The sequence below is a fragment of the Gymnogyps californianus genome, chromosome 2, assembly GCF_018139145.2.
Source record: "Gymnogyps californianus isolate 813 chromosome 2, ASM1813914v2, whole genome shotgun sequence".
NCBI lineage: Eukaryota > Metazoa > Chordata > Aves > Accipitriformes > Cathartidae > Gymnogyps > Gymnogyps californianus.
This window is the reverse complement of record NC_059472.1, coordinates 71,682,618-71,970,975: the sequence shown is the minus strand read 5'-3', so window position 1 is coordinate 71,970,975 and position 288,358 is coordinate 71,682,618. Positions and strand designations below refer to the sequence as shown.

The 288,358-nt window shown below is 40.6% G+C and overlaps 1 protein-coding gene across 1 annotated transcript; it reads right to left on the bottom strand.

The window, feature by feature from the left end:
• Nucleotides 1-153,288: 153,288 nt before the first annotated feature.
• PTPN3 (protein tyrosine phosphatase non-receptor type 3) lies at nucleotides 153,289-280,373 on the bottom strand. Its single transcript, XM_050891070.1, has 26 exons — nucleotides 280,349-280,373; nucleotides 249,653-249,807; nucleotides 238,243-238,350; nucleotides 238,056-238,098; nucleotides 236,893-236,971; nucleotides 235,361-235,405; nucleotides 234,376-234,428; nucleotides 224,480-224,600; nucleotides 218,894-218,981; nucleotides 212,965-213,053; nucleotides 207,599-207,662; nucleotides 202,114-202,286; nucleotides 197,136-197,270; nucleotides 195,418-195,594; nucleotides 181,568-181,766; nucleotides 180,493-180,570; nucleotides 179,442-179,498; nucleotides 175,053-175,209; nucleotides 173,121-173,287; nucleotides 170,206-170,296; nucleotides 169,881-169,942; nucleotides 168,878-169,024; nucleotides 167,530-167,658; nucleotides 158,942-159,087; nucleotides 158,123-158,258; nucleotides 153,289-154,161 (listed from the first exon to the last, which is right to left on the bottom strand). The coding sequence occupies exons 2-26, from the start codon at nucleotides 249,788-249,790 to the stop codon at nucleotides 154,084-154,086; spliced, it is 2,760 nt and encodes a 919-aa protein (XP_050747027.1). The 5' UTR covers nucleotides 249,791-249,807; nucleotides 280,349-280,373; the 3' UTR covers nucleotides 153,289-154,083.
• Between the last annotated feature and the right edge of the window lie 7,985 nt (nucleotides 280,374-288,358).

Sequence of the window (288,358 nt, the reverse complement as noted above, 5' to 3'; positions counted from 1 at the left end):
CTTGTAAAAGCAAGAAGTCCTATTCGTATGTATAAGTTTGTGTTCATTTAGTCAGGCCATAAGAAAACTGTCTCCCTCCCTCCCTCCCTCTTCAAGCACAAAAGTACAAAAAGAAAATGTGCATCATAAATCCTAGCTACCGCAAACATCAGTTCCATTCCTTACTGCCACCAGGAACCAGCAGCCTCACAAGGGCTTTTGAGATACAAAAGTCACTTTGAATAACACCATAAATTCATTTAGCTCTGAAACCAAAGCTGCATGCTTGCCTCCTAGCACTATGGTGCCTGTTTCTGCATTTATAACCTATCCTTTAGCAATAAAACCACACCAAGTTTATTAGCACTGCAGGTTATGTCCACGTATAGGACAGAAACAGCAATATACTCCAGAGCACACAATTCCTAATCAGCCCTGCACCCAGTCTCCCACTCCCTGGTTTGTTTCTCAAAGAGCTTCCACTACCATCTGTGCAGAGACAGAGGTTACCCAAGTTTGGAGTTTCACAGAACATACTTTTCAAGCAAAGTAGGCAACAGTCTTGGAAGTAGACAAAGTGGTCACATCTTGTCCCTCTGGAACTGCACTAAATTCATATTTTGCCTTCAGGGACATTTTTTCAGCACCACAAACTGCTGTTGGATTGCACAGGGTCAGTCAACTATCTGGCTGTGTTTCCAATGAACACTTTTATGTACAAAACCACAGAAACAAAAGAAGAACTTTGTTCTCCATCTCATCTGTATCAGCTCTGCAATGCAGACGGACTATTGCACCATTTTACGAACTAGTACAAAAAGTTTGCAGTTTTCTAAGACTCACAAAAGGAAAAGTGGGAGAAAAGCTTTCTTCCCAGATACATACTGGGACTTGGGAGTCTGACCCAAAACTCCTGAACTCCTGGAGGAAAGCAGGCAGCACTGTTTGGAGAGCTGCTCTCTGTAGGGAGAACTCCCCAGGCTTGGGACTTTTCATGGGATCTATATTTGGTAGCTCCCACAAGTCATTTAGTGCTGCCCTAGTCTTGACAGCCTTATCGTGTTAATGAGGTTAGAGCATATGCAATAAACAGGAATTTGTACTCTTTACATATTGCCCTATCTTCCTTGCAACCTAACCATTCATTTGCCCTGTAGCTTGCAAAAAACACTTTTTTTTGGTGCTTTTCTGAACACCTTGCTGAAGATTTTGGTATTACTTAAAAGCTCTATCTGCCGTAAATTAAGAAATAACTTTTGATTTCAGTAAACAGTAAGATGCCTTAGAAATCCAGAAAGCAAAAGAAATAAAGTTCATTTTGAGGGCTATCCTTCAAGAGAGCACTTGCACTTCAGCTTGCCCACTTTCAACAGCTCCTGAAAGTTGCAGTGAAGCCATAGAGGTTCTTCAAACTCTTCTCTTCCTAGAAAGCTTCCAGCACTCAGCTTATTGAAACAGCTGGGAAAGTTCTCCACTCCTGGCATTACACAAATGCTGAGAAACTGACCGTTGTAACAGGGAAAAATCTGCTTTCTGAAACAAACTTCTAATTAACAATATTTTCTATTTATGAAAGACCACATCTTTTTGCTTTGTCTGACAATTTTTCAGATTACGATCATGCTGGAAATGTTATCAGATGATCCGTTTCTCTCTGTCAAAGTAAGATGAAATTCTAGAAGAAATACTTCTATCAGTATCTAATACCATAACATGTTAGGGGAAGAAATCAAGGTCCCCTTTCCTGGCCATAACCATATTCTTAAAGCAAAATCTTCGCCGAAACAGCTGAACTTTTTTTTTTTAAAAAATACACTTTATGATCAAATTATAAACTAAAATATGCTGGGTGTTTAATGTGAAAATACATCAAAATCCTAGCACACAAACTGTAAAATGAGAATATCTGCTGGCAAATTTCAATAGCAGCAAACAAAAACCACTTGTTTTTGTTTCACAGCGCTGAATTTTTCTATTCCCACTCCCCTCTGAGAAATGCAGTGATCAACGTCTGCCTGTTTTTTGCTAATATACAGCCAAACGCTCAAACTCTTTCCTCATTTTCCCCATACTTTGTAAAGCCAGAAATGACGCATCAGAAAGGTTTTAGTATAGGATGGATTTATGATGCAAATCATGCATCAACATGCTACACAGGAAAAAAGCAACTGTAAGCAATAGCAACAAAAGAGGGGATGGCTCAGAGAATTCAAGAGGAAAAAGAAGTGAAGGCGGTAACCTCAGCTTGTTTCCAATTCTAATTTTAAGAATACTATAAAAATATTTATTGTGCAGATTATTTCCTCATATATTGACCTCCTAAAATACATTAAGCATCTTTCATGAACTACTAAAATCCATCAATTAAAAAAAAATTTTCCCCTCCAAGTGCCTACTGTTTGCAACAAACAATTTGAGTACTGCGGCAAATGTTTTGATGCCCCAAAGGCTCCCCCATTTTCACACCTAAAAACAAGGGTTTGATTCCCTATTTTACAAGTTTTGCAACAGTTCATTCAAGAGAGAAAAGCCAACTGTGAAATATCATTGTATGAGAGGAGGGGAGAGAAGTGAAGGGAGACAGAGCAGACATACAGGCAGATGATAGCTTAAGCAATCAGCTTAAAGGAGAAAAGGAAAAGTGCTACAGTCAACATTGAATGACTTCACTGGCCTCTGTAAAAGGAATCAGCGATCTCTGCTGTCCTAGTAAGCAGGTCGCCCCATTAAAAAGAAAACCCATCAAAATTAACATCTTCTAATTAACTGGAAGTCAAGAATAGAACTCCAAAGCACTGCTGAGAGCTGCTCACAGAATTAATTGTGCAAGGCAGACACTGGGCACACGTAGAGCCACCCTGCAGCTAGGTGTTCCAAGCTGCAGCTCACAACATGGCCATGGCAAATGAGACTCGTGTGCTCAGGAGCAGCCATGGAGCAGGGCTGGGAACACTTCTCCTCAGAGAAAGGGGATGTCGGTAACAAATGAGAAAACATCCTGCCACCCTCTCTTCATTGCTGAACAGCAGGGAAAGAAAAAGAAAAAAACTAAATCAAGCCCAATACATGAAATAGCAGAAAGAGGGAGGAAAAGAAACGAAGTCTTTTGCACAACAAACAAGTTTATATTGCTGCTCTATTAAACCAGCTCTTCCCTCCACAGAGCTACAGCAGGACACCTGAATTCATATACATTGGTATCCAAAGATCACAACATGAGAGAAGATAGGCGGATACTGCCGGCTGGACTTTACACTTCCAGGGTGCTGCCTATCCTAGTGATACGACCTATTTTGAAGAATACTACCACTCTTCACTTATTTGCTTAATTCAAAGAGATAACAGACTCATGATTCATCATCTCTCAAAGCAAAGCTCTCATGGAAGGTTCAGTATTCAGGAAGAATTTCTACTCAGTAAGTAGCCTGTATATAAAACCTACATACTGAGGATTTGCATCTCTACTGAATGGTGATCTTTGTTGCAACACAATGATTGTACAGAGTACTGGCATTTTCAGATTTGCTTCTAAAAACCTAAGTTCTTGGGTTTGGTCTTTTTACATAAATGCAAGCCCTCAATTTAAAATGGTACCATATTACAGCTCCAGGAACCACCAACAAGGTATGAAAGTGATTTATTTAAATGCTAGAAAACAGCCTTGACCAATTCTGGATGGGAACAAGGGAGAAGTCAGAAAAACTTAATAGAACTGCTCCTTTTCCCAGAAAATGTGGAAACATTCACTTGCACAATTAAAGCAGGTAACATTTGGACATCAAGTAATTTTGTTCAGACTTCAACAAAAAAAAGATGTGATGCCGTTAGCATGTTTATTTATCCATCAATTTTAAAATGAGAATTTCTTCACAGCCTAGGATAATGTTAAAGCTTAACACAGCCAACTGAAATTGCTTATCGTCCAATACATAACCTACAAGACTTCACATAATGAAATATACACAATAAGAAACTTTAAACTTGAAAATGGGAAGTGGTTTCCTTGTTTAGTCTCAATTTAGGCAGAAAAAGAAACAGGTGTTTTCCCAGCCAAGACTGCTAAGCTACAAAATTCCTCTTGAGTCTATATTCATTTTTTTATATATATAAAACACCAACGAAAATAACACATACAATAAATTACTAGTACCATGAAGAACTACTGTGAAAAGCATTATTTTCAAACAGCCACAAAAGAATTCATCCTTGGATAAGTTATTCTTTGAAATAATGTTGCAGTCTACGATAATTTAATTACAGGTCACAACCCCTAAGTTATAACACTGTGCTTTTCTAACTGTGTATTTGATACTGGTATGTTCATATGAGTCCAAGTTCTTCAAAAGAAAGGACCTACACTCTGCCCATATTTGTGTAGCGTTATTTTTTGTACTTCACAAACATTAAATTGGATCCTGTGTTAAGATTTCCAGTCTCTATTTATCATATAAACTGCACCACATGTATTAAAGTAATGAAATACAGTAACATCTCAATTCAATGTGTTTGTCAGTATACTAAAAAAAAAAAAAAAAAGACGGCATTTGGTATTTGTTTGGATAAACTATCTCCGGTTCCATAACAACAAGGAAGGGAAATAATCTGAATCTGTACAGATCAAAAACATAAACAGCCAATATAAATTAACTCTTAATATTTTTCATGCTTCATAGCTGGAGTCTGAATCTGGAACTTCAACAACTATTTCAAAATAATCTCATCACAATATAGTTAATGGTCCAGGACATATTTAAATTGATGCATAGAAATAAATGGAAATAGCAAGTCAAATGAAGAGCAGATGGTCACTCCAAATACTTCATTACCCTCCAACCCTTTTATTTCTAATGTGGAAAGAATAAAAGAACATTTACCATAGTCTGCACTGGAAAACAAATACTAAAAAACCCCATGTGTTTCTCAAGTAATTTAAAATACTAACCCAGCAACACTGTGCACACAGTTAACAGCTGTCAACTTCATCCTTCTAGCAAAAAATAAAATAAATTATTTGTACTTATCCTTATATTCTACTTTGCAAAGGGTCTACAAATTCAGTGACGTATATGTTCTCCCTTCTTCTCTCAACCTCCTTCCCACACCATTTGAGTTTTCAGGTCCATTTTTGTTATCTCATATGAAACCATGCATTTTTAAAGTGAGGAGGTTTAACCTTTGAATTAACTATTTCAGCAATCGCTACCAATGTTCCCCTAATGTCTGCCCTACAACTGGGAATGCTCAGGACAAGCGGTCACCTGCACCATTTGTGCGCTGACAGACAGAGCACTTTGCTAGTCAAACTGGCTGAGCCACCCACAGACTTTCCACAGTTCAGACCCCTGGCCACAGCTGGGAAACTGCATTTTCGTGGAGAAGGAACAGGACTGAAGAGCGTTTCAAATTTCTGACAACTGCAGAGAACCACAGAAATGATCAAAACTAGTAGGAGGGAATGGGACAGAGAACTACGCTCGAGGCCCAAACCAGAAGGAAGCAGACCTCTAGTGCTCTTTAAAGAGATCCTCCATGATGAACTATTGCACAGCTTGTGTAGCTGCTCCTGGGATGCAAAGAAAACTGCTTTTGCAGATTGGGAAAACAGAGCCGGGGGGGGGACGGGGGGACACGACGACGACGACGCAAAACTAAAAGAAATCTGCTCTTATTAAAAAGAAAATTCAGTAGGTATCATGCTAGTAATACAGATGATATCCACACAGAAAAAGTACAGCAAATTGCTCAGGGAGGAGACTGCAAAGCAGAAGGGTGGGTGGAAACGGCTGGGAATGTAAAAACAGAAGCCCTGAATAGAAAAATGGACCTATGCTTGGAGAAGGAGAGACACTAAATGAAGCCAGCCTCTCAGAGAAAGTTACAGGAAAAAAAATATTTACAGAGGGGTTAAAAGTAGAAGCACAAGGAAGCACATGAAGAAGAAAAGCATGCACAGAGAATCAGGGGTAGAGATATCTGTCCCCTCTGTTTTGGAAAAGAACTGGATAGACAATACATCCCATACGTCATATACCATTTCTAGTTTCTTCACCATTTCAGCCTGTCTACCTTCCTCTACTACCTTCTGCAATCCAAACAAAACTAGTCCACTGCTTGCTGTTCTATATGGGCTGCAGTTCCAAAGTCTCTTTACTTTTATTTCCTCCCTCGTAAGAACTTTTTACATGCCCAGACATTCTTTTTCCTCTTCAGGACCACTACTAAGAGCCTGAAGCTACAGGTTTGCTACCCAGCAGTCTAGTCTGGAATACAACCACTGGGGAAAAAAAAACCACCAAACATATTAGATGTACACTGTTTACAAATAAACACATATTTTCTAACTGTTCTGAAAGTTTCCTTCTTATTGACCATCTCCATTCAAATCCATAGTGGTCTTCAGAGTTTCTCCAGTGTTCATGATCATGTAGCTAAGTCCAGTGCAAACAGCTGCTACTGAAATGCATTTTGTGCTAACAAACAAGAGGCCCAGACACATTGACATTTCACATGGTTACTTTCCTAGAGCATAGTTGTGTTCTAGTCCATTGTAAAAGGGGTTCTGAAAGAATGCATACAACCACCTTATCTTCTCCCCATCTCTTCAAACACATAAGCTCTCCATCAGAGAATTAGTACTAGGTGCCCATACTTCTGTCTTTGCAGTATACTGCTCTCATCACTGGCTTTCTCCCCCTCACTGGTTGTCAACTCTTTGCAGCAGTGATCCTGTTATCCTATCTATCTGTATTGCATTGGAAAATGATATTGGCTTCCATAAATAACTAATGGAACTCACAAGCAGAATTTATCTAACATATGCCAAAACAAAACGCTGTTCACTGTCTCCCTCTTTCACTATGTCCTGTTGAAATGTCTTTTATCTGCTGTAGATTTACTGGGGATGTTTGGTGTGCCTATCAAGGGCCTAAAATTCCTTCTTCTCTCTCAAGAATCTAACACATCATGCATTTCTGAAGCACAGCTGCAGTCAAATGTGCATAGCCCACCTCATTCCTATTTCTCGGGGGCTGCATATGTCCCTGGCTTTTAGTACGTGATTCTACTATGAATGCTTTTCACACACCTTCAGTATACACAGCAATGCATCAAAGTATATGGTACATGCACAACATAATTAAAGGCTACTGCCAGAAGACAACACATTGAGTTCTAGCTACAGTTACTTGATCAGAGCTGTAAGGTAATGAAAAGGCATTTCAACATGAGCTGCAGAAGCAAAATACCCGACCCCTTCTAAAAAATGGCACTTGATCAGTTTATGAAGGGGATTAGAGGTGCTAGTGCCCACAGAAATTCATGAACGTGAGAGGCCTTTCCAGTGCTGCAAATACGCTTTTAAGATTTTTCCAGCAAGTACTCTAATTTTATGTTGTTGAAAGGTAACTTCTGCATAAAGAAGACATATTATCAATTTCATAAGTGACAAAAGTTTTAAAGAATTAATAAAAAAATCCTGTTTCTCATCTGATGTAATATATCTGGGTGGGTGGGGAGTAACTCCCCAGTTAGGAGACTCCAGAGAATGACTTGAATCTAAGTGTCTACACACGTACTAGGGCGTTTCTCTAGAGTTAATATTCCTGAAATGTCATTAGGCAATCATGTGTGATGTGAAAGAAACAAAAAATGAGTTGTACTTCTCTCCCGATATTTATAACTTTATCAAGTCAAATACACCAACCAATAATTATAAGATAGAGAAGACTACGCAAAAGTTAATTTAACATTTACATTTGATGCAAGCATAGAGGCCAGACAGCAAATTTTGTTATGTTCGTGTTACTCCAACAAGAAAAGGATACAACACATAGAAGATTAGAGATTAGAAAAGGGTATTGAAGAACATTTACTATCCCTATCCTGAAGTGTTTCCATAGCAGCCGAAACAATTATTAAAACAGATACACCAAAAGGAAGACAAAGAAATAATACAAAAGCTATCCATCTGAAAACAATTCATAGATTTGAAGAGTTACGTTTGACTTGTTAATTAATTTAATCATTAAACATCACCTACTTTCTAATACATCACACAAGTTTTTGTAATGACGTACATAGCAGCACAGAAATTTATCAGAGCAAGGAGATTTTTAGAAAGGAGTATTTATGACAGACAATGCGTTGACTGCTGTGGCTTCATGTCACAGGAAATGTAAGGTATCCTATATCTGCTTTGCAGGATGAGGATTTCCATAGTAGAGTAAGCTTACCATTTGTTCCCTCTTTTTTACCCCACTTAGATTACACAAAACCAAGAACACCCTACATGTGTTCATTCCCCTGCTGCCCTCCCCAAACAGAATACTGTTTTCAGTGGCATTAAGAAAAGGGACATTAATTCCTGCTACTCTGGACAGTCCCACTGAATAGCCATCTTTCATATCCTCCCTTTAAGCTTTCATAAGATGCACTGAATTAAAAATCAGAGACTCAGTTTTTAGAAGTGTCAGCAACCATGTCTTAAAGTCAACAAAAATTTGGCTTTTTGGCCTCATCTGAGAGCGATCTATAGACTGTTCTGTTTACGTATTAACTAGCAGGCATCATCACTGCTGCGTAAATGTCAATGGTCTTTCCCTGCATTCTTTATGTAAGAACACAGCATCATCCCTAACCACTTTTTCTTTCATTAAAGTCAAGAGTCCTCCAGAAAACCAGAGGCAAGATTGTTCTGACAGCAGTGAGCAAGTGGCCTTCCATCTACCTACAGCTGACTTACTTACAAAATCAAAACAAGTAACAGCCTCCAATGCAAGTGAAGATGCAACACGAAAGATGCTAAACAGGTTCTCAATGGTAAAAAGAAATACACCGATACCTATATGAGGGAGGAAAGGATGGTTTCTAATCTAAGTATTTTTCTCCTTGCATCAATTCTTATAACTAGATTTCGGATGTGCAGACATGTGGTGTCAGGTCAAGAGGAAGTAATGACACCATTTATGCTCCCTCTTCCCATGGGAAATCACCCCACAGCAACAGAACTGGTCAACTGCCACTCACTCCTGTACAACGGATCCAACCTTAATAGCCTCTCACATTCAATACATGGCCCTGAGGAGCTCGTGGGTTTAAAAAGACATCCAGTGCATTATTGTGTTCAGAAAGAATACTTTCAAAGTACACGATTCTTGCCTTAAGAGTGAACAGAAAAGCCAGCATCATTAAGCAATCCTTGAAATTTCATGCGAGAAGCTGAGTATAGAAACCATTATCCAGGGGTATCTACAGTGCTCAGAATAATTTTATGTTGACATTTGTAGGGGGACAGCTGGGTAGGAAATAAGTTCAGGAAAGCCGGAGAACACCTACAAGTGAAAGAGTACACAGCACCGTAGGAGGACAGGCTAGCAGATGGGGTAGTCCAAGGCCAGAGGACATGCAGTAAAAAGAATGAAGTGCGAATGCCCCAGAAGGAAGCGGGCATGGAAATGCAGATAAAGAAGAAAGGTGACTCTGGTCACAATATTGCTATACAGTCTAGAGAAGAACAAACTAAGGAAGGACTCGGAGATCAGGGTAGATCTCTATTTCTGTTACCACCATGAGCAGACAAGAGCTTACCAGATGTGCAGTTTCCAATACAGGTACTATCACACAAATGGTAACGTTAACCCCAAAGGTAATTACCAACCTACTGATGTAGGATTTATTTTTCCAACACCACCATCAGCCCCCATATGACAAAACACTGTGGCAGAACCCAATACATTTAACCTGGACAAAAGTTTCAGGGTTTTATCTTTACTTGAATATTAAAAAAAACAAACCAATGAGTCAACAAAAAACCCTGGAACTTTTTTTCTACACGTACAGCTGAAGTTTTCCCCCAGTCATGTCTTTTCTGTCATTCTTCCGCACAAACAAATAGACCCTGTAGTCTTTAAAATCTAATAAACCTTTCAATTACTTCTAAGTGAAGTCTTAGATAGCAGCCTAAAAAGCTGTAGTTGCAAGAGTATCGTGTCCTAACATCAACAAGTTCCTTTTTCCACTGGAAAGACAACTGGGGTGTAATGTTAGCAGGTAGTAAAAAGAGCACATTTTACAGATGCCAGTATCTCCTGAAATAAGTGCTTGTGAACACAATCAGCAGCACAGTAAAGTCCTCTGCAATTATCTACATACTTGACTTCATGGGTAAGCTGCTCACTGGTGATGAAGCCCACAATCCCTCCCTTTCCATAAAATTTGAGCTGAAATGGAGAGAAACCACCATACACTTTTTTTTTTTTTAAATGGAAAAGATGCTACTCAATTCATTCAGCTTAACCAGTTCTGTACCACAGCTTCTGAGTATTAAAGCATGTTCTGTTTCAGGCCCTAATCCCATAAAATCTAGAGCTGCAAAGCTCAGAGAAACTTTACTGATCAATTTCTATAAATGGTGCAACGCCTCTTTCAGTTTTTTCTCTCAGTGTGGGTGTTACTTTCCGTGAAAGAAAGGGAAAAAGCATGAGGAACGGATATGTAATTCAACAGAACAGTTTTTAATCCTCAAAACATTGTCAGCTATTACGTGCTCCAGAGTCCTCCACCCGTCTAGGGATTTCAGTGAAAAAAAAATACCAACTTCCTACCCTATCTTTGGACAAATGAACAACCACCACCACGTGTGCAGCTCACATTCTGAAAACACTGGCAGTCTAGGCTTCGTTTGGAGGTCAAACTCAAGCAAGAGTGCTCCGCAGCTGCTTTACTGGACCGAGGAGATACTTCCATGTACTTTCAATACTCAAGGACTAAGAAGAGTGCCATTACCTCATTTTCTGATGCGTCAAAACCACAGACCGTCTTAAACAGGCTCTACAGCAAAAGCTGAACTCTGATAAATCAGAGGGAGTATAACCTTAAGCAAAATATTTACTGAGCTTATCTACATAGACCTCTATAAGTAAAACCTTAGCATGCTGATAACATTCATCAACCCTTCTTTAGAAAAGATTTGTGCCAAGATGTTAGAAGGACTGCAGCAAGTTGTGAAGGAGATGTGAGGAGAGGAAATATATTAGCATTTCCAATATCTGGAAATGTGTCATCTAGTCGGTAAGGCAAGGGAGGCCTGATAATTCTGCAGCAAGTATCTCTAGGTGGCTCCATTCACATACTTCTATGTTCACTTGTCAGAGTCCTACTCCATCTCTTTGGTTTCTTTTAAGCAGAAACCACAGGGTTGCCAAATTCCATGTTTTAGTGGAATGATGCCAATATATACAGATAATTATCAGTATGAAAGGCACCTAACAAGATTCAAAAGGTACTCTGAAAAAAAGCACTCTCTGTTTTACACTATTGCAGATTAAAGTAGTGCACAATTTATCAGGTTGTTACCCTCATCGTTAGTAAGTTCCCCCACCTGTTTTTGTAGCCCAAGCTTAATGGCTGGTGATTATTTGGGTTGAAATGGAAAGAAGATTAAATGTTTTTCAAATATGATAAACTTCCATACTATTTCATGGGAAACTTGGTTTTCAAGAGGGAGGGAAAAGGTCAGCAAGAAAGGACAGGTGTGGGAATGAATGTCTGGCAAAACCTAAATTCTGGAGATTAGCAATATACACCGTGCAGCTTCCTTTAAGATAAGGACACGCACCGGGCTCTGGGGATGCCGAAACGCCTACAAGCGCGGCCCAACTTCACCAAGCAGGCAAACACACACACACACACACAGAGCTCCGCAGGCCGGCACCGTCCCTTCCTCATTCCTCCAGCACAGCGGCAGGAGGGGGAAAAGTTCAGCGCCGGCACCGGCCACGCACCCGCCCGAGCCGCGGCCGCGGCCCCGGCCCCCCGCCACCGCCTGAGGCGCTGGCGGCCCAGCCGCCCCTCACGGCCGGGCCGCCCCTCACGGCCAGCGGCTGGAGGGCGGGCGGGCGGCCGGACCCGCGGGGGCCGGGCCGGGCTGCCCGCGCGGGCGTGCCCCGGAGCAGCGGGGGGTTACGCGGGATAGCGGCCCTGCGCCGGGGCGTCCCTCCCCGCACGGGGCGGGGGCTTGCCCGGGACCGGGGGTAGCGCCTCAGGCATCCATCTCCCCTCCCCGCCCCAGGCGGAGGGCAACGCCGGCTTCGCGGCGCACGCCCGAGCGAGGCCCCCGCAGCCCTTCAGCCAGCCCCGCTCATCTCCCGTCGGCAGAGGGGCGGCGGGGGCGTTAGAAAACAAGAAGCAAAGAGGCGGCGCCCCCGCGGACCCCCGCCGCGCCGGGCGCAGGGCGGCCTCGCCTCACGGCCGGCCTCGCCCCGCTCTCCCCACCGGCGCCACAGGTGCTGCGGGCCGTCCCCGCCGGCTGCAAGCCGGAGGGCAGCGAGGCCAAAGGCACCGCTCACCCCCAGAGACGCCGGTGTGTCGTCGTCGTACCCCCCCGCGGCACGCCGTGGTGCCCCCCACGGCCGGCGGTGCCGTCGGGCGGGGTCTGCGGGCAGCCCCCCCCCCGCCAGCCCGGCAGACACACAGGTAGCGCCCCGCACCACAGGGACGGCCCCTCCTGGGAGAGGCCAGGACGCCGAAGGCATCGCTGCAGGGGGCTGTTTTCTGGCTGCGGGAGGGGGGGGGGAGGAGAGCAGGCGCCCACCTCCACGCTCGCTCCGCGGAAAGGGAAGAGGGACGCAGACGGCTTCAGCCCGGCAGGAAGGGGGCGGGCAGCGGGGGGCGAGGGGAGCGGCGGTCATGGCGGGGAGGCACGCCGCGCACCTGGCAGCAGGTGCATGCAGGCGGGGACGGCGGCGAGGACGCCCGCGGAGGGGAGGAAGAAACCAGCGAGGCTTGCCCGGAGAACGGCGCATGTTGTGCAGCCGGCGGGAGGGGGGGGGGGCACTCGCAGGTGCCTGTCACCAGGAAGGGGGGGACGGTGCGGAGGAGGGGAAAGGGTAGAGGCAAGCGCTGTTTTGCAGGCAGGGGAGGCAAGCGCACGTTACTCACCGGCAGCTCCACGTTGACTTCGGTCCCGTCCAGGAGGAGGACGCGGCACTGCAGCACCGGCTTACTGCTGCCGGCCGCCGGGATGTGGACGGGGGCTCCGGCGCCGTGCACGACTCCTCCGGGGTGCGGCGAGGAGGGGAAGACTCCCGAGCCGGCGGCGGCGGCGGCTCCTCGCAGCCCCCCGTCCCGCTCGTCCCCCTCGCCGCCGAGCCCACCTCGCCCGGCTCCGCGCCCGGCTCCTCGCCCGTAGCGCTGCATCGACCGCCGGCCAAAGGTCCTGCGCAGGAACCGCAGCATCCTGGGGGCGCCCTGCCCGGCCGCTCACACCCCCGAGCCCGCAGCTCCGCGCCCGGCCCCGCGGCGCCTCCCAGAGCAACGCAGCAGCGCCGCCCGCCGGGAGCCAGCCCGCGCCGGGCGCCGGCCGGCCCGCCCCTGCCGCCCGCTCCGCCCTCTGCAGCGCCGCCCGCCACCGGCACGGCGGGGCGGGCCGCGCCGCGGCCCCTCCTGCCGCCGCTGAGGCGGGGGAACCCGAGCGGCGGGCAGGGGGAGCTGCTGAGGCGGGCGACGGGAGGCCACCTGTGGTGGCGGCCGCGGTGGGGCGGCCGGGGCGCTCGCCCTCGGCCCGCCGGCGCCCTGCGCCTCAGCCCCGCTCGCCGCCGGCCGCGGCCCCGCAGCGCGGGGGGGGGGGGGGGGAAGCGCCGAGCCGCGCCGCTCTGCCAGCAACTGCCCCGGCTCCGCCGCCCTGGGGACGAATCGCGCCGGCCGTTGGGGCGGCGTCTGCGCGGTGGCTGCCCCTCGCTACCGCCCCCGGGCCGGGGAGGAGAGAGGAGCGGCGGCGGGGCGGGGGCGCGGGGCCGCCCCCGGCCGAGCTTGCCGCCCGCGGCCTCCGGGCGCCTCGCTCCGCTCCGGGGGGGGGGGCGGCCCGCTGGGACCCGCCGCCCGGCCGCGCACACGGGGGCCGGGGGCGACCAGTCTTTGGCGCCGAGCTCGCTGCTCTGTCCCCGCCCCGCGTCTGCCGTCCGTCCCGTCCCCCCCCCCCCCCCCCGGTCTGCCGCTTCCGTCCCTTCAGACGGCCGGGAGAGGGGATGGGGGAAGTTAATAGCGAAATAAAAAATGACAAGGGGGGATGGAGAACTAACGAGCCTGGGCGCAGCCAGAAGGACGCGTCTCGCCTGTGCTGGGGGAGGCCGAAGCGGCGGGTCCCGCGGGGAGGAGGAGGAGGAGGAGGAAGGCACCGCACCGCCTTTCCTGCCTACATCCCTTGTGCGCAAATACGTCTGCCCGGTGTGTGAAAAGGCTCCCGCGTTTGCCTTTGCAGTCACCGTGGTCTGGTGGTTTAAGGAAACGGGTAGGAGAACGTGGTCCCGTGGAAAAAGCAGACCTTCCTGGGGTTTCGCTCCCTTTCGTTTCTGCAGCTGTGAGGAAAGAGGACGGGTTTATTTAAGTGTCATAGCAAATCCATAGGTGCAAATACTCTCTCACACGGTCACTCTGCCAATAAGTTAAGTATTTACGTATTCTAGCTCAGGTGGGAGCACTTTTGCTGAATTGCCGTGTATGAAATACTGGATGTGAATCATGTCTCACAGAAACAATACCAGTGGAACTAATTCTGTCACCCTATGGTCAGATGTGATCATATGGGCTTTGAACTAAAATAATTTGCTGCTTCTAAAGTTTTTTTTTCTGCTGTGGATTTATTTCCCTTAACCTAACTTCCAGGCCGGTTTACACAAGCTTTGTCCTATTAGGTATTCAGAAAGCCTGCCAAAATGTCTCAGCTTGTCGTTTTTTACTGAGACTTGATAGTATTAGGTAACTGCCTGCTGCTTCTGCATCCTTTTCCATGTTTCTTCAATGCACTGGATCAGGTCTTGAAGCGTCTCATCAGCAAGACTCTCGCTAAACTGCATGATCTTCGGCAGGGATGCATCTGCAGCCCTTTGGCACTGTATAGCTGCATAAAAGAGCTTTTATAGAAACAGAGTGGAAAGGTGCTAATCTTTGCCTGCTAATGTTCACAACCAAGAGTAGACACTTATTACAGATTATGGGGTTTTTCCTAATTTTTTTTTTTTTGCATTAGGAGCACAATTTGAATTTTCTTTCAGATCCTGAATGGTGCAGCATACCTTAGGGTTCTTTTACTGCTTTGAACACTGTGAAGATATCCCAGTCCCATAAAGCTTGTTTGCATACCATAAACAACACAAATGAACTTAAGGGTTGGAAATCCAGCAGAAATACTGTTGTCTCTTGAGGGAGCTGCGGCAATTCTGGTGCAAAGGAGAGTGGGATGGAAGGGAGCTCTGGCATCACTCGCGGCCGGCCTGGCAGAAAACTGAGCAAGTCTTTTGCAGTGCTAAAAATCTTCTTTACTCATCTGGGAGGCTTCAGCCCTTTGCCTCTTTCAACTTTTGTCATGAAAACAGAAGTCTGATATACTTTAAAATACATAAACCTAGGCTTGCTTGGCTTGCATTAGCAGCACACACGATACAGGCCAGTGGCCATACCACACGGGCAGTGCTGTATTTACAGAACCACCGTAGAGATGCTGAGGTCCCGTTAAATCTCATATTAAGCAATATGAGAGAATGCTCATGGTAAAGGATCTTCTGGAAGGAGCTGGTGGTGGAAGGAAATAAAGCTGGTTCCTTAGTACCCAGCCTCTCTTGGAGTAAAACAATTCCACCATTATTTTGTCTCATGTTACCAGCAGAGCTATCTTTAGCCCTGAAACAAGAGCCTTGAGCAACTGTGGGTACTGAGGATGCCATGATACATTTATTGCAAAATGAGAGGTATTTAAACTAGTATTTACATTCAGGTTTGTACTTTTACGTTCCACCCATCTACATCCTCTCTTCGTTTTCAAGTGGGCAAGCCCTAAAGTGATTCGGTTTGCTGGTGCTTCTGTCCTGCAGTCCCTCCTCAGAGTGCCTACTACTTGCTTGCTTTCCAATGAGAGGCACAAGCAGAAACTGCTGTGGTCCTCATCTGTGCTGTAGTTAAGGGCATTACTTTTAAATCTTTGTCAGTCAAAATAGCCCTCCACTGCAACATCTTCTTCCCATGGAGTACTCCAGTCTCCCCTGGGAGTCATGATTTGATCGCTGCCACAGGAAAGGTGGTAACCTAGGTGAACCGTTTGTACTAACCCATATCGCAGTTCTGGTAGCAATCCCTGCAAGTAACCAGCCTTACCAATGGTTTTGCCATAATGCTAAGCAGCGTGTAAATGGGAGAGTATTTATCAAACTCCTTACTGACATTTGTGTAGTAGCAGCAAGATGGGGGATCTGTAACTATTGGAGACACGATTGCTGGTCATGGCTGAATAAGTAAATAAAAGTGTGATAAGCACTTTATTTTTGCCCTTTCATTCAGAGTTTTGGGTTTGTTCAAATCTTGTCTGACTGCTGTTTGAAAGCTTCGTAACAGAGGCAGCCGCCTAATGGGGGTGGGCAGCGAACCACTGACAGTCCTGTGAAGAGACTTCTCCCGCACTGGGTACGCACGTGCTGCCTGGACATCAGAGACCTCTTTCTTGTTTTACTTTCTGTCACTGCAATCACATTTATGGATTTTTCCTGGCCTGCCAGGGTTTCACTGTCTGCAAAGGAGTGATCTAAATTTAATTTGTGTGCAGCTAGAGTTTCTTTTTCTGCAGTTTTGAAGAAGTGTTGTCTTTACTGAGTAACTTAAAGAGGCTTATATTTTGCAAGCTTCTGCCGGGATATGTTTTGTTACAGTCATTACTAAAGGAAACTTGTATAAAAGGATTCAAAGCGCAAGTATTGGTGTGAACTCAAATGTCTGTGTTAATAAAACTAGGGGGAAAAAAGAAACTTGCAGAGTTCTGACATACATTCACTCAGGCTTTCAGATAGGAATTTGTTGGGCTTTGTTTTCTAAACTTATAAATGAAATTAAATTGTTTTGTCAAAAAAATTCATTAAAGGAGATACTTTTCAGCATGAACATTCATTGGATTACAACATTGATGTAGCAGTTGGCAGTTCTGTTTATTTTCCCCAAAAGCATGTCAGTTACATGAGCAGGCCTAATGTCACTGTTCTTCAGGGTTGCTTTATATACAGATACAGATCAAGAATAAAATGCAAAGGTAATTCTGAGTTACATGGCTAAGGATAATTTGCATTTCTATGCCATCTTTCAGCTAGAGAGATCCCAAAGCACTTTCATTAGAAAAAAGGAAAATTGTATGTAGAACTATTTCACCAATACTGAAATGCAGCAGCTGTTTAACAGCAGAGAAAAATACTAAGAATCTCTCCTATACAATTGTAATGGAAATATGAATTTGGATAGGCAGAAAGTTGTTATTATGCAAATTGTATGGCCATGATGCTGGGGCTAGTGGATGTATTCCTGCAAAAGGTACCACGCAATTGTAGGTAGTCAGGGCTTTCCTTTATAGTACATCAGCTGTGTCCTCCAAGTGTTACAAAAGAACTGCATTAGGAAAGAAGTTTAATACTTCTCCATTTGGAATAATACCAGTGTTACAGTAGGCATGAATTTTGGCAGCTATTGCTGTTCATGTTAATACTTATATTCTGGAAAAAAATTTTTTTTCTGTCAGAATAAATAAAAAAGTAACTCATTCCAGAATAAGTGTGTCCACGCAAAGAGCTGTTCTAGTATATCCAGAGAGGTTTGTTGATAAAGATGTAAGAGCAAAAACCTTTCCATTAGAAAATCTACAGAAAGAAAATGTTTCTTGCTGAGTGAACACTTTGCGATGCCTCCCGTCCATCTAATAAGCAGGTTCAATATGACCTAATCAGATGTTTTTTCCTTTAGTGAGGATTTTATCAGGTTTGTACGGACCTCAGTGCATAGAAATTATTTATATTCAAACCTATGATTAGGTTTAAAGCATTAACAAAAAAGTTTTCAATGCTGTGTTAAATTGCAAAGATATCAGATGCTCAGCTGAAAAATCGAGGCATCTTTCCACTGCTGAACTGTTTTGATTTTAATCTTAGGGGAGCCTAGAAGACTGCTCAGAATATTACCTATAAACAAACATCACATGCTGAAACACTAATGTTTCCTTGAAATATTTTCTAACAGTAATTATATGTCTTTTAATTATATCTCCACTGAAAAAAGATATCCATGGCTTCTTGTGCTGTGCAGGAATTGGTAAGATCTGAATTTTGCAACAAAGATGCCTTTGACTGACACAGCAATGCTGAATGGTACCTTGTATAGGTACGATGGGGCAAGGAACCGGTTGTGAAAACTGCTGGAAACCTTCAACGTGTACTGAAGATCATCCTAGAAATAAAACAAAGTTGAAAGTTATAATGAATAAGCATCACATTAGATTTGGATGATTAAAAGAAGCTTAAGTCAGGTCCTCAAGAGTTGTTACTTCACTGCCAGGATGTTAAGCCGGCAGCAGAAAGGAGATCCTCTCCTCATGTGGAGACTTGGACTCTTCATCTCTTGGACTGTTTCAGAGTCAGAGAACAAGGGACAGAAGAAGGACAGGGCGCTGTACTTGCAAGAGGAGGAACTTGTTGGAGACAAACTAGTCAACAAATGAAGGGTTGAGTCAAGAAAAGTCAGCATTCCTAAGGGAACAAAAAAGGAAAAGCAACCAAAAAGAAAAAGATGCAGCCACTGACATGGCTGCCAAGTCAGTTTATTTGTCCTGTGTCCACCACTAACAACAAAACAGGAAGGAAAAATCAGGACTGAAAGACTGAACTATCAGTGCCAATAGTTTAAATAAAAATAATTTTAAAAACCAATACAATCTTTATTTCCTATTTGTAAACTTACATAATCTAGCACAGGTTTTGCTGAAACCTGAGGGATGTGGAACCAAACTGTTGAATTACTACAAAGTTGCTTCATAAAGTAGAAATGTTCTGTAACTGCTGTTCTTTGGAAACTGCATTTTCCTAGACAGCAAACAGCTCATTTTAGAATATAAAATATACATTAATTAAAATGTAATCTGTATCTGTCCGATAACCTGAGTATAAAATGAAATAACACCATCTACTTCCCACTGAACAAGAATCTGCCACACAAGTGGAACCTGCATTGATGTTCAGAAGAGGAAAATCGAAGGAGGACTGAATTGCTTATTCACCCCACAGCACGGCTTTTCATTTCTGTTGTATGGCATATTGATGGGGAAGCGTACAGTCCTCTCTTGTGTGTATATGGACTCTAGCTTCCAAGATTGATTGTCAGACACAAATCCAAGTTTATTTTACAGTAAAAAAATCCATGGTAGGGTTGGAGAGTGGTATCTCTTCGTAGTATATGACCTGGAGGGGAAAAATACTTTAAAGATGTTAAATGACTTAACAGCTACTTGATCACCTAAGTTTTCTGACATGCCGCTTTCCTACTGAGTTTGCGGGGCTTTTGTTTCATAAGAAGTGCAGCACCAGCTGAAGGAAATCTTTTCTGAATCCTTCTCCTCTCCTTCCCCTCCTCCATCAAATATTAATATGTACATATACTGTCAACAGAGGTTCCTTCTTGCCCAGCATTTTCCTCTTCTTACTGCCCTACACTGTGCTATGCATACTGTCCTATGCTGTCTTGCAGTGACGGCATCAGAACGCTCTAATGTTCTTCTGAGGCTGTTTTCTTTCTCTTGTCACATAAAAGCATTTCTATGTAACAGTATTTTTATTCTCTCTAGATCCTCTGTCAGATGATGGCACTGTAAGGTGGAGAGATGCTTAGACCACAGAGAGCGCCATGATGCTGCTGAGGGTAGAAAAGGGTTCATCTCATCTTGCCCTTGAGATCTTCCCATGCTTATGGCAATTGACCAGTTGGAGTCACTGGGAAAACCTTCTGGCAGGTTTGCAGAAGCCCGTTCCCAAAACCAAAAGTAAAGTGAGGTAGACTGGCTGGCACATGCAGAAAGATCAGAAAGATCCTCCTTACATCACTGGAAGGAAATTTGTATCCTGCGAATTTCATCAGGAGGAAGGGCAGTGAGTCCCAAGCACACAGAGAAATTAATGTATTTTTCTCATCTTTCAGAAGTCAGCCAGTGATACAGAAAGACATGTTTTCTCTAAAAAACAAACGTTGAAAGGCATTTGATGAAGGACTGCTTCTGCTCAGAAGGCATGGCTGCATAATGACATCCAGGAAAGTGCTGGGTACCACATCTTGATCAAGGCAAGTTAAAAAAAGAAGGATGATTAATGTCATACGTATCCCTTATATGTATCCCAATACTTAATTATAAAGAAATGTTTTAATGATGTTTTTATAAGAAAGCTTGGTAGCTTTGGCAATATTATAACACATTGCTGTAGAGACAGAAGCAACTATTTCTTTGTTTACCTAAATTTCCCTTAAATGTAGTCCGAGTTAGAGCACACAAGAAATCTGTCTAAAAATTAAGTCACTCTAAAAACAAACATGACTGATAAAGAGAATTCTGCCTGAAATGAACAAATCCATTTACACACCTTCATTTTTTATAAGAACGATAATCCCCATAGGTATTTTCTCCGAAATACTTGGCATGCTTTCAGCCACACCTGAACTCAGTTGACTGGGTGCAGATATATTTCAAAAGCAGTGGCCTGACTCCTTTACAAGTTCGAACAGATGAACTCTTCTAACAGCTGCAGCACAGAAAACATCTTTCTTAAACCCTGATAGATGGGACCACTTGCAGACATGGTAAAGTCACTGGGTGGCTTTAGGTGAAGCTTGGAGATTCGGGGAGCATTCCTTTCTTGTTCACTGGTGTGAAGCCATGCAGAGAGAAGTTTGCTGGGCTAGACGGGATTTTTTTTACCCTGGCAGCTCATGAAAGAGTAAGGCATGTGTCATCCAAATTATTAATATATAGTGAAAATAATTGTAAGCCTATTTAAATGTAAGGTCTTTTATATTGCGTGTAAGATCATTGTGTTAAAACTCTTAGCAATTAAAAAAAAAAAAAGTCCAAGCCAGAAATAAAGAAAATGTTAGTAGTTGTACCTCACTGTAATCCCTTCTCCTGCTGAAAGCACAACAGATGTTTGATTCCCATGTTTACAGTTGTGGAGGCAGGCGTAAAAAAATTGTGCTAACAGGCAGGCAACCATAAGTATTCTCTGTTTGGATATTTAAGTATTCTCACCATCATAGATGAGCAAAATGAAATGGGAAAATAGACTGGGCTGTAAACATTTGTCCACTGAGGTTGCCCTGCATGGAGCAATGCAGAGGATCGATGACAGGTGGGAGAGATTTCTAGCTGCTTCACTGAAACCGGGCCTGTGGCCAGCAGTGAGGGTTATCGGCTGCTCCCCTCCTCTGCTCCGGGGAGCTGAGGGGGCCTTTCAAAGAGAGGTGGGAAGAAAAGGGAGATCTCAACTCTGCTAGACCTGGTCCTTCACAGGGGTAGAGCACCATGTTATCATCTCAGCCAGGGCACTAGTTGTACAAAGCTTAATCCCAGGACCATCAAGCCACACATTAGGGGCTGTCTCCCTGGAACCCCGTAACATTCAAGCTCCAGTGTGTTCAGGCTGGAATCCTATTTAATGGGGAACTGGAGTCAATATATTTTACTTGACCTGAGTGAAAAAGGGTTTCAGTGTGCTACTGGTATGTCTCTTGAATGTGGAGAAATGGACTGCTTACTTTTTGTCAGGAGCTCTAATGTCTTCTCAGGCTTTGCTGGGAGATTAAATTAAAAAATGAAAAAAACAGAGTTTTGTGGTTTTTCAATGCCTTTTGAAACTGCTGAGCAGGTTTATACAGTTATCCAGAAAAGGTAAACAGAAAGTTACTGAATTAGGTTTACATGTAGACATTGAGATAAAGCATTACGATTAAAATCTTGCTTTCACCATCTCTCTTAAATGTTAGCAGCTGATGTTGTGTATTCTCAGCAACTAACGTTTTATTGCATTTGAAAACTGGAGCAGAGAGGCTTTCAAACACAGAGCTGCAACAAGTACATCCAGTGACAGAAGCTAGCAAAACCCAAGTCAGAACTGAAGTAGAGACGAACGTTGATCACAGTGATCCCGTCTTCAGTGGTGGCAGAGCACGGGCTGTAGGCAGCTGTTGGACGCGGTGGGAAGCTGGGATCGGGTCCCTCCCCAGAGTGTGGGAACACCAGAGCTGCATTTGCATAATGGTGCAAGCTAATATTAGGAGCGGCTGGGCTCCCAAGCAGGAATTTACCAAGGGTTCCTTCACTGTGGGAGGAAGACTCACCTCTCAAGTTAAAAAAAAATAAACAGGACAGAGATGAGTGTTTACTTGTTGATGCACAAGTTATTTGAAAGACCAACTTCTTGGAAAATTGTGTTTTGGATGAATGTGCCCGGCCTCCTCGGCCAGTCAGACAGTGTCTGTGAAAGGCACGCTTAGGCATGGGGACAAAACTCTGAATTTTTCAAGCACATTGAACAGAAAGATCTTACTTTAGAGGCTTCAGATAACTCAGATAGGAACATTGCCAGGTATAAGCTAGAATTGAGGTGTAGCTCTGGAAAACTACCTCTTATCTACCTACATAACGAGGGCCATCTCCGTCTTGCACGGTGAAGTAACCCCTTACTTGCCAAGATCAAATGTGTAGCTGCAGTATTTATTCAGTTCCTAAAGTGTACCTATACCTGCCTGGAGGCACATCTGCACAGACTACAGAGTTGTTTACATAATAACAAGAAAGGGAACCCAGAGCGATATAGCCTCCTCTGGTAAAAAGTCGGACCAAAAAATCCCACTCACTCGTGAGGACTGAAAACCCTTCAGGCCTAGCTTCAGGCAAAAAACTTCTGCAGATAAGATAAGCCTGGCAGCAATCCCAAACTGGATCCCCAACTGGAGCTCTGCCCAGCCAACTGGGAGAGCTGGGAGCCGTCCAGGGGTAATATCTCCCTCTCTGAGATACAGAGCAAGTGTCAGGAGGGGTGAGAAGAGCTCCCCAGCTACTTCTGTGGCTGGCGGGGGAAAAGGGTGAGCAGGGAGGTAGCCACAGTCCAGATCGTAAATAACCTTACTACGGAGTAAAACCACTGATTGAGCAGACACTGCAACCTGTGAGACACCAACGCTGAGTTTTCCACAGCAGGAGTACGTCGTGACAGACAGGTAGCCAGGCTGCTGATGTCTGTGGGTGGCCTTGAAGTCCAGTTCCGGGTAAAGTGCATCCTAAATGCTGATGCAGGACAGAGCTAATGATCATACTAACAAGAACGATGGTCTGCACTTGGCTTTCTGGCTTGAATCTTCCTACTGCCTCCTTTGGCAGGCATACTTAATAGCGCAATTATAGATCTTGCCTATCAGCTAATGTATAATTTTACAAATCTCAATCAGCAGTTGGTGAGAACCCCACTGCCAGCATGAAACCTGGCTCTCCACCCATCAGGCAGCAGGGTTGTCTAACATGCCACATCACAGCAGGAAAAGGGCCCATTCTAGTCTTCCTGAAACAGGCAGATTTGGAGGAGACATTTGGAGGTATAAGATCATTCAAAATGAAAGAAAATCAAAATAATTCAAAATAAAATTCAAAATCATTCAAAATAAAAGAATCAAATAATATTTTAAATAATTAAAAATAAAATAAATTAATCTGACAATATGAACATGGCAAAGAAAAGAGTAAAGCTCCAAAGAATAAAATTAAAGAAACACAGGACTGCTTTTCTGTTCTCCCTCATGTCCACCTGGTGTTGTTGTAGCAGCATGGAAGAGAGTTAAAGCTATGCTAGTCTTCCTCCCCAGAAGCGTCAGGAGAAACGGGTGCCTGTCCTACCGCTGTGCCTGTAGGGAGCTGTATTGCTATTGCTTCCATCCATCCAGAGGTGGGCAAGGTCTGATATCCCATCTACAAGCAGAGGAGGAGTCATCATGGTCATATTGCTTGCCTAACAGGGTGGCCAGTCACTTTTAGCTGGTTCAGAAACAGCATTATTTGTCCATAGGGAAAAGGAAAGGTTGCGCTCTCAGAGCCTGGTCGGTTGCTAGCTCGACGCTCGTGCTGAACCTGAAAGCAGCACGCCAGGATGTATCAGCTCATCAGACCGCTCTACTTGGGAAGGTTGGTTCTCTGCCTCCTTCCAGCTCTGCTTAGGAAGAAGAGGGTATTGTGTGGGTCGCTCTCCCTTTTATATGAAGGGAAAGGGTTCCTGTGTGTGACCATAGAGGAGTTATCATAAGAAGGGAAAGGGTTCCCATGTGTGGCTGTAGAGGAGTTATTGTTCTCCTCCTCTTCCTTCTCTCCCACTAGCACAAGAATAGATGTAACAAGACGTGTTGTGGAGTGAAGGGTATGCTTGAATAGTAGGGCTCTTTTGTCAAGTACAAAGCAACTACAGCATCAGTATACTTCAGTTTGCCTTACTTAGGTGGAATTAACAGAATTCATGTGCACCCCCTCCCTCAGTCTATTTCTGGGCTTTGCTAGTTTATGTAACAAAACTTTCACATCAGTTTAGGCCCATATCCCGTAAGAATATTCTGGCCAGATTTGAAGGTTAGGTAAAGGTCATAAGGAAACAGAAGTAAATATACAGCCAGGAGCACACCGGTGGCAGAGGAATGGACTGGATGCCTTTGCTAATGATAGGGTATGCAATTTTATCTGGCTTGGCTGTCCAGGGAAAAGTGACGGGAACGTTTGAGAGCTACCCGCTCGGTATGCCAATATGTGGACACCTGTGTTTTTCTGAGCTAGAGCTCTGTTGTCTGATGACACCCAAAAATTATAAAATAAAATGAACCAAAACCCAGATATAGAAACTCACAGCAGCACTGAACGTTGCATAGTTTAATTAAAATGCCTAATTGGATTAGCAAACAATAATTTGGATTATTGGATTTGCCACACAATAGTTTTCAAATGCATGACGAATCTCAACAAGTGCAAATACTCTCTGTTAAGTGGGGCAGCAGTTGGAGTTCTCTTATTCTTCCTATTTCTTGGAAACATCTTTCTGAAACCTTCATTAAAAACAAACAAATAAAAAAGGGGAGCAGGGTGTTTCTCAGGAACACTTTAAAAAAAAAAAACTTGACAGGAACTTTGCTCTAAGTCCATGATTATCAATAGCATCTACTAATTTGTTATGCCTGACTTGTAGCTCACTTCAGCAGCTTGATTTTTCAGGCTGGACTAAGCATCTCGCCTTTGAAAATGCATGTCCGTGTATACCGTGTCAGGTATCTAAACTGAACAGCAACATCAAACATTTAAAATCATTCGTCTTGGTCTGTGGTCATTGCTCTGACTCTGTATCCACTGCTCTGAACAATCTTGCCTAAAAATTAAGAGAAGATATTGTGCTAATGCTTAATCTTGAGAATACCTAGGAGCCAAGGTGTCTATAGTAGAACCAGCAAACAAACAGCATGGATTTAGCTAGATTAGTGGCTGCTGATCTTTCCAGACAATAATCTTTCATATCTGACAAAAGAAAAAGTGATTTAGATGTCTGACATTTTGCAAACATGGTTAAAATTTAAAGAATGGAAACAGTGAGGAAGTCTGGCACTCATCAGAATACAAAACCCGAAAGCCAGTCGGATGTCTGATTCCTGAAGAAATGCCTAGGAATTGGAAACACTGCAAACAGATTTTCACTGTAGAAGCTTGCTGGAAATGTCATCAAAATATGATTCCCAGTAATTATTTGTAGCCCTGGACAAGTATCATTGTTCCTGACCAGCCGTGTGAAAGTAACATAAAGTGAGTATGTGGAATTTTGTCTAAAACAAACAGCTCGACATTATTTGCTCAGCTAGAGAGGAGTATTGTTTGTGTGAATACCAGCCATAATAGAAGTCTGAGCACAATATTTCAATAATAGCTTAAATAATCCTTGATCAAAGAGCAACGGGGTGGTATTAAGAGCCAGAGGGATTAAATCTTCCTCAGAGAAGAACATGGAGTCCCAGGCCTCACCACTGCTCCAGATGAATTAACTGGAGGGACTGGTCCTTTCTTGTGCTCCTGGGGGATGCAAGCAGGCAGCAAGCGAGCAGGGAGGGAGTGGGGCCAGGCCACGGTCCCTGGGCAAGGCTGCAGTGGCACCTACACCTCTGTAGGAGTAGAAGAAGGGCGGTGAAAGGTCCCCACAGAAAGGCACCTTGTCCCCGCAGTGTCCCTGTGACCGCCTGCCTCCCGCGGTCTGAGGGACCAGAGGCACATCTTGGGCCTGAATTACCTTTGGCTGTTGGATTTGAAGTGCTGGTCCCAGTCCTCCCTCTGGTGGGGATGCATTTCTCCATCCACTTACTCAATTGTTCAGTGTAGCTCACAGCAGTTAACTCTTTCCTGGCCCAAAATGTAGAAAAGGAACTGGAAGAAAGATGTGAGGATGACAGAGTTATTGCCTGCTGCCTGCTGTACAGTGCAAAATGAAAGGCAGTGTCCGGATGGACTTATACCTGTGAGACACTGTATTTGAGTAGATTTATGTGATAGTCACCCCTCTGCTGAGTACTGCCAGATGCCCAAATCCTTGCTGGATGGCTTCCCAGCATAGGGAAAATAGTGACATGAAGTCTGAGCACATGTGAAGAGTTGGAGACAGCAGACAGGGCAATCCCTTCCATGTCCCTGTGGCTCACTGTGGAGACACCGCTTGCTTCCCTGCGAGAAACTCTGCCTCAGCCACCTTCCGTGACTTACAGCCCAAGGCAGAGGAGGGTCTTTGGCTGCGTGGTGACAGCAAAACAGAGCAGCTACATCACAAAACGTTACTCCTGCTCACACGCCAAGGAAAAGGCGTTTGGATGCCATGCTGTCACCTTGTAATACCTGCCATTGCAGTACAGAAATTGTTTGGTTTCCTACCTGTAATGTGTATGTACCTGTGGCTTTCCCTATACCCAGAAACAGGGGATCAGAAAGGACATTCTGCATTCAGTCCTTGGTATTGCAGACTATCCCACCATCTGGCTTTGTACCTCATTTTAAGATGGCTCTTGGTAAATCGAAGTTGTTTGCTGTCTGCAAAATAAAGGAAAACAAGGTGGGCAGTGAATGTTAAGTGCTGTACACTAGTCTGCTTAGGAAGAGGCACTCCCAAACTGAATCCTGCCCGCCCAAGACCCAAGCCCTGCAATGCTTATCTTTGAAGGCATACAGAATAACAATCTGTAGTGCGTACATACAGATCCTGAGTCATTCAGGCAAGTCTGGCAGCACCACATCAGCCAGCTTAACCAAATAATCTACTTGTTCTTAGTGCTTTCCCTCATTAAAGCATTTTACAAACCCTGCCTTAATTAAAGTTCACAGCAGTCCTGCGAGTTAGTAAAATGTCATTATCCCAATTTTACAGACGAAAAAATTGCAACAGAGAGGTGAAATGCTGTGCTTGAGGCCGCAGAAGGAGACAGTTTTAGGGGCAGGATTAGCCATTGGGAACTCTTGGCTCTGTGCAGCACAGCCAGCCTCCGAAGGCACTGAACGGGCTCTCAGAGAGATGCTGAAAACACTGCTCCCCCCTTAGGGCTCCCTTGCAGTCTGGCTCTAAGGTGGCAAAGGAGACTGATCTGGGTGCTGACATCTCCTGTTATCCCATACTTACCTTCCAGAACCGGGCTGTGCCAGGTATGTGCCAAGGAGAAGAAGGAAATCAGCAACATGACCTTGCTCGGGCTATTGTGGGGTCTTAGAGAGCTGCCCTGTGAAAAAAAAGGGGCCACAAACAAGTTACAGCGGCCTCTGAGGCAGGGCCAAGCCACAGCAGGCACTGTACCACCTTTGACCGCTGCTGGATTCGGGGGCGGCTCAGGACTTAATCCCCAAACCGTGCTGCCTTGCTGAGCCAAAAGCATAATGGTGACTGCATTCAACATATCAAGGATGGCTAGCAAGCTGTTGCAAACACTGATCCAAATGGTGTGCTGTTTGCAACCCATCTGGAGTGATGCAGGGTGCAAACTTCTACTCTGAGTCATGCAGCAGAGATGTGAAGCTGGGTCTCCCACCTTTTGAGCCACCACCCTAGCCAGAAGGCTCAGATGGGTGCAGCTGACACTCCTACACCGTCCATTTTCATGTAAATGTTCAAAAGGTTTCATTTTTCCCAATAAGAAAGGAAAACCCCTTTCCACATGTTAAAAAGAAAATCTCCACAAAGCAGGAACATCACCCACTACTCAGATGAACATAAAACATTTGGGTCAAAAGACACCTCAAGACATCTCTGGTCCCACCTCCTGCTCAAAGCAGGGTCAGCTCTGAGATCAGAGCGGGTTGCTCAGGGGTTTATCCAGTTGTGTCTTGAAAACCTCCAAGGATGGAGATTGCACAACAACCCTGGGCAACCTGCTCTGATGCCTAATCTTCCTCATGGTGATTTGTTTTTCCTTATATCCAGTTGGAACCAGTTGGACTGTTGTCCTAGAAAGTAGTGTGTCATTTCACCTGGTTGTGGCCACCCCCAGTAATTTTCTCCTTTGTTTGAACCTCTGCTTATAAATAATGAAAAAAAAGACCGCAGAATCTTTTCAGTATGGATTTTAGCACAGTAGCGCACTGTCAAGATCTCGTGCTGCAGGCTCATGATTACATCAGAAATCTGATAAGAACGTATCTTTCTTGTGGCAGAATGCAGCAGCTTTTTAAAGACTCAAGTGTTATTTCATTTTTCCCCCTTGTTTTAATGAGACACTGCTTTCAGGTCCCTGTAATGGAACACAGATCAGTGGTCTCTAAAGCTCTCAAGTTTACATCACGTCGTAATACCCTAAGGCATATGTATCATGATTGTGATTTACTGCTGAAATTCACCTATTATATTTGTGTTGCATCAGTAATATTAGTCACCTGTTACTTTCTGGAAATTCTTTTATAGAAACATAATACTCACATTTTCATGTGGAGTTCTTTCTATGTTTACTTTCCTGACTTGGGGGGAGCGGGGAAGAAAAAAGTGTAGTGCAGGATCTAAACTTCACCTGAATCACCCCTTAGTGATTATACATACACCAAAGCCAGGAACTCAGTATGCCATGTGAGTGAAGGAGGGACGTGGGTCTCGTTTGGCTTTGACTGTTGTAACAAACTGCACCATAATTCTGTGTTGGAATAGCCCTAACATCAGTCTGGTTGTGCCTGTAACTGCGTATCACATAGCTGTGAAATACTCTGCTGTGTTTACTTTGTCCCGTGTGTAGGAGTTGCTGTACCCGCCTGCCAGGAGGCAGTGCTGTGGCTCGGTCCCAGGCACCCACCCTGCAGCTGAGCGCGCACAAGAGCTGCAGCCACGGCCACCTGTGGGAGGACCGTAAGGCGCGCCCCTTACCTGGGGCGTTAAATGCTGATGTTTGGAGACGTGCCAAAGGGAGACGAAATGACTTGTTTAGTCCACTGATATTTTCCTTTGTCTGGTAAACAAGAGAAATGTGGCATGGACTCTACCAGAAATCGACGGGCAAGAGTGTGAGGAGTTGGGTGTAACTGATACGGGGGGGGGGGGGGGGGTGTGGACAAAAGTGAGGACAGGCTGTTCTGCCATTGTTATCTTCGGGGGCGGTTAATGAAAGGATCCTTCCTGTGGAATGAAATACGGAGGGATACTGTGCTAAAGCTGGCGCAGTTCAGCCTTCAGACACTGCCGTTTGCTCATGTATCTTGAGGTCCATGGCCTCCTACACCTCAGACACTGCAAATGAAAAGAGTAGTAACCGGTGGCCATACTTACCAGCGAGCGCTGAAACCCCAGTGTGAGTCATCCAAGACCTTGCTCTGCTTTCTCCTCCCTCGTGAGTTCCTTGCTGCCGTCGCTATCTTTCCCCTCTCTCTCAGCTTTCATCTGATCTGCACTGCGTCAGCAGGAGGAAAGCGCGCAGGGCAGCCAGCTCTGCCATGCCTGGAAAGGAGAAATGAAGCAGGGAAGCCTGACTGGACCAGTGGACTGATGTCCCTGAGTAGCAAAGGGAGTCAGAGGCCTAAACTGTGGCTCACTGGTTAACCAGGAGCAGCTGCCGTGACTGCCCTTGTTCTGGAGAATACTGATTTTTATCATTTTCACTGTTCCTTTTCCCCCTTTTTTTGCTGTTTGCACTGTTTCTTCACCTTGATCAGCGTCAGAGAGACAAAGCCACAAGCTGACTCAGACACTGCTTAGACCATAGGTGCCGCAGCAATGCTGCCCAAGGAGCTGGCTGATGGGAGAGGTAAATCTGCACTGAGCTCCCTGCTGCCAAGGCAGGCCTGGGAGTGGTATCCAGCCAGCGAGTTGAAGCCTAACTCAGGTTTGTTCGTGCGACCTGCAGTGGCTGCAGTGTAGACATATGGTCTGTTTTGCTGGAGGCCAAAAAGTGACAATTATTTATATCTCAGTCTTAAGTATGGGACCTCACTCTTTTATTCCTCACCAAGATGAGTAAGATGGAACAAGAGGCTCTTATTCTCATCCTCTCTTTTCTCCCCTCCCTCCCCAAAAGAAAGATTTTGGTTGGTTTCTATTATGTTTGTTTTGAACAATCATGTGGTTTCAATGTGAAAGTGTCTGATGTGAAAAATACCTCTCTATACTCTGACAGAAGTTGACTAATATCTCAGTAGGATGAAGTCTCTGCATTTGTAAACACAGTGGTGGTGTTTTCTGTTGGAAGTTTTGCAGTGAGCCAGCCATATAACCACTAGTATTTCACTGAAAATTAATACAGAAATTCTTACCTGTTTCTGTGCACATACCCCCTTCGGACAAATGGTCAAGAGGAGCCCATGTCCTTTTAAAAGCAGGCAGTCGCTGTCTTGGAATGACATCCAGGTAAATGGGACATGCAATCCTATCATTTTGTTATCCTGCTAGAGTGAAGTGAAATTGAATTAAGTACTGAGAAGGAAAAAAAAAAAAATCAATAGAGTTTTTTGGAATTTCCCCTAAACTTAGCTGGGAGGATCTTATTTGTGCTAGAAGCTTCAGCCCACTGTCCCTGGCATCTCACTCTGGAGCCCAAAATGCACTCAAAGTACAGGAATAACTTCACCGAAGCTCATAAATGGGGCAGGGTGGCACACTGATCGGGACCCAAAAGCCTGCAACCTTAAAAGATGGGAGCGGTGCGCATAGTGGCTTGTGAGAAATGCACTGCCGGTGCCCCTGATAATTCCTGTAGCCTCAAAAGAAAAGTTGATGCTGATTTTCCTCCCTTCTGCATCGAGAATAGCTAGGAAGCAGCACCAAACACATTGATGGCTGTCACCCACGGAGGTGCACAGGGCTTTCCCCAAACACAGCTCAAAACAAATTTTTCCTGTGATAATAGACATTGTGCCCGAGGCCAGGTTTTGACTGCTGAGTGGGTCCTTGCGCTGTGAGCAGACTCCTTGAAGTCAGTGGGAGTCCACACAGAGTAATGCGTTACTCACCACGAGTAAGTGCCTCACAACGTGTTTCAAATAATATTCAAGGGCCCAAATCTAAAAAGCACATCTCCAGCTGCTAGAAAGTGCATCAGGAGAGAAGTTTCCCTGATTTCAATAGCATCACCTGCAAGGATAGAATTGCCCACATCCGTAAGTTGGATCAGGGCCTTGAAGCATATTTCTCCTGGAGCAAGGATTGCATATCTGCATTTTGTGAGCATAATTGGATATTCTGCCTGTGCTGAAATCACAATAATAGACCCAATCTTTTGAATCTGGAAGAAGGCTCACAAGCCTGCTTTCTTGCCCTGCCCTATTTTCATAGGCCAAATACCTGCTGTAGGAAAAATACACAAAAGAAACAGCAAAACCCCATACTTTCTGCTTTGGGTACTGCTAGAAATGTTCCAGTTTCCAAAGGTTAGTTTCATAACCAATAATTAAGTGCACTCTCAATCCATAAGATGTATATTGAAAGCAAGCAAATTATACAGTAGCATGTCTTATTTGTCTCTCCACAAAAATAAAGTAATTTTTTCCGGTAAGCAAACACAGCAGGGTTTGAATCCAACCGCTATTTTATTAAAAGTCTTATTTGGATTCTACATTATTTTCATATCTGTGGTGAAATATTTTTAGTTAGGAAAGAAGAATTATGTAAGGAAGTGCTTCTACCTGTAAATCCATAGTGCTGGGGCATATAGGATATATTAGGCACTTTTGGTCATTGAAGTTATAGATTCTCTTGCTCAGTCTAGAGGAAAGCGTGTGTGGGAAGACAGTTATCAGTGAAAGTATCTATCACAAAACAACATCTCTAATACTATATTAGTAGTTCCAAACGTGAAGTTTGAGAGAGGTCGTTTCCTTTTCTTCCCTTTCCCTGTCCCAAAATTGCCACCTATTTCATACCTATTCGAAGGTGGAAGGTATCAGCTGCCTTTGATCTCTAATAGGAAAACTCAGAAGCAAATGGCAAGGTATAAAGAACATGTTTAATAGATACTTAGTGTTTCCCCAAATGGTGCAGCCTGGAGAAGCAGAGGCCAGCAACGAACACGTGCTCTAGAAACCCCATCTTCCTGCAGCGGTGCATAATTTGCATTAATTATGTCTATAGCCATTACATCTGGCACTAGCCTGGGCTTCTCTATGTAAATGGGAGGTGCCATACTTGTATCAAGAGTTTTGCTTTGTTTGTCAGTGAATTAGGCTTTCTGTCTTTGAGCAGAGTGCCTTTTTACCAGGTGTTCAATAGCCATTTTTTTCAAGGCCGATTTCACAGCAAAGGTTCTCTGTTTAAAATTTTTAACATTGCACAGAGAGCATTCTGCAACCTGGAAGTGATTATATGTTTGAAGGTATTTAAACGACGTTTGAAATGCTGAGTTGCATTTTGATATGTAAGATTTGCAAGTTGTGGTTAGTTATACATACCAAAAATAGCTTTTCAAGAATGTTCAGCCAAATGGTTTGCTTTTATACAAGAATATAGACAGAGAGCAAACCAACAAAATTGCAGATTTAGTCAGGAAGTTATTGCTTAAAAAAAATTCAAAATTTTCATATAAGTGCAATATGAGCTGAAGAAGAAATCTTGAAGTGATTTTGCTCTGAAACTCTATTAGCAGTTCTTTGAAATTTTTCCTTCTCCCCGTGAATAACTGTGAAGTCCTGCAAGACAGCTGCCTTGTTTTACTGGCGAGTGTCCTGCAACACACTGTCTGCACTAGCCTGCAATGCAAAACTGCTTGGGACTTTCTGTCCTGAGGCAAAACAAGTGTAACAATCATTTACCTTCTTCACTGTATTTTTTATCAAAAAAAAAAGAAATATTATATGTATGTAAAATGTATTATATAATCATATATACTATCTATAATATATGGTATTTTCTATAAAACATAAAAAAAAATATAGACAATCGAGTTTACTTTCTGCAGACCTTCTAAAAGGGGAGGCTGTTCTGACACACAGAAACTTCAGGAATCCTCTAGTCTTCAGCAATCTATTTTCTAAACGTTTGAGTGACTCTTTCCACAGCGGTTCTCAGGCTAAAAGTGACTAAATGTAACCATTTTTACTACTACCCGGAATAGCATAATTATGCCCCATCAATTTCATATACTCATGAATATGCACGCACTACTAGTTTCTTTGCAAAATGGGAAAAATGTGAGAAAACTAACTTTTGTCTCCAAAATATGTTAAATATTTCACTTACAGGAATCCATGAAGACAGATTCCCCCCCCGGGATTCTGCCAACAACAGGAATGGATTCACTGCACTCTCCTCAGAGAAAAGGTGCTTGGCATAGCTGCAAAGTGGGTCTGTCTAATAATAGTGGATACATAGATAATGCATATGTGCGTATATAATACGCACAACAATAAAACAACAATAAAGTACCATTGCTTGGAAAAGCTATTGGAGGCATATTCAGCATTTTGCTTGGGCCTACCCGACCTAGTGCTGAGAATAGCTGCTGGAGATGTCAGGAAGTGAAAAAGAGTCCCACTGAGAATAGCAAAACCGCCAGCAGCACCATCTACCAATTAGTCCTCGTTGCTTATGCATACTAAAGAGGACTTGACAATCCTACACGCCGTTGTATCAGCGAGCATCAAAGTAGGTGCAAGCTGATGGTTTGAAGAAGATTATATTCTTCTTTCTTCCCATCCACCAGGTTTCTCCTTGGCTCCCCACCCCCAGGAGACGTTTGCTAGCACGGGAGAAACTTGCGCCGCCGTTGTGGGAATTGATAAATGGGCTATCGCCAGTCCCGGCAGGAGCTGGCGTTGCCTACCTGACTGGCCTACCAACCAGTGGGGACATGCAGCACGTTTTCAGTGCTGCTGCTGACATTAGGACAGGCAGAAGGGTTTTTACCTAGCGCTGTCAGTGCTGACTGCCTCACTTATTTAAAAACGAGCCTGCAAAATTTATTAGATGGAGCCATCTGCTTCTCAGCCCTTCTCCTCCACTACCCCTGACAGTGACGGTAAGGAGAGAAACAATGAATTTACAGCAGTAAGTGAGAATCAATCGCATTTCTGATCCCTCTTCCAGAGCTGCTGGGGCCCTTACAGTGCAGCCTGGAGTATCTGGTTAACACGTCTCTTTTGAACTTTTAGGGTGAAGCGTAAGTATTCGCGGTCACTTTTACTTTGCTCCTTGCAAGAGCCAATGAAGAAGAGCCTGAAAAGGAGTTAAGTGTTTGCAATCATCATTGTTAATTGAGCTAATGAAGGGGGAGCTTCACCATAACAGCCCCATGGTTTTCTTTTGTTTTTAAAAGGAACCGGTTCAAAGGTCATTTGGATCTTACTGAGATATAGCCGCTGATTTCAATAGGTTTTGAATATGGCTATGAGTGTATGTTCTTTGAATAAGGAGTTTTCATTAACTGGTTCCAGTCTGGAACATGCATTTTTTGTCACAAATACATAATCTTCATGGCAAAATGACTTTTGGTTGTGAACGCTTCTTTTGACTATGTTTATTCCATTACTAATGAAAACTGAAAACATTATGGGTTTTTTCTGATATCTACCTGATGTGAAAATCGGGTGCAAAAAATTATAAGGTTTTGTCAAAACAAGAGAAGGGATCACTTTGATTCACTTGTATTGCAAAAGAAATGTATTCATTATGCTCCTTCCACTCCAGATCTAAAAAAGAAACCATATGTCCCAAACCTTGGCTACTTTTCAAACTATACCAGTTGATCTAACTAACAATAATACTTTTGCCTACAAACCTCTGATGACAAAAATACGGACTCTGTTGAAGTTAATCAGTGATTTAAGGCAGCAGCGTAGCTAATTTGGTTCAGCTACTCCAACAGATGAAAGAAACAGGTGAAAGAAGTTGCTGCCATTTCTAAAAGATGATTCATGTGTCTTCAGGAGTTACTTGGTTACCTGCTGCATATGCTGTTTATATTCTTGGTAGGTGTTTATGGAGGAAGCTGTTCACGAGGAAAGAGAAGCACCAACAGTAGCCCAGCAGAGAGAGGAGCCCTTGGGCTAGCTGCCGCGTAAGGCTATTGTTGAACGCAGGTGCCTACCCTTGCAGTGCTTGCATGCTCAGTGGCACATAAGATCTGCTAAATTGGATCTGCTTCTCTCATTAGCCTGCCTGCCCTTGCCAAGGGCCTGTCGTCACCCCGGGCTGGCTACGCTGCATGGGCTTCTTCTCCTGGCAAGCAGCACCCCACTGGCATCTTGCTGGCCAAGCAGCCAGCAGTGGCCGGCTGTCCAGGGATGAAAAGTCCCAAGACAATGATATCTCCCTCTTGAGCAGGGTACATCCTATTGCACGGCTCATGGGCTCTATTGGTGTAACACCTTGCTGGTGCTGCTGGCATGGCCACCCACTCGCAGCCATGCTCACCACAGGCTGGAAAGCAGCGAGCGCCTGTAGGCCAAAACCAGGCAGCATCCTGTCTGCGTTGGCTGCCACTGCCACTGACGCAGGGCTGCCCGTATGACCAGTGCTCGCCTTCCTGGGGGCTTGTTTCACGTATCACTGTGTGGTCAGCTGCTCTTCTCTGTTTTAGGATCCTCTGTGAGTGGCAGCTATGCTCATTCACATTTAAGAAGGCCCAAGCCCAAGGCAAGACAGTGCCCAGGTTGACTTGGTGGCCCATGCTGGAGCTGCAGGGTGCCAGAGGAGTCAGCGTGCCAATAGGGAGGCTTGCAAAGTAGCCCAAAGAAAACATTTAGGATAGGGTGTGCCTTAAGCTGTGCCCGTCTCAGGGAAGAGCACTAGGAGCAACTGCTCTCTTAAAAATTTGCAAGTCTTTACTCTCTTCTGGAGATGGATGCCTAAAATCCTTGTATTTTCCTCCCTTTGGTATTTTTGAAGTATTTTGGTGTTATGAATGTCAGTAGCCAGCTCATGCAGGCAGGTGGCAAAAGGCTGTTCCCTGCCTAAGACAACTTAGATCAGTGTCTCCCACCTCCCCAGGCTGTAATACATGGAGAGATGGGACTTGGGGCACTCATGCTTCTCCTGGAGAAGCTGTCCTTCTTTTCATGGCATTGCTAAACACCAAGTGGAAGAGAGAAAGAGATCACGGGTGACCCAGGGGACAGGGGATGGGCTGTGCTCCAAGCCCTTCCCCTGGAGCACATCTCAGATCCCACCTCCCCATGCACAAGCTCGCCAGCTGCAACTGTGGTTGTACAGAGGCGAGCTCATTCTTGTGCTCTTTTTCATCCTCAATAAACATTTATTTATCCCATGCAAAGGGGAGCAGCATAAATAGGGGTCTGTGCCTTCCTGGAGAAAGGCAGTTGCGTATGCCTGGCCGTCGTGGCACATTCCTGGGCAGGAGTTTGATGTCGCCCTCGAATCGGGCTCTGCTGGTGGGACAGGCGGAGGACCACCCAGCCTGCAACTCCCTGGGGAAGGGAGGTGTGCGATAAGAGACTGGCCCCCATGCTGCTCAGCATCGTCAAGGCAGGAGCACATCAGGGCATGCTAAGAAGCAGAACGTGATGATCCCAAAAAATGCGAGTTTGGGAGATACCGGCATATTCAAAATGAAGCTGCTACGTCAATTTTGGGGAAAAGGAAAGCTACAGAAACAGTTCATCTATTGTTTGTGAGTAGTTTGTGGTATCAGGAAGTACAAAGTAGATACAGTGAAACCAAAAGTATTTGCACGTTGTTAGATTAGGTCACCAGAGAAAGTGAGAAAGAAACATAATGTTGTACTGAACAATGCGACTGGGCGATGATTATATTCCTAAGCCTACAAGACACAAACGAGTGATTTATAAAAGAAAGGGGAGAAAAATGTCATGTTATCTGTTGGAATTGCTGCAATGTCATGAAAGCGATTCGCAGGAATACCCACAACTCACCAAGAAATGCTGCCTGTATCTCATCCCATCCATAGCGGAAGAAAGCTGGCATGTGCAGAGCTTCTTGTTGAAAGCACTGAGCACATCCTCCTCCTCCTTCTGCCTCGCCTGGTGGTGTAGCAAACCACTTTTAGCTTTCACTGAAATCAAGAGTTGAGGTCATTTAACATCTACCTGAACTGTTTTGCATCTTGCAAAATTAGGTGCTATGGGCTTTTTTTCTTTTTTTTACCCATGCTGCGCAGGGTACCTGCTACTCTTGCATGAGAGCAAGTGCCAGAAAGCAGAGGCAGAAGTATTTTCTGGTATTCTCTGGAGCAGTTCGGCTCTAGCTCCAGCAATCTGTGTTTTCTTTTTATAACAGCACCTCTCCCTGTGGTATCTTAGCACTTGCTAAGAGGTAATCTCGGAGAGTAAATACATGTCCACTCCTCTCAGTTGCCTAGATTGGATTTGTCCTTTAATTCCATGTTCTGGTGGGATTGCTTATGTAACAGATTTTTTTTCTTCTTTAAACTAAGGTTATAATTCCATGCTATGGAGAATTAGGCAAACATTTCATATCATAAAACTACAGCCTGTGGGTGTGATGGGCTTTGGGCCAGCATCTCTGAACAGACAAATGTTTTTTGTCATTTTGAGGAGTTAGGAAATCAGACAGATCGCACAGAGATGAGAAATAGTAAATGTGTTTCATTAAAAATTATTTTCTCAAGATGGTTTCAACAAAAATATTGAATATTGGAAATGTCGTTACACCTTTTTCAGCATTGCAAATGTAGGCCAGCACGCCTGTTTTAAAGGAGCAAGAGGGAGGAATAGAAACAAAAGTGGATAAAAAGCTTCCAAAAAATCCCAAACGTGTATTTATTTCTTAGGGAAACAGTCAGTTTGACACACATGTTGACGGAGAGGATGATTTCCTAGGGAAAAAAAACACAACACTTTCTGTTCAGAAAGAGGACTTTGCATGCACAGTTTTGAATAGCTGCATGAGGGGCATATGCATAGTGTCATTTTGGTGTCTCGTGTTGGGGTGGCTTACCAAGGAGCAGTGAACACCACCCATGAGCAAGCCGGTGAGCTGCCCTCTCTGATTCTTCCCAGAAATGCTCACTAGGCCAACTGAAAAGGTTAATACATGTAGGGTAGTGTCCTCTTTCTGTAGATCTGGGCAGCATCTGCGGAGTCTGAATGGGAGCATCTCCCCATTCAAAGAGGGACACTCCACCAATCCCTGGCAGGATGTTTTCTTCTAGTACCACTATTCTATCTGTTTTCTTTTACCTTGTGCACAAAGGATGAAATTAGCACAAACCAGACAATTCCACTTGCAGAAACACTGCTCTGGCCAGCCCCACAACTAGAAAAGTCAAATCTTTGGCTCAGGGTGGAGGGGCTCTGTGTCTTTCATCTCCTCAATGGCTTTGAGACCAACCATCCTGCTCAGCTGGGATGGGGTATGACTAGGGCTGATGGAGCACTTGGCATAGGGAGCCAGCATCACCTCCCAGAAACAGCCAAGCCAAAGGGGCACATGAGCAGATTTTGAGTGGAGTGAAGCAGGGCCGACACTGCCTTTCAAAGAGGAGAGAGGTGATTAATTAGCTGCCCAGGCAGCGTTGTTTTCCTCTGCAAAGTAATCTCTCCTCTGGAGCTGGGAGACACACTGCTGATGGTGCTTAATCACTCATTCGGGACGCCAAGGTACAGGCTCACTGCAGCCCTGGGAGGACAATTAGGGCTTAGGAGGGTAATGCCAGATTCCTGCACTGTTGTCCCAGCTCCGGCAGGTTTGCTGTGGGGCCACAAGCTGGTCATTTCTGTCTTTCTGCCTTCATTTGCCCACCTGAATGAATTAAACGATGGGCTTCGTGGATTAGTTATTTAATACATTCTATTGTGCTTTGCATGTGCAGCACATGATTTAAGCATCCCTGTGGCTGTGCACGTTCATTAAAAGCCCAGGAGTGGTTGTATTACAACAGGTGAGCATATTTTGGCAGCCCCAGTTTCATAGATGCATCAGGTTGCAATAAAGTTTTCAGATGGTTTATGTGATTTCAAATAAACCATCTGAAAACGTTACGAGTTCTCCCATTTGTTTGGATTAGCATAAGCTCTTCCTCCCCTCATCTCATTTCCCGCATGTTTAAACTACAAATACAGCTGAATTTAAATGTAATCCTCATGTCTTTACCAACTCATCTTCACTGACAAAAGCACATCATTAAGAAATAGTAGTATAAGGGGGGACTAGCCCCCTGTTTCCAAATGTGATAAAAGCAAACCCATCCAAAACTGTGCTAGTGATTTAAATTTGTCCCCTAAGCACAATAAAATTGGTATCACAGAGCTTGCAGATACAAAAAAAGCCTAGGTTCAGTTTTACCAAAGCATTTCTGTCATTTTGGGATGCCTTCCTCAGTTCATAAACACTCATTACATGTAAGCAGACCCAGTGCCTGAAGAAAACATGCAGTTTAATCTATTATTGATTATTTTTACAGTCTTCAAAAGCAGCTGGAGTGTATCTCAGGGCAGAAGTGGAGAAGCTGAACGTGCAGCGCGTACCCTGGGGAACTGCCAATGCCAGCTCCACCTGCGAAGTAACAAGGGGTTGATCCAAGCCCAGTGCACCTGGGAGAGGAGAGCGGTCATAACCTGATACCCCGATTCAGTAGCAGTGTGCAGTCAAACAGCGTATATTTGTTTGGGGGCTGGGGGTTTTGTGGGTTGGTACAAGATGGGCTTCTGCAAGAGCCATTACTTTTAGCTGGAGGAGTGTCTAGGACCTGAAGCAGCTCGTCACCGGGAAGTTGTAGAAAGAGCCCTGAAAAATGGTCTAGCTGTGGCTTGCTTTGCCCCGGCCAAGGCTGGGACTGTGGGAACTACAGCCAAAGGTGCCACCAACCAGACCTGAAAGTGTTTTTCAGAGCGAGTGACTTCAGTGGAGGAAACTAAAAATCACTTTTCAGGAAGATTTCTTACCAGAAGGAAGACGTAAGTGCCAAAATCTTTAGAAAAACTCTCTCTCTTTTCTACAGTTTAGATACTCAGATTCCCCTCTGTTATTGCCTGCCCTGGCTTAGAGAAGATAGTGACCACTGGAAGAGATGGTCGCTGGAGGCACAGAAACATGTAGCTTGATCATGAGCAGCTGTCTCAATAAAAGCAGAGAGAAGCGAGGCACCAGGAGTGGCCTGGTGCAGCTCTTGTGCTGTGGCAAGAGGGACTGTGGCAAGAGGAAATATACAGGGAAACCTGTGGCACATATACATCATCAGAGGCGTCAGAGTGGCCATATTGAGTCAGACTATTTGTCAATTTGGCCCAGTATTGAGCCTCTGACCACGGTCATAGTGGACACGTAAGCAAGAGTACAAGAACAGGTTAGGCATGTTTTCCCAGAATATTCTTCCAGCCTTCAAAAATTTGCAGCTCCTGATCCAGAAGCGTTATTCTGGTATTTAAAAGCCTGCAGTGGATGTTTGTGAATTCACCCAGTTGTTTCTGATCCAATGTGAATATTTTACCCCGTCTCTGCGAAGAACCATTTCCTTTTGCCATTTCTGCCCTAGCCACCCTCTGGTGTCACCGGGTCCCAGTGGGACACCAAGCTTACGTGGGACAACCAACAGTGATTCCCTGCCCACCTTCCCGTGCCGCTTGATGGACCTCTAGCACATCAATCCTTGGACACGTCCTTTCCCGGGCTGGAGAGTCCTGGTCTCCGTGGCTGCTCCTGGTGTAAAAGCCATTCCACACCTCTGAAGATCCTGGTTACCCATCTCTGAATCTTTTCCCATCCTCTCATATTTGTGATGAGGACGGGTGTGCCCTCTGCGGAGCAATACCACAGTTAGGAGGTGCCAGCACTATCTTTGTAGCTGCGAGACCAGCCTTGCATCCAGCACTAGTCAGCACAGGCCTGCCCTGCTTCCTCTGCCCCACTCCTCCTCCTCCTCCTTTCCCCCAGCCACTCTGCTTTACCTTGGGCTGGGCAGGGGATGCTGCGCTTGTATTCCCCTTCCTGTCACCTCTTCTTATGATACCCATCACCTCTGCTGCTGAGGACCAGAGCACAGCTGGGCTGCAGGGCACTCGCCAGCCCCCCAGCAGGAGCGGGTGCCCCGGGGACCCTGGCTGGGGTGGATGGTTGTGTGGCCACTGCTCCTCCTGGGAGGAGTTGACCACAGGAGCAGGTCCCTTCGCTGCAAAACTGGGTAAGCTGGGGGCGGGGGGAGAACTCAGAGAGGGAGGTGTGTGAGAGAGAAACCCTTCACCCTGAGGTCACTGGCCCCTTCTTCACAAGTTTAATACTTAATGGCATAGCAATGGTCTTTTTTTTTCCCCAGCATGTCAGTGCTGTGAGATGAACGTCACCCTTCTCACGTTGCCCAGACTCGCAACCATGAGCCTTGCTCTTACAAACTGCCCAGCCTTATTGCAGTGCCCCACTGCGAGCTTACAGCTGGTTTTCTGGCTTTGCCCCACATCATTCCCCCCAGCACTTTTCCAACATTGCTGCTTTCCAAACACCCCCAGCCCCATCAAACAGCTACACGTTTCTTCATTTCTTCTGGGTGTATTAGCTTGTGGTGTCCAGGTTGGATTTTATTACTATATGCTCCAGATAAGGTTACTGCCTGCATGATAGAGTCTTTGCCTCCTACTATGAGATTAGCTGCAAATTTGATTTGAGAGCTATTCATCCCCCCTTGATACCTACCATTAACAACAATAAAAGTAGAATTCAACAACTGAGATTCCCAGCACCCTTCGGGTAGCTGTCCTTATTTCGGTATATGGTTGTTGATCGTTCGGTTTTATCTATTTACAGTCCTTCAAGTAGTGTTCGGTATACAGAGCAGCTCTCTGACATGCTATTAATCACCTTCTTTGAAACGACTGTAGAAAAGATATTGGGCTGTGAGCCAGTACTTTTGGGATCGTGTTAACGGTTTGCTGTCGTATTTCAATCACTTGCACTGTGCAAAATAACCCAAGATGTCCCTCCCTCAGGGTATTAAGTAAAGATTGCAGCCCTTGCGATAAGGGAAGATTCTGACAAGCATTAATCTGCAGGGAGCAGTTCAGTGGGAAATAAAGGGCAAGAGCATCGCCAAACGGCCTTTTCTTGCTCAGGGGGTGCTTTACATAGGTGCACACACATTTTTCGAGGAACCTTCTTGCCCCAGCATTCCCTCATTGCTACGAATATCGGGGTGCATTCAGGTGGTTTTCAGCATCCAGAGCTTTCAGTTTATGCAGATTTAAAAAATCCTTAATTAAACAACAGAAGGCATATTATCCTGTCTCCTTTCATCAGTTTGGTATCCATCAACTACAGCTGGCACAAACCAATTATCCCTGTGGCAACCACAGCTTTTGACAGCGCTTGACACAGACCGCTTTCAACTTGTAGGCACCCCATGCTATTTTTGTGCTTTTGCAGATGATCGAAGACTGCGCTGTGCACCTCCTTTTCTTTGGGCAAAAGCTGCTGGACTTGTGCAGTCATGGCAGTCCGGAGAGGGCCTTCGAGACTGCTCTTCAACAGCGGCCCGCGGTGCAGCGTAGAAGTTGGCCGTCCTCATACTCAGGAAGCAGGACGTTTCCGTCAGGTTGAAGCTGATGCTCCAACTTTCTCACGGTGGCTGTCATTCCCTGCAGCCCAGCGCTGCCAGGGTTGGTGATGTGTACCCCGAGATAAGCCTGTGCGATGGCGCAGCCCTCCTGTTGTATGGTAGGAGTACGATGCACGTCCCACTGGGCGGGCTCTGGGAGACGGGATATTGCCTCAGGGTGCCTACGAAGCACTGTGATCACCTGTAGGCTGTGGAGCAGTACGCAAGGCAACAGAAACCTGTTGCAATGCTTGAGAGGAGGGGGGGAAAAAAGGGAGGTCTTTCAAGGCACCAACGTCAGTTCACAGCTAATTAGAGGGCAGGAGGCTCTTCCCAGGCTAGTGACCGGACTGGCTCTGCTTCATGGCTGCTCTGCAGCTGACAACAAGCTGTAGGTGACCGGGAGCTCAGGCTTTGGACAGGGCATCTCCACCCCACTCAATGGCAAAGCCGGCCGGCGGCCCGGCAGTTGCTTCCCGCACAAAGATGGTCTCCCAGCTCAAAGGGAGATTTAGCATTTTTCTTAGTTTGATCCACTTATCCTTCTCCAAGAGCCCGAGCCAAAAGCTATCGACTTAAATGGGCTTTGCATTGGGTTTCCGGTTTGTTGGAATGAGGCACAGATGAAATGGTCCCAAATGTCCTCATTTATAAAAATATTACTTATTTTCCCTCTGTGCTTAATTCCATGATCGAACAGAAATATGAAGCATGTAGTAGGACATAGTCACTATCTTAAGGACAAAAAATTGTATTTTTCTTTGCAACACCTCCCCACAGATTTTTAGTCCAAATCTCCTCTCATGGAAATCAATCAGCATTTTAGAAGTGAGATCAAGGAGGATCCAGAGCAAAGTCCCTCAATGCTTTTTGTTTACCTCAGTAAGCTACAGCTCTGGGCTGCAAACCTGGGTTTAGGTTTGCATACTTTTCTCCCTTCTTTTAACAGAAACCTTTGTTGGCATCATTTCTGGATAAATCTGCAATATACAGACTTTTAAAGAATCAATATAGAGATTGTCAAAGAGTCAAGAGTCTGATTTCCCACACACAGAGAGGATGGGTTTTTTTGGGAATGAGAAACAGAATACCAAGTACCAGTCTGAGGAGTAGGAGAACAATTTTATTACCAAATGCAGAACATTCTCGAATTCCTGGAGTTTACATTTAAAAGGAGATGTCTAAGAACTTGAGGCTGATATTTTATATGTTGCATTTGGGGGTGTTTTCTAAAAAGAACTTTTAGGGAAATTTTTTCTCAAGTACCTCCACATGTACTTAACTGGATTGACCTTTTAAAAATTGTCTCTTCAGTAAAAAGGTAACATTTTGTAAAATTCTGTATTAAAATTGTATGGATTTTTGTGAAGTCTGAAGACATCATCAGATGTTTGGATACCTCTTTAACACACTGGTAATTTAGGCTCTAAAATTTTAGCCACTGGAGGGCTCCCCAATTTTTTAATTAATTTATCAGGACATACAGTGTGACAGAATGGAGGAAGGAGCTAAAGCAAGGTGGTCCTAGTCACTACCACAGTCTCTACAAATACTAAATGTCATGCAAATTCCAGATATTCTTCTGTGTATTCCTCAACTGAAATATTGGAAGAAAATAATTTTAGTATTTCTGGTAGAATAAATATTCCACTATGAGCTGGCCAACCAGCAAGACTGGGTGTAACTGACTAGCTAGATATGCATAAAAATACAAGAAAATTAAAGTTTCAGGACTTGGTAGCATCACACAATCAGAAAAATTCCCCACAAGTTTTACTTTAATGTATCAGTCATTTAATATATCAGTTTTTGCGTGGATGATTTACATTATCATTGCAGCCCGCCATACTCCCAGCCTGCCAACTCACCCCTAAGCTGCTGTTTGACTGATATGCTCCTCAGAGGCAGCTGGCCAGAGAAACTGTCTTGGTTTTTTTTTAATAATTATCTAGATTTTCTATGCTCAAGATGGTTGCTCATGGCTGGATCAGGTTGCAGCATAAAACAGAGTCTACTCCTGCATCCTGCTCTGGCCGTTACACTCTGAGCACTAAGCTAACCATCTTCCAAGATCCTATTCTTCACTCAAGGAATTGCTTTCCTTTAAATAGAAGAAAGAAAGGAGAGCAAAGAGAAGAGAGGAGGCATCCCAAGAGGAAATCATATTATTAGTGCCTGGTGAACCAAGAACATCCTGCTTTTCCAGAAGTGGAGATGTCCCAGACTCTACAGGGCACAGACTCCTGCAGTCACATATAAAACATCTGCTTTGTTGGTGTATGGGTGACTACAGAGGCAGCACCACCACCCTGTTTCACCCCTCTGGATGCATGGTCCATCCAAGAAACTAACTGAAAGTTTGGCTCCAGCTTCACAGCCTTAAGCCACAGAAAAAAGCAGAATCTCCTCAAATAATGGTGCTTACCCATACCTGCTGCGGTCAAGGGACTTGCTGGTTGCCCTACCATATCCATGCCCGATCTTGTCAGATACCTGGTGGTATGCTACTTGCCAGACCTCACTGCACTTGTGTTCCCTACAGAAGGAGAGACCAATAACCCTTTGCAATGAAACATTTGCTGGTGAATACAGGAGGATAAATCATGGGCATGCCTGTCCCACCAGCAACTACTTTGTCACAGCTGGGCTTGAACTACTTTTATACATAGTGTTGCAAATCTCTCCATCCTACTGGCTTGCCAGCTGCCTCCCCAGCACCATCCTGATCAGGCACAGACCCAGCAGTCTGGTACGGTTAGGATGATGCAGCTATGCAAAGGTTGGTATGTACTGCAGAAAGCAATGTGAATGGGGAAAAAGCTGAATTGTGTGGCTCAGACTTGCAAATCAAGGCACAGAGAATGCAAACACCCATCAATGTGGATGCGTTCAGTGCATCCTTAGGAAAGAAGAAGTGAGCGGCATCAAAGTTTCCCTCAGCTCTTGTCTTTTGTACCACCTTTGTGCAAGGCCACCCGTATCTCACCACAGTGAGCAGTAGTTGTAGACTCCTTAGCAAAGAGGCATATTTGCTGCTAATAAAATATTAACCCAGATGAAGGGCTAGTAAAATATTTAAATATCAGACATTCCTCTACTCTTTGGCTTCTGTCGTGGTTTAACCCCAGCCAGCAACTAAGCACCACGCAGCCACTTGCTCACTCCCCCCCAGCAGGATGGGGGAGAGAATCGGAAGGGTAAAAGTGAGAAAACTCGTGGGTTGAGATAAAGACAGTTTAACAGGGAAAGCAAAAGCTATGTACACCAGCAAAGCAAAACAAGGAGTTCATTCACCACTTCCCATCGGCAGGCAGGTGTTCAGCCATCTCCAGGAAAGCAGGGCTCCATCACACTTAACGGTTACTTGGGAAGACAAACGCCATCACTCCAAGCATCCCCCGCTTCCTTCTTCTTCCCCCAGCTTTATATGCTGAGCATGACGCCATATGGTATGGAATATTCTTTTGGTCGGTTGGGGTCAGCTGTCCTGGCTGTGTCCCCTCCCAACTTCTTGTGCACCCCCAGCCTCCTCACTGGTGGGGTGGTGTGAGAAGCAGAAAAGGCCTTGACTCTGTGTAAGCACTGCTCAGCAGTGAGTGAGTAAAACATTCCTGTATTATCAACACTGTTTCCAGCACAATTCCAAACCATAACCCCATACTAGCTACTATGAAGAAAATTAACTCTACCCCAGCCAAAACCAGCACAGCTTCCTACTTGGCACAAATCACTGCCATGATTTGGAATCTGATCAAACATATTTCATAGGTACAAAGAGGCTAATTTATAAAGAAGGATTAATCCCTCTACAAGACCAGGCTGGTTGGAATTTCTCTTTCCCTTTTTCATGCTGCAAGGCTCTCAAAATTTTTTCCACACAGTGCTTTTGTGGAGAATTTTTTCACCAACATGACTTACAGCCTTTTGAGGCCACGTGTGTTAATTCAGAGACCCAGCGGCTGAAAATTCCTATTTATCCACAAGGCAAGTATTATTTTGCCCTTGGCACTATGAACATCTTTGCAGTAACCCTTCAGCATACTTCAAGCTTGATCCATAGAAGGGCAGGCAAAGTTACAGTGAGCCCTGGGAACAGAAGAGATGACGAGTAAAGGTGGCAAGTCGTGCCAAACGTAGTCTGGATACCTAGAGGTGGTGCAAATGAAGTTCCCTTAAGACATGGGAAGTGAGCAGAAACAAGGGGAGCACATGGCGACCTTCACCTCATGTCATGGAGGTACACATACCATGGTGATGAAGGCCACATTTCAATGACAGGTGGTGTGGAACAGCATTGCTTTTTGTTTTAAATGGGCTGCCCCATCATTTTGATGAGTGCCCCTTAGCACTCTGTGAGAAATTGTGAATTATCATTTCCTATGCATCTTTCTCCCACCTTTTCTGAGCGTGAAGGCTTCTGTCACATTTCCCTCACTTCTCTGTCAAGAATCCTCATAAATTTTGTATGTCCTCACCAACAGCATCAGTACACTGAGAAAACACAACTGCAGTTTTAATGGGAGGTTTCTGCACTGTGGGACTAGAGTTTGGGATTGATTGCTTTCTCTTACCCAGCTTATCTCCTTCCTCAAATTACTATTCTCACTTCAAACAGGAGCTAGCTGACTTCAGAGCAAAGCTGTGTTAAGCCTGTTGGGTTCACCTACAGAGGCAGAGCCCATGGGCTGCAGACTTTTTGATCTAAATAACCAGAGACAGAGGGTGGGAAAAGGGAAGCAATAGTATAACTGTCCTGGGAGGGGAAACGACCTCAAAACTGTGCGAGATGCAATTTGCTAGAGCAAGCTGTGGAAGTTACTGTGGATCTTTATCCGTTGAATAACCCTCCACACACACACCCTCATACCCCTTGCCCAAGCAGGGTTCCCTGCTGCGATGCCTCCCCCCGGGACCCCTGCCACCAGCGCCATCTCTACAGGGAGCTCTTTCTGCCCCACACCTCGGGCACAGAGATGGAAGTTCCTGTACTTGCCCCATCCTGGCGTTGCTGGTTGACCTCCCTGTCTTCTCTCCCTCAAACAGGCAGGAGCCAACTTAGCTGGCACTGAAACACCAAAATCACCCAGCAATGCTGTAAGCAAAAGCCATTTCTTCTTTGCTGTAGGCAAGTCTGGGTCTTCAGTTGCATTTTGAAGAAAGATGCCCTCCTAGTTCGCTCTGGAAGCAGACCCAGTTGGCATACCAAATAAATGATATCAAAGTAACTCTGTGGTCTGAAAGGGGGACTTTTCACCTCATCCAGAGCCAACTGCCTGCCCAGCTTGCCCTGGTGCCCTGGGACAAGCACCATGCCCCACTGCATTTCTTGTTTTTGTCATCACCGTAGCAGAGCCACAAACACACACGCACAGAGAAGCATCTTCCAGACATACGTGTTGATCATTAGATAAATAAATAAATTTAAACAACAATTTGGCATTAGAGCTATCATGGAACTTTAAAATCATTAAGTGTTCAATTATTTCCTAGAAAAGCTTTGAAGTGGTGCTTTTAAATTCATCTCTCCAGCTGCTATCAGCGAGCTGCAGAATAGGTCATTTGCATACCCCTAGCTTGGATGCTGGCAGCTTTCCTGTCTATTATTTTATTGGGTCTAGATGCAGATTGTGGCAATAATGTAAAGGTTTGTCAAAGTGTTTTTTACTATTTGGTTTTAAATTTACATTACAAATGCCTCTTAAAAAAGATCTAGTTAATCTCAGCTTGGCCTGTTGCCTGGGAAATTTTCTGTGTGGTGTTTAATATTAAATATAGCTCTTGAAGATTTCTTTATTTGCTGAAGTGTTTATAATTATTTCTGTTTTCATCACAGTTTGAAATTGGTTATTTCATGAGTACACAGGTAAGAATGAGGCTCTTGCTATGCTTCATGCAAAAATCACCATCATTTTGTTAATCACTGAAAAGCTATTGCTAATACATTAGCCTGCAGAAGATGAGAAAGGAAGAACTGAAAGGTTTCTGTAAGAATGCCTACAGAAATGGCAGAAACACGATACAGCTTTCAAACACAGACAAGGCTTCATTCTTTCTGTCTTGTTTGATAAAAAATGAAGCACATAGTGAATGCTGTAGCTTCATGTTACTCCTGTCAAATCTTTAGTAAGTGGGTGTCCAGGGAATTAGATCATAAGCGGAGGGAATGTTCCTCTCATTCGAAAGGTTTCTCATTGTGTTTATTAATTTAACCGTTGACTTTAAGGTGGCAAAATATGCTGTTTTCAAAGGGATTCAATAAAGTGAGATCTGCCTGACCCCTTTACAGGCTACTCTGAGAGACGCTTATCCTATGTATCAATGGAAATATCCAGAGAGAATACATGTAATATAATTATTCATAAAAGAGAGCTAAATCACTGAACGGTTACGCATCACTTAGGCTGAAAATATCTTCAATTAAGGTAAGAATGAAGTAATATCACATTTTATGCAAGTTCCCATCAATAAGCCTGACACATGCCAGCTCCCATTTAATAACATATTTTACTTCTAAAAATTCTGCTTTTTTTCCTGGTTCAAAAAATGTGGAAGAGGGCTCAACTGTTCACAGAAGTGAAATGTGGTGGTAGGAGGAATATAAGGTTTCATGTTTTAAGGCACAGAACAATCCCCATCTGAGGAGGCTAAGATGCATTTTCCTGTTTGGAAAGGAGCACCAGCAACACTGGGATGCCTCATCACTGGACACAGGAGATGGGACAAGAGGGAGCATTGGTTAAAACCAGCCTTACAAGTCCTGTGATTCATGCACCTCCGTTTCTGTCCCCAAAATCTTTGGGAGGTCCTTTCTGTGTGAGCCAGTGTTAACTACCTCCTGTAAGTAAACTGAAATAGGCATGTTTTGTAGCACACAAATATTTTCAATGCATTAGGCTTTCTCAAATTAAATGAATAAAATACAACTTCATCCTGAGTAGCAACTGGGAAAAGAGAGAGAAAAGTAAAAAAGCAAGGTGCAGGAGATGGGTTAGGATTGGGGAGTCGTCCTGAGTGGTGGGCCCTGGGCAACCAGAGCACCATTTCCAGCCCAGGTGACATGCTGCAGCCAGTGAGCTGGAGAGACAAGGCTCTTTGCCTCTCTTAAACATCCTAAATGCCGCTCTGCGTGGATTGCAGGGACGCTCTGCACATAATCCCGCCCCCCAGCACCTGGATCTCGGTGTCTGCAGCACGGAGAGAAACCAGGCTGGGAAGGGAACCAAGAACACCTAGAAGCCATTCCCATGGGAAGCCTCACTAAATCCAACCCCACACAAGCATGCTCAGTCAGGAGACAGAAGGGCTGCAGCTCCTGACAGGCAGTTCTAACAGCAGTGTAATCAGAGAAAAAAATCAAAGCCATCCTGCAGCAGCACTTAGCAAGCAACTGCAAGGCTGCAAAAGCAGCAATGTGGGCAGCAGCAGCTAGAAACCTGAATTTCCATGTCAGTGTCTCATGCTTCTCTCCCTCCATTATTTCCCTCAGTGAAGGGGTTGCAAATTGGGATTCAGCTGCTTTGGTGTCTAGTGCCATTTCGGGCACCCTCAGGTTGCAGAGAGGTCTGCGCAGCACTGGCAGGGCCCTGGGAGCTCTGTTTCCCTTGAGCAGCCGCTGGAGACGAGGTCTCAAAAGGCATCACACCCCCATGTTAGGCAACTAACTCAAGGTAAACTCAAGGAAATCCCAACAGATGCATGAATCTAGAATTAAAGGAAAGAAAGGTAAAAATCCAACAAATTGTTGTCAACACTGCTCTAAATTTAGTTTGTATAAACACACACACTCAAATATGTTTGTATATGTTTGTATAAAGAAATAAAAATAAAAAATAAAACGTATTTTTATAAAGTAAAATAGTGTATTATTACATGTTGTGAGGAATAACACTTTAAAGAAATTGAACGTGAAATACAGCAAGTTTGGCATAGCAAACACCTTTGCTGAGATGTTTTCTGATGCACCTAACCAGTGCTGGCCTGCCAGGAGACACCCAGATTTGGCAAGCTGTGTGGCAGGAATGCTTTTGTTGGTCTTTTAGGCCATTTTTTATGTATTATGATATGACAGCCCCATGTACAGCCTGGCCTCATTCATCTCACAAGAATAAAGTTACCTTTCAGTCCCAATGACAGTGCTGTGAAGTTTCTTAGGGTTTTAAGGTATGGGAAGAGTGGAAGTAGAACTTGAGCCTTTCTTGCTGTCTTGCTAAAACCTATTCATATTGCTACACTCTCATTTGATATTGCCCTTCTGTATCTTGCGGATATTTCCTAACACACCAGTGGCCCCAGTGCTCATTAAAGAAAAAATGGAAGCAAGAGGGACCAAGGAAGCTGCAAACTAATACTGATGAAAACTTAAGAGGACACAGGGGATTGCAATAAGTCTTTCCTATCCCTCCCAGGATGTGCTCAAGCAGGGAAACAATCTGACCCTCCAAACTGCAATCTAACAAATGCAGGATTCATGTCTGACTATAAACTACCCAGAAAGTCATAAGTGTAACTCTGTTATACACATAAAAGATATCATTCTTCAGGAATGTGATGGTTTCTTAAGTAGATACCTTTTGCAACAGGTCAAAAAGTTTAGGTAGAAGAGATTCCCACTGAATGTTTTATGGGAATTTACATTATGTTTCATATGACATATCTGTAAATGAAACTAACCACAAAAATAAAGAAAAACAAAGATTTTTATCTTGTTGAAATGAAATGCTCAAACATGATTTATGTAAGGAAATTATTAACTACCAAGTCAACATTTCCCAGAAATTTTAGGTAGTGTAAAATTTGAAATTTCTGTCTCTTGGTTCCAATTTAGAAGTATTTTTCCCCTGCCTCAAATGTCTGTCCTTGGAAAAGACATTCAGGTTCCCAGCAAGCTCTGCTGTTGTGTTGTTCACCTATACTTCCAGTCTCCTGAGCTAAACAAATACAATTATCTTTATTGACTCCGCTCTCATTGGCATGAGAGTTGGTTGACTTCAGCTGTTTAGGAGCCAATTAGAAAGTGTAAGTTGTCTCTGAGCAAAGGCAGTGGCTTTCCTGTGTCATTCGTTACACCACATCTTCATGAAGGGCAGAGGAAGTAATTTCAGTGTTATGCTTCTTGAATAACGTTAGAAAGCTTTATGGTCTGCAAACGTACACTCACCTCTCTCTGTGCAGCCTCTGGATACAGCTGTAATGGATATACCTGTATTTATTGACCTGTAAACTGGCTTTAAAATACACCTAGATAACCCCTCCCAGCTGCCCTCCATCGCTGTCCTCAGTTCTGTTCGCGTGGTTTGGAACAAATGGTCCTGATTTCTCTGGAGCTATGGGATCTGGTAAGTGAAGTGTGAATGTGATTTTGCACCAAATGTTTGAGTCTATAAAAGTAGTCACCTAACGCACGGCATTTGTTTTTACCTTAAAAATATGATAAACCTTTGCACAGATAACATGGTGTGTTGGGTTTGTGTAGCAGAACAGGGGCTACAGGGGTGGCTCCTGTGAGAAGCTGCTAGAAGCTTCCCTGGCTCCAACTCAGACCTGCTGCCAGCCAAGGCTGAGCCAGTCAGCAACGGTGGTAGCACCTCTGGGATAGCATATTTAAGAAGGGGAAAGACTGCTGAAAAGAAGAAGAAGAGCTACGGTGGAGAGAGGAGCGGGATGTGAGAGAAACAGCCATGCAGACACCGAGGTCAGTGAAGAAGGAGAGGGAGGAGGTGCGCCGGAGCAGAGATTCCCCTGCAGCCCGTGGTGAGAGGGCAGGCTGTCCCCCTGCAGCCCATGGAGGTTAACGGTGGAGCAGAGATTCCCCTGCAGCCCGTGGAGGACCCCACACCGGAGCAGGTGGCTGGGCCTGGAGAAGGCCGTGACTCTGTGGGAACGCCCACACTGGAGCAGTTCGTGGAGGACTGCAGCCTGTGGAAAGGGCTTGCATTGGAGAAGCTCGTGGAGGACTGTCTCCTGTGGGAGGGACCCCATGCTGGAGCAGGGGAAGAGTGTGAGGAGTCCTCCCCCCGAGGAGGAAGGAGTGGCAGAGACAGCATGGGATGAACTGACCGCAAACCCCATTCCCTGTCTCCCTGCGCTGCTAGGGAGGGAGGAGGCAGAGGAACCGGGAGCAAAGCTGAGCCCGGGAAGAAGGGAGGGGTGGGGGGAAGGTGTGTTTTTAAGATATGGTTCTATTTCTCATCATCCTACTCTGATTTGATTGGTAACAAATTAAATTGATTTCTTTTTCCCCAAGTTGAGTCTGTTTTGCCTGTGACCATAATTGGTGAGTGATCCCTCCCTGTCCTGGTCTCAACTCATGAGCCTTTCGTTGTATTTTCTCCTCCCCATCCCACCGCGGGGGGAAGGAATGAGCGAGCAGCTGCATGGTGCTTTGTTGCTGTCTGGGCCTAAGCCACAACACATGGCCAAAGCCCACAAGGACCGAGGCCAGTGTGTTGCAAAGAGCAACACTAGAGAGCAAGGGCGCAGAAGTGGGGTTGCCATAAGACCAGCCGGGAAGTCCTGGGGAGAAGCACAAGGGCACGTGCGATGTGCCGCATGAGCTGTGGCCTGAATGCATTTCAAGTGCAGTAGCTCAACTGTAGATGGAGGCAGCACAGGGCACATGCTGTACATCTGATCTGCCTGCCAGCATCAGATCTGCTGCGAGCATCCCTGTAAGCTGATCAGCGCAGGCAGAGCGTGCCTGCCCAGTGTTTCTGGACCTCTGCAGGCAGGTCAGAGCAGCTGCTGCCACTCCAATCAGTTTGCCAGGTACCACTGGACAATGTGTCCAGATTGTCCAAATGCTGCTCAGAGTTTGTGACTGGACACGTGTGGGACAGTTCAGGCAAGTGGTAACACTGTAGAGCTGCAAACAAAATGAAAAGTAAGTTATGACATATGAAATCTCATGCTAGATGCCATCATGCTTAACGTGGGGACAGCTATGGCTGCAGTCCTGGTTCCTGTGTGGATGTCCCCACTCTGTTCATTAATGGTGTGGGAGAGCCATCCAACTGGAACGGGTTATGCTGGACTTCGTATGGGACAGGGAGGCAGCTGTACATCAGGAAACGCTGGGGAGGAGCATAAACCCACTGAGGAAAAGGGCATAAACTATTGCAGGAACCCACAAGACACTTTTCACATGTATGAGGAGTCAGTGCCTCACTCTGCCACCCTGCACCGGAGACTTTTTAAGCAACCTGGGCAGAGAAGCAGCTTCAATCCTGCCAGCAGCAAATAAAATGGGATGAGTGAAACAGCTCCTCTGGAGCTGCTTCTGCCACAGTGCCACCCCAGCAGGGATGGGGAACGGCTCCCGAAGAAGTGACTGAGTGGTTGTGGGTTTTCAGCCTGGCCTGCTAAAGCAAGGAGACGTGATGAGTGGCTGGGAGGTAATCACAGCTTCATGTTGTTGCTGTGTGGGGTCAGAGTCCTTATAGAGTCACGGAGCTAATGGGGCCAGCAAGGTTTTGGCCTGGCCGGTAGGTGAACAGGAGACCTGGAGAAAAACCCAGAAAACACTGGCAGAGGGTGGTGAAGGCAGCAGCGCTTGCGCTTCTGCATTACTGAGCCTGGGGTGAAGGGGCTCGCCTGCAGCTATTAGAACGTACTGGCATTTCCCAACAGGACCCCTAAGAGATGAGCTGGTACTTGCCCCTTCAAAGCAGGCTGAGCTCTTGGTATTTCGAACAAATACAGAAATGACAGGGCGTCAGGTGCAACCCCTGACGGAGGGAGAGGCTGCAGACATGAAAATCAGGCTCCCAAGGAAAGCTCTTGCTTGGAGATTTTGTCATGGGCCCCTCCTTGTTGCCTAACTGCAGCTGAAAGACATAAGGTTTATTTCTGTGGAAAATACTGATGTCCTTGTCAGGAGCTCCCCATCCAGCAGCTGCCTTGGCTCCAGCAAAAGCCTTTGCAGTTCAGTGCCAAGGGAGTCAGCTCTCGGGGATACAGGATGCTGGTGGTGGCTGCTCTCATCTGGGGCTCAAATGGCCAAAAGCTGAAAAAATAGGGAACATGTGACTCAGAGTTTAAAACTGCTGTGGTTCTGTGGGGTAAACATTACTTTTAATGTAGTGGCTATTTTTTCATGGGCAGTGCACACTCTGAGAAGTTCCCATATGAGTTCACTTACCACAAATCGTTACTTTAGTTCTGACGCAACATATTATACAAACACAGCACATACATACAAAATCTATAGTGAGAGAGTGCAATGCTGTAACTGGTTTTATGAGAAAGGAAAGAATTAATAGGAACACCAAAACAACTCTTTAAAAATCTCATAAAGCAAAACCAGATTGAAAAGCATTAGTGATAATACCAATGCAATTCCAGTTTAACTCCAATAGAACTGAGAAATTACCAGTAAATGACAAAGAAGTGTTTGCTGCACACCAGAAAGTCCAGATAACAGATTTTGTTAGCTTTTCTCACATTACCTATATACAATACTGCTCAGTCTCTTAATGGAAGTAAGGTTCGACCCCGACTTTGCTCCATTCCCAACAATAATATCTCCCATTGGTATGGCATGATTGCTAGGTATTTTTCGCTGAATATACACAGTCACTTCCTTCTACCTTTACATTTAAAGGTTTTATGGACAAATACAATGTCTTATAAAATGGTACTGTAGAATCTGTGACTGCATTTGAGTTCACACATCCCCTGGTTAACAGTGAAATATATTTGTTTGAGGTTCAGTAGTCACTGACATTATTCATCTATTACCTGTTGGCAGATTTGTTTGTGCTGTATCATAGAGTGTGCATGAATGCCTATTTTACATTTTCTGAGAGGCTGCATTTTTATTTCAGCACACTTATACACACTGTCAAGCACCCAAATTCAGCTGGAAATTTCTTTCACATCAGTGGGTTTTTCTTTGTTTCCTTTTTTTATAATAGTTCAGAAAAAACCCAAGAGCACAACAGTATAAAATGGGCATACATAAGCACACGTATCTTGTCAAGATTAGAAAGCAAGCTCCCAAAAGCATTCAGAAGGAAACAAAGAGACAAGGCTATCCTTGAATCAAATTACAACTCCTTTCAGCAGTGTTAGCAAATACTTTTCTGAAGTATGAATATTTTCCCCTTTTCCAGGATCATTTTTAAAATGTTTGGTTCTGCTCTGAAATTGTCCTGATATTAGGCTTACATCTAATTTATCCAAATCTAATCTCTCCATCACGGATGTCACCTGTTTGCTTCAGGGAAAAAAAAAATAAGTCCAAGTTTTGAATAGCAGCCCTCTAATCTGAACTTGGAAAGGCCTGCTCTGCGCACGCGCGTGTGTGCAGACACGCACATGTGCATGTGTGTAGGCAAGGGGACATGGCCAGGAAGGCAACTGGATAATTAAGCAGCTGGAGAAATAGGTCTAACAGCCCTCCGTCAGACGTTAGCCATTTCCCCTCGCCCTCCCCACTGCCACCAAAGCCCCCGGGGTACTCATCAGAGCAGTTCCCCCACATTGCTGGGAGCAAAGCTTACCGCAGACTGCCAGGAAAACTCGCCTGCAGGCTGGGGGAGTGTCAAGACCCGTGATGGGAAGCCCGCAGTGAACCTTGTAACTCCGACCAAGGGTTCAAGCCAGGAAGAAAACAGAAACTGGGTACAAAATGCAACTCTGAATTTGGTAGTTAGTGCAAGTGCCATAATCTAATGTTGGTCAGAAACGTGTCAGGTCTCCAGCTAGAAATTAAGTGCCTTTTAGGGACATGTACAGAAGCTGACTTTGGAGGATAGGGATCACCTATCATCACTCAGGGAGTGTCCCGCTGAAGTGCAGTGGGTAGGCATGAAGCTGGGTAGGTTTTTGCTCTGAAGGTCCTGTTCATGGGGGCAGGTGCCTACACCAGCTGCCTGTAGCCACAGCCATCCTTATGGGGGCAAGGATCTGTCTGGCACCATCAGAGGAGGACCAGGCAGCGACTCTTCCCTGAGAGGGGTTAACCCTCTTTAAGCTTCTGATTTTGGCCCAAAGTTTTCCTGACAGCTTCACTGGCACCATGTAATTTTCAGTCCCCTGGGCTAAACAGGGTGGAAAACATAGTATGTCAAAGAGCTGCCTCCCATTGAATCCCGTTTCAACTATCCAGGTCTCAGTACTGCTGTAGTTGTTCCCCAGGTGCTGGGGAAAGGGGGAGCAGAGACCTGTGGCTGGTGGCTGCTCAGAGAGTTCGTGTGACCTGTTCTAACCTCCAGTATAGGTGACATCCACAGGTGGGCTGCTGACAGATCATGTGTAGGGAAGGTACTTGGAGCAATCTTCATCTTAAATTAAGATTTTTTTTTTTTCCCCTGTAATTACCAATTACCATAACAAAGAAACTGAAGGGGCTGATCTGATTTGTATTGAGAACAGTTTTGTTTCCACCTCTTTTCTCTTGTCTTGGGAATAAAACATGCAAAGTACCAGCGAAGAAACTTTCTAATAAATTGTTGAATTATAACTAAGCATTTGAAAGATTACCTATATATCTATGTATGCATATATATATATGTAGGAAAGCATAGAAAAGCATCAAGTTGACAGATGATATTTGTCTTACCTTATGGCTAACAATCGCCCTGAAAAGTGACATGCTGCGTCTTTTTCCCTTCCTGTATTTTGCCGTCATAATTTGTCTTACCCTCAACTGTCTGCCCCTGCAAGCCAAGCTAACGAGCCAAAATCTGGAGTTCCCCCAAAAATCCTCATCATTGTGCCCCACTGCTCAGGGCAGACAGTGAGACACTTGCACTCTGTGACGCTCTCCGGGTTTTATCCCAATTATTATAATGGCGGTAATGTCAGAGTCCTACAAATACAGATGAGGTAATACCTGCCTCCTCCTTTTCTTCTGCTTAACTTGTGATCAAAGCAGTCCCAGTTTCCACCTTGACTGCTCTTAGGACCTATCTAATACAGCACATGCGCTGCGGAGCTGCTGCACGCTGGCTCGCTGCCTCCAGCTGTGGTTTTCTGGAAGTGTCGTATCCCTCACGCAGGGCGCGCAGTAGCCACGCAAGTCACTGTTGGGTTTATGGGCAAGGTTTTGGTAGCGGGGGGGCCAGCATCAACTTCCCACGTGGTGCCATCAACCTGGGCTCTCTGCAGGGTCAGGAACCTCGGGGATCCTGGCGCCTCTGGCCAAGCCACGCGGAGTCCAGAAATGTTGAACTGTTAAGCTGTAACAGCACACCTCCACATCTACAATTTTTAGGAAGAAGGAAGAAAAGGATATACACAGAGAAACATGGGTGAACCTGCATTTTTGTAACCTGCAGTTTCTTTCTCCTGGCTTCCCTTCTTTATCCCTCAGACATTTGAGCTGCATCAAGGATTTCTTTCCTTTTCCATCACTGACTTTTCCATTTCACTTCATAGCTCCTTTTAGGCCCACAAACTAGTTTCCCTTTTTCTATCTAACATTCAATGTAACTTCAAAGCATTCGATTAGGTTTCTGTCCTTATCTTCTCCTCTACCTTGCCAGCTGACCATGTTTGTTCCAGGCTTTTCTAACATCTCCCTGATGCCTCGCTTTTCCCTGCCGCTCCTTACATTGGCAGTGCCCTCCCTGGAAATGAACTCCTGCCATGTACCTTACCTTTTTTCCCCTCTCCTCCCCCTCCAATTCTTGTAAATCCACTTGCTTTAGGATGTATTCCCGTGACAGAAACTGTGCCTCTTTTGTGCCCCTCAGCATTATACCTCATGGACTTCCTCCGATCAAAATGTCTCCAGGGGAAAAAGCTTCTCTTCACTGCTCTGTGCGCTTTAGTCAGTAAAGCTCCAATCCACGCCTGCTTAAAGAAGATTAAGTAATTCATATATGGCCAGCAAGAGTAAACATCATTTTTCATAAAAATGTGCACCAGGGAATACAAGGTTGGTAGGTAGCTCTGCATTTGCATTATTGGGAAACTGTGCTTAAAGGGACGAGTGATAAATACTTACAGCTCTGTAATGAACTCTGGCTACAGTAGGATTTGCTTGTTTTCCTGCACCAATATACCCATGCCGAGCAGCTGAGAAAGAAAACTTGAGTAGGTGTGGATGCATTTATACCAAACTCTGTCTTCTTATTTGTCTGCAGATACTCATTCTGAGACAACTAACTTTTCTAAAATAAGTTATGAAAGTAGGGAAAACATCATTTTGTTTGGCACAAAGGATTAAAACCAAAAAAGAATTAGGCATTTTTTTTACAATCTTTGTCAATTTAGCCCTGTTTTCTTTTGAAGGTTCTCATTAACTAGTAGCCACATTTGAAAAGTAGTCTAATTAAGAAACATTCATGAAAGAGAAGGGGAGAGAGAAGGCTTTGAAACAGTTGGTAATCATTAATAGTTTTTCTACAAGCACATTCTAATTCTGCATCATTTACCACAGCTGCGGAGTTGTAACATCTGAGCCTTGACTTCTATACAAGAAGCAAGCCTACCTTCTATTCTTGCATAGGTGGTGAACAGTCTGTTTTCATTTATTTTGGTGTCTAATCAGCAGTCGCTCTACATGGCCGAGTGGCTGTTCCTTATTCACTTCATTCATTTCAGCTACACCCATTTTATATGTAAGATGCCTCCCTTCTGCTCCTGAGATTTGAGACCAAGAACTTGCAGAGATATGGTGAAATACCCTCTTCAAGCACTTTATCTGCTTTAGACAAAGAGGATTTTAGAGTTTACTCCAAAGCCTACATCTCTAAGAAGTCAGGTGGACTCATCAGGACACTATATACTTCTTTTGAGAGATTTTCTGATATTTAGACCTGTTTTATTTTAGTAGAAGATTTTTCTTTTTTAGGGACACAATTTCAGTATTTTCTAGGCTTTGATGCTCATCTCCTTTCGGCAGCAGCTCAGAGTTGGAAAAAACAAATCTCTCCAGAGGGGAAATGTAGCAAAAGGAATTTCTCAGCCACCCCTTGTGTACAGCATCTAAGCAAAACCAGAAAAGGCAATTGGAAAAAATACTGTGGTCTACCCAAATATATCTACTAAAATAGGCCACCAAAATAGATGACATTCTCATGCAGCATATATGAAGTAATACTGGTATGGAGTTATTTTGTAAGTCTTTCCCAAGAAAACCCGTCAGTTAGGTGAAACAGAAATTTTCCATGGAAAGGTTCAATTAACTAGGTATATTGATCCAGAAGGCTTGCCAAGCCCAGAATTGATTCCAGGAGGTGAAAGAGGCTGAGATTCATACCAGCCGGTACTCAATGATTAAAGCGTTCTCCTGAGATGTGGAAGACCCAAACTGAAATTCTTACCTCTCTTTTTAGACTAGTAAATATTTGGCTAAATATATAAAACAGGATAGTTCTTTTTGGGAGAGAAAGATATTCCTTCCTAAATCTGTTTGTCCAAGAAGCTGCTTGAGTCATGGTAAGCACAGGCAGACTTGTTTGTGTTACCATCACATTCAGCTGATTTCTGTCCACAGAGTAATTTCCAGGTTATTGTTTGTACTCAGGTGGAGATGCTCGTACTCTCTTATTATGTTCTTTTTTCTAAGCAAGACAGTTTTCTTTGCACTCTGTTCAGAATGGAAAGTTTCAAACTCCCAATTTTTTAAACAAAGCAAAGCTCCTCAATTTTCTGACCTGAGCCAAGTTAGATCTATGTAAATGGGTAAAGCCACAAGAATACCGCATTCTGCTGGTATATCCCTGCACAATGCTGGACCTATCAAACTTGAATAGCGTAACGATCTTTTCTACAAATGTGCTTGAAATGGGTTTTCTGTCTTTTTCATAATACTTAAGATATTTTACTTTTTGCTGCTCCTCATTACTCACAGCAATTTTATGTACTGCTTTCCATTTATCCTCTGGCCAGGATGAAAGTTGCTGAAAATGAGAATGAGGACTCTGCGATCCTTTCTCACAGCTGATGCTCCCAGTTCCACATGTGGCCCTGCGACATATGTCCAGAGAGAGATCTTGTAGCAAGCGCACACTCACAGGGATGCCCAGATATTGGCAGCACATGTGAGAGAATGTATTTGAAAACAAGATGGGTAAATCCATTCCTGGAAAAAAAATGCAGTACTGGGGACAAACACCTTCCAAGAGCTAGTGAGTCCTTGGCTGGAGTGGCAACGATGCGTTTGGTTGATATGCTCTTACTTGTCTTAGCTAAGTCCTCTAAATCTATTAACTGAACCTTTGTTTTCAGTGTTAGCATTACCAGACTTAAGTATGGAATGAGGTAAAATGAGTTGCTGACACGTTCAGACACTGATCTATTATTGAAAAATGTGCCTCTCCCCGGGTCTGATTGGTAGTCATCATGCATTTCAGAGGTAAATAGCACCTGTGGTGAAAACTGAATCCAGCCAGCAGGAGCAAAGAGTGTTTATTAAATCAGCAAATGTGTTGAGATGGTTCCAGCAAGACCAGATAAATGAGTTCAGTTGTCCAATGTGGGGCCTCTCTTGAGGTCCTCTCTTCGATGTGCTCCTAAAGCCCTGAATTATTATAATGACCCACAGGATCTGTTGAATTTGAAAATTAACATTTAACTTGACTTGTTGGTAGTTATGTCACAGGCAGCTCCTTGATCCCATTTTGACAATGGGAACTGAAACCAAAAAAAGGATGGCTTAGATCCATTTAATAAGACTGTCATCTTAAACGGTACTTGTGTTTGCATTTTTAGAATAGGGGAAAAAGCCTTGCCATACTGGAGTGGAAGTCTCCATCCTCCATTTTAGAGATCTAGGATGAAGGATGCTAAAGCAAGAGCATGTCTCACTGTACACTGGCTGTGAACATAAACCCTACCCCCCGTTGTAGCAAAAATCACAATTCTGTACCTGACCAGTTAGCAGATGGCAGTTTTCTATGTGTATTAACATGGAAGTAAAGTCTGAGGAGGTATCTGTCATACCTGCTTGTACACGCATGCATGCATCACCAGAAGAATTGATTTCTGCTTTCTAAACACTGTATTTAAAATCAGCAAGCAGAACTATAGCATAGCTACCAAGTGGCTTAGTGAACAGCATATCAGAAAAGCAGAAGGATATCACTGTTCTCAGTTCGATTCTCATTTGTTGTAGTAGACTTTGAGTGACTTTCGTCAAATTGCTTCATCTTCCTGTGCCTCATATTCTCCATCTCTGAAAAATCAGGATAAAGAGATCTTTTGTAGGATGTTTGAGGCAGATTTGCTGTCAGTCTGTACATTACTTCATCAGGAAATACTGTTTTTTCAAAAGTGAGCATTCAAAGCATGTAAAAACTGTAAGTTCCTGTCAAGAAACATAAAAAGGTGTTTCAGAAATATTCAAGACTTTTATAGTGCTGGAGTTCTTGTGAGGATGCGGCTGGGAAGACTAAGGTTCAGGACTAAGGTTTTGTGCAGTGCGGGACATGTTACAGAAGTTCCCTTATTTCTTCATGACTATAATTCTTGCTTTGTTTTGAAGCTAAAGATGATGCCTGTAGTAGGTGTCAGAGTAGGATGTGCTCAGGGATGAAGGTAGCTATCCCAGGGTACTCAGAGATCAAATAGCATGGCTTATGGCCTTCGTCAGTGTCCTGGGTTTGACTGGGATAGAGTTAATTTTCTTCCTAGTAACTGGTACAGGGTGTTTTGGATTTAGTGTGAGAATAATGTCGATAACACGCTGACGTTTTAGTTGTTACTAAGTAGTGCTTAGCCTAAGTTAAGGATTGTTCAGTTTCCCATGCTCTGCCAGCAAGCAGGTGCACAAGAAGCTGGGAGGGAGCATGGCCAGGACAGCTGACCTGAACTAGCCAAAGGGATATTCCATACCACAGAACGTCATGCTCAGTGTATAAACTGGGGGGAATTGGTCAGGAGGGGTGGATCGCTGCTCAGGCATCAGTCAGCAGGTGGTGAGCAATTGCATTGTGCATCACTTGTCTTCTCTTGGGTCTAATTTCTCTCTTTTTGTTGTATTCCTTTTCATTACAATTATTATTATTGTTATTATATTTGTATTATTAGTGTTATTATTATATTTTAATTTATTATTATTATTATTATTATTTTAGTTATTAAACTGTTCTTATCTCAACCCACAAGTTTTACCTTTTTTCCCGATTCTCCTCCCCATCCCACTGGGAGTGGGGAGGGGTGAGCGAGCGGCTGCATGGTGCTTAATTGCTGGCTGGGGTTAAGCCACAACAATCAGCGAGTACAATTTGACATCCCCAGTGAGAGCCCACCTATGGTCTAAAGATCGGCAGTTTAGCAAGATGTCATGATGGAGAAGAAATGGTGCTTTTTTCTAGCACTGCTGTGTAACCCCTGTGTCACTGCCCCTGGGGCACCGTGCACCCTTCTGGTCACCTTAAATCATGCAGAAGGGGTTCAGAGTGATGGTGAGCATGCAAATGTGATGAGTGGGGAAGGTTAGCATGGACACAAACAGGTAGGGACAGGTCAAAGGGAAGTAAGTTAAGGAATAGCAGAGAGAAGGTAGAAAGGGGACAGGAAAGCTATGCAAGGAAAGAGTTCAGGTTGTTGTTCCCTCAATTAGGATGGGAGCTCGCTGCCACAAGAACTCAGTGAGTCATTCACAAGATAATTGAGCTGTTGTAGGTGGCAGATTTTGGAAGAGATACAAAACCTGTTTCAGACCACAAGCCAATTTCGAATTACTGAGGGCCTGCACCTAACACAGGTGCAGATCGCTCCGGCTTTACGCAGTTCTAACACACCAAAACCACGCTGCCTTGTCTAAGACAAGACCCTAAACCAGAAAGATAGCTGGACCAATCCAGCCAGATCACTCACAGAGGATGTAGCAATAGCATTTTTGGCAGTGAGCATAAAATTTGGGTGAGTAACAGAATCAGCTTTTGTCATTACTTGCAATGAAACCCAGGTGACTCATCTACCCTCAAAAATTTATTTCCATGGTACTCTCAGTGTCATTTTTGACTGTGAAAGGTTCAGGTGAATCATTTATGAACATATTCTAGCAGCTCAGCCAAGGGATATTCTTCCAAGCCTGGTTTCTTGATGAGACAAGAATGGAAAATGAAAAACTGCATTCTGATCAAACTGGAGCTTTATCCAAAATTTCACCTGAGCCCAGGAAAATATAGTTCAAAGTTCTCCTCTGGTCTGGAGCCAGTGATTCAAACTTAATGTCTCTGCCTGTCAGAAAGGATAACATATAATTACCTACCTCACCAGGGCATTGCAAAAATTAGTTACTATTTGCATAGAGTGGTTGAATAATTTAGAAGTCTCCATCTCTGCTTTTGTGAAAGACTGTCTTTCTAAAGCAAAATAAAGTATTAGTAATTTCAAAGTGGTAGTAGGGGAGAAGGCATTCTCCAGAGCACAGCTTGAGTAATTCAGTGATGCCAAAAAGAAACAGGCAGGTGCCGGGGAATAGCTGGGACATGTCATACAGAAGGACCAGACAGCCTGCTTCTGTAGCAGACCTCCTCTCACAGGATCCGGGACCACCTATTTGTCATTCAGATGGAAGGTGTCTTCCATCCAGTGAAGGCATGCTATACAATATTTTGAGAAGACAGAACCAGTAATTAAAGAAAACATTGGGAAGCTGTTTGGTTTTTTTCTTTTCAGTTCAGCTGCCCTGCACTTTTATCACAGCTTTCCCTCGTCTCTTGGATAACCATACCTAGCGGCACTCCTTTGCCCTCCCAGGTTTCAAGGGATGCCTGTGCCCCAACTGCAGTGAGAAGATGCACATCCTTTGCTCACCTCCCAGGATTTTGTGCTGCTTTCACCTCACACGGCAGAACAGCAGTGACAGGGAAGCTGTAAATTGGCGTTGGTATCTAGATTGCACTTATCAAAACAGTCCATTTGCATTCACAGTCTCACCCTTGATTACACCTGACATTTTAAGTAAGTCCATTATGTTTGAAAACGTCTAGTCTGTCATTTGCAAGATAGGAGAAGCAGGGTGTGCTGGGTTCCCAAAAATTGCAAGGCAAAGATCTCTTCTGTCCACATGCTTCTTCAATTCACTGTTAGTTTGCACTTCCATCAGCTATAATGGGCGTAGCACATCAGGACTGAGCAGAGCTATGCAACAGAGACCTCCTCCAATTATTTTTTAAGTGCTATACTGGAGTGTCAGCAACTGTGATTGGGACCCCATGCACTCTGCACCACACGCACCCATGCCAAGGACACTGTTTGTGCATTCGGTTCTTTGGGGTAGGGACTTTCCTGTTGGGGTGTATCCTGGCTGTACAGTGTCAAGAAAGACTTACAAGATTTTTTTTTCTTGGATTGTCTGATTTGAATGGATGTACTCAGAATTCAAATCATAAGGCACTTCTGCTATGCATTGAGTTATTTGTAACTCTGGTATCCAGGTTTCCTCCATCTTTAAAATGGGTGGCCCTTCACCCACACAAGGTGTTACCACTTGTTTTGTCCAGGCGAGATATACTACACAAGGTTGCAGATGAGGTGCCTTGGATAGGTTTGCAAGAAGAAACGGAATGATGGCCAAACCCCAAACAATCTCAGTGTAGAAAGCTTTTTTAGTCATATTTTATTGCCTGAGTGTTCATTAGCTACCTAAACACCCTTAAATGCCTACATAAAGGGTGGAGGAAGGAAGGGGGAGATCAGAATGGGATTACCCTGAAGAGAGGGTGTTGAGGAGTCTCCCTGAGGTTTGGGAACACCAGCTTGGTCTCCTAGGCTTGTGCTGTCCACTCAAGTTTGGCCCTTTGTGATTTCACCTGCAGAGCCGCTTGGGCCTGTAAAAGAGAAAAAACATAGTAAATACAGACATTTCATTTTCACTTCCCAGGGAAGACTCACAGATATGGTTGGGGTTGATTATAAAACACATTTATTTATATCAAAACATCCTTCTGGCTAGGGGTTTCCTGACTGAGATAGGCATGTATCATCATGTACCATGGCATAGTGAAGCATCCCCATATGAGCGTGAGATTTACCTCATGTACACAGTCAATGTGCTTGAACAGTTGTATTTGTGCTTTGCTCCTCAGTCCAGGATTTCTGGAAGAAAGGAGAAGATGAATAAAACAGGGAAGCCAAAGGGGACACACGGAGGAGAAAAAATAAGCAGTATGCTAACCCTGCCAGCTACTGGGGAATGTTCTTTCCTATTTGCGTAAGTATTAGTTTTATTATTTTAACTCATTGCTTCTCTCTCTCTACTTAGCTTTGTTTGGGGTTGGGATTAATTAGCATAAGATGTTACAGAATATGAATTGCAGCAGACTTCTGCTTTATTCCACAGCTGAGATGACCGAGATACAAAAAAGCCAGTTCTCATTGATATTTCTGGGAAAAGATTCAGAAAGGATTTTAGCCTACATAGTTTTCATGTGTAACAGGAACTAAAGGAAAAAGGATTACATTAAAAGAAAAAGGTGGCCTTCTCTACCAACCCAGTCCTTCAATAGTTCATTTCAGTTATTTATATAATGAAAGACAACAGTTCCAACAGAGAGGGCAATGTACTATGAATTTTCCACTTCTGTGTATATACCCCCTGTGGTAAAATCCGTAGCAATGACAAAGAAGCTACTAAAAAAGAGCAACTTTTGGTCTAGATTTTTTTTACATTCAAAATATCATTTATAACTAAAATCCCTTTGAACCTTATTAAGAAATTCCAGCAAGCATTTTTGCTTCAGTTTCCCACTTACATCAGCCCAAAGGAATAAATTAGAAGCAACTACCTTATGCATGTATATGTCCATGGGTATACGCATTCACGTGAGAGCCCTAGGTCTGCAGGAAAATAACCATTGGACAATACGGTTGCAAAAAGATCTGTAAGAGTGCCTTTTGAAAAGCAACAGCAGCTGCATGTGTTCTCACTAACAAGTATTTGAAACTAGATTTCAGAACTAGAAGGTCTTTTCTTTTGAAACTGTGTTGGTTACACAGAGATCTGTGCGGCTGGTGGAAAAGGACAGGGAAGCCCCAAATGTCCCATTCCATAAAAGGTCTCTTTATTCTCTTCCCTTTCTGATAGAAAATGCTCCCTTTTGTTTTTTTCCCCCAAAGCCATTTCCTCCCTCTTCTTTCTATCTACAAGTGAAAAGTGTACTCATTTAAAGCCATGAGATCTACATTTCTTCATTAAAAGTGTATTAAAAAACACACATCAGAATTATATTGTGCATAATGCAGTCCCCATCACATTATAAAGTACCAGCAACAAGAAATATTGTCATCAACACTGTCTTATATTCATTAAGGAAATACTGCTTGAGATAGTGCTCGGATTTTTCTTCATTTTTCTATTACATGATCCATCGGACTTTATTTTCTTGTGATTATGGAAGCAACTGAACATTACACCTATAAGTTCTAGTTGCTTGCTCCATCATTTTCTTTTAATAGGTTTCAACAGCAAAGAGAAAATTAAACCGGGGAAATCTTGTAACAGAAAATGAAGAATACCTGATTATGTGCATACAGCAAGTACTGAGGGAGGGTAGCTCATTTTAAGCTATGCCTATAGGGCACTTTCACCATTTTAATTCCTAGGCACACAGTTTACCACTTACTCATATTTTGTGGAGACATTTTACTCAAAAGTCCGACTACTTGCAAGATAGTACTTTGATGCACACTTATCCAAAAGGGAACAGGGACTGGGTTTGCATTTTATCCAACAAATGAAAACGGACATAGTCTTCAGCCCTTAAATTCCAGCTACAGCCAAAATGATACCTCTGACACCCTGGCTGTGGTTGTCTTGAAGATGCCTAGGTCTTCCCTGTCTGACATGAAAAACTGCTCATGCACTGGGCATTGCCCCATGCCACAAGGTGCTCCTCTCTCGACTGGGCTAAGTGATCATGCACTTTGTTTCTGCTGAAACCCAGTGAAATCCAGGAGATGAGGGTGCTTCTGCCCATGGGAAGGGATGAGCTCCCTCCAGTTGTCGTTGCCTGAGCCTGCTGGACTGATGGGACAGGGTGCAGCACAAAAACCAGCAGCTGACATTGAGAGCAGTGGTGGCAGCTGTTGCATTGTCCCCTTCCATGCCCCTAGACCTTTCCAAGGTGTAGGGGTCACAGTGTTTGCTTAGGAGTGGGACAACTGCTCTCGGGGATTCAGTTTCCAACAAGAGTGTCTTAATCAGCAGGCTGCATCTCCCTGTGGAAGCTGTGCCACCTTGCTGGAAAAGAGTTTAAGATTAACCAAAACAGGGAGGATGCAAATATCTACAGTGTCAACGGGGCAGTCAGCTGAGAAGGTGCCTTTGATTCATGAGGACTCTCAGGACTACTACTGTATTTTATGCAGTAACTGCAAAAATAAACATACAAAACCGAACCAAACCCTACCAGTGAGCAACTCCTGCTCTGCTCTGGGTTTTTCTTTAATAAGGCATGGATATAAGGTACCTTCCCCCATGATAATGTTCTAGATGGCAGATGGAGCTTTTGCCCTGTAGCCCTTGGTAAGTGCCTAAGGCATTGGCTGACTCGACTGATGCAGCAGGATGCAAAATTGGCTGATTGTAGGTGACTTGCTGCTCCTCAGTCAGGCTAGAATAGATGCTATTAACTCAACAGTATAGGAAGGATAGGCACACAAGTCTCTCCTCCAAGGCAGAGAGGTTCTTGTAAATTAGGTGCTGCAAAGTCACATTTAGCTTTTGTCCTGTTGCTGCTAACCTCTGGGGCCTCTCTGGCAGCACAAAACTACCTTAAAAGTGGTTGCAAGTGAAATTTAAGTTCCCTGTGAGTAGCTGCAGTAAGATAAAGAAGCCTGACTCTAAATGAGAGCCAGGCACAAGGAGAAGACATATATGCAAAAGCTCTGCAGGTAACAGAAGGATTCTTTGTTTCCACCACAGCAGCTGGAGATGAAATACCACCATTCAGTTGCTTCCAGGGCAAAAATAGCCTAGTTAATCTGAGCTGCCCTCAGTCCACATCCCAGATGGAGGTATTGTGCTGTAAGAAATTGAGATGTTCTGTGGAGGAGAAAATAATTCAGCTACAGATTGACCTGTCTCCATAACAGCAACTGCATGCTGATTTTTACCTCTAAAATTGTCAGTATTTTAAGATCTACCCAGAAGCATTAAATGAGCATCGTTTGGGCTTGTAGCTGGAAGGAACATGGTCCTACTTGCTTCATGCAGGGGGAGCACTAGGCTGTTTGTTGCTGGCAAATGTCTCACACAAGAGAAGGACACGATGTCAAAGTAATAGAGCTGAAGGTAGTCCTTGGTCCAGAAAAACATGCCATGAACTAACTCCAATCAGCTCTCCTCTTTAGAAGACAGAAAAGAGTAGTTTGTGCTCAAGCAGCTTGCTACTGTACATCTCAGATTGCCAATCTCACTTTGAAGCCTCTATGCAGAAGCTGCATTTCAGTGCTGCTGACTAAGAGACAGAAAGAACAGCTCACGGATAAGCAGCCTCACGCTGAGAACATTTTTGGCCACCCCACTGGTGTAAGGCAGATTGGTCTGAAACCCCACAGAGACCTTGCACATCTGCAAGGGTGCGACCAGGGTGACCTAGACATCCAAATGCCACACTACGGCCTGGCTTTGGAGAAGCATGATGTCCTGAGATCAAGGGGGCACAGTGCATGTTTTGTGAGATTTCCCACCCTGTCCTCGGATGCTGCAAGAACTCCCTCCATCAGGCGCATGTCTCCAGGGGGTGTTCAAGGACCATCTATGCAGACAGTTTCCTTACAGAAACGCTTTGCAATCTGGCAGATTGCTCCTTTCTTTATTTTCCCGAGTAAGGAATTATTCATGCACATTACTGTGGCCATGTAAGAAAAGGAAACATTCAGTTCAGAGCATACACGCACCCTTTCCTCTGCCACTGGTGTGCATGAATGCATGACCCACTGTTTCTTTTAATCACACATGACCACGAGCTGTTTCCCAAATGCTGCCTTTAAAATCAGCTTGTGGATGTGGAGAAATATAGGGTAAGCAGCACAGCCAGATTTGCTGGGAGGGTTGTGACTGCCTAGAGCACCTAATGGTGAAGAAACCAGACTTCAGCACAGTCCCCTCTCTTCTGCCTCCCTCCTCTGTTGCAGCTGTAGCAGTATCCTACCTCCTGCTCTGTTGCTATGCCAGCTTCAGTCAGAGGTTATCTGTATGGTAATACACAGCTAGTTATGGATAGCAACACTACTTCTATAGCATAACACAGAATAAATGAGCAAAATAAACTGAGGATGAACATATGTTGCTGGAGGACTGCAGGGTCCTTCCTGGAGCAGCATAGCACTTGTTGCTTGGCCAGATGACCTGGGCCACGTCTGCTTGCTTTTGCTGGGCATGGGTTTGCTTGCTGGCCAGAGTTCACTGGCCACACCAGCATGTCCACTCAGCCTGCAAGGAGAACGTGTATGTGTTGTGTCCGTGTGTCCCTGCCCTGGGGCTCTTGGTTTCCAACCTAGTTACAATACCTCGGGATGTTCTTCTCACACCCTGTCCCCCATCTTGGTACAACAGTCACTTCTACTGATCTCTGTGGGTCTTGGGCCAGCACCTGTGTTGTATAACACATGAGAATTAGGGCTCTGCCTTGCAGTCTCAGGAGATTGTGGCAGCTGTGATTTAAGGGCCTATTGGCACCTATGCTGGTGCTTCTACCAGGCATTACTGTCCCAGTGGCGGAGGCAGTGCATCTTTCCCAGAGCCCCAGCAGTTCAAAACCCCAAACCGACATAAACCACTGCTGATTTCAGCTTGCTTGCAGATTTTGAGCAACAAACTGCAGTGGGTGAGGAGCAGAGGAGCTGCCTGTTTTGCTGCAGTAACTCTTGGCAGATGGCTGGGCATCGTACCACCTTAAGGTCCCCTCCAGCATGAATCCTAGCCCCATGATAACAGCAGATGCACAGTGAAATCATGGAAGTTATTATTTTGTTAAAAATTGACAAAGTAACATGTGCAACACAAAGACGAGAGACGTCCAGTGCCTGATTTTTGACCTCAGGCTTTCAGTGTGACCCACAAACGTGCACTGGCTCAGGCCACACAGGTGGCAGGACATTCTCTCTTCTGAGCTCTGGAAGACCAGCAGATTCCTAGAAATTACTGCTGTATGTGTGTCGTCTGGTTTCTATGATGTGCCGCATCGTTCTTCCTGTTTTGCTTTTGCATGTCCATTTGCATTCCTTTATCCAGAATCTTTTTCACAGTTTCTTATACGTGCTGGTGTCCAGTACAGCATAATAGAGCTTGATTGGCCCACAATCAACTCTACATAATAAAAATCACGTACTATTGTCTGATATGTTATAAGTCATAGGTAGTGGAGAATAATACACTTCTTTTTCTCTCTCTTATACTAAGAAATTTGAGGATACTTTGGTAATCCTGCCATAATGCTGTGTGTCACTTCAGAGACCTTCAGAGGCCACTGAGTTACAAATAGCTATCAATTTGTGAGACTCGAGAAAGCTTTATGTAGCAGTTTGGCATGTAGCATTACTGCAATCAGCACTAATTTCACCTATAAACAGGTGCTACTTCCCATTCTTGAGGGATTTCTTTGGTGGGAGGATGTATATTAAAAATAGACACTCTTAGTTTTGCAATTATCTCAGAAATCAAATTAAAAATACAGTTTTAAGGGTAACTCTTTACTGACAATGGATTTTGCATCAAACTATCTCCTCAGTTCTGTGTAGATTCTGTTTTTAAGCAGTGCGGTATGGTATCACTCTGAGGTAGTTGAGATTTTGGAATCAAACTCCCTCGCTGTGTAACTTTCCACATCCTCCTCTCCATTTCCTTGTCCTTCCTACACTACAGGCTGCCTTTTCCAGCAGGTTGCGATCTTCAACAGTCAGATGATACACTTCCGTGACACAAAGCCTCAGCACCACAAAATTCAGATATAACCTTGATGGTATGAAGATGTGTCAATCTCCTTTAAGAAAAAAAAATTAAACTTTACACCAAACAAAGGATATTAGCTTGGAAAGTCATACTGAAGTAAGAGAAACAAACCTCTGCCCCCCCAAGAGTGCTGTATTACTTAAAAGCTGCCATTACCTAGGGAGACAAAGGAGTAATGTTTTATCCCTCCTTGCACAAAGACTACAAAGGCATCTCAGTGTGAGATGCTCTGTCTACAACACTTTTGCATGGGGCATCAGTAGACCTTTTTCCACCAACTCCCTCTTGAGTGGCACGCCTGTGGTTTTTAGGAAAGGTGTTGAGTTGACACCAGGCTTTAAAAAGTAACATTGCTCAGTGCAATACAGTAAGGTGAGGTAGGAAGGAAACTTGTCTTCTGGACATTTAGTCAGCAAGAGCAATACTGTGAGAGGAAAAAGCCAGACACCAGTCATTACGGCTTAGTATTATTCAAAGAGTGAAGTAAAGCTGGAGAGTTAGCCAAGAAGTGAAGTCATGCTGAACAGCACAAGGTCACCTTCTAAACGAAAGCCTTATATGACACCATTGCTACTATGTCCCATCCAGGTGGAGTGGTTCTGCACCTCGCCATCCTATCAGAGGTGGTTTTTCTTGAGTCCCATGCAGGTTAGGCATTAAAAAGCCTTTTACACACAATGAACGGGACTAAGCAGGTCCACGAGCACTAACATGACAGAGCTTTTCGGAGAAAGGTTTCCAGAAGGTTTCAGTTAGTCTGAGGCATCCTTGCAGCACGGAAAAATCTCATCCCGATATTTACTGTCAGACAAGGCTAAAATAATTTTTTGTATCAACACTAGCGAGAACCTAACCGGTAGGATACGCCTTCAACGACAAATGCTAAATAAAAAGTCTGTCAAGCAAGAATGGCCTATTAATTTGTCTCCCCTGCAGCTAGGGTGAACATTCAACATAGAAATGTCTCATACCCCATTTTTTTCTCAGTTTCCTCTGTACTTAGGCCAACTTGTGGTTTGGGGTGGGAGCAGCGTAATCCCAGTGTTAGAGGTACACTGGCCAAAGCTGTCCCTATAACTCAGGCAATACTATCTGGCCCTGATGTTCATCTCCATTCATGATTTTTTGGCTTTGGCTGGTGGCTGAGCAGAAAGGGCCTCACTGAATTAACTCATCACTTTGCTACTCTCTGCAGCACCAGGCAGGATCCTGCTAGATCTGACACTCCCTAACAGAGTCAGCCCAGTGCCACCTTCTACCTCAGATCCATCCAGGATCACAGATCATCACCAAAGACCAAAATCAGCAGGAATCCAGGATTTTATTCCCTATTACAATTAGTTAAGCTACTAAACCAATTCTGATTTTGCAGGTCTTTCTGATATCCTCTCAACATAACAAGCAAGAAAGCTTTTGAAAAAAAGATCTTTTCTGTAGTTGTCTTGCTTAGTGCTCACCAGCTGTTGGAGGCAAAGAAATCTGTATCTCTATAGCTTCAGGCCACATGGCTTAGCTCAGCCATCAGTTTTCCAAGCCACAATTATAAGGATTACTAGCTAACTACTCACTGCTATTGTTTATCACTAGACATTAATTTTGGGGCAGAGCTTGTACCTTAGAGTTTTTTGGAGGATGCTAATGATGTAATGGTAGAGGAGGGGAACCTTTTGATACCACAGTAACTGAAGAGAGAGAAATGAAGCCAAAATGTTGTAAACCAATAATAAATCTAACAAATCAATACAATCAAGTGGAACAAAAATCACTTTAAGTGGCTTTGTATTTGCATTCACCATCAAGGTCTCATTTATGCAATTATTGTTTGTAATATTGTATTGGTCCTTTTGCAAAGGAAAAACTGTACTGATTTTTTAAAAAGAAGAGAATAAAAAAATTAAAAATTAATGTTCTTGTAAACAGGGATGGGCTGGAAGATTTCAAAAACATTTCACTATCCTGAAGGCTGGAGCTCAACTATTTACCAGTAATGGCTCAGATACTAAAACTTAATCTGCTCATCCAAATCACTTATGAGAGGGAATTGGTTTACAGAAAATTCCTTTCCTTTGCCTTGGAGCTGTTTCCTGCATTGTATAGGCATTTGTAGATATGAGAAGTGGGCAAGATTTCTGGAAGCACTGGGTTCCTAAAGAAACTGATTATGCATCTGGGAGGGTTTTCTGAAGTACCTAAAGAGCTTGTAATCTATTTCTGTGGGTTTCAGCTCACTGTGATACCTCTGCAGACCTCACCAGGTATGTATTAGAATCCCAAATGTCTTGGAAAATATACTGCAAACACCTCTCCCAGTTTGTGACACTGAGTGCTTTATAATTTATCTGCATTTTAGAAATACTTAACATACATTTTAAGTAAATTTATCTCCCCAAAACAGGCTCCAGGGATGAGATAAGTGCATTTCTGAGAAATTATAAGAGATCCTGGGAAGATCTATCTCAAACAGACCGTGCTGGTTGCCTTTTCACAAGGGCAAATGGTACCAGTTTGTGATTTCAGACTCAGGGCATCTCCTGAGATACAGGGAGTTTGTGTCCAACCAGTATGCAGCGCTTGCCACCGATTTCACAAAGTCAGCATATATTTTTCAGTTTTTAACATAGGCCTAGATCAAACATTTATGCTATTCCAGCAAGTCATAATGCAAGTCAGTCTGTCAATCATGCCCCTGCACAGATTTATTATACCTTTTGATTGCCAGATACAAGTGAATTGAAAACAGAGGCTCCTAAAATGGTTTGATTGCTTTTCTTGTAAGTAATCAATTACTACTAAATTGTTTAATAAAGATATGATTTTATGATGCCTCTTTTACAGTCTCCCTCTCTGCTCTGTCCAAATGCTCAAAATATACAGCTTCCCCTATAAATCCCCCTCCTCCTTGCAAGCAGCACAAAATGATCTTCAGCCAGCAGCTGAGATTGCTTCCAGCACAGAGTAATCTTGAGCCAGCAGTGGGCTTTGATAGTCAGCTCTGATCCGGACAGTCCTAGCAATCCCTCTGTGCACGGGAATTGCTGAATTTCAGATGGGGCTGTGATGAACTCCATTAGTGTCAACATGCTCAGCAGCCCCTGACAGTAACAGGGACTGCAGTGCTGTGGTGGCAATGAAATATTGGTACTTTGGTTAGGCATGAACAGAACATACCTGATGGAAGATAATTGGTGAAATAGTCATAAACCAGCATGTTATCAGTAATGGAGAGTTCAAAAATGGAACTTCATATTGTTAGGATGTGACCTCCCCCACAAACAAGGTCATAGCTCAAATGGACCAATTCTGCTAAGTAGCTGGGAATAACCTTGTATTGATATCGAGGGTGTCGTTTCTATGTCAGTTTAAGCTGATCTAAGACTGTATTGCTGCTGAAAATGATGTCTTATTCCCTCTTCTGACTTGTGGTTTCAGGTCCCTGTGCCTGCCTCGCAGTAATGCAAGTAAAAGGGCAGGAAAACAGAAGGGGAGAGGGCACCCCTTCTGACAGGGGGTTGCTTGGTGCAGAGCAATAGCCAGACTGCTTGCTGAGAGGGCAGCCTGGAAGGATAGAAGTCCTCTGCTGTCTGTGGGCCAAAGAAGATCAAATACACAGAGAAGAATCTTACTGGAAGCTTTCAAACTGGTAATAGCACAAAGTAGGGGATGCACTGCAGGAGCAGCACAAATCTCCTTTGAGCAGTGAGCACTCCTGCATTGTCTACAGGATGCTGGATAAGCAGAATTTATCTTGGCAAAGCAGCAGAGATGCAACAGCAGCAGGTAGGCACTGAACTTGACTGCTGTCAATAAATGAGAGCTGCTTAAGCTTGATGTCTGAAAATCAACCATCTTGTTCTGGTTTTGCCTGTGAAAGTTTTACCATGGGAAAGAACAACAGGTAAAGTCCGAGCTACACTTAGGAAGTGTGATGCTAAATTATTCTATACAAAGGAAATTAAGCTATCATCTCCTTCCCAAGTGCTGATCCAGGAACATGTCCAGTTTCTGCCTTCTGTCTACTGCACAACTTCAGACCAGAGCCATGTCTTTCCACTCCCTTGGTGTTCTGCTTTCTGACTTCCTTGTGTTGTATCTCTGCCTAGCATCCACGTCCCCAGGGTGAAGCACTTGTGGGAGTTTAGTCCTGGCAAAGGGTCTCAGAGCAAGCACAGGAACCATGAGCTACTGCCTCACAAGGGACTGAGTTAACAAGTGCAAGCAGCCCCATGAGAACTACCTGCAGCACCTTTCTCTCCACCTGGAGCATATCTGGGCAAGGTAATTTAGGAGCTGACCTACCTTTCTGTCAGCTCAGAACAAATGCTGGTGCAGGGCAGTTTCATGGGATGATGTAACTCAGTGGGGTGAAGGCTGCCTGGGCTACATGGGGTTTCGTACAACCACAGGGACAGCCCGTGTCTGCCTAAGATTGGCTTTGGAACAAGTAAGTCCCATACCAACAGCTTAAAGGCCTCAGTGCCATTGGCACTGTTTGAACTTTCCACTGGCAGCACATCTAAGCCTTAGCAGAACACGGCCTCTTTAGCCATCTCCTCATGAAAAGACTGGGTGTTTAAGACACCACCAACAGCATTTAGACTTTCTCCTTGACAAAAAAATTGATAGCAAATATCCATATTCTAGAAAGATTTCACAGACCCTGAAACAGCAGCTCAGATGCTCATCATACATCAACACGTGGAGCTGTTGTAGTAGTTGTTAAGCTTTCTGTTACCTGGCCTGCTTTGCTGTCACTTGGACTTCAAGAGCTCACTAAGCTTGCCTGTAATACATCTTCAACAAGAAACAAGGAAAGCAGCTCCAGTTGCATAGAAAGATTGAAAGCCACAAGAGCAATGCAGAGTCTCTGATGTTGGTTCTCAATCCAAGGCGTTCATTATCTCATTCTGCACAACATTTTTCCTATTCCTACCTGCTGCTGCAACCACTGCCTCATTCATCATTCAGTTACTGCACAGTCTTTAGGAAAGGATGTTTATGAGATAATCCATCTTTCTTCCTATGCATAATAAAAAAAAATAATAGCTACATTAATAAAGCAGCTACAGTATTTTAAGTTCTTTTCTGTATTGTTAGTGTAAATCATGAATCCCCCTCCACCCAAATTATACCATAGAGCACAATTCTTACCCACAACTCAGAACTTTCAATTTTTTTTTCAATTTATAGCAACTTACCTTCTCTACCTACTAATATACCCTCAGCTATTCTACTGACTGAAGACACTAATTAGGAACAAAACATGCATTATGGTTTTTGGAAATCACATTGCTACTTCAAAATTTAAGCAAAGGGTTTACAAAGTTATACATATCAAGACAGTGGGTTAGCACTATATATTTCTTCTCAAAAGATGATGCAATTATTCCTCATCAACCTCCAGACTTCCATACCAACAGCTGGAATTGCTTTCACTATTACTTCCTGGCAAGTATTGTGAATGATGACTACAGAAATCCTGTGACATTCAGAACTTTGGCATGATGAAAATTAATCTTCATTTTAGGAACATGGAAGCAAGAAAATGTGAAAGTTAATGTAATTAGAAACTTGCCAGTTGGGGAATGTTGAGCATGAGGCTTGAACTTATGACTAACATCACTTTTTCACAGCTGTGATGCATGTGCGTATAGAGAAGAGAGAGGCGCTGAATTCTAAAATATTTAACATTTGCAAATATGTATCATGTTCCCCCTGTGTAGTTTGCTGTAATTCCAAACGAAGCTACCAAAACCACTTCTATCTTGTACTCAGGGTATTTTACCTGCCTTTGCTTCTACATGGTGCATGACTGCTAGTCCCAAAGCTAGAGCTGAGGGCAAACCATAAAAATCTGGAAACATATTCAATTTTCCCCATTGTTCTCTATTTTCATTCTGGAACTCAGAAGGGATTTCCTCTTCCTGATTTTCTTTGCCTGTGGCCAGCAGGCAAACCTATTGCAGCAAAAGAAGACGTTTCACACATATTAACCTAATTTCAAACATAATAATTATATTTCTGGTAAAAATTCTGTTAGTATAAAACTGTAATGACTAATCTGATGCAACTGGGCTAGAGAAATCCAAAGAACAACAAAATCCTTTCCATTTGTCCACCAATATTTCTGATTTGGCACAAGAAGACAGTATATGACTGTGTCACAGGATGTGAGGTATTCAGACACTGAAATACTTGGAAACACACAATGTCTGGGACCAAATTTATTTCCAGGGTAAGGGTTTCACAGTCACAAGTTGCATACCCAACATACCGAACCCAGCCTTTGGACTGGCATCTGCCTGGGAGAACCTGCCATGTTAACTCCTTTTCATTTTAATTCAGGCATAAATGAATTCACTGGCAGCTGAAGACATCCAACATTCCGTTCCCAACTAGGAAAGGCCTAGTTCAAAAGCAAACGATTTTCTGTTGTCTTTCAAGGTCAAAGGCACGCTGTCCCTGGGGTTAAATGTGTAGCTATACCAAACATTCCTTTCCTTTCCCCCAACCCAACCTGGTAAGACTATGGTGAGCAGGGTCGGTTAAAGCCCAAAGTGGCGATGCCACATCTAGGTGCTCAGGAGGGTCCCAGATTTTCAGTAGGTCGTGAATTTAGGTCCTATTTCTCTGATATACTTGCCTTACAGGCAGTGCCTCTCTAGTACACCCTCCCAATCACAGCTTCTCCCCTTGAGCCTCAGCAGAGAAAGAAAAGTGAATGAATCCTGCCCTTTGAGACTGAAATTGGGATGCGACTTCCCTCAGCCATGAAAGAGCGGGGAGGTCTGTGAACCTTAGGGTCAGCCTCGTTTTTCTCTTCCCTTCTTTACATCAGGGAGGATGACAGTCAGCAGGGAAATACTTGCTGTCAGGTAGCCCAGGGCAACTGTAGGGCGCTGACACCTTGCGGGGTCTTTTCTTCTTGAGAGGCTTTGGCACTCGCTCTGCCCCTCAGACCCCTTGGTCCACTTCTGTAAGGGAAGGGAGTGCAAACGTCACTTCTCCAGAGAGGAGGCAGAGGGGAGAGGCAATAGGAGACTCTTCCCACCGCTCCTTGAGGCCAGTCTTGAGGACAGGAGAGAGAGGACCGAGGACAGCCTAACCAGCCTTGCTGTCTGTTCAACTCACTCAACAGGCACCAACATATTGCAGTGGGATGTGTTAAAATGAAAACACCCTGCAGCTACTCTTCTAATGCGGTATGTTGTGGGATCTCTCTTTCCACCTCTGCTCTTCCTTTCCCAGGAAAATGCAGGAATGGGCTTCGCCGACACGAAGACCATGTAAGGCAGTTTACCCCTTGCTTAATGGATTTACCTTACCTTTAACGAGTTTCAGCATATCTTCACAGAAGTTTTACATGCGTTTAGCTTGATCTTTTTTTCTTCAGTTCATTAAACTGATAATGAAGATAAAGCTCAAGTACTAGGACTGTTAGTGAGCTGGTCATGGCTAATGTGGAACACCCATTAAAACCCGAACTAACCGCTTCAGGTAGGATCTCTGGTTATAGAACTATTAATTTAAGCATTTTGCCATGCTACTGAGGTCTATTTTTTTCATGTACGTAATAAAAATGAATCTATTAATCTTCAATGTGCATATCTCCAGAAAGAAATGAACAGGAACATTTTAATTTTCAATCAGCATTTCTGGTGGATGAACACAATTAAGTACCGTCATATAAAATATCTTTGATAGCTTAAGGGTGCAGAGTGAAATTACATGAATAAATAAAAGAGCCAGTGAATGAATCAAAAAACTTACATCTGAACCACAGAATTCTCCTTTAAAATAATAAATCAGGATTAACCTAAGCACATGCACATATTCCTGTGTACGCACCTATGTGCTCAACCTGCATTTCAAATCCCTTCAAAAACGTCCACTTCTATTTGAAGCAGTGGGCACACGTACAGTTGTGTGATGCTATTCCAAGCAGCAAAAAAAATGCAGGTAATCCAAAAATCATGGTAAAATATTTATAGAAATTAATTTATAAACATACAAATGCTGGCCCATTTCCTGTTACAAAGGCTGTTCCACAAGTCCCATTGTAAAACCTTACTTTCCATTGTTTCCCATGTGTCTGCTCCAGGCAAGTTCCAAGCTCTCCATGCATCCTAGGCACCCTTGGCCAAAGAAATTTCTGGTCTAAGTGAAGATGGAACAAAGGCTGGGCTTGCAGAAGAAGTCAAGCAAGACACAGTGACTGCGGGGCTGCCTGGCCACAAGGGTGGGAGGAGAAGCTGAAACTGGTCGGGCAGGAACGTCAGGAGCCACTGGGTGCAGGGTACAGGAAAGGTTTTGACAAGAAAGAGGGATGCAGGGAGAAATGATCTGGAGGGACAAAAGCCCAGGACAGAAACAATGACAGAGATGAGAGAGACATTGCTGCTGGACAGGAGCATCAGGAGGTAGACAGGAGCTGAGGACAGATGGCCCTGAGCCCAGGCAAGAGCAAGGCAGAGCATGGAGATCAGATGAAGACTGGATGGGATTCACCAAGCAAATACGTGGATCAAAGGCAAATGACAAGACTTCTGTAGACAGGTCCCACTAAAAGATGTGTTAGAAGGTGGTGGTGGTGGTGAAGAAAAAAGAGAGAAATCATATCCCTAAGTGCAAATTTATTTAGGTTTCTCAGCAGATATTTAGAAAGGGTGGGATTAATTTGCCATTTCTATTGAGCACTTGGATTAATTAACTTCTTTTTTCTCTTTTTAAAGTATTTTGGTGCATAGTATTTATTCTCTGCACACTCCCACAAACATATGTAACTACGGCACAAAGAAATGAACTGCTGAAAGATAAAAAGTACTAGCTGAAAAAGTGTTAATGAATTCCTCAGGGCTTTGAGAATCAGTGAGTAACAACCATCAAAACAAATACCATCCGCTGAAGAATATTTTTAAACTAACTTGTTCACTGAAGACTTTTCCCAGTCATATTTATTATAAAACACACTATGAAGTAGTTTGTCTGGATTTTGGAGGGGAACAGCCTGGAACCTAAATCATAACCAAAATTGTAATAAAAAAGATGAAAAATGTACAAATAGACCATATGAAAACTTGCTTATTACATTTTAGTATTCTCAGAAAGTTGTTTACTGTATATTTCTTCTTTCCTGATGCTAGATCTACATTTCATTTTTTCTTTCTGTCAAGTCTATTTCACTCACAGTCTTTGTAGCTTAAACACTTTCTCAGTGGCAGCAATTGTATTTCTCTGTTGTCTCATCATCTACTCCCATTCAGGTATAGGTTTTACCTGCGACAATATAAAGCCAAATGTGCTTGAAGATTGTTTCACAAGATCTGTGGAAGCTTTAGATTTCGTTAAAGGCTTATTTATTCTGCTGAATAGATGTACCATTTCAACAGTGTGAGAATAAAATTCACACATACAAAAATCAGTAAAAGGTCCACTAACAATATTTTGCTCATTGAGAATGGATTTGTAATGGGCTAATCAACATAACTATTTGCCTTCTTTTTAATAGTATGAGGATGCTTAAATTTACAAGTCTATGGCTTTTACTGTATTAACTAGAGTAATATTTCTATAAACAAACAAGATACTGATTCTCGAGTTGAACAACAAATCAAAAGTTCTTATTCAAGTTCTAGTAGTGCAGGAAATGTAAGCAAAGAAATTTTACACTTTATGGCATACACAGCAAACGAAGGCAAAATTTTCCTTACTTAAAAAGGGAATCTGCTAGTTCCTGGTTGGAACATACACACATACCTAATATGTGCAGTAGTGGCAAATGCCACAGTTTAATGTTTAATGATCCTATGATCAAAATGTTTTTATATGTCCTGTAAATGGCATTAATTTATCATTCATTACTTTTTTATCTATTATTCTGTATTTTTTTTTAAATACTAATGGATGATGATGTCTACCAGTCTACTGTATATATTTGTTTGGGTAAACCTTTGATGGCCAATAGAGATCAGCAGTGTGGTACAGGAAAGATTTTGATGCTGAAAATAGAAGCAAAGCTCCACCAAACTCTCCTCAAGTGGAGAGGAAACTTTAACACTCTCATCCACTCATCAACTGTCGGAACAAATCATCTACATGTGATAGGATATGATGGAAAAGGAAGAGAAAAAAACAAACATGAGAACATCCTTTTTCCCTAGTTTTTGGTGCTGGTTATTCCTTTGCAAACTTATCTCCCATCAAGGCCTTCTATGTGGAAGCATCTTCCCTGGAGTAAGTCTACTGGAAGTGTTCCCTACTCCACTGGACAACATGGTCAGGAAAAGGAGTGGAAATGGGGCATGTCCTGCCAGCCCACCGCAAGATTAAGGGTTCCCTAGATGAAGTATTCTTCTTAATATACTTCCAAGAGCTAAAATTTTTCTAAAAGTGTTACATTCTTTGAAAGGAAAATACAAATTGTACTTACCTTCTGTCAAAGTAACTTGTGGAGTTCTGCAGCTCTGACTTGCCAAACGCTGACTCGTTCAACCTTGCAGTAATATCCCCTGAAACAAGATCTCCACAGAAATAATAATGGCTTTGGAATACAGTGCTACTCTCCTCCACCAATATCATTAAAGCCAATGGTCTGTGCATCTCATCTCAGCAAATCCTCAACAGCAAACTTCAGGTCTGAAGTGTGGAAATGGTCTAACACTAAGCTCTCTGTTTGGTCTCCTCTCCACCACTACTTCTTCCCTGAGGAGGAAGTTCTGTCTCACAGTTACCTTTGTTTTTGTGTCTCTAGCAGGCAAGTGTATATAATGTCCAGTGCAAGCAAGATGTGATCTTTGGACTGACCGGCTATTTGCAGATTGACTGCCGGAGGAGCAGGAGTATTGTCCCACACTGCCACTTCATGCACAAGATGTGGCAAAATCACATCTGAAGCCACAATTACAGCACAGAAAACACTGAGCCCATGAGGAAGACTACTTGATATTTCCAGAAAGTTGAGGAGAAAACCCCAGCTCCCGAGCTCATGCACACTATCGCTGAGCATACACACAGAAATGGGGCATCAGACAGAGAAGGGCAGTATGTGGTGCAACACGTAGCTTGCACTGAATGTAGGTGTCTGAAACAAATTGCTCTGGAGGACTCACATCCATCTCTCTCCAGATAAAATCTGATGAAGAAATTGTATTCCCCCCAAAGATGGCAGATGGGGGGAAATAGGGATGTACTTCTATAATTTTCACAAGTATCTGACAATTATTAATAGTTAGTCTTTAGATAGCACTTTACATTTACAAATCTCCGTACGAGCTGTATTTAATTAATGATAAGTCCTTAAATACACTGGAGTTGAACTAATGCAGCTTAGAATGACCGATGCATGCAGACAGAAGAATCGTTAACCTTAATGAATCATGTTTGGGACAGTGGATGGAATAAGTATTAGAAATATACTTGGACAGTGAGTGACAGGTGGTAAGATAAAAATTTAGTCACCTGACACAAGCTCTTTTGTAGTCTTCCAGCTTTTGACTGTTTCCCTGGTAGATTGATAGCCATGAGGTAAGCTGCGATTGCAGTGTGCAGCGATAAGAAGATACGCAGTGCTTGCTCATGATGCCACAGGCACTGGTTTTCTTTGTACAGTACCAGTACTGCCAGGGCAGTACTTACTGATTCCTGATGGTTTTAGCAGATGCAGAATCAAGTCTATGAGTACCCATCAAATCAGTGTTGCTTTCAGGCTTTTGGAAAGGGACATAGTGTAGTATTACTAATTCATGGGTATAATTTTAATATCAGTAATGTCAACGTAGCAGAGCCTGCATGAAAGACCTGAATGAAGACCATCACCTGTTAAAGCAGATCACCGTGATGATTTTGTGGTATGAAATGACTTGAAGTGAAACAGTTGCCTCCCTAGTCAAGCCGAGAGTGATTTTCTTCTGGGTAGAACAGCACTTCAAAAGCTTTGACCATCAGCACCCATTAGTTACAGGTACTGCATCCTCACAAAAACCCTGCAGTTCACCAACTCTGTGCCCCGTATTGCTTTTTGGACACACCAGACACTATCTCAATGGAATATATTTACATTTGCTTTTTGAATATCTCTGGAGTGACTGGCAGACAGATCAATTTTTTTTATAAAAGTGACTTTTTGATATTAAAAAAATCTGTCTAAGCAGTCTGCATTTAAATTTTCCTTGAATATATTGCTGCTAAACTTTCTATGTCTGCTTCAGTGTTTATAAGTAACACCGTTATTCCATATCCAGATAAGCACTATTCATTTTCTGTTAAATTTTCTCATCCTTAACCCCTTGAATTGAGGGAAATAGCAGGCACAGCTGCTTCAGAGGTTGCTAGCAGAGGCTGCAACAGAGGACCAAGTTATAAGAGCACTGATTACCCACCCTTACACCCACGGGATGCCTGAAGGGCTCCTCCCAGCCCTGCTGCTTAAGCTTGCTTATCTCCACTAAGGCAAAAGCTGGGTTTGACTGACATCTGTTACCGACTCCAGAATTCTTGCAACAGCGTGAAAGTCCCCAGAAGGTTGTAAAAAATGCTTTCCCAGCTGCACAGTTGTTATTTAACTGTACAAAAAGCAATGGCCTACACCAGGACAGCAAGGTGCAGGTATAATCATACTGAATACTGAGGTTGGGCATTCCTGTGTATCAAACCTATATGCTATTACTAATAATATCATAGAGTATCTTGATGTTATTCTCATTTCTTAAAGTTATCTACCACATTAAAACAATGTTTATTCTTTCAGTCATGTAAGATATTGAGACTTTGCTCCTTTATGCTCACACTGATTAGCTTCCCCCTACAGAAGCAAATGAGAAGAGGACACAGTTCTTGCTGTAAGTGCAGGTGGTCTGGTAGCTATGGTAGCAAGCCTTTGCAAGAGTGAGTCCTGTTTTGGAAATAACAGTGCACAGGTTACATAGAGTAAAATAAACACAGATTTGTTTACTAGTAACCTGCTGCGATAAACAGAAATGAAAAAGAATTAGGTCTTCCTTTGGGAAACGTGTCTCTTCTTCATATTAATTACACTGACAGTAGCTTATTAATGCTGTGTCAGCTTTTGTTTACAGTTTTCGCAGAAAAAAAGAGAATTGATACAACAGAACATGAATGTAAATACACTTATTTGTTTGCTCAGTACATATTTCAGTGGGTATTGAAATAAACAAATGAAGACACACTCACTATTATGAGGCAAAACAGAAGAACTAAACTAAAATCACAACAGAAAGCTGTCGAACCCTCACATTTGGCTGCTTGGGGAATGCATAATACATGTAGCATTTTCTTTGTGGAATCAGAAAATCATGTTACACAGCACACCTCCACTCTCATTTTCCCCAGTGAGGTTTGGGTTTAAGTTTTTGAGGGGAACATGAAGAGTTCTAGATCTGTGAGAAGCCACATTTCTTGTTCTTTTGCTCAGCTGTAAAAATCATTATAAAATAATCCAAATTGGTCCCCTATGAGACATTTGCATTCCAGAGCCCCGGGGAAATGCACCTAGCCCCATTCCCCAACACAGCAGGAGAGGCCCGTACCAAGGTTGTGCTGTAACACATACGGTCCTACCAAAGTGAGCGAGGAACACAGAGGAAACTGCTTGGGTTTTATAAATAATGCAACAGCGAACTGTTTTGTTTAAGAGAATGAAATACTGAGGAAGGGGCTAAAGAAATGGTTTGTGTTTGAAATAGAAAAGAAACCTAATGCTTGATCAGAACTCTGTTCTAGTTTATGTACAAAAACCTGGTCTTGCTCAATTTTGTGGATAGCTGTGACAGCAGCTCCATCGGGATCCTTAAGACAGTAGTCAAAAAAGTTAGTGTGCAAGAGTGTTACACCATAAAAACCTCCTTTCCTTCTTTTTTTCTGCTTAATTCTTAATTCCACTTAATTCTTCTCAAAGTCTCTCATCTTTTAATTTCTCCCTCAAGAGTTTATTGCTCTCTCCTCTTTACCCTGCCTCAGTCCAGATGGGAGTACCAGGGATCTTAGTGGCAGGTACTTCACTGACTAAATTAGGATCTTCAAACTGAAAACACAATCTATAATTTTATAGCAGTCTGCTCTGCTTGGGACATTAATCATGCGTTGTTTGTGGGGGTTAGGACTTGGTGCTTTATCGTAGAACAAACTCTAAAAATAAAAGTAACAGTAATAAAACCACCCTGGCCGGCTGGGATGTGCTGCAGAGGTTCACTGTCGGAGGTACAGGGAGAAGCTGCTGGGACCAAAATCCGTCACCCTGAGGTGTCCCTGGCACGTTTCCCTTGATGCTCCTGGCGTCACAGTGAGTCAGCTGGCGCTCCTCGACTGCCAAAACTACGTCAGCTGCCTGGGGTTAGTCAGAGAGAGACCAAGGGGGAAGGCTGTCCCTCCCCAGATGCTATCATTAAACAGGCTGTGGCCCTGAATACAGAGTGGCACTGCATTGGAAGGGTGGCCAGGCCCTCAGGAGGCTCTAGGAGCCCTGGGTGACCTACTTAGATGATGGCCCACAGCTTCACGTAGCCTACTTGTTCCTGATTGCCACCCTCCTGCCACCTCTCTCCTGCCTGTGTCACAGGGTGCCCCGGTGGCTGGCACCCCGACCAGCCATCAGAGACACAACCCGAAAGCGGCATCCCGAGTTCAGGAATGGGCTGAGGTCTCAGGAGCTTCATGGCTTTGTGCTGTGCTGGCTGGCATGCCAGGGCGCACCTCCATCCCGGCAGGGCAGAGCATCCGTGCCCGCCACTCTAATGACTCACAGCCTGGCACCCCTGGTACCGAGGAGATGCAGGCTGATGCTTCGGAGACCAGACAGGGGAGGTGAACCCCAAGTCTCTGGAAATCCGATGGGCCTTAGCTTTCTACAGAAATGGCATTTCCCTAGGAATACCTGTATTACTCTGGCCGATAATACAGCTCCCTTTTAGAAAAGCTGTGAAATGCAACAGAGCAGGGTGTGTGTTTGCACACTTATATTAATAATGTAAAACAGATGCTCAAAACCCATGATTTGATCTCATATAAACATTTATAATGTTCCCTAGTTAGGAACAGGCAAGCTTTTCTGCTTCGACAATTAAATGCATGTTTGGCTGCATTCCTATACATTGATAGCATCTATTGTTCGTTACAATAAACAGCTGGGTTAAAGAAACAAATAAAATTAAGTAGGAAGTTATTTCTCTACAGCTCACTCTTTCTCCTATTACTTGTCATGTGCAGCAAGGAGGCTTTCAGAAGTCCTGTATATGTTGCTGGTGTTGTGTTATGTTTACACTTTTGAGAGCCTTGTTTAGTGCTTTGTTATTTTAAGCATATACAGACATAAGATAGCAATATAGTGATAATGAATATTTACCATTTCTGTAGCTAGTTTCATTTACAAAAGTCCAACTGCTTAATTTCTATTTTACTCATGTTTGAGTGTATGTTCTGGCACAGGTTAAAAAACCTGACCTGACTGTACCTCACGTGGCTGAGTCCAGTTCTTCTAGGTCTGGACTAACATTTATTACCTACAGGAAATACAACATGGATTGTCAACAAAAGTTTTCTTGCCTTAAGTTCACATATGTATCCACAGCATATGGAATAAGGAAAACTTAAAGGGATGGCTAGAGAGTGCTCACTGGAAATTGAAGAAAAGATAATCTAGCTAAAACCTCAGAAAAATCCAAATATTTCAAAGTAGAAAACTTGACAAGTCAGATCCCTTCAATGGTAACACAACATCATCAATGACAACTGCGTCCTGAGTAGATTCATTAAGGAGAATGCCCATAGAAGAATACCCGTGCCCTCTTTTTAGACACAGAACAATCTGGTCATCAGGCAATAATCAGCCTGACAGTAATCACTCCAGCTAGCTGAGGGCACTTTTCATAGTGCCATATGAAAGAAGCAGCCTTTTGATGCTCAGCATTTAGCCTTGCCGTTGTCAGGGTGACTGGAAAAGAACTGCACATAGAGTGGGATAAAACAGAAAAAAATTGATAAAACTTTTTTCATGGAAAAAACCCAATTTTACAGAAACAAAATATTGTTTATAAGTTATACTAATCATGCCAAAAATTACTAGAAATACTTGAAATAAAATGAAGTGTTTGATTTTATCTGGTCATGAAAGAATACAAACTTTAGGGCAAAGCTGAAGTCTGACATGACAAAATCTTTACAAAATCGTATTCTTTATTCAAGTCAGCTTTAAATGAGGGAGAAAAAGAAATGCCTTGAATGAAGGAAAAGGGGAAAAATAACAGATAATGACATTTTTGAGTGATTTATCAGCTGGGCCGCTCTTAAGATGTCATAGCTCCTAGCCTACAGGGATTTCACTCTGTGACCAGCATGGGCAGGTCCTGTGCAGCAAGTTTCACAGGTATCTAGCTGCCGATCAGGTGCTGCCATGGTGCTGCCCCACTGCTGGGCGTCCTACCCTATTGCTGACCTAGTGCAAGATGACTCATATGAAAAGCTGTAATGACCCTACACCTTCCTAGAAAGGCATTTCCTTGAGTTCAGGTACTAAATTAGAGCAAAGACATTGTGTTTAAGGCCCAGCGCTGTAGCACATGGATTTGAATGTCATGTATGTGAGTAGGACCTTGTTTTATCCCTGAGCAGTGGTGAAGGGGAAGAGAAAGGGCCTTACATTTTCCTGTTCATATTTTAAAAACCTAAGACATGATATAATGTATCACCTAGAATTAGGTGATAAATAAAAGGGTAGAACTAATCTGTATTCTAAACTAAAATGCATCTTGTACATTAAAAAAATAAGCTTTCAAAGTGAAATGCCAAACCTTAGTTGTGCTAATATCAAAATCACCAAAGAATTGAAAATTGTGCCACTTCCCTACCTCGTGGCGATGAACCAGCTTGCTGATTGTCTCTGTCACATCTCCTGTGTTTTTCAAAGAACTCTGGTCTTATTCCCCAGCCAGGATGGACCAGTCTGTGGAGCTGCTGCTTTTAAAATACAGCTTTTAATCTCTGATTGATAAAAAACAGTTTGTGGGAAACCAGCAAAAAGCAAGCCATACAGGGGGAGAACAGCCCCCTCTGCCTCGATCCATCTCACGGCCAAGGTTGCTGAATGAAGTCCTCAAGGGCCGGTTTCTCCCCTCTGCCTCTGCTGAAGAAGAAGGCAAGCCAAGCTCTTCTGCAATGGCCATGAGCTGCGGAGTCACTACTGCCAGGGTGCTGAGCCGGAGCCCCCGATGTCCGGCTTGTGCAGGTGCAGGAGAGGAGGCTGGAAGGCAGCCTTGCTCCTGCTGTGCCGGGGCCTCGGGCAGAGAGAGGTGCCAGCGCCGCCAGTCAGCGGGACACCAGTATTCGTGCAGGGTTCAGCTTCCATCTCACTCTGCCACGCTTCTCTTGACAGGGATGAGGATGGTCTCTCTCTGACCTGAAGGGGCATGGCAAAAATAGTGTTTGTCAAGTGCTGAGAATTGTAGTCATTAGATGACACAAAGAAAAGACCCACAAAGAAAAGAATAACTCATTTTTCAGAACTGAGCTTCTACAGCATTTGGTGAATAGCCCATCAAACAATAAAAGAACAACAAGAATTGAGTGTTTGCTCATAAACTGGGTACTGTCCACAGCTTTGTGGGAATAAAACTATGCAGTCACGCAACAAAAGGTTTCATCAGCAGCACAGGGGGGATGACAACCCCTCACTTTCTACCACTGTAGTTCTTTACTTGGCGAGTATCACGGCCCTTTAGCACTGCCTGCTGTGTACAATTGCCTTATATATTGCCATTTTCTGACTCAGCACAGGACATGCAAACAATGTGGCTCACTGAAGGAATAAATATTGCAAGAAGACATTTTTCACCAAAGTGAAAAAGAAATGGAAACAAGCACAAGAGAAATGGTGCAAATTCATAGGGTACCTACACGTGATGATGGTCTTGCCAGGCGGCTGTCAATATTGTCCCCAGATAACATGTGCTTGCTGGGGGCTGAAGCCATGTCCAGTTCCTGGGGAACTGAAATGACGTAACGATGGATAAGGAGGACAGGGAAAGAGAGTCAAGTTTGGTCAAAACAAACTCAGGTTACTTAAAGCACATGGTCTGTTTTCATTTTTTGGCTAAAACACCTCACTGAAAATGTGTTATGTGAAGACAGAAAGAGGGAAACTGCCATCTGCCAGTATCCAATACAGCCAACAATATTTTCCTATCCAAGCACCAAAACTGCTTTTGTGCCATATATACTCGAGCAGCTGGCAATCATAGCAGAGCAACAAGCTGCTTCAGTGCTTTGACACATGGTGAAATGAAAACAAAAGGAAAAGAAACAGTGAGAAGATATTGGCAAGTGGTTAGAAACCGGTAAGTTGTTGAGCACTGATCTGGGTCTAGACCCCAGATCCTCCACAGCTCTGGGATGAGTAGATCTGTGGTTTCGTTTGCTCCTTGCAGGAATGCAAAATTCAGCTTCCTTCCCATGCTCAAGGTATCGAGCTAACAGACACTGGAATCACCTGCAACCCAACTGATTTAGCATGTCTCTGTGTATATGTGTGTTTATGCTCCCAAGTGACTGGTATCGAGAACTGCAACAATTTGCTGCTTACAACTGAAGAAGATCATCTCAGTTGCAGGGCAGGAGAATTGCAGTTTGCTCCTCACAGGCAACTGTGGCATTCACTGGTCTTGCTGTCATTAGTTACTGCGAATGATCAAGGGGGCCACAGATGCCCCTGCAGTGTTGTCTGTGTCTCCATCACTGGTGGTTGTGCAAGACATGCAGGATGAAGGCAGGTGGAGACTCCGGAGAAGCAGCCCTTGCAAAGCCTATGGGTGAGGAAAAGCCACGTAGCTCCTGCTGGCATAGATGATGGACCAGTAGATACCACCTAGTATGTCATTCACATTTCAAAAACTTTTCTAATTTTGGGGCAATCTTTTTAAGACAAGCCTGCCTGGCCCTGTTCTTTGTGATAAATGTTTCAAGCAGTGGGTCCCGTTTTGTTTTGATTTTTTTTTCACGAGTGTCCAAGTGACATTTTTTCCAATGCTGGTCTTTTTGATAGCAAATCTCTCTGAAGTTTCTTGTTTGCTTCTGCTGCTGACATCTCATCTCAGTAGATCAGAGACGTTTATGTGTGTCTGTGTCTGTGTACTGATGCAACCAAAGTGCCTTCAAGCACAGGGTGAACTTCCAAAGTTGCTTCTTTCTCCAATTTTTAGCTCTCTAATAATTTTTATTTTCCTTTTATCCTTCTGTCAGTTCCCTAGTGACTCAGTGTGAACTTGTTTGAAATAATCTAAGTTAGTTTGACCTGGGAAAAGACAAGCTACAAAAGGTATAACCTGAAAAAAGAAAACACCACTTTTTTTTCTTACATGTGGGAGAGGAAAATAGGGCCAGTTTTCACCTTCTTCAAAGAAAGATACCACGTGTTGCTTCTTTTATGCTTTTGCATGTGTCAGAAATGTCTGAGGATTGCCTATCACTGATCAAGGAGAAGGACAGGGTGTTAAGGAGGATGGAGGAGGTATTTTGGTTTCCCATAGCCTTTTGTTCGCTGTATCCCATTTTCAGCATCCTGCTGGAACGTGGCTTTTTCTGATGGATGATGAGAGACGCTTATGCACAGTTCCACTTTTCAGCCTAAATCCCGTCCTAGACATGAATACAAACTGCAGCTATATCTGGGATTTCAAACACTATTGTTGAGAAATCTCCTATTGACACGGAAACTAAAGAGAAACTCTCTGTGTCTAGATAAAAAAGGTTTGCAGCTTACTTGAAGAGCCGGAATAATAGAAGCTTTCAAAATACTCCATCCTCTGTCATTTCTAAGCCTCATCTGGGTCTGTGTTTCAAACACTGTTGGTATATCTCCCCCTTTTCCACGCCTGCAAAGACTCCCAGAGCTGAGGCTATTGAAGAAGGGGTAGTTTGCTGACAGAGCATACTGTGGAGGGGATTCAATTACTTAAACATGGGCTTCTGTTGCCTTTTGAGATGTTACAGAGCATCTTGGATAGGGATGGGACTATCCATCTAGCAGGGACAGGACTAGCAGGACATGACTCAAACCTCACAGGAGACCCCCACGCTTCTGGGGGAACAGCTGAGGACCAGGTAGCTTGTAGTACCTAAAACAATGCAGGATGTCTGTGTGTGGAGAATGGGGCCAAGCCCTGTAGGCTGCACTATACACAGCTGCTTTCAATTTTTTTCTTTCTCTCTAGAATTCATTTCCAGCTGCAGTAGGCAACGCTTTCTGTGTTACCCCAAAGTGTGTTTGTCTCCAGTAATTTTATTTCAGAAGCCCTTCATTTTGGGCTAGGATTAATCCCATTTTGACTTACAGATGTCTGAAAAATAAGTACCTAACTCTAAGTTACTTGCCCTGATCCCTATAGTCCGTATAGCCTATCTATGCTCCATGAACAAAGACAGGCACTGTCAACTGCTTAAGATCAGAAGGAAGAATCGTCATCTGAAACTACCCGCCATTCTTCACTAATTGCAGGAGAAACCCAGAGAATTTGCTTACACTAGAAAGTTTAAAATTAAATTAGAAGTATCCCCCACTTTAAGTAAGACAAATATTACAAATAAAACCTTCTGTGCTCCACTTTTATATTGAGTCCTAGTGTTTCTACAAGTTGCAACAGAAGTCTCACTCTTCAAAGGCAATGTGAGCCCTCCACTTATACTTTGGGAAAGTCCATGGGTCTTTAATCCATTGCCTTGCTAACTTCATTATAACCACTAATAGCGAATTTAGATATATCAGTGTGAAACCTTCCAGCCCATTAGTTAAGGGAGGTACATTCACATCTCTACAAACACAAATAACACAATGCTGTCTCTGCAGGTGTTGATTAGACCTTGAATGAGGAAGAGAAAATTGGGTCTTAGATTCCTGGAATGATATGGAGAGCTTAATCTGAAAAACTCATCTGTGAAGAGAACACTTAATTTCTATTTCTTGAGATGCAAATTACTTTTATTGAGCAACATTAGTGGCTGTTTATTGAAAGTGGTCATTCTGGCATGCTTCTTGTGATTTTAAGGTTTTCCAGACTATTAGAAGGTGACATAAGATACATGGAAGTTTGGGCAGCTTTTAGGCTTCCATGTTTTTCTTTATTTACCAGCGCAGAGAGTGAAATTGTCAGAAGCTCCTGAACAACGTAGGAACCCATGGGCTATTTTGAAAAGAGATACAGGGCTCAGATTCACAGTTAAACCATGATGATTTAATAAGTTTTGCTGCTGTTTGTTGCAGGCAGGCATGTCGAGCCGGGCACGGTAGCTCGGCTGACACACAGGTGCCATCTGAACGCGTATCTGAAGTCTCAGCCTCCCTGGATCATAAGAAGCGGTGCGAATCAGCTGGGCTCCTCATCAGCTCTAGAACTGGGGACTGGCATTCCAGCGTGGTGAGATGCCTAACTCTACCCTTGATTGTTTAGGCATTTTAATTGAAAGGGAATTTGTGTTTTATGCTTGTGAATAGATGTGGCATACAAGAAACTCTTCCGTTATAAAATTATGGTCCTGCCACAGCACTGCAATACTCATAGGAACCTCAGAAAGTCTTTTAGCCCATCTTTAAGCTCTGAGGAAAGATCATAGAGCACTGCTGATAGATGTCTGTCTGCTAGATGATTCTCAAAGTCAATAAATAAAAATGTCCCAAGTAATCATCCCAAATAATCATTGCTAGGAGTAGGAATTAAGATGACATGATTATTCATAATACATCAATTTTGAAAAGAAAGAATAAAAGTGTTTTGCCAAATATATTCCATTTCATGCAATGGGTAGAATTCACATCTACACGGTATGTTATAAGAACTACCCACACCAAGTGACTTTGGCCCATCAGTTTCATGAAGGCTTTGGGTCACCTCAATAAGTAAACTTTAATTTGTATTTTCCACCACCACCCCTTTTTTTTTCCTAGATGAGTCTACTGAATGTTTCAATTTGAGCGATCCAACTGCTTGCAGTTGTGATAGGTGGTAGGATGGAAAGAAGCATGTGTAACAAACAGACATTCACCTGTCTGTGACTTTACCTGTGCAAAAAGCCAGCACACATCTTACTCTATACTTCTGTAGGCTCTGGCTCCATAGCAGAGACTCTCAGCTACAGGGCAGGGAGGTCTAACGCTAAACAGAGTATTCCCAAACAGGAGTGGGAAAGACTCTGTGCTGGGTGAGACACCATCCACTTCAGTGAAGGTTCAGTAGCTCCACAGATGTAGGTAGAGAAGAAAACATTTACAACTCAGTCAGAGGTGGAAGCACTTCACAGTGTCAGATTATTTGTAAGAGGGGGTATTTTTATAGTATCTGCCAAGTGAATTTGGTAGGATACAACATTGAATATGGCTCCATTCGCTTAGTTTCCTGCCTGGCCTAACCATCTGCTCAGCTTTGTAATTTATTTGTCGCTAACTTTTAATCATAAAATGTTTATGCTCGGATGCAAAGGAAGAGAGGAAATCACCTTGGAGCTCACACACTGACAGATGTGCCTCACCCCTTTTTGGATTTAGTAGATAGAAACTCAAGATATAAACTCCCCTTTCTGTCTAATAACAAAATTAATCATCCCTTGAGGTAAATATTGGTCCAAGCTTTGTCCTACTCCCTCTTCACTTCCTGGATGAGTATATCCTAATATTGCCCTCAACACATCAAAAATTTGCCTGATACAGTCATTCATTTCTGATGAAAGCCTTCTTAAAAATACGCCATAAAAATAAATGCTGATGGTCAGTAGCTGATTCTGGCAAGCAATTTCCACTCAAAGAGCAACTATCTGCTCAACTACAAAGTTTCACAATAAACTCCCTGGCCATAGAAACTAGTTCCCAGTTTTCTCTGCAGCAGGAAGTCTGCAATGTTTGTCAAAGCAAATAAATGGGAGGAGATGCAAAGCAGCTAACAGCTTATACATGAAAACCTATTTCCAAATTTCCAGCAATAAACTCTTTCCAAAAAGGTCTTCTCGGGAAAATGGGTCTGTCATGTACTTAATATAATTATCTCAGAGTATGTCTTGATTTGCTACATTGATATATGCTGTATTGGCAGGTGCACTTGAAAAACTAGCACACAGAAACATGATACCTTACAGGAAACTATTACTAATAATGAAAACCTTTCACAAAAAAAAAAGAATAGCCGTAACATGTGCAAACCCGTTGTCATGTGGAATAAATGAACCCAGGGATACCATACATAAAAACTGGATAGGTCTGTATGAAAATAATGTGTTGAATTGTAAAAATAATTTTTGGTGATACCAATTATTTTTTATAACAATACCAAGCAGATAAGCAGATGAATCAAAATTATCCTCCTTCCCATACATTTTTTTTTAAACACATATAGGATCCCCTACTATGATAAGTATTTAGACACAAAATATGGCACTGTGTCAATAAGGCTTGACTGTACATCCACTACATTACCAGTAAACAGGAACATGGACCTAAAGCCACCTGATAGCAGGCACTTGCTTTTGTGCCAACCACACAGAAAACCTTTTCCCTAGCTGATAAGTGTACCGTATCACTTTCTCTCTGCCCCATTATGTGCCGTGTGTCAGCTTTCGGCAGGTCCTTCCTAAATCCCACCCCTGTCACAGGCAGACCCGATTACTCCTCCTCCCCATACAGTTCTGAGAAATCCGACTCCTCCTAGCTCAGAGGCAGCAGTGCTGAAAAATTGGCAGTGAGGCAAGAGTAAAACATGAAGTACCGTGTAGGGAGGCAACCGGTGTCAGGCATAGGACTGGAATGAGAAAGGACCCAGAAAATTAACTTCTTAGATATTCACTTGTGTTAACCTTGGCCAGTAGCCAGATGCCCACCCAGCCACTCTCTCACTCCCCCTCCTCAGCAGGGGCAGGGGGAGAAAACAGGACGAAAAAGCTAGTGGGTTGAGATAAAGACAAGGAGATTGCTTATCAGCTACCATCACGGGCAAAGCAGACTTGACTTGGGGATAATTAACTTAATTTATTGCCAATTAAAATAGATTTGGGTAGTGAGAAACAAAGAAAAAAATGAAAACAGCTCTTTCTCCCTACCCCCACCCCCGCTTTTTTCCCAGGCTCAACTTCACTCCTTCAGGCCCAACTCCTCTGTATCCCACCCCGAGCAGCACAAGGAGTTGCACTCTCCCCGATGTGCCCACTCGTGGCTGATGGGCTCAGCCATGTCCATTGCAGAGATGGCTGGAACTGGCTGTGTGCAGCGCAGGGCAGCCCCTGGGCTGTTCTTAAGAAGAGTTTTTAAGAAGATTTTCATCAGGTAATAGCCCCTAGCACTGGCAACACCTTGCCACCTACACCAAATATGCACTGCAATTTGGTTTTACTTAATGTTTTCAACAGCTGAACTTCAGTTTAACAAAGTGGTAAGTGGAAAGAGGTAGGGCATTGTATTGCATTGCTCTAACACAGTAGCAATCTCTAGGACACACTGTATGGAGAATATCAGATTATTCTTCCTTGCTGACCTTCATTGTCATTAATAGCCATAATGCAAAACAGCCATTCAGCAGCCTCATACCACTATTTACACAACTCAGCTTAAAAAGAGTTTAGGATCTCGTCATCTGCTTTTTGATTAACCTTACTGTGTCTTTGCAATGAGACCTGTCATTACCATTACTGTTCCCTGGCACAGAACCCAAAGTGCCATTTGCAAAGGTAGCTATGTCTCAATCAAGGCAGGGTGCAGCCAGAAAACAACAGAAAACAACCGTACAAAGTGCTGAATTTGAGTTTATTATGTGCAACATATGCAGAATCCCCTTGAGTCCTGCAAGATGGAGTCCTCCTAACTCCCTTCTGATTTAGTGCCTCCGCCTCCTATAGCAAAAACAAATATCTATTACCTCTTAAATGAAGCAGATGAGAATTTCTTGGCTTTAGGGATCTTGAAAAATATACTCTAGCTTTCCCAGTAGAATATCTGCAACGGTTTATTTTTTCTTAAATGGGCACTCATGTCCTGATTTATATTTACAGCATCTGACTATGTAAATTTTTAACATAAACCTGTGTCGAATAGGAAACCAACACCTATCATTATAAATAGGTTTGCATGGATGCAAAGCTTTCCCTCTAAGGATTTCAAGCGTGTCTCATTTGCAGTCCCTACAGCTTATCCCTAGGGATCTCCCCTCTCTATAACCCTGAAGGAGGTCGGAGGCTTGGCTGGATTAGCATTGAGACACATCGGCAAATGTAGTCAGGACTATGCCTGTATGATTTTGATTTACAAAACTAGGTTGGAGATATTAATCTGCCTCTGGAGGAGTGAACAGCAACTGTTCAACAGCAGCTTGTCACTGCTTTTAACATTCCCTTTTCTGCATAGGGGGTACATACATTACATTGGATGTTGCAAGGTGAGTGCTTATAGTGGGGAAATACATTTTGTTTCTTTATAACACGTACATCTCTCTACTCTTGGGTGAGCTCTTGGGACAACATTACTTAATCCTAGTGAAATACATTGTTGGATTTTTTTTTCCCTTCAGCTACATCCTTCTCTCCAGCTCCTGTTCACGAGCGCACCTATTTTCCTCCTTGTGTGTAGACTGTAGAAGTCAAACTCTATGTCCTTTGAGTTTCCGCTGTCCTTCTGGAACAGCTGTGTTTGCCGGTTCCTCTGGACACTCGCAAATTCCATTGTTTGACATGGGATAGGTTGTGTCTACCCTTATCTGGGCTTCCAATAACAGGAAAAGTATTTTAGAAAGAAAGTCTTCATTCCCACTGAAACATGCGATCCAACATCTGTTTAAAGAAAGAGAGGCTCCAGATGTTTGGTACAGGGTGCTATGGCTTTGAGTTGCAATCAAATGGTGCAACATGGGAGAGAGGATCTCAGTTCCAGAGACAACTCCTCCTGATTCAGGCTAAATCTGTCCTGTGCAGGCAACGCAGAGGAAGCATCACCTCCAGGCCTGACTGCAGATACTCACCCTCTGGTCTTCAGGCAATGGGCCTTGCAGAAGTAGGAGAAGACTGTCTTCTGCCTGCAGGATTTGTGCACTGTCTACCATTCGTGCTGTGCTACCTCTCCTCTTCTTGCACATGCTCTCCAATGAAGATGGCTATAAAACAAAATATAGCTGCCCTTCTACTGAAATTTTACTAATTTGATGTCCTTCCCTGTTTTATTGCTGGTGCTAATAATGAGCCATTTGTTGTGGCACTGATATTAGAGGTATCTTTTCCTGAAGAGAAGGAACTGCTTATTTGAGGCTTTTTAATTGTTCTGGCCAGGCTAAACCACCAAACTTGTTATAAAGCTTTTATGTAGATTACTACCAACAACATTAACATATTAATTATTCCTTTGTGATTTCCTAAAATGTTAATTCACCGCATACTGCTAATTAAAGAGGGCACAGCTATGAAATTAGGCAGAGACTGCAGTCCCATATCCAACAGAATTTTCTGTTATCATCTGACAAATAAATCAGCTTTCATTACTTTTTTGATACTGAGCTGAAAGGACTACCTGCCTTGACTCACCAACACATAGTGGCTTGCCACAAAGAGCTTGGCATCCTAAGGATTATTTCTGGTTTGCCCCAATAAATATGGACTCCTGGATATCAGTATATACTCTAATTTCACTCTTTCCAATAATGGTTTGATCTGGAATTGGGGGGCCAGGGAAAGCCTTCCAGTTACCTTGTTTGGGCCCTGGATTAGGCCATTAGCAATTGCAGACAGGTTGATCTTGGATTTGACTTCTGTGTCATGTTGCATCCAAGTGCACTGGTCTGCAACTCAAGTCAGTTCCAGTTTTAGGGTGGGTTAGTGCTTAAGACTCCAATTTCGTTTACAAATGCTTTATCAATGAACTTGTGAGAAGAACCACTACTGCCACAACCAGGCTGCAGTGAGCTGGCATTGCCGAACCTCCCTTTTACTTTCCTGTTGAGGATGTGCCTCAGTGTCTGGCAGGACCAGGCAGAACTGCTGGTGGCCTACAGGACTCCGTGCTTCAGAAGAGGAAAATTTCTCCAGCCTGTAACTTGCATGTCCCTAAGGGATGTTTCCAGATCTGTGGTGGTCAGAAGGCTAATATCACACCAGAAGGGAGGCCCAAGCTCAGTCCTGAGACTCGGGTTCAAGGTGCACATACAGCATGGTGTTCAGGGACTCTTGGTTCTTGTGTTTATAAGTAATAGGTGCAGAGAATCCTCACCTGCTTCTGATCTGATTCCCTCATTTGGCTAATTATTATGGCAGATTAGGGTGAATGCATCTCCCTAAGATTTGCTGGTTTACCACTCTACGTATCCAGCTAATTTACCATACTGGTAAACTTTGTGAAGAAAAACCCAAACTGCTGTGACTCCTTTCTGTAGCATATATTGCAGGAGATGGAAAGTCCAATTAGCAGCTCTATGTAGTGGCAGATTGGACTGCATAAATTCTCACTCAGAATCTCAAAGCCTGATTAATCAGACTGCAGAGGCAGGTGTATGTTAGAAGCTCTCCAGAACATGCTTTGTCTCAATGTGCAAAAGATGGACTGACTAGATCGAAAAATACCATCAATGGGAGTTGTGAAAGAAGGGAAAGTACTCATGAAAAGAGAGTGTCACTGAGTGTGTAGACTAGAACGGCTGAAGTCTGCAGAACAGAAGTGAACGGGCCCTTTGGCTTCCTGCTCTTGGCCAGATACAATTTTTCATAGAATCATACAATCATTTATGTTGGAAAAGACCTTTAAGATCATCAAGTCCAACCATTAACCTAGCACTGCCAAGTCCACCACTAAACCATGTCCCTAAGTGCCACATCTACGCATCTTTTAAATACCTCCAGGGATGGTGACTCAACCACTTCCCTGGGCAGCCTGTTCCAATGCTTGACAACCCCTTCAGTGAAGAAATTTTCCTAATATCCGATCTAAACCTCCCCTGGTGCGACTTGAGGCCATTTCCTCTCGTTCTATCACTTGCTACTTGGGAAAAGAGACCAACACCCACCTCGCTACAACCTCCTTTCAGGTAGTGGTAGAAAGCGATAAGGTCTCCCCTGAGCCTCCTTTTCTCCAGATTAAACAACCCCAGTTCCCTCAGCCGCTCCTCATATAAGACTTGTTCTGTAGACCCTTCACCAGCTGTGTTGCTCCTCTCTGGACATGCTCCAGCATCCTAATGTCTTTCTTGTAGTGAGGGGCCCAAAACTGAACACAGTATTTGAGGTGCGGCCTCACCAGTGCCGAGTATAGGGGGACGATCCCTTCCCTTGTCCTGCTGGCCACACTATTTCTGATACAAGCCAGGATACTACTGGCCTTCTTGGCCACCTGGGCACACTGCTGGCTCATATTCAGCCAGCTGTCGACCAATACCCTCAGGTCCTTTTCCGCCAGGCAGCTTTCCAGCCACTCTTCCCCAAGCCTTTCATAAACCCATGCTGACTGGGCCTGATCACCTGGTTGTCCTGTACGTGCCGTATGATGGCACTCAAGATGATCTGCTCCATAACCTTCCCCGGCACTGAGGTCAGGCTGACAGACCTGTAGTTCCCCAGATCCTCCTTCCAGCCCTTCTTGTAGATGAGCGCCACATTTGCTAACCTCCAGTCAACTGGGACCTCCCCAGTTAGCCAGGACTGCTGATTGATAAATGATTGAAAGTGGCTTGGTGAGCACTTCCGCCAGCTCCCTCGGTACCCTTGGGTGGTTCCCATCTGACCCCATAGACCTGTGTGTGTCTAAGTGGTGTAGCAGCTTGCTAACCATTTCCCCTTGGATTATGGGGCTTCATTCAGCTCCCCATCCCTGTCTTCCAGCTCAGGGGGCTGGGTACCCCGAGAACAACTGGTCTTACTATTAAAGACTGAGGCAAAGAAGGCATTAAGTACCTCAGCCTTCTCAGCCTTTATCACTATGTTTCCCTCTGCATCCAAATTTTTCTTACTTTCCCTTTCTTTACTTAAGGTAATGTGAAGTTGTATTTAGACTTGCTGGTAAAGAGCTCTGAGATCCTCCGATGAGGAGTGCTGTAAAAAGTCCAAGGCACTGTCAGACTGGGAATTATTTAAATCATGGGGAATGAACTAAAGAAGATAAAGCTATTAAACACTCCATAACCCAGTTGTTTTAGAGGAAATGCTGAGAGATACGTATTAATGGGGTTTTTTAGAAGACAGAAGAGTGAAGAAATGAAATACAGCTAATAGGTCTTTTGTCCCTTAAAGAAGAAAAATAATGTGTCCAGAAAAAGCAGAATCCCTTTTTCTTAGAAATAAAATTGCAAAAATTGCTGGAAAAAAATTCCACATGCATGTTGTGCTCTCATAATTCCTAATAGGACTTGAAAGTATGGTTCGAGAATTCTGTGTTTTTGGTAAAGATGCAATAATCTTTGCAAATTCATGCCAATGTTACATATTCAATGGAAAGATCCCCGGATTTAATATCATGAGCATATTGCTTTGGGGTATAGCTTTGCTTTGCCATAGTCTGAGGAATATTGTTTCCATTGGTCAAACACAGCTGGTTTGATAAGAACAACGGAAAAAACAGACATGCACACATAGCTCCCATAAAATTTCAGTAGGTTGGCATACACAACTTTACTCAAAGAACAGAGGAGGACTGAGTGAGCAGAATTATATCTGAGCTAATCTATCAAATAACAATAATTTTTAAAAATCACCACGACAATATTGTAGGTGTCAACTCCCTTATAAGCTCCTTCCCAGCAGATAAACCGTCTAGAACAAATCAAGCAAGCAGAACCCCCCGGCTTCATTACTACTGCACCTGCTAAAGCAAATGCAATCCTGTTTTAAAAAGCATGTCTACTACAGTACTCGCTCACTTTAAATCAGTGTTCATTTCCAGGTCTTCTTTTGGCTGCACTCAGAATTGTACTGACACTACAGAGTTATACCGTTCCTACATAAGCCTTACAGTTTGAAACCACGTAGAGAATCCTTATTAACACCTTACGGGCAAGATAACCGCAGTTCTTTGTTTAAGCCGTTTATCTGAGTACCACGTTCCACTTCTTACGATGGGATTTAGCCCCAAAGCTGGCTGAGTGTCTCTATTTATCAATTCCACAATACATTTAAAAAAAAAAAAGAAAAAGTAATATATCTCTTCTTACGTATTCAACCGGTTTTAAGATTATAGCCAAAGGACATATTTTCAGTCAAAGCTGTGTGCAATCCTGCTGTAAGTCATAAACCTCCCTAGCTTTAATGGTTCTGCCAGAGTACCCTTATTTAGCTGCTATGAAAGCATAATGTAAAGGTACTTCTTGGGAAGCAAAGTTTATATCTGGCTCTGTTCAGCTGAAGCAGGCCCTTGGCTCAGCATGGCTAAATTGCTCTCTCTGCATGTCGGCCCCTCTGCCTGCTGGCACTGACATTGCTGTGCTCCTTAGTGCTGCTGCGATTTTGCTGCTTCTCCTCCTCCTCTCCCTACAGCACGCAGAAGACAGGAACGTAGAGGCTGTAACAGAGGAGACGTACAACTGTAAATGCCTCTAATCCAGGTTGTAAAAGACACAGAGCAACCAAAGTCCAATTTAAGCACAACACAGAATATGGGTCCTGGAGCACTTTGGAGCCCGCTTTCTTCTCTGCATATAAAGTCTTAACAGGCAATCAGTTCCCACCGGCATCAGGGGGAGCTTAGCTTGTAAACTGCCCTCTCAAGACAACAGAGAAGCTGAATGAATTGTGGTCACATGGTTGGCACAGTAATAACTAGCATTTGGTGTAGCCTGACAGAACATTCAGTCCCCCAGATTTCCCTCTGGAGATACCATACAAGGCTGCCGACACCAAACTCACTGGCTGCACTCTGGCTTGGCCATAACCCCTGAGCAAGCAGACTGTATATAAGGAACCGACTGTACCTCTGGGATGCATGGGGTGGTCCTGCTCCTTGTTTGTTCATACCTGATGTAATTTGCTTTTCTGCCTGCTCCTCGTGCTCCAGCTTGGGGGAAAAGCAGCTAGCAGAGTTTGCCTTCTTGCCCTCCAAGGTCTGAATGCAAGGTCTAAAGGCAAGCCATTTCCGCAAGGCACGGTAAGAGTGCTTCTTCCCGCAACCCTCAGTCCCAGAATGGGGATGTATCGCTTGAAAAATAGTCCAGCCCTTGGAGCACATCTGTTCAGGAACTACAGACGGAGGGAGAATAGCCTCAGCATTTGCAGAATGAATTTTTTTGACTACTAAATGAGAATATATTTAGAGTTCAGTTCTGGAAAGGGTGGGGGAATCTGATGACGAAGAGACAAAACTGACACAAAGAGGGAGAAGGATACAGCTAATGTATTCATAATGCAAGCCTTAACTCTCTCTCCTGGGACAAACTGAACATGAAACTACCCAAAGCAAAAGAAAGAAACCAATTTGCATAGTAAGAATGGGAAGACCTAAGCATACAGTGGTGTTTCATCCACTTTCATGGCTCTGGGTGAAGTGTGGTGTGCCGTTTCCACTGGTGGTTGCCAGTTTCAAGTTCCTCATGGAAAGACAGACAAAAAGAGGGGAAAAATGAGAGACATATCCAGGGAGAATTGTTTTTGTTTTTTTTTTACTTCCCCCTCTACAGGCCTCAGCTTGCAAATGAGCTTCCTTCAGTGACATGTGCCCGTTCCAGGCCTTGCTTTTGCTCCAGGCTGGGAGTAACTTGGCAGCAGATCAAGCAATCAAGCACACTTTCATTAATTCAGGGCTGAGCTGCCTTGTCATCACTTCTAACCTTGTCCCCGACACAGAAGAGCTCCCCCCTCCCCACGTGCCCTGGTGGCACGAAGACCTGCTGCTTGGCACCAGAGAGGATGCCATACAATTAGAGGCTGTGTTCAATAAACACGATGGAGTGGAAATGGCCTAGGTATATTAGTAACACTGCCAATATAGGACTCATGGAGAACATCAGTTTTATCATCTTTGAAGCAAATAGCAAAAGCTGTCATTAACAGAAAGGTCATTGCGCTGTCTGCATAGTGAGCGATGCGACAAGTCAAACAGTTTAGCATTTCGAGAATGGTGCCCAGGAGAAGACAATGTGTCTGGCATCCAGCGGTGACCTTGTCACTGCATGTGGGCTTCCCGCCGTGGAGCTGGCATCACTGCTCCCCACTTCCCCAAGGCGAGGCTGCAAGAAAGGCTTGGAGAAGATGGTCAAGGACCAGGGTAACACACTGCTGGTGAGACACATCCAAGACGAGCTTGACAGCCAAGCACAACACATGGCATAGCTGAGAGTATGTTGCTGTGGTACTCCATAAGCACATGAGCAAGAGCTCACCTCGATGCAGTGCCACCAAATTAAAGTGTCACCAAACCCAGGCTAAAAGCCTTTGCATGTTGTAAGAGGGCCTTATGCCTACAAGATACTGTTTAGACCTACGCTAGATCAGTTCATTGCAAATTTTCTATCCCAGCTTGGGCTGCAAGCATGGAAATTGCTGTGCATGGGTAATGCAGAGAGATTCTCTGCAAGTCTATACCTTGTGGCATCTTTTGCACTTGTATAAAATGGACCCTTTCTGATCTGGCAGCATTTTACCCATCATTTGCATGAGTACTGAGGACTACAGCAGAGATCAAGTCAAAGAAGAATCACTTTCCGTCTCATGTGATTCAATTTCCCTCAGGTCTTTCTCGTTCTCATCAAATAGCCTTTAGAATTCTAATTTCTGTTCCACTTTAAGGAATCAAAATAAATACTTCATGGCTCATGATACTCTGTGGCTCATTTTCCAACTATTTGCTGTAATGAAATTAGAGTCTTTTTTTTTTTTTTGGTAATTGGTGAAAGCTGACACTTCTAAATAAGGGATAGACCAAAACATAAGTCTTAAAATAATTACTGCTATAATAGCATTTGTAGTGTGCAGCAAACACCTCCCAGCTGTAGCCCATCCCTCCTGCTTGCCTGCATGGTTACTCTGACCAGTGCCAGGACCTTCTTCTTTTCAGCATGGAAGGCACCGAAAGACCCTGCCTTGTCGCCATTCAGGTTTATTGATGAATTAGAGTATTGGAAAATACATTATGGGGATCAATTAATGTGTCTGTTTCATGTAGCCCATTTCTCCTCTCCCAGCCAGTCCCATATAGACTATGTTCTCTCTGGAAAGTATATTGCCAGTGAGGGCTAGTGTGCAATGCATCTGACATCCTGATAGTGCATACTCTCATTAGGCAAATCCCAAAGATAACTCAGAAACTAATGAGAATGAGTACAGATGCATTAACAAGGTCACTGATAAGAATATAGTCACAAATCACCTAATTAGGAGGGGAAAAAAAAATCCAGGCAAGCTCTTCTATATTTCTGTCTTACAAGTGACCCTCTGCAGCCAGCTGCCAGCAATTGCTTCTCTTTCCCCTACCTGTATGGATGGCTGCCAAAATACCTCTCTCAGCCTTGGGGCTTGAGAAGAGAGGAAGGAGCAGGAACTCCTGAATTCTGGTATTTTGATCCAGCACAGACAATTCATTTGTGATTCTGGGCATATCTGTTCAGGCCTGCTTCTCCTGTACTCTGAAGAGTTGCTCACATCCATCTACTCTCCTTCTGAGTCACTCTTGTTCTGTACTCATTTTGTGTCAAAGGACATTGGCGATGGTGCAGCACTTGCTACACTGGATGCAAAACCCACGGAAACGAGCAGAAACATTAATCAGGTTTTCGTCAAATCAAACCTCAACATATGAGAATTAGGGTCAGTGAAACTCACTTCTCACACCATTAGGAAATTCTGATTTCTCCAGGTTCTGTTTGCTTGGTTAGAACCAGGACAGAAAAATAGACACGCTGGTATTCCCTGTAGGACCGAATAAAAATTACACTTCAATCTGATGAATAGGATGGAACCCAAAAGTTACATGATTCTGTCATTCTATAGGAAATGTAAAGCTGACATAATCCATTCTAATTTCATCAAACCCTCTACATTTCCACCAGGTCAAAAAAAAAAATCCTTCAACTGCATGAAAACAAATTGTTTCAATTCAACCAAGAGTTTTCAGCTTAGCTGAATCAGCACCTTTTGAGAAAAAAATGTGCCTTCAGAAAAGTTTTGACAAACTACAAAGAGATGCAAAATAACGAAATATCCTGCATCTGCAGCTGTACTCTAAGCACTGCCTTACTGTCAAATGGGCAGGAGATTTATTCTACTCCTAATAGTGAGAATTTACCTGTTAATATGTAAACTACTACAACCTTATTCTATTATGGGTTTATAATACAAATAATTTGCAAACTAGTCATGATGTAGCATACACATAGGTTCAATAATATGTATACACACATGTGGAATACTATAAGTACTGAGCACACATATTTATAATAGTCATACAAATATATGCTTAGATACAAAAGTCTTATATCAGTCATACAGAATGTGTTTATATAAAAGGAGTATATATATGCTAACTATTTGTAGCAGAGGACGATGCCTTGAAAGCAGAGGTCCTATACAACCAGAATATGGCCTTAAAATAGAGATTTATCCTCCTCTCCATTAATATTCACTAAATACTGCTCATTCTTGCTCAATACAGCAAATTTCCTTACCATCCCCCATCCAGTGAGGCAACTTCATTCTCTCTTGGCACTTTCAAGGTTACTCTCTGCCTGAACAAATAATACCCATGCTATCTTTTCCCAACTTCGACAGAAATCGTCTTGTCCTTCATGATCAGTGTGCAAATGTGTGTGCACTAATAAATAACAACACTGCTCATTCAGACAGTGTCCTTCACAGAAGCGCTTTCCAATCCAGTAGAATTAATAGCAACATCAAACAAAAACCCTGCCAGCTGGGATATAAAAGCTAAAACCCACACTGACTGCCTGAATATGAAAAGAAATCAAGGTAGGGAATAAACATCGCAAATTTACTCATACGTTTCTGAAAAATTTAAGTGGAGATCCTTTGCAGCCTGGTAGCCAACTACACAGGCAGCTGTGTTGAAACACAATCGTTTTTGGGTGCCCTGGTGTCAGGTACCCCCTACCCACACAGGCATAGGCCATCACATGTGCTGTGGACTTGCTGGTGGCAGGGAGTCCCCCTGAGAGACAGAGGTTATCTGGTCCTCCGGGTAGTCGGTGACACACAGATACTGCCCCAGAGTACTAAGTTAAATCTTGTCCTCAGGCAGCTCTTAAGCCCTGCCTGGGAGGCAGGGATGGGGGAAAGGAGCAGGGACAATGCCCACGGGAGTTGCATAAGGAACCATTTGCTGAGGTCTGCTGAGGTCCACAAGAGTGGATCCGCAAGACTTTCAACTCCTGCTGTAAAGTGACTGGGTGCTCGGTTTGGTATTGGTACCCCAGAGGCTTTGGCAGACGATAGCCCTGAGGGTCTGTAAATGTACTCAGCAGCTGCTCCATAGTTTAGGTCTGACCCTGCTGCTGATTGCAACAGAGCTTTAAAGCAGTAGGAAAAGGAAGTTAAAAGGTAGCGAGAACCAATTCAGTGTTAGCAGTGCTTCAGAGCCAAAGTCCCAATTGTAATTGAAATAAATCAGTAGTCTAAGAAGAAAACTGGGTATTTTTTTCCATTTTCAAAGATCTCCATGCCTCTTGGATGTGCTGTGCATTTTAACTACCAAGTACACCATTTAGCTGGAAAAACTGTAGAACAAAAGATTACCTTTAGAAAAATCATGTTTGTCTTGAATGCCAAGTGTCACAGTTAGTGCTGCTCAGAACTGCAGTGGCTTGGTGGAGTCACAGCAGCCAAAAGTCTCCGCTGCAGTAAACAGCTTGATGATAAATGAGTAAACAAGGCAGCCAGCCCAAGACTCTGAGTGAAGCCCATCAAAAGGTACTAGAGAAAGGGAAACATGATGGAACAGCAGCTTGGGAAAGCATAAAACATAAATAATAAACCACAGACAAGCTTGAGTGTGTCTGGGTGCTAGTCTTGAATGCCCCTCTCTCCACCCCCACTGACATCAAAAGATAATACAAGATTTTAAAGCTGTAAAAAACACACTCCCAACCTATGGCCTAGCTTTTCCAGTCACCTCCCCAGCCTCAGCAGCAGCTGCTGGCCAAGGGCATGCTGCTTTAGGGGACAGGGAGGGGAGAACAGGGTGACAGAAATGGCAGCTCCCAAGGACCTGCCGTTCGCAGGGAATATGTCAGCAGCAACTTGCTTGGCAGACTCTAAGACACCAGGCATATGCATACATAATTCTGCATATGATTATTTCTTGTTCAAATTAAAAGATGAAATAAAGTAGGAAGTTCGTTGGTGCAGAATAAGACAAAGAGTGAACGATCACGCCTGACAGCCACAGGTTTGTGGAAACTTCATGAACGGTTGCTCTGAGTTACTTGCGGAGGCTTGCACCCACTTCCCTTCATTGCTACCGTGCAGCTACCAGCTGAGTTAATTTCAGGATGCCCCATTGTCCTGGTTTCGGCTGGGATAGAGTTAATTTTCTTCCTAGTAGCTGGTATAGTGCAGAGTTTTGGATTTAGGATGAGAATAATGTTGATAACACACTGATGGTTTTAGTTGTTGCTAAGTAGCACTTATCCTAAGTTAAGGATTTTTCAGCTTCTCATACCCTGCCAGCAAGAAGGCTGGAGGGGCACAAGAAGTTGGGAGGGGACACAGCCAGGACAGCTGACCCAAACTAGCCAAAGGGATATTCCATACCATATGACATCATGTCCAGTATATAAACTGGGGGGAGTTGGCCGAGAGGGGAGAATTGTTGCTCGGGGATTGGCTGAGCATCAGTCAGCGGGTGGTGAGCAATTGCATTATGCATCACTTGTCTTTCTTGGGTTATATTTCAGTCTCTTTTTGTTATCTTCCTTTTCATTATTATTATTATTATTTATTATAATAATATTTTAATTTTTATTTCAATTATTAAACTGTTCTTATCTCAACCCACAAGTTTTACTTGTGTTCGATTCTCCTCCCCATCCCACCGGGGGCAGGGGAGGAGTGAATGAGCGGCTGCGTGGTGCTTAGTTGCTGGCTGGGGTTAAACCACAACACCCATTTATTCTCTGTAGTTTTTAAGAAAACTGAGGTGTATTTAGAGGATGAGGTTCCTACTGATTTTGCTAATAACAGAAAAGGCCAAACACTATCTTTTGGGGTTTGGAAAAAACACCATTGTATATTGGAAAATTCAGACTGTGATCTAAGCGTTCTTTCCTCTCGTTATCAAAGTCAGCGTATGTGCCTTGGTGATTTCTGTAAGGGCTACGTAATCAAAGTTTTTTGCCTGGTTTTGGAATACAGATGTGTAAGCCAAACAAAAAGTCTTCAGGGTGCTTTTTTTTTCTTTTTTTTTTTTTAGCATAGATGTTTTAAACAATGTTACCTGTAAGACTGGAATAAATCAGATCTCTCTCTTGCAGCTGGCATGCAATAGAAATGATATATTCTTAATTAATCTGTTTGTCCAAGTTGCATGGTTCTAGCTAATCAAGTAGAAAATAAACAATAATAATAAAAAATTGCAACTAGAACATCAGTCCTTCCAACTTACTGCTTTCTCTCTTCCTAAAACAGTGCGGGAGAGGTGAGACCACTTATTTATTTCAACACATACCTTACAGTTTGAAGGAAAAGACATGATTTGCCCCTGGCTCTGAAGGAAAAAATATTGTACATTGATAAGCCCCTTGCCAGCAGGAACAAATTCAGACTGCACATTAACCTTAGGCCTGCAAAACACTGGTTAAAAAAAAGGATGTCATGTTCTTCATGTGTGAAGAACGCCCTATTCTTCAAACTGAATCACATTTATTTTCACAGATGGGTCAATATTTTATCTTGATTTGCCATATTTAGCATTCCCAGAATGAAAATAGGTAAGATAGATAGAAAATCTTCTAATTGTCACAGATTCTGTGCGAAGCTACAATGGCTGTATGTCACGTTGATAAGCAGCTTATCCAGTACAAGAGAGCTGCGTTCACAAATTAATGTAAATTACATGAAAGCACCAAGGGGTGGAACACAGGGCTATTATTCGCTGAAAAGAGTGACTCACAGTATTGCTGGTGGAGTAGAGCACAGAACCGTGCTCTTCAAAATCCCAGCTTTGGTTTCATTTCACAAAATATTGTAATTCTATTTTCTAATGGAAGTAGCTTTGGCCTTCAATTCATTGGTCTCGCCATATTAAAAATTTATCAAATACAATTTAAATTAATATTTTATTCCCTTTTGTTCTCCGTGGCCTTTCCTTTCTGGAGGTAGCTGCACTTGGGCGTCACGTGCAACAGCAGTCTCCTGCAGGCACCGTCCCGTCCGGGCTGCAGGAGCACCGTGCCACGTGAAGGCACGGCTCCTGCCTGCCACGCAGGCTGTGGAGAGGGCCCCACATCCATTTTATAACTCTGTGGCAGGACACGCACAGGTCCATCCCGATGTCGTCTTGCCCAGGGGGTACAGTCGGTCGTGGGCTCCCTGCCCTGGGGAACACACAGTCCCCAGCCTGCGAGGCGTCTTACAGGCTTTTGGGCTAGCCCCTTTCACCCTCATGCATGACAAGATGAGTCTGGGGGAGTTTTGTATCCAGAGTAGCTCGGCCCGGGGCTTCCCATCATTGCACAGGGCTTTGCTCACAGAGCACCAAGCTCAAATTTTGTCCAACACACGAGCCGCATATTGGAAGAGCTCTTCCAAGCACCAGGCCTCCAGAGATGGCTCCCTCCTCCCATCCAGGGAGCTACATGAACCAAGGCTACTTGTGTCTGACGCGTTACTAATTCCACGTGGTACCTCTTGGTTTTGTTCTTTTTTTTTTCATTTTCACTTTTCTTTTTTCCCTGAATTATAAAAACAGTTGGAAAACGCTCTGATCACAGTAAAGTCATGCTTTGCAACATTTTGTTATTCATGTTGCATTGTCACTTATTAAAACAGAAATACCTTGGAGTTTCACAAACGCACGCAGTGCTCAGAAGCTGCAAGCAGTTCTCTTCCCTCTTCTGTTTAGAAATTCACTAACAGCTGGAAAGTTGCTGGCTTTTCTTTCAAACTGAAGGCAGAATTTAACTGTGAATGAGCCAGTGTTTATTAAGCATGATTTGTCATGATCTTATAAGAAAAAACAAGTTCTAAATCAGCATGTTCCAGCAAAAATTTCAAGTCTATCCATACTTTTATCTTCTGTTCTCAATAAGAAGCATCTTCACGTTGCTCTCAGTCTTAAATACTTCTACCTTTATTTTAGGATTCAGCTCCAGACTGTCCACAGCCTCTTCATGGAGTGGCTATAGTTCAGCCCCAGCCTTTAACTCATTTTTTTACCCTCCAGACCAGGCCTTGCCTCTGTTCCTGCACTTAGACATGTCGATTCTGGGTCAAGAGGCTTTTTTTTGGTTAACTTTTGTCAACTGCACAGTGCTTTTGTGCCTCCTCAGCTCTCCCATCTGGCCCACCTTTTTAATTTCTGTGTTATCATATTTAATTTTAACTTTATATGATTCAGACATGAAAAAGCATTTTACAGCATAGTCTATAAGAGAGACATTTCACAAAATAAAAAGCTGAAGTGCATTTCTCAGGAAACAAAAAAAAAAATGTTCAAAGATGGTATGGTCTCTATTTAAGTTATTTGCCATTTTTAAAATGCTTTTTCCTCTGCGGCAAAAACTTCACCCACTCTTGTATTCCAGCCCACGGCCACTGTGAATAGTTTGGAGCACCCACACACACGTTCAACTTCCACAGGTCTAATCACAGAGTCCTTTTCACAGAGTGATTTTCAGATCAACCTAGAGGGAAAAAAATAAAGAAAAATTAAAAATCACTGTTGATTCAAAGTCCTGAAAATTTCTAGGTGGTTCTGCAGAAGTCGAGCCAGGCTCGACCGCGAGATGAGTCCTGTCACAGAGACGTGATGTTGTACCTACCTCCCTGGCATCAGCTGCCAGGGCTTTCCAGTCTTTGATCTTTATGCACAAATTCCCTCTGATATTGCTGTCAACAGCTGACACCAATGAATCCAGCTTGTTATTTCATTTTTATACCCTAAACTGTCTTATCTTTTTACCAATGAATGTAATTACAGACAAATCAGCTCAGAAAGTAATGGCAATCACTCTCTTGCACAGTGGGAGGAGAAATGAAAGATAAGATCGTTTTTCTCCTGTCTTTTTAATGACCATGAAAAAAACCTCTGAAATTAGTTGAATGAATCTTGGCACTTCTTTCTTGGCTGAGATCATAATTTCATGGTTAATTATTCTGTATCTAAATTCTCTTTGGTTGCAGCTTCCATGAACTTTTATTACTTTAGCAATATTCCTGGTTATCAGAAGTCTCAGTTTCTGTTTACCAGGGCAATAATACCCACACTCAGGACAATGTCTCGGCTTGACTTTGGACTATATAACTTCAGGGTTTCTTTTATGCATATGAGATAGCAGGTCAGGTTACATATTTGTTCTAGCTGCATTGTAGCTGTTGAGCAGCGTTAGTACAGGAACAAATTAACTTTTGTTTCCCTTAAGGGTACAGTTAACTTAAAATTAAAATCTGAGGAACGAGTTTGGGAAGCGTCTGTCTCTTCTCTTTGTCTGTCGTGGTGCCAGCTGGGCTTTGCCATGCTTTAAAATAACGTTTTTCTCCTCTACTGCGGAGAGATGCAAATTGGAAATTTTGTAGAAAATGTAATGAAATACTTAATCTGAAAAACTGAAAGTGTGTTTTTTTCCCTTTAATGTCTTTCAGTTAAATGTTATTTGCAGTAATTATTGGGTTTTTTAAAAAGCCTAGTAGACCTGTGATTTTAAGCTGTGTCTCTAAAACATTGCATGCAGAAACTTATACTTTCACATAAGTACTAATGAATCGACATCAAAACACACTTCACACAACAGCTAACCGTACAAACACTCTCTGCCCCAGAATCATTTAGCTTTTGAATTCCAGTTCAATGAACAAAAAATAAAAACTAGAAAGTCCAGTCAATCTCCCCTTGCCTCATTCAGAAGTGTTTTTTCCCTTGGTATTACTATTTACTGTGGCATTTCAATGGGAAAAAAATAATTCTCAGTGTGAAGACAGTAATATTGAGCAGCTGGGACATGATCTTGTTCTTGAGTGTTGCTCGGGAAGGGGTCTTACTGGTTTCAGGTGGATTCGTGGCTCATGAGTGATCGTGGATCTGGCCAAAGGCCTGTGTGGCCACAGGCACTCCTTGACCTTCAGGCGCCTTTCCTGCAGCTGCTGTCCTGCAGCTTTTTTTGCATTTACAGAGAGCACCAATAAGTTGTCACGGGCTGGTGTCCTCCCACCGAGGAAGCAGGAGGCGGCTCCCATTTATCCTTGACTTCAGAGGAAGCCGGGGGCACTCCATGCGCTGTAGGTTCAGGCATTTAATCAGCTTTCCTCGTGACTTACAAGAGAAAATGTTTATCAACACCTGACACTTAATGTCCCTACCCTGCGCACGCTCCTGCATGCATTTGTGTAAAAGAGCTCCTTGGTCGCTCGTCAGGCGCCAGCAGAGATTGTTTTGACAACATAGTTATTCATGATGATTCCTCCAAATGGCAACATTTCACAGCAAAGTTATTCACGCCCAGGGTGACATTTCTGAGCACAACCAATGTGACTGATGGATGCTACTTGAACCACCAGTGAACCGCCGTTCACTGAATGACAATAAATGAGTGACTTTTAGGTTTAAGTCTGACACCGTAGCAGGGTGGAATAGAGAATTGAACCTGGATATTTTCCCTTTAGATGAGTTTGCTAACCACTAGGTAGTTGGCTGTGCCGGGCTAAGAAATATTATCGCTTTTTGGAGGTAAATTTGCGGGTTTCTAGACAGGTAGAACAGGAAATGTATTGAAATTAATATAACCTTTTTTCATGGGATGAGGTAGCCTTTGTCCATCCAGTCTCTACAGCAGAAAACAGCTTCCAAAGTGATCTCCATAAGGAAACATACTGCATTGCTAATGGGACTGTGATGAAGGTAGTACAAGAGTGGTATATTAGCTTAGGAGCACTGCTCCTCTGAGCAGCACAAGCATTAGGGTGTCTACTAGACCGCACAGACTCGTGCTGACATGCACCAATGTGCTGCGTGAGGATGCACTTTCTCACCATGTAACTCCTTACCATTCTCTGAACAAGCTTTTTTTTTCCTCTCTATGTGAAAATAATAGATTTTTTTAGGTAATATGTTAGACACTATTTTATAATCCTATGCATCTTCAGAGTGCAAATGGACATCAGCAGCTCAGTGCTCCACACTGAAAAGTAAACAGACTCCAAGAGGAGAGAGCCAGCTAAAAATATTTATAATAAGAATAAAGTAGCCATAAAAGAGCATGATGGAAATTAAAGGTTTCTAACTATCAAAAAGGCAAAGTTCTGGAGCAGCTCTGCAGAGGAATCCAAACTGGAGAAAAATGAAGCAAACAAACAAAAAAACCCCAGTCAAACAAACTAATGTTAGGCTATTGAGCTTCACAAAGTTAACAAACTGTAGCCCTTACTACCACAGAGCTCATCCTTTTGTTGGGTATATTGACATGTTTTGGCCTACCAGCTTTACTACCCTTAGAAACAAGCAAACTCCTAGTTATTTCTCCATATTATTCACTCTTCTTTTCATTCCTTTTCTTCTTTTTGCTATAGGCAATAAAAATGGGCAAATGAGTATTACAGGCGTCAGGTATAGGGATAGTGCTAAAAGTCAAGGTAATACAGAGAACGTAGTTTTTAAAAAAGCTGTCAAGAAAAATCATTCTTAGGAAAGGGAGGATGAGTATTTAAAAATAAACCTGAAACATTTCTCTATGCCAAAGCCATATTGAAAACAGCTTTTTTTGCCTATTTCTTCCCCCCCAGATACATACGTTGGGGGCCCACCTGAAAAAGAACTACTAGAGAAGACTCATCTGGACTGTTTTGGCGTGAAGTGAAATGTTCCCACTGCTGGAAGGCATTTCCCCCAGGTATGGCCCTACAGGAGAGCTTGCCAAGGCAGATGCAAGTGAGCAGTTTCAGGGTTTGCAATGCTTTCCTAACTGGAGAGTAACTTGGGAAATCCCTGCGTGCCCTGCCTGCACAGTGAGGCAGATAGACGCAAAAAAGCCTTGTCGTTGGTACTATTCATGACCCTTGGGAGACAGAAAAGGGTATGCAGCAGGGAACAGTGGGCAATCTATAAATTGTCCTGTGTATAAGGCCCCTGTGTTCAGTGTTTAAGCACCTCTAAGCTATATGGTGGGAACATAGCTGGATAGGAGTTTGTTTTCAGTGCTGCAGAGTATCTGAGAGTGTGCTGGCTTGCTGAGTTGCTCTGCTAGTTCTTACAAATAGGAATTATTTTCCCACTTATTCAGATTTCAGGGTCTTTTTTTTTTCCTCATGGACACACAGATGTACATATCACCACTGAAAGGCAACCAAGGAACGTGAGGTGAGAAAAATACAGCTGATGACTTTTGGGTCTCTTCCCTTATTCTATCAAAGGAAAAACTCACTCAGCCAAGAAAGGGAACTGATAAACCTTTGAGCTTGCCTAATTCATTCAGCCCATCAAAAGGCGAGGAGATACACACACAGCCCCATTCATCCTGGCGTCCTTGCTGTACATTAATAAGAGATGTATTCACCCTTTCAGGGGCTCTCAGTACATCCTTTCATTTTGGACAGTGCCTCATTCACCTGCTCCTGAAGTGCATCATTCCAGTAATATCAATCTAGGAGGCCATCAGCCTTGCATACTTGATCATTTCCAATTAAAACAGCAACATCTGCATTGTATAGGAAGTAAAAATACTGGAAGACTAAGGAGGCCAATACCTAAGTTTAGCTATCAGAGGTGAACATAACCTAATTTAAATGTGATGAATTTAGACCGTTTGCCCTAATTTTTATGCATTTAGGATTATCTCAGGAATACTGATAAGGATGGAGCGAACACTTGAGAGCAGGTGGCAGGCAGCATGGTCACTGTGCTGCACCACATACAAAGTTTGCTTTCAAATGGAAAGCTAGATTTATAAAAATGAGAGATTAGGGTAAGCTATCTGGCTCTCCAGCTTGTTCAGGTGGGAAAGGGAGAATGCCAGCATCCTGCCTTCTAAATCACGTTGATTCCTTCTTCTGCCTCTGCTAGCCTGCTCTGGCTGTATATTGAAATAAACTCAATACTGTTTATCATTTTAGGGGAGAAGGTTGCTCTTTGAGAGGTGTTGGTGGAAAAATTGGGATGCGGAGGATTATTTGTTTGCATTTTGCTTTTTAATTAAATGGAGCTAGGAAGAGGAAAGCATCGCTCCTTTTGTCAGGCCATAGTAGCAAAGACATTGCTACTTCCACCTATTGGTAGAAAAGTAAAAATGATTTTACTTACTTTCTAAAGGAAGGAATTCCAAGAATTTCTAGTGCCATCTATGAGTGAATAGAGAGAATTGCCAGTATTCCTACCCTTGTTCTACACATACACACACAAAAATATAATACAGAAGTGAACGTTGCTCATCTTGCCTTCTCTGTGTCCACGTAAGATCTTTGTGAATACAATCCTACTGCAGCTATTTAATATATGCACTTAAATAAATCCAGCTGGAGTTAGGAAAACTTTAAAACTCATCCCCATAGTACAAGGCACTGGCCAAGACAGCTGACATTCAGTCTGCCATCATAATACCAAATTCTTAAAGGAAAGCCCAAAGGATGTACCTGGGCTCAAGTCTCTAAACCTCCTAAATCACAGTGATCCAGGGTCAAAATCTGTGTTTTACCCAGAGCACACCGAAGAGGAACACCTTCCCACTGCCCCTGCTATAGTTCAGGTTTTTAGAAACCTGTCCTAACACAAAACCAGCTGAAAATGGCAAGAGCTGCTGCAAAATCCAGTTGCCGTCCTCCACTCACCCCTAAAAAGACAAGCACAATCCGCCTGGAATTTCCCCCTGGATCTTTCTGGGAAGCAATTTAAAACCTCAGAATGATAATTATCTTTTTCTGATACACTATAGGTTGAATTTAAAATGCTATTGAAAACACATCATTAGAGACTGTCAGAAGAAGGGATGTGGGAAATCACACACTTTAATATTTCCTTTTTGAAGGTTCCCAAATGTACCAATTTCAAAATGCGCAACTTATCCCTGAGAGAGACTTTTCTTTTTTATTTCTCTCACCCCTACCTCAGTCTGTTTCCCATTTTTTTTCCCCAAAGAGGACAGCAGCAAAGGAGAATTGGCAATCCAGAAAATAAAAACTGGTTATATTGGATTTCATTAGAGAAAAATATTAAGAAAAGGACTACAAAATATCTTGAAAAACATAATATTTTTCCCCCAGGGAAAAAGTTAGGAGTTCACATTAAGGCAAGATTAATTTGCAGACCCTTCTCAACACAAATTTGCAACAGAAAATGTGGTAAATGTTGTCATAAAAAGTGAAACTCCAAGAAAAAATTTCCTGGGTTTTTTTCCTACTATTGTTAAAAAAAAATACCACCAAAAGTGCAAGCAGCTGTTTGGGGCAAAGTGTTAAAAGTAAAGCCCCAGCACGAAGAGGTGTGAATGTGTAAGCTGCTTGGAGCAAGGGGGCTGCGGAGCCTCCACCTCCGGAGGTGCTGAGGGACAGGTGAGAGGATGATGTTCACCCGTGGTCTTTGCGCAGCTCAGGGCTGGCCACCCAGCAGCCTGTGGGTGGGACTGGGCCCCCCAGCAAGGTGTGGTGGCTCCTAAGGTGTACTGGCCAAAAGAGGATAAAGCAAATTGGGAATGTGTCTCTGGGTGTCTAGCAGGGTGGGATGCAGAACCAGGTCAGATCCAGAAGTATTTCCTAGGCTGACTGCAATGCCACGCAGGCAGGTGTGTTGTTCTGGCTATTAAAGATCTGTCTGGGAGTAAAAGTGACCCCGCAGTACACAGATGCCATTGCTCCCAAGCAGCAGAGCCCCTTACTAAGCAGAGCATGTTAGATTAGCTCAGCTTTACAGTTTCCTTTCAGTTCTCTGCAGGGACTTTTTTGCAGCAGTACAAGCGATGTGTGTATTTTCATTACAAGGTTACACATCCGTATTGGCCTAAGTCAAATAAACACGACCACCTGGGCCAAACGATGACCTGGGTTTTCATATGTACGTAGACAGCATCTCATTATGCTATGGAGAGATGTACACAGGAGTAAAAATTGTGACATCTGCTCTGACTACAAAATTATTTTTAGTTTTAGGACAAGGTTCAAAAGAAAAACCTTGTGGATTATGACACAGTTTCTATGTTAAACAGTAAAGAAAGTGTTTCTTTTGTATTGTGCTGCTTTCAGTTTCTCTAGCAAGCAGAGGTTAAAGCAGGAGGTTTTCATTAGCCGGGGACTTCCATTCTCATGATAAATATACAGCTAAACACAGATTACCAAAGCAGCTCTTAATCCAAAAATGACACCCAGAAACTGAGAATCCCAGCAAGCAATGTACATAATGGTGCGTTTCTCATCATTGGGAGGCATCATTTGAAAATGTGAGGGGAATAGAGGGTGATGTTACATCCGTTGTATTTTCACCTAAATCTTTCCCTCTGAATAAGAATATTTTCTGTCAGTTTTAAGACAACATCTGATTTATAGTAGACTTGAATGAACTAGGGAAAGTTTTCCAGAATCAAGCGCAAAGGAGAGATAAAAATCTAACAGTGGCATTTTCAAGGTAATACATTTTAGTTCAGAGCATATGGATGTATAAAAATATAAAAAGATATGCATTTGGTTTCCAGTAACCAAATGTCAGCAAATGACTAAGAAAGGCATGGTGCAATGGAGTCCTGGACTGAGACCTTTGTTTCAAAGCAGGTATAACGCAGTGAGTAAGGGGCTGTATCTTGTAGGGGTTAGTACTATGGCACGGTGTTGTGAAACACCCTAAGCTGTATTGTCCTGTTCTGATCTTTCACTTGTCCCTACAATTCTTCACATTTCTGTGATGTATGTCCAGGGTGCATATTCCTAGATTTTGTCTAAGGCCAAGGGACACAATCCTTATTCCATCTAGTGGAGGATCACTTGGGAAAGTATGCAGGTACCTCTGTATTCAGGCCTTCTGCACATGCTCTGAGGCAAAAAGCTCTTCTAACAAATCCATGTGTGTCAGTAATTAAAATATAACTGCAGATAAGTATTTCCCCTCCCCCCCGACACTATTGCATCCCTCATCTTTTTCTAAGCCATGTATTACCAGACAGCAAAAACTTCAATTACTTTACCCATGATTTATCTATTTTTGCACATGTCAAGAGTCTGTGTAGATACACAGTGAGAAGCAATGGCACAACTGCTTGAAAATTTATCACAGGAAGTGTTACTGCAATTTCAGCAGATTCCCAAGCAATAATGATAAGTTGGTTTTAACCAAAAAGTCCTCTATCTGACCTGGTTGCCTGAGGAATTACCTTTCTTTCTGTAAGATACCACCGTGGAAAGGACAAGGTGTGGTCCTTCAACTGGAAAGGAATAGGAGGAGCTTCAATTTTCTAATGTGTATTACTAGACATACTTTTATTTTCCTAAAGGTTGATGAGTCTTTGTTGGTTTTGTTGGAGGGTTTTGGTTTGGTTTTTTGTTTGTTTTGTTTTGCTTTGGTGTTAGGTTTTTTTTTTTTTGGACTTTAGGAGAAGCAGGAAGGATGTGCTTTGGTATTAGGGGAAATTTGACTATGTGGTAATTTCATGGTTATAGTTTACATACTGCTATTTGTGTGTATGTTTAAATTGCATAAATACAACCAATGAGAAAAGAGTTGATTAAATGAAACAAAAAAATCACAACCATATTTGAAAAAAGCCAGGAGAGATCTTTAGGAAATAGACTCCCATGCAGCGACTACCATGCACATTCCTGCATGGGAACCAAGCCCAGAAGATGCCCTTTGATTTTGCCCTTGAAAACAGTGAGTCAAGGGAAGGAAATTTCAATTAACTAGAAAGCAGAAGGACAAGTTTCTAGAAAATTCTTCTGAGAACTATGAAAATAGATCCTTATTTTTCTCTTCTTTATTACTAGACACTGGCTGCATTGATGTGGACATATAATAAAATTGACCAGAAACACAAATCTCTACTAAAACAACCCAGAAATCCAGAGCAAATCAAATGAGCACCTTTTGCCAAAAAGAAGGGGGTTAGGGGAAGGATTTGAAAGAGTTAAATCAGTTTGTCCTGGCTTTCTCAATAAAACATTTTGGCTTAGTCCTTTCGTATTTTCACCTGTGCATAACATTTTTTAACATAAATTGTGAAAATGGGTCCACAAAATAATGTAATAATCCCAAAACTTCACAGAGCAGGTTTCATACAAAAGGCCTTCTTTGGACTCAGACTGGTGTGTTTATTCCCCTTCATTTTAAAGTAAAAAAAAACCCAAACAAAAAGAAACTGCAAGAGAATTATTTTCCCCTCCAATTTTTTGTTCAGCTATCAATTCCCCCTGCCCCCCCGCCAAGTTCCTTGCTCAGCTCCACTTACGACCTTTCATTTTTTAAAAAAAGGGGAAATAAGATGAGAATGTGAAAATTCATGGAAAACACGGCTGCCTATTTGACTAATGCAAACATTCACATTCAAAATCCTGGAATTGATCAGCATATCAATTTGTTCCTGACACTGAGGTTAGTATCTGAAACAATGGTACCTCCCCCACTTGCTCGCAATTCAAACGCAGCATGTGTCATACCTCTGCGCACGTTGTTCTCCTGCTCGGGCTGAAAAGGATGAGCAACAGTAGTCTTATGAGTCAATGCCTTCCCTGGAGGGCCTTCAACTGTAGCATTATAAAGGTAGTAGTTTTGTTAATTCAACCTCATGAGTATTTGCCTTCAGCCACTAATGATGATAGAACAAGTAATTTCTTTCATATTTTAGGAAATCCATCTTTCACATCATCAGTGGAGTCAGTTTTTTCTTTGGGGGGGGGAGTTGATCAAGCTGATATTCACCAGGATGATTTCCTCCTGGTTTCATATCCTTACCTATGCGGCTGGTTTGGCTCCCTCTCCTCGTGCAGCGGCGAGTAATTCAGCTGGCTGCTGTTACTAACGTGGGCTCGTGGTAGGTTTGTATTTATAACCTGGTAAATCACTGGTGCCTGGGCAAAGAACATGCTGTTTCTGCTGTTGTGAGTATTTCCATGGCACAATGCAGTTTGTGTGGCAACGGCTGAGATAGATAGGCAGTGGGGTACTCCTAAGAGTACAGCTTGCTGCCCAGGCTAAGCTGCCCCTCTGGCAGCACTAACTGGGTTGCCTTCATGGCTTGTGCCATGCAAATCCTTAAAAGTTAAGGTCCCTACACACATCTACGAACTAGCTCATCTGGCAGAAATGGACAAAATAAAAGCCTGCTAGTATAAATCAGAATGATCTTATTATTTTCACCAATATTAAGGGAGTTGTTAACAGTAGTTTGCACTAGTTGCAAACCTGGCCTTCAACGTGTAATTGATGACACATAGCAGCTGCTGGGGAAGAACAATAGATATGCCCCCCCTTCTTTATGAAGAAGCTCCGTTCTTTAAAATGCTCAATAGATAGAGATGACTCCAAAGAAGTCAACACACATCATGTTTTAAGATCTCAGATATTCCAGTGGTAGGTGATAATTTTATTTTAGCTTCAGCTGTCAGCATTAGTTAATTCTAATGCTAAGTAATGTTGCTTCACTTGCATTCCTCGGGTATAAGGAATGGGATGTTTCACACTGGTCTGTGCCACTTTTTGCTACTTGTGCTCTCAAGTAATTCTCAAGGTATACTTTATATTTAAAAGGCTTTTCTATACATTTAAGGGCTAGGAGTGTGTTCCTCTTCAAAACAGGTTTGATTTATTCCCATGGCTCATGCAGCTGAACGAGCAGAACCAGCAGCAAATAGCTGCATCCAGCTCAACTTGTATAATATTAAAAGTTTGATAGTTATTTGCTCCCTGCAAACTTATTCCAAAAAGTTAGACAAAAGTTTACAGAAAATACGTATTTGTATTGCTAGCAAAGCACATAGAAGCTGGAGTTGGCTGTCTCTGCCATAAATGTCATCTCCAAGGGCTATGAGAGCTGATTTTAAGAGATGTCTGGCACTCCAGCATCAGAAACTAATGCTGGGATGACTTTTTGGAGTCACCATCCTCAAACGTTTCGTTTCCACAACCCATTTACAGTGACAAAACAGACAGCAAATCCTTTCATTTCAACAGCTTCTGGCTTCAGCACTGCTATCTCAGCAGGATGTGAAGACAAGATAAAAAGGCCAGCAGTGACTTTGCCTGTAGATGGGTCAAAGAAATTTTTCACGAAAACAACTTTCATTTCATCCCTAAGATGAAGTTCAATGGCTGCAGCACAGTCAGGTCCCAAGCTATTACACATGTAAGTAAACAGCTCAGAGGTTAATATACAGCTGATAAAATCTGTGGGGGTTTTTTCTTCTTTTTTCTCTCTCCTCCCCCCCCCCCCCCCCCCCTTATTTTATAGATGGTGTTCAGCTGAAAAAGGATTCAGGAGTGTGCCTCTACAGACATATGGCACAGGCTGGGCTTCTGCTCCAAATATTGTAGGATTTCCCTGTGATTTAATCCTCAGGAGGGGAAGCCAAAGAAGATGCAAGGTTTAGATTTTGTAAGACCTGCCACCACTTTTTCCTGGCCCATCCAGAAAAATTAGAGTACAGCAACCAGCACTGCACTAAAGTAACGCAGAGCAACACAGGACTGACCCAGCCTTTGCCAAAGCAGTACAAAATAGATCAAACAAGAGCCTAACGTACAAGCCATGTTTCAACAGAGGTAAGTTTCAGAAAACAAGCTTGAGATTAGATAAGCAAATGCCCAGATCTCGATAGCTGAAGCTGAAAAACTCGGAGACTCGGGGGTCAAGCACTTGCTGAAACCACGGTGCTGCTGTGCGCACTTGACATCGAGACCAGCAGAGGAGACGGCTGGCATCGGCTGGATTGGCTGCCTGTGAGCAGCCCCCGTTGAACGGCCCAAGGAAGAGGGATATTTTATGAGTGGAATAACAGTGGTGCAGAGGGGTGAGCAAGGTCTGCCTCCTGTCACCCTCCAGCAGGCAGCTCGTGGTGGCGCCCTGAAGCCCAGGGTCAGTGCAGCATCCAGAAGGCAGTTGTTGAGTGTTTTGCAGGGCATCTGCAGTGCAAGTACCCTGTGCCCAGGACTTCATATTCAAGGCATAGAATGGGCAGATTGCCCACCATTTTCTGTCCCTTTTTTCCCCTCTGAGGACAGCTAACTGCATCAGAAGGGGACACAGATCATTTCCACCAGGCCAACCATGAGCAACGATGTGTATTTGGAAAGGGATTTCAGATACATGCTGAAATGAAGATGAACTTGCCTGCTGTGCTGTCCAACATGTGCGAGCTATCTCTGAAGAGCCCATCTGTACAAGTGGCAGCCTATGCCAACCTCCTCGCTCCTCCTTGTCACAGCAGAACCGCCATAAGGATGGCAGTTAGTTCAGGACAACATGTGCATGCATTGAGCATGCATGTACATTTGGTTCAGTCAAGTAAGGATACTTGCTTTACATCAAAATACTTTGTAACATTACTTTGTTCAGGACCAACCTATCTGCACCAAAAGTGATCTGAGGACATAGAGATAAAGCTGAAGCTCTCTCCTCAAAGACACAATGTCTGAAGAATTACAAAAGTATTTTTCTGGATCACCAGAGTGGAGGTCTTAGGCTGGAGCGTTTTTCGTCTGCGAAGACTTCTCTGCCCACCAAAGAGGAGCATTTTTATACATGTATCCAAACACGGACAACAGAGTTGGAGAATTCTGACCTGAATGGACAGACATGTTGCCAGTATTTGCCTGCATTATTAAGTGGCCAAGAAAACTGCTCCTTACCCATTTCTATGTGTAGATAGGAAACAGGGTTCCATGAGTGAACTCGTTACCAAAAAAATATTCCTTGTTTCAAACAGAATAGGTTATTACATTACTATGTTGCAGATACCTCTGCTACAATCCTTTGTCAAGTTTGTTTGAGCATTCATAGCTAGTTCTCAGTTTGAGAACTGTAGTAACTTGCAGAGTTACTAATTAATCAATGTGCACAAATAGCCACGTCTTGAGGCCCTTAAGAGGAACAAAAGAAAGGAGGTAGCAGCTATTTTTGCATCACAGTGGCTCAGGCTATTGCTCTAAGTGCTGAGCAGTTTCTATTTACCAGAGAGCATTCACACCTTTTCCTTTCAATGGTAGACCCCAGAAAAGTGCTCTTTCAGTTGAGCACGCACTCCGCAGATTTTCAACGTAAGCTTCAGAGAGGATATGTACGAGTCACACACCTAAAATGCATGGCCTTGAATACTTGAAAAAGAGAGGTTTCTATGGGGGTCAAAACACAAACTGTTCAGCCAGGAATTGTTGGTGTCAAAGCAAGAGCCTAGGTCTTACTAACTTAGCACTTCTACCTAGAAAAAGAAACACTAAAAGAAATTTGAAGACCACCAGCAACGTGGAAAAAACAAACGAGCCGATGTGGACACCCTCTGGTAGCTCAAGGGAAAGAGACATAACCTTGTTTGAAGAAAAGGCTTGATATATCAGGAAGAGAATGAATTTGGATGATAACAGGGACAACGATGCTTTACTGCTGTGACTTCCAAAATTTGGAGAAATTACATAGGGGAGGCATGGGGCAGGGGACAGGGCTGGAGACACACACCTGGGAGGTGGCTCTCCATGCCGAGGAGACCCTGGAGGGACTGCAGTCCATGAAGGACCCACACCAGGCAGAGGAACAGTGGGTGGCATGGATCAGCAGAGAAAAACCGCTGTGCACCGACCCCAGCCTCCTGTGTCACCTGTCACCTCACCCAAGGGATGGGGAGGGACCGAGTGCAACATGCAGTGAGAATAGGGAAGTGGGGACTAGAAAAGGGGGAGAAGTGTTGGACTGAAGCTGAGCCTGGGGAAGGGGGAGGAAAGGTATTTCCCTCAGTGTTTGTTTTATCACTTGGCACCTTATTTTTCCCCTCAATAGCCAAATCAGTTGTTAAAAGTTTATGTTAATTGGCAATGAATTATATTAAATGAAATTCCCTGAGTCAAGACTGTTTTGCCTACGACAAGAGGTCTTCATTTACTTGGCATTTTCACAAAGCTCTGGGCTGCTTTTTTTTGCCAGTCACCAAAATGTGTTGATAGGGGGATATTTCTTCTTTAGGACAGAGACGTTCAGCATGCAACACGTGGTGCCCATGGAAGGGGGCTGTGGGGCTACTACAAGGTGCGGCCATTCCTGGCCATCACCTTTTCTGAGGACACCACTGCTCTTTCCCCACCGCAGCGGAGACCTGCTCGGGGACAAGCAGCAAAAGCAGCTCTGCTCTAGCCTGTTTCTGAAAACTGAGCGTGAAGGGAGGCTGCCACTGTTGTAGTATTTCATACAGCCTTGTTCCTGGCCAGGAGCAAACAGGGACGGACCTGTGCATAAACACCAGCTTAGCTGGCTGCACCACCCACACCTTGTCTGTATGCATTTAGGAAATCCAGCCTTCTCAAGAAGTGTTCATGAACTGTGCAATCACAGCAAAACGCTAGGTGTGTGTACAGCAGTGGGACCCATTGCAACCTATGACAAGCACCACTGTCGTAAAGCTGATAGTGACAAAACTCATCCCTAATGCATATGATAAGGCCCAAAGGAACTTTTGACTCCTGCAAAAAAATATACAGCTTTTGGTCCACTATCCTCTTGTATCCATAAATCATCATAGCTCAAGAGAAAGTAATACCTGCATAACAAAAGTATTACAAAATGTTCCTTATGGGGTCAGGAGAGTCCATAGCTTTTTAATTGGCTCTTTGATATTTGCAATCTAGGCAAAGTCCCAGGCCACTGGCTTAAGGGTTAGAAAAATAACAGCAATATTTCTTAAGCTGGTTTTGAAATCTTTAAGTGTTTTGTGCAACAGGAAGACCAGGCCCCAGGAATGAGGGAGTGCCAGCAGCCTGTCCATCAGCACAGGAGATGGCCTCCACTCAAGAAACATTTGAGTCTTCTGGGTGAGACCAGGGTTCATGGGTGCAGAGGACAGCAGAGCTATGTGGGGCATGCCTTCCTAGTTTGTCATTAACACCTAAACACTAGCTTAAAACTGAAGCTGTATTGTTCTCAATTAACTATTACATGAATGTTTAAAAAAAAAGAAGGCTGGAATACACCGAAGTCCACAAACAGTTCTCCATCATCTGAAATCAAGTTTCATTTCCAAGATTTGCTGATGACACTGAGCTATTCTGGGTGTACTCCAGAGGGAACTGAAGAAAGGTGGAAAACCAGACAACATGTTGTCAGATTAAATATATGCAATTTGAACTGTTTCCAAATGCTGCTAGGTACTGAATTGAGTACATCGATTCAGAAGAGACACCAATGTATTTTAATAGACAATTTAGTGACAATCTCTGGACAACCTGTCAGTAGCCAAAACCAAAAAACGTAAATGGAAACAAAATGTTACAGAATAAGATAGAAAAGCATTCTACTAATATCTAGCTCATCATACAAATTAACGTTTACTTTCTTGTGAGAAATATAGCTGAGGCAGAATTTGAAGGTATCACAGGAGAACCGTGTGAGTCCCACAAGATTTTATGCTGATTTAGACCATCTTTTTAAAAGGCCCTCCCCAGTAGCTATTACATGTGGCTTTAAGTGCTGACCATATAAAAGAATGGCCTTGTTTGGGAGGGATAGCTGTCAGCACACAACAACGGATTTTTAAAGAAATCAAATTATATGAGTAGCTGCAGCATACTTTACACCCTCACCCAGCAAAGCGCTTAAGTGCAGTCCTCTCTATCTTCAGAGAAATGTAAAGGACCAATGCTGCCTCAAAAGTTTCTGCCGCTAAGCCCTGTCAGCCTCAGGAGGGTTCAGAGGGCCCGGGATGCTGAGAGAAGAGATGTGGGAAAGGTACTTGTAGAAAGAAATTTACTTTGTCATATCTCACCCACAAAAGTAATGGCCATAGAGAAGATTCAGCCATCTGCCTGGTAAGTTCATAGTCCTTAGGTCAAGGGAGATATGACAAAGGCTTACAGGGAGGAATCCTCTTTTGGAAAGGTCCCATTTAACATCTGCATGAGTGACCTGGAAAAGATGAATAACATGCTCATGACATTTACAGATGCTGATTAATTAGAAAATGAGGCAAAGAGCTAATACGCAGGTGAAAGACAGTAAGAAAATTAAGTAATAGTGTGGTAAGGCATACAGATACAGTCAACACACACACATACATATGTGTGTGCACATCTGCTTCCAAACATAGTGAAGGAAATTATTTTCTAAATGACTGTTTTTATTGACATTGGACTCACTCTGTTGAATGGCTGAATGAAAACACTCTTCCGTCAAATGCAACCATCCAACATGTTTTACTGCTGTGGGCAATGCTGTTGATCTAGCTGTTTGTTTCCACAAAGGTGACTTCAGACCAGATTCCTGGTAAATTTGTTTCCTCCTATCTTCTGTTTTAGCCTTTGTATATCTGTGTTGTGAAAGCAGCATGTGAAAGCATTTCAGGTAAATTTCAAATAGAAAAGGGTAAAAGTACAAATGAGCATACTAAAAACTATTAATTTGTATGTGAGAAAATGAAACTTTGGTTTGAGACACGTCCTGGAGGTGACCTTCTGGCGAGAGGAAGAAGTGAAAGGGTGTGATTACTCCACGTGAACAGCACTTGCAGCGACAGTCAGGGAGCTGGCTCTCTTTGCTGGACAAGCACACCCAAGGCTTTCAAGTCCTTTCCCTCTGACTAGCTTCCAGATGAGGCTGCCTGGCTGGATGGGATAGCAGGGGAACGGCAGCCAAGGCATGAACGCCTTCCCACCTGCTTGAGGCCGGCAGGAAAGCTCTTTTCTTTGCAATTACTCTATGACCTGTGAAAGAAAAGTTTTTCATCTTTCACTTCTGAACACCAGGAGTTGGAGCCGTTCGCAGTCAGCGCAGGGTCAAACCACTGAATTATTGCTTGCTTTCCATTGTTTCCTTCCTTTGGAAAAACAGCTCTGCCCCGTTTCACACACTGCTTGAAAAATCCTTCCCCGACTCGTGGGCCGGCATCCAGGACATCTGCAGCAGGGCCACGCTCGGTCACAGCACAGAGGTGCCTGCCATGGTGTGCTGTGCTGTGCTGCTGGACAGACAGAGCATCCCTGCCCAGGGCTGGGGGTCCCCCAGGCAGGCGTGGGAGAGGGCTGGCAGCACCGGGCTCTCCCAATGGCAAGTATGAGGGTGGTATGTTGTCTGCTAATGCGAACAAGGTGCAGCAGCATTCACGGGGTTTGGGCACCTCAGCAGGAGACCAAGAGATGGAAACCAAAGGACAAACTGTGTGTTGAGCACATGAGACCTGAGAGACTTGACCACCCACTTAAACACTGCCTGCAGGTCTCGCCCTCACAGCTATGTAACTGGAAGCCTACCCCTAGCCTCCACGCAGCCTCTCTGCTCTCAGGCAGTCCTGAGTTCAATTAGCGGGTGTCAGGCATGCCTGCACACGCACGAGGACGAGGTGGGGCGAGGGTCACCTGCAGACAGCAGGGAGAACTATCAGGAACATCGATCTACGCTGTGCACTCACTGGCCCCACATTTTACACTCGGATACACTGTACCAGGGAGGCCTTGGTAAACTGAAAGTATCTCACAGATTTGACTGGGGGCAGATTTTTGCCTCCTGAATATTAAAGCTAACTATGTTTAGGGTTGGGTTTTGTTTTTTTTTCCTTTTTCAGATACAACAATCTGCAGAGAAGAGGTTCTCTAGGGGAAACCAGCAACCTTCACACACACACATAAATTCAGACTGGGTTGGACAAGTTGCTTGAAAGGATTGATTTTCTTTAAATCTGTCTGCTTATAAACCCAGACATGTATTCTAGGTGTTAGCATTCCCCTGTGACAAGCCATCCCCCAGTTTATATGGGGCAAATGAATCGCTCAGCCCTGCTAGGACTGAGCCAGAAACTCCTGGTAGCAGTACGTGTGCTGCCGACCTCCTGCTTCTCCCCTGTTCCTCATCTGGGGGCTGCTCCCCTGGCACCCTCCCTGCAATGCATCTCCCATGCGTAACAGGAAATGTAGGAGGAGAAGACACAACTCTGCAATTAGTCGGGTGGCAAAGCCAGCTGACGTGGTACCCAGGGCAGCAGGTCAGACGGACTGTGAAGAAAATTATATTGGTTTTGCTGCACTCCGATGTGTCCTGCCTGCAAGCCCAGGGTCATATAGCACGCTGGGTGGCCTATAGCACATCCTATCCCACATCACAACTCTGCTGTGTTATAAATGCAAAGAAGAGCCTGCAATTCCCCTAGCATCATTGCCGCAGAAAAACATCTTGGCCTAATGAAGGTCATTCAGACTTTTATTAGATGACATGTGCAGCTTTGCAAGAAACGCTGCTGATTTGATTATAAGAAGCAGAATTAGTGTGACTTTTTGTTAGCCTACTTTCAAGGTATCACAGCTCCGAGGATCAGAAAGACACGTCAGCGTGGCACTCTCATAGCTCCTTGGGTGTCAAAGAGCTTCAAGCTTCTTTCAGAAGCCAACAGAAAAGCACAAACCACCCTCCATTAGCAAAGAGACCTCTGATAGCATCTGTGTCTCTCTAATAGTCTCAGACTGTGGCAGACAAAAGCCCCAACCTTTGCTCTGGCAATAGGAGTAATTGCAGGAAAGCCTTTGCGTGCACCTATATCCAACGCTTGGCCTTCTAGGTGCCAGTGAGAGAACGGACACGAGGTGAACGGGTGGACAGACACTCTAGGGAAACGCCACCTCAGCCAACAGGAGTCACAGCTCTCCACCCTCCACAGCTGCCGGGGGGGTCCCTGCCCACCTGCCTGCCCCCGACACCCAGCCAGGCACCCACCCATGAGGCTGCTTGTGCAGGCTTCAGGCGTCGCTGCCTGCTGAGCTTGCTCCTTTACGGGGGGTGGTTAGCAAGCACACCTGCAGCAGAGCGGGGCATGTCCCACACCCCATCCACCGGTGTTCAGAGCGTGGCATCTTATTGCAAGGTTGCGTTCATCCGCCCACTGGTGTTCTGGTGCGGGAGAAACGGAGCAGCGGCCTGCTGGAAGGGAAAGGAAAGTACTGTGTTTGAGTGAATAAATTTAAACCAAAGTGTCCAAGCCCAAGTCCAGTAGCTCGTTTATGATACAACGACAAGATGTCTCACAGGGATTTGTGCTCCACTTTCCTCTGTCCACAGCCCACGACGCAGTGCAGTCTCTGCGCTCCCGGTGCAGCCAGGGCCCGACCGCAGCAGCTGCATCATTGCGGCACATCCCCGGGCACAAACGGCTTGGCTTCGTCTCGCTATGTAAACAACAGCAGTCCAGGAGTGAGATCTCCTACTACCACTGAAAAAGCAGCACTGATGTTTGCGAATGAAACCCCTGAAAGGGAAATATTTCACGGTTAATTTGTAACACAGTCAAAGGTCTTCTCTGCTTTGGAAGTTATAGGTCTTAACCACTGTTTGAACTCTGTATGGTCCTGGGAGATGGACAGTACCCCAGAAATGTGGTGATTCCCTGCCTCTCATAGCTGTGGTATGCCACATATCCATCCTTCCTTCAGCAGGGATGCTTACGATCCATGCACCACATTTGCATTACCGCCCATCAGGCTATGTGGAACTTAGTCAACTAACTATCAAATTCAGTGCTTGCAAGTATGCCTAATTAAGATAAGTAGAGCTGAATGAATTGAGGAAAAAGTAATAAGCTGTTCTGACACAAAACATCTGAAGTTGATCTGGGATCACACATCTGGATTATTATACTGGCATTTAGAACATTGTGAATACTATTTGTTGGATGCCCCAGTAAAAACCCTTAATGGGAGAAGTTGTGGCTGATGCTGGTTTTTAGCTGTGCAGCATCCAAGGTCAGAAGGTCCCTCGGCACCGCACCTCGGACATGTTCGGATAGCTCTGAGATGCCAGAGCCCACATGCAGCAATTCACAAAAACAAGAGACAGAAGACAAAAGCATGTATCATGCTTAGTACAGCGCGTGCCAGACAACAGCTGGCCAGATGCATAATTTTCCAGGAGAGTGTGAGAAAAGGTTATTCTTTGGGAGGACTTGACGAGACTTGTGCGTGCTGTTCATGATCCAGAGTCTTGCTCGAGCTTCTAGAGCAGGCCACAGAGCCAGGGTCCAGGTCATTTGCCTGACACTGCCGTTGGACTGGTTTGGGGCAAATCAGTAAGCATCCACCCCTGCCGTTCAATTGTCCTACAAAACTGATAGTGACCTAGCATGTCCCACGGCATTTGGAAACTGAAGGGATGTTACCAGGTCTTTCTAGGACCAAAACTCAGACTTAAAAAAAAAAAATTCAATTCTTTTTAAAGAGTTACAAATGGAAATTTTGTTCTAAGTAATGAAAAATGACCGATCAAACGTAATATTCCTCCACAAATATTAGCATAACCAGGCAAAGTCAGAGCACAGAGCGAAACTGATGATTTTTTGAGATTCTGCCTTCTTGTGGAGCAAGAGACTCTGAAGACTGTTTAATTTCAATTTCCCTGCAATTAAAAGCACGTTCAAATAAAGCCCAGGACACATGTACCTTCCCATTTGCAAATCTATACAAGCTATATGCAAACATGAAACACACAGGCCTATGCTACTGTCTGAGCTGAGAGTCATACAAAAAGTGAATGTAATAGCTGGCACAGGGAAAGTTGAATGAATTTTCATCAACCCTTCCTATATTAATGATGTGATATACTGTCAGCAGCAAAAAGACAAGCTTTAGCGTGCCTCAGAAAGCCCCCAAGACCCTTCAGAGAGGCAGGGTCCTCTGGCACAGCCCCACCATGTCTCAGTGTAAACACTGCAGGCCCCTTGCTCATGCTAGATGAAGGCAGCTTGCACAAGGTATGTGCTTCATCAGATGATCGCTGAAACCAAATTTGCTCCTTGGAAAACGTGCACGTGTTCCCATGGTCCCAGGCAACAGTGGGCTGCTAAAACAGATTGCCTCAGCTGACCTGACCCAGCACTTTCCTAGCAGAAAATACATATTAAAGCTCTGTTAGGCCAATTTGCCAACTTCTGCAAAGGCTAAAACCTCACGGCCTATCCCCATCTAACACATTGCATGGGCCTGTAACTGCACCCCCACAAATACTTGTAGGATGAGCAGGAAAGATGATTTTACCTGCAGGTATTCCTGCAAAAGGTGACCACAGCGTCCGGCTAAACAGCCCGTGGGCTGGTTCTGCAAGAAACCAGTGAATCTGCTGAATATTTTAACTCTGTTTTCTCAAGGCTTTTGCTTGCTTCCTTGGGCATGAACACTACTGTGCTTACTGTTTTACGAGTCAGGAGATGAGGTGCATCTGGCTGTAGGGAAATTGATAGGAGAAATAAAGAGCTCTCCTTCAAGCTTAGCTAAATGCCAGGCTTTTCATGCAAAGGTGCAGACTGCAGTATGCTAACTACACAGCCCTTAAAGGCATGTAGAAATGAGGCAGCAAAAAGCAATAAAGAAGTTATATAGCTTGCCAGATAGCCTTAAAAAAAGGCAAAAAAAGCTTAAAAGCAACTGGGTTTAGTCATAATTTTGCCTTGGAACAACATGGTAACTCTCGCTTGCAGAGAAGGTATTATCTTGGCTTTGGAAGAGGTGGGATCTGGTGCGAGCTCTTTCACAACACCCATGATTGGTTTCCTCTCTCTAGAAACAGCGTTAATCCATCCAGACTGGGTGCCCCAGTTGTGCTAGGTGCTGTAAAAAGACCTACAAGCCCAGTTTCAGATGGGGACCCCACAGTGCCTGGAATGTAGGCACCAGCATGTCTTTCACCGTTCCTCTTCTGCTGCATGGAGCAGACTGGCGATTAGGCTGGGATCTGCCATAGGCCTTGCTGTACCTTGTCACTGGTGGTATCACTAGGTGGCCCTGTTAGATTGTCTATTTCTTCTGAGCAAGTTTTTAATCTTCAAAAAAATATTTTAGTGTTAGGGATTGGGGCTTTTTTCTTTTTTTTTCCTTTCTCTTTTTTCCTTTTTCTTTTTTCCTTTTTCTTTTTTTCTTTTTCTTTTTTCTTTTTCTTTTTTCTTTTTAATGAAGGAGTCTTATTTTGAGAGAAATTGTGGCATGAAGCTGGGAGCTTGCTCTGAGGTTTATTCCCTGTATTTAGAGAGAAAACCTGCAAAACCACAACTCTGGGCTCATAAGGATGAACTTTCTTTGAGAAGGGGTTTCTTTGTACACTGCTTGAGATGACGTTTGCTCTAAAGCTAGTAAACGCATATAAATAAAAGAAGATGGGCTTCGAGCAGCCGATATTCCAGCTTGCTTTAGCAGAAAGCTGATCCAGAAGTTTGCTACGATTTGGCCCAGTGCCAGGAGGAAAAGGAGAAGTTTTTTTCCAGTGGAAAGGTTGGAACATTTACATGGACGCCCTACATTTACCTGGGCCTGCAGAAGGACAACGTACCAGCTTTGCAATTCTGTCACGCTTTACCTTTCCTCTTCTTCCAAGAGGTTATTTGTGCTTCTGTGGAAGAAAGGCCATTGCAACATTCAGCTTTTCATTGCAATCCTTTCCAATTCAAAAAATCAAGAGTGTTTATATAGTGAAGCTTGTAGTCCCTTGTACAGCTGCATCATGAAGGCAGCTTGGGAATGAAAGAGTTTGTAACTAGAAAAACCCACACAATCACACCCCTCAGCACTGAGGAGCTGGACGGAGGCTCAGTGTTTCATTCTGTGTGCAGCTGCTTGGCTATTCAGCGCTGTGAATTTACAGGAGAGCACAGAGCAGCAGCACATTGTGCCGAACTGCTTTTGGGTCTGCTGGGAGAAGGAAGACCTAAAAAATCAGAAAAGAAGAAATCAGTAGTGCCTGGGAGAAATAGTGGGACTGGAGGAGATGCTGAGTGGAAAAGGGTGATGCAAGCACTCAGAAGTTTCTGATGAGTTATTTCCTGCAAGCGGCCACCTCTGCTAGCAAAGAGTGGTTGGTGCTGCATCAATTAAGGAAACTGCAAAGACCGGTTAGGTTCTTCAGCAGTGAGCTGACCTTCTCACAGTCTAAACACTTGATAACTGCTGTAATTAAAGATTGTGCATGCTCCAGAAGACCAGCTGCCCCCACACAAGTCAAGAAGACGAGAAAAACAAATGAGCAAAAAAGCCCACACCTCTCCACCTTATTCACAGAAATCGTAAACAGAGTAAATCTTGATCCTCAGCAATGTGTCAAAAGGGAGGGGAAGGAACAGAGAGTATATTTGTCCAGCTGGCACAATACAGTCAGAAAAATTATGCACCCTAAAATGCTCACTGTCTCTGAAAGGAGAACAAGCCCCAAACAGCAGAGGTCTGCCATGGCACCAGTTGCTTTACATGGGATGACCAAGCAAGGGGTGGGTTTCCTCCATTTGCGTCCGAGCCACCAAACCCACCAGTGACATTTGCTAACATTAATGGAGGGTAATCTGTCCTGGGTACTGCAGAAATGCTGATGATTGCTCTTTGGATAGTGTAAAAGCATGAGTCCCGGTAAGAGAAAGAAGCTCAGTTTCTCAAAGCAGATCATTGCAGTTCTGAACATCTTGACTAACAAAACCATAAAGGGGCTGCCCAAGACCCACAACAAAAACCTCCACTTTTTTCAAGCCATTTGACTTCCACAGGGCTGGGATTTCCCTGGGCACTTGCTGGGAGGCTGTTACGAAGGCTCAGGCAGGATGGTACTTTCAAGCTGACAAGTATGGGAGATTCTGGAGAGCAGACTCGGATCCACAAATCAGCAAGGGCTACAAACAAGCATATGAGATACCACATGTTAGATTAGGCAGCCTCTGGGATCCCTTCCTTTCCTGAGGACACAGCTTCCAGCCAAGCGGAGCTTTGAGATGAGCCCATGACCACCTTTCTGATTAGAGCTGGCCATTTCCAGGGCCTTCCAGGGGTTATTTTCTTGTTCTAGCCTTCCGCTTGAATAAGTTAAGCCATCACATGAAGTGGCAGAGACTGCAGCAGAGCTGTAAAACCCGCTGTCTGAGAAGCCCCTTTCCTTACCCATTGCTCCAAGGAAGGTCCTGCAATTACAAGTGAGAAGGCAATTTGGCACAACAAGAGGGATTTACCACTTAGCAATTCTCATGATTACAGGGATCAAGCGGCACGTCCAGCTCCTATCCCAGTGACAGAGTTCCCTCCCAAGCACTACAGGACGAACAGCAGTCACTAAAGTCAGCAGGTATGACTGGCTGTAAGCTGAGCTGTAGGGAAACGTGTCACCTTTCAGCCACTCTTCTTAAAGCTGAGCGTGTGTCCCCTGTTAAGTACCAAAATGATACATGCAGCAGAAATAGAGATTAAAGAATACTTAATGCAAGAAAACCTCCCAGAGATGTTTTCTCTGCCTGCATCTCTTTCTCCAGCACTGGCACCTCTCATCCCAGGAATAAATAACCCACATATTTCTAAGCACTGAAGCAAACACAAGGGCTTTTTACATCTTTCCCAGCTCTGCCTTCTCCATACAACAGTTGTTTCCAATTACACCCAGCTTCCATCGTCATCTCTCACCCTTCTTGCTTGCAGGAGCCGATTTGGATACTGACTTCGTGTTTTCACCTTAGTTGTTTCCTGGGCTGTGGAGGAGGAAAGGGGAAGGAAGAGAAAGTGAATGTAAGTGAATGTCAAGAACCTGCCTTAGATAAAATATTAAAATCTTACAGTGAATAATACATGGGAATGAAAAACATTTACCCAGCTACATCCAAGCCCAGTGCACTGGAGCAGAGGACTGTACCAGCCTGGCTGGCAGCACCTTACAGAAGACCAAAGGAGGCAAAAAATTTTGCATCGCTTCTGTTACTAACTAAATTCCCCTTCACCAATCCAACAGCAGACACAGACACAGGCTACACACACACACAAAAATCCTTTACGCTTCTGCTCCACCAGCATAGGTGCCGTGCTCACGTGCAGCAAAACAACAGGAAAACTTCTTCAGAGGTTTCAGGGCAGCCTCAGCTGGAGGTTAGGCTGTTCTGTACTGCTGATCAGCAGGAACTACTCCCAAAACGATTAATAGAGGTTTGCCTTGCAGCACCTTGTCACCCTCCTTCTGCGCTCCCATATGCCCAACCCCCCCGCCTCCAGCTTCCCAGCGGCCATAGCAACATCTCCAATATCGCCTGGAGTGCCAGCTCTTCCCTCCTTTCAAGCAGCCTCTGCTCTAGGAAACAATCCTCTTGAGTAGCAAACCTGAACACTTCACACTTACAGCCATTTTAATCTCTGATCGTTTCACAGCAGGCTGGTTTCTGACATTGGCCCAGCGCATCCCCCTTGCCTTCCCCCGCCTGTTGCCAGCACTGATTGCTGCTGATTAGCTTCACAGGAGAATAACACTGCGACACACCAGCCTCAAAGCATGGGTGGCTTTACCTGCTGGCAGCATTTCTTAGGCACCCTCTTGGTAGCCTCTTCTGCCATTCATCGAGGTGATGTCCCTGTCCTTGCTGCAGGGCTCGGCTCTGCTTGTTGCACCCCGGAGGGTCGGGTCTCTCCTCTCTTTGTTCTTCTCTAGCCAGAGGGTTGGCTGGACTAAATCCCAGCAAGCCCCTTCGTAAGAGGGGATTCTTCATAAGAATCAACCTGGGCACCATCTGTAGTCGGGAAATGGGCATCCCGCTCCAGCAGATGCGAAAACGCTGCTCTAAGCACATATTGTAACCTGGGCAGTTTGAGCATCCGTTCGTATGGGTGCCACGCTGCTGTGGGAGCCACTCATCTCCCTGCTCTTACAAGTTACAGATGTTTCCTTTAGCGTTATTCTAGTTTCAGGCACAAACTGCACAGACTGAAAAATAAGGAGCCCTAAGGGATTTTGTGAACCCTTCCATTCGCTGCCTCAGGATACACATGCAATCCTGCTGTCTCAAGACACCGTGAACATCTAGAAACCACTCCTTAGAAATCATAGGGGGGGCAACCAGGAGGGGAAAGGAAAGAGAGAAGGAGAGGGAACACAGAGGCCATCCTTTCCCTCGCACGGGCTCCAGGGAACCTCTCAGCACTTGTACAAACCCAGGAACATGGACCCCTGCCTGCACACTGTCTGGCAGTTAATTCAGATAATGGCCGGGCCAGGCTGAAACTGCTGCTCCAAATCGTTTCTGTTCATTGCATTTCTCTTTCAAATTGCTGTTTGCAGAAGTGTTCCAACAGGCTTTGCTTCCAATGCACTTATTACTGTTTAAAAAAACCCAACAGACTGCCTCTAAGGCATCTAGAAGCATACATACAGCTTGAAGGAAAGATTTTGTTTCGTTTTTAAGCCCTTCAGTGCTTTCAGATCTAATTAATTTATGCAAGGAGATAAAAATGTTACTTGTTGCAGACCAGTGTGTTTCCAGATAGGTCTAATCATCGTTAGCCTTTCTGATTACTAAGTAAACAATTTGTTTAAGTATTGATCATAAATCTATGATATTGTTTGGATTTATTTTAGCTTTGCACATTAGCATCAGCTGCTGCAAGATGCAAATACAATAGATTCACTTTCCTATTGCTTGTCAGAATATTGTACATGTGCTACTTCAGTATCCCAGGCTCAGATATTGCATTCCTCCCCTGGGGTCTCACAAACGAGAATTTCAAGAGGGCAGAAAATGAATTTCTAGCCTAAGGGAAAACATTTGGTGAAAATAGTCGCATTGTTAATAGTTTTCATGGAAAATGAGATGAAAGTGGGAATGCAAAAAAAAAAAAAATACTGGAGTGGTTTTAGCTCTAAGTGCCACTGAGGTCCTGATAAGAGCTGTAGTTTGTCATTTTTGAGCCCAGTCTCTTCTACACACTGTGGCTCCCAGTCAGGCTCACGCAAGGCATGCCTCACTGGGTGTAGGGTAAGAGGAAGACTGCTGCTCCCCGTGGGCGATGTCAGGCAAGGGAGGCTGTCTGGTAAGACCTAAAATATAATTCAGGAAGCATTATGACATCTGGATTGACTAAAAATCATTATTTTTACTGGATGTATTCTTTTTATAATGAGAAGTTCTTTACTCCTGTGGATAGCAGGCACTTTCCACAAGAACTGTGAAAGCCTGATTTGTCCAACAGAAATATCAACGGAAATAATTTAGGTCAGCTTTCACGATACCACCTTGTACTTTGAAAACAGCAAGTGAAGTAATCTTCCTGTTTTATCCAGAAGGAATCGATAGCAGACAGGCCAGGTGGATCTCAGGGTTGGACAGCAAGTCATTTTTAGTGCGCAGATCTGCTGCTCTGCTCATTGCTTCATCACCAGAAGAGGGAAAAAATGTATCAGTGCGTTAAAGACTCACTGCATGCTCTACAACATTCCCTCCTTGAAAGAGAGGGATGGTGACTGTAGAAATCCATCTTTATTGTTCTTGGATTCATTACGAGTAGCAAACTGATGTGCAAGAAAAAAAAATCACATATAAAATCCAAGCAGGCCCAAAGTGCCAAGAGATATTACAGGAGTTCCTGGCGAGGCAGCATGCAGCTGAAGTAACCAACTTCTCCAACCTGCTAAATACCTTGATCCATTTTCAAGGAAGGGGATAAAATATCACGATAACATATTTTACTTGAGCTAATCAATGCTTTGGGGTGCAAAGCAAAAGAAAATAGTCCCATGAATTCACAGTAACCTTCTTCAGAAACCTTTTGGGGTTTTGTGCTTAGCTGCTGCAAAACAGAAGAGGTTAAATAATGAAAATGCAGGAGAACTGCTTGCTTCGCCTCTCATCTTTGCTGGGCGGCCTTCAGAACAAGCACAGCTACAAGCTAAATGCTCTGTTATGATCAAGACCAGACACAGCAGCTCCCTCATGCTTCTCTACCAGCTGCATTGCTAATGCTCACATCAGTCAACTGGCCTTTTTCCCCCCATAAGTGGGCTTTTTCCTCTGTCCTCAGCAAGCAGCGGCAGACGTGCTCCAAGGAGCACGAGAGCCTCCTTGGGAGCCACCCAATGAGCTAATGCTATAGCAGCATTAGGACTCAGGATGGCTGGAAATCTCAGGTGGTGAGAAGGACATGTCAAGCCATCTACTGTGTGCTTCTTCAAAGGGCTGGATGAATGAACGAAGTCCAAGCTCTTTTTTTGTTTTTTGTTTTGTTTTGTTTTATTAAATGTGGGCTGAGCTTGAGGGTATTCAGGGAGGATGTCCTGTCTCTCCTCTTTCCCAAAACTGTCCGCTTACCACTGACACAAACATGCTTTCCTTGCCTCGCTGGCACACAGAGATGCTTCTTCCAACCCTTTTTACAGACTCCCTCTGTGCTCCAGATCGTGTGTGCACTGAGAGTGGAAAGAAAGCAAACACCTTTCCTAGAATAAATTTGACCATAAAACCAAATCTCTATGAAATTAGAAGGTTGTTAGCAAAACTTACTTTTTTTAAAAAATTATTTTAAGAATAAAAGCACTCTGTGGAAAACTTTCCTTTAAAAAACAAACCAGTTGAAAAGAAACTGAAGTAATTGATTAGAAAGTAATTAGAATACCAAAAGCTTGTTAGGTGACACATGTGACTGGACTATTATGAAATAAATTTATAGCTGTTTAGGAAGAGCCAACAAGAAAAAAATAGTTTGGTGTATGAATGAATCATTTTATTTATTTTTATGCTCTATCTTTATTCTGACAGGACACAAGGATAAACTTAGAAGTCTCTACTCAGCAATGAAAATGAAAGCAGCAGCATGGAACACAAGAGGTCTGCTCCAGGTCATCTAACAAGGAACATTAGGTAGACAGTTTCAATTTATTTTCTTCCTTTTTTAAAATATTTTTTTAAGCCGTTAGTTGGAGACTTTGGTGGCCTTTTCCTTTCCCAACAGAAAGCTATGAAACAGGCAAGAGGCTCAAGAGCTTCTTGGGATACGATGGCAATGATTTTCTGGAAAGTTAAAGGGAAGAGGGAGTTTTGGAGGATGGGTAGCTCTCTAAAGAAACAGTATTAAAAGCACACACACATGCTATGCCAGTGCGGAGGAAGCATAGCAGGAGAGCAACTTGGCTCTGTCAGGAGCTATGCAACAGCCTGAAACTTGAGAAGAATAAGAAAGGAAATAGGGTAAGTTATTCAGGAGAAGCATGACAGAAGAGCATGAATTTATAAGGGTAAAATCAAAGGCCAAAGACACAGAACAGACCCAGAGAACAGCAACATTAACAGGAAAGTATGTAAACTGATATATTAGCAAGACAATAATGATCACTTCTCAGTGGGAAGGGAGCAGCTGGCACTGCGGATCAGAGCAATTAATGCTGCTTTGCTTTAGTATTCACTGAAAAGGATCCAGCTAGGATGCGGATGGGCAGAAGAATAACACCCGGGAAGGGGTGGAAGAGCTAAGATGATACCAGAAAAGGAGCAAGCCAAAGAGTAGTCTGGTAAGGTAGAAAACACCTAAGCTTATTTAACTGGCTAGCCCTGAGGAAATGCACCCAGGGTGCTCGTCAGTCTGTGGGGGAACACGTCAGAACCGCTAGAAGTTTTTGTTGAGCGCTTGGAGAAAGAATGGCACTGGATAATGGGAAAAGAGACAAGCAAGATGTTCATCTTAAAAAAAAATGACTGAAATGTCCAAGGATAATAGAGCAAGTGGCTTCAATTTCAATTCCTAGAAAAGCACTGGAACAAATTATCTAATTATATGTGAACATGCAGTAAGCAATGAAGATACAAGCAACCACCGTCACCAACTCATTAAAAAAGATCACGTCAAATCAATCTAGTTTTTAACCCATTGCCATACCAGGATGTAAAATCTAAGAGAGGCTTGGGTTTTGGTTTTTTTTTTTGTGATTTTTTTTTCGTGATTTTTTTTTTCCCCCTGTTGTTTCAGTTTTGAGGTGGTTTTCTTTGTTCTACATTCAGCTACGTTTGGAAAGGAGAAATAATCGCTTAGCACGTGAAACGAACCAACCTTGAGGGTCTTCGGGAATACAAGAGTTTAATAACATGCCACGAAATGAGATCTCTTTAATGTTTATCTTTATTTAATTATTTTACACTCGCTGTTTTGTATCTTTGGATATCTAGACCACACGAGCTGGGTCCCCACTGTGACGCTAGCCCTACTAGGTATTTCTTTAAACCGCATTGTAAGATTTACATGGCACCCTGGGGTTCACAAACGCCAGATGAATGTAAATACACATTTCTGCGTGCACATGAAAGCACACCGCAGTGGCATCCAGAGCTGTTTTAAAAATAATTATCTGCGTTAGTCATGGGGTTGAGCAAGTAATGCTTTTATAAAGGCAGAGTTGTCAGCCTCCATCCATATGCAGCATAGTGTGGGGAGGTGCAAGCAGAGATCTAATCTATTAAACCAGTTGATAAATACCTTACACCACTCAGCATGAACAATTAAGCTGTGAACGATACAACATACGTGAATTATCTTCTAATTTTATTAGACAGGAGCTCACAGTACAACGTTACTGAGAAGGCAGTAAAGCTTGGGTTGCAATTCCCAAGAAGTCAGACTCTTTGCTGCACAACTGAACAAGGGAATTCAGTGCCTGCTGTTGGTGCCACAGGTCTTCAAGGGACACCTGCAAATTGTTTCGTACAAAGACAATTGTTCGCAAGCTGTTGGATATGAATACTCTACCTCGTCCTCCAAGTTTTTCCAGGTCTTCCCTCATGTAGATTAAAATCTCTCTAGCTAAAAAACCATATCCACCACAAATGAAACACTGCAACAAAAAGTACTTTTATCAAGATATTCATTATGACTACAGAAAAAACTTCTTAAAAAACCTACACCCAACGAACCAACCTTTGATGCCCTTCCTAAAGGGAAAACCGTTAGCACAGATGAGTTGACTAGGATCTCATGGGACACATCCAAAACGCCCCAAAACCTAACACAGGGCCACAAATCCAGGAGGCAGGAGTGGCCCATTACAGGTCACCAATGCCCTTGGAGTGGTTTGCCAGCTGTTGCCCTCAATGGCTCCTTTGCACCTTCTTTAAATCGTCCCCTCATGGAGATGGGGGTCTCCAAGGACGGGGGCACGGCACGCCAGCCCCTGGGGCAGGGACCAGGCCGTCGTCGCTGTGCCAGGGGCAGGTAAAGAGCCTCTGAGCACTGCAGCCGCCTGAGGAGGGACACGTGGGCCTGGGGAAGCTCAGGTGAGAGGCAGGAGGCCGAGAGACTTCGGGAATTCATGGGAGGAGAAACCTGGTGGGTGGCTGCAGGCTTTTCACTGTGAGGGAAAGGGGGAAAGCAGCCAGCTTGCAGGCTGTGGTACCAGGCTGGGCAAGCAAGGTGCAAGTGGCAGGTGACCTGAGTGGGGGTCTTGGTTGCAATAAGCGATGGGGACATAACAGAGGAAGACAAGAACACCTGGAAGTTGTGGACTGTGGTCCAGAAATCTGGCTACTTGTAAGTTATCAAGAGTCAGAAAATAATCAGTTAGATTCCTCTCCTCTTAACCATCCCCGTCATGTTACCTTGGCCCAATGCACCAAGTTCCCCTCATCTAAATAAATCAAATGACTGACAACCACCGGCCACTGAAAAAAACCAAACTGACCTCAGCTTTCTAATTGTTCCCCCCCCCCCCCAATAAATAAAACTAACAAACATTTTCAACAAAAACTCTAAATTATCCCCTTCTCCTTTAGCAACCACCTACAACACATGCACATAACTGGTGGCTGCATTGCAGACGCCATCTGTTCCAGCACAACAGCAACTCACCCACTTCTACCCACTCGGCATGACCAGAATTTAACACTGCATGCTGTGTGCGCAGGGGAGGCACATGTGTTGCGAGTGATGGAGGAGAGCAAACTAGGATCAGGAAGGGACAATCACTGCTAGAGGGGGAGCAGGGTGCAGCTGAGATGAGCCCTTCTCTTGAGGAGGATGCCGAGGTGGCTACACTCAAGAAGGGGGGGAAAATTCATCCTAGGAGAACGAAATGTTTCACCGTCTTGTAAACTGCTTAGTCCTGACGCAGCCACCCAACCCTATTGCTACCTTACCACCAGCTACAGCCAGTAATGCAATTGTTTTTACTATGAAACTTCTCTGGTGCAGAACTCCACAGAATATTTTTCTACAAGTAGGGCATCCTATGGAACGCATGTAAGTAATTCTGGGAGCTGGCATCAGCCCTAGCATCATCCCTGGCATGAGCAGAAGACCACAGCTTAGCCTGCAAGTTCAGTTCCCTGATCTGACAGTTTTGCTCTGTGGCTGTGAGCACCACAGAGTCTCTGCACCTAACCTTACCCATTCGGAGCACAGATGTAAATAACTGCATCTCACTATTGTAAACCAAACTTTGCTTGGCAACAAGATAAAAGATGTTGACAGTACCTTGCCCATCAGGGGCTACACACACAAAAAAAAAGTATTCTCTTTTGCAAAATTTCAGCTATTGCTACCTTCACCCCCCCACCCCCAAATAGGGAATACAAGAAAGCTAGCAAGATCCTTGCATTAGAAAAGTAGATTTTTTTTTTTTTCTGGTATGAACTTTTTAATCAATCAGTGCAGTTCCATCAAGATCCTGTTTCCATGAAGCAATAGGATCACAGTGAGAACGAGTTTTTTGCCCAGGGTTTCAATTCTCATTCCAGAAAGGGCTCCGCACTATGTGGGCTTCCTCTCAAGGCACGTTGCCAATGCTTTACTTCCAGTTTCTATGGCTCTTCTTTCTTGCTTGCTATACTTGTATAATCCGCGCTCCATGCAATACTGTTCCCTTTGCACTTGGATGCTTCAGAAACTCTCTCAATTCACATGGCTCAACTTCTGCTCTTAAAATGTCTGCTGACATTATTTGTGTCATCGTTTCTATTATTGGGCAGTTATTAAAACAGAGTACGTTTACTTGTTTCTGTATTGAGCCTGACTGGAAGGAGGATGTCATATACCTACTTCTGTATGTACGCCATCATTTGGTTGATTGTGCACATATAAACTGTTTTGTCTCTCCTCTGAACTAGCCTGAAAGCCCTTTGGAAGTGGGATTGCATTTGATAGTTATTTGCACAGCATCAAGTGCCCTAATTGTATCAGATGATAAACTTGAATAATAATTGGTTTGATTAAGGAAACAAGACAAGATACATAAGTCAATCTGTTTAAATATATGCTGAATGCAATCATGGCTACATGAAGTATTTTATTTTTCCTATTCTCTGCCATCTAAACTTCCTCAAATACCAGGATATCACTTCTCTAAGTCATTAGCTGTAAAAAAGTCCTCAATCTACATAACTTTGTAATGACAAAAAAGCAAACAGTTTACACAGATGGCAATAAAGCAAGCAACGTTCAGTGTTAATGCTCGCTTGCTTGAACAAGTAAATCTATGCGTGTATTACAGGAATCTGCAAACGCAAACACTATGCATATAAATAATAAAACCAGGTTATATACAGATTTTTTTCAATAGTGTGAATCAAGTTTTTACTTTAGTACAAAGATTACTGTGGCACGATAGAAAGAAGCACTCCTTATTTATACCTTATTTATATTACCTGTATTGCCATCTTCATTTTAGACTCCCCCCTTTTTCATTCTGTTTATGGTTGAGATGTCAAAGTGAATTTATGCCTTCTCTGCCCTTTTTGGAGCTACTTTTGTTATTCACTTATATGTTCTCTTTTTTATATATATATGCGCACACATACACATCTCTCTCTCTCTGTATACACCCCCTTCCTATCTACTTGCTAGAGAAAGAGACGGTATTTGAAAGTAATGCCATTTAAGCAAATCTTTAAGACTCCTCTTGTAATAGCAGTTGCTAAGATTGGGTTTCCTAGTTACACAGCTCAGGAGCTTTAAACTGGTTTCCCCTTTTTTAACCAGGCCAGTTCTGAGTACTCACTGCTGTATCTGTCAAGTAACAGAGGACAAACAGGAAAATAACAATATGACCTGCATCAGGCCATGAAAGAACAGATAGCTTTATAGGAGGGAAGAAACCTTCTCACTCCAAAGGGGGCTCAGGCTGGCTGTAGCGCCCTCCTGCTACAGGGACTGCAGCTGAACCGCTCATTTTCCTTAGTAAAAATCTAAGGGGAATGGGGAGAAGGAAGAGGAGGAAGAAGCTCCTTTCAAATTGTCATCCTCCTGCTTCTGCAGAAGGTTATTCACACTGTGGTCCCGTAGGCCTTCTGCGTAGCATCTAGGCTCTGTTCAGTCCTAACTTTACTTGAGCTGGAAGTTCTGCTTCTCCTCAATTCCTGTTTTACTCTTCAAAAGTAGGCACATTATTCACTGTATAAGGAAGAGCTCCTACAGAGAGGTGGTATATTCCCAGCTGGGTGCCCGAGACTCTTGCCCATGCTCTGACATCTCGTTTGATGTGGCAGGCAGAGCTACAGAAGCAGCAGAGGTGCAATATCACAGTAAATTTACTGCGAGCAATTCTCAGAGGACAAAAATGACATTCTCTGTTCAAAATGCAAGTGTCCTCAGCAATAAGATTTGAGAGGAACACTTAAGCAAAGGGAGTGGATTTTCTTGTAATAGTATTTCTTAAACTAAAAAAAAAGCCCAGCAGCACAGGTGAAAATAATACAGCCATGACTCTTCTGAACAAAAAATGACACTCGCAGCCAGTCTGGATACAGCAACAAGTATCTTCAAAGGCAAAAGGCACTTCAGTTTTTGGCATCTAACCAGAAGGCTGGAGTCACTACATCCTTTTAGGCTAAGTATTATACATAAGCAAGTTGGCCCCTTTTGAAACGAGCAACCTTATGCTAACTTGGAGTCTGTGTAAATGAATGTGAAGCTCAAGAGCTACACTACATTTACGTTACATTTGTATTAATTCTTCTGAACATGCATGAGCAGAGCTATCCAGATTAGAGCTGAGGACCTACATACTCAGAAAGGACAACAAATCGCTTTGTAGTTTACAAGGAGTAACATTCAGTATTTAATTTTAAATGAGAATTTATCAGGTCTAAAAGCTCAGGGCAAGCTGCGAACACACTGGTACATCTTTCTGTAAGCTGTTTCATATGGATTTCCAGCAAAACCCTCATCTTGGTAGCTTTCCATGCACCAACCTGCATGCATATCTCATGTCCAAGCTGCCCAGATGATTGTTTTTGGTCTTGTACTTTCTTTCACCAAGATTTCATTAAATTCATAGCTTCATCATGAAGGATTATCGGCCTCAAGCTTAAAAAGGCTCATCAGTAGGCATGTCTTGTAAACAGCAAAAAGTGCTTACTAACAGCCATCCCAGTTCTTAACCGAATCCCAAACATATTTTAAGGTCAATGCTCTATCCATCTGGTAGCGTTAGATTCAATCTTCAGTGTGTTTTCTATTTTGAAACTTACAAACTCGCATTTTACATACGCATGTAAACAGAAATAATTCAAGAACAGCATCACTGGGCTCTGGTTTGTTGTGAAAACGTGACAACCACCCTGGAGCAACAGAGGGTGTAGAAGATACGACTACTCGGACACCTCTGGGGAGTACCGTGAGAACATGGGAAATCCCAAAAGGAAGGGTAGTCTGCACATTTTATACACAGTAGCAAAAAAGAAAATCTATGCTCAAACAGCTGTTTATTTGGCCTTGTATCTCATGAGTGCAAAGGTTTATTGGTCTAATTAATCGAGACAATCCTCTTTTATAAAAATTGTTGCAAGTGAAATATTCCTAAGAATTTGTGGCTTACTTGGTTGCTTTACTTCTCCAGCAAGCTATTTATGAAAGAATTACACACTGTATCTATACAGAGCAGACACTTTCCATACATGTTTGCATGCTTAGATAAAATTCAAGCTGCAGCCATGTGTGATTTTTTTTTAAAAGGATTAAAAAGGTCAGTAACTTTTGAATGCAGTTCTTATTTTCTTCTTGAATAAAGCCACAGTAAAACCACATACCCAAAAATGCTTTATTTCACCATTAGCCATATAACCAATAAGCATAAAATGGTGGCTGTAATATTTTTGTTCAAAACAGTTCCAAACCTCAAGAAAACTATACTGAAAACATTAACCAATACTTTATTCCTATAAAAATAAAAAAGAAAAATGATACATTCATTTCAAGAAGTGTCTACGTTTTTAAACAATAAATTAAGCTTTGTAATATCAACATCAATTTACATTGCAAATGATTTAACAGAAAAGTACAGCTTAGGATACAAAATAAACTCTTTCCTTACCTTCCAAATACATCAAATACATTCTTTTATTCCTTTAATGCACTGGCACCTAAGATCTCAGAAGAAGAAACTATAGTGTGCTATGGAAACAACCATTTAATAAAAAGAAAAAATAGCCAGAGTCACTGAATGGATATTATCTTCCAAGCTTTTTCTACATCTCTGACAAAAACGCTAACTGAACATATATGAAGATACAAACTTAGTGACCAGAATAGTGGAATCTTTTGCAAAGCTTGCCAAAAAACAAAACAAAACAAAACTTTGGCTTTCCCAACTGTTACATAATTTATTCCAGGACTATTAAGCACATTTGTGTATCAGTTGCAATGAAGGTCAGTTTTAACCAATCATCATCTGTTATTATGAACGCCTGGAAGACTTTCAAAGCCTTGCTAGGACTGTCCCCATTATTTATCTTGTATTTCTCTATTAAGGTTACACAATGAAGTGTGAAAACCTAAATAAATTATGTTTAATACTGCACAGGTCACTGGAATATAAGCACTGATACTTGTAATTTATTTTGCAAAATCTGGATTGAAATATATTTATATTTAAGCGCATACACTAATTCCCCACCGAATTTCTACAGACAGTAATTTAATTTCTATTAAAAACTAGGAAAGCAGCAGTTATACCAGGTTTTCATTCATATATGCGAAGCTCTGAATTAGAAGGGCACTGATCAAGAAAAATTCAACTGCTACCATGCTAACCTGCTGCTTAATTGAAGCAAATGAAGCCCATGAAAATTAATACTGCTGGTCTGAGCTTTTTTTTCCTGGAATGAACGTAGGGCTTCACTGTTCTTGCAAACTCACACAGATGCACTTGATCGTACTTTAAACTAGACTGCTCAGGTTAGATAATACAAGTACAACCCCACTAAGGTCACTATAGACTGCTGATGTACTGAGCAGGCTTGCAAGTCTCTTCCCTAAGGAAGGAAGCTCTTTCTCCTTCCATTCTGCAGCAAGGACTTCTGAACCAGGATTGCAACCAACCCTTCACAAGAAAATTGAGAAATTAATCAGGCAGTCAGGTCAATGTCAACTTTTCTGTGCTTTAGCGGCCATACTGCTTACCAGTTGAGAACTAGTTTGGTTTATGACTACGTAAGATGCAGCCACAGCAAAGAAGATACTCACTTCTAGCAGCTTGCTTTTTTTACAGAGAAACTATTTTTTTCCCTGTAAAAGGTATAAGCGTGTTTTGTATAGATTTTGGTAAATAGTCCTTCCTTACTTGCAGATTCAGATTTTTTTTTTTTTTTTTTTAAAGCATCAATTCTAGCTGAGCACAAGAATTCCTGACGCTTGGGAGAGCAAGCTCCAAAGACTTTCTATTTACAAAATATTATTAATAAAAGGTTATTCTGCAGAAGGCTGATAGAAATATGATGCTAGACTGGTTTCAGCTGGTAACTGACATTAGGTAATGGATTTAATAGATCTAGCAAAGCATCTGTTTCCTCTTAGCATGCGTGGCAACCTCACTAGTTAGCCACATTCGGGTTCCATTTATGTCTCAGAAAAAGACACCAAATGAATACAGCCAAAATAATTTTTAGAAGGAAAAGATTTCAGTTTTGTTTAATGTTACTTAAAAGCACAAAGCAGTAAATGAGGAAAAAGTTCAACTTAAAATTATTTTCTAGGTCAGTTTGACAAAAATTAAATCCCATCAACAGTAGGGCTCTTTACTAAAGAAATTGCTCCAAGAGAAATGATGCATTTAAAGCATAGAAAAGTGTTCTGCAAAGGGAAAAAAATCTTGCATTTCCTACCCCACCTTATCTGTTAAAAAGATTTTCATCCTCACAATTTTTTTTTTTTTTTTAAATAAAAAACAGGTCTTACCTGCCCTCAACAAAACACCTCCTACATGCTTTTTCAAAATATCTTTATGATTTTTACCACTGTTAGCAGCACTGTTTAAATTCCTCAGAGAGGAGCTCAGTTCAGGCTGGTCTGAACACCACAGTGCACCTTCAGCAGGTGTGAGTAACATCATATCTTAAGCAACAGCAACATCACTCGGCCTGTCCACGACAAAGCCAGTTTTACAGTTGTGGGAAACCTCAAAGTGTTTTTATAAAATAAAACAATGACAACTCAAGAAACGACATCATGAAAGCCAAGAAAACAGTAGTTGAGTAACTAACAGTAAACTGAAGTGTTTCATTATTGTCTATTAAAATCAATGCTTTAATATTTTAAATAAGAATTTCATTAAAGATTCAAAACCTGCAGCTAAGCTCAAAATAACACACAATCTAATACTATTATCCAAGTCTCTTATCCAAGTAATCTGCAACAAAATTAGGAGAGTCAATAAAGGCACATTCTACTCCCCATTCCCAAAGCCATCTCTTAAGAGGAATTTGTCTTTAAAAAAAATAAAATAAAATAAAAGGACAATAGTTATTAGTCTCTTAACTACAGCCAAAACTAAACAGCGTCAACAGTCCACACAATTTGCTGCTTCCATGATATTCTTGGTCCTCAACAATTGCTCTTTATATCAGTGGTCAAATCAGACCACTACTGTCACAGGGTTAGTCTGAGCTGAAAAATGGTTAAATCTATCAATATCATGTGCTGCTACTTCCTTTTCATTTGGAGAAACTTACTTTTTTTTTTAAAGATGACGAGTTTCAGTGATTGTGGATACTAGTGTTTGAAGCTCGTACAGCTACTGAACTGGAACATTAAATATGTTAAAGTACACTAAATCATATTGCATTAGATTGCTATATTTAAACTGTTAATATAATATTATTGTTAAAACAGTCATCTGAGATGGCTTAACACTATCAGTGTCAGAACTTAAATGCAAGAGAATCCATTTAATCAAAACATTTGGTTTATGTAATGAATTAATCATTCACTTGGCTTTCAACTGCCTTTGAACAAAGTATTTCATGACACAACTTTACCTTCTATATAGTTTCAATTAATAAATGCTTTTAACCAAGTAGACTAATTGCAGGTTACCAATTGAAATACAAACATTTCCCAGCGCACGTTCTTTCTGGAAAGCCTTTATGTGAATGAGTAAAATAAACTTGCACTTAAACGCTACATTTCAGGATATAACAATAAAGCCATTATCAGTGAAATAGCTATGTTTAAATTTTAATTGACTGAATATGAACCATGCGTGTCTATTTTCAACATTTTCAATCAGTGGATCATTTATGCATTTAGTCTGACACATAAGAACACTATCTACAGGGAAGAACTTTTGTTGTAAAACAGTATCATATTATGCTTGTAATGAAGCAAATGCGTTGCTCATTAGATATTTCAGAACTACAGTTCTTCTGAAATATATATATTTTTAACCAAGTATTGCATAGTAGAAAAAAGGAGGGAAAAAGAGAACCAACTGTTAAAAAAGTGAGTGTATATGAAGAGCTATTGCTGAATTCTTAGGTACATTTTGATTGCATATAATTTAGTACCAACACCTAAAAGACAGGATTATTGAAAGCAAAACCCTGGACTACAAAATAATTTTTTTGTTTTCCCAAAACACCACCACTATTCAAGGTTTGGTTGCATTTTAATGATTCGTATTTCATACATCCTGTTACACAAAAGGCATTCATGGTGTACGGCACCATTTTTCTTATTTTCAATACATGGTAAGATCTGTCCCTCCCACCTCCGTCTCAGAAGTGTTGCCCTGTGATGTTTCTGAAGACACTCTGAATAGGCATTTTAGTTACTTCCGTATCAAATACAAAGCCACTTAGTTAAAATTTGTTTAATTCTGAAGAATAAATGTTAGTGTATTTCACAGTGATGAAAACCTCAAAGGCTTATTAACCCCTCTTCATCCACCGCCATGCTAGAAATTTTGAATACTTATTGTCATGATTATACAAGCACAGGCAAAATTGAGGTTAGATTGTTTATGAACGTTATACAGAATCTTGACTTCACAGCATTTTCTGCTATTTGTCAATTGCTTGACAGTTAAAAAATTTGTGTTAGGGATTTTAACTCCTACCAGGAAAAAAAAAAAAAAAAAAAATATCAATCAACTCTGTCTTTTTAATTTCCTAATTCTTGTGGAAACAAAAGCCAGCATTAAGAAGACATTTTCATAATTATGCTTTCATTGCAAGATCAGATCTAAGGCATACATCATTCAGTGCAAAGTCATCACACACTACAGAGAGAAAGACAAAAACCCCTTCATTCTCCTCTATGGACCCTACAGGTACATGTGCAAAACCCAGCAAGACTGAAATAAAGATGGACATAATGTACAAGATACTTGCGTAGTTAATATTTGCTCTATGGTTTTACAAAAAAAATAAATCGAATATTACAGAGATTACCATTTTTATAGCTTTGAGTAGTCTCTCAGTGGCCAGCAATTTCAAACAAGTTATTAAAATCCAAGTAAGTGTTCACGAATGGTATTACCAAAACCATCTAAGTTTACCAGAACAAGAGCAGCATTTGTTGTCACAATATGACCATCATCATTTAAACACACACATACTAATCTAAGTCAAGCCTATACCATGCATCTTGAGACTGGAGTTATAGAAGGAATAAATTTACAGTGTTTTGGTAAATACATATTCCACATGAAGAAATGTAAATAGCGATAGGAATATAGCAATAACCTTGAACACAAATAAACTGTAAGTTTAATCAAGTACTTCCATGAAAGAAACAGATGTCACAAAGAGATGCTCTAAATATTTTCTTACTATTTATTTTCTTACTTTTTTCTTCCTTGCCTTTTTCACTTCTTGACAAACTATTAATTGCAAGTCATGCCAACTGCAAGGGACAACTTTGAGACCTGGGCACAACAAAACTTAAAGAAAAAAAAGAGATGTTTTAACAGAAAGGCACACGAAAGGGAGGTTTTTGTTAACCACCCAGCAGGCACAGATTCTTTAGTGGCCACTACTCCTCACACGAGAAAAAGCCACTAGGTTTTCTTGCTGCTCAATATTCTCTCTAACAGCAGCAGGCAGCCTGCACTTGTACAACACTTTTCCACATGCATTTTTCAAAAAAGCTTCCCGAGCAACACATGCATGTCCAGTATCATTTTACATTTGGAGTCACAGACAGATTGAGTGACCTGATGCAGTTTAGCAAGTTAAGAGTGAACCAGAGTTAGGGTCCCTTGCCTTCCAATCTGTGCCCAATCAAGCAAGAGGATAATGATCCAAAATATTACAAAAACTTCAGTGAAAGTGAGATCTGGAATGCAGTATATAAGAATGAGCACAAACCTATTCACCCTTCAATCTAACAAAGCCAAGAAGCTTTCCATGTTGCCAATTACTCTGCGTGTTCCAACTAAATCTCTTTGGATCAATAAATAGTAACCAGGTATCTTCTTTACCTATAGCTAAACAATGTAATCTTGAAGAAAGGACCAAGCCTACAGAAGACAAGAGTCAGCAATTTAGCATGTCCTACATTCACTTTTCAGCTATCTCCTGGGGAAAAAACATAACCTTCTGGTAACATGAGAGATGCGTATTGTACAGCTGTGGCAGTTTCTATAATGAAACTCCAGATATAAATGATAATATCCATAATACAAACCATAATTCTAAAATATATCTGAATATGTGTGTATATATATATATCTAAAAAGAAAATTATCTAATTTTCTCTTTTATACACATATAAACATCTGGCTAATATGCCCCATAAAAATTTTTCCTTATTTAGGACTAATCTTTTAAATAACAGAGTTTTAAACAGTCGCTTAGAATATTTTTTTTTTTTAAACACTATTCAAAAATGAAGAACTATCTTAGGGTAATCAAAAACACACACAAAATAAATTAACATCATACAAATGTGGTTATATTGTTCAGAAAGTCCAATTCTCCCATTTGAAATGAAATGGAGACCAGTGTACCTTAGGGTGAATTATTCATCAATGTACAAATTCATTCTCTCTTTCCATGTAAATCTTCATGCGAATTTAGCTGCATTTCCATAAAGCAAGAAACACAGTAAATCCGCCGAACTCTTGCAAAAGGGAGTTGTGTTTCTCCGGATAAGAGTAGTTCCTGCTGAAGGGCAGCAAGTCAACATTTTATCACCATCTAAACACTAGCAACACCTGTGCCCTTGTAAGCTTCACACCTTCAATTAGCAGCAACATATTTGATGGGTTCAGTAGTAATTTTTCTTCCAGTATTGGATTAGACTACTTTGCATATACAGTAAGTCAAAAGTCTAGTACTTGTGTGCAACATTAATCCACATTTACATCTGACAACTCATAAATACACATGGAAACAAAAGTGACAGAGAATTAAACCTCGTTTTAAGTTAAAATGTTTTCAGTCCACATATAGAAACAGCAGTGAAAAACAAGTATAAAGGAGATGGACAGCAGAAACAGAAAAGGAGTACAATAACTAAAACTGTAAGAAGTAGGTCACTGTTAAAAGGGCAAGTTGCAATTAAAATTGATCAACAGAAGATGTAGATTGTACCATCTGCATAAATGCTTAAATGCAGCATTATTTTGCACATCACATACAGTAGATGTGATTTCTAAGAAGCATATTATAACAGCTGGCATACTTACTAATAGATTTATGGTAACTGAATACTTAATTTCTTCAGCTCTTAATATACAGTAGTTATGCATTAGTCTTTAAAGCTCTTCATCAGCCTTTTAGAAGTCAAGGTTACGTTTCCATGAATATTTAGTGTCCCAACGAGAAAGTTACAAATATTCACCTTCAATGAACTTTCATACAATACAAAGATATTAAATACCTTCTTAAGCTGAATCATTTCAATACTATGAGTTTTCTTTTTGCTATTTCAAAGGAAACACAAGGTCCTTTGTAACTTCCAAAGTGAAGCGTGTTTTAAGGCAGTAAAGATATGTATTAAGGTTTCCATGATTGTTTATGGTTGTCTATGTGAATAAAGCATATTACACACAATTGCTGTCGTATATTTATCTACATGACTTTGTTACACTGTACATGATTTAGCAATCTTCTTGAGAAATTTAAAGTGCCACAGTTCAAATGTGCTCATCTGTCTTTTCACGGGCTTCTAGTCCATTCTAGTTGCCTTCAGAAACAAACCCTTGCTTTAAAGAAAAGTCTTTTTAGGGGAAAAAAAGAATTCATCCTTCACTGCTGTGCTAACTGGAATCCAGTGGTCGAACTAATCCTTCTTTGTAAACACGAAGAATAGCTTCACAAACAAATTTGTATTGACTCTGTATAAGAAAGAAAAAAAAACATTTATGGATGATTAGTTAAACTCCTGATTATACAGTAGTATTGAATAGGACTAACAGTCCCACTGCTTCCTTTTCTCCTGGACAATGACAGGAGAGGAGATACAAAGATGGAAGGAGAAAATCCAACTCTCCTGGCTGTGTTCACAAGTAAACAAAGGTAACATTTACTCTTCTTTGAAGGACAAGCATTAAAAACCTCACACCAAGGAAAACACAATCCCCAAATTTAAAAGAACACATGCTTAAATTTCAGGGAATAGGATTTATTTGTAAAAGCTATGCAAATTTATGTGATTCTTCTGACTAAGTTTAACTAGTTATTTATGTTCTTCATACATCTCATCTATTTTTTTGGCAGTCATCTGATTATTACAAGTATTCTAACCTTGCCAATCCTGCAGTTACATATTACTAGGCACATTTAAGTTATGTGACCAAAAACACATGTAAAGTTACCATATAGGATATATAGGTCCAACTGCCTTGCTAAAAACTTTTTAAACCACCTACACTATTGCAGAAGACGGAGTCGCTTTATTTTCAATTTGTGATCAGACCACATATCTCCTTTTGTAACAGAATGGGATCAAAACCTTTGGAATGAATATTTTTGAAGAGTAGCAGCCACATTAACTCTTCTGTCACCCAATGTTTTGAGCTCATTTAGTTCTTATAAAGTTTTCACAAACTAGATTAGTGTTTCTTTTCTGAATTATACTGTTACAAAGACTATTTCTTCCATGATCTTGTGAGGTACCTATTTGTTAAAAGCAATTTGCCTGTGAGCCTCTTTCTGAAAAGTGATAAAAGGAGACATTAGCAATAGGACTAGTGCAGAGCTAAAAATCCACATAGCCTGAATAAATTTTTATGACTAACACAATCCCAAGAACACAAGATAATGGAAATTTAAAAGAACTTACAAAGATCAAAGCATACCTCTCCTCTTCTCCGAAAGTACTTTTCACTGTTGTCAAAACCCCCAAATGAACACCTTTTTCCAAAACTCCATGTCAGCAGCTTCACATTTTCTAAATCCCTTTTTACATCTTTGAAATATTCTCCCAGCTGCCCTTGTATGTCAGCTCTCATCACCTCTCCAGGAGCATCTGGAAATATTCCCCCAATATCTCCCGAAGGACAGGGCTAAAAGATAACACTTGGACTGTGAAGGACCTTAGGTTGCATTTTAAATACTAGTAGTTAGGAATGTTATTCTTGTCCATAACCTGCAACACATTTTCTCTTAAGTACAGAAAAACTTAAGGAAAACTGGGGGATGGAAATTAACTTTCTGCATCTCAATTTTCCTGCCTTTTCTTTCGACTCTTCAGTCAATTACTCCCACCTTCAATATCACTGTTCTTTTGTCTTTATTTCTTAATTACCTTGACTTTTCTCTTCATTGTTATTGTCATTTGCATATTTCTACTGCCTGAACAAGCCAAGTGTGATATTTAGCTCTCTGTTCAATACTTCTGTTAACTTGTGTGATCAAGTTACTGAACAAATAAGAATGAGCACTTCAGCATTGCTTCCTCTGACTCAGAATCTGACTACTTGTTTTCTTTGCTCTTATCTGTAGCATATCTTCTTACTGCTCACTCAGCTGCTAACTAGTTCTATTATGTACGTTCTAAAGCACTGCTTTCTGTATTGTTTAGTATCTCTAATTTCTCTTTAATGGAACATAATGGTTAGTTTTCCTTTTTTAATTTTTTTTTTTTTTTAAATGAAAGGCCATACAGTTACACAAATTTTGTTGTAGTTTTATTATTTTGGTTGAAGCTTTTGTTTTGCTGTTCCTGATGACCAAATTACAGGTCTTTGAGAAACTACACCTTTCACGTGATTAACAGCAAGCACTAAACTGACCAGTTGATAGCTCTGATGAGTCCATTCTTACTTACTGAGTATGCCCTGTCTGATATTAACTCACAACATGCATCTGGCTATGTGTATCATCTTAGAATTGGAGCACAAACACAATCCTCACAGGGCAGCTGAACACGCTTCAGGCAAGGCTATTACAACAGAACAATCCCTCTATTACAACTGAACAATCCCTAATGGCTTCTCCCAGAAGCCTTAAGCTGAACATCAAATATGAGCAGTGGGGCTAGCTGGAATGCAGGCATGGGAATGCAATAGAGCACCCAGGATAGATCAAAATGTTAACATGCAGCTCTTTGGTATTCTGTTTTCTCACAGTTGAGTGCTTGCTTCTGTGTCTCATTTACAGCACAGTATGCCAATTCTGCTCATCGGCTTTTCACAACAGTATCTGCATACTTCAGAAATAACAAGTGAATTTCGTTTCACAGCATTGCTGCTACAGATCATCCTCTCCTGATTGTGCTGATAGTGAACTGTGGAACACAGCAAGCAAGGTCAAGAATCCTATTTTAGATACTCAGTTTTCCACACTTAGGGTCTGATTGTCAGTATATTTATCACTATTCCCCATATTCTTCAGTTACATCAAACTGTAGAGTACAAGGACAATTCCTGCTGATTTCTGTTGTAACAGGAGGGACTTGGCTTTCTGGCATGCTGAAGTTTACTTCAGGTTCTCATGTCTGATTCTCAAAAAGACGACCACCTCTAGAAAGTTTAAGCCTGAACTTGCTCAGTTCCTTTTAGAAACTGAAGGGCATAGACAGGTACAACTCCAGAAGTCAACATTCAGCTTCCTTAAACTTGAGGCTAGTGTTTCTCATCTCATGACATCCTTTGTCATAAGCTCAGCTTCCATTTCCGCAAGGAACAGGCAGGGGACTATTCAGACAACTCCCTCCTCAACCATACAGTCCCAATGCACTTCCAGAGGGTGCACTCATACTGCAACAAACAAGAGTCCCAGTAGCATGCATGAACGATCTCTGTTCACAGAGACTGTTCATGCTCTAATGTTACACAAGCAACCGTAATTCCTGACACTTTCACACCCTTTGATAATGCAAGACTTTTCCCACATCTAGTCAATCATAATGCTAGCTCCTGCAGTCATTAACCTGTTAATGAATAGAATTTGTCTTCTCAAGTTACCTTCTTCCTTCCCTTGATCAAGTGGAAATCAAGGCATTTTCTTTCGAAGATGAGACACAGAAATGCCCAGTTTAACTGTTGACTTTGTGGGTCTAAACCCCTTTACTTCCATTTGTGATAGGGCATTTAGTGCTCTGAGATAACCCACACTTAGTATTCTGTCGTCCAACCTCTACTCAAGAAAGTAGAGCCTCCCATCCTTCATCCTTGGTCTCTAACATCAATATGTTCATTTCCAAAGCTGACACAAAATTGCCCTCATGATCTCAAATTATCTTTGAGCCAATTCCATCTTAAGATCACCTTCTACTTTCATATTTCAGTTTACTACCCAACTTTTCCTGAATTTCATTCTTGCCTTTTGTTTTTCCAAACTGGAGTAGTGGCACAATTTAAAAAAATACCTATATTGTTCCTATCAAATTTCTACTCCTAAAGTGGCCTCTTGCAAAGCCACTTCCTCTCTTCAAATTATACCACAAACCTTTAATTTTACGTTCATTTTAATAACTTCCTATAAGGCTCTGTACTAGAACGAAAAGCAAAAAATGATTCCAGCTTCTTGCAGAGAATTCAGACAAAGGACCATGAACAGGTGATTTCTGCAAGTCTGACTTTGTGCGTTCTAACTACTCGCAATGTATAGAAATCAATTATCTTTTAATGGCAAGGTAAGAAATATTTACAAAAAAGTTAAGTACACATCTCACAAACAAAGCAGCCTTTGCCACCATGCTAAACGTAGGAAGCATGAAATATAATGGCAACTGAAGATTCATACAACTAGATAATTTAAAAAATTTTTGGATCTGTTTTAAAACTGGACAAGTGCAGTATATATACAGAAAATGAGACTTCCTCTCATTCCTCCTCCTCACAAGTCACTTACTGATGTTTGCACCATCATAGCTCGTTGGTCTCTCATTTTTCGTACAATATCCAGTGGATAAACAGGTTGGTTTCTTTCAATTAAGCACATGGCTGTTTCCATAGTGACCAATACACCAGTGCGACCGATTCCAGCGCTGTGAAATGTAACAGAAAAATAGTCTATAAAATTAGTTTTTTGCAATGCACCAGATTCATATCACAGTCTTAATGCTAGGATACTAAATAGCCTTAGAAATTAGAGGAAGACCTTAATAAAATCAGAACAGAATGCGAAGCTTATCTTTAAAGCAACTTCAGTAATATTTCCTGCCAATTACTAAAAAGAAAAAATTTTTACATAAATAAAACTAAAGCTTCACTTAAAGTAAATGGACTTTTAACAATTATAACTGCTTACAAATCTAAATGTACTGGTTTGGTATTTTTGACTAGAAAAGGTAAGAGCTAATTGACTGCTTTTTGACACGCACTTGAACAGCAGAAAAAAAACCAACTTTGCAGTACCATTCAAAATGAGGTTACAACAGTGGCAGAGGATAAAAATGGAGAACAACTTACATTGCAGATTATCAGCTCTGTGATAATTACGTGACTAAGCCATTTCACCAAAAGGTTGCAGGAGAAAGGGAGAGAAAAGAAACTCGTCCTTTAGATAGAACACCAGTGCTTCTGTCTTCAACAGTGAATGCTGGCATTGCACAGTTTAACATTTTCATCTAATTCAAGGAATCGCCTGTCTTGCAGACAAACTTTTCAAAGCAAATGCTTATTCTAAGGCTGAAGCAAATCTATAATCAGAATTTTAAAACACAAGTACCTGCAGTGAACAAGGACCGGCTCATTCTCTACTCTCTTTGGCCTCATACAGGTCACAAACTCCAAGAAGTCCATGGAGTCATCAGGAACACCATGATCAGGCCAAGCAACGTACTGGAGATGGGTGACGGTGTGTTGTTGTTCTGTCTAAAACACAGTAAGGTTTTCAAAAAGTCTTTAGTGTTATGACTCCTGTATTGATGTTTACTAGATACAAGTCATACTTTTCACAGTAAGCGTATTCTGCAGATGCTCTAAGACACATATGATGTAGAAAATGTTTGTCATTTTAAAATTCAGAGTAAAGTATGAACATGTAATTCTTAGAAAGCATGCAAAAGGCACAACATTTTCTAAATAAATGAGGTATCAAGTTTAACTTCTGTGATCTGAACAGATTTTATGTTTTTGAATTTATTGACTGTTGACCTATTACACCTTGACATCAGTGATTCACCTGAGGTAAAATGCTACAAGACTTATGCATAATAGTACTATATAATAGTTTAGAACAGGTTGGAAGAAACAGCTGAAAACAGCAGAAGAACTATTGAGAACAATATCAAAATAACAGGGTCCTGGGGCTACACAATCTATTCTAAATATGTATGTCTGCGTGTACTTACAGATTCAGTTATAATATAAAGTTGCCTGCAATAGTTGCTAAATCTGGTTTCAGTTAGAAAACAATATATATACTGTTCATACATACATATTCATTATACCTATAAAAATGACTTCTGTATGACCCACAGAAGGACACTTTTCTGTATGGAAGCAATATAATTAGTTAAAAGATTCTGTTGTATGAAGAGCTCTTTTTTTCATTCAATTATACCTAAAAACCTGGTTTTACAGAAGTTCTTACAGTTTAGCTTTTTGTTAACTGATTATGAAATCATTCAGTCATCTTTGCATTCAGATTGGGCTCAACTGCTATGTTACAGATGTAACTAATGACGAGGGTGGGAAGGGAAAAACCTAAGACACTCCTGAGCTCTGCTGCATCATGTAATGAGGATCTCACTCTTTACAAACTGAGACAAGTCTTCATGTTCCTTTATCTCTTCTACACGTTTAGCAAGAGTTAAACTGTTAGCTGCATTTTATCGATGTCCATTACTAGACTTAACGTTTGACACCCCACTGAAATAAAACTCTCCTTTATCACTGTATTAGTTTATAAAAGCTGGCTTCTCCCTAGTGGTCCACGCAAGAATGTTTTCATGATGCTGGTGACTTTAAGAGGGTTTTTTTCCTTTTCTCTTAAGTGCACAACTACTGAAATATATGACCTGTTTTAAATGCCTTCAACTGCTTGCTTTCCTCTTCCAGTTGAGGAAGTGGTTCCACTCCCAGGGAGCAGGATAGTAAGATAGAGAAGACAGAATAACTACTGCCTATGTACCAAGTAGAGTCCTAGGAAATGCGTTTATTCCAGTCAAAGTAATTACAGAAATTTACAATTGCCTCCAGGGACATGAAGATAAACAACACAGCTCATACTCAAAATTAAAAGGTCTAGCATAAGGCCCAAGTGGACGATGTAATCTAACATTAATGACCAAGGTCGCTGTAATACAAATTGCATTGGGATCTATCATCCAGGTCATCAAAAGACCCCACAATGACTAGGATCTCTGCAAGAAAAAGCATGGCCTTTTTCTGCTCAGCTTTGCTGCCATTATGCAGTTGAGCTTGATCAAATGATTACACTTTAAATTTTTCTGAAATGCCACAGATTGAAAAAATACAAAAACATGACAAGAAAATGTCATTAAAAAGTCCTCTTTTGCAAATCTGCGCGTGCTTAATCAGAACCTCTTCAAAAGGGAAATGAGATAACGCAGCAATTACATGTAACAGTTTGAGCTGATTCTCTCAAATCAGAGACATTTGAATTACAGCATTCAGCTGAAACAAAGACTTGATTCATTCTAAAATTATCCAAAAGTGAGTATCCAGTCACCTTCCATGTGCATCAAGAACTTCAAGCCATGCATCATGGATAAGTGCCAGTGGCACACCTGAGAACCACCGACAGTGATCTGTAGCACCAAAAGCCATTTTACAAGCTCAGAAAAGAAGAAAGAGTTAACTTAATTTTTATTTATCAGTAATTCAGGCTCAAATATAGTATGTTGCATTTTTAAATAGCTCATAGACATTAAGTACAACAAGCATGTTACATAAGACTTATTTGGAGTAAGAATACACTGTAAGAGCATGCACTTAGTCCTCAGAGCTTCTGCTTTTGGTGTGATCATCTTCATTTTCTGTTACATGCCCTATTCATCCTTAGAGATCACCATAGCTGTTTGTTAATTATTCCAGGTATGCCTCAAGCTTCAGTAGAGTTTTCTAGTTATTCGTGTTTTGATATAATCAGTTTTGATTCTTTTGGTTGAGCTCTTCTGAGATGATTCAAATTGTTAAAATTTGACCATCACATCACTCGCTTTTCAAAACACACAAGTATTTTAAAATACTTCATTTTTTATTAGTAAGTTAAACCTATTGTAAACAGTAGTTATATTCATATATGTTAGAACCAGTTTTTCTAATTCTAATACTTTTATGTCTCATGCAGAAGATATCAAATCAGTACTCTGGTGAAAGTCCAGGGTTTTTTTAAGCTATTTTTAGTGTTTTGTTTTGTTTTTTTTAATATAAAATCTTCAAGCCTTTACATTCACAATAAAAGTCAGCTTTTAAATTCAGAAAACGTCAGCCAAATACCACCACACATGGAAATAACCTGCATTAGAAGACCATCACAGTTACTAAAATCTAGCACTCATACATTAAAAAAAGTGCTAGAATTATAGTTACTGCTCCCATAGTTAGCCCCACTGTACATGTCCTATTAACAATACTTATTTTTAAACACACTATTTCTGCCAGACCCTGCTTCTTTGTACAAACCTGGTAATGGAAAATGAGAAGCTACCTCTTATTATACTCAAGTTTCTGTCCCAACCATTATTCTCTGCAAGTCAGCTTAAATCCTTTCCACAAATTTTGTTTTTTGCACTTAGGTTTTCAATGACAGTCATTATTGTAGCATCCTAATGACTGATAAACATAGAATTTATCTTTATAAAATCTGGCTTCATTAGCCCTGTTTTATAACTCTAAACTTACAGAAAGCGAGACAGCAAGAGTTGCTTGTGGCCCATTTGCTATTTTTGCCTAACTTGACATTATACACCTTGTTGTTCCAAAAATATTTAATGTTTTTTGCACTCACATGGACTGTTTTTAGTTGAATTTATGTATTTGGTATTTCCACAAATCAGCTTAAAAATGGTGGATTCAAAAAAATTAGTCCAAACAACTGTGTCACTCCAGTGACACTTCTGAATTATGTAATTTGCCCAGTTTATCATCAGCCATTTGGCCAACATTTAGCTGCTTCATGGCGTTGACCCACATTTACTTGGCAAGCAGCTACAGAGGTCTAAGACATCATATCTGTCCCAAGGTATTTGTTACTGTCCTTCTGATAATGGTTATTGATGCTGCAGCAAAAGTGTGAGCCAAAAAAAAAAAAAAAAAAAAAAAAAAAAAAGAGATGTACCTACCCCTCCTGTGCAAATTCAAGACATTTTACTGCAAAAGCAACTTCATCATGGTTAAGCTAACATCCTAGATTTTGCTCAAAAACACAGGGTAAAGACACATGATCTTTTCTAGTAAGTCTGCCATTGGGATTGCAACTCCTGACAAAGTATAGAGCTGTCAGAGGTAATGCTTCAAATGGCTGCTGTAACACTTGCAAGACAATCTCATTGTCAAGACCCTCAGCCACAAAAATATCCGTTCTTCGTCTTTCTGTACTTTGCAGCCTTGCTTATTATCATTACATCAAAAGGCAGGCTTCCTCATTTCATTCTCCTAAAATGACTCTCCCTGATTAATAAAAGAATTGGGTGTTCTTCATAAAAACAACACACACAGCTTAGAATGATAATACTTATATAGAAAGAAGGAAATTTAGGCTTGAAAGGTCAACCTTAATTTTGACTTTTCTTAAAATCCAAGCAATTGATTTTGCATTTCACTTTTTCCTTTAATGTCCTTTTTGGTCTAGGTTATAATATAATCTTCAATTAAAAGAAAAATGAAAAGAAATTTCACCATGTAGAACTACATTAACCTTGAAATGGTCCTATTATCTTCTAAGCAGGAAAAGGTATGCTCTTTGCTAGTAAGCTTCACAAATATATCTTGAAAACTGAGACTCGGTGATCAGGGTTAAAGCCTAGTTTCTGAAGAGTAGATACTTTGGCAGTGGCATCTGGCATTTCTTTGGACCACTGTTCCCACCTCATTGTGCTTCTGTACACCCTTGCCATAAGACTTTTAATCTACTTCTGTTCTTCAGCTCTTTACTACTCAAAACCAACTTGTTTTCTTCTACCACAAGTATTTGACAGAACAGAATATGTTCAGTGGAGACACTTTTCAGAGAAGCCTTTAAAATACCTCTGCAGTGCGACGGGTTTGTTCAAGACATTTATGACATGGTCAAATTTATATAGATTTCTTTGGAAAAAGAAAATACAAGGTCTTGTTTAATGTGCAGAAGCAAAAGTTTCAGTGAACCAATCTAAGAATCTTTAACATGAGCAAACTCAACATTTCCCCCCCGCAAACTGTCGTATGACATGTGTCTGGCAAGGAAGACAAATGGTGTGGAAAGCCTCAGCCCAAACAATTAAGATACATAAAAATGACAGAGATTCTATTTTCAGCTGTTTATAGCAGAAAGTGCTGGCAGCGTACTCATTTACATTGCTGCCTTTGTTTCACCTAATATCAATTTAACACAGTCACTAGAAGGCCCACATGCTGGTCATTCATAAACAGAAAGATACCAGTCATTCTTCATCTTGTAATTTTACTTCCTCCCTTCAGCAAACAGCAATATCCTTCCTTAGCAAAATGAATTTATGCTTAATCTTCAATTTGTTTGAATTGCTGCATCAATTTATTTTCTTTTTCTTCAAATTATCCCCTCCATCATTGTGATGTCCATGGAAAGTGATAGCTTTTTAATTTAAAGAAGCTTATTTCCCCAAATCCCTCTATTTGCATTGTCATCGTCTGCACAATCATGCTAAACAGTCCACATTATGACACAAGGAATTGTCTTAATTAACTTGACCTGGGTTGTTTATAAGGTGTAAGTGCTCTCTCGTGGCGCTCACTCCTCATTCATTATAGCAACAGTATAACTTGTCTTTAAAGGATGAAATTCAATCAATTTTAAAACATCTTGATTTTTTTTTTCTTTTTGTTTGAATGATTTAGTTTAGTTAATAAAACTAATCACGTGGGAGAATGACACGGCACTTTGGAAACAACTAACAAGGTGCTGCAACAACTAACATAAGATACGGCAGAATAAAAAAAAAAAAAAACTTGCAAAATTACAGTTCTTTAAAAGTTATGTGAGTAATATGCTTCAGCAAGTATCACCTCCGCAGCCTTGCTAAGTTCCATGGCTGGGTTCTAGCCACACTTAACTGAAATCAAGAAAAATGCTTGTTTAAACACGGGAAAGCAGCAAAAAAGTTTTTTTCAAAACATAACTGGATGAAATTGGTGAGATTTAATGGGCAATGATATGCTGTAAGGTAATGATCTTAAAGGAAACTGAACAAAAGTTTGCTTCAGGCTTTCCATACTATTTTTTCAGTGATTAAAAAGAAATATCTATCTTGTTTTACAAAATAGTGCACTGTGTGATGAATTTTGCACTCACACTACACAATTTCTTTCCTTTGGTCTGTTCGTTCTGGTCTCCACAGTGTTCTGAAGCTTTTTTAAAAATAACTAAAAAAAACAACCTAAAAACCCCAAACTTAGTGCTTTATTTGCTTTTCTTTCATTTTGCTACAGGATAGCTTTCAATCTTGGTCTTGAAAAGGCAGGAAATTAATCCTTATTTCATTTCATGAGGCTTAGAAAAGTTGCAAATATTTCACACATTTGCAGTCATTTGCTGATCTTCAATTACAGGTAAAGAAGCACCAAGTTAAACTGCATCAGAAAAAGCCTAAAAAGTTTCCTGTTCCTAAGTCTTCTGAACATATATGAACAAAAGGCCAAGGGCATCATTTCATAAACTTCTCTTTTGAGCTATTTTCCCCTAAAGGCAGATTTGAAATCTGTGCAATGCAATTCAGAGGAAACTCTTTCACAAATATGCCTTTCCAACAGAAATGAAGTCTCTTGTGAGTTTGGAAGCTTTATCCATCTTACTATTAAAAGCTACTTGTCTTCAAAAAGACCAGTCCAATGACGCTTACATCAGTTCAGGGAATAATAAACCCGGGTTTGAATTCAGATGATTTTTATGCATTCTTCAAAGAATACAAATAACAATATCTGTGAGAGGTAGTACATATAAAGCTTTGCAAAGTCTACCCAAACACAAGATGCCTCCAGAAGAATATATTTGGTCAGCTTTAAGAAAGCAGCTCAAATGACATGTAAAACTAGGAAATACTTCAGCGTTTCAGAGAGTTCTTTCACTATGTTTTAACAAGCTACAAAGGTTTTTATTTCCATCTGAAATATCAAATGCACACAGAGCTATCAATTATTAGGGTCATATTTTTACTGTAGGGACAGCTCAATATTGAGTGTTCTTTTGAGTGTAGCCACTTTATTTAAGTGTACAAATAAACTTGCCTTTAGTGAAAAAAAAACCAAACAAAAACCCAAAATAAAAGACCCCATCAAAACAACCTTGCCCTCACCGCAACAAACACACATCCACCTAGGACTAGCTTTGGCATGCTTTTGTCTAACCTAGATGAAATCTATGCAAGCATACACCTTGGCATTAGAAACGATGTCCTCAACTGAGAGCTACATGTTCTCAACATGAGACAACTTACACAGTTGAAGATCCTTGTAACTTTCACATCTGTTAACATGTCTACAAAGGCACACTATATTCTCACACAACCTTTACCTCAAAAAGAATTAACTTGTATTAAAAAAAAAAAATTTGACTGCCCCATTCTCATGAGGATTTTGACTTATCACATGCTAGTGAATAGACACCTGAAGTGAAAACACTTACTGAATACAGTCACTGGTGAACTTACTCAAAATTATGTACCGGTTTGATAAATACTAACCAAGACAAAGAACAAGTATTTGAAAGAGTAAACTAATATTTACATGAAGCATTAGCTAACCAAAGTTAATTGGCAATCAACTAATTTGAGTGACAGGGACTAAAAGTTTGTCTACATATACTCTGCAGTACTGCTTTAATGAGGTTAATTTCTTCCGTGCTGACATTCACAGAAGAATTTATCACTTACAGATTAATTGGCTGAAAAACAGAACCAAAAATCATGCTGCTCCCTGACTGGATGGTTTCTCATAGCTAGAAACTGAAACACTGTAAACTGTCTTAACTGAAAGACCTTTAAGTACTGGTATCTCATATGTTTATGATTACAAAGGAAATCTTAATCACATTAAAATAAATTTGGATGCACTGTCAAGTTAATAGATTCAGTTACAAAATTATGAGACTAAAGCATTGGTCATCTTGCTCTAAGAACATCAATTAAATGTTACATTTTAAACCAGATATTTTCTTTTTCTTACTACTAGCAATTCTAATAACAGTAACATCTACTTAACAATACAGAAGTTTAAAAGATTGAGTAGTATTGGAACTGTAAATTAGCATTTGGTCAGTACACAGTGATTTCTTACACAAGTATCTTATGATGGCACAAACCCTTCATCTTTTCAGAAAATACTTATGACCATAGAATTTTGGAAAAGAGATGAAGAGGGAAATGTATAAGAAATGTAGGACAACTTACAAACAAAAGCCAAACTTCATCCCCTATATTCAGGTTGTGGGAAATCTAGATGTGATCTGAACATAGATTTCACAACACAAGCTGATATGCAAGAAGTATTCCAGGTATTTAACTTTCTCTTTGCTTTATAACCCTTCCATTAGCATAAAGTATTAACAGCTACAGAATATAAGTACCTTACATAAATTGAGCACATTTCAACTGAGATAAATATGGATTTTTTTTTCTTTTTTAAAATCTGACTAAAGACAATGAAAAGGAACTGGTGAGATTCTGCATCTTCTCTCAAAACAACATTATTATGCTTCACTTCTTTGTTAGCTGTTCTAGTTGCACATGCCATTAACCAAGTGACCCATATTTCATCCTTGAAAGAGCACAGTTACTTAGAAAAAACTCTCATTGAAAATCAAAATACTTGAGAGTCAGTGACTGCAAAACTGTTTAAAGAAAAGCATTAAACTTCTTTATGAAGCTTATTACAGTACCTGTACAGCATAATGTATTAATGTATTACAAAACGTCAAAAAGTATGTTTTTGAAGAAGCTCTAAAGAAATAATCATACTCTGTTGATTCATATAATAGATATTCTTTTTATAAAAACGTGTGTATATATACACACATGTATATTCACACACAGACATGCTCAGACACAGAGTCTACATCTACCTATCTATACATGTATTCGTTCAGCTTGCTTGGGGATAAAGACAACGGGCATTTACCTCAACATTTGTAATCACCATTTCTCTAACAACATAAGCAATCGTACAATCTTCAGAGTGGCATCTGACACGAAAGTTGCCATATTCCATTACATCTGGTGGATCAGGCCAATACTGATGACATTTGGTCTGTAAAGAAAATTAAGCACACATCAAGACTGTATACAAGCACTTCTGTTTCCAGCCTCCCCTCCTATGCTATGGTTCAGGGAATTCATGGAGCAGTATAAAAATCTATTCTGGTTTGTTGGTGAGGTGTTTACATCCAAATTGGAAAATAACATGACAAAATAGGCTAAATTCTCTATAAACTTTTGTTTTGGTCTTTTATAACAAAAATTAGGGAAATTGGATGCAAGATGCTTTCTGTCTGGTACTTATCTGCAATTGCTAAAATGGTTAAAATCTGTTGCTTTTCAGCTTTCACGCTTGTTTCATACATTTCAATGAGGAATTACATTGTTGCTTAACTGTCCTTACTTCCGTCTCAATAATTTATGCTGTTTAGGACCTCAAATACTCACTCTCTTGCTTTCCAAAAACATTGTTTTTTGACTAGGATGCCAGATAAATTTGATAGTGTAGGATAGATCACATAGCAAATAAAGATAAAGGCTGCAGTGAAGGCATACAAGAGTCATCATCTTCTCCACCTCTTAAAAAAACCTGTTCAGTTTTCAGCTTCTAAAACTTCAAAAACTATCCCTTTCTGTACATTAATAATCTAAGAACTTCATCTTTAAAACTACAAAGGATATGTTAAATCAAAGTACAACAGAATACACCAGATACTGCTTTAATTTTCTCTGTATTATTCTGAAATTAATGGAGTGCTAGAATTTATTTAAACAGAATTAAAAGAATTATCAGAGCAATTCTAGGAAACAACCTACGACATAAATAAAAGCAAGCAGGTTAAATTCTGACCACCAGCATGCTAAAACTAGTAAGTACTGCAATGGCAGACTCTTGTTTGAAGCCAGACTGCAAATTTTGCTCAACCTGCTCAACGCTTCCAGACATCTGCTGAATTGTTAGGACAGCAACTGCCACATGGAGCCCAGTTCTCAGGGGGAAAAAAATGACAGCATGTAGTACCTGCCTGATCAGCAAAATGGAGTCAGTGCAGTGATTTCTGTTTATCAGACAGCTAGTTTGTTTTCAAAGCAGCATAACAAAAAAAGTTGCAGAGTATCTGTTCCTCTAAGTAATTCAGAAAGTCTGGCCTTCAAAGAAATGATTCAACAGAATAAGCTGGCCTTTTTTAGGGTTATTTAACCATAGCAATGGGAAAAAAGTTTAAAGGCACAGTACATTTCTTCAGCATACAAGGAACCTGAACACTTACCCGTCCTCGTTCAGTGAGAGTTGTTAACATGATGATCAGTGACAACTTGTGATCCCAGACTACTTGCCAGAAGTGTGCACATGTGTGTGGAAGAGGACCCTGAGTAGCAATGTACCTGTTCACAATGCCCACAGAAGGAATTTCCATCTATAAAGAAAAATCCTATGTAAAGTTTGCTCTCACTACTCAAGTACTATTTTAATTCAGCATTTCATTCAAACAGGAAGTTTTGAGGGAAGATTAAGGCGGCAAGCTGAGTAATAAGACAATCAAGATCACAATTTGTTATGTGAAAAATCTTGAAATATTTAATTTAAACTAGATGTATACTATAGATTCTATAGTCCTTCATGCTGAACTAGGAAGAGATGATTAATAGTGAAAATGCATTTGAAAACTTGAAACTGCAAAGCTTTCCAAATTTTCTTTAATATTTAGTAAGGAATAAGGGTAAGGTATACCAAAGGTACACTAGCAAAAGCTGTTTATTGCCTGATACTAGACACAATAAGTTGATAGTTGATTCTGTGATTTAGGTGTTTAACTTAAGTATCTGACACAAACACATATATATATTTTCCCCTCTTTTTCCTGTCTTCCAGCCTACACACATGATTAGGGCAATTGGGGCTCTGGTTTATCGTCTGGACCCTTCATAGCATAGTTGGTAGGCCATAAGTGGCTCTAGAGGAAAAAAGGCTTAGTTTTGAGCTATAGGAGGCAACCTCAGCATTTGCAGTATAGGGAAAGGTAAAACAATTTCTACTGGTTAAAGACTCTGCACACATCACAGTGTATACCACATGCTTGCATCTACTGTGTATCAGGATGGCTACTTGTTTCACAGGAGACATTTCATCTTTTACATTATGAATCTCTACATCTTTTACACTTACAAATCCCCAAAATATAAAACGAAACCCCCTTATTCCTTAAAAAGGCTATATTTAGTCTGCTATTGTAATATAGAAAGTGAGCAAATGCAGGTCTTTGTATGACTTACATTCACGTAATTTGCATTAATGTAATCTTCATCTCCTTGCAATATTATCCTTGTGGCATCATCTGCACACACACAAAAAAGAGGCAATAAAATTAGCTATTAAGGGGCATGCTTCCCTCCTATTAAGTCAAAAAACTGAGGAATTGCAGACACACAAACAACAGAATACAAGCCAGAATAGATTACCTTCTAGAAAATAAAATGAACAATTACACGACTTTCATTATATAACGAAATCTTTAATGAAAAAGTTCAATACAACAGTTTTATAAGCTATCATTTAGAGGATAAAGCAAAATAGACAGAAACTGTGCTTAATACTCACAAGGCAGAACATCTTTGTATCTATTCTTGTCCATATTCTGAGGTACCTTTGCACATGTAACAGCCAACCCTGGTTTCTTTCTATAAAGTTGCTGCAAAACAGAATGAAAAATGGTACGATTTTGAGGGATGTGATTATGCTGTACACACCCTAAATAGATTCACATGAAAATACATAGACTGAAAAAAAAAAAATCTTAAGTTATTTTCTTTAATCTTTTTCCCAACCATCTGCAAAATTCACCTGAGACATTTTTGTATTTAACATGACAAGAATTTCTGTTATTGCTAGCCCATCATCACCTCCAGAAGAATTTCTAGAAAAAAAAAGAGGAAATGTGAGAGTCACTGATACAAACCGTTTCCCTGCAAGGTTGCCTTTTTCTTAGAAAACTGTGGGCCAGAAGGAAAACAGCAGTTGAGGGTGGAAGAAGTGAGCAATAAAAGACATCAGAAGAAAAAAATAGCTGCAGACTGGTATTTTCTGGAATCAACTTCAATACAAAAAATTCAGACAAACATTCTCTGGACTAAAACTACCACATTCAAACCTGCAAGTACCTGAAAAAACAAAGCTTCAACGTATCACAATCTCTTAACATGTGACTCCTTTTCTTTTGGGCCAACTCCTATCTTGCAAACTTTATCTGGAGTAAATGTAGGCATACAATTGTATAAGCAAAATTTTAAGGTCAAAATGCATTAAGTGCATCATACAAGACAACAAAAAGTACAGAGGGGGAAAAACAACAAACAACAACAACAAAAATCAAGAAATGTAATTATACAACTACAGTTTTTCTGTATTAAATATATATGAAAGCAACTTGCAACTGAGTTATTAACCTGGCTGTGCCAGAGTTTTATATACTTCATTGAACACTTACCAAAGAGCTCATTATATCTTACATGACTGATGAAGATTTAAAATATGGTTCCATACATAAAATGGAATGAAACGGATAGGAGGCTAAAATCTTCTACTTTGATTGACGGAAAAGGAACAGCACACAAAAAGTTTATTCTACTGTGAAATTTACTGAATCCTAAGACTCAGTATCACAGCTCACCACGTTTTTCCACTTGAACAGCATAAACAAGCCGTATGAGAAGAGAACTTGAGAAAATATGTAATTGAACAGCTTCTATCAGTTATAAGTTAAGTTCCGTTTTACTAGAGCCAAGTTGTGATTTCTGCTTTTTTTGGGAGACAAGGAAGAATAATTTAATGTTAAGTAACAATTCTGGAGCTTCATTATTGTTGCCTGGCAAAAAGTCATTTGCCATTGACAGACTTCTTAAATTCTGCTTAAGTAGAGGAAAATATTCTGGAAAAAGTTGATTATTCATAGTCTACTGCCTAATGATTTACTATTTTACTAATGTGAATGGAGAGTTTGAGAGCCACCAAAGCTGATGAGGTGATGCTGCAATTATCTCTGCTTCTGAAGATCACTAAACAATGAACTCAAAGAAGGAAGGCCACTAAGCTGTCCCCTAGTTTATTAGATTACAAAAAGGTTTAGCACTTTTTTTGTAACATCAGTAATATCCTTTTATAAACGCTGTCAGGAAAAAAGTCATAAAGGATCAAATATCCTATGAAGATCATTATGGGAACTTTGTGCACAAATTTAGTCAACAATTTTGACAATTAAGAAAGCATTGAAAGGCTATTTCATATCTTCTGAATTACTGTTTCAATAGCCAGACTCATTGCTATTGCTGCATTGCAACCAGTGCTGTGGATTTTGGAAAGCAACTATGAACCATGGTCTACAATTCCTTAAAAAAAGAGGGAATCTTAACTCTCAGAAATCTTGGAAACAAAGTAAACCTGGTAAAAAGAGTGGTTATGCAATAAGCAATACCACAACTCTTCAGCCACCACCATTAAATCTTATGGCATTTGAAAAAACAGTGAAGGAAAAATATCAAAATAGGGAAAAATTGTATTGCTGTTCTACAAGTTTTCAGCATCAGAAAGAGTTACTCCAGAACTCAACAATGTGAAATTTATAAATCATAATAACCAGGGTCTCTGCAAAGTTACTACAAAAGTTTGGATCCACAACAGCAAAACAAGCACAAACATACATACACTGTACTCCCTTGCCATTAGAGAAGCAGCTAAATTATCTTTTGGAATTTCTTATGCTAACACTGAAGGAACTAATTTAATAAACTATAAAAACATTTTATTAGTTTTCTATGAAATTCCTTGCTAACAAGTTGAAGAACATGACAAATGTTAATTCATTAATCTATACAGCAGTTCTTCAAAGTCTCATCCTATATACAGGGGAATCTCACCTACAAAGTAATCTGCCCAAGAAGTAACCATCAGTGTTTTAGATTGCCAGGGAGAAACATCACAGAACTGGACATTACAAGTGTCCTGCAAATGGAAATTAACATTCTAACACTTTCATATCAGCCTCTAAGAGAAGATGATGAGGAATGGTCAAGTTGCTTGTGTTATTCCATGAAAGAAGGCAACACATGAGAACTTGAAACCCTAACTTAAGGTATAAAAGATGTTTTAGAAATGTCACTAAGCGGCATGGAAAAAGAAACAAAGTACCAGACTGACCTCTGTCAAAACCCCGCTATTCTACTCCATAAAATAATTAAGAAAAAAATATTAATTTAGTGAGCTTTGGGTACTTGAGCTAGAAACATGTTAATTAAAAACACATTTTTCTCAGCAGATGATGTTTTATGCAAGACTGATAACTCGTTCTTCCCTGTCCTAAGTAGTGAAGGGTGAAACTGATGGGCAAGTCACATTCTTGCTCTCTTGAGGTAAGACTGAACAGGAGCAATGAGATTTCCAATTAATTAAGCCCTTACATTACTTGCTGGTCACAGCTATTGATCTATATTCATGGCATTTGAGAGCTGAGTATTACCTACCTCAAACTGAATAAGGACAGTCCCACTTTCCAGCCCTCCTCTTAGCTGCTCCATAGACTCCTCCAGTGTATCACCACCATATTCGGAAGAGATAGCAAGAAGAGGTTCTGGGAGATTGTGGGAATCAGCTTCATCTTCTGATTTAGGCTCCACAAACTGTTTAACTACTGAAAGATGTATTGAAAATTAAAATCCGTTACATACAGCATTAATGTGTTTGCAACACATACTAAAATTTACCAGCTTGCAAGAACAACAAAGTTTGCAAAGACAAGGCCTCAGGAAAGCAAATAGCAACATATTTAACTGCATTTCTTTATGTACTACATTACTGTAGAAACTACTAAGAGTTAAATGTCCTTATGACCTTTCAGAAAATGAAACTCCTCAAGGTGCCTATCTATGAAGGCAAAGAACTTGACTTCCAAGCACAAATCATTTTTTTGCTGCAACCTTGTCTTACAGAATGAACTGCTGAATAGGCTAATGAATCACAACATCCACCATGGTAAAAAACAAATTAGTTTTGCCTAAAAAAGTTTAGAGCATAATTAATGGAATCTCTCTATAAGAAGCTTATATAAGTTTGGACCCCCAACAGCAAAACGAACACAAGTACTCCCTTGCCATTAGAGAAGCAACTGAATTATCTTTTGCAATTTCATATGCTAACATTGAAGGAATTAACTTAATAAACTACATAAAAATTTATTAGTCAGTTTTCTATGACTTTCCTTGCTAACATGTTGAAGAACATGACAAACGTTAATGAATTAATCTACACAGCAGTTCTGTCTCTATAAAAGCTATTGCATCACCAAATGTGTCCAGCTGTGGTTATTCTCTGCAATGATCAGAATGGCTCATACCTGCCAAACTTCAGAAAATGGGGAGCTGTTCATACTCATGCCTATACAAATGACTGGCATGGAGCCACAAGTTATCTTTAGCTAAGAGCAGACTTCTCATATCTGCAAGTAGGAAGGAGACTAGAAGAGTTAAGGGAAGACTAAATATTGCATAGAGCCAGTGGAAAGGCCTACAATAATAGGAGCAGGCCTGTTCAGGGAAAACAAGACCAAGAGCCCATCTGTCTTCCTAGAAACACAAGAAATTTTAAATAAAGTAAATGCTACAGAAGTACATATCATTTAGGCAGTTTTATTCCCTCCTGTTTCCCAGTGATGCATAATCCTTTCAGATTTTTAAGTCATAATGTAACCAGAAACTCTGTGCAAAGCCCTTCCATAATTGTGTGTGTTAAGGTCTTACCATAGCTTCTAAGGAAAGTAAATAATAAACTAGAAGTTTCACATCATCTCAGAGCTCTTGGGATCTGCACGTGCTTAAATACGGAGCAAGCAGAACCAAGCTGGATGGGTTCCCCATATTTTAAATATACAGGCTTAAGACGCTGCATATTTCAGAGAGCGTCTCCTGTTTGCTGGCAGCAGTTTAGCAAGTAGCCAGCAAAGGTCAAGCTCAGTATTGTCACAAAATGTCTATTGTAAGAATGGAAAGAAAGAAAAGAAAAAGCAGCTTATTTGACTTGTTTCATTGTACAATTGTGCTGGGGAACAGCCCATGGGTATTTGTACACTCGCAACTGGGGATTTGTGAAATTATGCTATATTTACAAAAAAACCCCAAGCCCCACAAACTTTTGCAAGGGACTATTTGTTCTCATAGATTTTTAGACTTAAAAAATAAGAAGAAATTCTAACTTGATAGATTCTTTGTTGCAGTGGTAAGAACCTATATAGTTAAAACTATTGGCACTACTAACTCAAATGCAGGGAGATCTACTTTTTTAGCACAGACCTATTCCCAGTGCACTGAGCACACGTTTATGTAAACAGAAGTGGGTATACCACCAAGCATAAGAGCAACAGTCTCAAAAACATTAAAAGTGAATAAAATTAGCCCAGTTACCTTTCCGCCTGACCAAAAGTGCAAGCTCTCTCGTGTGAGATTCTCTGCTGGCTTTTATGAACATGACCACCTGGTCATGCGTGTGCTCTGAGATATCTCGGCCATTAATTAATACTATCTGATCACCTTCGTTCAGTTTTGGAATGCATTTATCAGCCTGTTTCAAGACCAAAGAAACACATTAATGTCATCGCATCCAGTCATGTAAGCAGGAACAGATGAGGATATTAAGTTCATCATGTAAGCAAAGTCTTCAGAGTTCTCCTGACAAGGTTTCATCTTCTGCTTCAGAAGTTCTATCAAAGGATTCAGATGTAAAGCTGTCTTTCTTGCTGCAAAGCCTCTCAATGAAGATGAGAAACAGTTCAAACAGCATATTGATAGCTATAAAAAGAATTGCTCTTAAAGATCTAGATTTCAGACTCCAAGCCTCAACAACTGCTGGTTATAGCCATTTGCAAATGCATTTCTGGAAAAAGTGTTTTGGGTACATAAGATAACACACTTCAGTTTTTATGCAGTGCATACTAAGAAGTCCAAACATGATTTTGATGAACATAATTTAAGTCACATGACATTCCCCAGGCAGGTACTTTTTAACATCTAAAGAAATCCATACACATTTCATATTTTTGTTATTTATCAGATTCTTGTTTGGTGGATATCAAATGATATCTACAAATAGAGAACATTCTTCCTCACTTCATTCACTGAAAGTTTTAACAAGAAGATGCAGGTAAGTACTCAACCTATGATGCTCAACTACCCTGCATTTGTGATAAATTCTTTTGCTACCTGTGCTGCAGAGAACACTAAAACAAGGCTTTTGCCATCTCAAATGAAAACTTACATTATGTCTTGTCTTGGATACAGCAATTTAGATTAACTGCTGAACTCTACGGTTTGTTTGGCTTTTTTCTGCCACACTTCTTAGTAAGTTTAGCTTTAATGCCAGTGCAAAGCAATTCAAGCTATGGCCAGAATATGATGATGCTGCTGCAAAGATGATTAAGGGATTAGACAATCTCTCTTATGAGGAAAGGCTAAGAGAGCTGGGAGTGTTTAGCCTAGAGAAGGCTCATGGGGGATCTTGTCAATGTATATAAATACTTAAAGGGAAGGTGCAGAGAAGATGGAGTCAGGCTCTCTTCAGTGGCGCCCAGTGACAGGACAAGAGGCAATGGGCACAAACTGAACACAGGAGGCTCCATCTGAACATCAGGAAACACTTTTTTACTGTGAGAGTGACTGAGCACTGGAGCAGGTTGCCCAGAGACATTGTGGAGTCTCCCATCTTGGAGTGTTCAAAACCCATCCGGACATGGTCCTGGGCAACTAGCTCTAGGTGACCCTTGAGCAGAGGGGGTTGGACAAGATGACCTCCAGGTCCCTTCCAGCCTTCTGCGATTCTGTAATATGAATGTGCAGGATTCTATAACCTTTGAGTGTCAAGTAGTGTAACGATTTTATTTTCATTGCTATCCTAATTTTTATTTTGTCTAGGAGGCACCCAGCTACACAAGAGTGATATACTTATATATACACTCCATTTCATTTGTTATATGAAAGAGACATAGACCTTTACTGTTATTCTCTATTCATAGTTGTTCCCTGTATTTCCCTAATGCCAGCACAAGTTCCCTGAACTTCATTCATCCAATGTTATTAGCCCTATCAAAAAACCATCACCAACCCCCCAAATGTGAACAAGATGTTCTAATTAGACCCGGTCCTGGTTATGCCTTGCACTGATGGCTCCTAAAGTAAGTTTATCAGTGAGGTACTATATTACCAAGTAAAAAAATAGGAAGAGATAGAAAGGAGAAGTGATAATGAAAGAACCAAGAAGAAAAATGCAGAATAAAAAAAAAAAAAAAAAAAAAAAGAGGCAAGGATATGAAGAAGAAAATAAATTGGGAGCCACTTGTGTCAGAGAATAAAGTAAAAGGAAAGAAAGCTTAAGACATGTATGAGTACCACAAAACAGATAAAGGAAAGAGAAAGAAGAGAGAGAAAAGAAAGATGTATGCAAGAGGAAAAAATCCAAAGCAGAAAAGCTGCTTAAAAATTTAAAAAAAGGAATAGTTTCCCCCAACTTTTTGCAAAGAAATAAGGAAAGAAAATAATGAAGGACAGGGAAGACTGACAATGATTAATAAAAAAGACAAATGTAAACAGAAAAAGAATGGGAATTAGGAACAGCCATGGTGTTCTTCAACACTGATTTAACGAGGTATTCACAGCTCCCCAAAAACTCCCTTGCCATATTTTGCACAATTTACAAAGGCAAGACTGAAGAATGCAACTATGAATGACTGATTTAATCATTCCGAAATATTATTGTTTGAGAGATAAATTATTCTCTCTAAAATATAATTTGAAAAGATAAGTGATATAAAGACCATATCAGGTCAGTCTAGGAGAGTGAAGAAGTCAACAAGAACATGGAGGGAATGGTTTCTGATCTCCTATATTTGTTTATAATGTAGATTTCTCAGCTGGCTGCTGACTATTATTCTTTATTACAGAAGGAGATTAATATCTTTGGTCAAAGAAACTTTGTTAATCATGTGACATGTTAATGCCTCAGCTCTCTTACTTGAATCATCTGACTATATAAAATATATCTTGAAGAATTACTTCCTTCTATGTAAGCATAATTTGTAGATTTTTCAGATACTGAGCTCTTCCAGACAATTAATTATGTCAAAGGCTTCCTGTCCTATTGACACACCCAATGTTTCATTTTATGCTAATCACCTTATTATTGCTCCAAGAAGCATGCATACCATTTTTCAATGAGAAGCTCTATTAAATAAAACTATAATGACTTCTTCAGCACCTTAGGACATTAATACTGTTTGTGGAAAAAAAAAAAAATCAGTATAGGACTTTAGTTAAAAAAAAAACCAAACAAAAAACAGATGCAATAAATGTTTGTTCTTTAGATATAATGCTTTCCCACAACAATTTTGGCTACTCTGTCCTACAATCTTCCCAGCATACTAGATTGCTGCTGTATTAGAGGGGGATTTTTAAAAGAACTTTAGGACATGAAAGGGAAAATACTGCCTTATTTTGGTGAGTAGATTTGCTTCCCCTCCTCCACAAAAAATACAGATCTTTTTGTAGGAAAGTGGGAAAAAGTGACCTACAAACCTGAGAACTAATCTTAGCAAATAATATTACTAAACAACATCCCTGAGGACAATTTACAGGGTAATGAGTGAATCTAGAGCAAGTTAAAATTGTAGCAAATACAATGAAGGAAAGGCATCATTGAGCTAAAATAACGTAAAAATGCATTCCATAGATGGCTTAACTTGAACTTTCAAATATCAGCTACATTTCATTAAACAGTCAAGAACAGGTGAAATTTAGTTTATGGAAAACAATACAATCAATGTTAATACTGCTATGCTCTAAAAATAAGTATATTTTTTTTCCTCTTGCTGTAACATGACATGATTTCTATAACACTGCTGTTGAGTATATTGTATTGGATAACTGATTCCTGTTTATTCCCTGACCCTTGATAACTTGCTCGCTTGGTGGCTTACTAGGCTAGAGAGCTAATTGGTCACTTGCATCTATGCCTATGCCACTAACCAGAGACACTTAAATGAAGGGTGTAAGTTAGAAGTCCAGTCCTTTTCCAATCCAAATGAAAAAAACCCAGATCAATACTTTCCAGAAGACAATCTGAATCTGCCAAAGAAAATCACTGCCTCTGGAGAAGCATCTTTCATTCTCTGATTGTGGAATGAGCCTGTTTGCCCTACATTAACTTCAGTATCTCAAATCACTCTTCAGTATCTCAAACAGGTATCAGTCCTGTGACTGCTTATCAAATTTCAAGAGTCTACAAGATGCAGAGTACATTGGATTTTTAGGATTAAGTCAGTAATATTTCCTATTTGCACTGAAATTGTTTTATGAGAGTTGGGAAATACACTTTGGAAGAAGGTGAGTGAAAAAAATTCTCTGCTCACAGTGCTCTTAATCTTACAGATCCCTACTACATGTCCCTTAAACTAGTTCTTTTTTCTAGGCTGCAGGGGCCCAGAATACTCACTTCTTTAATTAACACTGTTCCATATCTTCAGTCATTACTCTTGCCCCTCATCAAACATCTTCCAGTTCAAGATACACTTTTTTGAGATGACAGGGGGAAACAAACATGCTTTCTACCTGTATCTTGTTTGGCTAACACTTCCAGATCTTTTCATTTGTAGTTTAAGAAACCACTGGTCAAACCAATTTCTAAAGAGAACAGCTCAGCTGCTATCTCATACTAGTTATGTGTGTCCAAATTCCTACATCTACGGACCTCTGAGTTGTGGAGGGACTAATAAAGGAAGGGATTAAAAGCCTCAAGAATTTACTTACAGGTGATCCTGGAGTTATTCTTGATACCACTAATGGCATTTTTTGATCCACACCACCCTAGAGGAATGTCAAATAAATAACAACCATAAATATATCATTAAGCATAAGCAGCATTTAAAACAAGTAATCACTGTTTTTGTTTTTATATAAACTTTATGCTCTGTCATTATAGGCAGGGTTCACAAGATTGAATTTTCACCAGTAAATAGGGGGGAAGGGTGCAGTGTTTTTAAATCTACCAATTCGCAGTAAACTAGATCCAGTGTCTTTGCTTGGCCATATATTTTGATAGGCAAGAAACAGATCAAATGCAGCATTTATTCTAATCCTACCCTTCAAGCAAGCCTAATTCAACACTTGAACTTGCAAGGTGGACAGTGTTCTTAGATGTTGTGATGAACCTGCAAGGGATCAGGTAGGATCAAAGTTCCAGACAACTGTACTCCCTTATTCTCTTTACATGACATTCTATCACTGCCCCACCAATAAATGCCCAAGGTGAAAAGATCAAACTCTGCCCCGATTTTGACGTTATGGCTACTTTACACTACTTCATCTTCTCAAATGGAATTTCAGTGAGGGAACATCAAACATTTACAATAGTCAATTATCAATAGTAATTTCCATTTTCTTCATAAATTAATTTTCACCTTTCCAATATGATTTTTTAATGGATATATTCAATTGGATAGCACAAACTATTTAACTTGTTTTATAATACAGAGGTCCAATTTTCCAAAAGTTGATGCCTTAAATTAGGCTTCCAAGTTCATATTTAAGCAGCCAAATAGGCAGTCTGCTTTGGAAATGTGCCATGCCCATAGTATATGCAACTAAAAAACACAGAACTAGTAGAGACTTATTTTTGTAGATGTTGCTTTAGCATTTAAAGATTAGGCTGCCACTTCTAAAAAACTCTCGGTCCATAAGAAATTCCTGTAGAATATACTGCTTTCTCCAAAGCCTTGCATTAAAAATGAAAAATAATCATAAAGTCAAAGCATAGTATCTCTATAAAGTATTTAAAAATACTAGAAGATTGCTGTTTTACCTTTAGATTAAATCCAAACTTCCCGTCTTCATCTGGTATGATACGCACCAAAAGTAAATCTCCCTCAATTAGGTCATTCTGCAATATATAGAAAAAAAAACCAAAACTTTTCTAATTTTTAAAAGAAAATAGTGGCAAATTAGAAAATAGTGCATTCAAATTTAGATGGGCTGAACAAGAATACTCTATGTAAATCCATGTGTAAAATAGGAAGAAGCTAAGGTTACAGAATGTACTCATGATTGTAACCTTTTAAATTGTAAAAATAGCAACATACATAACAGCAAATACATTCTCTGCTTGCTCTGTCCTAACACTGTTACTCTCATCTTAGCTTTCTCAATTGATAGCTCCTATTCGAAAATTTTCAACGTGTTGTCTTTACTAAAGGTGACTTAAAAGGAAAAAATGTTAGGTGCAACATATTTGAATCAATTCTACTCTAAGGACTATGAAATGACTACTTTTTCCCCATTTTTTTCTCCTGTAAATGAGTGCATTGGTGTCTTCTGCAAGAGATCTACAAGCCAGAAAGATTAAAAGTTGGCAGCAGCTACTGGACAGGCACATTAGGAAGCTGTTCAGTACCCCTTTGGAACAGGCTGGAGAAAGGGGAGGAATGATCCACTAGCATAACGCTAGCAGGGAGCAGCTCTGCTCTCTGGTCAGCAGAGAATTCAAAGGATGATGTTTAGCCATCCTGAAGAAGAGATGCCTGGGATAAAGCAGAGTTGTGCCTGCTATGAAGACATATAGCAACTTGAGTTATCTGATCTTTCCCCTTGGAGGAAATAAGATCTAATCGCAGAAGGATTCCCATTCCACTAGGAACTTCCCCTGCAGATGCTTCTGAAAGCCTGGACACTATGGAAATCAATGCAGCTGGCAAGCTTGCCTATCATACTGTGTACATAACCTTGGATAAATTTGAGTAGTAAGACAAGATTTATTCTTATTACTGCGTAAAATATGCTCATCCTGAAATATAACCACAATTTTTGTGCATTCTTAGTCTGCAGTTCAAAGCTACACTCAGTACTAGTTTTGACTTTAAAAAGCACACAATGGAACTTACCTTATCGCAGTAGTACTGACTGGAATCTTCCGTTGAGCTACTTTTTGTAACGTTGTCATATGTTTCCAAGAACTGTTTATCCACCCCTTCCAACGGGTAAGAGCCAGAAACGTTACCAACTCCATTGGGAGACTGAGCCAAGGCTTTAGGTGAGATACGGGTCAGAGAACTCTGCGCTGGACTGTTTCCTAATACATTCCTTCATTTAAAAAGGATAAATAAATATTACAAAGGTATCATTATCCAGATTTTTAAATTAAATAGTAAAACATACAAATGTACTGCCCAGTTAAAAGAGCAAGCCAACTTTGTACTTAGATTTAACACCACTTCTTGAGGTGCAGGGTAACGAGATCGGAGTATGATCTAAGCCTATCATTTGATCAGCAGACATCCAGAAGAATGAAAAAAAGCAAAACTAGAGTAGCAAAAACATTTTTAGCAAAATATTTGGATGTTAGCAGTGAAAGGCACTGTTGCAGTGGTACAGGAAATCACAGTAACATGGAGAGAGCTGAACCCCAGGGGAAAGGCACTTCAGTTGCCAATCCTACCCATGAAAACCTTTTCCATGATTCCACACTCATTCTTGCAAAGCACTTTTTTTTCCATTCTTCTCTCTTATGAGTGCCATCTCAACCTTATCCCTCTGGGAGAAGGTGGTTTGCAGAGAAGCCATGGTAAATTGTCAGAGAAATAGGAAATGAAGTGACAGTGAAAGGTTTTATTACAGTTAATATACTCTGTCATTGACATAGTTATAACCATGTAGAAGGACCCAGAATTAAATTGGGGTGCAGACCTGGCCTAGTGATTCAAGAACCTTAAAATTCAAGGATAACAAAAGCCAGTAAATACCTCAAATCTTAGAATTCACCAAGTTGCCTGGTGGCGCTCCAGGACCTTTCAAACATTCATTTAGCTACATGTCCTCTTATGAAAAGGATGAAATGCAGACCTCTAATACAACTAAAACCCTTCTTTAATTGGACCAAACTCACAGATACCATACAAACTAACTGCTCTGTCTTTAAAAATACTACCTAACACTTTGTTAAAATCTCTGTCCTGGGGAAAGCTCAGGTACAGCTCAGACAAAGTTTCCTATCACTAACATACAGCGCTGTGTACAGCAAAAATGGAGTCCTAGCTACTTGTATCACCCCACCGCAGACAGACCTTTCACTTACATGACCGATCATCATGCTCAGTGGTAGTACATTTTGCAAGACCACTCTGCACTGCTGATGACAACCCAGCACTGCAATGAAGCATATTTGATCCTTGGAAGAACACGTGCTGTTAGTTGTTTATTACAGTTTATCCCTAAAAGCAACGTCAAATTCTCACAGGGTTAAAGGAGCAGAAGTATACGCAAGTAAACCCTGGCATTAAAATTTGTAATTCTAACATTTATTTCTGCTCTGGTACTAGTCTAACTATATACATGAGCTTTTTTGAACCATTTCCAGCAGCCGCTGCTAGCTGTCAATGAAGAAGTAATACTACAATATAGAGGAATGTAGCTTAGGCTTTTAACATACAGGACTTGCGTTGCAGCAAACTTTAATAATGCAAACACTTATTTCTCGGCTTGTGGAAATCCGACTGCAACATTCTGAAAGGTGCCATCAAGCAAATGTATTCTTGCTGTAATATTTCTGATGTTCAGTTATACTACGTGTACTTGGCAATGGGAATGAAGTGTTTTGTGCAACATTTGCAGAATTTTCAGTTATTACAGAAAATATTTTTTCAGTGTTTGGGAGATATTATTCACTTGGCGCTCTCAATAACTTCAAAATACTTTGAAGTAGTGAACTATAATGACACTTACAGGAATTATACTGTCAAAATTGTGGTTTTATCTGACAGCTTCCAGGACTTTTCATGATTCCTGTGAGGTCAATGTTAAGCAAGGAGGAACATTGTATATGTAAATACATCCTAATAAGTTTTTCAGGACATAGTAATTTAAAATAAAAAAAAATTCACTTACAAGTTGAGATTACAGATCATAATGATTTTTCAGTGTAGAAAAAAAATTAACAATACCAGAAAAATATGACAAATTATCTCAGTTAATGCCTTCTGGCACTATATAAAGAGTTACCAGATAAAATTACCAGTGGATTTTTGCATCATTAAACTTTTACAACAGTTTTTAACCAACTTTCTTGTTAATAGTGGTTAGGGGTGTATTAGGACTTAAGACTTTCCACATCCTGATCCAAAACCTTAATTTTTTTCACAAATCTTTACAATCTTCATTGGTTTATACATTTATTTGTGTCTTTTAACCATACAAGACCACTACTTTGAAAAATCAGTTCAAGTTATGTATTTTATTATCTATCTTAAAGCTAGAGATTCTATAGTAGAAAGTTTAAAGAAAACTCACTTTGGTGATTCTTGTTCAGATGACCTGTTAAAAAAACCAAAAAACCAAAAAAACCCAGTAAACGAACACAAGTTAAATCTTCAGGAAAACAAGAACTAAACTCTAATTAAAAAAAAAAAAAAAAAAAAAAGCCTGCATAAAAGCCAAAAGGTGTGCTCACAGTAAATTAAAGAATACTTAATCCTCTGCTGAAAGTCTGAATCAGATAATTATGGAATATATGAAACACTCAACAAAAATCCCAGGGCAGCTCTAACTGCTCACTGCCACTTTTGGCACAAGCCCAACTACAGACAACACACATCTGCTACTGCAACTTAAACTACAGAAGAGTTTACAGAGACAATTATTTAGCAAGACACACTAAATCATTTAGGAAAGTTTTAGATGTGGGTCACAATGACTACAGACAGCACTGACTGTACTTTGTAAAAAGTCAAACGTGTCAAAATCTTTATGTACAGGGAACAAGAAATGAGCACAGGCAGCTTCAGAAGCGTGAAGATTCTTACACTTATTCTCATAATGTGAGAGCAGAACAGTTGACAGAGAACTTTAAGACAAAGCATAATTAAAGCAGAAGTAGTTACACAGATGAGGACAATCTAGCATGGAAAAGAAATAAAAATTTGCAGTACATAGCATTTTCCAAGGCATTCCACTAGCATCATCAGAAATCACCTGAAACAGTGAGCTAAACTATATTACATCAATTAAAACAATACCTGTGATACTAAGATAAATTTGAAAGTAAAAGTTACCAAAAAGGTGCTTGCAAAGCAAAGTAAGTTTAAGGCAGATGGGATAGCTTTACAAATTTAATTAAGTAGTGACCAAAAAACCTGGAGTGATATAAGTCCATGCTGGAAAAATACAAACATGAAGTAGTTTGGTTTGAATGTAGAGTTGTTGAACTGTCAAGTTATGTGAGGCAATTCACAATATACAGTTAAATTTTCAATTATTGTTCTCTAAAACAACCTCAATACTAAGAATTATGTACTATGTTTCATCAAAACTACAGTAAAAATAGCTGCAGTATCAGTCTAGTTAAGTTTCCTTATATGTATTCTACAATATGAAGAAATTCTTCCTTGAGAGGCAGAGATGGTGAAGCTTGATTCCCTAAGAATTTGTGGAGGTTTGGGTTGTGTGTACTTTTAATTTTTTTAAAACACTAAACTTCTTCCTTTTTTTACTGCAGTCATGCCCCCCTTCTGATTCCACTGCCCCCCACTCTCCCACATGTACCTCTGGTTCTCCTTGTTTGCAATCCCCATAGTATTTTTACCCCCTAAGTGCCAGCAGTGCAGAGCAGATCCTTTGGGAATGTGCACTCACTTGCTGCCTGACCAGCCCACATCCAAGTGGAACAGACAACCATTGAACTCGTACTGTAATTGCTCAGTGAGAGGAGAACGTCAGTTTAAGGTTTGTGGGTTTTTTTTTTCTGCCTAGTCACTGACTTTCACTAATCTTGTAGAAAACTTTGCGTCTTTGAAAACTCAACTCCTACATTAGATTTGACTGCAATCGTTCAAACATTATCAAGCGGGAACAGAGGCAGATGGGTAGTGCAACGACATAAGCCTTATTTCCTTAGGAAGTCATGCTAAAAATAAAGAAACACTGAATTTATTTTCATTTAAGCTTATTGATTTCCTTGTGAGGGAAAGAACAATGAAACTGTACATCTTTTCTATGTTTTGCCACAGTAGAGCTATAGCTCTATTACCAAATTCCATGTAGAATTCAAGTTGCCATAAGCTAACCCTTTCAAAAGACTTCACCAAAAATTTACACACATAGAATTGTGATACAAACCGATGCAATGTCCCTATTTTAATATGTTATCTCCCCTCTTTCCTCCCAATAGAGTGAGGTAATTTGAGACAGAAAAAACCAACTTGGGCTTCCATCCATATACTGTGTATAAACATACAGCAATTTTTTCATCATCTCAGTAATACATTTGGAGACTTAAATTTGAGATATAAATTCTTAGTAATATTTGCTGAAGGTTTATTTGTTGAATTATTGCACTTTAATTCAAACATATCAGCTCTGAAAGAGTTACTGAATCATTCTGTGACCTTTTGAAGTGGAAAAAGGTAACCAAAAATTCGGCCTAGAAAGCAACGAAATTCAAGGCTTAAAAGAATTCATCAGGGACAATGTAGCTGTGTCTTCCTAAAGTCCTTAGTAGCTCAGCATGCTAGGGCTGCAGAATTTTGCTCCATAACCCAGTTAAATAGTATTTCTAGCATTTAATTACTCACCAATATGATAAAGTACTTTAAACATGAATAACTAGATGATCTTTTCTGGCTATACAGTATTCCACATTTTACTAACCTATCTTCCTCATTTCACAGCATACGACAAGGACCGTATTTTAAGTCAATAAAAGACAACACTCACCAGACCAGCCATTCAACTTTTTCATCGAGAAAGAGAGACCTTCCTTGCAAGGAGATTAAGCTTTCCATTGGTGCAGCTAACAAGCAAAACACGTTAAAACTGCAAGTAATTTCTCTTCCTGACTCCACAATATATCTAAAATGATGCCATTTCAATCTTTCATTCACTATGGATTGCTCTGTTTGTGACGATCTTTATAATAAAAGTCTTTGCCCTGAAAAGCCTAACTCTCCTCTTCTGTCAGGAAGACAGAACAGAAAGGTCTTAAGGAAAGACCCCTCCTCCCCATTTTGGTGTGCCCTACCAGGGAATTCTGCTATGCTGAGAACTGAGGATGATAAACTGCAGTGGAGTAAAACCCCGAGAGAAAAGGGACAACTGAAACAATAGCACTGTAGCAAAGCTCTCCCATTACAAACAACTGAAGGAAACATCTGTAGGTTTTGCCCTTGTGCTGTTCTTGAAGTTCTTAAAGCTTCTTTTATTGTAACACCTGCAGGGCTGGGGAGACTGAGTGTGCCAGCACTTCCATTATCACCTCTTTTCTGAGAACTCACCATTAAAACTAGGATTATTATTCATAAGTCAAATAAGTGGAAGATATTTGCAGCAACACCTTTTTGCTGCCTTTTAGAGAAATTTATATACAGAATATCAGCATTTCTATGAACAGAATGACTGTGTAAGAAGGCCACGTAGATTCTTCGTGCTGCATACTTAAGAGTACCATCACAGAAAAACTTGAGGACTTCATGGTATACACAAGTTTTCTGTGATTTTCTATAAACTCCAAACATTCACATTTGTAAGCTGCTGCCATCACCCATAAAAGGATACTTTCAGTTACTCTGAATTGCCTCTATTGACGATATTCCAGTTTACTGACTTTCCATGAAAGTTTCATGTATTCTGATACTCTGCAACCCCTTGGCTTGCTGCAAAACTTGCCTTATCACAGATTTGCAATTCAACTTTGAGACTTTCTTTTTGGATGCGAAATGATTGTTTTTTTGAACTGGCAAGGAAAGTGTAGTACATTTTAATAAGGATATATATTTAAAAAGAAAGGTTTACATGTAAGCAAAATACATACATGTACTATTTTCACGTATATTTGAGTGGAAGAGCACAGTAAAACTCATAAAAGTCTATTAGTAGTAGTCTTAAAACCCTAATTTGAAACTAGTTGAAATGTTCTCAGATCCATTGCCTAGTATTAGGACACCTTCCTTGAGAAAGACTGAGTACACAAACAAGGACAACAAACTCTTGTGAAATGCAGCAGATTTTGTAAGAACAAGGAATTGATCATGTCTGTATATGATTAAAAACTAAGGACAAATAACTCAGATTAAATTTTTTTTTAAATTATTTGCAATTTTCTACCAAGAAAGTAGTTACTAGGACTTGGCTGGATGTATCTGAAGGGTACTTTCATCAACAGTAACGCTTTAAAAATTTTGTTCACAAAAGGAGTTATATTTTAGTTAAAATAATGATGCGTTCCCATAGTACATTCACCAAAGCTCACTATGCAGCTACAGTTTATTGTCTATCAAAATGGTAAGCTGAAAGAATTGAACAAATGCAGCATACGTTCAGGAAATCTATTTTCAGTGCAATACCTTCACCAGATGATACATCACACTTACACCAGGAGCGTATATGCACTTCCAGAAATTCATAGCACAGTGCAAGTCAATTTCCTTTTTGTATACTAGTTCATCATTTCATTTCCTTCCCCTCCAACTCTGGGACTGTACACATTATGCCATCTACATCACCAGCAAAAGATAGTTTTAGAATATAAGTTAAAGAGGTTTATAGCTTTGCAAACATGTTTAACTTTAAGAGAAAAGCTTATGCAGGAATATGTTGCATTTATAACAAGTAGAACTGTAGACTCAAAGTAATTTAGGTTGGAAAGGATCTTGAGAGATCACCTAAACTCTTTTTCAAAGAACAGCTAACATCAAAGTTAGATGAGGGTGGTTCACATCCAACATCATGTTGCGTTTTGAGGTTCTCCAAGGATGGAAACACCTCCACCTTTCTGTCAATGTGTACGAGGGCTTAATTAATCTCACTGTGATTTTTTTTTCCCAGTGTCTATTGAGCATTTCCCTTGCTGTAACTTGTGTCCATTGCCTCACATGTTTTTGCTGTGCACCTCCAAGAAGAGTTGGCTCCATATTCTTGATAACCCTCTTTTGGCAGAGTATGGCAACAACGTGACTGACCCCTCCTCAAACCCCTCAGCTTTCTGGTTCTCCTCATACATCATACGCTCACATCTATGAATAACCAGCCAGATTTATCTCACCTATCAATGTATGACTAAATATAAGATCTATGATGCCTCATCTGTCAGTAAGTTTTTCTTACTGACTGATACTATACCTTATCATTTAGAAATGTTTTACAATAATCTTCTTTCTGGTTAAACAGAAAATTTCACAGCTAATCTTTTCTGTTAGGCCACTGAGTCTACTCTAAAAAACTATCAAAACACTTGTTCCTACGCAGTCTGCTGTTCCAAACCAAACGGACATCTTTGGTTTATTTAATTACAGAGTGAACAAGAGAAACTGAATACAGTTCAAGTAGCAAGACCCTCCACACAGCTTTATCAGGTTACTTTTCCAAGCCAATAACCCATTTTTTTTCCCTTAAGATAGCACCTTATATACAGTTAAAATTATATATTCTTACTAACAAGTACCCTTCCCACTCAGAAAAGTGTGTTCAAAACCATGAAAAAAAGGCATTAAGACGGCAAGCAACAGCTATATTAACACTCCAAACTATTCCACCTATAGTAGAAAAAAATTATAAAAAGCACAAGCCATTAAACCTGAATTTACAAGGTCAAAAATAAGCTCTGCTCCTCATATAAAGGAGAAATTGGTCCTGCACAGGTAACATGAATAAGATTGTCCTGAACCGCAAATAAACCTGTTTGTTTCAGTAACCCTTTGCATCTAACACCTTCTCATCTGAAAGAAACACCAGATTGCTTTAATGAGACAACACTCAGGGAGCAAGTGTGGGTGTTGACAACAATGCATGGTCTTCCCACAAAGCCAGATTAAAACCTTAAATCCATGAACAGGAAAGAGTGGCAGATACCCTTCCCTTTTCATAGTGACTGGCGAAAAACCATGCAGCTTCCCGCAGCTGGGTTCTCAGAAGTTAAGAGCATTAAACAACACAGTGGTTTTCAGTTTTCATCTCTTGTCATTCATTCATTCACTTTCATTTCTCATTGCACTGTGAAGTGTGAACATCTGTATCACACCTCAGGCACCAGAAGATGCTTGAGAAAAAGAAAGGAACATACAGGGAAAATTAAGTTCAAAGCTCCTTAAATACTACTTGGTTACATGTGTTTATGTTTTCATGGCAAACCTTGGAACTTGGTATTTTAAGTTCACCAAGTTTTTAAAATGTGTATTATTGAAACATTTAAATCTACAGATTTTTAATTTACAACAAATACTTGAACATAAGGAAACAAGTAAACTCATTTTAGTCATTTAAATTTTCACTTATTTACTTGAAGGTAAAGGGTATGCTAGTTTCTTTCAAGTTTTTTTTCTGTTCTTGTAACAACTCATCAGTGAAGAATCCTACACATGAACTACTGGACGTGATAAGCATTGTATTACATTACATTTTATGGTTTGGGTTGGTTTTGTTTTTTTGGTGGGTTTTTTTGGGGGGTTTATTTTGTTTTTTTTTTTTTAAGATATCAGTACCAAGAACCAGAATTTGCACTGGGGATGGACAGTGCAGTCTTTCAAGACAAAACCTAACATCTGATACAAGATCAAGCATGTCAGAGTACATGATTCCAAAATGTAATCAGTCTATTGCTCCAGTTAAAACCAACTTAGATTTGAAGGTTACTGCTTAAATCAAAGATATTTTGGAATTTCCCAACCGGGTCTTGAAACAATGTTGCATACTTCAATATGACTACTTAATTTTCACTGTAGCCCTTTGCCCTTAAACGACACAGTAGCATACAGATTGCATTAGTGTCATGGAAAGGCAGATCAGTAACGATGATTTGTTCCTCTATACCAGTGAGGCTTTCCTTATTCCAGATTTGGAAACTGTAGTGCTACCTTTATCAAGACAGACTGCAACACTGGCAATCTTCAGGTACTATACCAGGCTAAAAAAAGGAAACATTGCAATCAAAAAGAATTCCCTGCACAAGTCCATCAGCCTGCCTTTAAAAATGACCAGCTGTGGTTTAAACCTGTTACACTGAAAGGGAAACATTTTTCTCAAAGGCAACCTCTTCCAGGAGCTCTATCCAAGCTAGCTATCAGGACAGCAGATGGTCAGGATAGGTTTATGCCAGGTAGCCTGTTGGTATGACAACTTTGAAAAAAACCCCCAAATTAAAGCAGCTTTTCCTCAGAGATAACTTTAGAAATAATAAAGCCTCATAATAGAACTTAATTTATTTTCTGTCTTAAAGGAAAGTCATAAGACTTCGTATTCATAACTCTCCCCTAAGGCATATCTCAGTATTTAAGGACATCTGAAGATATGTAACCTCATAGAACAGAGAGAAGTTTTCTACTTTACTTAAAATAAGAAATGTAGTAAGTCAGTAGCAGCAGTGCTTCAATGATGAAAATGCAAATCTCTCAAGAAAAACATCTTCAGGGAAGCTGAAGTCAAGACTAGGGAAAGCCAATTTTAACTGAAAAACAGTTATCAAACAAGTGCACTTACTAGTTAGTATGTTTTATCTCAATATTATTCTTGAAACTATTTTAAAAACAAAATAATCGTAGTATCATGTGCATATGCATGTAGGCATAGGATAAATATAGTGACAAAGTGAGTACAACATATAGTCAGAAGATAGACTGGATTACCTGTTCTGAATTGGTGAGGCACAGCCATAACAAAGTGTGGTATAACACAGAAAGCAACCTATAAGACTTCGGAAGGCTCAGTGTGGGCTCCATGTCTGTGTTAGTGTTAATTTTTCAGTGGCAGTAGCAGTCAGATGAGATGCACAGCAGCAGGGCAACAAAGAGGAGAAAGAACTGACAGGGGAGGCTTTCTTCACAAAGGCTGGGGAGCCCTGGGCTAAACAAAAGTCCTCTTGAAGTCCTCTTCAGCACTGTCTTTGATGACAGGTTTTGTATGTAGCTGTGATTTGAGATAGTTGGCTTAGATAGGCAAACCTATTCATGCCCTGTGAATAAAGCTCTGTTTAATATATGTTAATTTGGGATTAGAGCAATTTTTTTGTCTATAATACATATGTAATAGACAGCTCCAATCTTTTCTGCAGACACTAATCTGAGAGAGAAAAATTGCTTCTTTTCACTATGTCTGATCCTCAAATTGTACTTGAATGTGAAAGTACCTTAGATAATTTGTGTAGCAGAAGCAGTCTAGCTACACCAAACACAAGACTCACAAGCTTGCCCTGGCTTTCTGTAGTTCACCTATGCACATGGTTTGCTCTATTTTCTAATTTTCTTTTTTCCAGTCACAGCCTGTAGGATATACCTCAAATTTCAGTTTGAAGGTAGAACGTTCACACAAAGCACATTTTTAAAACAATCACTGTGTTCTTCAGAGAAACAATATAATAAATGACAAAATATTCTTGACCCTCATTTCCAGCATGCTCATTTAAAGTATTTAATAGCAAACACAGTTCTAGGTGTTGACCTGTTGATACAGTACAATATATTTAAAGAAATGGAAGAAGAAATGTTAACAACTGATACATTTTATGCTCGCTAAACTAAGAGCTGTTCCACATAATTTGTTTTCTAAATTGTGTACTGTTTTACAGAAAGAAAATAGAACTTGATTGATTCCCTGAAGTGAGTAAACACAGCAAGGAAGAAAACAGATTATTAAGAAAATAATTATAATTGGTATTGTCAGGAGGAGAAAAAAAAAGGTGTATAGGGAAATAAATGCAGGTGTACGTACTGTACCAGCAGTGGTGGCTTCTACAGTTCTGATACCCACCAAGGTTCCAAACATGGCTTGGTAGGATTAGGTACACAGCAAATCTTGTTATACAAGTTTTACCTATGTATTTGTTTCAAAAAGCACTGTATCACAACAGATCAATTTGAAGGTAGGTCTATCTTGGACCACTTGTCATTTTGACAAAAAGGACTTAACACATTACCCAGGGGCTGAAGTGAAACAGGTGAAAACTATCCCCCCACCCCTGAAATGCTGATGGCAGCCTGAAAAATAGAATAGCCATATCCCATGCTAACTGCAGCTTGCACAGCCTTGAGCTTCAGATACAGTAAATGAAATTGATGTGAATATATTTAGTTTACAAAAATCAAGCTGCTGCATGATTATAATTAAGATTTGAGGTCCCAGACATAACAATTCAGTAATTAAAAATCAGCATCTTACAGTTGTTTGCTAGTAGCTCTCCAAAAATGTTTCAGATTTTTTTTCATACCAAAGCTATTCATTAGTTATAATTAGCATTAACTAACACCTTTTTTGATAGTCTCAGACAGCAGGCTAGGCAGTAAAAAAAAAAGAGCCCTCTAAAGACAACATATATTAGCAGGACTATGAGAAGCTACTCTTGGCTCTCCTCTAATGAAAAAGAAATACTGAAATTGCAAATCTGTTTTTTCCATAAGATGTTTCAATTATGTCAATGCAAATCTACTAAAGACCAGCATAGTAAAAATGGGTGAGTTGGCTTTAAAAGATTTATCAGTACACTGAAAGGTGTTTTATAGTTAATATCTAAATATTCCTGAAGTGTGGCAAAAGTCCAGGACAAATGTCCATATTTAATACCAAAAGATACGCAAGTTAAACTTTTTTCTTATAAAACAGATGTAGCTGATAGTGTAAGATTCCCTCTTTCAATAAAGCATTCAGGGAAAGAAAGATTTTACTACATATATATACTTAATTTTATTTTACATCTTTCAACAAGAGGAGTGAGGCAAGTAATGACTACTCTAACAATATAAAAGAAGAAAAACTGGAATGTGGACTAACAAACTGTTGAAAACTTCAGTGTAGAGAAGAAACTTTTTTTTATTTGTATGGTTACTGTATATTTTACCTCAATTGTTAAAAAGGAAAGTATTAATGACCATTTTACTTCACAAAAGTCTAACGGTCAGTACAACACAGGATCATTCATTCCATGCATCACATTCTCCTTCTGAAACACACACTTCAAATTTAAATTCATCAGATTTATGCAAGCATTTTTTCAGTTACCTGCAGAGTATCAAATATTACAAACATACCCAAGAAACCAAGAATGCATTGGGGATAAGACATATAGAAAATTTGGTTTATATGAGGTAATAACAGTAATCTTCTCCACAGTGAGTGATATTACTCAGATACAGCATAGTCATTTAGTGCTCAGAAAATAAATGAATGTGCTACTTTCAAATTTAGAACATCCTATTTTCACTGTCTGAGAAACAGCACAAAAGCAGGCTTTCCCACTCCATTTTCAGTAGGCATAGGATAGGTGAAACAGGAAGGAAAGGAAAAAAAACTCGTGGAAGAAGAGAAAAAGGAAAATAAAAGAAAAAACCCAATAACGTACTAACCGGCAGGACACAGTCCGCCAGTCACAGAACACAGAATGGCAACTTAATTTTCTGTCTACAGGTTCTACCCTCATCATCTCCTATTATGGTCTGCCTCATTATTTTTACTCAGAAAATACTTCTAAAAGTGTACAATATGTAAATGTTAAAACACAGGAAAGACATGGCTTCCTATCTATGACTATTCACAACACCTAGAGGCATCGCTTTTACCTATCATCATGGCTATTACTGACACTACTAGTACTAAGGTTCATCTGACTTCCAGTCAGAAAAATAGAAAAACAATTTAAAACACCAGTGACAAACTCCAAATATGCATACAACATGCTAATTTTTCCCTTCTTTCATAGAAACCTCTCCTCTAATGTAGTAACAATATTATTGTATTAAAATTTGAAGAAAACAGTTTAAATCCAGAGTTTAAAGCCACAGTTAGTAGCTGCACACTATCACAGAGGTAGGTGAGTTCTATCAGCTTCCATTAATACATTGCTTCTCAGAATACATCCTGCCTTAAAGTTACTAGGGATCACTAGAAACCATTTTCCTTTTGTAACATTACAAAGGAACCTGCATTAATACACAGTATTCTCCCCAGCTGAAAGTTTTAAAGTAGCTCTGTTTTCTTTTTGAGACTGAAAAATCAATGACTTTATACATTATTTCTGAAGTTAATATTGTGTTAATATGAAGTTACTTATTAAGAAATGCCCCTGTAAGATACGAGTGAAGCCACACATAAAATATATGAGCAAACAAATACTCAGTGCACAAAGATAAGTGCTTCAAGCCCTGGAAGCAAACCTAGCAGTGGTTAGACTGCTGCAGGGGAGAACAAGGTTGGTCCTCAAGGAATACAGCAAAAATGCCTCAAGGCAAAAAGCAGAGACTGCCTTTAGACTAGCAATCTACAGTTCCTCTGAGGAAGAAAAAGATGGATGACCACTAGCATTATTATGTTCTTATGTTTACTCAAATGCAGTACCTCTTTCAACTGACAATGCTGAGCTGATGATGTGGAACATAAGTGAACTCTGAAAAGAGTTCAGTAACTGTTCCCCCCCAAAAAAGGAAGAGTTTGTAACAGGTAGGAAAGGGTTGCAGAAGCTACTAGGAAACAGGATATTACAGATACGAACAGGCATGCCTTAATAGTTTCTCTAGTTTTACTGAGAACTCAACTACTGAGAACTGTTTAGGGATGAAGGGTTGGTTTCTTTTTAACTTGTCATTTTGTATTGTGGCATTTGCAGTTTAGCAATTTGTCAAAATAAAGCTTATGCAAACACAAAACTGTTTGAACTCAGTTTAATATTATAACCGATGATGATTGTTTTATACTAAAGTTGTTTGGTTTTTTGTTTGGTGTTTTTTAAAAAAATCAAAATAGGCAATGAATTGTTTGCAGAAGTCCTTACCTCCTCTGTGGACTACGGTTCTGAGAGAACTCTGAGTCACTGTCCTTTGATGTTGGAGAGCCCTTATATGTATAAAAAACGTCCTCCGTTTCAGTAATATAACTAATCTCGTTTGTAAGGTTATCTACAGATGAGTGTCGTGGTTTACGAATTTCATGACGTAGTCTAGGACTCCGCCTTAAAAATAAGGAACACAAAAAACAAGTTGGAAGATCAGAATAATTCATAAAACTTCGAAGTGAAATTTCTATCCTATTGCAATCTATGTCCTGAAATCTTCATGACAGGTCTATAGGTCTTTCTTTAAATAATTAATTTTTAAACATTTTATATGGTATACTAGGCAATCATACACTGCTAGGTTCAGTACACTGAACTGATTTGTTCCCCCCCTCCCCAAAATGCTACCTGTATTGTTAAAGTTCTAATCATAGGATAATTCGGGTTGGAAGGGACCTATGGAGGTCATCTAGTCCAACCTCCTGCTCAAAGCAGGGTCAACTGAGGTCAGACCAGGCTGCTCAAGGCTTCATCCAGTAAGATCTCAAAAAACTTGAAGGATAGAGACCGCACAGCTTCTCTAAGCAACCACTGCTCAACTGTCCTTGTGGTGAAGCAGTTTTTCATTATGTCCAGACAGAGCCTCTCTTGTTTCAACATATACCCATTGCCTCATCCTCCCACCATACAACACTGAAGAACCTGGCCTCATTCTCTAGCTAGCCTCCTCCAAAGTATTGCCAGGCTGTTATTAGGCATTTGGGAAACCCTTGCTTCTCCAGGCTGAACAAGTGCAGTTGTCTCAGCCTCTCCTCATAGGGTAAGCGCTCCAGCCTCCTGACTACCTTGGTGGCTGGTGGCCTTTGCTGAGCTTGATCCAGTTTGTCAAGCGTCTTTCTTGTATTAGTGGACACAAAAGCAGCTGCAGCATTCTAATAAGGTCTAATGAATGCTGAGCAAAAGGGGGATAATCATTTCCCTTGATCTACCATCTATGCTTCTGTTAATACCGCCAGGTTGCCGTGGACTTCTTTGCTGCCAGGGCACACCAGATAGCTCATGTACAGCTTGCTGCCTACAAAGGTTACCAGGTCCTTTTCCAGAGAGTTGCACCACAGACAATACTGTTGCACTGGGTTCTTCCTTCCCAGGGCTTTGCATTTGTCTTCATTGAATTTCATACAGTTCCTATTGGCCCATTTCTCCAGACTATCAAGGTCCCTTTGGATAGCAGCCCTGCCCCCAAGCTTATTGACTCATCCCCCCAGTTAGGTGTCATTTGAAAACTTGATAAGCAAGCACTCCACTGCCTCCTCCAGGTCATAAAGATGTTAAGCAGGACAGGTCCCAAGATAGACCCCTGCAGTACTCCTCTTGTTATTGGCCTCCAGATAGAGTACAACCCATTAACAACTCCCCTCTGAATCCAGTCATCCAACCATTTTTTTTAATTTTTTTTTTTTTAAAAACCATCTTGTTGTCCACCCTTCCAGAACGTAATGTCTTAACTTGGGTATAATATTTTGGCAGACAGTATCAAAAGCCTTGCTAAAGTTGAGGTAAGTGACACCCACTCTTCTCCTGTCATCACATATATTCTCAGAATAACAATGTTTAAATATATATATGTACACACTACATAATTATTCTGCTAGAGTACATACAATTAGAAAAGGTAGGAGGCTGGAAGGTATGGGAAAGGCTGAAACTGGATTTACCAATTAGGGGTAACAGGAGGTGATCGAGAAGGAAGGCTTTTGGTCTCTAGATGCTCAACAGATAAAGATCGTCTCATAGATGGGTTCCAAACCATCCCACCTATAACTTTTCTGCAGTACTGGCTGTTTACAGACCTGAAAAGAAATAAAAAAACTGTACATGAATTATTTTGCATAGAAAACTTAAATGAAATAAAATATGCTTACGAAAGTCAATTTTATAATTCATGTGTTTTAAAGAGTCGCCTGTGCTCACCCCTTCTTACTTATGCACTTGCATTCTCACAGAGCCTTTTGCTGTCCTTCACTTGTGGCAATAAAAGTGTTTGCTAATCCCTGCTACAATGCTAATCACAACCCTGGGTAAAAATAATTTTTTCTGAGAGTTATTTTTAACCCAATTGTGTTTAAGAAGATGGAGGGGAAAACAGGAAATTTGGTATGTCCTGTTGGCACTGAACCAAGTGCCTGACAAAACATGGTTCAAATACAGGCAAAAGATTCTAGATGTTCCCTGTTAAAACTCATAAAGGGGTAACAATTCACTAATGGCTTCACTGAGCACAGAACTACTTCAACCAGCTACCTGCTGCCTCAGCAAATAAGAGCTACACCAGACCGCTATTTCCAGAAGGAAGCCCCATTTGAGTGATGTGTTCCCTATAGGAATAAACCATTAGAGAAAGATCTGACATGAAAAGGGGATCTCCAAGTCTGGACTGCTTCTTGTGACAAGAACCTGACAAGAGAAGGGTTGCATCAGAACCAGAACCTCAGCTAAGAAAGCAATAAAAAGATCTTACTAGTAGAATTATACAGCATAAAGAAATTTTTAAAGTAGATCGAAATTGAAATAAACTAGCTTTTATGCATCTTTTCACACAGCATTCCACAACACAAGCAGAGATAAGCTGCTCATCCTCAAGGTTACAGGCCTAGGATTTCTCGTGGAAAAGCAGCAATTTATGAGTTACAGAGAAACCACCGTTGGCTCGCTAAGTCCTGAGCTGTACATAACGGGTGGCTGGCATAGCAGAGTATGTGAGGACTTTACTATAGAGCTGAAATGTCTCAATTTTACACAGCATAAAAAAGAAGTTGTTTATGCTGTGGATATTGCTCATGCTAATATCAAACCTTAAGCATGCTTTGCATTGTACTGCTTTTTCTTTATACATGAGAAAAAGCAACTGAAAACTTTTTTTATATTCTGAAGTATTTTACATATCTTATACATGATTTTAAAGCAAATTCCTTCCTTCATCTTCTAAATGTGTACTTTTAAAGCTTCTCCCAGTTTAAAAAACAAAGAGGGAAAACTTAATATGAAGCGTCCATATATCAAAATCAGGTACCCATGTACGTTTTTAAGCTTAGTAAACACACAGTCCATGAATTCAGGAGAAGCTTTTGCCTGTATTATCCAATTTATTTCTGTAAGTCTTCTGAAAACCAACAACAAGGCACCAACTACCTTGGTCTTCTACAAAAACAAAGAGTTCTTTCAAAGAAGCCTTACATGGGTGGAGCAGAGAGGGAGAGTGGGAAAAGAGGATGTATTACGAAAAAATGCATCTTGAAGAATTCCACTTTTTGTATCAATCAGCTTTCCTTTTTTCACAAGTGCCTGTTCATGCATTTTCCAATGCAGGTGACTTTTGAGGTACAACATAACTCATGTGATGGAAGCCAGAGCCCTAACCCTTAACCCTAACCCCAAAACCCTAACACTGACCACAGAATCACTTTAACAATATATTCTCTAGATATTTCAGTTAAGGTACCTAACATAAACAATCTCCTGAACTCCAAGTAGCAGCTCTTCAGATGTCAAATACAAAGATATTCCTCAGCAAAAATACTGAGAGGCTGCCAATGCCTTTCTGGAATGGGCTGTAATATCTTGAGGTGACAGTTCCTTGTTCCCATCTATTACCAAGGTTATCCTTTGTGAAAAAATAGGTACATTTTTAGCTTTTCAGCAAGGAATGACAATGTGCCTCAGAGAGGTTATTTAGCATTCAGTCCAGAAACATTAAATGAACTTACCTCTCAGAATCTGGGAGGTGTGATTCAGCCTGCCCTTAGAATAAGGCTTACAGGTGATTTATAAAACTCAGCAGCCTAATTTAAATGGAATTACACTAGTATCTTAAGCTAAGAGAATCTAGAAGGGCACAGAGGTGTGCAAATAAGAAATTGTACTAAAGGGTTGCAAGAATTCAACTATTTGAACTGATGCAATAAGCGCTAGGATATCTGCCTCACATGAGTGTAAAAGAACATAGTACAAGAAAGCCACAAATTCCAGAGGAAAACTTGTGATACTCAAGGCTGTAAAACCTGAATGTAACCCCCTTCAAAGCTGACAGAAGTTGGATGAAAAGAATTATTGAAGACAAGTCAATCTTAAAACCTCTAGGGTTGTATGGTGTGGTTGGTGGGGTTTTTGTATGCATGTTTGGTTTTGTGGGCTTTTTTGGTGTTTTTTTGTTGTTGTTTGTTTGTTTTACTCTGCAAAATTTTGCTCCCTTTCATAAGGGATAATGACGAATCCCTTTTTTGGTTGTTTTGCTTCCACATGAGCTCAGAGCCACCCTTGAAAAGGCATGTGGAAGCTCATGTTGTCTCTTACAAAACATTCCACAACCACAAGCTAGTAGGAAAGTAAAAATTTTCAATATATGACAGATGACTTTGGAAGTGACTTGTTCACACCTTTTCTTAAATCTTTTGAGAAAATAAATTGCTGAGTGACAGTGACCAAGTTGATGGGAACTATTGGAAGTCTTCCAAAATTACTGTTGTTTCTTATGTACTTTAGCGGTCTCTGATAGTAAAGGTTGCTGAGTCATTTCTGCTTCACGTAGATCCTAAATTTCACACTTGTTGCTGGCATAAATAAGGCCAAAGAATGCATTAGTACAGAAGATATCATTAAGCTGATGGAAGATATCACAATGAACAGTTCTCCCTAGAGAATCCTTAAGAGCCTAAATAAGCAATTCACCGGAGATAATGCCTCAGAACATGAAATTACTTGAAAAGAAGTCTTAGTAACTCAGTTCAACAAAGAGAACTATCCTGCATGCTACAGGCTATTAAGAAATTGTAACAGTAAATTTGTCAAAAAATCATGTTTGGTAAAAAAATGGAATGATATTAAACTGGTACCCTTTGGAACTCATACTGTTTTCTTTCTTAACGTTACAAAGGCTGTGCAACGCCTGTGTGTGCATGTGTATATACAAGCATCAGGATTTTGAATCTGTTAGCAAATTTGAGAGAAATAAAGGACTCCAGGACATGACAGTCCTACAAGCTTTGAGAAAGTCACCTCCTCAAAACCTTCACTACAGGAAGAACAAGTTCATATCACTCCGTAGAGGAGCTAATTCTCAAAATATGGACCTGTAAAACGTGACAAAATTAGATTACTCTTCGTACAACTACTTGTTTTCACTTGCTTCAGCTATGATCTAGTACTAGGTGAAAATATGGAATTCCACTCCAGCAGAAAACATAACATTTTATCAGCCTTCTTACTGTTGGACAGCCCTTAAGGATTAACTGCTTCATTTACAAGCAATACTAGTCCACTTGGCATGAATTTCTGCAGTATCTAAAGCAACATGACAGTATGAAAAGCCAGCCAGCCACCAAAGTCTGGGAAGCTTTTTGAAGTATGACGACATCATTCAAAAGTTGAAGCTTATCCAAATAGGAAACATAGAATCAGTCTGACAAATTAAATGTAAAAGTTAAACTGTTAAGGGAACACACTGCAAAAAACCCACAAACAAACACCACCCACAAACAAAAAGAAAACAGTAAAATACTTCTCAAAAAATCATCAGAACAAGCAGGTTTCTAGAGTGTCTACAGAGACTACAGATGATCAAAGGACCAAAGAACCCTCCAAAATCTCACATTCAGACAAGATAATGACATAAGACCTTCTTTTTCATTCACTATTAATATGAAAGATTTTTGATATGTTTCATGACAGAATTTTTGTTGGGGGTAGGGGGGACAGGACATGGATGAGATGATGATGACACACAACATGACACATTTGTAGCTGAATTGCTGATAAATGAAACAACAGAACAAATCAACATAATGAAAGAAATCACTGGGACTGATATTTATCAAAAAACCCTAAAAGTCTCTAAGACGAAACAGCAGAATTATTTGAGTATAACATCCCACTTTAAACTAGTCATTTAATCTACTAAAGATTTCAAAGAGACATTTGACAAGGTCTCTTAAACCCATAAAGAAACTAAGGAGCTAGGGAATAGGGTCCTCACTTGGAGGAATTACCTGTTCACTTGTGACATAAAAGAGAGAATAGGAAAAAATGTTTTAGATTTATAGTGAAAAAAGATCAGCAGTGAAGCCTTAGAGGGATATCTGTTGGGGGCTCTTCTGTTCAACATATTCACTAATGATCTAGAGAAAAGAGTGAGCGACATTTGCTGAAGATATTAATCACACAGGATGGCAAAAATAAAGGTCAATTGTGAAGAAATGCAGAAGGACATTACAACGTCAAGTGACTAGACAATAAACTGGTAAATTAAGTTTAATGAAGTTAGGTCCCAGTTGGTGCAGATGGGAAGGAACAATCCCAACTTCATATAGCAAAATGACAGGCTCTTAAGTATTACTTTTGAGGAACTAGATCTTAGATACCACTATGAAACTACCAGCTCAAACTGAAACAGCAAGTTGAAACAATACCAGTAAAACATACTTAAATACCTTTTCACGAAATTATATGAAAAGTTCTATTGTAATGATACCACATTGCAGAAACTGAAGCCACAGCTATATAACTTGTCAAATGGTTCACATACAGACTGGGACACAGCTGTGGGCGGAACTGAACTCTGCCACTCCAACTTGAGCTATCACTGACGCAAATCCTTCCATTCCCATTACAAAGCAAAACATGCTTTCACACAATACTTACTTTGCTGCATTTCTAGAACCCAGGGTCCAATAATGTGACAATATCTTTTTTTCGTGAGGTAGTGACTTCTTTGCCTGAAAAAATGTGTGATGCTCTACACAAGATTTCCATAGATTTTTGCATGCTCTGTAATTTAACATGTTGAAGGCAACAATATGCTCTCTGGATTCATTCTGTAACAGCAGGAAATACCATGTTTCAACATATATAAGCAGATCAAACTCAGTAAACAAGCTCATAAAACAACAATAAAATTACTTTTAGCTTAAATAGGAAAAACGCATTTAGGAAAACAAAAAATCAGTGTATAGTAGATTTTGAGCTGGTGGTGGCCAAAATAGCCCTGCCAAAATAGCTCTGTGACTATATGGAATTCTAAACTGCAAAATGGACACTTTAAAAGTTTAAGCAATGCTGAAAAACTATTATGTTTTTCAGTTCCTAATCCTTACAGTGTTAATGAAATATTTAAGTCTAGAGTGGTAAAGATGTTGTATATATGAGTGTAATGTGAAACAGCTAAATAGTTTCAGGTTTCCAGTCAGATCTTGACCTCCTATGACAAACAAAACTCTTTTAAACGTTCCATTAAGGGTGCAGTGCAGAAAGGAAAAAATCTCTCAATCTTTGAAATCAAACTCTTCACATGAGGCTTCAATTCAATATGTTCTTTCGAGGGCCATAATACATAAAAAGCATCTGCTTGATTGTCTTTTAGAAGATACTAGAGATGTTAACAGTGATCTATCTTGGGGGAAAGAAAGTAGCTGTGATGGGACTGAAGCTGCTGCTACTGCTGTTGAAATCCAATCTTGCTTTCTGGATGATAACATGAGGCCACAATGGGGAGATCAAAAGGAAGCAGAATACAAAGCTTGTGTGTCTTGGTGCAAACTCTTACTTGTAACTTCAGTGCCCAAGTGCCAGTGAAACACAGGTGTAACACAATTGTGCCACGCACGTTTATGCCCTCGCCAACTGCAGCACTTGTCAAGCTATTTCAGATGCCAAGAGAGTTTTGCACAAGATATAGCTTTGGTTAGTTAATATAGTTATTGATGCAAAGAAAGTGGAATGAAGTGTAAAGAGGAGAAAGGAAGATAACGTGAGACCTGAGTTAATTGCTATCACAGCTCAGCACTTTAGTGAAAAAAGCAAGTTTTCGATTTCATCACTCATCCTTTCCAGCTGCTCTGAATTATGACTGAATTTTGACATCTCAGCATATAATTAGGCAGGCAACCATCTCAGTAAAGCTCTCTTTCTAGCTCATATTTTGGAGAAAGTGAGGATTTGGGTTGCAAAGCCTTTTTATTAAAGGACTCAGAAAGATCTAATAAAGCTCGCTCTCATACAGTCCAGCAAGAAATAGAGGTCCCACCTAGCTAACACCTTGATTTCTAGTTGCCATTGTCCTTTCACTCGTTCACAGCAATAATCCTGCTGGGAAGTAACTACAGACCATTTTGGCTGGAATACTCAATCTGTTTTTCTTGTATTCTTTTTATTTCTAGGCAACATTTTACGAACGCCATGTATCAGAGATCAACGCCACATTCTGCGAATCACTTTATGACTAGTTCAGAGAATCTATGACTGAAGCCACTATTTTAGAAAACCAATGAGAATCTCAAAAGATAAAAAGGATTTACCTCGATTTTACATGGTCACTGCAAAACATTTAACTGATTGCAATCTTTCAGGCACATTTTCCCTATACGTATTAAAACATTTAAAAAAAATTTTTTTTTTAAGTGGAGTTTGTTATTTGAGCCTCATTCATACTGGAACCAATTCATCTTTGTCAGTTTGCCACAGTTGCTTCTAATTAGCTTATATAAAATAAAGTGTGCAAGCATAGTGAAATTTTAACTCAGAATTTCTTGCAATATAAAAAGCATACATCACTTAAAGATTTAACAATAAATGGCATTTCTGACATACTTTCTGTAGGTTGAATACCACTTGAAGTGTTTTACTACTCCAGAAGACAAATAAAAGGAAATGTATAGATATTTTTCTTGGCCTGGAGCACTGGCCTTTCAATTGTCACAAAAATTAGTTCATCCAAACATCTCAATTATACTGAAAAGCCACAGCGTAAAGATAAGGAATTAAGTACACCTAATATTCTGTTTTTAAATTTAGGTTTGAAAATAGTAATTAATCTTGCTCTCTACATCACAAGTGTGTTCTTCCCAACTGTTGTCATAGAACCTTCTTAGCAGCTGCTACGTGGGCTAAAAGGTCAAATATGGACTTAAACTAGGATAAATACTTTCAGAAGTTTCAGAAAAACTTAGTCAATTTTTAAATTAACAAAATCTTTTGTTAACATAACCATCTGGCTCACTAACAGGCCACTTTGCAAGTTGTGCTATTAAATCTATGTACCATTTTAAAGGTGAAGAGAGTTCTAGCGGGATCCAAGGATCTAATGCCCATCATACTTCTCAACTCAAGTTCCAAAAGAACAGTATTTTAATAGTTATCAAGAAATGAGGATTAGAGAAATTAAGGTAAAGGGAACAATTCTCAATAGCTAAAGTGAGTGACTTGCTATTTCAGCATCAGGGAAGAACTTTGCATCAGATGTATGCCTATTCCATTCACAGAGAATCTGAAAATATCTACAGCACAGCAAGTAAAAATATATTTTAATATGCAGAAAATGAAGTTGTTTTTAAGCATTAGATAAGCACATTGGAAATAAAGTTTCATTTCTGGAAGCTTTAAAATGTTGCCTGTAAACCAGCATAGTTCCTATTCCTACCTTAAATCTTGCACCCTTCATTAAGTCTACATATCATGAGCTTTTATAGCACCAGACATTCACTGATTCATCAGTCTTGCTCTCTAGTCCTTACGTAGCTTTTGAGTAGAAGTATGCAATATTTCTGTTTCTATTAAGTAGCTGATCAACAGACTTGAAGCAATGGGAGGGTAAAAGAGGAGGTGAGTAGCAGGGAGAGAGTGAGATAAGGTAAGTTGAGTCTTCAGAACAGGGGCATCAGGAAAGAAAAAAAGGAGTAAGAGAAATAAGGAGAATAAATCAATGAAATACGGCACATCTCAGATGACCGCAAATTCACAGCCTTTGAGAACTTTCTGTAGATTTTCTAAAGAAATCTACATATGACATACAAACTCTGAAGTGTTATAGCATTGTCGCCACGTTTAATAAAACCTTGCCTATGAATACGTAGTATCTGCTCTGCTTTCCCCACATTCTTCCATCTTCCTTACTTTCAGCCTCATTTACCTATTTCCTCCTGTACTTCCAAGCAAAAATCTGGTCAGTCCAAAGACTGACACCACCTCAGCCATCTGCCCTCACAAACCCCTCAAGCGACCCACTGTTCTTGAGAAAACCCCTAGTAGTCCAGCTGCCCCCTCACTCCCATGGCACTGCAACAGCAAGCTTTTCCAAGCAATACTACTGAAGCACTGCAGGCTTGCTGCCCTAAAGTTCAAGCAAAGGGGGCGAACTGACAAGGATGGATATATCTAGAGATTTAACAGCACACCTGGTCTGCTTTTTCATATGTACTGAGAAAGAGTAAAAAGGTCAAGCGGCTGGCCTTATTTTTCCTACAGTTCTGTAGCTCTTTAAGCATGATACAGCATGCATTACTGTAATCTCAGTGGGTTATGAAATAAAGAACTATGATCACTTAAGAGGAGACCAGTTAAAAGAACCAAGGGCCTTGAACTGTCATCATTTATCAAATGGTTAATTGAAGAAACTTTAAGAATGCTGCCTTCTTCAAAGGTGACACAGGTCTTCAGAAAGAGAAATTCAATTTTTGACAGCAGTCAAGTCTTTATGCAGTGGACATGTATTTTATACGATCTTTAGGTCCAGAGACTGTTATATATTGACACTTAATTCTTCCATATTCAAAAAAACTGTAAGTACACTCATTTTACTACCCACTGTTACTAATCACTCTCAGAGTTCTGTTCCTACGTTTATTCTCAGACACATTTGGAAATTGCTGTCCATAAGCTTGCCCATATTTGTATACTTGAAGATATTTGGAATTTAAAATGACTACTTATCAGTGAATTTTTAATCCTCAAATCTAGAAGGTAATACTTGCAAGTGTAATACAATTACACTGAGTGTAATATAAATATAATTACACTCACAAGCTAGTAGAATGGTTTGCCAACCACTCATTTCTTCATACAGTCAAATATACATGAACAGACCAACACAAGTTTGCGTATAAACAATATATTTAGAAACTTACAGCTTGCAAAAAACTTAAGACCCCTCTATGGTGGGTTAGGACACACTCTCTCAAAGAGAAAACAGTGTCATTTGTGCATGCTATATGTGTAAGCATTAGTGCAATAACACTATCTCTAGATACTAACTTTGTTTACACAAGCCCTGAAAACTAAGAATGTACATACATGCACGCCTCTCAAATTTGGAAGATACCCACCAAACTGGGGGTGGGGGGGGGGAGTGATGGATTAAAACATTCTCTAATCAATGTGGGTCAAGAGGTGGTCTTGTAACACAGCTCCCATCAGTTCAAGAGCTCATTTACTACTGGAAAGAGCCTTCATAAAGTTTAGTTATAAGTTAACACTTACCTTTTACTATCTATTCAAGTTCTGTCCTCAGCTGAATTAAAACATTTATGTATCTGCTGGTCACTAATTTCTGTGGGTTTTTTCTGTCATATTAAATATTATCTTCTTTTTGTAAAAAGATATCTTAATTTATCTGTTCATATTATGGCAGCACAATACTGTAATCAAGATTTTTTTCCCTATTAAATACACTAATATTACAACCGTTCTGCAAAAAGCACACAGCATTATGAAGATGACTCTTAAAAGCAGAAAAATTTTACATGAATTTTATCAACTATTTTCACATATTTTGCCAACTTCTAAAGCCCTCCATGTTCCATGCAACAGGAGGTGCACTATCCCCTTTTCCAACCTCATGTCCTTCACCTGCAGAGCTCTCCTTTTCTCCAGGAACCTTCCTTTCTCCCAGAACTCTGAGCCCCATAAGCAGAAGGGACCTCACAAAGTCCTCCTGGATGGGATAAGCAGCTGTTTAGTAGATTCACTGCATTGAGGAACTCTACAGGGCAGGGAGAGCATCAAAGAGCAGAGCAGCAGATGATTGCAAGAAAAGGGAAATATACTAGGTTACTAAATACTGAAGAAAGGATGAAGATCTGCATTTCCCCCAAGTCTCCAAGGGAGAAGAAACCTGCATGGGAAAGATACAGTCCAACAGCCTGACTATGGAAGGATTCAATGTTGGAAACGAAACAAAAATGGGAAACAGAGCAAGGATAAGAGGACCAAAATAGCAAGGGCAAGTTAACAAAACAGAATTTCAAAGGCAAGTTACCACAGCAGAGCCTTTTGATCAGTGGTTTGTTGTCTTAACATTTAAGGTGAAAAATTGAACATGACTACTTGAGCAAAATAAAATTAAATGACTACTTACATGTTTTTGCCGTTGTTGTATAAAAAACTTTTTCCTTTTAAAGGAAATTTTTAATATGTTCACCCTGAAAGAAAGAAACAGACCATGAAATACTAAACAATGTTTAGAGGGATAAAACAATGAAAAATAATACCACGTACAGTGAGCCTAAAAGATTATAGCTGGTAAATATTCAATGAATAATATGCAGCCATCTCCTGTGTTGAGTGACAAATAGATGTCAAGAAACTCAAAGGAAAAATTTTAGCTAAGAAGGAAAGGCCTTCTTAAAATTGAGATTCTACCTCATTCACTCTTTAAATAGTTCACATAGCAATTCTCTCCCACCAAATCTATTCTTGCAGCAAAAACTTGATGACATCCTTTACTAAGCTGCACAAATGTTAAACGTGTCAAGTTTGTATAACTTCAGAATCATATGACAACTGTGACTAAAGGAACAAAATTTAAGACCTTAATGACATGACAAGGTTGGTCATACAACACCTGAAATTTCCCAGAGACTTCACAGAAGTGGCTTCATAATGTGAAAAATATATGTACTTGTATTAATAACTAAAGAAACATTGTAGTTAAAACCATAATTGTAGAAGGATGAAAACTGTAAGAATGAGAGTTAATATATTTTTCACTTCCATTATTAACATTGCTACATAATTTATGTGGTAATTTTATACAGAACTGTACATCTCTTTTCTATATATAAGTAGTATGAATAAAGATTTTCTAAGGTAAGGATTACAACTGGAATTGGTGCTAAAGCAATTTTCATTTTAATTATATGCTTATCAGTTTTGCTAAATTAAACAAACTTCTAGGTACCCACGCACCTTCCTACAGCAAAACAAGATTTGTCTGAAATACCTAAATTTTTCTCTGCAATACTTCTACTTCAATAACTGAAAACCTACGCATTGTGGAAAAAGAAATCTGTGATCTGTGATCAGCTGGAATCATATGGATGCCTTGGGAAAGCTATTTAAGGTCTGATCAAGTCATATCTGCCTGAAAAAACACCATGAAAGGGTTTTGGAAGGTTGCTGCTACAAGTGTCAGAATATTCTCGTGAACTGATAACATTTCACAGCACCTTAGATCTCATCAGGTATGAACTATATTGAAAGTCATCTCAGTTCTTACCACATTTTTTGCATCACTCTCAGCAAGTGGGACAATGGCATATCATTCATTCCCCACTGCCCATGAGAGAGATGTTCTTCAGTTATAGAGCAACATCCTTCATTGATACAGGAGAGTATATTTGCCAGTTACAAAAAAGAAAGGTAATGGAATGAACAATCCCCCCTCCTGCACAAAAGAGGTCGAAAACGTGTGCCCGTTTCTGAAAATGCTTTTCTCCATCAGTTACAGAACCACAAAGAAACAGGAATTTCATTAATAGTATTCTTTGGTGACCAGGCAAATTGTTGTGCAAGATAATGGAAAGTTGAAATCATATCCAACTCTCCTGTTAGGCCAACACTTGCGCCATTTGACTTGCTGCCTCAAACATTAAAGATCTGTATTGCTTGTCTAAAAGTTCTGGATTCTGAACTTCCCGATAAGTCATATAAACTTTCAGTTGTATTTACTGAGATGCAACTTATTTATATATAAATCCTTTCTTAATCCCAGTGCTACTCTACCTGAACCAGTACCACTCAAGTTTTGTGCTTCTGGTTCTTTCTTACCACATTTCTTGACTCAGATTAGACTTCAACAAGTAAGTTTTTGGAGTCATTCTCAGTTTACACAGTTGCTGTCATGGTCTGTTCTTACCCTAACATACAGCCAGCAGAAATGTAGGACACAGAAAACTAACCTTGCAGACTAAGCAAAAAACCCTCCACCCGACAACAAAAAGGTAGCCAACATCCCAAAATACCAAAACTCTCTCAATCTCTCTCCTCTCCCCCCGCCCCCTTTTTTTTAAAAAAAAAAAAAACATGATTCACTGCATGACCACATAATGACTTCAACCTGAATCAGGGCTTTACATCTCTTATTTTGACTCTCCTCTAAGTAGAGCATCTGTCTCAATTCCATTCATTCTTCTTAAAGTACAACTAAACCTATTTAATTCAGTGACAAAGAACACTTGCTAATCTGACAGTTTTATTTAACATTAACTAAAAATCTTTTGCAATGTTACGCCTACAAGTTGAGTGAATGTTCACATATAGCAGAATCCACAAAAAATCCAAGAGATTAAGGTATCAAAGGATTTAGATTTAACAAGTGCTTGAAGATGCCACATCCAAAACATGATCGGAATAGAATGCAGTTACTCTTATTCTAATTGGTGGCTCTGCTGCCCTTATCACTCACCAATAATCTGTCCAGTGACTATGCAACATTCACAAATCATTAAACTTCACAGTTCACTTGTAAAATGCTCAATACTTGGAGCATATTAATAATCATACATCTTTTGGGTCCCATCTTCCTATAATTCACAAGGGTCAAAATAGATTTGTCACTTAGTGGGCAACAGAATTATTCATTTCTGATCAAATTGGCAGTTCTGTCCTAGCACTTAGTACTAACAGCTGGTATTTTTGACTTGAAGCAAAAATGTTTCTTTAGCTGTAAGTCTTATACTTTGGCACTGGAAGATTCAGCAGGAAAGATTCTGTCAAATTTGCTATGCAAGGCTGTTGAGTTGTTCTTTAAATTTGAACTAGCAATGTAGAATGTATTCCTCTAGCAGTTTCTCTGAAGTTTTCAAAACAAAGAAACTGCATACACTAAATAGCATTTAATATATAACCTTAATTGCTGCTGATATATAGAGTGCTTGTATGTTTTTTCCATTAACATAATATTTTACTTGCAAAACGAACTTGGAAATTATCACAAAACAGTCGAGCACTCCCAAGAATAACTTTCCAGAGCATATAAAATACTGTGTTAAATCCAGAGTTATTTTTTAAACCTGTCTTGACTCGCATTGCCTCTGACTGATCAGTCAGCTCCTTACGTAGGTTGCTTTGATTGAAAATCCTCCTTTTGCCAAGGCAGTACTCTCTCACTGCCTCTGTTCCTGAAAACTTTTGGTCCCCTTTGACTACTACCATATGGCATAGTTGTATTGTTGTCATCCACTAATGCTGCAGAGTATTTTACTTAAAGTTTTGGAAAGAGTGCTTTGATGGTGTTTGCTGCCACCTTGAGTTCTACCACATTTATGATGAAGCTTGCTTAGCCCATAGGAAAAACTACTTACTACAAATGGTGTTACATAAAAAGCCTAAATACCATTTCAATTATCTGAATGGGTTTGGTTTTTTTTTTTTTGCATTCTCAGGCATATACTGTTCTGTAAGGAATCTCCTTACCTGTATACCTTCAGCCCATCCAAGATAAACTAAAACTCCAGGCATTACAGAAATATATCCTGCTTTGAGGTCTAAAAAGAAATTGGAAGTGTATACTACAAACACAGCACAAGCTAGTCTGCTCTGGTGACTTTCCTTGTTTGCTTGTTTTGGGAGAGGGCAGGGAATGGACACCATTCGCACAAAGAATAATGACTAACTCATTCAAGAAACCAGAAATAAAATATCAAAAAGTTATCCCCTATGTAGTGAGTTTTTGCTCCTTTCAAGTTGAGAAGATATTTTTAGAGAAAGAGTAGGAAAGCTTGGAACAATTGCATTAACTGTCAGCTGAAAATACTGCTGCCTAAACCTCATATTTTAGAGTGGAAATTATTTGAACTGAAAAATCTGTGGGTTTTTTTTCCCCTTAATTTCTTTTTGTAAATGATGTTTTAGCATCTGTATTTTATTCCTCTGTGCTCTCCAGGAGTAAAAGTAGCACAGGAAGTTGTGGATTCCTCCTGTCTTGTGTGCTATAAAGCTCTCTTTCCCTTCCCTAAAAAATCATCTAGTCCTGGATTTTGAAATGCCATCGCTATGGTTTTCAGGAATAACTATTATCCATTTATACCTTAGGTCACTAAGTTGGCAGAACAAGACTTGCAAAAGACAGAAAATGTGCCTCCAGCTGGCAGTTTTTAAAACCTGCAGCTGTTTAAAGAAGCTGAGAGATTGACATATGAAAGGGCAGAAAAATGAAAGATAAAAGTCTTTTATGCTTTAGTGTGCATTAGAAATGGAAAAATACAAGATGTCACTGTGCTGTATGAGAGCATTATTGACATACATTTAGGATGGTTACAGTACATCCAAGTGAGTTGAAACACAACCCACTGCAAAGAAAAAAAGAAAAATCCAGAGACTGTGCAGTACATCTTCCACTAAAATTTAAATTGAAACTGATTTTATTGCTTTCCCATAGGAAATACCTGTTAGGTTGGGTTTGTAATGAAAGGATGGAATGACTCAAGTATTTAAGGAATATTGCTAAGAAGGACCTTTTTACATAATTAAGGGGCAAAAAGCAAGTACAACCCATTAGAATGCACTTTTCTGTCATGATTAAGAACACTATACCGTCTTACTGAAAACGTTCTCCACAAAACTGTTACAAATTATAGGAGGAAATTATGCATAACATGATAAAGCTATTATCAAGTATACAAAACAAATTCATACTTATTTTAAAAAAGAAAGACTGGGAAAAATTCTTTCTGATCCAATCCAAAAACCTTAAGGAAATGCCCAGCCTCCATATAATTTCTGACTTATGTTATTTTTAGTATGGTATAACTAATAAAGCCCATAAGTACTATAAATAATTATAGCTTAACTAATTTCTAATGTCATTCATGTTAGACTTCTTGTGCACATTGCTTCTTCATAGAGATTATTTTCTACAGCACTACCATGCATTCTAATGTTTTCTGTATCATAGAATAATGCAAAGGTCTCTCCCTCGGAGACTCCAAAACTTAACGTTATATAGCCTTGTTTGATGACATTTAAAAATTTGTCTAAATTATATTATCCTAGTTCCAGTAAATCTGAAACTCTAAGCAACACATTTTAAATTTCTTTTCCAAGAAGCAAATATCTTCTTGCTGAATGACAGGATAAAATGATCAGACCATTAGCTGTTGAGCTTTACTAGTAATACTGATTTTTTTTTTTTTTTTTTTTTAAAAGACATATTACTGGTTATAACAGCAGCAAATCTCTAAGCCCACAGGGTCCTCCTAATCATGTACTCACACCTGTATGTGAATTAACTTGATCAAGACTTCACACAGTGCAAGGAATTCAAAAGTCTTAGAGAATTAAAAGCCTAGGCAACAGGATTCATTTTTATCTCAACACAAGGAAACACCATGATGCCCCACAGAGAACAAAGTTTATGTGTTGTAGGCTTCTTTGGAATGTTAAAGCAAATGGAAGTAAGATTGAAAAGATCAGGCATATTTCCTTACTAGTAAGGGAATTTACCAGGGATAGAAGCTTGTGCAGATGAGTTTTCTATATACAGCAATTCCACCGGATGCAATCCCAATCATGAGATCTAGATTATGGAGATCCTGCAAAAGAAAAAATACTGTAAGAACACAGATGCAGTTTGTGCCATTCCCATTTATCTACTTACAAATTCATTTTCAAGTTTTCTGTACTGAAATTGCTACTCCTGAGGTAAAAATTCAATCGCATATTTGGATTTTTTTCCTCATGCATCTCTTTCCTTTGATGTTATCTACTAGGTATTATAAACTTTCACTCATTAAAACAAGTTATAATGTTCATCTTACTACACTAGATATCCTTTACGTCAGTATCAGACTAAATTTTCAAGTCCAGCCTTATTAATTTAACAATGGGAAGAAGTTGAAGTACTTCCCAAGATCAGTCAGGTAAATGTCACAGAATTTTGGGAACTGAACACAAATATGTCCTGATCCTAAGCTGTTTAAAAAGACAAAGGAAATAAGGAATTATTTTTTCCAAAAAGGTCTTAATCAACAAAGACTGGGCAGGAGGTGACCACAACTCTGCATATGAGAGTATGCTAGAGGAATATACACGTGTACATGAATATTTGATACACTAAACTGAATCCATTGTTAACTAAACCAAAAACTGTGCATTAGCTTAACACACTCAACTGGAAAAACAAATCCATAAATTTACAATCCTTTATAGGTATTGAGATACTCAAGAGCAAACACATGCTTCCATATAAGCAAATATGTGAGTTAAAAGAAAAAAAAAAGGGCGGGGGGGAGGATGCTGAATGGTCAATTTGAGTCTAAACCCAAACTGATGTTACAAAAGTTACAAATCTTGGCTTCCTATTTCTTTATGATCAACACATACGTTACTACACAAATTTCTAAACAGAGCTGAACACATGCATAAATCTGCATGTAAGTGTAGAACCCATTGGTTAAAACATCAGGTTTGACTCAAAGTAGTTTCAGACTATTTTGTAAAGGATGGTCAAAGGTAATGGATTCTCTTAAAGCCTTCAATAACTTAGCTGCTCCTCTAGATGGTACTCTGTGCTCAGTTAATACAGTTTTCTTGTATGCCCAATCCCCATTTTTCTTTATATTAGTAAGGTACAAAATAGAACAGGTAGTATGTGCTCTAACAATACTGTGGGAAGTCTACAATAAATCCTTTAAAAACAGTTGAATAGAAGCGTGATAGAAGCATATGAATGAATGAAGCTGAACCTAATTTGCAACATGATTTACAAACCTCCAGTGAAATACCAGAGCAGTTCATAGAGAATGAGCATAACCTATTTAATACATAGTGCATTAACACTGAATACTGACAAGATGAGAGGAATACCAGTCCTATCTCTGAGAGTATAATAAAAGAAAATCATTAGGTAGGTAGCAGTCCAAATACACTCAAGGTAGCCCAGAATCAGCTGAAATTATTAGTAATCCTCAGCAACCTGCTGCCCCACTTTGCCAAGAACTGCTGCTAGAGGAGCTGGTTGAATCTCCATCAGAAGAAACTCCTGAGCTGCCAGTTTATGCCAGCATAATACAGGAATCCAGAATTGACACCCCTTTATTTTCATACTTGGGGAGAAAACTGAGGTGTTTCAGGAGATTAATTGCATGTAATTTAGCTGCCCATGCCATGATACAGCCAACCTAAAGCAGGGCAGAAACCTGTATTATTAGCGCTTGGAGCTTACTCCAGGTTCCTGCTTTTGAAAATAAATACTATGAAGAAAAAACAGGTTTAGGAGAAAAAGCTGAAAACCTACATGATTTAGCAGAAATAAAGGATGAGCTAAACACTTGATAGAGATTAATTAGGCTAAACTACTCTATTTTCTCCAGGAGCTTTGTCAGAACAAAGTTCATTCCCCACCCCCTCTGCCCCAGTCCAAAACACTAATCTCCCATGCTATTTGTTATAATGAATTCTCTTGTGTTAAACGTAAGAAATCCGAAAACAAGATTTTGGACTAGCATAAAGAAAGAGGGTCTCCCAAAAGAAAGATGATGTAGATGTGCAGTTATTTCCCTTTCAAAACTTCTATGCTGTTAAATTGCACAATTAAGAAATAACATGCATATATTTTTCTTTTTACCTGTTTCTTTATAATCATAAAAAAAAATTACAAAGGTAAAAATGATCATGCCAGGCATCTGGCTAGTTAAATACTGATTTACATTTGGTTTCATTTACAGTTACCATCTGGATTTTTGTAGATATGGAAATAATATTGATTCTACAAATTTCCTATCTTCGTGTCTCTGAGTAAAAATGAAAGATGAGTTAACATCAGACTAATTATCAGGCAGATGAGATAGTGGTCCAGAGTCAAAAGAAGATTAAGAATTCAAGAAATCTCAATACAGTTTTAAGGTATTGAATTCACTCTCCTGAGTTTCTTAACATTATTTCATTTTTGAATATTACAATTTTAGCAATTCAGATTTATCCTCAGAGAAAAGCAGAAGTGTTTGCAGATGAAAACTGAGCTCAGATTAATTCACTAATGGAAGTTTCATGTTTAGCAAGTTGCTAAAAAGAAAGCTCACACTTGACTTCTGCAAAATATTTAACTTTGTACCACAAAACATTAAAATTAAGGAAACTAGATATTCATCCGTTCTTCAAGAAACATTAACCAAAAGTATCCCAGTCTCAACCACCAGTACAGGAGCACCAGCTTCTTTTGGCCATTAGTATAAAAGCCAGGTGTTACCTGGTTCCTCTGCCATACACAACCTAAGAGGACTAAGACTATTTTAGCAGCAAAGAGCTGAGTCATAAGGATCCACAGAGATAAAGCTTTCAAAAAGCCACAGTTTAACTAGTCCCTGCTAGATCTGTTCAAAGCACTGGGATCTGACAAAACTGGAGGGGTGATTTAAGACCAGTACTAAGTGGGGCGAGGATATCAAGAGGCATGGCAAACCTCCCTGCCAAAGCTGGGGTATAACATGGTAGCCTCTGTGAAGAAGCAGCATATTGTGGGGGGAGGTATCTATCTAACCTTCACTACAAACTTCAGAAATAGACTGTTTCAAACTTCAGAAAAGTGTCATTTACAGCCAATACAGGCTACCAGATGAGACCAAATGTTGAGGAATATTCTTCCGCAGGACTGCTGCAGCACAGGCAAAGCACTCAGCAAATGGAAGACTATCTACCAGAAGACAGTGCCGAGAATGTCCACTCTGATATAATCCAGTGCTGTCACTTTTCTTATAGGCCTTCAAGAGCATAATCAATGATAACGTGTTGGTTGAAAGGTTTGTCTCATGGTATTCAGTTCAAACAATGACTTGTAACCGATGTTTCGGAAGTACAAAACTCCAGAGACAACCAATCACACCTCTACTAATAACCCCCCTTCTCAGCTTCCAGCAATTTACAGCTAGAGGATTTCCTGGATCAGAAGCTTTTTGTATGTTTAATGGACTCCAGTGAATCATTGTTCCACTGAACTGCCTAACTGCTCTTGATACCTATTTCAGCTTGGGCATCCATTAAAATAGCAATAATACTCACAGTTCAATTGCAGCCCTATGGAAAAAGTTCCTTTTGCTTAAACCTGTCTCTTTCTAGGGAGACTGAAGCTCCTTAAATCTTTTACTACCAAAGCAAAAAAATAATAATAAAAAATTGTTTGTTATTCACGTTCTCCATGCTGTTCACCTGTTACAGAAGGCTTTTCCTTAAAACATTTGTGATTGTTATCCTTCTCTATACTTTCCTTATTCCATTACCCACTTTGAGATAAGGAAGGGAGAGGAAGAACAAAATTCAACATTCAAATTATATCAAAACACAGATTTAAAAGGTGGCATGACATTTTCTATTTTGCTTTCTATTTCTTTCCTAGTAGCTTCTAATTGTCTAGACGTTCAGTTCAAGTGCTAGAAAAAACAGACCACTTCAAATATTTTCATCCTTCAAAAAATTGAATTGTGATACAAATATTAATTTGGACTGAAACAGTAGCAAGATGGTCTGCATCTTAGCAGCCTGGAATAGAAAAGGCTTTGATTCAAATCTGTACTCTATTTGATTCAGATCACAGTTTGGCGTCAGGCAGAGTAGGGGCTCATGACTAATATTCTGACAACCCGTGAGCCCCAGGTCATTAAATATGAAACAATGCACTGGGGAGAAAAAAAAAAAAAAACAACAACATTGTTTAAGCAGGTATCTCCAGAAGGTATTTCTACTCAGATAGAGTAACCCAGTACACTGCAATGAAATTTCATTTAATTGAAAATGTCTGAACCCACTCTAAGCTACTCAGCACTGGTATGACCACTACTGACATCCTGCATGTAGTTCAGTGGCCCACATCTCTGGAAGGATGTTGGAAATTGAAGAACTTTCAGAAACAGCATCCCATGAATATTAAGAGCATAGCCTCATGGTGAAAGTCTGGGAACTTAAGTTGGCATATCAAAATACTAGGCTACAACAGAAGTTAAAAGGCCTAGACTGATCAAGTTAAGTGCATATAGGGAAATCTCAAGTGTGACAGTAAAGGGTTCTTCAATACAGCAGAAAGCTGACAGATGACCCAATGGACACACAACGAACCCAGACAAAGTCAGATTTAATAAGATGCCTATTTACCATTTAAAGATAATCACCTTATTAGAAATTGGGAAGGCTTTTACATTGTCAGAAGACACAAGAACATAAGATATTCGTTCACATATGCTAGATTGCTTACTCACAACCAATGTATGTGGACCAAGATATTTGATCACCTTTAACAGTTGTCAGATAACAGTTGCCTCTCCTGATACTCATATCAGATGGTATGAGCATAGACAGTTCATATTTTGATCACTTCAATTATTTCCTTTCCATTGTACTTTTCCCTATCCTTAAAAAAGGCCTCTACTGTTTGAGCATTGTATTTCATGAATATGAATGTAATTACAGTCGCTTTATACAGGAGTACTTTAGAAATTCTTAGAAATCTAATGCAACACTCACTTCTTTGTGGTAGCATAAAGAAAAAAAAACAGAAAAAACATCACGCTGAAGGAAGAAAATGACCTTTTCTATCCCTTCCATCATTAAAGAAATTGATGATTTTTTTCATTAAAATTCTCGGTGTCAGGATTATTATTAACAAATCTCAGAAAAATGTTAGGAAAAACAGTAGTCAGCTTCATTTAGGAAATCAGTCATCTGCACTACACTTCATTAAGTTTTTATACTACAAGCTTTATGCTAAAATAATTTGCTATTACATAAAAGCACAAATGGTAACTTGCACACTAGGATGCAACTAAAAAAAAAAAAAGTATTTTGGGGATTCGTCTCAGACAGCTAGTATAATCAAACAATCAAATCCCAGTAGCCAGTGAAATACTAGGACGTGTTTCTTATCAATGCACACCCTGTATCTGAAAGATCTCAAATACATTTTTAGTGGTCATCTTCCACACTGTTAAATACTGCTTAGATTTAACCTGTAGCCAGGGAATACAGGAATTAAAAAAAAAAAAAACGAAAAACAAAAAACCCCAAACAAACCAATACTATATTCTTAAGACTGTGTTAGAAATTCAGAGAAAGTAAACTCTTAAAACACTTGCCAACTACATCATAGCATTAAACACAGCATTCATTTTCTTTCATGCTAAGACATTAATAAACCTTAGTAAAATTATTAAGTAAAATATATTGCAGTATTGAAACAATTTATCTTAAAAATACATTGTTACTCTTTCGAGGAGATCTAGCTTATCTGGTTGAAATTCCAGCACTTATGTTACACAGAAATTACTGAAAAATTACCCAACTCTTTAAAGTCAATATTTAAATGCTACTGTTTTTACTGCTATTAAGAACATGTAAAAAAAGGCATATAATTTTTTTTTCCAAGTGAATAATCACAATGTAAACATACTCTACCACTGTGCAATTCCACTCCATAGAATTCAAGTGTTCGTGCTATATTTATGTAGCAGGACTCTGCTTCAGATTGCTTGAGGCCACTAAAAGAGGGGGAAAAAAAAAAACCACATATGCACCATAGTCAAAAATAAAAGACATGATATTATATTTATTCCAAATGCAGAAAAACAGAATAATCCCACATCCCGGTGTCTGACAAATAAACCTCATTAACTAGTGCCATAATTTCTTCACTGGTGAAGGCTCTCCTAAACTCCTCTCAAAAATCGAGCAAATTATACCCAAATACCTTAGCCATTCTGGACCAGTTCTTTTCAGAAAAATCATTTGTATCTGTTTTGTTTAAAGGGATGAGGAAACTATTCCCCTATAAAAGTTTCCTTTATAACAAGAAGCTGTATCTGTAAATATTCTACATTGCATAGTCTCTCAGAAGGAAGTAATTTAGAAGAAAGATTAGAAGCAGGAATGTACTAAAAAAATAAGGGGGAGAAAAGATTAAATAAATTGAAGTTATGAAACTCAGTGAGGAAAAGCCATCTGAGTTTATCTATAATCTCTAAGTCCTAAAATACTTTTTTCTCACGCTGCTAGATATGAAATGTACTGCAAGACTTACAAGGACTCTATCTTCCGGTCTTCTAGAAAGCTTCTATGATTCTGAGACTTTTCTCCAGTTTTTTTTCCAAAAACTCAAAAATCCCCACACCTCAAATAAACAGATTATATATCTTCATGGAAGGGCTACATGGAATCTACTAGGTGTTTTAAAAACCAAAGAATCCAACAGTAATCCCTGCCTAGCTGGTTCCCCTATGCAGTCTACTGATTATTCATCCGAGAGGAACGCAATGTGGCCTAAACAAGATTCCTTTAGGCATGATAACGAAAGTAGCCCTTTCCAATAAATTGCAGGGCCAAGACCAGTCAAGAACCGATCAGACAAGAGGCAGTTCTAACCTGGAATCTGCCATAGCCTATTACTGACATTGTGCTGTGCCCACAGTGATCCTGGTCTCACAGCACAGATCAGCGATTCAGGCACTACAGCGCGTTCGAGTAACTGTAAGAACAGAGGCTGAGGGATGCGTGTAGTATCTACACACAGCTAAGTAGAAAAGACATCTGATATCATCCTATCATATCTGCAACTAAGTGCAGGTAAAAACAACTCTTTGCTAGGTGAGCTTCCAAGATGACACGCATAAAATTACGTTAATCAAATGCAATTTAAATACAACCCATAAAAAGCTGACATAACATTGTGTTATGTTAAGAACTCCAGGTACAAAGGCATTCCACATAAGGCAGTAATTCTCATTTTTAAAAGGGGCTTTACCTCAAAAAGGTGGACGTCTATGACTTCCAATTAATATCCATCCTTTCAAATTCCAGGCCATCAAAATACTACACCCTGAAACAGCCACTCTAGGAAATATTACATCATGCTCCGTGAAACCGAAAGTTACCTTGAACTGGAAAGCCATTGCCAGCAGCATGGCTTGAGGATGTCACAATATTGGAAAAAAGAGCAAAGACAAAAAAAAAAAAAAAAAAGAGCTGTTTGTCACAATCCTGAGATAAACTGCTTACTCAGATCTACATCTACAGTGACTAATGTCACCTTGATTTTGAAAAACATTAGTAGACCTTATCTCTTTCACTGTGTCAGAAAGGTAGAGAAAAAGAACTACAAAATGACCATGTTGTTATACAACAGGATGCTGAATATGTTTGCAAGAGTACATTATTTTCATTTTTTAAATTTTGATCAAGAACTTCGCTCAGAAAGATGGGGAAAATCTGTTGCACACCAACAAGATATTCCTGCAAATTTTAATTCTCAATTTGCATACACCATCTACACCAGACTAATCAAGCCTTGTGTCTTGAAGGGCCAACAAGAAAAAGTATCTCAGCACAGACTTAGGTTTTTTTCTTGTTGTTGTTACACCTCCCTACTCAATTAGAGATGAAAACCTTGAGGTCCCTAAGCAGGTGGAAGTTACTTGGTGAGATAAACAGGCAAGAGGAAACTGGTCTTCGTGTCTCTTTCCAATTTTTGTAGCTGTTGATACCCAAGGGCTAACAAACATCATCTGGAATATAAGCATCATATGAAGTTTCAAATGCAACCCTCTCCTCAAACTGATGGCTAGATCTAGCAAGCACTATGAAAACATTACCAATTTGGATAACATCCACATCCTAAGACTTCAGGCTGCTTACGTACTAAGCAAAAAACGGTAAGAAAACCTTGTTAGAACAAACTACATACAGAAAAATCTCCCTATGGATTTAGGGATGAACACAGAAGGAAAATTTCTGAAGCGATACCAGTTCAATATGACAACAGTTGCTTTCTCAACAGCTACCTACTGTCCACTGAATAGTGTCTGATATGAACATGTTCATAGAACTACTTTCTCAGATTTTGCAAAACAACATAAAAACTAGCTAAAGAAAGACTTGCATTGAGCAACAACATACAAAACATAACATGGCTTCTCAAGTCTGTATCTGTTTCAGCAATTCTAGCTTTTTCTTTTTCCTTTGTGAAAGTTTCCCAAAGGATAGACACTAAAGAATGAAAAAGGACAGATGTTTATAGGGCTGGCTTTGCAATCCTGTAATCTAAGAATGCCAATTTAAAAGCGATAATAATTTACAGATATCCCATATGGGCTACAGCAAATAGTTATTTACTCCAGATCAGTAGAAATATCATTCCAAAACAACACTGTTCTCCTCAAACTGTAAGAAGATAAATTCTCCCTTTCTATCTTTCCTTCTCAGAAGGCCTGGTGAACACCAGAACCATTCTTGTCAAGTATGTTACTGGCACTGATCTAGTCAAAACCATGTCTCAGACATAAGTATTCACTATGAATGCCAAAGGAAGATGCAAGAAATACTGCCAGGATATACAATAATTTGTCTGCCTCTCTGCACTCCGAAATAAATAAGCCTGAAGAGCTAAGTTTCAAAAAAGGTGGTAAAACAATAAAGAAACATTTTTGCCAGTCCAGTCTATTCAAGTATTTTTATTCAGAACTTCAATTACCACCACCTATATGAATTCAAATACAGCAGTTAAACTTCTCAGTCATCAAGGCTTCACTCTACCAAAAACACTCACTGAAAGCATCAATTTCACTGAAAGGACCCAGAAAAGAAAGGAGTCTTTCCAACAGACCCTTTGTCTAGACCAATGGTAACTTCTAGTCTTTTCTCTGCAGGAAATAACCAGCGTTATATCTCTGACTACGATAGCACTAAATACATGAGTTCAACCCAACCACTTCAAGACTCTTCAGAATCTTCCCTCAGTGGTCTCTGAGACAATTGCTTCCTAAAGACAAGCAGATTTATTCATGCCTCTGTATTGGGTTTGCGTGGCAAGGTTTTGGGGGGGGGGGGGGGGGCGGCTACAGGGGTGGCTTCTGTGAGAAGCTGCTAGAAGCTTCCCCTATGTCCAATAAAGTTAATGCCAGCTGGCTCCAAGACGGACCCACCGCTGGCCAAGGCCGAGCCAATCAGCAACAGTGGTAGTGTCTCTGTGATAACATATTTAAGAAAGGGAAAAGAAGTTACAGGGGAGTAGTTGTTGCAGCCAGAGAGAGGAGTGAGAAGATGTGAGAGGAACAACTCTGCAGACACCAAGGGCAGTGAAGGAGGGGGAGGAGGTGCTCCAGGCGCCAGAGCAGAGATTCCCCTGCAGCCTGTGGAGAAGACCATGGTGAGGCAGGCTGTCCCCCTGCAGCTCATGGAGGTCCACAGTGGAGCAGATATCCACCTGTGGAGGACCCCACACCGGAGCAGGTGGATGCCTGAAGGACGCTGTGACCCTGTGGGAAGCCCATGCTGGAGCACGCTCCTGGCAGGACCTGCGGACCTGTGGAGAGAGGAGCCCGCGCTGAAGCAGGTTTGCTGGCAGGACTTGTGACACTGCGGGGGACCCATGCTGGAGCAGCCTGTTCCTGAAAGACTGCACCCCATGGAAGGGACCCACGTGTGGAGCAGTTCGTGAAGAACTGCAGCCTGTGGGAAGAACTCACATTGGAGAAGTTCGTGGAGGACTGTCTCCCGTGGGAGGACCCCACACTGGAGCAGGGGAAGAGTGTGAGGAGTCCTCCCCTGAGGAGGAAGGAGCAGCAGAAACAACGTGTGATGAACTGACTGCAACCCCCATTCCCCGTCCCCCTGCGCCGCTCGGGGGGGGAGGAGGTAGAGAAAATAAGGAGTAAAGTTAAGCCTGGGAAGAAAGGAGGGGTGGGGGGAAGGTGTTTTAAGATTTGGTTTTATTTCTCATTATCCTACTCTGATTTGACTAGTAATAAATTAAATTAATTTTTCCCCAAGTCGAGTCTGTTTTGCCCGTGACTGTAATTGGTGAGTGATCTCCCTGTCCTTATCTTGACCCACGAGCCTTTTGTTTTATTTTCTCTCCCCTGTCCAGTTGAGGAGGGGAGTGATAGAGTGGCTTTGGTGGGCACCTGGCATCCAGCCAGGGTCAACCCACCACAGCCTCCTACAAATCCTCCTCTAAAAACTTCTGAGCCCACTGGAAACTGCAAATTAATTTGGAAGGAGTAGAGGTCTGAGCTGTTGTGTTCCTGAACGTGAATGGCTAGGAAAGCAGTCCAGATTAGTACCGACACAGAGGGAACGGTTGCAGTTAGAGTTCAGTGGTTATCTCTCTTTTGCCCCATAAGTGACAAAGCAACACACATGTTTTGGACTGCTAGGCAGCACACATGAAGTTCAGAACTACTAACTACACCCACTAGCAGTAAAGAAACAATAGGGAGAGGTGAGAGTACTGAAAGATGACAAAAAAAGTCAAGGAACATCGGGGGAAGATGAAAATGGAGATAGTTCAGGGTATAAATCAAAAAAAACTAAGAGAGTGGGGAACGAGCTCTGCTGCAGTAAAGATACAGACAGAGAGAACAAGTCCATAGAGATTCGGATTTCATTTGCTCAAATGCTCACAGACAATTTCTTAAATTGGCATATTTGCATTCAGCTTGCGAGTATCTGATCAACACCACTAATTCTAAAGCTGCAGTCTTACAAGAGATAAATCAGTAGGGTCAGAAAAAGTAATTAACAGCGGACTGACTGGAATAATCTGTTGTAGCCTTTATATTGCACTCAGGAGAGTGGTGAGAAAGCACAATGTTAATTGAAGTGTTTAATGGTGAGGGTTTTTTTCCAGACAGGCAAAAAATCCATAGGATTTGAAAAATGGTCAAGTTTCCTTGATCCAAAAAACCCTTCAAACATCTAGTACAGCGTTCTAGATGGTTGCCATTAATAATGTATAATGCTAACTGATCTACTGGTTGTTATAGCTAGAAATTTATTTAAATGTTTTAACACATTAGCATCATACTCTGAATATGATTAGTCTAGCACCTACGTGATAAAACCAAATATTTCATTTAATAGAAGCTATATGAAATAAAACTGTCTGTTGTACTAAAACTACTAAGAACTTGAGCCTTCCTTTTGGCATCTTTTTTTTTTCCTTTAAAAACTCAAGAGGTGAGAGAGAACTAAAAGTTAGTGTTACCTGTGTTGCTCATGGAGCGATTCTACTTTGGTAAGAAAATCTTTGTTCTGCTCTGGTATAAAGTTGTAATTTGACAGATATCCTGAATGATGTACTGAAGCATTGTAGTCTCCAAGTTGTGCTGTTAGGAAACAGGAAACACATACACAAAGTTTTCGTAGTTAATTGATTATTATTTCGAAGGAATTCCTTCTCCTCATTAAAACACGTACACATATGGGGAAATGCAGGAATTACAAATTACTTCCCAACAGACAAGCGGTGTTGAACACAGGGAATTGTACGACATCAGTGAAGAAAGATTTTTTCAAAGTATGCTTACCATAACTATAATCTCAGGCACTGAATGACTCAGTACTTTAGTTACTTATATAGCCCCACTTTTGCATCACAAGCTGTAACACCACCAGACAGGTATTACATGCCACATTGGCACAGACATGCAGTACTGTAACGTTAGAGTAAACCAAATTGCTTCAGTAAGAGATCACAAATGAAATCAATTTGATATACATTTACTTGACTATAACATATTAGAAGACTTCAACAAGATCTGTCACTTAGCATCTACTCTTCATACTCTCAGGTAAAAATTGTTCAAACTACCAACTGTGGCTCTGTCCTAACAATTCAATTGTTAATCTTGCCTCAGCTGAACATGAGTTACTTAAAGCACGAGAAATAACCGCTGATTTACACATAAAATTACCAAGCTGCTACCAAAAGTAAATATATGTTTACAGTCAAATAAACAAAAAGAAACAAACAAAAATCCCTAAAACTTCATCCCTTCAAAAATTATACTAATTAGTAGATATTTTGAAATAGTTACTAGACAAAAGCTAATTCTTATCCACAGTTGGTGGTATATCTGAAAAGAAATGAAAGTATAAATGACCATAAGTTTATAGCCTCAGTCTATGCAAGTTTTCTTTAAAAGCTAGATGAGCATAAGTTTATATCCTGGAAAACATACTTAAACCTTTTACTTGTTATAAAGATGCAAGGTTTGGGGCAGCAGGGAGGTTGCTTCAAATAAAGTACTTGCCTATTTGCCACAAATTTACCTAGTTTCAATTAAGCAAGTAATTCAATCCCCATATTTCATGAAATCTGTGTTTTCATGAAATAGTTGAAGAGATTAAACCCAAAAAATGATGGTATGTTTAAGCAAATCACTAGAACCTGTACTAATCTGCTTTTTCCCTAAGGAGCATGAAAGTTATTATAAAGCATTAAAGCTTCCCAGAAGTTATTTGTATGACTTGTAAATTAACAAAAAAGGAAGTCCTTATATAGACTGCAAACAATTCAGCATAGAAAGCTTCTCAACTAAATCAAAGTTAAAGAGCATACTTTTAGGAACAATACTATTACCATTATTTTCCAGAAAACGTAAAGTATAAAAGAGTGACTTAAATGATGGGGGGGAGGGGGAAGTTGTGAACTTCAGAACTAACTTACAGCTACAATAACTATGCAATATCTGTAATACAGGGGATAACCAATATTTGCCACTTACATATTCAAAAAGCATGATATCTATGGCCTAGAAAACAGAACCACTGTGATACAAAACAATTCCCAGGCAAATGTGGTCAGAAGCTAATATAGTTGCACACCTAATTATCATCATCAAGGGAAATATTTAAATAAAAAAGAAAGTGGAATGATAAACAGTAATTTATTTTGAATGCAGATATTCCTGCAATGCTTAGCTCTTTCTTTTTAAAGGTAGCCTGAATTTTAAATTAGTTAGCAAAATGGCTGGCAAAGGACTAAATATTTACTGTTAGAATAAAACCACATATTTGAACACTTCTGTCAAATAATGTATCTCTGAAGAAGAAAACAAAACAAAAAAACCAAGACAGAAGATCCAGAAGTATAACAAGAAACTAAAATAATTTTTAGGAATATCTATATATTAACAAGAGTCCAAGTCTCTGCCAAGACTAAGGCTAAGGCAATAACAATAAAAACAAAAAATAAAAACTGTCTGAACAAAGTAGGTATGTTAATAACAGTGTAAAAATAAAACACACAATTTCACAGATGACAGTAGTTGACTGAAGACTTTTTCCTTTATTAGCCATTAACACAACCCATCTTTTCTGTGAAACACAGTCTACATTTTTAAGGTTTGTTGCAGCTAGCTTGAATTACATTCTTGTCAATGGGAAGAGACCAGATTGCCAGGAATAAGACAACGTAATTGTCCACTTCAATTTTATTTGCATTAGTTAAAAATATTTTTTACTGTAGTTTTATCTTCTCTAAAGAAGGCAACTGCTGTTCCTTCATGCATTATGAGGTAAAGTCTTCTTGCTCATTTTCCAAATATGGAGGTTGCTCTGGTCTTTCTTCCTCTTCCTCCTAGCTACCTGAGGTCATGTCAACAAGGGGAGCAGTTTAGAGTACTACTTGCTTCTCCAGCTCCCCAGCCAACTGTCACAGTTGAAGAGAAACTATAAATCCTGATTAGTAGACATCTTGGAAGACTAACGATCTTGTGCAGGATTTAATTATCCAAGTAGGAAAAAAAAAAGAGCATATCAAGACCTCATTAAGAAGAAAAACCCATGAAGTTTCTACCTCTTTGCTGGACTTCTCCAGAAGAGAGGAGAGGGTCAGGAAATGTTAAAGACCTATTTCTAATCTGAGTTTCTCCTGATATAGCTTCTGCTCTGATCACATGAGACAGCAGACACTGACTCAATGAGGATAAAGTTACAGTAAAAAAAAAAAAAAAAGCATATTTTTACCTTTCTCCTTTCTAGCCAACTTCTGCTTTTTAATTCATTATAACTGGGAAAGAATATAGAGTAAAATGAAAGAAAATGGAACCAAGGAGGAGTTAAAAAAAAAACAACAGTTATTTGAATATCAGATCCTTGTATTTTAGAGTTCTAGATCTAATATGAAAGGCTTTAAAGAAAGGAACGTGATGGACCATTCATTTTGAAGGCCATATTCAATAAAAAGAGAACATTTACTTTATAACTCTTAGTAAAAGAATAGTGCAATAGCCAAGTAGTCACAGAATAATTTTCCATGGATGAAGTCCCATGTCGACCTACCAAACAGTTGTACAAGCTCTCAACACAGTAAGAATTTGTAAATGCTTGAAAAACAAATAAAAATCTTGAGATCATATATATTTACACAGGATATGAACTGCCTATGCTGTACTGAAGCCTAAACAAGCCATCTTTTCTTCAGACTTTGTAAAAAGAATTTGTTCAGTTAGAACAATGTGGTGGGTATACATTTTTGTCTCTTTCTCCTGGCAGCAGAAAGACTTTGTGCAGGAAAGCATCAAAGAAAAGGACTGATTTAAATGAAAAAAATTTACACATTTTTATAAGATTCAGATACAGAGGAAGGGAAAAGGAAACACGAAGAACAAGTGTATTTATGTAGCACTGATAGATTTCAATAGGAATTCTATGGGTACACATGCATCTTCCCTAGAAAGAGAAGCTCGAGTACCAGATATATTGCTGCATTAAGGAAAAAAAGAAAAAAGAAAAAAAAAAAAGAAAAAAGAGAGGAAAATCTGACATATATGGGAGCAAAAAAGCCATTGATGCCAACAACTCTTACAGTAATTACCGAGGCTTCATTTATTCAGTGGTTTCTTCCAAGAAACCATTGGTCAGTCAGCTTATATATTAGGGTAAGGCAGCATTGATCTCATTTCTGTCTTCCACTACCCCAAAGGGAGGGTGCAAGAAAGACAGGGCCAGACTTTTCTTTGAGTTACAAACCAAAAGGATGACAGACAACAGAAATTTCAGCAATGGAAATGCAAAACTGAACTGGAAAGGCCTTGAGCAACGTGATCTGACTTTGAAGAAGCCCCTTCCAAGCCAAATTTGCCTGAGGTTATTACTTACATGAAGTTATTTTTGAAATCCAAGCTTTTTGCTACACGACCAAGATAATAATTTGTTTGGTTCCAGTTTTAGAAATTAATTTTGTTGTTGTTGTTGAATGCTAACAGTACCAAAATACCACCATTTCAATCTGGCCCAATTTCCACAGGCAGCCCCAGAAAACATAGTAGTAGAAAAGATAAGCCTTTAGCTTTCTGTAACTTAAAGGGTGACCGATTTCTACTTCCCATCTATGTGATATCCTTCAAGGTACAGAAGACAAGTTGGTCTCCAATTCTATAGTTTGCTTGTAAACAATAATAAAAAAATTTGCATACAAAGTAATAGCACCAGAAACTATTTCCGCATACGGGCGTTCCAAGTAACTACAGATGTCAGAAGGCAAATGTATGAATGGCTTATTGGCTAAGCATGATGGGAAATCAGTTACAGATAATATGGACAATTTGGTCCAAAGGAATGCCTACAAAAGCTAGTCCTTGAAAACAGGTTTAATATCAACTTTCTAAAGACCTGAGAAGTGTACCAGAAAAAAATCAAGTAGTTTCACATTGAATTCGTAACTTTTTGCAGGGTTGAATATTTTAGGTGACAGGAATAAAGTACAAAAGTGAACTGAGTTGCCTGTTTTTAAAAGAGGATAATTACATATGCAGATCAGGTTCCCAGTGGAACAGAAAATAACCAAACAATTGGACAAGTCTAGCATACCAGTTATATAACTAATTTAACTTTTATCAAGGAGTAAAAAATCTTCAGGTATAAAATTGCAATCCAGGATTAAAATATAGTTAGGGTCATACAGTTATGTTTCTGGAATCAGAAAATAATCCACCACAGCAGAATTCAGTTTCAAAGTACCAACATAAAAATGTGGACACTTATTAAAAAGAGACTAAAAAGGAGCATTGAAATGAGCAAAATCCATGTAGATATAGAGATTAAAGACACCATGTTGAAAATGGTTATCAGAGAGAGACTCCAAAAAGGACCAAAACCCTCAGAAGTGAATGCTGAGAGAAGGAAAAGTGTTTCAACAAGTGGAACCTCTATCCAAACAAGGACGAGAGCATGAATTCTAACCCACCCAACCACTGAGTAAGCGTGATGTCCCTACTGGACAAGTAGAACTAGCTATCATGTGGATAAAACTAACCTGTTTTGTAAAAGGAAATAATGCTTCACACTCAAGAGCCCTTAAAAAAAGGTTCAATCTAGAGATGACTGTAAATAGCTGCTTATGACCACTTATGACAGCTGGTCACTCTGTAGTAAGACAGAATGAGAAATTAGGCATTAATAAAAACAAAGGAACATTTGTAGAAAAAAAATACCAGCTATACATACACAATGGTGGTCTCCAAGTTATTTATTACCACTTCAGAATGAAAAATGAGTCATTGTAATACCTTTTATTAAAAAAAACATAAAAAATTTAAAAATCAGCAGCTCAAAACCCAGCCACAGTTCAACAACAACAACAAAAAAATCACAAGGAAAAGGAAGAAACAAATTAGAAAATATAAGTTACTCTGAGTTGCTATTTCTGCTTCTGAAATACATGTACCTCAGAAACCATACAGTCACAATCAGAAAAAGTATTGAGAAAAGCAAAGCATAATCCAAAGTACAAAGAGTATTCATTTTGAAAAAGTGTGGGGATAAAATACTTAAGGGAATAGTTATCAATACTCCCAAAACATTAAGAGGTTTTGCAGAACTAATGCATCTTAAAACTACTCTGATCTTCTGTCATGTATGTTGTCTCTCAGCATTCACCACTACTCATTATCATAATACTGTACTACATGGACCTTGACCTTGGGTAACTGTTCTTTTCCCCTTTTTAGTTATCTTACACAAAAATATTTCATAGGTTCATCCACCTTAAAAATATAGAAGAATAGTACCAAGTCTACGAGGCACTGTAGAAAGTCAGCTCTTTCAGCTACAGCACTGGCCAATATCCCAATCTGGGGTTCTCCACTCCAGAGGTTACAGCATTGTACTTCGTTTTGAAGTGTTACAGATTCAAAAAATTATTTGTGGCATAGTGGAAGAACACCAAACAATACTTGAAGTAATGATCTCCTGAAGTGGCCTCTGTATTGCCTAGCACAACTGTAAAATATAATTAAGGGAAAACAGTCCAAAACAGCTGGAGAGCTGCTGTAGATAAACTATCAGGACAGTCTTAGAAGAGCTGTTGTACAAAGAGATGCTAGCAAGCTCAAGAGCAGCAATCTAGACCACAGTGAACCATGTGGAAGAAAACGGGCTTGTATTTCAATTAATCTCTCCAAGCAGATTCTTATATTGGGAGTTTCATCACCATCACACAGATAACACTCTGGTACTGCTGATAAAAGGTACTTGTGACTGAACAGCATTGCTGCAGGCTTCAGAAGAACGGATGGGACATGCACACAATCCTCAGACTACCCAACACATCTGGTAAATAATTTCAAACACCGGAAATTCAGGTCAAAGTTCTCTTTGCTTATCCAGTCTGATTTTGATTCTGAGGCATAAGGGCTCCAGGTGCCCTGGAGAGTAGCAGGAACCTGACTGACCTCTGAGCAAATCTCTCAGCTTACATGATGTCCTTCTGAGCACTATTTCACTTCAAAAAAGCATAGGCGGGGAGCACACACAGAGAAAAATCCCCAAATGCTAGCTATGAAAAGAGGCAGGTCTCCGTAAATTAGCAAGTCTGAGGTTTCAATGTAATTTCTATAAAAAGAGAGGGACAAAATGAAGGCAAGTTAGAAGAGTCAGGCAACAAGAAAGCTGATGGGGGAATTATGTGGTGCAGCTCTCACTGTGGAGCTGCTGTTGATGTTCCTCTAAATCCTACAGCCCACCTCCTCCTCTGGGATCTCAGCCTTCTGGCGTTCCTGAAATTCTAACAAACTCTCTTATGCCTAGCTCCTAAGGGACTTGCACACTAAGCTCAGCTTTCCTCGAATCCTCACCCGCCTTCCTTTTCTTAGAAGAGGTTAAAGCCCGTTTAAATCCCAAGCAACCAGTCAACCCCTTCCTGAACAAACTCCCAAAGATAGATAGCAGCGTGCTAGAGAAACCTCCTGGTTCTCAAAGCAGAGCCGAGAGGGGAACAATATCACAGGAGAGAAGAGAAAGACCCCAGTCATAATGAATCACTGAGCAACTGATGCTCAGGAAAAAGAAAGCTTAGAAGTATTCATAACATCTTTTGTTGGCTTTGTTGCTGTGCTTTAGATTCAAGTCCCAACTCAGCAAAGGATTTACTCACATAAGAGCATATTCCCCCCCAAACCCATGGGACTTCTTACATACCAATAGTTAGTCATCTAAATACTGTTCTGGAAATGGGAACTTACTACACAAAATGATAGAAAACAAGTGGTGCCAAATCAGCTTTGTGACATTTTAAATAAAAAAAGCGATACACACACTGCAAAGGTCCCTTATTTAATTTTATAGACTGTACAACGTTCCCATTTTACACCAGTAAAAAACAAGACATACGATTTATCATTAGCTTGTTTTTCAGTATGAGAGTATCCTTCAGACTTAACGATTTTGAAATTATTTGAAATGCACCTTAATAAGTTCTCCTTAAAAAAGGATTTCAAAATCCACTGATCATTTCTGTCACAAAGCACATCTACTGATAACAAACTAACAACTTATTCTTCAAGTGTCTGAACTGTATTTGTAAGTTTAGTCACGTGCTATTTAGACACAGTATTCACACCCACTTGTATTCCCCTGTAGCTTAGCACCACCAGACAACACAGGGTGTGCCACAACAGTGCAGAATAACATGTCAGAGCTTTATTTCAGAACCGCAGTGCTGAATCCAAACACCTCCGCCACGGGCAATACAGAGAAGCAGCACTCCAGCAGCACAACAGACATCACCACCAACTGTCCCTTTGCAAAACTCAGACAAAGCCTGTGAAGGTCAACCATGCAACTGCCACACGTGAAAACTATAGTTAAAAAGCAAGAGGAGAAATACCAAACATCAGACTTCATGCACAATGAAAGACCTCAGCCCTCCCGCCAGTGGCAACTGCTCCATCTTCTAAATAAGTAACCATAAGGTTGTCAGACAACAATGGTTTCCCCTTCTGCATACAAGGGAAGTTACGGAAGGAGAGAGCAGCTTGAAAACCACCAAGAAGTGGCAGTAATAAGAAACAGCTCAGGTAGAACCGATCCATGGCAACTTGAGACAATGGCTTTTTAATAAGCAGATACCTCATATCCAAGAACTTCAACTCCCCTTAATAAGTATGATTAGAAATTAAAACACCAAAAGAAAACTATTTAAAGCAATTTGACAAGAATCCTAGCAAACACGACTAGATAAGGAGACCTACACACTCAGATTTCAGGTCTTTCCTATGCCATCATCTTTAGGTAAATGGCAACAACCCGGTAGCAAAACAAAAACTTTTTTTTTTTCTTTAAGGGAATACATCTTTCTATTAAATGTTTCATTCTTTGCTGATGCAGAGAACAAATATAGGTATCATACAAACAGCAAAAGAAAGGCCATCAGCTAGCAAAAAAGAAAGGGCTTTTTAAAATAAAATTAAAAAAAAAAACAAAAAACCTGGTAATAATAGCACTATCATGAGTTAGGAAAACCAGGCAAATAGCTGCATGGGAAATTCCAGAATCCACCAGGAAAGAGAAAGATTAAAAACACACTAGCACCCTTCCTCAATCTTCACTGACCTGCTATCGTTCTCCTTCAGTATAAATAACTGCATTAGTAGGTATCCAAAGCACTAAAAAGGGAACAGTCATAAAACTGAAGGGGAAACAGGAATTACTTTGGGATTTGGGGTACATTACCTGTGGCATATTTTAAAAATCATGTTAAACCTGACTTTGTGATAAAATATTTGCATTCTTCAGTGTACCTTTACATTTTCGTGCTTTAGCACAATCGGATCAGCAACACTGCATTTAGCAATCCTAAAGGTTCACAGTGTTTCAGCCTTCAAGTGCCCTACTGTGCCCCAGGGATACAGGAGCAGGGACACATTTCCTTTGGCACAAAACTGGGACTCCCACCTACTATGGAAAACTTCTTCTGGCTTCAACCGTTCTTACTAAGCTTGAATGGTTAAAGTTCCATTTAATAAAAGGGCACAACATATGATATACAAACATAAAAGTGAATGTTTCATAGCCACTTGGGATTTTCATAGATACCAACAGTTTATCGCTTTCTCCTTTGAAAAACATATTTCAATTATTTAGCTTGGTCCTTATTTCAAGCAAAAATTACCTCAATCATTTCTGTGGACCTTGCTAGACCTTTCATAAAGAAATGGGATAAATATACATCAAACAAATAATTACACAACTATTCTAGTATGCTTTCCCCGACAATCATTTTTACAAATATACAAACTCCACTAAACCCTCAACCTGTTTTTTTGTTTGTTTTTTTAACGAGAAAGGTCTTCCTCCAGCTGTTTTTCACTATCTGTTTAGGATGCCTGTAAGACATAGGATCAGGCTCCATTTTGGTTTTCCTACAGAAGATATTTTTCTAATATCACCCTTAGAATTTCTTTTTGCCAGTTGCAGGCAGATGAGAAGGATACAAGTTCTTGTCCGTAGAGTCACCTTAAATGTATTGCAGCGACACACAGTTTTACATATCTAACAAATCAAATTCCCTGAAAAAACGACAAAAATGAAAACCTACCTTTTTTGTCAGCAGTACAAGCACGCATAGATAAGAACAACATTATTCTTGTATCAACTTTTTTTTTTGACAGACCTAAAAAGTACGCTTTTTCTATTTAGACTGTCTGAAGGCTGCTTAATAACCTGCAACTTTTTTACAAAGCATCACCTGTAGCATTGTGAATATTCTGCACAAATAGATAAGGAAAGAAATTTTTCCCTATTTTTCAGTACTGAAGAACAGAGAAGGTAGTTGGTCAAATACATCTATTAACAAAATAACAATTGGTTATTACTTACATTGTACTGCATATGATGCCAGGACAACAGCAGAATTAATGGGGCATGACAACCTAGAAAGAGGGGAAAATATTTTTATTTAGACATAGACTATATAAATGTATTGTTAACAATATCTCTGCAATTAGTTCAGTACGTGAAGACTCATTTAGCTTCAAAGAGTATCTGATTTTTTCTTACAAAGTTTGATTGTCAAAGCACAGTAGGACTGGACATTAAAAGCTAATTGCTGTGTAACAGCTTCTTAAGTGAATGGAAGTAACTAGTCCTAAAATGACATGCTCGTATTCTTGCTGGATGCTTATTCGTGAAAGCAAAAGGACAAGGGATTTTTATGGGGCTCTGCACATTATTTTGATAGCCGAAGTCTGGTCTATTTAAAATTAGACACAAACACTAAAATTAGCCAAATGCCAAGCACAAAGACAGCTCTGATCTCATGACCAAAACTGACTCCATAGAAGAAAAAAGCCAAAACCTAAAGGCAGTTTACATTTGGCAGCAAATACTTGGACCACCTTTTTCCTCTTCTTTTAAAATGTATAAGCACAGAGGAATTGCAGGCAAATGAAGCAATGGGTATATGCACACCATACAGGGAATATAACCCTGAAATCATGAGAAACGATAGCATGAACTGCCCTTTGCTACTCCCTCCTGATTACCGCACTAGACAGTGGGTCCCCACGTTTGGAACGTCATGCCTGGCACACCATGGCTTATATAATGATCTCTCAGGTTGACATTGTACCTGCAGACACACACCATCTCCTACAGCTCATTCGCAACAGACTTCTAAACTGTTCTTAAGTGAGCTATGTGAAAATTTGTAACGTTTCCTAGCAATTTGATTTTCTTTTAAAGCAATATTTCACAAGGTACATTTTTATAGCAACGATACCCTCAGAAAAAGGCTTTTTGAGGGTTTTTATAACTCTTTTTAAAATAAAATTTAAAAAGAGAAATTGAAGATTCTTCTTATTACCTTCCTTCCACAATATCAGTCTTCAACTGCAGGAAGAATAAGTGCCTATAAAAGATTTTTTTGAAAAACAAACAAACAAACATACATTTATTTTCACATTTAAAAGGTATGGTTTAAATGATTACATGTATTAATTTTATTTTATTAGATTTCCTGGCAAACTATACAAACTGATGACTAAAACTTAGTGGCATTTACAAATATGCAATCATACACCCACTCACTCTCACAACAGTTTTAAAGATCTTTGGCAGTCTGTACTACAACTCCAGGACCACAGTATTAATGCCACCACGAACACTACAAAAAACAAACCATGACAGAACTGCGCTTTCTTTCTCCCAGCAATATTCATCTTGGATGTAACTTTAAAAAAAAAAAAAAAAAAACAAACAAAAAACCCAAAACCCCACCCCCAAACTGTGACAGTCTATCTTGGAACTACTCAATGGAGGATGAGACATTTCTCGAGTAGCATATGCTGACAAAAAGCTCTTAAACAATTCTCCAAGAGCAGTTCAGTCTTGCTCTTATTAGTGTGTTTCACAATGTTACTTTATAGTGATACTGGAGAGTCAGGATGTGAAGAACCATAAAGAGCAGGTCTTTGAATAATTTCAGTTTAAAACTGCAGAACAGCTTATAACTACATGATTAGCAAATACCAAAACAGGTCAATAGCTAAGTTTTCTACAAGAAATATCATTTAACACCCTGTACTATTTATATTCTCAAGTCACTGAAATTAACAATGAAAATGTCACAAAAATGTTACAAGAATGCCAGATTAATGACTGCCTGTGAATTCTAAATTCCAAATCATGTGCACTGAACAACACAAGTATTCATTTAAAGCCTTGTGACAAGTTAATTGAAAACTGCTTATAATTCATGTACACCACCACCCCAGAAACTCAGAGATAGGTTAAAAAAGAAAATCTTAAAGGTCTACTATAAACTGAAGCGTTACAGATCTTTGCATGTTACAAGTAATGGGCAAACTAGAAAACAAGAACTGTTATCTGTTCTTCCTGAAACAAAATAAACCCCACCCTCCCACACCCTTGGCATTAAATCTACTACACGTGTTCAAAACTGACTCAGTGTTGGTTGATACAAAACTTCTAACATAGACTTAAGGGATGCAGACAGCTTAACCATTGAACTTCCTTATTTTTTAATCATTGCATCAGAGGAATTAAGGGATCAGAAAAGAAAAGGATAAAAAAAATGCAATAGGCAAGTACTTCAAGCGACAAAGGGCTCAAAAAAAGAAAAGGAATCCAAGGTGCAAATAAACCAACTGCCATCTTTGTACTAGCTTATACTCCAGCTGTATTTCAGAGTTGTAGGCTGTGTATAGTAGAAACCATTCGTTATGAGCATCAAGCTGACAATTCCAAACACATTTAATACAAAGAGTTACACGAAGTTATCTACCTAATATAGCATAGTTTTCCAAGCTGTGGAGACGGGAAAGGAGGGCTTTACACATTCTTAGTTCATGGAAGCAAACATCAAACAGAAGTTACCTGGTTTGTTCTTGCTGAAGTGTGTTAGGATCAGGTATAAAAAACCTTACACGAAAACGAAGGGTGCAGGGAAAACCTCCTGCAATATTTTAGAAGAGCAAATCAATTTTTTGTTTAAAAAAAGGAAGAGCCCCAAGTTTTTATTTCTATATTTATAGAAAAATTACATGAACAACCACACATTAATCTCATGCATTTTTCTCTCTAAAAGAAACCACGAGAAGCCTCTCCTGATCCCCCAACACCAACTATGAGAGGAAAATACTCTAAATGAAAGCATCACAATATTTGAAAGTACTTTGTATATGCTACTTTACATAAAAGGCATTATTTAGTTATCTTTACCTCATAGGTATTAGAAGAGAAAAAAGCAGCAAATATATTTGAAGCGTGTCAATTGGGATAATGCTCAATTCTATCTTACATATAAATACAAGAAATCAACAGAGGTTCACCATGTTAACTGCATGTATTTTTATTTCAATTCATAGACAATCTACAGCATATGGTAGAAATAAGAGAGCTGAAAAACATAGCTCAAGTTACACAGCACAAATGGGGACAGTGTTACTCAGTCCTCCTAAGCTGCTATCTGGCAGGGTCATGCTGGCCAGCCTGTCCTTCTTGGTAAGCATTCTGTGTTACCCAAAGCTGTTTATAAACAAGACATACTAGAACAAAACATGCACTTGGAAGTGTGTGGTGGTGTTTTTTTGTTTGGTTGGTTTTAAATAAAAACAAGCATAAAAGTATTTTTTTCTTATTCTACTTGAGACAAGAAATTGCCAGAACCTATATATGAAACTGGCTCCACTTCCCTGTATCAAAACCCCTCTTCTTTATCTTCCTTATCAGGAGGAATTTACTGGCACCGTGATATGACTACTGCTTTCACGGCCATGATGTCCAACACTGTGCAGAAGCCAGGTTTAGATGCTATTACAGCATCAAAGTTAGTGACCTACCAGGTCTTACTAGCACTCAGTTAGCAGTAAGAGATGTAGAAAGATCTGCTGAAAAGACTGGCAGAGGTAAGACTTGCTCTTAAAGAAAATCTATCATCTGGACGCACTAATTTACAAGAACTGTATTTATTCTAGTCATAAGAACACATAAAAGCAGGACTACACCGTTACAATCAAGATATTAAAAACAAGTCTTACCTTTTAACTGTTTTCTAATAGGTTTGTTTGGTTCAAGCCATCGCTGTGAAATGAAAAACTATTAGATGGATTAAAAATATTTACAAATAAATACTGTTTATTTATGTGTATGTGTGTGCATGTATATGTGTGTGTATATATGTATACACATATACATGCACACACATTTATTATTTACTATACTTACAGGTGAATCTACTGAAGTTTCATTTTGCTGTAAACCAAAATATTCCTTCTCTGTCACACCCAACTGGTTATAGGTCATATCCAACAAAATCTGTCCAGTGTCTTGTTTCTGAAAACAAGAAAACTTTAGAAGTGAAACTCTGCAACACTTACACATTTTAAGATACATTTTTTTAAAAACAAATTTATTTCAATTAATTGTAACTTATGAATAAAAATAGCTGCTAATTCATTGGTTCAAAGTTTTTCAGCAGTAAGAACTTTATTCTGATAAAAGTATCTTTTTTTTTTTTTTAAAGAGGCTTTCTTTCCAAAATATGTTAGGCATGTGAAATCTCATAATATGAACTGATACGAACTCAAGGCCTTGAGGTCAGTCCAGCAATCTAATTTTAAGCAGACCACCTCTCTCTTGACCACAGTCTTTAGGAGCAATGCTGTTCTCCGGAGCTGTACCCTGCAAGGATGCCTTACAGCCACATGGGGCTGCTCTGGCCCCTGCTGTCACCACCAAAGCAGTGCGCTCTGTTTCCACATCAGCTGTCAAAAGGCAAAGTCAGTATACACTAGGACTGGGAAAAAAAGTAGGAGGATGCTGTGCTCCAGCCATAAGATCCTGTACTTCAGCTTCAACTCCCACCTGCCCTCAGCCTCCACACATTCAGCTGCCGTTCAGCCACCCCACTTTCTGCCTAGACATCCCTCAAGACAGGTATCACAGAAGAACTGGTGTAACTGGGGAATTACACAGGCAGTGTAGATCCAGAAGTGTAAGCATGGTATAGCTTTCCCCAAACCAAACAAGTATCTCCATGCCATGGCATTGTGGAGAGCAGATTAACCAACTTCTGCCAAAGAACACTGTGAACCAATTCTATTAAAAAAAAAACAAATCACAAAAAGAAACAAACAAAAACCCCTCAACAAGACTGCAATCCTAAATATGCTAATACATAATAAACAGCTTGCAAAGCTGTGTGGCACTTTAGGTCTAGATTTTTATATACGAAATTGCTGGACAGAACAAAAATCAGGCCGGTTTGCTTGGTATCTTGTCTATTCAAAAATTTATAGCAAACTAATTTTTCATATGTTCTTCCAAATCTCACTCTTAAAAGCAGAAATAGACAGCACACATGCAAAAAAAAAAATTTTCCCAGAGGAAAATTATTTAGACTGCAAAAGACAACCACTTTGTTCTGAAACAAATTTCTTAAAAATTAAGTTCTGAGTTAATTAAGCTCTGATTTCTTAAGCAAATTTCTTAATTTCTTAAACAATCTCTTGAAACAAAGGACTTAATGTATAAGCATGATAGTGACCACATTTTTGTGGATGGCCCCAGTCTTAGTCAGTGCATGAGTGCTCACTTAATAAGTCAAGAACACAATATTGTATTCAATTCTCTTTCTCTAGACCTTGTTTATTATACAATACTCAAGTCCTGTTCAGAAGACAGATTTATCTTTTTTTTTTTTTTAAACAGGGTACCACACTGTTGTAATTCAGTGCTTTAAATAGTAACATATTCATAGTCTTCCCTTGTCACATAAAAGCATTCTTCCTATTTAAAAGATGGGAAAAGACGAACAAAGATTCAAGCAAAAGACACCCGCTTGGCTACCTTATTTTGGAGGATGGAATACTATCCAACACTTCCTACTGCTAGAGCAGAACTCCTAGTAGCTCATTTGTGATTTGAATGCTCAGTGTTTCTACATCAGGCTCCAGATGCAAGGTAAGGTAACAGCCAACTATTGGCCTCCTGTGAAAAGCTGTGCCCGTTTTTCTGGAGCAAAGTCACATATGAAGACAACTGTATTGGGTTTGTGTAGCGGGGGAGGGACCACAGGGGTGGCTCCTGTGAGAAGCTGCTAGAAGCTTCCCTGGCTCCAAGTCGGACCCGCATCTGGCCAAGGCCGAGCCCATTAGCGACGGTGGTAGTGCCTCTGGGATAGCGTATTTAAGAAGGGGAAGCAGACTGCTGAAAAACCTGCAGCGGAGAGAGGCGTGGGATGTAAGAGAAACAGCCATGCAGACACCGAGGTCAGTGAAGAAGGAGAGGGAGGAGGTGCGCCGGAGCAGAGATTCCCCTGCAGCCCATGGAGGACCCCACGCCAGAGCAGGTAGCTGGGCTCAGAGAAGGCTGTGACTCTGTGGGAAAGCCCACACTGGAGCAGTTTGCAGAGGACTGCAGCCCGTGGAAAGGACTCGCATTGGAGAAGCTCATGGAAGACTGATGCCCATGAGAGGGACCCCACGCTGGAGCAGGGGAAGAGTGTGAGGAGTCCTCCCCCTGAGGAGGAAGGAGCGGCAGAGACAGCATGGGATGAACTGACCGCAACCCCCGTTCCCCGTCCCCCTGTGCTGCTGAGGGGGGAGGAGGTAGAGGAACCGGGAGCAAAGTTGAGCCCGGGAAGAAGGGAGGGGTGGGGGGAAGGTGTGTTTTTAAGATATGGTTCTATTTCTCATCATCCTACTCTGATTTGATTGGTAACAAATTGAATTGGTTTATTTTTCCCCAAGTCAAGTCTGTTTTTTGCCTGTGACCATAATTGGTGAGTGATCCCCCCTGTCCTGGTCTCAACTCATGAGCCTTTCGTTATATTTTCTCCTCCCCATCTCACAGCAGGGGAGGAGTAAGCGAGCAGCTGCGTGGTGCTTTGTTACCAGCTGGGCCTAAACCATGACAAAAACAATGTAGGCAACACTTGACTGTCTTATGTATGAGACTACCCTTTCCTCTCCAACAGTCTCCCATCTCGTTTAACTTTCACAACAAACAGTTGAAGTCTCACAATAAATGCAAGTCCCCTCAGGCCTGTAAGTCTGTGCGGCCATCAAAAGCAGCAGCTCTGTCCCATCCTTCTTCCCCAGCTGCACATTCCTACTCCCCTCCTTTCACACAGGCTACTGTTCCTTGGGATATTCAAACCACAGCACTGATCAAACTCAATTTTTTTCTGAAATAGTGTAGACCTAGATCCAGCTGAGAAACTGAAATCTCAGCAACAGGTAAGGACCATGCGACCAAGCATTCCTTGTCACACACAGCCACGGTGCGGTGCATCTGTCAGGCAGTTCTGTCCAGCACCATCAATGAGGTGGGCTCCGCTATGAAGACTGAGATTTGCTATCAGAGATTATCCATGTACGTACACAAAAGGGCCCTATGAAAACAGCAGATGCCACCTTAACCCTTCGAAATAATAGACATTTCCTGACATGAATATGTTCATCTTTAGCACTGCCTTACTATACATACCATATTCGTTTCCCCAGGGTTGGTTTTTTGTAAGCAGAATGTTAAAACACTTTCAAGTGACATCACATGACACCTGCACAACTCAGAAGCATAATTGCACATCTATGGTGCATACTTCTGACATGAGCTAAATGAGCAACTGAAGTTATATTGTGACCAAAACCAGTAATTATAGGGGATGATACATATACTTTATTGAAAGAAAGTGTTCAGGGATCTCAGGTTTCATTACAAATGGGGCAGGAGAAGACCACAGACGGCAGATTCTTCTGCTGATTTTCTCTCCGAATTTCAACACTTCTGACTCCTTTCAGCCTCCTTTTTTTACAACAGCATTATCTCCTAATTCCATTCTCATTTTTCATGCTTCTGGTCCTTCATCCCAATGCAGATGCCTTCACCTTCTCTCTCCCCACCCTCTCACAATTGCATCTCCCCCTCTCCCCCAGCACACAAGTTGCTAAGCCTTCTCGCTGTTTCCCTGTAAAGATAAGCAAGCTGCCTGCTACAATATTCTTGCTCAGCAGTCGCAGTTCTCTCTTTGCAATGTTCCCATGGGTCTCCCAACCCTAAACCCAGCTGATCAGCCAGTACTAGTCTCCTCCACCTACATATCTACTATTTCCTTCTCCTCCTCCTCACATTTCCTATCAAAAGCAATTTCCAACACTACTTTTATGTGGCTCCAGTTCTTGCTCTCTGGTATTAAAAGCATGAAGTTTCTTCCAGAGTGCCTCGATCAAGCACCCACTCCAGAAATCTAAGCTAAGTACAAAATGTCATTTTAAATTGTTACAGTCTTCTTCAGTTGTTAAAATTCCCAAAGCTGAAGGTTTTTGCTGTTTTTCCTCAAGAAAAATCTATATTTACTTGGCTTTGGCTTTAAGAAACACCTGAATTATTTTTCAGCCTATACACCTAAAAATAAAGTTACCACACAGCTCACGCTGCACAGTCTTCAATCTGTTTTGCACATAAACATTCTTGAGATCTAGGTGTGAAGTGAGGCAGGCTAAGCATGTCACATCACTGCTTTTGAATTTTGACACCCATTCAAGTACAGTCCATAACCACAGTGTATGCTAATACTACAATGAGTCAAGTGATTTACAACACATCATATTTTCACTCCCCTCTGCCATAGGAAGAGGGCAAAACAACATGAACACCGCTCAGCTAAACTGGGCATTAGAACCAAGTTCTCCTTAACCCTGTCAACTATTACAGCAAGTAGTTAAGATATTCTTAATAAAGCTCTTGCCTTTCTACAATGAGATAAAAAAATTATGCACTTTCCACACTAGCCTATTCTGTTACAATGACACAAGTTCTTAAGATAATCTTAAGAATTTTAAAGTTTTTTCTACTAAAAAGAAACATTTCCAAGAGGCTTGCTTGTTTCATCCCTGAAAAGAAACTTCCATTTATTTAATCTTCCTGACATCTATCAATCCTTATTCTGAACTGTTAAAAGCTTTGCATCAACAACCTCATAACCACACACCATTCACCACCATTTAAATCTACCTAGAAACATCTTTAACCTTATGTTGGATAGGCCAAAAATTAATATTTAAAGCAGTCATAACTAACACCTATTACATTCTGCCTGTGCCACAACAATTTCCTGCTATATTTAGGGAATTTAGTCAAATTTAATTTCTAGTAAGCTACATGATTTTGAAGAGAAAGAACCCCTTCATTATTTTTCATGTTAAGTACTGCCTAGAAGCTGGGGTGATCAAGACCCACTGTCCTAAGAACTGTACAAACATAAGTGAAGACTGTTAGTTCTTCAGAGTGGAGGGGTAAATATGCAAGTAATCCTTTTCAGTTTGACGACTTCTACAAGGTAAGTGGTACAAAGTGACACTTTCAGAGAACAGTGCAACATATAGCACATCTCCCCATCCCTCTCCTCTGCAATAGCTTTGCCCCCACTTTCTGGCAATAACAACCTCATAGTTAAGCACCACTTAAGCTTTTGCAAATTCAGTCTCACTTCAGACACAATACCCATTGCCCCTCATGTGCTGTTTGAGGTCATCCTTTCCTAATTTAGCCTGTAACAGTCATCTAGCACCAAACAGCCTGTGTCCTTTGGTCCCAATATGCCTAGGGGCTTGAACAAAGTGCTACACTTTCTTTTAATTTCCACACTAATTTTACACACAGCTAATTTATTTGCTGTTCTGCTAACTCTGTCCTTTTCTCTTCCTGGAATTTATTTACTCACCTGATGCTCTTATTCAGAGCATGTGAGATTTTGTTTAGCTAGAGTAAACAGAACAGCCTCTTCTTTCCTTAGGTCCAGACTTTTGCAGAGCATCCTAGTTGTACTTTCTATGCCTGCCTGACTGGAACTTCCCTCTTTTGTCTGCAAGTAGCCAGGATCCACACGTGACATTCCCCGGAGGGTGGCCTTGATGCCAAGACTAACACTGTTAATACTTCCTTGACATTGGCTGAAGATTCCTGCCTGGTGCATAACAGCGCTCACCTTTTTCAGAACGATAACACATGAGCAGCTCAGTCTGCAAACTACCCATGTTCTCCTCCTCTATTGTTTGCAACTGAAAATTGAGCTTAAAAAAAAAAAAAAAAACACATTACCTCATCTTATGAAAGCTATTAGTTTACACTGCTGATTTCCCTCACTGCAATTACTCCTTGTTCAAGATAACCTATCTGCTACCTCCTATTCCTGTATCTTTTACTGTTAATAATGCCTCAAATCTTACATTTTTGATTTACTGAAAAAGATTCAGTAGCAACATGTTAATGAAATTTGACAGTCAAGAACTCTATTAATGTCCTTACACTGTTTAACATCTCCTTTTCAGCAAGATCTGCTGCCACCTCTTGAGCCAACTCCCTGCCCATCCTGTAACTCTTCTAGATTCCATACACTCCAGCGCAGTACTTTCCTATATAAAGGTCATACAAAATATTTATCCAAGCCCACAGAGTTTTGACCCACTGCATTTCCTCTGCCTCAAAAATGATTTAAAACAAACATACACGAGGTTAGTCATTCCAGTTCTAACTTTGGAAAAAATCTCCCTTCCACTAATTCTTTCCTTCAGCATTTATTACGAAGTCAGGCCCCACGAAGGGCTAAGACTAACAAGCCTGCTGTAGGTCAGATCACTTTCTCACTGTCCTCAAAAGCATCATCAAATTTCATACTGTCTTACTGTTTTCCAGTCGTAGAGTGTACTGATCTGCCTCGATATAAAACTAAGTATTTGTTGCCAGCCTGAAACTTCATACAGCAGTTCTTTCAACATGCAGGGACACAGATTAGCACTAAAGTGTCTCGTATTATCAAACAAGATCCAGTAGGAAAACTTAGTGAGAAAGATCCAACAATTCTGCATCATTGCATTTTACTATGAGCAGTTTAAAATTATAAAACTCACATCCACAATCAAAAAGAACCTTTACAACTTGTACCTCTGCCCATTACTTTAAGCATACCAATCGTAATTGTTGGTGTTAATTGTAACAATCATGTTCCTTCTCAAATACTGGAAGGAGGAGCTTAACTGAGATGGCAGGGAAGGAAAAACGTTCCTTAACGATCTGAATTTCAAGTCGTGTAACTTTTCTCATTATTACTGCCTAATCATTTTATTTCTAGAAGGAAACCCTATTACTAAAAACCAACTAGTCTTAAAGCAAAAATCACAGGTACTAAGACACAAGCATCAACTCAGAAAGACAATGTAATATGGAAGTGATCTGACACTGTAAATTTTATCCCTTCACAAAAGTCAGTTTACTGGAAATTGAGAGGTATACTTCCCAAGTGGTCATTCCTGGTAAATGAGTCAAAGTAGAGCAATAATGGAAAATTCCTGCATGTTTATACCAAAAGTTACAAATAAATTTGCATTATTGCTCAATATACACCTATTAAACACACTCAAACATGGTATGTGAGCACATTCTGTATATATTAGAACGACAACTAACATTTTTCCCCATGTGGAAAGCTTATGCATTATAGCCTTAGAACAAGACAGAGGTAACATCAGACACAGAAGTGAATTAACCTTATCACAAAATTCAAACACCTGAAATTTATTGGGAGGTTTCAAGAAAACCTGGATATAATTAAAATCAAGTGCAACACTCGGTACCAAGTGCAGGCAAGTCTTTGTCTCAAATGTGTTTTTGAAAGAACATTTCCAGCTCTTAGCTTATATGCACCTTCTATTCTTTGCCTGGACTTTCAACATGTTCCATCGAAATACTGAAACACATAGTGGGGGAAAGACAAGAGAGGCCATTTCAACGTTGCGGAGTTAACATACATTTCTACTTGGACCATAAGCAATGTAGTGGAATGTGTCTGTATGTACTCCCCATGTGAACTTTCTTGATAATGATGACTTAAGAACAGCACATACCACAAATTATACTGATTAACTCTTTGTGATACCATCAATACAAATTTCAGATTCACCAAAACTGTAGTATAAACACCTTTAAATAAAAACAATGAACAAAAAAGCCTATCACTTCATTATTCTGCCAAAGCCAAAAGTCCAGGAGAAAAATGGCACTGATCTCTTCAAATTAGTCTTTATTTACAGTTGGTCAGGCTACTGATATTCTTTGGGATAAGCACTTAATAAGAACAAATTTGCAGGAATCAAATTATGCAGCTATCTTCAGGTTTCTCAATAGACAGCAAGTCCCTCGGGTTATTTCTACAAGCAAAATCTACCTTCCTTCTTCCTTTGCCCAGTTTTAGGATATTTGGTTTTCGTTCATGCTGCTACAGATACAACCACTGGGAAAAAGTACCATCTAGCAGAATGATAGAGACACCTATAGCTATAACTGAAAGTTTCATAAGGTCGTGCAGTTTGCTAACAGAGTTTGATGAAAATCAGCTGTGTGGGCTCTATAAAGATTCTTTTGCTATAGAATGAAAAGAAAGTCATATCTCTATTCTCCCTGTTCTCTAAAAGGTTCAGTATTTGGAGATACCATGAATGTTCTACCATCGTTTTAAAGATGTCACTTAGTACTAGTTCAAAATTTCAAACTCTGTAAGTTGTTCTTTTCAGTGTGTCAATAGGTTGTAAGTTTAGACTATTTAATCTATCATCTTTCCATTAAATTTAAATCCACCTCAAATTTACTAGTCTTGAGCATCTGTGCAGTGCCAACAAGATATTAGCAATGACGATTTAGGAATATCTATTTGTATAAACTCAAATCAAATTTTTCTCAAGTTTCTTCTTACCCTTGATGTTTTTCTTTGATGTTATTTTTCTACATAATCCCCCTATGCCTTTGAAAGAAAGAAATCCTCTTGCAGTAAGAACTCTGTGCTCGGATAGCTGCTACATGACAAAGCAATGCTCAGTATTTTTCAGTCTGTTGGCATTAGAATGGGAGGAGTCTTCTATTCCATTTATGCTATTAAATGGACGAAGGGCAAGCTTTGAGTATTCTGCTTTTCCCCATTCACTTTCCACTATTTGTGGTAGAAAAGTATAATCCTGTCTATGAATGTAAAGCATACTTATGTATACACGAATATTAGCCTAATATTATTTCAAAGTGTAACATACATCCAAACTTAGAGCTTTCATAAATCACAACCAGGTACCACTAGCCCACAAACATACAACCCTGAAAAATTCCCCACCTTGATTTTCCACTGGTATGTTGAAGTTCTTTTAAAGAGAAAACACTACACCCTATGCTTTAAAAGGGGTGATCCTGTTCAGTTCCAATTCTCCAAACTCCGGAGAGAAAAATTCAACAGATTTCAGCAATAACAGTAAAAACTGAGAAAGTAAAAAACTAGAAAACATATTTACAACATTCACAAGACATAGTATGTCCTTTTATCCATGTATCTTGTATCTATGTCTCGTCATTTCAGAAAACACCTTCATTTTAATAATGTATTACTACATTATTAAATACATTGCTTTTAATTTGTCTTATGGATTATCATGCCATGTGATATGCATATTTAATTTCTTAAAAATATAGAATTATCAATTGATCTGGCATCCAGAAATGAATAAAGTATGGAGCAAAATCAGATCTATAAATCAATGTCTTGACGTGAGAAACAGTTTCTCTAAAGCAACACAGAAAGACTTCACTAGTGGGGAAAATCTGTTCAGAGCCAAACTTGAGTCAGACTGACCACAGACCTGAGTTACTCTTTGTGCACAGACATAAAACTGAATGACGTTGGCAATTAAAATAAAAACACACACACAGTCAGGCACCAACTTCACAAAGCTGAATTTTTCTGTTAACGTAAACAGAACTTGGATACAAATTTTCCGCAGCTGGCTTCAAACCCTTTTGAGAACTGGACCTTGCGACACAATGAGAGCGTGGCAAAGCCTGTTCTTAGGCAGACATCAAGGTTAGATAATGAAGAAAGGCCATCCTGGCAGATAAGCACAGGCTCCCTTAGTACTGGTATGAAAGCTCAGTACTCCAAGAACATAAATCTTCTGGTAAACCTCTTCTTTACGTTAGCCCATAACATCGCAGGGTAGCCACACTCCCCACTTCTTTTCAATAAAGCAATAATGGGTCCTGCATTATCCCCACGGCAGTTCAGCATTACAGCTGCCGTAAAGGAGGCCCTTTCCCACTCCTGGATGAAGGAGGTAACCAGCAGGGATACCCTAGAGGTATGCTGAAGGCAGGGAGAGAAATCAGCTGCGTCCGGAGTTTCAAAATGGTTCCCATTTATCATATTGCACTCACTGCTTAAAGGATGAAATGAGAAGCAAAGTTCACTTGTACAGGGCTGGACTTCAGGCCAAGCGCTAAATCTAAAGCTGCGTAAACACTTGTTTATAAGGAAGAATATACTACTATGCATGGATTTCAAAAAGTTTTAAATGCCTCATTTTTCAAAGATCGGGGGGGGGGAGGGGGGGGCAGAATTATGCCAGCTCATTGACAGACAAGGCAATCCTATAGGGCATGCTGGAGATGAACAATGGAAATTGTATACTAATGGGTTGCGCTCTCATATACCTAGTTTCCTTGTACCCCACTCCCCAATGTTAGCTACTTCATATATACACACACATATATGTATATAAATATACATATATGGTATATAAAATATATACTAAAATATGAGACTAATTCTGTATATATTAGAATGAAAATAATCTGTTTACCTATCAAATCTTTTCTATTTCAATAAATAACCAACAAAGTTCAAAAATAAAATCAGTCTGCAAAGAGAACTGTAATAATACTTAGGAAAATACAGTTTTCAGGTGAAGTTTTGTATCTTCTATAAGAAAGCATTGCATAATCTATGATATCCAACAACGCAGCTTCCTCAGCAAAATGCTTCTTCTCAAATAGGGTAAATTGGATAAAAGAAGTATCATATAAACAAATTCACATGATTATACTTAAATTCATCCACAGTTTTTCTGCATGGTCAGATAATTCTACTGAAAATTGATTGAGGAGTGAAGGTATTTCCTTTGTTTTCATTTAAAAATGTACTGATACTTTTAATCAATACTGAAGTTTATAAACCAAAATATTTACAGAATAAAATACAGTAAAAATGTAGAGTACAAACCTCCGTTAATCCCTTTTCCCTCCCTGCTCCCAGATAAAGAGACTACACTGAAGTACAAAAGACTGAACAGAACTGTCCTACTAAGCCATGTCATCTTCACTATTTACATCATCTTTGCATTTCAGAAAATATGTACTGACATCACCACAGGAATTTACAAGGCCTCCTCCTTTTAGCACTACCACTCCTTTGATGGGAGAAAAGGAGGAACACATCCAAATTTGGGAGTCCCCTTTAAATATGAATTACTTATTCACAGCTGATACTGATCTGTTTCTTCATGGTTCCCATATCATACAGAAGACCTTTTTCCAGATAAAATCATGGCATGCAGATTGTATGACATTTCAGTTGGTTGACTTTAAAGAAAATTAAAATAGCACTTTATAAATCCATTTCATAACCAGTAATTCTGCAATTTGTAATGGCAAAGCTACATCTTCAACATATCTTGGAAATCCCATGCCTCAGGGTCCCACATTTGATCTTCAGCTTTCAAACAAATTTCTATGTATTTAAAAAAAAGTAGTTTTCCAAACTTACGTTGACTTTGAAGCTTTGTACTGAGCCATCCAAAAAGTGGACGTTACAGATTATCTCTGATCGGGTTTTCTCTTTTGGTAGTTCTGATGCTCGTATGTTATTTATCCTCCCACCTAAGGCTCGTAAACGGGAGTTCATAACTATTGCTGAATAACCTATAAAACAAAAGTTATGTTTAATAACAGTTCTTATAATTCACTGTTTCATCTGTGTTTTTTCAGAGGAACCCATAACATCATGAAGACCTCATTACATCCCAAATACCTATAGTAACAAATGGTTCTTATAGAAAAGAATAAGTTGTAAAATTAGCACGTTGTAAACCAGAACATAAATGCTTATATAGAGGGGCTTCCGTGTTCTAAATGTGAACATTCTAAAGAGAATCACAGGTAACCCCTGCAATGTATACTTAGGTTAGGCATGGGCCATTGCCTTAGTTTAAGTCAGTAAAAAACCCAAACACCTACTATAAAGCAGGAAGGCAACATCAAGACAAGTTTTTATCATCTGTAACTAGTAAATCCCTCACCCCCTTATAGATTTCCTACATATTTCTATATTTACAGTACAAGTTTTACTACAATAAAACAATTCTGTTTACTCTCAACTGACAAAACAGTCCTGAGTTAATGCAGATCACATTCTGTCAAATAGCATTTTGTTTCAGGAACATATACACAAACACCATATGTAAGGCAACCAGAATTAACATTAAAAGCATGTCAATATTTTATAGCCTAGCATACATAAATTCATGAAGCCAGAAATTTATAACTGAGAAGAACATCCCACCAAAAAAAAAAAAAAAAAAAAAAAAAGGAAGTTGTTTTGGAGTTTGTTTTTTTCTTTTTTGGAAAAATCTTCATGAACACCAAAAAAATCTGAAAACCAGTTTTCACAAATAAAAAAAAAAAATAATCAAAAAACCCCCCACCAAACAGAAAAAAGCCATTCACTGAAATAAGAGATGAATTAAATACAGTCAAGCCTGTAAACATTTCAAGCCACTCTTCACTGGATCAGTTTACCAATTAACGTCACAGCATATAAAGCCAGTTGGCAAGCAAAGCAGAGGATAGTTTTCCAGGTTAATTACCATACCAATTACCAAATCATACCTCACTTCGAGGCTAGCTACAAAGCAACTTGCATAACATGAGTGTTTCCTACACTCCTGGCCAAGCTAGAGAGGACCAACATCAGGACTATTTTGCAATCTCCCCTTATTTGTGTATCTGCCTTAAAATATAGGCTGGCTTTTCTTTTAAACAGCTAAAGAAACCGAACAATTTAGAATAAAATGACTTAAAATTTGGAAACATCATATCTACTCACACATCACTACAAAAAGCAAATGTGAAATGCATGAAGAGCTATGAGATGCAAAATTGTACAGAGCACCAAAGGCAACAAAGCAGTGCAGTGATCCATCCTCGCGTAACGATGTGTAATCTACACTTAGAAGCAGCTAAACAGATTCCCTTCTCACAGAAAACTCAGAAGTCAAACACACAAAAGTATTCAACAGGTACTCTCTCATACTTTTTTTTGGTCAATCAACTGACAGTTTGCTGTTGCATGTTTTCTAAAATCAAAACTGTAAGTCGCCAAGACTCATCTATTTAGCCAGCATATTACATTTTTTCCTAGGAGATCAGCAGTATTTTCCTATTCTTTCCAAAAGGTGTGGTTTTTAGGTTTTGTTTGTTTGCTTTCGCTTTTTTTGTTTTCTTTTGTTTTTAAAGGAGGGAAAAAAGGAAGATGTGATCTTTAGGTGAATTCTGAACAGTATTTCCATATAAACCACTATACACTTCTATTGCTACAAAATTGTTCTTGATACACAGTCTGCAGTTAATCATAGTATGTTAATTTTTTTTTTTTTTATTAAACCAGAAAATGGGCTTTCTTATTCAGGAATGGTTGTTGCTAAATAAAACATGCAGTTGTCTAATTATCAAGAACATACAAAAAGGTGAAGACAGATTACAACTGTATACAAAGCCTTCAATCTCACATTCTCTAATTTTCTAGCACCTAAGTTTTAAACTATTTATTCAGCACTGTGTTCATCTTTTACAAAAAGGCCAGGTGACTACATGAATTATACTGCACAGTCTTTTCTCCCCTTCCCACCCTCAGAGGTCAAAAAAAACCTTTTCACTTGCAGAAATAGCTCTCTACCCGCTAGTCCACTGATGGGTAAAAGGAGGGAGTCATTCTTCGCTGTGGGCCAGCCACTAGATGAGAAAGAAGGTTTTTGGTAGCCAGATTCAAAGCTTCGTCAGCCTGGCCTTTGGGGCTCAGCCTGCATTGCAATGCCTAACGCTCCTAGAGCTTACAGATTCCTCTGCTCTTGGGAAAATGCTATTTGACCCTTCTGCTCATATTCCCCAACCTTTCTCACCTGCCACTCCCAATGCTTCCTATCTTACACTTCAACCATTCCCTTTTTCTAAGTATGTTCTACTTCTCCTCCACCTTAGCCGGGCTGCAGCTGAGAGCAACGATCACAGGAGTATCCACTGCTCAGCTCCTGATCTGCCTGGACAAAGCAAGAAAACCATGCTCAGCCCCTGTACTCCTAGTGCAGAGCATGCTGCAGGATGAGCCATGCTTGGAGAGCCTGTGGAAATTTTGATATCTAATCCTAATCACTCTCCAGCAGAGCATTATTTTTTCAAGTGTTACAATATAGATAGATCTTGCTACTCACTTGTTCAAGCTTCAAATATAGAAGCCGATAAAACAGCATCAATAACACTTTTTATATATATGCTTGCTAGCCAGGGAAAAAAAAAAACCAACAACCCCTCCCCCCCCAAACCAAACTCTTTTATAACTGTGAAAAAATAAACCTGAATAAACAAATTGATGATTTTTATTTAACTGACTCTGCATAGCAGCACAAGTAATTACAGGTCCATTTCACACCAAGATGCCTCTCTGTACAGAGCCTAGCATGTCACCTGGATAACCTAGCCCATACTTGAGGTAGCTTTGGTAGGCTAGGTTTAATTTTCAGATTATGGTCCCCTATGTTCTTCATAACTTAAACCCCTAACATTTCTTCTCCACTTACGTATCAATTTCTACATGAAATTCAACCATCCAAACCATATTATACTCTCTAAACCCAAGCCCAGGCCTCTGTTGAATGCTGTCAACTAGATGCAAGAGATGACAAGAACTTCACCCTAAAGCTGTCTGTGACAAGGATGAAATTCCATTTCGAAGTTTTTCCACAAAATAATGAGAATTGTGAATGCTATCACAAAGATCGTACAGTATGCATTGTTATTGCTGAACTTCCACATGTCCTCCAGCAAGTCAGACCTGCTCTTTTCTATGCCATAAACCTGTTAACAGTCTGTCTCCCAGCATCCATAGAAGCTATCCAAGAACTAACAGTAACACGTACTTACAAACTGCTGTTCATTATAAAATCAGAGAGATGCTTAGTTTTAGATTAAAGTTACAGTTATTTTTTATGCTAGTTCTTCACAGTTACATTTGTTTTAATATCTTCAGCTTATAAGCTGGATGCCCCAACTGAAATAGTAACTTGGAAATTCATCACAAGAAATTCAAACCTGTTAGTGTGACCAATTTGCATCGAGTTCACAAATGAAAACTTGAAATTCCTTGATTTTTACAATTTTATGTAAAATCAAACCAGTAACACAGTCGGAGTTCACGGTTTGTGTTTACAGCGTGCAGAGCCCCAGCTGAGGCTGTCCTTGACAGATCTAGCTGACCATGGAAACTGTGCCAAGGCTGGGATAAACGGCTGAGTGTTTGGACGCCACAGCCATTAGTCAACTGGAGCTCAAATGGCCTAATAAAGCCCCAGGAAAATGCCACCAGCTGGGAGTTCCGAACAGAGAAAGCCAGACTCTCTACTTTCCACCTACATGGCCTTCAATGTTACTCTGCAGACAGTAAGCTCCTGAAGACGCTATTTTACAGGTGTCACACCACAGGCACCAGCCTAAGTCATTAGTGTCTTAGCTTAACGTGCCGTACACTCAGTAAGTCTGTAAGGAAACAACTTTGCGAACCCCTAGTCTAAAGAGCAAGGGAAGGAGAACAGAAGAGAGGTGAGCAGCTGAGTTATTAGCACGTGCTCTACTACTTTTCTTCCATATATGACCTGTGTTTAAAGCTGTATTTTAAATAGGCCCAGATTACTGAAATGGCTTATCAACCCCAGTGCAATATAAAGACGTACATGGAAGCACGTGAAGCAACCTGCAATTGCAACTGCTTTTGGGATAGGCAGAGGGTCACTGAGATCTCAGGCAAGACCAGATGCCGGCTCTAAACACCAGCGATCAACCTCCAGTCCTGAGCAACCAGGACCAGCCATTACATGCAAATCCTAGCTCCTGCTTTGTAGCCTCGGGCAGGAGGCTAATTCACAAAACAAACCAACAAAAACCTATAAGATGAATTTGAACATTATCAACAAGTGAATAGTTTAATAATTATTCCCCTTTCCCTAAAATAAGCATCTTGAATCCAGAAAGTTGAGAGTTATATTTTAATTAAAAAACAAACAAAACCACCCCCAACACACAGTTATTTTCACCGTAAAGTATAAAACAAACACGTGGAATTCTATCCCATAATCGAACCATACAACAGGCTTACAGGAGCAACAAATACAGCTACAGAAAGAAGTTAATGTTTTCCAAGTACATTAAACACATTTCCGGACAAGTTTGGTTATGCATGCCTTCTCCTACAATAACACTGCAGTCAAGCAGAACAAAAATAATGTGTTTTCCTCATCTTTTGTATTGAAGACTAACTTTTAAAAAGACTTTTTCCATACCAGCATTTAATTTCTTTCCAACTCGCTTAGGAATTGTTGCTAAAGAAACTTATGACCCGATTCTTAGTATAACTACTATTAACGTGTTACCAAGGAATTAAATCAAGAGCAGATTTGCTGAGTGTATACTCAAGGACCTTCTACATATAATCACACCATATATAACTGTGAATAGCTTTTTTAAAAATATAAATCATTCATTACCACCATTTCATTGTGTAAATGGGGATATTTCTACTCCTGCAAGCGGGTGCACTCATGTTTTTTCTAGAAGGGGACTACCACACTCTAAGTGTTCTCAGAGTTTCTTTATAGTCATGAATGAAAATGTATAGTTCCATGTTGGGCTTTTGAAAATGGTAAATATTGCAGAATCTGTGGGAATGTCATTTATGACAGGATAGTGCTTCTAACTCACTTTCATTGTCTCGGTGACCACCCCTGAATGAAGGGAAAAACTGTAGTACTAAAGACATGGCCAAGTCTTGTATGTCCTTTCAATAACAGTTACATTTTATGGCTACCTGTTGCTTTATTTAAAAGATATGAAATAAAGTAAATGAGAATACAAGGAGGCATAACAAATTAAAGATGTCTTTGTATCAATGTATAGCCCCTAAGACAACCAACACAAATGCTCTTCAGCATGCATCAGCTTTCCCTCTTCGCTGGTTAAAATAATCTCCCAAATTATCATCAGAAAAAAACAACCCTAGTGAACTTGAAATTTTTGTAGTAATCTATATTCTGATTATTCTTCCCATGTAGTTAAGAATTACTTGCACAGCTCAAAGCCATATCTATCATCAATGCATCTTAATGAGGGTTAAATTATCCAGCCAGATTTTCCAAATAGAACACTGAAGTTTAACTCAACACCTATGAAAACCAGCTTCTGTTTTCACCTTCTGCAGAGGAAACGCTTCATCTTTTCTACATTTCCAATGAGAAACTAGATGTCTCCCCATTAAAATAAAATTCAACTCTAATATTTCGCAGGAAAATCCCATGAGGTATTTAACCACAGTACAATACTTGCAAGTTTCCATACAAATTACAGGGCATTACTACAACAACAAAAGTAAAAGATAAACTTCATTTTGAGCAATGTGTGCAGGTTATCACTTGCTCCTTATCTATAGTTATTTCCCACAAACTTTTCCTGACATATTGATCATAAATTATACAGAAAATAAATTTGGAAGCCAGAAGTATCACAGTGTGATGAAACTTCTCATCACTTGGAAAAAATCAATTAAACTATAAATATAGAACAAGCATGAAAGCCTTAGATGATTAAGCATTACAGCTTATGGTGTAAAAATACCTCCAAATTGAGATACAAAGAATAAAAGACTTCTTGCGGCATCTTCTTATTTAGAATCAGAATAAAGGTTAATATCCACGTTGAAAGTTTGTGCGCATGTAGACACACACGCAATCTCCAAAGCAGTAGCTGCAAGTCCTCCAACAGTCACTCTTAAGACAGGCAGCAATATCATTGTAATAGAAGCTCTTCACCCCAAAATTAAAATCAACATTAAAAAAATTAAAGATTCAGCTTTCTTATATTTGCTTCTGGTGGCTAACATCTGTGATATATTCCAGCACAACATAATTATTTACCTGTCATATAAATAATGAATACGTCTAGTAAACCATTCTGAGAATATGTTATCAAAAATTGCATGAACAAGGTTTCAGTCATTCTAGTTATCATCTTAAGTTTTCCAGAAAAACAGATCTTACAGGCAGATATTCTTTACAGAAAATGAGTCCATTAAGTAAAAAAAAAAAAAAAAAATTTATAAGCATAGGCATTTTAGAGTTATACCTTAAATAGGTATGAAAATACCTATATTAACATATATTCTTGCACATATTGCCAGCCCAATATTTACCAGAACTAGTACAGAACAGAGTAAAGAAAAAAAATTCTTCCATAGTAAAATATAATGATACCTCTTCTTCATCTGACAGCTCTTTATGCTGGAGTTCATCCACAAATACACCTTCAGAGTAGACCATATATACGATGATATCTCTATTTGCTTATTTAGAATGTACTTAAAAGCATTTTAGTTTCAATGAAGGTAGTTACAAGTAGAAAAGCCTCGATTTAAGAACAAAAACCAAACCACAAGTAATTTTAAATACTCCTTCCTTTGCTAACCTCCACGAAATTGGAACCTAACTTTTTATTTTACTTTTAAAAGCCAGTAAGTAAGTAGACAAACTGGATTGTTCCTATGTCTAGAAATCAGGTACCTACCTACTGCTCAGTCGTCATTGCCTCTAAGAAGAAAATCCAATAAATACAGTTGAATAAACTAAAAAATTCCCACACCACAAGAGGTTATGTGCTTAATTAGCGCCTAAGATCGAGTTAAGTGCTTTGCAAGCCTTCCCTGCACTTCATTTAGCTTTCCATTATAACACATCTCTGGTAAACTGGTATTGTGTAGTGTTTTCAAGAGAAATCCAGCTATTTTGAACTCTGGATTCAGCAAGACCACACATGAATGTCAAAGATGGACTGGAGGAGGTGGGCAGGAGAGGAAATAAGCCTGAGTTTTAGTTCTAGCACTACACTATATCTTGATTGACATGTCCCTAAGATCTCACTATGCCAATAACATACTGAAGGTAATACAAGCACTCTTAGAAGCTGCAAATACCTGGTGCAGATAAGCCATGCAGCACAGTAAGCCACCCACTCTTAATTCAATTCTGCTGCCTGGTACATACGTACACTCACGCAGACTGGATTGGGGACAACGCTTCTGTTGGGGACCATCCAGTCTCTCGACGGATGGCAGAGAGGGACTTGATGACAGACCCAGTGCTCTCAAAATACTGTATAGGTGTAACAGAAAAGGCTTTACTTTCTTCAGACTGTTAATTATACATTAATATTGGTTAAGTTACAGAAAGCAGAGCTGCACTTACAATGACAGAGTACCAATGAATTACCCTTAAAAAAAGGAATATTCATCTCAAAAGTTTGTTCTGTATATACGCTATATATATATTCATTCCAAGACAAGTTTTAGAGACAAAGACTCTACTTCAACTTTTCCGAGAGCCTTCCTCCTCTTCCCCCTCCCCTTTTTTCAAAAGGTTTGCATTACCTGCATCCTACAGATTTTTGCCTGCAAAGTCTTAAGATGTGCACAGCTTCAGGCACACCGACAGTTCTTGCTGTTAAGACTGAAGAGGACACAGACTGGCTAGCAATAAAGCAGGACAGGCTGTTATTATAGGTTAATAGAGATTATTTGGCCAAAACAGTCATATTCTTTACATAGTCATAGTCTTTACATGTGACGAAAAAAAGAATTATCCCAGCCTCTCAGCAACATATTCAACAGCAAGACTGGTTATCTGAAAACTTAATCTTGAAATCAGATAACCTAAAGGTAATTAAATTCTAGAAGAGCTTACTGGTAGAAAAACAATACTGACCATTGATTTCAGTACTCAGGTTCTTAACATCTTTTAATCCAACTTCTGAGGAAAATACTTTGGTCACATTCGCAAAAGATCAAACCAGATTGACCCTTCAAACTTCAAGGGTGTGAATCTGGTCATGCCAACTTCACTGATGCTACTTTACATGTACTTTATGTACATAGAATTAAACCGTGCAGCTAAGTCATGGCAGGATCCAATGTATCGTCTTACACAGCATGAAGCATTACTGTTAGACCTTAGATACTGGATTAGCACTAGTACAGAGGTACCATCTACTGCATGCAGAATGAGTGAGAGAAGAAAAACAAATGGGAGGAAAAAGCAACTGAAGTAATAGCAGAGACCTGCTCCCTACACTGTTCAAGTACTAAAAAATACAGATGAGAATGAGACACTTGTAATGCTTTCTCATTTTCAGTAGTTTTTACTGCTCCTGTAAGAGATCTTTATGATGTTTATTTTTAAAAACTCATTTATAAAATAACACCTTAAGCCAGTGTGTTCAGGGCAATAACAGCTCGTTGCTCCATTTCCTGCACCGTGCCAGTCGAAGAATTCAGGAACTCTACAGCTTCCTCTATCGCCTGCCTCAGCTTTAAACAGCACCACGGCACAAAAAAAAAAAAACCAACCAGCTCACCAAAAAGTGTAAGAGCTATCACTAATTTATTTCCTAAATAATGCCTTTTGGGGGCTACAAACAGTGTTGCATGAACTCAAATTAGAAACTGCAGATTGAAAGTCAAAGTTCACCTTCCTCAGCTTGATAGTGTCTTATGTTAACAACACTGAAGAGTGGAAGAACTTGAAAAGCTGAGTCAAAGTGGAAGCTGAGCATTGCAGTGCCCAACTACCAACATTTCCCATAAATAGTTCAGGATAGATTGAAGTATACGAAGGTAATTTTTTTTAAAACTAACTGCTATGTTGTAAAATTAAATAATCAAATATGAAGCTGTGTCCACACCTACAATATTTGGGTAATCAATGCCATTAGTTTATATATAATAAATAATTTATGCCTTCAAATTCTCAAAACCAAACAAGTAAGCATTCACCACTGAATTTTACAAAGACAAGCTACTAAAATATTCTGAAACCTCAGGTATCAAGTTAATTACCATAAGAAAATTTAAATACAGAGAGACCTTATATTCTATTAGCAGGCGATAAATTGTATTTCATGAAACTATTGTATGACAGATGAGAACCATCCTGTCAATTTTACTGCCAAGTAAAGTTGTCATAATTAAGCAGAATTTCAATCATCTGCATTACAGATTCAGGAAGGGATGTAGAAAAACAAATAACCAAAAGCTCTCTCTAAGGATTAAAACAGATACATCCAAAACATACTTTTAAAGGGGAAATTCTACTGTTTTACTATGTGCGTAGTATGATACTAGTCAAGTAGTCTAGAAACTACCTGTGCTACTTCTACTGATTTTAAAAACACAGAAAAAAACCTTAAAGTATGACAGGGATTATCCACCCAAATGTCACACTACACACTAGCCTTGCAGGTCAATACTAATCTCTATTTCCTCTAGTGTAAAATAAATAAATAAATAGAAATTTCACTTTTGAGAAGTCACAGTGACAAACCTTTGCTGAGAATGTCAGAAAAGCATCAAGTCCCCGTATCATGTTCCCTATGTGAGACATGCTGTTTTCTGATAGAGGACAACAGTTCAACGTTACTATCTATGAGTTAATAGACTACCTATCTACATTGAAATGTTTCATTTGCTAATGCAGCATGATGGCCTATAAATAATAATAAAAAAAAAATCACGGCTTGCAGGTAATAATACCTCTTATGAGTTGACTCATGATGATGAAAAAGTTTCATCGCTGGCAGCAAAAAAACCCAGTCCATATTTTTTGCAAGAAAATATTCCTGTTGGAGAAACATCCAGATCTCAGAAGAAAGTCTATCTTGTAAATTGTGTTAATGAACAAAAAACACTCTTTAGAATTACTATGAATTATCTTCTGCACGCAGACTTTTCTTTCAGACCTTAAAGCTTCAGACTTCATGGAACTGTTTTGTATACATTCATGCTTCATCTATTTTATAATCCATGTTCTGCCACAAGCTTTTAAAATATATTCCCTCAAGCATGACAGAGTACTACTTCTGCTATAAAGCTTACGGCCACAAAAGGTCCCCAAAGGGATCTGGAACAAAACACTGGAAGTGGTGCAGTTAGCCACAGAACACTATTGAAAAAGGTAAGATTGCAGAGTAACCTAACCGCAGCAATTCTTCCTTTAAAAAAAAAGGAGGGACGTGATAGCAATCAGAAAATTAAAAGTTGTTATGTTATGGAGACACCTTAAAACTGACAACCTAACTTCAAGCTATAAGGACAGAAAAAAAATTTTCTTTTAGACACTGTGGTTGTATTCAATTTATCCCCCAGGACTGTTCAAAATGACACAAGTTCTGAAGACCCTAAAGTCTCACAAAACTAGTTTGTTTGAAGGAATTACACAAAGTTCTACCTCTCAAACTACAGGAAGGAACTTGAAAATGTGTTGCAAAAGTCTTGCAACTCAGAGCCAGAACCTAAAAAATGTGATGAAATTAAAACACCTCCTGATACTTTGATCATAACTGTTACATATTCAGATTAGCAAAACTGAAGGTGTTCACATATGAAGTTTATTAGCTATGTGAGGGGACTGGGGGGGAAGAACTTCTCCAGAAAGTTTACAAACATGATGTTTTGTAAGTCTTCAAGAAGAAAAAGCAAACGGACACTGTGAAAACCCAGCCTACGAACATCTGCACTTTGTAAACAACTGTCATGGAAGAACAGTTTTCTGCTATTCTTTCCTATCTTCATCTCATCTTTGTCCCCATTTATGACTACCTGACAAACTTATATTTTAAGTTTACCAAAGCACACCTCTTTTTCTTCCCCTTTCAGTTTGTTGCAGAGACTTCAAAACATCTAGGATCACATCAATTTGTTATCTTCTATCTAACAAGATCAAACGGTTTGCCAGGACCTGCAGTGGCACTGACTGCATATAGCTTTTGCACAAGCCCTCCTCCTGCACGAAGAGAATAGGTAAACAAAGAGCAACACTGCCACCCGAAATGGCTAGCCATTTTTCCAATCCCCGCACATGCTTGGGTGTCCTCACTTTAAAAGAAGAAAGCAATTCCTACACACAGTGAAGAAAAAAAACAGAGTAAACATACGACAGGACATGTCCTAGCTTGCAAACAATCTGTGCTTTCTGTTTTTCTATCAGCATTTAAACAGTGTATGCTTTAGACCAGTGAAATCTAAACATTTACATCTTTACATCCCTGTTAGGCAATTTTTTCATCACCCTACAAGATTAACATGCACCTAGCGACCACAGCGTACCGTACCACAAGGAAACCACTCCAAAAAGCATTTATCTAAAATAGACACTCCTGTGTCTTCCCTCCACCACAAACGCAGTGGCGGCTATCTTTTGGTCAGTTCCTTCCTTTCAACAAATTAATTCACTTAAGCCCCCACACAGTCAAAAAGCAGCTGCTCAGTCAGCATGCAATACAGCTTCAGTGTCAAGCTTAGCCACAGGCTGCTGGCTGGCTGGACAGCTGGGTCCCCGGCAGCGCAGAACACCTCCCTGGACCACAGCAGGCAAAGCACCGTTGCGCCATGACAGGGTGGGTGAGAATATTAGGCCAACTTTTAGGCAAACACCTGCTAAACCTTCTGTCACGAAGCTACCAAAGCGATACACTTATTTTTCTCATTTGTATGAGCTTTTAATTCACGGTGCTGGCAAAGAGGTAAGTCTGCCTATTCCGGTGGCTACAAATGATGCGAACAGGCGCAGGCACTGTTCTGACAGCTGGTGTCCAACCCCAAATCAAGGGGAACATACTGGGAAGCTGGAAACCTGAGGCCAGTGAAGGGGATACCCATCAGGAGGCTGAGGGAAGGCAGCCTGCATTCAGGGTGAGCAGGAGCCATGCAAGCCACAACTGGAGTTTGGGGGAGTAAAATGGAGCGGGGTAGAGTGGGATTTTGGAAAGGTGACTTGGTAGAGAGCTGCTTGCTCTTGAGTGGAGTACTTCTTTGGGTTTGGTTTTTTGTTTTGGTTTAGGTTTTTTGGTGTTTTGTTGGGGTTGTCGTTTTTTCTTCAACTCTCCTACTGACATACAGTGCCTTCACAAGTAATTCAAGCCCACTTAGGTGTTTGTTGTTCATTTTTAACACAGCTATCCAACAAATGAGCGTTTATAACAAAGCTTCCTGAAGTAATGCAAGTCTCTTGAACCATGCATTTACAAGCTTGTTAAAGCTCCCATGCACAGCCAGCCTTACATAATTTACAGAATTAAACCACCTCCTTGTTTGCGAATGCATCTCTATTATCCACCGTATATCAACTGCTGCCATTTTTCAGAGTTTTAAACTTAGAGGCTAGTTTGGCTTTTAAGTTTCAAATCACTTAATACACAGACAATGCCAGGCATTTTTAAACACACACACACACACAAAATTTTGCCAAGTAGATCTGACATTCCCCAATCCTTCCTATTTCAGCTTTTGTACTCCTGGCTGGCAGGTAGAATATTTATCTACTTCCCGCAAAGCAATCTTAGCATGCTGTGGCAACCGATTACAGAGGAATGCAGGCACTAGGCCAGCATTGCTGGTTTATACTGAAACAGGAGCAAAAAAGGGAGAGCTTTGCTTACAGTGCTGAGATCCGGTATCTCTCTCCCGTTTTTTTGCATAGCAGTGATAATGAGTAATGCCTCCCAATAGGCAAATTCCTCAAAACTTAATGTGGAAGGGCTGGGAGAGGCAAAGAGGGAGTTGACTGCAGCACCTTATCAGGTTAGAGCTATGATCACAGAACAGCTGGACTGAGAAATAGGACAGAAGTCCACAACCACTAATGCTTTCTTTCCTTAGCATTTCTTTCACAACCCTGCAATACACCAGGAGTATATTTTAAAGGAAAGGCATCAAAACAAGGACTACTTGAAAACACAATACTGTGTTTCTGGTTTCGCTTAAGACTAGTCAATTGACCAAAAGCAAGCAATACAGCAAATCAATGACAAAACAGCCCATTTCCCTGGAAAGAACTGATTGTCATGAGAGCTTTAAAAGAGAAATTAATTTGAAATCGATACTTCAAACAATGTTGTCAAGCTTATTTTACCTCACTAACTGAATGAAGTAGATTAACAACTTGATTTTGAAAGCTGTTAGCTAAGCCTTTATATAGATTTCTAATATTTAAGCTTGTGCTGTGATCAGTAACAAAGGTAATGATCCCTATTCCAGATTGCCTGCCCTAAATTACGCCTGTATAAAAATACTCAGCTTAGTTTATTTAATCTTAATTGCTTTTCTAGTGCAAAATGTACCTTGTCATGATCAGGTAAGTGGTCTGCTTGCCCACAAGAGCCTTCTGAATGTGACATCAATATTTACACGTGCTGAATGCACTCAACCCCCACCTGATCTTTGGAATCAAAGTACAAATTCTGGCCTATGCCACATACACTTTCCTACTATTAATAAAACCTAGAATTTCACCTAAGCAAGTTTGTACCTTGCAAAAATGGGGTGGGGATTCAACTTCAGCACGTAATTGGAATTAACTGGCAAATCTAGCCAAAACTTCACTGAAATTGGTAAGCAAGGTATCTAACCTTGAACCAGGGTAAATTCATGCAGTAGCTTACAGTCCCCCTTTTGAAGCAATATGACAAGAACAGGAATCCTTTCAAAGTAAATGCAATTTGCAAGACTAGACAGAATAAGCGGTAGAACAGTTTTGTTGGGGACTGAATGCAATGACAGGCTGGCTGCCTACCCTGAGCCAGCAAAAGCAAAGCAGCCAGAGTAGCACAGCAGCATGCTTGAAAGGGAAGTCTAAGAGAACTTCACAGCAGAGCTCTGGCTGGGAAGCAGTTCAAAACCTTGAGGAAAAATCATAAAGGGAACGCCTCCTGGTTTAATTCTTACTGCATTCATGAAGAAAGGGCTCCCCTTTCCGTAAATGTCAAAAGCATTATATCAGATAATGTTCAAATGAAAAAATAAATGAGTACTGATAAGGCTAACTGAATCAATGATTAGTTCAGGCTCTGAAGAGTATAGGGGGTTTCAAGTAGAATAAGCAGGAAGACCAGACTTAAAAACAAGTACTGGATGAATAAAAGCATAATGGGATAGGTTGGAACAAAGCAAACAGTAACAAGAGTATGACAGCAATGCAGAGAGTGTAGGAAGAAGAAATTAGATAAGATAGTGGAGGGGAGTTATCTGGCATCTTTAAAACAAAGAATAAAGTTTATTCCTAAGGAACTAGATCAGAGCCAGGCAAAAAAAAGGATTTGGGATAGGTCACGTTCTCATCTGTACAAATTCCTACCAGCACCGTTAAAAAGAGGGAAAAAAAAAAGGGAGGGGTTTAGACTATCAATTACTGTGAAATACAAGATGGGGGTTTGGGGTGGGGTTTTTTGTTGGGGTTTTGGGAGTTGTTTGTTTTTTTTAAATGCCCTTTGAAGTTTCTGCATCTTTTGTGGGTTTTCCTTCATAAATATTAGATAGTATGATTTCATGCTGAGCCTGAAATGTTCCCTTGACAGCACTGCTTTTTAGTCCTAGTCAGTCAAACAATGTTATCTGCACAGTTGGGTAAAGAGTCGGATGCATCTCATTCAACTGTTTCGCATTCTCTTACTGCTGAATTTGTGATCTTTTCTCCAACGTTACTCAAATACGTAGTGTACAGACAGGTGACTAACAGTGGCCGCATATGCACATTACCTTCTGTGCCAGACATGCACTACTACACTTAAATACAGAACGTAACTTCTTGTTTTCCAAAAAGATAAAGGTTTGACCTGCTGAAGTATAATATATTTTGCCAGCATTCACTTTTAACACTTCTAGACCAACTCCTCAGCTCCACCCTGTTACCATCCCCAGAAAGAGAAGGAAGCGAAAACCTCAGAAGAACAAAGATGACAACTCTATCCGGCAGCATTATTACAACCATCATCATAGACCATCCTAATTACTTTCTTCCACCCCAAGCTTCCAACCATATTTCAGTATACAAGAGTTAAGCAAACTATCTTCTTCCTACCTCTAAGAACTTTATGCTCAATGACTAATATTAAACTATTAAGGAAAAAAACGGCAACACTATCAAAGATGTACAAAATTAAACTAGTACACTGTAGTGTACTAAGCTTCTACAAAAGAAATGTGTAGATACGTGTGGACTGTGCATTCTTACTTGAGTAGGTCAAATCAGAGGAATCATACTGCAATTTGCTCCATAAGAAAAACAATATTAACTGTTTTGACTAATTAATCAAACATTTGGAAGGCAAAGAGAGCAGGATATCAAAACAGTTGAAGGAAAGTTAAGTCCTTATGAGGCTGTAGCACCTTTTCCTAAATTTATGAGTTCAGCTACTACCACATAAGTGTATTCCAGTTCCCTCTGCTGTTCCCAAGTCTAGGAAATTCAGTATCAAAATACAGCTCTCATAATAAACGTAGTAAAGAAAGGATTAAAAATGTTTATCAGCCAAGGAGTCATATATCTTTTGGAATAATATCGAAGCCAAAATAAAGGAAATTAAAGGAAGAAAAGACAAAAATTAATTTCGGTTTATTATAGCCAACTAAGACCTCATCTGAAGCATTAAGAGGAAAAAAAAAAACCAAAAAAACCAAACAACAAAACAAAACCCAAAAACCCTGCCTCTTTTTCTGGGTAAAACACACCTTTTTCAAAAATTCAAAATGTAGGTTTCAGATGGCCACTTTCCTCTGGTTTCCAACCATGCAAACCTCCAAAACTGGACCACAAACTAGGCTCTAAAACTGAGTTTGGAAGCAAGCCCCAGCTGTGTTGCCCGCCCCCCCCCCCAAGAGAGCGTCTCCAGGGCCCCGAACCCTGGCACACCCCTGCCCATGCTGCAGCAGCAGTCCGACACTGTCAAACTGTGTTGTGCTGCTGCCACTAAAACCGAACACAGAGGTTCAAGCAACTCATTAACCACACAGCCATAATTCCCTGCCAGGGTATGAGAAGCAGATTCACAAACAACGCCAAGAGATGGTGTTTCCAGAGCACCTGCGAGGTGTGCTAATGCAGGAGGTTCACGGCCTCATCGCCAAGAACAAACCCCAGGCGAATCCTGTGGGCTGCCTGCCTGGAGAAAATGGACTCATTGCCAGTAGCAGGCATTTAAAACTGCCAACTTCTTTATTTTAGGGCTAGTCCATTTGAGGATCTTTTCCCCGCTTCCTTCCCTGCCCCGCCAAGGAAAGCTGTCACCTAAAGTATTATATTTGTAATTGTGCAAACAGTAGTTAATTATAAATCTAGCTATCAATACAGAAAGGTGACAGCACACCAGTGCCTGAAGCGGAGCTATCTGTTTGAACACTGTCTGTGATGGCTGCAATTATGCTAAGGAGTCAGGGAAGAGTAAGAAACATCTCCATTGAACATCTCTTCTCCCAGGCAAGTACAATGGAAACACCTTGCTCTCCACTTCAAGAACAGGTCCTAGAGTGGTTAGGTGCCAGGGGAAAAAAGGTATGGTTGATTTAAATGCAAAGAAAAACAAAGATATCAAACAATTAAAAAAAAAAAATCAACAGCAACAACACAGGAGGTAAAAAAATAGAAAGTTTTTACTTAAAAGAAATGCTGACCTTGTAACTGTTTTTTCCCTGCTGAAATGCTTTCACTAGCTAAGACAACTGCCACGGTTTCCCCTTAAAGGGGGGGGGGGAGAAAAAAAGAAAAAAAAAAAAGAGAGAGCGAGCCTGAGAGCAACAGCCAAAATCAGAGGTAAGGAAGGAGTCATTATAAAATAGGCTTAAAAAGTATATCCCATATATATGTACTCGGTTTTGATTGCAAAGTTAAGCATTCGAAACAGTATCCAAAATTTGCTAAATAAACTCAACCCAAATCATAACTAAGCCAAGTAGTCCCTACACTTAATTTTCCATGCAAATCAGTCACAGGTTAACACACATGGCTTTGAATATCTAAGTATATTTTCCCATGAAGTAGCTTACAGGACTTTGTTATCTCCAGTAAGAGATACTTAAGTTCCATTCTGAAAGTCAGGTCTAAATTTTTAGGTTTTCCGCTATATTGTACACATTTCACGTATTATACACACAGACGTCACCATGCTAACACAGACCTTAGGATTATTTCTTGAGTCAGTACACAGCAGAATTTCCTTCGCAAAATGTGAAAGGTTATTTAGCATGCTGTTACAGGGAATGTCAAAAGAGTACATCGACTTTTGAATGGTTTCTACAATGAACCGCTGGGACAAAACCAAAAAGACTTGCTGCAAGAAGCTCAAGCACTACAGTTGGCCATTTTGGAAAAAACAAAACAACAACAACAAACCAAACAAAACCAACAACAACAACCACCACCACAGGATTTGTCTACCTCACAGTGTCTTGAAACATGTATCTCCATTATTTATAAGTTTGTCTTAACATGCTCAATTTGTTCTGCAACAAATATATCAATACGTATATTATGTGTCTATATATATACACACACTCAGCCATAAAATCTTCTTCATTCAGGCATTCATCATTTACATTTAACCAATAATAAAGCAAAAAAAGGTATTTGGTACTACTAGTCAAATGCTTTCTGACTATATTTGAAACTAAGTTTTTAACACTACTCTAGCAGCATGGTGTGCATCAAGCAAAATCCTATAGGAGGCAACCTGACTGAGAGCTCTTTCCTCATTTTAGACTCTGCTCTCATATCAATAAAAATAACTGAGTATCAGTATTATAGCTATTTCTCTAATATAGAACAACAGTGTCCACTCCCTTAATAAGGGTATCATTGTGTGGTGGTGCAGTTTTGCACTTGTGGACCAACTTATTTCCCACATTTATTTTCAGCAGGAAAAAAAAAATCTATTATTTTAACAAGATTAATTTTTTTTTTTTAAGCTATCACCAATATTTTAGAAAAACATGGCTATATATGACCTAGATCACAGAATCATAGAAAAATCTAGGTTGGAAGGGATCTCTGGAGATCATCTGGTCTAACTGTTCTTGAAAGCAGGGCTTTAAAATAGATTTTCCAAGGTCCCATCAGGTCAAACCTTGAATATTTCCAGCAAGAAAGACTCCACCACTTCTCTAGGCAACCTATTCCAGGGTTTAATAGTTCTCAAGGTAAAGATTTTTTTTCCCCTTATATCCAGGCATCCAATTTAAAACAAAACAAAAAAAACCCCACAAACAAACAAAAAACACAAAACCCCTCCAAATAAAAGAAGGAATAAACAGGTAGTTTAGTACACTAACAGTTTCATCCTCAAATTGCAACACACTAACCAAATGTATCATACTGTCCAATAATATAGTCTAAGTATGAAGTAAAGACTGAAATCTCTGTATTGCAGAAATTATCCAACACTGGACAACTCTCATGTCTTAACACTAGCAATGCAGCAGGAACTGACAGGCATTAGAAGTTAATGTCTGCAGAATATTTATTTCAGGTAACTACAGTTTATAATACATGTAACTGCTCAAGTTATTTATTTATTTATTTATTATCGAATAATTTGGTAATATATCAGTGATCCCTTTTGGTGGCTACCTCTGGCACTCTTTCACTGTCCTACTGAGTCACACAGGCATGCCAGGATGCCTCTGATCATGTACATACTACTACTCTCATCTCTTCAGATCCTAGGCTGCCACTTCTCCAAGCCTGAGCTCTTCCTCTCTTCTGCTCCCAGACCCCAAGCCTTCAAGGCCCACGCATGCTTTTGTACTGCCAGTCCCCTCTCTTGTCTTGCCCAGCCATTAGTTAGAGGATGTAGAGTGAGGCATCGTAGCTAGTGGTTGAACCCAAGTCAAGCACCTGCTCACTCTTTACCCTATAGGCAAAACAATATATACACCTGCTGAGCCTCACAGTGAAGCCCTATCCTTAGGGCAGGCACTAACCTTTTTATATAGTTCACAGCTTAATGTCTTTAAGACATCTCAATTTTTTTTTTTTTTTAATAAAATGTATTGAAACTAACCAACAGAGTCAGACATTACTGGAGTAGGGATGGACAACCAGTATACTCTTTAGACAACAGACTCAGAAATTGAACTTCCATTTGATCCAATGTTGTTTTAGGTCACCTGACAGCACATCAAAGTTAAAAGTACTGAAGAAACAGAAACTTTCACCTCATTTACTCATCACACATCAACTGCCAAAAGGGATCTCAAGGGATGGGAAGGAAGGACACTAATAAAGCCAGGCTTGCCATGCTGTCGGACCTTATCTGCTGGCGGAGGCACATCCGCTGATTGCCTTGAAGCTGCCATCTAACCAATCCAGTAAAACAGGCTTTTTTTTATTACCCATGTTAAGAGTTCAACTTTGCCTTATAACATACAGCAAATGGTTGTAAAGCCAGTTTTTCTCCTCACTGCCAGAAAGAAAAGCAAACGAGCTTCAATAAATAATGTGAGCCACCTCTAAGCAAGAAAGGCCATTACACAGTTCTGGGTACATGCACCTGGCAGCTGAGGACCATCGATACGCACAGGACTGACCCAGTGCTGTGACCATCCATACAACCGAGGCGACACCTACGGAACACTTTCTTCAGAGCTTCTGTAGCATTTGGCCTACAATCTACTTTTGTAGAGGAAGTTATAAGGATAAGCATGTTACCTTGGGCTTAGAAGCAATATTACTTAATTAAGTAGTCGAGGGGATGAAACTAAGTTTGGCATTAATGTGTTCTGTTTACAAATGTTTGGAGGATGGGAGGTAGAGGGAAAAACAGAGGACAAAAAACCCCGCTACTTTTGCCTGTGGTAAATGAGGTGATAAAAAAGCTAGTGTTGGGCACTTGGCAGACTAAGCAACATGCAGATTTATTTTCTTCATACCAGCTTAACACAGCTTGTATTTGTCTTTGGCTGCTTGCTTTGACACCCAAAAGAGAAATTTTAAACTAGTTCTTTTATACTGGGAAAGATTTACTTCCTGGGTAATTACAAAAAACCAAACACAGATGACCCTAGCGCACAACATGACACTACTCCAAGCCAGTCAAACATAGCACGCACTGGTTAACAAGTAACAAAGTTTGTAACTGATAATAGTAACAAAATCTCTTGCTCTTGAGAGTACCTGATGACAGCGCTAACTTTAGACCCCAGTACATCAGATTGTAGAGGCTCACTTGTTACGACTGCAGTTCAATTCATTAATCTCAGCAGATGCTATTGGAAAAGTATGTTATCCATCAAAACTCCTTTTAATAAAGGGTCAGAGTCCTCCTTCACAATCTAAGGAAAATGGGTAACACATTATGAGTAAGCTTGGTTTCCTATACAAAAAGATCACAACTCCTCTACAATCATTTTGCTCCAAGAGGATGGGGTTTTTTTGAAGAAGAAGAAACATTATTTATATCATGTTTTCAGAATCAAGAATTCAACGCAAATAACAGCAAGTTATTCTAGTGATGAATTACCTTTATTACTAGGTCTATTCTGAATACACCCAGCTTCAGATTCCACTGAATCATGCTGTTTGATTACCACAAAACCTTTGATTGCTCACAAGTCAGAGATATCTGTTTAGAAACCAAGTGTAGTCAGATAAATGACACTTACTGTAAAACCAAATTATACCACTGTCTCAGGATCCAAAGCCAATACACTCAGCTCAATATAAATTTACATGTAATAAACAGGGTTTACCAATTTACCACAGATTTTAAACAACTCTAATTGTGTTCTTCTGTTCATATTGGTAAGGAGAAATAACTAATTTTACATTACAGAACAGAGTTAAGTGTAGTACTTCCATCACATCAAAATGCAAGAATTTCACAATTAATAGAAGAAAAAAAAATAAAAAATCCCCCAATAAGAGAGGCAGAAATGTGTTTCAGCAGCCAGGCCACAGTGCAAACCTGGAACAGGGCTTCCAGCAGTTTTGCTCTACACTCGGGTAACAAGTAATCTGTGGAAAGAGGCAACAAACTTCTTCCTAGAATGCTCAGTGAAACACCTGGATAGAAAAGAAAAAACAAAGAGTCTCCCATCTTTACCTAAGGAGTTAGAAATCAAGTGTGTAAATTCACCTTCACATTATATAATATATTGATAAGGAATTAAATCTCTAAGGAAATGGGGAAAAAAATATTCAAAGCACTGTGTTTGTGCTTGAGCGTTTACCAAATATGTGAAGCTTGTGGCAAAAGGGTAATATCACAACACATAGCCCTCCCTTACTATTACGTGCATAGATAGTTTCACTACAACAAGATGTCAGTCAACTATACTGAATGCAACCGCATATTTATAAACAGCCAGCTGGGGGGGGGGGGGGGGGCAGGGTGTCGTCTTGGTGGTGAATTATTGTATAATAATGTACCAGAAAAGCACATGCTATTAATAAAAGTTGTCTGTTACTATTATGCTGGCAGATAGGTGTTTGTTTCATACTTTGAAGAAACTTGATGTTGCAAGCCTATGCATTCAGCTACAACAAAAGTATGATGTTCCCTATTCATTCCAGGGAGATACTGGCTGATATACAAAGTGCACTGGCTAGAAGCAGAATGCTGTTAGTCAATTAAGTGCTTCTTAATTGAATAGTAACAGCACATTCACATGCTCCATCAGTTACTTGGTACCTTTGGTCAAAGGTACCACATATTAGGACAGAATGAATGAAAAGCTTAAATATTTATCTGAAAAATAATAGTCATATATGCTCAGAAAAGGCGTAAGACAAAAGAAAACACAACCTTTCCCATTATCAAACACTGAATCACTTCCTAGTTACCAAAACACCACTGTGTTCCCCTTAATCCTGGAACCTTATCAGCTCCCAGGTGCCAAATCACCAGCTTCCTTCAGATAGGTATCTTTTTCTCCAGGTGTGCATTTTCAATATGAATAGGAAACATACATAATCAAAGCTGGAGAATAAACTTAAAATCCACTGAACTTAATTAACAGAAAGCTACAATTAAGACAGCTGCTTTACTGCAAGAGTATTGCTGGGGAGTTCTCAAATCTGTCAGGGATTTTTGGTCTCTTGCCACATCAGTAGTGTGCCCTGACTGGTGCGGTCCCACAGACTTTCCCTCAGCTTATGAAACTTTCTGGCAACTACTTCAAAGAACAACTGTGTTGCTAAAGTCAAACAAATCTGAAAGCAAGAAGAATCAGTTGCTGAAGGTTTTTTAATAAAAAAAACTCCACCATGGCTGCAAATATAAAAAAACCCCACACTTGTGTGCAGTCTTATTAAAAGCTACTGTTAATTTAATATACATGAAGTACAGTATCACAAGTACTTTCACAGATGAAGAGTTGTCCAATATTTACAAATCTGAATTTTCTCAGTGACACCTCAAATTGCTTATTATTTTTGGAGTAAAATGGAAAGTATTTATTCCCCTCCCCAATTGTTCCCCACAATTATAAACTGCAAAAATATTTGTAATTATATCACTGGCTTTCAACATTGTAACAAACAGCCATTAAATGCTGCATAGCTCGACGAGCAGCCTAAGCTGTGTTGTTCTACTATTGTTTTTTTAAAATTATTTTATTAAATACATGGAAAATTTAAGTTTTTAACTAGGTATTCAAACTCACACATGACTAAATTCTTAGCAACTTTTTCAGATGTCATGCAAAACAAATTATATTTACAGAAACTTGCTTTGAAGGGAAAAAGGTTTATGATCCTTAATACAATAAGATCTTTCTGTAAAAAGATTCCCAAAAGACACAATCTCTTTTCAAACTAATCCTGAATAAAATAATGTAGAAGATGATTTTGAGAGTGGCTTATGCTCTACCCAAACTAAAGTTCACCAATGAGTTTCCATCAAGCAAAAATTGTGATGCTTTTTAGCAGGCATCTGAGAAAGCCATAGTTGAAGGTGGCAATGGGCAGAACAGAGACCAAAACTGCGACTGAGCTTACTGTATCATTCAAGTTAACAGAAGGACGGTTCTAATAAATAATTGCATCAATTCTTGAAAGGAGAGAATCAAGATTTAAAATTGAGGTAGGCACATGCAAGGGTAGAAATCTTAAACAACAGTAGTCTAGAGAGCACTGTGTGAAAGAGCGAACTATCAGAGTTCAAGAATTTTATCTCCTTAAAGCCTTCTGGTAATTAACAAAATCCATTGACACACTGGACCCAAAAATAAGAAGCCAGGGACATGATAAAAGTTTGAACTATACCATAACTATGGAGTTAATCCACACTGTAGGCTAGGATGTTAGCTGAAATTTTTAAACGAGTTTCCAAGGTGCTTTAATAAATCTTTACTGATATATATATATATATATATGGCTAGAATTATGTGGAAAAACTAGAAACTGTCCCATCCTGTAACAACCACTGAAAGCCAATCAGGCTCAGAGATGCCTTTCTTTCCTATAGTAAACATGGACTAACACATTCTGAAACAACAACATGAAGATAAGGCAAGCTGTACTTTAGCATGTGCTAGCTGATTTTCAACATGACCGAAGTACAACCTGCTTTATCTACAGACTGGAGATCTTTAATGCGTTGTTTAGAACATTAGCAAGACATTCAAGAAGTTACCCTCTTCCAGACAAACCACGAGCATTCAAGCAACCACAGCAATTAAAAAATCCTTGCATGTGCTTAACTTCAGGTACATGTCCAAGTTTGCCTACAACCAAAAGCTGTGCCTCTACCTGTACCATTATAGTTCAAGTGCAGTCCTTTCCCATCTATGTAAGAATATGAAAAAAAGAGAAAATTGCAAAAATTATGAAAAGCATTTTATACTGATACAGATGTAGAAATAGAAGACAACTGCACATGCATCCAATACCTGGGATAAAAACATTAAGCTTTAAAAAAAACCCACCAAAACTCAGTGAAAGAGCAGAGATCAGACCTCTGCATACTTAGGGCCAATCCCTGGGAGATGCCCCATGTTGAACAACAGGATCCATATTCACACAGCTGTAGGCAAAACAACACAAGAACAACACTACAGTACAAAAGTCCACGCGTATATAAGTCACAGCTCAGGCTGCCAGCTTTGATTCATAAAATGCGTCATTCCACAGAGCATAACTATATCACATCACTTGCTAGGGAAATAGCCATGGTTACTCATCACAGCTTGGTGTTATGAACCACTTGCTTTCCATAACACTACGCACACCAGATTAAAATCTGTCTAGGGGTGGAGGGAGAGGGCAGTGGCAAATCAATGAACAAAACGTCAAATTGTAACTACTTTGGTACTTTAAAGTGCAAACAAAACAGCATTTGACTTAGTAGTGAAATACTTTACTGTTGATCTCAGTTGCTTACAACTATTTTTCCAAAGCTGTTTTTTAAAGTCTTGTTTAGGTTAAAAAAACCCACCCTGGTTAATAGTGTAAATAATAAATGACTTAAAAAGAAAATGAGCTTTTTGCTTCTTACTATACAAAAAAATGAAAAGGTAGCTTTACTTTGTGCACACGGCATGTTTTGTTTGATATTTAAAACATACTGTTGAGGCATCCAGCCTTGGTTAGTACTACTGGCATCTGTCAGAATCACTAAAATTAAAGCTGCTACCAAACCATTGGAACTGCATTTGCCAGCTACAAAGGTTGAAGCATTTTATGATTTCACACCAATTTTACCATTTTTTCTCTTTCAGAAAATAAAAGTGAAGCACACTTTACTATTGTCCACCTTACCATTTCAGAAATGAAACCTTTTAGCTTGTTTGAAAGGTTATGTGAACTTAAAGGAAGAGTACATAATTAGTTTCGTATTACATTACAATAGAAAAGCAAAGCAGAATTAGAATCACTTTCCATACAGCCAGTTTTCTTCTTCTTGCAGAGAACTTAAAAATGTATTGATTTTGTTTTCACATCAAATGATGAATAACCTCTCGAACCCCTTGTAAAACTTTATTGCCTACTATGATAATACACATGTACAGGTTTGAATTAAGGACTGGCTTTTGCTCCCATTTTTCATGAATTTCTATGAGCAACATCACTAAATCTTAGGGGGGAAGTTCTAAAAAGAAAAACAAGAGATCCCTATGACTGGTAACTTACTACCTTAATACTGCACAGTATTGATTAAGAAGAATTATCTAACCAACTTCAGAGTGCACAGGCCACAAAATTGAATTAGGAAGATAGAAGCTGTTTGTTGATAAAGATATAGAAAGTAGGTGGCCATGACAAGGGTTAATACATTACCTCTTGAAACATACTGAATTGGTCAATACAAGCAAGCATGCAACATACTAATTTGGCTGTATTTCTACTTTGCGATGCAAGGAAAAGTATCTGTTTCACTTTTGGCAAAGCAACGCCTTTCAAAAAGCCCCAAATTCCTTCTGCTAGAAAAGGGATTATGATCACTTAGCTTGAAGAGCTCCTCTCAATTCCAGATTCTGAAAAACACAGTTTCTTCAGCAGGCCTTTTAGTCATACTTCAAAGTTTGGGACACTCTCTCTCCCCCCAACATACGTTGCTGTAAGTGCTTGTATGAAACATAAGCTTGCCAAGAGAGGGAACTGACAAAATTACAGCCAATATGGCAGATTAATATACGCCTGTACCACGTGGAAGCTTCACTGTTTCTTGTGATTTCCGTTTTGTCTGTAAAACTGCATTACTTGTCTACTGTTCTTTAATCTTCATATTGAAGAGAGATTTGCAGAAGTTTAACAGGGGGAACCTAGTCACAGAAGTCAGATTAGCCCAATCCTAATGATCTTCATTTCAAACAGAGGCAATTAGGGTAATGTGCTGGCTTCAGACTAAGGGGCCTACAGCCTGCAGAGATCCACCACATCCCTTATGCAGTGACACGGTCTCCTGATAAATCAACGGTGAGGCTTCTTGGACAGAAGAACTGCCTTTATTAAGAGGAGAGGTGTTGTTATTGGATGAAGACGCATGCTGAGATGAGATAGCAAGGCCACGTGAGAAGAGAAGGCCCTCAAACCGTGGAAGTGTGCCAGCCAAAGCCGGAGGAACTCTCAGAACGGTGAAAAGGCAGACACATTTCTGCCTGTATCTTTTCCAACTTTTTTTCTGGAAACTGATTTAAAAATGCCTCACATCTTATTGAGGCGTGCCAGATGGAGAATCTGTGTTCCAAATGTATGCCCAGAGCCCAGATTTTGCTTGGACTTCTCCAACTTGCAAGCCAAGAGCACATGGGACTCACCAGATGAAAGACAGTACAAGAGTGCACCGAGCACCTAAAAGGTTTTGAAGTTTCTCTTGAATCTTCCTGGCCCAGCAGACGGGAACTCTTTGTTACCATTACTCATGTGCAATGTTTAGAAATCTAAAACATAAAATCTAGCTGATAGGCATGACCAGACTTCAGCATCACGGTGATTTCGGCACAGCTCAAGTGGCTGAATTATTTAAGGAAGCATCAGTATTTTCCTTAGGGAGAAGGCTCTCCAAGATTTTGAACACAGTTTTTTGAACAGTAGGAAAAATTAAGACCAAAAAAAGCTTTACAAAGCAAGCTATTGGAGAATGTTTTCTATATTATCTGATTTCCTGGCATTTCATGAAGTATTTTCTGTGCAGGGATATGAAAAGAAGAAAGAAAAGGAATACAAAGTCTTAGACAGAACACATAACTAAGTTTCATATTACAATGCTAATAACAGAAATAAGAACTCAGTAAGGTTCAGTACATGCTGATATGAAGGCAATGGTATCTTAGGGTATGGGGAGATTAGAATAAATTATCTCAAGGTAAGTCAGGATGGAACTTGCAGCGAATGTGTTACTCCACTCCAACTGCCTCTGCGCCTGCTCTTTCCCCTCAGTAAACACCCCGACAGAAGAGTAACTTACCTCCCATTAATTCACACTTGTCATGAGGTAAGACTGTACACACCTTCTGATTTTTAGGCCTTGATAACAAGAAAACACTGTAGCACATGAAAAGCATCCAACTCCAAAACAAAACTGCAGGCAGAGTGTTTCTGGCTGATACTGACACTTCCACGTAGCCTGGACTAAGTTGCCTAAACTCTGCCTTTCCTGTGGGCTTAAGAGACAATCCCAGTTCAGAATGACCTGTTGATTCATTTGGGTAGCTTCCTACTCAAGTAAGAGCCATCCCATGTTCTAGCCCAAGGTATCCGATGCTCCCATCAGGGGCTGAAAGATCATAGCTATGGATTCTCACCACAAGCCAGACACCTGCCAGCTGGATGCACTAGCGCTCATCAACGTTGTGCCAAATCCCCCTTGTTGACTATCCTTGTGCACTTAACACGGTAGAACAAAATATACATTGCACTGCTACACATATAGGTAGGCAGAAGATAAGAGGAACCAATACTACAAACCAACACCAACTAATACAAGGAGGAATGAAAATAAGTATTTTTTGCTTAGTATACTCAAAGCTGTAGTTTTGGGAAAACAACTGAAAAATGTTGTTCTCTCACTTCTCCACTTCAGTGCAAACTTTTCAGTAGATGACTACACACTGTTGCCTCTGACAGCAACCAGTTCTCAACTTCATGCTTATAAAGCTTATGGAATCGTTTCTCATTCAAAAAACCATGTCACTAGGTTCCTACAAAACTTACAATGCACATTTACCATATTTGAAATAGTATGGTTGGTAAGAAGGGTCCTCATCACTATTAAGCTTCAGTTTACTTTTAACTGCTCAATTTGTAATGAACAAATAGCCCTATGTATAGATGCCAGCATGGCAAACATTATTTGTGAACACACAAAGTGACAAAATAGAAGAACTGCTCACTGTACCTGCATTTAGTCTACCTTGGAGAATTTAACATCAGTGACTTCTGTACACAATACTTTTAGTGTTGTGCCTATGTAAGGTTACTCTTTTAGTGTCTATGTAAAGCTATCATTTACCCATCAGTACAAAAAGTAGGTCACAGCTTAGAAATGTATGGACAACTGTCTCTACTATTATACTGACTATTAAAAAAAACCCACTCAAGATCTTTAGACATTAGTTGCTATTTTAGACCACTGGAGTGGATGAAAACAAGATTTATCACGTGACAAGTCATGAACATATGCAAGAAGGTGATGTTACCACCACACTAGCTTTTTTAGTATCATCTTCTGCATTAAGCATATTATACCAATAATACAAATTGATAAATTAAGAAGCAACTACGGAGCTTTCTGAATATGCTATTAAATTACAAAGTTCACTTAACTATAGTCTTATTACAGTCTTAGTTGGTACTAAAAGTATTTTGGAGGCATAGGGGTAAAAAGTTAGGCACTGTACAGTAGTACAATATGTCACTGTGGTATTACCCAAAATTTCTGTCCTGAAATCATGAACTAACTGTCCCAGTCTTAGAATGTGCAAAAAAGGTGATAACGGACACATAAGAAACGCTTATTAAATCACAGAGATGACAACTGTTAAGAGTTTTTCCAGGAATCTACTGCCAGCAATATTAGAGTGTTTAATGAAACAAAATCAATCTTAACAACACAAGTTGGTTCTTCAAATGAGCAGTTCTGTTATGTGTACTTAGAAATATGTGGAATATTACATTTTTCTTATGAACTAAAAAACAAAGATGTCTTAGACATTTGTCACCAACCCATCAAGACATTTTTGCCACAAGACAGTGCCAGAGAATGTTAGCATCATAAAAATTTAGTATTTGTATTTCATTAGCAAGTTTTTCCAGATATGGTAATTTAACAGACCTTTCTTCCCCACATTCCTGTTTGTTAACGGTCTCCTTTATGATCAAAACCGCCCAGGTAATAGGGACAATTTGTTTCTTCTACAGACTAGTTTCAGATAAATTTAAAAAAAAAAAGTGAAAGTACAACTCCTCTCCAAAGCTAAGTATCCTACACATCTAAATTCTTTTTATTAATAATTTTTCTATGCAATACTGTGCAAAATTAGTACTTCAGTAATATATAAATTTCTACCAAAAAGACAGTTTTGGATGATCAAAGTAGCAGTGCCAGTATTTAATATTCTCAAACCACTAATTTGTTCTGATTTCTATTACATAGGTATTAGAGCAGTAGCAATTTCTATGACAAGCCATACAGCCACGAGGGAAGCAACCATCCTAGCAGGGAAAACAAAAAAAAAACCCAAACCATATCTTCGACAGAGAGGAAAGCAACGAGCAACAGAAGGAGAGGCTAATTACTTCAGATAATCTCAGTAAAGAGAGGAAATGAGAAATGCTGTAAGATGAATGGGAATTTTATATTAAAAGAAATATCATCTTCTACTGCCGTTGCATCTGTTTCACAACACCAGTAAGGTAACTTGTTTTCACACTTCATATACCTGTATATATTATCGATATGGATACATTATGTATTGGAGATTTTTGTACCTCCACGCTGTAAGTCGGCATCCAAAATGCTGAAAGTAACCACCGTGGAGACCCGGCAGCCTTTGAGGCGAGGTAGCTCCTGATAACTAGCCTGTGGTACTGTATCTCCAGGCTTTGAGTTTTGGCCCCTTGGCAGACCCGTGCCGAGCAGCCGTCCGTCCGTCCGCCCGTCTGTGCGGGCAGGGGCACGGGCAGGGCCGCTCTGCGCCCGCAGCGCTCCTCTCCTAAACCCGCCTAAGGCACTCGGTGCTCGGACGGGCTCGAAAAAACTCTCAGGCGAGCTGCTCCGCCAACGATTTGGGGGCAGAAAAGGTCGGATGAGGGAAGGAGCCAAGCCAGCCCTATAGTAAGAGTCAGCAAAGGCAAGCGCCGGAGCGAGTGGGGACGGGAAGGGACCGGACCTTCCCCGGTTCCCTCCCCGGGGACCCGACGGTGCCCACCTGCCCAGCCGCGGGGCCGCAGCTCCCTCACACCCCGCTGAAAACACAAGACGCTGAGGCGAAGAGAAAACGGAGGGACCCCGCGGAGCACCGCCGTGCCACGGGGCGCCCCGAGCCGCCCGCTCCCCGCCGGCACGGCACGGCGGGCTACAGGCTGACAGCCAGCCCGGCACCGCCGCTCACCTTCCCGCTCGCTTCCCCCCCTCGCCCCCGCTCCAGCCCCGCCAGCCGCCGGGAGAAGCCCTCGCCCCCGCCGCCGCTCTCCCGCGGGGCCAGCGGCCAGCCCGGCACCGGCGCGGAGCCAGCTGCCCGGCCGGGCACTCCGCCGGCCAGCCGAGGAGGAGGGAGGCGCGAGGGCGGCCCCGGCGGCACCGCCGCCCCCGCCTCCCGGAGGCGCCCCGGCGGCGCCAACTTTCCCCGCAGCCCAGCTTCCGCGCCCCGCGCCGCTCCCGCTGCCCCGCCCGGTACCTGCCGCGCCGCCCCGCGGCGCCGCCGCCGCCGCCGCCCCGCTCCCCCAGGGGGCGCAGAAGGCCGTTACGGCCGTTGCGGCCGCCACCACCGCGCGGACCGAGGCGAGCAGGTGCGAACCGCGGGACCACGGAGCCGACCCCGCTCCCGCCGCCACCGGCTCCTGCGCCTGGGCTGGGCGGGCGGGGCGGGGCGGGGCGGGGCGGCGAGCAGCGCGCCCGCCCGCCCGCGCCCGCCCCCTAGCGGAGCGACCGGCCGGGCCCAGCCGCCCCCCGCCCCCCTCCACGCCGCAACTCCCCACTTCGGCTTCACTCGGATCCCTTCGGCACTTTCCGCCGCTGCCGGAAGGGGGAATGGGAGAGGCGGGGCGGGGGTGTTGAATGGGAGCGAAGTCACCCCGGGGCGGGGGAGCTGTTCCCTCACCCTCTCGCCGCCCCCCCGACCCCTCCGGACGCGCATGCGCCCTAGCGCGGGCTGCTTCGCGGGCACCTGTCCCCGCACGGCGGGGCTGCGCGGGCGGCGGCGGTCCTGGTGGCCCCGGTCCGTCCCGGGTCCCTGCCGCAGCGGGAGGGGAGGGCCTGCTCCCGGAGCTGCCCTGCCTGCGGCGGGCGGGCCCTACCTCCTGGCTGCGGGGCACGTAGGCGTTTCAGCGCGCGGCTGCAGAGGTTAGCACGAGATGGGCGAGGCCTGCCTCAGCCGCTTGAGGCCCCGGCCAGCTGACAGACTGTGCGAGGAGACGAGGAACCTGGTGTCTGCTTGCGTTATCGCCTGGGTTAGTAACGAGGCAAATGCAGAGATACGCGAAGTATCATCAAAGAAAGCAGTTTATAGCACACCCCGCCTGCTCGCTTCTCCTGAAGGGAGGTGGGCAGGTCTGGCCGCCGGCGAGGCCGGGGGCTGAGGTCCCCAGAAGGCACGGGGAGGCGTGCCATGCCTCCTGCTTTTTCTCTCGCTTTCCTGCTTCTTGCAGGGCACGCTGCAGCACCATGCGGAGGGATTAGCTCGGGTCTTGCAAGCGGTATAACTGTGTCAGAGCAACTCGACACCCGTGCTAATTAACTGAGCCTTTCAGCAGAGCTAATTAACTGAAGGAGAATACCTCAATGGCCAAGCAATCCGGTGGTATGTTTTCTCCAGTGGCAAAGCTGGTTAAAGAAACTTCCAGATGCTTGCTCTTGCCCTTGTGGCACAGTTGTGCTAATGCATCTGTAAATGAGTTCAATGAAACAGTCCAGGTTAAAGCATACACAAAAACTCTCCAAAAATGTGTGAAACTTGGATGTTATTTTCCTGATCTGTTTTGGCCTCTGTCCTCAGACATCTCTGTTAACACAGATGCAGGGGTGGGAGCAGGGAGAGAGTGAACTGCTGTGCCAAAAGCTTCATGCAAGAGGCACAGATCCAGAGAAAACCAGAGACGTGCCAGAGAAAAGCATATCAGACTATTCCTTGACACGGCTATATTGTTCCAAATTCCAAAATTACCATTTCCAACTTAATTTAGGGACCTCTGTGCTGCATTATGTAGTATAAATATGCCTGCAGTGGAGATGTGGCTTTCTAAAATGCAACTTGGCTTTTGTAGTCTGCTTGCTCTGTACTGCTCATGTAGTCAGCCATTCCTTGCTACACCACTTCGCTGGCTAGTTTGGGTGAAGTAACTTGAAGGTAGCAACTCCAGATGCAGTGAAGGCAGGAGAATGGGAGCCAGTTTGTGCATGTCTACACAGAACTGCCTGTCTAAATTTGAGTACTGGGAGGAGCATAGCTATATCACGTTTTCCCACCAGGGACAATGCACACTGCTGCTCAGCATGGCTGATTCACAGGGTTTTTCAGATTTCCTGCAGGTTCCTCTGGACAGTTCTGTCTTACGCTTATAAACATGTTCATTAATACCTACCCTGAAGAGCGATCTATCCAAAAGACTTGATTGAGGAAGCCATCTCATAATCTAATCCCTCTTCATTTATAAAAGGTGCATAGACTTAATCTTCCACACATTTAAATCCTAATGAAATATTCAAAGTCAACAGGCTTCATTCTAGTTAACTGGCTCTGAGACTCAAAGTGGGAGTAAGTTCATTTGTTAACTCTGTAACATTCCTCCAGAGTGTGAGAATATTTAACTCTAGAATGATAGAGTTTGTAAAAAAGCACTGGCATTGCCATCCCAGATCAGCCCATTAGGTCACTGTGTTTCCACCAGAACCTCTCCTACTTAATGAGTGAGGAATAGACCCCTCTAACACTTTGTGTGCCATGGAAGGTAGTTACACTTCCTTTAAACTGACGCTCTGCATTTGCGAAACAGTCAAAGTACTTTTTAAGCAATAGTCATCACCTCTTCCTTTAGAGGGAATGCAGTAAAATGTGCTACATAACAGATACATGAAGTTAACACACCGCCAAGGGCCAAGGTGCTGCTCCCCATATTAAAGGTTACTGCATCTTGCCTTCCACATAGTCCCATGTAAGTCTACAGGAGCATTAATTCAATGGCATGATAGTCAATACATTCCAATTAATCATAGTCAGGGCCTCATGACTTTTAGAGATGAAATATGAGTGTATTAGGCATTTGATTTAGTTGTACAATTCCTATGTTTCCAGTAGGACCAAAGCTGTGGAGCAGACAACTCTTTCATTACAACATCAGAAATTATACTGTTGGACCTTGAAGGAAATAGGTAATCCCAGTCTTCCTATATGTTAAAACTATGACCTGTTGTATCAAGTACTGTCAGTCATACCAGCGAAGAAGAGTAACCCCCGCTCTGTTGACTGGGAGCTGCAGATTTAATGGAAACAAACAGCAGCTTTCTATTACACACAATTACTTGCAGCTCCGAAATTCTGGTCTTGGAAAGCGCTTTCCCAAATTCCTTGGTTGTACGGAAAGGCAGAGAATCCTATACTGATTAAGAGCAGGGAAGAGAAGAAGGAATAGAATAGCTATGATTGGCACACTCAGGATACCATAGGAGCGCTAGTGAATTTCTCCCACCAGTAGATGATGTCTCCCACCAAAAGTGGTATCAGCTAATAACAAAATAGCTATGTTTCAAAAACACTTCTGTATGTGACTGTTCCTACACATCACCTATTTGTTAAAAATGTGCTAAATTAGGTACATATGAATTCATTACCTGTAAGTCACTTTCCTGTCACACAATCAAAAATGTGGACAAAATACTAATTCCGTGAAAATAACAGCCTGAAATTAAAAAGAAAAACCACCACTCCCCTCTGAAAAAAACCAGGATAAAGGTTGTCTCTTGTTAATTTCACCTTTTGTGGCAGAGGCATTATTATTTTCTGTAATTACATAAACACACTATTTTTTGCAGGATTGTCTCCCCTTCACTGCATGTCTCAACAGCTGCCTTCACTGCACATGTTAACACGTACAAACTGGATGGCTACTCTCACCCTGTTGAGTATCCAGCTGAAGACATCTAGGACACAGTTTTTCAACTCTCAGTTCCTGCGTGTGTTTATTCACATCTCTCAGCACTTCTTTAAATAAAAAAATCACAACCTGAACCTCCGTTCAGTTTACTCAGAAAAGGAAAGCGCTCAGTTACTGATCAGAGGGAAGAAGTCCTGCTGGAGTGACTTCCTCAGCATCACCCAGCAGTGCTGTCACAGTAGCAAACATCTCTGATAGCAGTTTGTGCAGCTACCTAGCCAGGGATCAGGTACTGATTAAAACTAGGTAAGGAAAAAAATTGTGAGTAGTGTTACTTTTAATATAGGTAAGTTATCCAGTTAGGTTAACTTGTAGTGATACGTGGAGAAGTGTAGCACTGTAAAAAGTTGAGGGAGAAGAGTAGGCTGTTTATTTGAGCAGCATAGCCGGCTTATGCTACCCCTTAGCGAGTTCATGAAACCCAGTCTGATTTCACAGCTTAGACTGGCTTTCTTTTCTCAGCCTTAGTAGCCAGGGAAAGATCAGCAGGAAAAAGTCCTGATCGCTGCTGGGCTGTGACTTAGATGGAGGTAAAGCATAGAGCATGTTTTAAGAGAGGTATAAAATGATTCTGTTACATGTAGTATCCAGTTTTGGACAACCTAGAAGAAAGAAGTATGAATAACTGATTTAACAAACAAGTCTAATGGGGAAAAGTTAAAGATTTTGACAGGCTAGGGATGGGCACAAGACAAGACGACAACTGTCTTCAGTCATGTACAACGTCCCCTGTGGCTGGGATAAAGTGCAAACAGCTTCATTCAAAGCAAAGATTACAGTTACATGTTGGAAAAAATCTTTCTAGATATAAACCAATCTACTTAGGCAAATGGCGGAACCTCTTTCACTGCATGTTTTAAGTGCAGCTTAAGTAAATATCCTGTATGTAGGGATTGATCCCTTATTAGAGAGGAGTAAAGAAAAAAACTTCCTGAGGCCTATATCAATCCATGTCTGTAGTCTGTATGACTGTGGAGGGAAAATGCTTTAGGCTTGTGTTGTCAAGACCAGCAAGCCTCTGCTGAGTAAATACATGTATGTGTGTGTATATATGTGCACACACACACACAGATTTTCAGAAGTTAATCATCCAAGTTTAAGAGGATTTCCTTCAGGTCAGCAAAAGACTCCTTGCTGTCAGAATCATGGACATGCTAAAGCTTCTCAATAGACAGTTACAAAGAGGGGTTTTGTGTGTTTGGTTTTAGTTAGCAATTCTTTATCCTAACTCTTCTTGAAAAGGCTAAATTATGCTTAAACTCTGTTCAACTTGAGGCAGAAGTTCATGATGGGAAACTTCATCCCAAATAATTAAATTCTGGCACAGTTGTAACTGAAACTGGATCTTTATAAGGAAAATGTTTGTCAATGCGAGCTGTAGACGTTGTGGTCGCTCTGCCTTATAGATAAATCTGCATACACGTGCACACAATAAGCTTCACTCAACTTCCAGAGACACCAAAGTTTTAACAACCGTCCTTATCTCAAGTTCATGAGATATATTTTGAAGTCTCAGTCTTTTAAAAACATTAACCAACAGTGAACTTTCCAAAAAACCCTAAGTGGCTTAAGGTATGTTCACACTATCACAAAATGCTGGTTTAAGTGAATACAGACTGGGAGTATACACACAGGCAGTGAACGTTGCTCAGCAGTTAAGACAGTAATTTGTCAGGTCAAAGTAATTTATGTGCTTGCACAGTCGTCATGGATGTTATCCACCTCCCACACTTTGGCTGAGATTGTCAAAAGTGCCTACATTTATTTACAAGCATGTATGAAGCAAGTCATGTTACGCACTGATTCATGAAATATGCATCATGAAACATTGCTTAAACAGAGTGGAAGGGTACATGAAAAAATTGACACTGGGGGTGTACCTACAATGTTGCACTTAGTCCTAAACAGTGAAAATGTGCCAGACTGTAAAAACATATTTCTAAGGGAAACAGTGAAAGTACGATCAACTCAACAATTTAAACTTAGGCAGGACATTGTAGATTAAAATATGTTGCTGGGAAATTACTCTGTGCATATACATATAGAAAATTAGGTAATCATTTTTATCTCTACTTTGATTATCTGATCAGTAGCGTGGTGAATATGTATTTACATGAATATTGGCCTTTCTGTCACTGACAAGTATACATCTCAAATTATCTTTTTGGCTTGGTCTCCCTTCACTCCTCCTTACGGCCACTCAGTTATTTCCTCTTATCAGCAATATACAATTACTGTAAATTATGAGAGAGGGAGACATATTGTTATAACTCACGTATTTTTCTTGTGTTCACCTATAACAGTATTTCCCTACTTCAGGATATATCTTTTCAAATCTAAAAAAATACGATTCATAGGAAAGAAGTGTCAAATAATTTCTGCTTTGTCTAAAATTTGCAAATGTTTTACATTTAGCAATTAGCCATGAAAAGCATATTTAAATGGTCTTATTTAAATAAAGCCAGTATATATATTTAATATAGCCGCACAAGAGAAACAACGTGGCACTATGCTAATTTTCTGTAAAACATATTTTGTTTCTTTCAAAATTACCACTCCCTAAAGTATAACAGGAGCCCATTTTAAGTTCTGTGTCATATGAATTTGAGATGGAACATTGAAGAAAGCTACTTTAATTGAAGCTTGAAAGATACAGAATTGAGCCTTCAGGGAGTGTTGGGCACTTTTCTTGTCATTCTGGTTGATTGATTTGCATGATGTGGGTGGGGAATGTTGATGATCAGGCTGTCCATATTAATTTTGTACTGGTTGTGTCAGCTTTAAAGTGAAGTACGAGCTCAGCTTTAAAGTGAGGGGCGAGCATACAAGCTTTAGAACAGACACTGCGCTGTGGGCCGAAATAAGTAAAATAGCACCATTTACACTCTTGAAAAGTGTGATATTTAAGTCAACTCAGAATATCATATGCTGCAATACATTATCATTAGTCTCCTGTATTGAATAAGTGCCTTCTCTTTTTTGGTTTTCTGATTCACATGTATATGAACAAGCTGGAAGAACTGTCTTTAAACTTAACACGTCACTTTCCTGGTTCCTTGAGAAATACTGCTCTGGATTTAGCAGACAACCCACAAGCCTTAATGATGAGACTTGATAGGTGCCCTAAAGGAAAAAAAAGCCCAAAGCTTATTTTACTGTTCTGATTTACAATGCAATGTATGCCAGACCTAACCTGGCTGCCATCAGATCACCGTGTCTTGCCACTGCTTGATTTCCTATCAAATCATTTTATTTAAGAGGGGTTGAATCAGTCTCCTAATTTGTCGCTACATGCACATCTGTTGCAATCAGACTTTCTTTAAAAAACAAAAGCAAAACAACTCCACACTTAGTAGTTTTCTGTGAACCATTTCTGCCCAGAGTGTTTAACTGGGTAACTGTTCTTGCTGCGTTGCTGGTAATACTGCTGTGACAATTGTGAAAACCAAAAGCACCTTCCAACAGATGGCATATAGGCCAATTAATGACATTAGTGCTTCTGTGTTATTTGGCATCCTACATGAATGGAACAAATAGCCTTCCCTTTTGCCTGTGTTATCATACAGCAGTGTTCATTAATGCTCTCAAAAATGGAAAAAAAAAAATCAGGTCCCTCTTCCTACCCACTCCTCACCCCCTCACAAGGAAACCATATGATTAGTAATAGAGCAGCTTCTTTCTGAAGGTCACGATTAATGCAAAAAATAAAACCTTAACTATACTTCTTTTAAGAGGTTGTTAATGAAATGTGCAAATGCCTCAGCATTTTCATATTCAGCACAATTCAGTCCAGTAGCACACAGGGTTATAATGTACCTAAGGGGAGAAGACATAAAGAATTAGGTCTGGAGTCTGGGGAAGGCAACAGCTTGACTAGACTAATTGATTTCCAGACTGATGTTTTAAAAATCTATACAGTGAAAATACTAATGAGGCCCTGTTTTGCGGGGAGGAGAAGAAGTTCTAAATTTAACTATAAACTTTCAGTAACTTTCAGTAACTATGAGGTCTTGTGCTCCAGGCATTTAGGATGTAAAGCAGCTGGAGAGGTTTTCTTCCTATGAGCCCTCCAAACATATCTTGTATATGTCTGACTCTATTTGTTGTGACATGCACAAAAAGCCGTATGTGTCAGAGGACTTAAAAGCTGGATGTTGTAGCATTGAAATTCCAGATGCCCAGCTCTGGAGTAAAATGAGGACTCCTACATGCAGCTCTTGGGCTGCTTCAACAGAGTATGTAGGAAAAGTTTTTCAGCTCATGTTGTGTTGGAGAACTGCCAACACACTGAATCGCGAGTGCTTGGTCAACATCTTCAGCAGAGAGATGACGGCGTTAGTGGTGGGAAGTGCTCCCTACACAGGTACCTGTTAAGTCTCACATCTCTGCCTCAGGTGCACCGGAGAGGCACCTCTGTTCACTTGGGATCTATTTCCTGCAAGTGTGCTCTTGAACATAGGTAGGATTTATGTCCCTTATTTCTGGATTCTAATCAGGACCAGGTATTACCTGAGCTGTGGTTTCTCAGCCCTGTTGGT

Coding starts and splice junctions, on each gene's coding strand:
- PTPN3 (XM_050891070.1), bottom strand. CDS start 249,790: ATGAACTCCCGTTTACGAGCCTTAGGTGGGAGGATAAATAACATACGA. Junction 238,351..249,652: donor TACAAAGCTTCAAAGTCAAC/GTAAGTTTGGAA, acceptor TCTTGTTTTCAG/AAACAAGACACTGGACAGAT. Junction 234,429..235,360: donor ACTGATATTGTGGAAGGAAG/GTAATAAGAAGA, acceptor CCCTCTTTCTAG/GTTGTCATGCCCCATTAATT.